This window comes from Manacus vitellinus, unplaced genomic scaffold, assembly GCF_001715985.3.
Source record: "Manacus vitellinus isolate BGI_N305 unplaced genomic scaffold, ASM171598v3 scaffold_1_pilon, whole genome shotgun sequence".
NCBI lineage: Eukaryota > Metazoa > Chordata > Aves > Passeriformes > Pipridae > Manacus > Manacus vitellinus.
The window spans coordinates 41,921,408-42,205,830 of NW_021939396.1; the positions used below are offsets into that span (position 1 = coordinate 41,921,408).

A 284,423-nucleotide genomic window follows, 5' to 3' on the forward strand; every position below is an offset into this window, starting at 1 on the left:
AAGAAGTCTGTGGCATCTAGTTTAGCTTTCAGCAGTTCCGTTTCATGAATGAGAATTTTTGATGACTTGAATCTATCAATTGCTCAGTCAAAAGATGATGCAAAGGAATATAATTTGTTATTGATACCAAACTTATTTAGCTACTGCCTTACAGACATCAAACACAAGTTTTTTGGTACATTCTCATTTGTTAGCACTGTAAAAAAGACATACAAACGTACTTACTTTGAGCATCCAAACACTTTCCCTGGTTGCCGGCTTGAATTATTCCTTGCAGCAATTTGGTACTGGAAAGAAAACATGAAAACCTTTAGTTCCACAATCACATAGGAAAAAAAAAAAACAACAAAAAAAGACTCACTGGATGGTCTTTGTCTGCATTAGTTGAGCAGTGATGCAACAGTCGTATGCTAAAAGTGAAACGAGGAGAAATCCTTCATTACAATGCCGTAATTCAGCTGTGTTCACAATGGCTCAGTGTCTAACATCTGCACAACAATCAGATGTTCCCCTGATATAGTAGCAGATCTATGAGCTCCCTTATGCAGTGCTACATTCAGAGTTTATTCATAATTACCAGGCACACTGCTCTTTCTTCATCCAACCAGGCTTCTCCTTAGCACAGGCAATCAGTTATGACTGTTGTGTCATGCAACTGGAGCCTTGCTGCACTTGCCTGAACAGCTTTTCAGAGGAAAAAAAATCTGCCATTGAAAGACACAATAACTGATTTACAGGAAAGCCCATGTTTTTGCCAATACAACACAAAGCAGCTGGCAATCCTTTGAAGTGTCTCGCTTAGCAATGAAATCATGGTGCTGCCCACTTTTAGCAGCCACGTTAAGGCCCATTCCCTTCTGTGTTCCTAGATGGAATTGTCTACAAATGCTAAATTTGTCCTCGCATCCATCTCTCTCTCTCTCTCTACATTACAGACTGCAGAAACATAAGATGGAGCAACCATATATGGGTTTCAATTTGTGCCCTGAATTACATACTGTGGTTACGTGGCTAAATTTCTCAATTCAGCTCGTCAGTCAGCAGGAACTATCATTCCTAGCAGGTAAATAATGGTTTACAGTCAGACCTGGGCTCTGGTCATTGCTTGTTTTGCATTCCTAGTCAACTAGTTGAGACAGCCCAGCAGGGAGGAGTATTCCAAAGGAATCTATCTCTACATAACAGCACAAAACTACACCAAACAGGACCCTAGGGGTATTCGGACTGCATGAGGACTGAGAGATGTAAGAAGCTCCCACAGGTAAATTTATATTCATCAAACCCTCTGTTTTAGGAGGAGGAATACATAAAGTAATTCTCACTATAATTAATTATCATCTGGAAAAGGTAAACAGATCTTTAAAGATGGCTTGTATAAAGGACTGGATCCCAGCTCCAGAAGCTATGACTCATTCTGGCAGAGAACTTAGGATGGCTGCTAGCAGACTGGAAGGCTGAAGCTACCTTAAAGCCAAACCAGAATGAAAATTAGCTATTAAACATGTTATTGTTTCATTTCTTTGAATCTATCCAAGCCTCTTAAGCTGTGCTTTTCAATGTACTCTTTTTCCTCCATTTGTTTAATGTGGAAAGTGATTCCAGCACAGCTGACAAACCTCAGGCATCCTGTTGGCAAAGGAACAGCAAATCCATCATGGTATGTTGGCTTTTGCTCAAGTAGACCCCCCCTGAATTTAATCTGAGATCTAACAACACTATTGCAATAGCTTGTAAGGATGGGACACTTAAGACAATGGTTAGAAGAAGTCATGTCCCACCAGAAGGTGTTGACCAGAATTTCTACAAGGCAACCGCAGTAGAGAGACACAGTGAGACACCTTTGAAATATGACACTTAATTTACTTACGGAATGTTTTCCACACTGTACTTTTTGAAGAATGTGATATTTATGGCATATTGAAGACAGAGATAACTACTTAATTGTCTTCAGTATGTATCCCTTGCAAGGGATTTGAGTAATATCACCACGCTGAACTTCATTAATACAGTCATAAATAAAACAAAAGAAACCCTCATAGCACAGGTTCCTAAAGCTTGGAAACTGATTATGATGCTGACTGTACAGGTCACACCAAAGAGGTACATCTCAGCCTTTCTGCCTGCCAACCTGAGCTGCAGGGAGCAGTGTGATTGCTGTGGCCAGATGAGATAATTGGCACCTGCTGCTGTGTGCAGCAGCACGACCAGGTCTCCACCTGCTCCCTAAGCCATGCCAACACCTCAACCTGTACGTCCGGCTTGAGATGCCAGAGCAGCACCCAGGCGAGGGAGTGGTAGGAAACACTGGATCATTAAGGTGGAATTTAATTTAGGTGGACAAAGGAATGCAGTAGAGGTCTTAGTGGGTGTGAGGAAGGTAACGATGGAGAGCTGGAGTCCTCTTCAAAAGGATGGGGGGATAAAGGTGTGCAGTGAAGACAAGATAAAAAGGATGCACCATGTTCTCCTACTAAATGCCAAGCCACGCACTGCTCTCAGCTTCAGACAGTGGCATCATATCGCTGCTCTATAAAGCCAATAAGCACAATTCAGTTCCTCAAAACTCCCCAACACACACAGGCTGCACTGATTTTAAAACAGGAGAGAGTCTGTAAAAATGGAAAAGACCTTAGAATACAGAAAAAAGATTAAAAACAATTTAAAGAGATAAAGAGATGCATTGTTTTCAGGACAGAAACTTATGATTTGTTCAACATTTGTGTAAAGTTTGCACTTTGCAAATGTTTGCAGCTATGCGTAAAACTACACATAGCTGCAAGTTCCCTGTATTATACTATCCATTTCCCTGATGGTCAGATTACACTGGGGGAAACAGGCTAATGTTTATTACAAAATGCTTTGAGTTAAGCTGTTATTAACAGAATTGAGTAGATTTTATTGACAGCCAATGACCATTTGTCTAGTGCATTCAGTTCTCCCCCTTCCACATCCCTACTCCCACATCCCCTTGTGTCATCCCGCTGCAGTGACAGTTGGGAGGCCAAGCCCATGCAGGGGGGTCAGACTGGTGGGCCACTGGCTTCCAGGTGGGCATTCCAGAGTCACTCAGGGAGTCCCTTCCCTTACTTTAGCAGATGCACGTACAGCCCTGTAGACTACATTTGCCACTTTCTCAGATACAGCTGGGTTACATACGCTGCTGTTGATGCTCGTGTGCTGGTGGAGGCCTTGGGCAGGTTTGGCAGACTCCTGCTGTTCAGACTTTATGGGTTCAGTGGACTCAGCTGCTCTCCAGGGTTTTACCTGGTCTCAGGGGGCTTTCACCTGCTCTCTCTCACAATATACTTTTCCTCCCTGTGCATAATAGCTATTGCTACATCCACAAGCTTTACCCACTGAACTTATAGAAAAAACAGATGCAGAAGGGGCTTCTATGATAATATCCCTTGAAATGCTGCAAAACAATTTAATTTTGAATGAATATTAACTAAAAAAAAAACCCACAAAACAAAAAAAAATCCCAAACAAAACAAGAATTGAGCAAGAGGGATATGAGAAAGCAGATAGAAAGGAAAGCAACTAAGAGAAAAAAGAAAGTACAGCAGGGACAATCTGCAGTAAACAAGGTACAACAACATCTAGAAGCACATCATACAGCTGTAATACGAAAAGTACCCATAGTTGTTCCTTTGAAGGACCAAGGAGGAAAAGTCAGGGCAGAATTTAATTAAAGTGATTTAAATCAAATGCCTTCCAGTACACTTGATGATGTATTTTCAAAACTTTGTCTCCAGAAACTGTGTTTCCCCTGTGGGCACAGAGCCCTGTCTTCTGCTACTGTGTCTCAGTGCACTGGATGCTTTCTTCCATACTGCACAGATCTATTTTCTTCCCCTTGCCAAGGACTGGAAATGTGATGTTGCATGAAAACAACTTGTAATATAGGCTGACAGTTACCAATTGCCTCAAATATCCTCAGCAGTTATAGAAAAAAAACTTCAAAACCAACTTATTTTTAGCAAGTGAAAGAATTCAAGCAACCCCATGTGGCTGCTTTCCAGGCATTTACTGAGTGGAGAATAGCTTGACAAATTACAGAAATGGACAAACTCAGAGTGTAAATCAGAAAACAGTGTATATCACTATTTACATATGCTTTCCTGTGGAAAAGAGGAATCGAAACATTAATTTTAAAGCTTCTCGTGTCAAAGGAAAGAATGACTGTTTTTATGAGCTCTGCATGAATCACAAAAACCAAAACAAAAACCCCCATACACTTCACAGTTTGGCAGATTTCTCAACTTGCTGCTAACTAACAGCCCAACCCTATGCTGTCTCAATCTTCCTGGGTAAGTCCTCTGCATCTACTCAGAACTGGACTCTGCAGCACTACAGGGAAGACACAAAGGCAAAGACCCAAAGCAAAGAAGTCAAGTAACACAGCTTAGTACTATTTCCAGTTCCAAAACTACAAGAATGCTTCACAAGGCAGGCAGTCTCAGAGGTTGCAAGATGCTGCTACCGAGCGCACAACAGAGCTTCCCACCTCTTTTGCTCTTCCCATTTCAAACACAGCTTTGTCCCAGCAGTTCTGCTTCTCTCCAGTGCTCTGATTTCAAGTCATCTACTGGCATGAAAAAGGTCCCAGAGATTACTTTTAAAACTCTGTTCCCTCCCTCTCATTTACAAAGCAAACAATCTTTTTTTGATCATTTACATACAAAGTAAATCCAAGCATGTCCTACTTAACGACTTTGTAGGAAAGAACATGAAGTCTTTCTCCGTAAGACTTCTACTCTGCTCAGGGTGGAAGCCTCCAGACTTTTCTCCCTATAGAACAGTAAAACAGCTTGTGTCATTTCTGCTGTCCTCTCCTATCCCTCCTCAAATTCTTAACTGGAATTTCCAAGATCCAAGATCCAAGTGCCTTCAAGACAATACTGGGTTCAAAGCTCCAGCCAACTGCAGTGTGACATCTACATTTTTGCAGCAGCCTACCTGCCCTCCTCCTGTTAACAAATACCTTCACTGCTTTCCTGCCCAGTAACTCTGAGATGCAGTAATTATCTTCCAACTTGAAAAGGGTGTAACAGAGCTCAGTTTGTGTGATTTACGTAGCTAGTGTGATAGATTTGGCAAACCTTTTTTTTTTGGCATGACAAGCAATGTCAAACCAGTATATCAGGCAGTAGGTGGCAGACCTAATAGCATGAACAGATGAGACTGTGTATTTATCATTCTTTGTATTTAGCAGGAGACTGCCACATCACACTTATCTCCATTTCAACCAGAAAAAGTTTCCCTCTTCGCTCCTTTTTGAGAAAACAATCTTCCTTCAACTTTCTTTAAAGTTTAGTTCAGAGCCATTGATGTCTGCACTTCAATTTCTATCACACAACTAAAAGTCTGTCCTACTTGTGCTATCAGTTCCTATGTCTGTTGGCTTCTAAATCCAACATAATTTTCTTCAGCTGTTGTTTGCACATTGGACTGAAGTTTGCTATTGATGCACTTCTGTATGTACTCATGTATTATATATTTTTTTTCTGGTTGGCATTATATCTTATAGAGAGTACTTGATTTAAAAATAACTAGAGTTGATCAGGTTTCTGCTTAGTTTCATGCACTAGAATCACTTAACACATTTCTTTTTAATACTTCCTTATAAACAAAGTTATGCTGTGATGATGCATATGTTTTATAGTCAGGTAAAAAAAGCCAGCACTGACTAAGGTTTCCCACTATGAAGAATTTGGCAATAATATCGCCTTAAGGCATTCCAGCCTTAACTGTTCGCTCCTTATTTATGTCTCTGGGCTGCCCCTCAGTTTTGCTAGAACTCTGAATCCAATCCACTCTAAAGCAGATGTGGAAAGGGATCTAATTTCAAAGTTACCTGTTCCACAGTACACAGCATGGCCCCATCAACAGTTGGGCTGGCACAACTGGGAGGACAGGATCTCACTGGCTGATGTTGCTGGCCAGAAACAGGTATAGGGAACAACTCCACTGAGTGGGATGCAGCAGAAAGCTTTAAAAGCAGACACAAACTCCTCCGATATGTTCTAGAGACCAGTGGGTACACAGAGCTAAGGCAGAACATACACCAGCTTTCCCCTGTTCAATATGAAAGGAGTAAGAGGCTCATGGAGGACAGCTAGCAGCAACTGCTTTGGTCCAGGTCAACCCACCACCAGTTTTCAGTACCTTTATCATTTCCTGTACCCAGTTTTAGGCTTGATTTTGTAGCTGAATCTTTACAGACTAATCAGCAACTTAGAATTAAAAAGAAGGTACAAAGGAAAAGCATTAAAGTATAGATTCAAAAAACAAAAAACCAAAACCCATCTCTGTATTCTGACCTGAGATATTTTCTGAAGTTCTTTTAAAACAGCAAAGCCTGAAGTTCAACATGGGGAGTCCTGATGGCATAATAATATGTTGAATTACCCAAGCTGACAGTCTTTGAAAACAAGCCTGCTGAACAAGCACAGTAGGAAGTGCCCAAAGATGACTTCCATAGGAGTGTTACACAGGCAGTTGCAGCGTCTGTGGAACTCTCAGAATTGCTTCAGGGATATAAAATATATAAGCTTCAGGACCAGGAAAACATTTAGAAGAGCAAGTTGGTTTAAAAGACATATGTTTTAACTCAAAAAGTAACTTACATTTAAATGGCACTCTTCACCGTAACTCTTACAGATATCCCTGAGAAAAATGCAGGTAGCTCAGCTAGAGTGCCTGAGATTAGATGGGCTGAATCTTCCTCTATTGTAGGATTAGTTTTTCAGATCTCTTGTTACAGTGACTGCAGAAAATCAAGCACATCAGAGAACGTTCAGCAAGAATCATTTAGGTGGCTACGTAGAGGGGGATAAATGCTCCTACCAACCCTCTGTTTTAACCTAGTGCTCTACTATGAGCACTATGCCTGCAAATTGTCTAAGCTCACAGACTGGTGGTCTTCTAAGTTACAGAATTCAGTAGCTTTCTTTAAAAAGTGAAAAATAATCTCTAAAAGAGTGCAACTTCACCGCCTATGCCTATTTCAGACCAGGAAAGAGGCAAGGACAGCTCTGGAAAGCAAGCATGCAAATTCTTGCCCCTGGGAGGGAATGACCTTACTGGTTGCCAGCTAGCTGGAGACAAACTTCAGAGAAAAAAAAAAACACCTGGGGGTTTTGGTGGACTACAAGTTGAAATAGGCTGAGCAGTATGCCCTTGCAGAAAAGGAGGACAGCCTGGGTTTGCAGATTCAGGGCACTAATTACTCTCCTGTACTCAGGGCTTGTGAAAGTGAAGTACCTGTGTACTGGGGAGCCACAAACCAGTGACAGACATCCTGGAGCCCAGTCTACTATACAAAGATAGTTAAGGAGATGGGGCATATGATGCAGGAGAGGCTGAGTTGGGTTTGTGCAGCATGAAAAAGAAAAGGCTTAGGGTGTGTGGGGATGTATGAGTGCAGCCCACAGCACTTAAGGGGAGGGTGTAGAGAAGACGGAGCCAGGATCTTCTCAAAGGCACACATAGACATAGCAAGAGACAACAGGCAAGTTTCAACAGGGGAAATCCTCATTACATGTTAGGAAAAGTGTTTTCATTATGAGAGTGGTTGAACATTGGGTCCAATGTGGCTGGAAAATCTGAATGTTTGAGATATTCAGAACTGAACAAGTTCCTGAGCAACTTGATCTGTTTGGGATGGCTTTGAACAGGAGGGGACAAGAGTATCTCTTTCAACCAATATTATCCAATGATTCCATGTAGAAGTGTCATCACTGCAGGCTGCTTGTTGCCTGCTTACCGTACCCAGGAAGAGAGCCCTACTTAGGGTATAGACTGCCATCTCAGCCCTTTTAACAGTTCTGGCACGTCTTTCTCTGCCTTAAATTCCTGAACAGGAAAAAAGGACTAACTGAAAGATGTAAAGATCTGTGGCAGTAGTAAAAACAGCTCAAGTCTTGTAACTTGATTTTTATTTCAATCCATAGGAACCTAAATATATAATATAATAATTGATATCTAATATATAAATCTAGATCCAAAAGTTTTGCTTTTGAAAGCACTGGTGAAGCAGATGAGTTCTTGGACATCTGTCTTGTAAGAGGCGAATGGATTACCTGCAGTCAATTATGTATGTACAAACCTATGAGGGCTGTAAGGCTATAGTTTGTGGAAATGACCTGATTAGATAGGGTGCTCACATGACAGCTGAAGGGACACTGAAGGGTGTAGCATCACCTCATTTGTCCTGCACAGATCACCACGTGCTCTGAGTCATAAACCAAAAGCCAAAGAAGTTTGAGTGGTTTCCTCTCTCATTTTCATCTAATCAATCCCAACCATCGAGTTTTTCCACCTATTTCCAAGGTGGAATGTAAGAGTCACTTTTCCACAGATCCACAATGTGACAAGCATTGCTGGGGTGCAATCTCTGCTGTTAATCTTCTTCACTGTTTAATCAGTGGAGAAAGGTGATCGAGGTGATCCCAGTGACATATTCACAGTCCAGAGACCAATAAACTCTGGAGGAGCATGTTTTAAGCCTTCTCAAGCCGTTGAGTGGTAGATCCCCTTTAGTATCTCATGTTCTGAGTCAGTCCTTCAACCTCCACACCTGCAAGTTGGAGGAACAGCCCACCAATACTTCACACTCTTCCACACATATTTTGGCTGAAAGCAGCCAGCGATTCATGTGTTTGGCACAGGTAACAGGATCTGGGTATATTGACAGGACTGGATCTCTTGGGAAAACAGGCAGAAAAATACTACTTGGTATTTATTCATGTTTCAAAATAGTGAATGCTTATTTGCTCACCCTACCCGGGTGGCAGTACCTCTTGACCACTAACAAAAGCAGAACTTCACTGACATATATTCTCAGTAAGGATCAGAGACCTCCAGTTGTAAAAGGCCTGTCAGAAACTGTGGGCAAGCTTGCCTCCTGCCTGCAAAATGGGAAAGTTAAAATGCACTGAAGCTTGAGGACAATTGCACTGTGGTAATGACCCCACACAAGTAATTAGAGCTAAAACTGCAAAACCTGTATATTTGACAAAGGGAGCAAAGAGCCAACTGAGCTTTTTTTTTGGATCTTGAGCGTATATGGAGCTGAAAACTAGAAATGGCTCTCTGCTATAAAGGCAAACTAAAAAGAAGTCACCAAGGGGTTCTTCAGAGCAGAACTGTATTTGAAAGCTGCATAAATACCTTTTACTCCTTCAGTTACAATAACATTGCCACCTGATCCCAGCTTATGAACTTCAAGTTGAAGGAAAAATATTCCAGTCTGTGAGATAAGAGTGACAGCTTGTTATCTCATTTAGGTACTCCAGGATACTACACAATAAAGCAAGTCATATGGGAGGGGGCTCAAAAGGTGGGCTGCCAAACTTCAACCCCTCAAATTAGTGTTGCTTTGTTTTGAAGAGATAGTCTGCATTTGAATCCTAACAAATCAGAAGCTTTTGGGCTGCATTTTTGAGCTGCAGTATTTCCTCCAAGAAGCTGCAGTGCAAAGCTCACATGAATTATTCTTTATGTTGTTCTGCAGACAAAAGCCACAGAACACAAGAGCCACTAACTTGAATGCATGTGCATCGCTTACTGATTTAAAAAAAAACTAATTGGGAAGTTTACAGGTGATTCTACAGTATCAGATTGAATTTAAACTTCTAAAACATTCTGGAAGGTTTTTCCTTTAGCATACTGCCTGCAAGCTCTGATTTGGAGGAGCACTAAACTAATTTCAGTAGTATACACAATTTAAGTGTAGATACTTCTGTCACTGTCTTTCCTGGACACTTACATTTTCTGTTTGCTGTCCAAACCAATCAAGAAAAGCCACCACTTAACTGAAGAAACAGCTACTTTGGATTGATTTGCCTTTACATGCACACTATCTGCCTTACAGACTTACATAAGAGCCAGTTTTTCACATTTAGAAGATAAAGCCTTTTAGCTTAGATCGGCAAGTAAAACTCTGGCAGTTTTGGTGTTTGGGTTTTTTTTCTTTCATTTCTTTCTTTCATAAACCCATCAGTAGAGCAGAACTCATGCAGCATAATGTCTTACTGTATCTTCTCAGGCACATGCAACCGGCCCTAGAGAACCCAGCCCCTGTTAATGTTGCAGATAGGCTCTCTTTAAGTCTTCAAACTTCTTCAGACTTCTGTGGCATCTTCTGTAGCAGCAGCCTACTCGTAGCTGTTTCTTTGAAATGTCCAGAGGGCTCCTGAGATGGCAACTATCAGATATTTTCAGGCACGACTACTTAAATAAACAGTTCTAGACATGAAATACATGTACAAAAGGTGAACATGCATTTTGGGGCTCTAAATAAAACTTCTGAAAACACAATCCTTATTTCCCAGGCATGCACTCATTTAACAAATCCCCTCTCTTTTCAGCAAGATTAGTCAGCTATTGGAAGTCCCCATAACATGATGTTACTGAACTGAACATGCCCAAGGTGAATCAAGGTAGTAACCTGTGGAACAAATGAGCAGCCACATAGCATACACAGCTGAAGCATCCAGCATCAGCCAAAAGCAGGTCTGTCTCTCCCAAGCCAGTGAGCAGTTTATGTATGCTCGTGGTATAAGTCCAATTTTTCTCCCTTTTTGGTAGTCAGCTTGCTTGTTAACTCACGTAGCAAAAATCCAAGATTCAACCTACGCTTTCCCATAAGATTGATTTCCCTGCAGGGCCTATCTCAGAGTCTGCTGCACTCTGCTGCAACTCTCTTACGCCCTTCCATTCCTGGTCAAAACATGCCACACCTTCTACATGAGTCAACAGAGCAGGGAAGCATCTCCCGCAGCAAGCGGGGAGGCAGCTGAGAGAAGAGCCTGGCTGTGACAACATAGTCCTTCCCTTCAGCATGGGGCAGGATGCTCAGAGAAATGCAGACTCGGTTAAAAATATTATCAGGAGAGTGCAACAAGCTGCACTTGAGCTTGAATTCATGGGATCAGGCAAGGTCACTTCTGGTGAAATAATCCCAGGGATAAATTCCAAATCACTCAGATATTTAGTTAGCATACGCAAGACAGCTGGAAATCTTTGCAACATTCTCAAATTACACTGTTTGGCACCTTATCAAACTAAATGCCTTTTGCCTGTCGAGCGCACAAGCACATCGTTTTACTTCAGTGTTATTCTGTTTTCCCTCAGTGAGATGTGTTGGGTTTGAGAAACTGCTGTATCCTACACAAGACATCAGGGCTCAGCTCTCCTACTCCTTTTTGATGACAAATTGATGTTGAAGTTTAACTTCCAAAATAGGAAAATTATCAAGAGAATATATTTTGACATACAAGATGTGTAAAGAAAAATACAACAGAAACTGTCCCAACTTTAACCAGGTGACACGATGGTATTTTGGGAAGTGCACTATTTTTAATCCCAGGAATACTTTCCTTAGTCAGTAGAGATGCTTACAGCCTTTCTTGTTTCAAGTGCTGTGTTCTTTCCTATGCTATTCCATGCAGGAAAACAGGGTGTGCAAGCCAATATAACAGTTCTCTGACACTAAGAACTCAATAAATCCAGGAACACAAGTTACTGCTTCTTTTACAGTCATTTTTTTTTAGTCTGGAATAAAGCCACACATTTTGTCAGTTCATATCCCAGAAGAGGTGGGCCTGTCTCTGCTTGATATCAACGGAAAGGCATCCAATAGCATGGCAAGAGAATCCAACTCAAAGAGTTTTTATGTTTACACACACAGAGAGAGCTATTTATTTGACAGCACTCCGGTAAACTGGGAGTGAATCCCCTCTGCGGTCAATGGGAGATGCCTGAGCAAAGTACTGGGCTGGTGCCAGGGACTTGCACCAAAAGGCAAACCCAGCAAGAAGGGAAAATAAACTATCCTGGGAACAGTGCAGACTTTCTTCAATTTCAGAAGCAAAAAAAATTAGAGAACTAGAAAAAATAGGAGGGAAGGACCCTACTGCACAGAAAGGACCCTACTGCACAGAATACATTGGGCATGGAAGGTGTATATATATTATTAAAGAGCTTTAATTTCACCTACCAGATTTCTCTCAGGTTGGTTCTTCTAATATGTATTTTTATGTTCTAATAAAATCAGTTTTGTGGGCTGGAAGCCTCTAACACCTCACTTATGCTCATACAATGTAAAAGAGTGGGTGGTTTCCCCATAAAGCTCAGGCCCCACTGCAGCCCTCCACAAGCACGCAGCCTGATACCCAGCTTCTATCAGTTACTTTTGAGTAGGCTCTCCAGCACCTTCCAGTACCACCTCGTATACTTAGTGCTATGAGAAAAGCAGAACTGCCTTTAGGTTTTGCTTTAGACATCATTCTGAACAAACCTTTACCTGCAATTTCAAGTGTTATAAGCAAGTTATCAAATGTAAACAGGTCCTCATGAAAAAAACTATATATAAACACCACACTGTACAGGAGGACACATACAGGAAATAATTCAGAGGCCCTATACTCTGTACCACCAATCTTAGGGGATTTAAATATATACAGTTCGGCTACTGCATAACATACACATTTTATTTAGGATTTCTTAAGTATTACTGAAACCTGGAATAAGATCTTCATGGTCAAAGATCAGAAGGCAGCACTTGGCATTTCTTGCAGTAGCACACAGTAACAAAGCAGCTTCAACCCCTCTGTGCCACATTGTGTTAATGGACAGAACTGTACCAGTAGCTATGCGTCCCTTTCAAAGGGAGACAAGAGATATCACTGCCATTGGTCAGACAAAGGTTTCTTGTTCATCTCTTCCATAGCTACATAATAAGTTCCCTGTCATTTGACAAGCCCATCACAGGATTTCTCTGTCTGGTTTTCCACCATGATCACATGTTGCCTGTAGTCCCTGCATCCCAATGAAAGATTATTGCTGCAGCAGAGATGATACCTCATCCTGAAGGCATACATGGGATTCTAATCATATCCTGATGTGGCCATCAAGCATCTTAGAAACACAGCTCAAAAACATTGTTTCAGGCCAAATGACATCTAACTGACAGTTCTATTTCTTTCTCAGTTTCCTATTTACATCTCAGTTATCTAAGAAGTGTTTTCACTGCTTACCACATCCTTCGCAACTCCCCTTACAGCTTGCACAAAGGAGCTGATTTTCAGGCTTCTTCCTTGTGATGGAAATTGTTGCCTATATGCATGACTGTCAGGTGGACAAAAACTGAAAAACTGCAAGTCTACAAGACTCACTGTTTAAACTCAGCAATTTGGTTTGACTGGAACTAAAGTAGGCAAAAAAAGCCAGCTGACTGTCCTCTGGCCGCACTGTCCTACTAAAAAATATATTATTTAAGGAAACCCAGCCATGTTAAAGAAACTGCAGTGATTTTAGGACATGCAAGACATTTATGATTTCAGCATTCCACAACCTAGATAAATGGCAGCTACATAGAGTAATCCTTAGTGGTGTGCTGGTTCATAAAGTGGTAAGGCACTCAGCTAAGCAGGGTCAGCTTGGGTCTTCTCAGTAGCACCAGGTAGAATGGGCTGCAGCTGACCCAGGAATGTAGAGAAAAATGCATTTTTGTCCTCATCCAGGAGTCAGAAAACTCACTTTCTTGGTGGTAGTGGAAGAGGTGACAGGAAAAAAGGAGAGACACTGAAGACTGTGCAGGTCAAGCAAGGTTTAAAGGCTGGGCTAACACTCAGAAGCTGCTGTTGTGATGGGGCCTCTCCCCTTCCACTCTTCCTGCCCCATCCTCCTGGGAGCCTACATCTCCCTTTGGATCCTCTCAAGCCACTCACTTCTCCACAACCACCCCTGCACCCATCCCAACCAAACCTGCAAGCTTCCCCAAATTCCTCCTCCAGCTCGGCTCTGAAAACACTGGTGTCACCATGCATGAATTCAGGAGGGAGAATCCAGAGCCAGGCTTTATTTTCCCATCCACCCAAATATGCTGAATTTTTGCGCTTGAATCTTCCGATAGCAGAAGTATTGAAATGGGAAGGGACTAACAGAACACCATCTCAGGGTAATCCCACTGTCAGTGTCAGCCTTCATACACCGCCCCAAAGAAGGAAGTCACTAAGAGACTGCCATTGGCCAACTGCCTATTCATTACTCAGCTTGCCACCAAGAAGTCATCTTTATGGACTTTCTACATTTACTACATGCATGCCTCCCCAAAAAAATCAAATCAGAAGAGGAAGATGGCACCCAAAGGCTTGTAGTGTGGCCACTCAAAAGTAGCCTTTTGAAGATTTATCTAAATTTGTCAAATATAATAAGTAATCAGCCACAGGACAGTTGGTGTCCCTTGACTTATTCTTTTTTAATAGCATGTGAGCATCAGAATTATGCTAGATAAGTATTCAATTAAATATGGCTTTCAAGTCACTTTAATCCCTGCTTAGAGGAGTGACCAAATTTACGAACACATGTTAAGCTATGAAATTATGTCAAAAAGTAACTCTACATTACACCCTTGTAAAAGCTTCAACTTTCTCCCTGATTTAGAAAACCGTCAAAAAATATCCAAGAGCAGAGACATATAAACCTCTCTGCCAGTATTGACGGTATTTTCCTCTTCCTTCATCTCTCCAATTTGCTGTACTAATGCAACAAAAGATAACAGCAAATTAACAGTGTGGTACTTAAAATAAATGCAATGCACTTAAAAATACCTATGAACAATCTAACTGCAGCATGTCAAGCTCCCGGAAGAATGGCAGTGGATAAAGCCAAGGGCCCTCCCTTGCGGGAGACTGCTATGCTGTCAAACAAGACTCTTCTCACCACAATCCAGCACAGCCACAATTTGTTACATATCAGTAAAAACACATGGTAAAAAGCAGAAATGACCACACTGCTCAAGTTAAGCATCCTACAAGTTTAATATTGACAGCAAAGCTCCAAAGAAAAACAACAGCATTATCAAGGTGGAAAATGCATCTATTCAAATGTAAGACCCATTTATTTTCTCATGTTACTAATCACATGAAGTCAAAATGCTCTGACTGCCTCTCCAACTTACATCATAGCATTTTGCCCAAAAGGCCATCGGTCGGCTTTTTGCCAACTACATTAATTCATAGTTCTGCTTACAGCTTGAAAAAGAGAATCCATCAACACTACCAGTTTTGTGGAAACCATTACTTTGGTTATTTTTGTAGCCCACGGTACTTATTCTGGAATATTCTGAGATCAACTAATAGATTAGTGACCCTCAAATACTTTCCATGTTTCAGATGCAAAGAGTAACAAAAAATATTAGTGACTTCTACTCCCTCTATATTGAAGGTTCATAAGAGAAAGCTTATTACTCTTTGTTTTCCTAGAGGCCTGAAATGAGTTCCTAAAAAGTACTTTTAAGGTTCATCCCCCTCTCTTCAATTCCTTACAGTTCTGCTTTACCATCACACCAGCAAATAAACCCTGAGTTAGGTAACCAGTGTAACAAGATAGGTATTTTTTATGCTGACCAGAGTTCTTGCCACATCCATGCTACACACCTTGCATTGCTGTGATCACTTTTTGATACAATGCATTTGACTTCAGTTGATGGTTATGAAAGATTTCACCCAGTCATCTTGTAAACTGATATAGACCTGTCCTCAGAATTAGTGTACCAATATAAACACCTGTGTTCAATAGGAAACAAACTTTTATACCACCTGATCTCACTGAGGGATACCCACAGTAACTCACAGAACATCTGCTGAACAGAATAACTCATAAGCAATCCTGTCCATGTATATATAAGGAAACTGTGATGCAGTACAAACCAAAAATTATAGCAGGATTCTTGGGTGTATCAAAAAGTCATGACTAAGTCACAGTAATTGTGCAATAAAGCATAGCATATCTTTTATTTGTATGCTTGAGAAATTAATATTGGTATGACTGACAAACAGCAACACAATTACAACAGCCACATTAATCTCAGTGTTGTGGGCAAGTGGTGCAAATTAGCCCTCAAAGTCATCAGTCTTGACAGCATAACCACCCTATGACAAAAAACAACCTCTCCAAACTCTACTAAGTTTAGGGATGTTTTTTTAAGATTGTTTTTTTCTCCATTTGAGTTAGTAATACAGGAATACAAAGCTATAGAGAACAAAAATCTAATTGCTCATGGCAGAGAAAACACAGACCTTTGAAATGACACTAATAAAGCAGACTCTGTGACTTACCTTGCCTTGCTGATTCAAAGATTCATTTAGAGGAGTATGCCCACTACGGGAGCCTTTATGAAGAACTGACATAGTAGGAATCTTGGGTTTTTTAGGATAAGTAAAACTTCCCACTCTCATAGGCTGGTAGAAACGAGCTTCTCCTATATAACTTCCCTTTATAAACCTCACCATGGGTGTGGCTAAATAACTAGCTCCACCCTTCACCCTCTTTAGAAACCCAATAAAAAAACCCCAAAACTTCTCTGAAGAAAGATAATTTTGTCAAGATGTCATGTGCTATGTTTTTTGATGGGTTTTGTTTTGTTTGTTTTTTTTAAGTAGATAACTGGTTGATGGTTTTACAAACTAGTGGGAGAAATGTAGGTAGATAAAGTTTTCTCCACTGTTTGCCGTTCCTCCAACATGGTCTGCAAACATTTGGTGGGTGAACTTGTTTGCTTTTTAACAGCACTGTTGTAACAACCTGAGGGAAGTCTATCAGCTCTTAGTGTTTATTGGTATTAAAGATGCATTATATTGAAAAGCAACACATCTTGAACTTGCAGCAATATCCACTTGTATTACTTCATGACAAGCCTCCACCACCAGTGAAGGCTCTTGCTTTCATCACTTACCTAATGAGATGATGCAAGATCAAAGCTCTTTGCTTGACTCATTAAATCACACACTTGCCCTCAGTGTGGAGAGAACACCACCAATATAAACTAGAATATGTTCTTTTGTCCTCTAAATACTCTGTATCTTAAAAAAACCCTCAACTTTCTTTTCTCTCAAGGCCTAATCCAAGAGGATGGGGAGATAGATTAGGATGTTGCCGCTAAGGCAATACTGCCTGCAGAGTTATATATTGCCTTGGTGCGTAATACAAACACATCAAGAGCGACTCCACTCTTGTTTCTTAAGTTTTTGTACTATCTCAACTGATATTTTTTGTATTTAAGGGTACAAGTGAACATAGGGCTTCAGTTTGGGATTTTTTTCCCAACGAATAGTTGAGGTTATCCTGGCACTCCTGCAGGAGCCTGGGTGTGAAATCAGAGTTCTTGAGGTGTTTGGCAGGAGCTCAACTATGCTTCTATCATCTGAGTTTGCTTTCAAGGGAGCGATTAGGAAATTATGTTCTTGTTAACAAGATCTGTGCGAGTAATGACTATTATGCCCAACATTTCCTGTACTTAAGCTAAAGTCATTGTTCCATCTTGATATGAAGAGCCGAGGTATTTTCTTGAGAACTAGTAACTTGGGCCAATCTTCACTTTAAAAAGTACTACAAGAAGAAGGTTCATCCCTTTGCATGGTGCCAGGCCATTTTTGTCTGAAAATGCTAACTGATCCTTAAAATATATATATCCATCCATGTGGAAATTTACTATAATATTAGGCACTCTCGGAATGTCAGACGGAGGAAAAAAGCCACCTTCATTGCAACAAGAAATGTTGCATAATAAACTACAGCACTCACATTTCATTGCTTTTGCACCTCTGCAGGCAAGATAAAGCATCTTTGACTTTAAAATCCATATTTAAAAGACAGATACCCCTGATCCTTGCTGTAGCTGAAGGCCTGTAATCTCATGCTCTGCTGTACATGAAAACAAAAATTCTGCAGCATTCTCCAAAGGCAATAAAACCATTTCACCTTTTAGAGAGAGTCCGATGATTCTGGAGAAAGGATAACATCTTGGTGAGTTCACAAATTAAACATGGCATGTAAGAGAAAAGAGGTGCTCACTGTGGGCTGGCTTCCTCTCTATCCACTTCAGCAATGACTGACTTAACAGGTCAGCTCTGACATTCTTGGTTGAGTTCTCACTTCTTTTTAATTCCCCATTCCAAATAGAATGGGGAAATCCACAGGTGTGGATGAAAGGAGGAGGAATATCACAGGAGATGAGCAAGACCAGAAATCTGGATACGAGTAGTGTTGTTCTCAGTGCAGTTCACGCTGTACAGATGCACCTCCTGGGCCAAGGCTTGAAACCACTCTCTGTTCAGAAACACAGGACTGAGAAGATACTAGAGATGGTGCTCTAACTTTTAAAGGACCTGCTGTTTTACATATATCTAGTGGTACATATATCTCAATACTGAACCACGAAACGGTGAAATGGAGTATAGGAAATGGTGAAATGGAGTATAGTTTCATCTATAGCAGCTAGCAAATAAAATCAATAGTTAAAATACTCAGTGCCTGGGATTCAGTCCTAATAAACCCTGTGGATGGAAAAATAAAAGTCCTCTTTTCTGAATATCACCAACAGCTCTTACAAAGATGATGGCACGCTTGCACTGCCTGCCAGAGCTACTTTATTACTATCCTAATGGCAAACACAGCATTATGCAGCTGTAATTGTAGGTGTAATCACATTTTTTTGCCATTATAACTGGAAGAAATTGCTAAAACTTAGTTAGCCAGATCATGTTTTAACACCCAAAAGCAGGAGAGGTGAGTACACACCTGCAAGCAAGGGGGACTACTAGGTTAGTCCTTACTGAGGAGGCATTTCAGCAGTAACTCTCCCTGATGATGTCATCTTGCTGTTGCCAGCTGCTTCCATGCAAAAGCAAGCCCTAAAACCACATTTGCTTTCCTGAGCAAGGACAGTTGCAAGAGCTCCTCTAAATCTGCCTGTACTTAGCAAGGCATCAATGTTTAAAGTGCAGAATTAATCCACCTGCTGACACTTCAGGTTCAGGGGAAAACTTAGACTTAGTTCTGTTTTGTTCCATAGTTCCCTCCCTCTTCACAGCTACCTGAATAAAAAGTTCATGGTTTGATAAAGTGGTGTGTTCAACCCCTGAATGCAGAGACTGCTTCTTGCTCCTCTTGGCACAGCATCTTTTGGCTCATTGCCATGGCTGGGCTAAAGATAACCTGCAGTACCCCTTTCCTGGTGCCTTGCCTTTCCTACTGAACCCAGGGCCAGGCTGGAAAACAAGGGTTAGATGTCAAACAGCAACCAAGACTCTGACTGGTGAAGGGGGGGGCACCGTTCAAGGTGCACAACAGACCCAGTGGGGAGTCTCTGTAGTGCAATGGTTCAGCTGTTAATGAACAGCAGGTGGTTTGAGCTCTCCCAAGGACTGGTCCCCTTTCCCTGCCGAGGTCAGGGGTCTTGGAACTAGGTGACCTTTAAAGGTCCTTTCCAACCCAAACCTTTCTATGATCTCTTCTATGATCCTACAAAAGAGGGAGATATTTTTGGGCAAAGGCTAGAGGAAGGAAAACAGCAAACTGACAGAATTACTGCCAGTTTCGTGAAGTAAAGATGCAGCTAAGGGGAAGAGACACAGATAAACAATGTGAAAAATCTCATAAGATCTCTCGTAAGATGAGAAAGAAAGAGGCACTCCACAGGACCAGCCTAAGAGCAGCTGAATGGATGCAGACTTCTTTCTGGGCACAAAACCAACAACCCCAAAGTGGCTGGAAGCCCAGATTTTTTTGTTTTCTTAACAGAGTTTTTGGTCATCATCTGGAATTGTGTTCCAAGAGACAACCTACCAGCAAATGCAGTTTTCCTCTGATATTCCCCAGACTGGTTTCAGCTGCACCTTGCAATCCCCACTTCCCCTACAGAAATGTATATTCCTAGAAAATTTCCTGGGGCTTGCTAATGAGGCATAAAGATATTGCCAATTTGTAGCCTCTTGTATTTCTAAATAACCTGCTTTTTTTGAAAATATTTCTCATTATTATGATTGACACCAAAATCCATGAGGGAGCTAAAGGGTTAAATGAAGTTGAAAGGATTAGCACTGACTGTAAAAAGTTACTGCAATTAATAATGTCTGAGAACTTGTGCAAGAAAAAGATGCAAAAGTTAGCGGAAAAAAACTAAATTAACAGCTTTAAGGGTTAGTCTGCTTATGTTGTGCACTTTATTTATGTCAAGGTTTTTAAATACCCAGTTGTTTGTTAATTAAATTATTTAGCTTTATAGTAGACCTGCAGACTAACCTGTTGAAGTGGAACAGAACTGCATGAGTGGGGTGTCCTACCTTGACCACTAACCATTCCAGGGAAACCCCAAAGTACTCAATCCTGTATAGAGCATCAAATGCCAAGGGAAGTATTTGCTCTGTGGGTGCAGTCTGGTAGCTGGAGTGTAAGCAATGATAAGACAGGAGCTCTCTGCTGCCTCTGTGATTAACTTAATTACAAACAGAAGTTCTCTGTTCTCCTTTTGTGTGTACAGGTCTATTAATACTAATAACATGCTCCTGCTATCTGCCAGTGAGCTATTTTCAATTTTACAAAGCACAGCAGACAATACTTGCAGGTGTTTGGAAATGTGTGTATTTGGCCACGGAATCCACAAGACCTAAGCACTGCCAAACAATACTTGCATTTGCAGGTACTCCTGCAAGACAGTGTCTTCTGAACAAATACAAGACATGAAGAACTCAAGACTCTGATGAAAATCAAGAGATGTATTCATCTGTTGCTTCTGTTTTGCCTCCTAATCTCGATCTGTCTTGGAAATATTCTTGGATTCAGAATTGTAAGCTTGTCAAGGATTGCCGCATTCACAGCGGAGATGAGTCATGAGATCCAAGGTTAGTTTTGAGTGCCACATTGCAAGGAAGTTTCAATAATAAGTGTTTCTACTTGGCCTGAATATGGTAAAGCCAAACAAAACGATGTTTTCCTTTGATAAAACTTGACATGCTTTGCTTGCAGTGGGATTCAAACTCTCTGAAGAGATTGTCACTGCTTTATATTCAACCCAGTATTAATCGAGGCATAAAATGGTTACCAGACCAAAGACTATTTTAATAAAATTCCTCTGGAAGGAGTAGCCTGACAAGATATTCAGCCATTTCACATTGCATGTTGCACAAACTAACCATGCGGTGAGATGAGAGACAGATTTTCCCTGCTGACTTTCACAATTCTATAAAGATTTACTAGATTAAAACAACTTGAGTGTCTGAAGCTTATAGCAGATAAGACCTGTACGTTATATCCTTCTTACCTGTCAAATCTAAGCAAGGTTTGTATTTTTTGGGAACTTGTTAATTTTTATGTAGTTTGGCATTGGTAGTTAGACCAACCTGAAAGTTTTTCAGTTACGTGTATGCTAAATTATCCAGTGTTAGGACCCTACTAATTTTCTCATTTAAGGAAAAGAGTAAACTTGAGTAAATGGCATATTTGATATCTGAAATTGCCTTGCTGAAGAAATACTATTGGCTTCTTCCTAGAAGGTGAAAAAGTAACATGGTGAGCCATTCTCAGAAGAGACTAGGTTAAAGATTAAGCTCCTGTAAAGGACTAAAACCATTCCTAAACTTTAAATAGGAAAAATTTGAAGTCTGAGGTCTTTTAAGGCTCAGTGGAATGAAGCTGGTTGACTGTAAAACTCTTCGGCACAAGGCACAAGAGTTTCTGAAACTGAGGAGGCATTCAACCAGGATCACTGAGGCTCTCTCCACAAACCTTGTCATGTTTTCATCTTCTCTACCACACCTCCTCCTCCTCTTCACTGCCATCAGACATCTTTACCAGACCAGTGTGAAGAACTGTCCCTCTCTAGGGCAGCAATTATCGATCATAGTTGAGCATAGTTGCCCCTCCTGAAGCCCTTCTCTTGCTATAGGGACTCCATTAGCAGGGTTGCTTTTCATCAGTCCTTTTAAAACACTTTTTGGACATGGCCATAGTATAAATAGCACAGGGCAGCCCTGCTGCTGGCTGCTGACACTGGGCACTGCTCCCAGAACAGGTCTGTGCCTTAATCCTGCCTGTCTTGCGACTGCATGCTGGGACTACACTTCAGCTCATCGAGGACAAATGCAATGTGAAACTGTTCTGAGATCCAATGAGATAATAATATGATAAAGGCTTTCCCTAACAGCTTTCCTACAACATTCTTGTTTTTGGGATCCTTTCCCTGCAGTTCGTGTTTTGCATTCTCCTCTCCCCTCTCCTGATCCTTGCTGCCAGCACCCTTTCCCCTCACCTGACTTTCCCAAAGGCAGAAGACGAGTCACTGCTTCTTTCTTACAGTCCATGAAGTGTCTTTTCAAACCCCTTGAAAACACCACCTTACCTGCAGGCAGATTAAACCTCACAGTTTCTCTGGCTGCCCTTAGAGCACCCATTGCTCTGCCAGAGTTCAGTCTTCAAGTTCACTGCTCCTGGAAGCAGGCATTGCGGAGGCTGTCAGCAGGGAGGACCCGCAGCCGTTCTGTGGCAAAAGCCATACAGGTAGTTCCCCAAATCCCCTCACTTTTTTCCATCAGTGACAAATCAAGACCCACTGAAGCTGCAAGGATTTCACATTTGCAGTTGTAGCTATCCTCAGAGAAGGTAAGCCAAAACACTGAGTTTTATATACATACACATGTACCTACACCGGCATTAAAATAAATAATATACATAAAGGTGCTGAAAGGCTCAGGAGTTCAAACCTCACCCACCACCACTACGTGTGCCATCATGCCACAGTTGGTCTTTGGGCCCCCAGTGACTCAGAGCAATGCAGTCAACACGCTCCCACCAGGGCTCTCTGCACCAGCTGCAGTTCTCCCTCCCTCCCTCCCTCCCAACACCAGCCCAGCCCAACTCGGTCTGACACAACCACTTGCAGTTTTTAACATGATATAGTATCAGTCTCCAGAGCTGCCTGAGGGAAAAATGCATTCCACTCACCTAATTGCATTAGTCTATTGTTTCTCCCTCCTTTGGAATTAAGCTATTTAAAAAAAAATAAAAATGGACTGTATTAAGGTTTCAGTGCCGCAAGGCTTAAGAGAAGAAGGGCTAGGATAAAAGGTAATATAAGGTAAATTTGGATGACGTGTTTCAGCCAAAGTTTTAGTAATTTTGAAGGCCCACAAATTTGGGTTTTTTTTATTAAATGCCCCAGTTTGGGTGGGACAGAGTTCATTTTCTTCTTAGTAGCTGGTACAGTGCTCTGTTTTTTGGATTTATGAGAATGATGTTGATAACACACTGATGTTTTGGCTGTTCCTAAGCAGTGCTTACCCTAAGCCAAGGACTTTGCAGTGTCTTTTGCTCTGCAAGTGAGGAGCTACACAAGAAGCTGTGAGGGAACACAGCCAGGACAGCATATTTAATATTATTACTAGTATGTTATTATTATTATATTTTTGTTCAATCCTTAAATTGTTTTTATCTCAACATGAGGTTTACTTTTTCTTTCTGATCTACTGGAGGGGGGAGGGGGGCAGGAGCGGGCAGCTGCGTGGTACTTAGTTCCTTTCTGGGGTTAAACCACAACAATAAATTCTTGTGATTAACCATTTGGGAGGGAGGGGTGGTGGGGTGAAGGGGATATAATTTTTTTTAAAACTCCTCCAAATATTTCCCTGCCATTTGGAGGAACGGTCAAAAATAATACAGAAAAATACCAAATAGCGAGAAGAGACAATGATAAATAGTTGAGAACACTTGGACTTGTACGAGCTGAAAGAAATCCAGTTTGAGAGTTCTATTGTCAGAGAGGGGCCTTAGATTTAGAATACCAGACTAAACTGATACAAACAAAGTCATAAGGCTGAAAACTATTCCAGCCTCAGACTACCAGTCAGCATCGTCATTGCATAGATTATTACCAATGCACTTTATGTCCTACCAAGTAAGCGGTTCCTCCTGCCCTTGTGGACAGGAAGCTTCTCCTGACTGAGTAGCAATAGTGATGGCACAAGAGGAAGAGGCCCTGTTGCTTCTCAGAGGAAAAGGCATACTACAAAAAGACTTCACCTTGAAGAATCACAGAATCACAGAATGGGTCAAGTTGAAATGAACCACAGTGGGTTCAACCTCCCTGCTCAAGCAGTGTCATCCTAGAGCACATGGTTCTTGAATATCTCCAGTGAGTGAGACTCCACAACCTCTCTGGGCAATCTGTTCCAGTGCTCAGTCACTCACAGAGTAAAGTAGTTCTTCCTCATGGTCAGGTGAAACCTCGTGTGCATCAGTTTCTGCCCATTGCCTCTTGTCCTATTGCTTGGCATCACCGAGAAGAGCCTAGCTCCATCCTCTTGACAATCCTCTTCCCTTCAGATAATTATAGACATTGATAATGTCCATCTCTTCTCAGGCTTAATAGGCCCAACTCTCTCAGCCCTTCCTCATAAAAGAGATGTTCCAGTCCCTTATCATCTTCGTAGCCCTCCACTGGACCTGCTCCAAGAGCTCCAGGTACCTGAACAGGAACCTGGTATGTGGCCAAATGCCAAAAGATTTAAATAAGCAGAAGACACCCCAAATGACCACACCTGACCACCAGGCGCTCTGATACAGCCTGATAGGACAATTGGCCAAGTTATACCATCCTGCCATGGCACACCCCAAAAAGTGAGGTCATAGAAAAATATCCATATTTTCCTGTTTTGAAACATCTCCAAAAGGCATAGGTATCTCACAGACACCAGGCCTGCAAGACATTAACTGCCCCTGACCCCTTTCCTCTCTTAATAAGGTGAATCTTTTCTCCTTAGAAAGCTGAGTTCTGTAGGCTGAGTTTGAGGCAGACTGAAGGAAATCACGCTTGCCCTCAAGAGAAGTCAAATTCATCAACTGCTAATCATTTCTGAAGCCCTTGGTTGCATTTAAATAGATTATATAGCATCTCAGTCTGCTTCCTCTGCTAGGGACAGTACAAAACTTCACTTTTGCAGCAGCAGTACCATAAATCTTGAGTGTTTTTGGCAAGATGGAGAGTTTCCTGTAACTCAAACACTTCACCCACAGGGTATGGCAGTAGGTGAGTCCTCTGTCCTCCACTTTGGGGATGATATTCAATGCAAGGGCTTCACTAACAAGAAGCCATTCAATCTCTGCAGTGGTTGCAGACAACCCCTGTGTGAGACAAAGACAGTTTGTGCTTTTTGTATCTTCTCACTCATTTGGTAAAGGCCCACCCACACATCCAGTTGTGTGAGAAAAGACATAAACAAGGATTAAAGCAGGAGTCCCTGTATCTCAGAGAAAAAACACAGAGCGAGCATGTGTACACCAAGGATTTGGAGAGCCTTCAGCCGTGACCTGGCCATCCTTACATGACAGTATGTACAGTTGCTTAAACAGCTAGTGAATAATAAATACCTCAACATGCCCTTGAGATGGTACTTCTAAATACTTAGCTCTTCATTGGAGCAATTGGAACCCTGAATAGATTTACCCTACAATATCGTTCTTCTAGAAGTTTTTACATGGTTCATTTGACTTTTAAAAGAGATTCTCTTTTGAAGAGCAAGTGCAACTTACTGAAATAACCTTTAAGCTGCAAGGGGCTTTGTTTGAAATACTATTCTGCTATTCCACTTGTCAAATGTCATCTCAGTCTCAGTGTTTATCTTCTGTTAAAACATAGCAAAATTGCTACAGTATTTCTTGTAAAAAGTTTTCACCTTCTTTACTGCTTTATATTTCTCACTATGTTAAGTTATGAGCTTATATTATTATCCTCAATTCATTTGCAATACAGTTTGGGACCACAGATGAAAAGCAACTATCCCTTGGGGAACAAGTACAAAAAGGACTATAACTCACCACAGAAAGCACCAGAGGGTTGTCTTTTTGAATTATTAGAAGAAGCTGTTTCAAATTAAAAACTGATGGTAATTTTTTTCACACAACCTCACATGTGCCACGACTGCATGGGAAGCTTGTAGCTTCAGGTAGTGTTTCTATCTGCCCACAGTGCTGCATCCCTCCTCGCACGAGCCATCACCCTTGGTCAGTGAATGCAGCATGCTGAATCATCAGGCTTTTAAGCGTGTTCCCTGGAATGGGATTTATTTATCGCGAAGCTTCCCTACCATGCAGCACACCGAAGGAAAGTTCCTTTCAAGCCCCTGTTACCAGAAGCTGTTTTGGATGCTTGCAGCTCAGCAGGGATGTGCAAACTGGTTATATATTGAAGGATTTTAAATTCATAAACACAACACACTGCAGAGCCAGCCAACAACTCTTCTGCGTCCCAACTATTCACAGCAATAAAACAAACACACAAACACGCTTCTCAGTCCTCCAACCCACTAAATACTAATTACTCTCTAGTGATGCAACTCAGTGCAATACTTCTGGGATTTTTCTGGCTTCACTGCTACAGGATAGCGGAGTCAGGAGATTGTTCTAGTACTGTCACAGCGCTGAAATTTCACTTCCTTTTCTTTTCTTTTTTTTTTTTTCTTTTAAGGGGGGACTAGTAACCTCTTCGCTCCTTTCCCAAAGTAGTTTCGGCCCCACAGGCAATGGCTGAATCCGACAGCGCCAGCCATCACCCACCCCCGACCCGAGCTGCCCACGGGTGAAGGGATCGCCTCCGTCCCGTCCCCCGCGGGGCGATGCCTTCGCCCGCGGCGCACAAAGCCGCCCACGCCCCGCAAAGGCCACCCACGCGTGGCACGGCTCCCCCCGGCCTGCCAGCGTGGCACAACCCCCGCTACTGGCCTCACCTGCTTCCGCCCCCGCTGACAGCAGCCGCCTCTTTCCTTTCTCCCCCGCCCCGCTGACAGCCCGCTTTGTCCGCCCGCCCCGCTCCCCTCCGCCCCGCGCGGGAGGCGCCACGGGAATGGGCTGGAGCCCCGGGACAGTGTCCTTCCTGCCCCGTGGACCATCCTGTCCAGGGGGTTCCACGCACTGGGAGCGAGTACACCAACCCGCGCCTGAAGCATTTATTATTATATGATTATTATTATTATTATTATTATTATTATATTATTTATTATATTATATATTAATATTAATTATTATTATTATTACCAGTATTATTTTGTTGTTGTTGTTGTTTGTATTTATTGACTATTTCTAGATTTTATTTTCCCATTTTTCTTTTTCTATTTCTTTTTCTTTTCCTCTTTCTTTCCTTCTCCTGTGCCTCTTGTCTCCCTCTCCTCTCTTCTCTGCTCTCCTCCTTTTCTTCCTTCGGTGCCAGGTTAAGCTCTGGCTCCCGGCGGTTCCCAGGTGAGCGCAGCCGGCCCCGGCCTAGGCGATGCCCCCGCGGCTTCCCCCGAGCCGCCGGGCGCCCGAGGGCTGTCAGGCGGCTCTGCGGCTGGCGAAAGCAGCTCCTGCATCGCCCCTCTTGGCCGGCTTCCCCGCTGAATTCCCACGGCTCGACTCAGCAGCCCGGTTGGACCCGCCTGAGGGGCAGAGCGCAAGAGCCGGCTCTACAGGAGATACAGATTTCCACAGGCTCTCCGAAATCACCCCCTGCAGCAAATCCATCCCACCTGCTCTCGAAAACTGAGCTAGCCAGGGAAGCTATCAGGCCCTATCCTTAGTTCTTCGCTCCACAGATGGACTGTTAGTCAAGTCCTGCCCACATGGAGTCTAGTGGTTTATGCTGCTAAACTCTGTGTCATGTAACCGTAAATGCTGAGGGCAGGTGATCTCTGTGTAGGATGGGTTTTCCTATTTTTATAATGGCAACTATCAACTAAGGCTTTGAAAAAAAAGAGAAATGGTGCAGAGCCTTCCCTTCTTGTAATGGCACCTGATATTTCCTCCAGGAGTTATGTTAGGGCACATCATTTAAATGAAGACAAAATTTAAAATGTGGGGGAAAGCCCCAAATCTGTGAAATAAATTACTTAAATTTACTGTAACCTTGTTATTTTTGAAGATGGAAAAGCATTAGATATCAGGAAGACATTCTTTACTGTGAGGATGGTGAGGCACTGGAACAGGTTGCCCCATCCCTGGAAGTGTTCAAGGCCACGTTGGATGGGGCTTTGGGCCTGATCTAGTGGAAGGTGTCTCTGCCCATGGCAGGAGGGTTGAACTAGATGGTCTTTAAGGTTCCTTCCAACCCAAGCCATTCTGTGATTATGCATGTTAGAGGAAACAGTGCTGTTCTCTTCTGAGCAGTTCTGAGGGAAGGAGAAGGACTGAGACTCAGCTTCTCAGTGTTTATGGGACCTCTCCTGCTGCGTATTTTAAGGGACCCCATGTCCCTAGGGATGCACAGACCCCGTACAGACATGGTACAGCAGCTTTGCTGTCCCAATTAAGTGACAGAAAGGGTGGCTTGGAAATGGTGATGGGGGGATACTCAGGGAATCTCCAACCCTTTCCATTGCTAGGAAAAGAGACCACCTAATGCTTTGGGAGCAGGTTAGGGCTGAAGCTGAGGTGCAGAGGAGTTCGCCACCACTGAGTGGGCTGGACCATCTGCTCTGAAGGGTGCAAAGTAGGTTCCATGGCCGTTGGATCTTTGATGGCAGAAGAGCAGTGACAGTGCCATGACACTGGCACTGCTCTGTACCACTGATGAGATGATGCTAAAACTGTGAAACTGGGCCTGGAGGTCAGCACTGCTCCTTTCCAGAGGTGACAGGCACATCTTGTGGGGCAGGGAGGGAATCCCAAATACAGTGCAGAGCAGGAAACACCTCGAAAACTTACCACTCAAAACCAAAGGAATTTTCTGGCTTTTTTGGTTCTGTCGGAAACACCTGAATTTTGTCCTAATCCCATTGCTTTGTGTCATAGTGACAAGAAACCTATTTTTGTGCCCACAGAACAATTAGAGGACTTTAATGCATCTGCAAGCTGCATTTTAACTGAGTTTGAAGATCAAAAGATATGCTATCTTTGTATGGTCTTCTCTGGGACTGCGCACAGCAGTGTTTGAGGTCCTGGTGCATGATTTTATCATCAAGCGTGTGCCTAAGTGTTTCAGGAATTGTAATCTTCATTGTGCAGAAAGGAGGCTGCAGAGCAGAGAAACAGAGTCAAGCCAAAAAACATCAGCTCATCTTTGAGCACATCCAGTCTAGATGCCCGCAAGGAGACCTGCTGACTTAGGAGGCCTGTGCTCTGGAAGTTTAGCTGCGGGTCACTGCTGACTGGTCCCTCTCTCTTGCTTGAGGCTCCCAGCGTCATAGGTGAGAGGTGTATTTGGTCTCAGCTATAGCCAGGTGCTTCCGCATCCATCATCACTGGACCAGGTGGGCAGCATAGCTCACCCTGCCCCCTGCACACCTGTTATTTCCTAAGCCAAAACAGCCTGATCAAATGAATATCATCTCCCAGAGCCTTCAGGTATGGAATGCTCAGAAACAAGGACTTTAAAAACTAAACAGGCTCATGATGAGGTCCATGTAAGGTCTGTCCTGGGGATTTATCAGTCATCTACAGGAACATGGAAGCTGTCCTCTCTGTAGACATCCTGACATGTGTTTCCTCCCTCAGACACTTCCCATGTTCTATGCCAATGCCAGCATGTGCATAAGGACCATTGCTGCAAAAACAGCCATATTTTGCTGTAGTCCCTCTGCAGTCAGTTTTGTTTCTGGATCAGACTAGTGATACATTTGTGGTCAGTTTGGTTTTGTGCCATGTTCCGCCAAAGGTGGTGGAGGTATCACCTGGCATTGGGTGGGCCGGCAAACTGTTTTTTACCTACCAAAATGGTTTTAAAAATGAATATTTGTCTCATCTCTAAAACTGGATGGTTGCTCTTAAGAAAACTTGCTCTGCAGCTTATGTATGGATTCCTGTTTAGCAAGTGAAAAAGCAGAAGATGACTCTTAGCTGATAAAGGAAAGGTAAAGCAACACACATGGGTCCTTCAAACACAATAAGAAAAGCACATGCAGATGCAACTGTGACCTGGTCAGGGTCAAGTCTGCCCAGGTACAGAAGAAGCTGCTGAATAATCTGCTCTGCAGAGCCTCAGGGAAGCGCATCCATCTTCAGCCACGCTCTCCTTGCAGGGAGAAATGATGACTTTCAGCTTTTTAAGAGCTCTTTACACTTGATCTCTAATCACTGATGGAAGAGATGCAGCTAGGTTATAGGACATAATCTCAGTATAATTTATTACCAAAGGCTTTTTCCTTAATTCCTTTGACCCTGCAACCTCCTTGATGTCAATCCAGTGCAGGGTCATGGCTGAGGAGGGAATATGGCTCTTTCACTTTCATTCTTCATAGCTGTAATTAATTATCTGCATCATCTTCATCAGTGAGCGCAGTTAAGGGAGGAACAAAAGGGACATCAGCCTCTTTAATGCAGAACTGATTTAGATGCTCTTCTGTCAGCAGTCGGATCTTACCCATTACACAAACCCACAGTAAAAGCCAAGTGTGTGTTTGCATCTTCTAGCAAAGACATACACTAAAACGTCCATGTAAATACGTCTACCTGAATATAAAACCCAGTTTTATTACTTCATTATCACTTCATTATTTCTCAACAATGACATCTTTCTTTGTGCTAGCCCAAAATGTGCGATGTATTTCCCACTAAAACAAACGGAAAGAGTTGAAATTAACATGCCATGTTATAATACATATAAGCAGCCTTTGTTTACAGAACATATAACCCCCAAATTTGTCTCAGGGTAAGTAACAGCACTTCCTAAAGGTCACAGTTAGACAGGTTAAATTGTTCTTTTGTAGAATCTGTTGGAAGAAAAGATGCAACATTTCCACTTTAGCTGAAAAAAACCTTTTCAGTCCTTTTTTTTTTTTTTTTCTCCCTCTTCTTCCCTGACCAACTGTCCTCCCAAACCACAAAATACTGCATTTGGTCAAACCTTACTGTTCGGTATCCAGAAAGATCTGAGGAAATCCTCAGAAAACCATCATCTCGTACTATTGCTCATTTCTCTACTTGCTTCTTTGGTGTGTTTATTAATTTTTTTACCTTCTAACCCAAGTGCCCCCAGTATGCCAGGAAGCACTACGCAGTGAACGGTGACTATAGGCGGTGACTATGCCCAGGACACACAGAAGTTAATCTGAAACTGATTAATAAAATAAATTGCCAAGTTTGTCCTAACATACAGTCCACCGTCATGCTATAAGTGTACACCCTTGCACACCACTGTGTCCCACAGGGCACAGCACATTAAAGGCTATGGGCTCTCATATACACAGTGTCTCTGCTACCTCTCTCTTACAGTAGCCACAGTGAGCAGAGCAGAGCATAGGGAGGCAAGGGGAAGGAACAAGGCTGAGAAAGCTGTACTTTGTCTTGTGTCGGGAAGGTAATCTGATAGATACGTTGTACGGTATTTTTACAAAAGGTCTTCTCCCTACCAAAGCCTTAAGAAAACAACCCCCAAGTACATTAGTGGGCTATTAAATTGTTTGGTTGGGTACACTCAGCCTATGTTACATGAGGTGTGTGAAATAGAAGTGATATATCAGCTGTCACTCTTTATATTTTATAGAATAGTATATAAATCACTGGGGGTGTAAGTCTGAAAAATCTTACTCAAGGTCATCACCTTCAGTGTTCTGTTGCTGAAAGGCAGGCTCTGATAGAGCCATTCCCAGCTCATACAGGATATGATCATTTGCTTCTGTTGCTGTCCTAATGCATTATTTCTAGTAGGGCCAAGGCAAGACTTTTGGCACAGTCCTCTCCTCACTCATCTTGCTTGCCTCAGGGAAGGACAGCTTTAAGTGGTAATTGCCTCAGCCCAGTCCCAGCATTAAAGATTAGGTTCTTAGCTGTATCTACATATTTGCCCACTCTACTAGCATCCCTAGAGAGCAATCCCTCCTCTCTAACCTCTCTGTGGCCCTGATATCCCCTATCACTAGAATGAATGAATGACTTTTAAGAGTGCATTTAATTTAAGGGGTTAGGACTCCCCCTTCATGAGGTCAGACCCAAGTATGGCCTTTTAAAATGGTTCTCTCCAGGGAGAGAGTTTCTCAAACTCTGAAATAGTCAGATAGTGATGATAAATGTGTTCATTTAAAGGAAACTGGCAACATTTGAAAAAAAATAGATGCTACACTCAAGTTCTTTATGAGCACTTATGCAATGGTATCTATTAACCGAGGTCCTTTTCAGGGAAGCTCCTAGGTACGCACCATGTATCAGGCCCACATCTAAATGCTTTTCTTGAATGTATGCCAAATAAATCCCTAATTTCCAAAGGGATACCCAAGTCTGTCTTGGCCAGTCTCTTTTGATTCCCCTTTGACCTTAAAGTTTCAGGATTTGAGAGTACTCTCTTTCATTAGATGGAATAAGTTCTCATCAGTGAGAGCCTGGCTAATCAAGTTGCTGAAATCATGATGTTAAATCTTTCTGGGTTTGTGAAGTGTGAAAGCTCTTTGCAAGGCCAGGGACTGCTTTCCTGATGCTATGAGGATTTCTGGACTGGATTGTCATTACATAAATTGGGAAAGAAGCAAACCCATCAAGATTAATCTAATACTTGTCATCAACAGCAGAGAAATTATCGAGCAGTCATAATGGACTGGCAGCAGACTGTTGTTTAGAAGGTGGTTATAGTGTAAAAATGAAGGAGACTGTAGCTCCACTGTGGATGGAGACAGTCCCCAGCTGGTGGGACCTACCAGATGATAATCAGGGGAAATACACTGAGAAAGTGAGGAACAGTGAGGCTGAAGATCTCCTTTCCTTGGAAACTTCGTCTACTCAGAGGTAGGATCATAGTGATGTCTGTGGGACAGAAGCAGATGGATAAGCTGACAACGTCTGTGTCACTTAGCAGAGGAGACAGATAGTACCTAACCAAGTGTGAAGCTGGTCCCTGTACTCCTACGGCACCGTGGGAAGTGCTGTTCCTGAATAGCCTCAGGGAAAGCGGGAAAGGTCTGGCAAATCATTTTATGACTCTACGATTCTGTGAAAACAGTTGCTAATGGCAATGTGCCATTATACAAGGTCTCCTCACCCTCTACAGGTGGCCCCCAAATGGTGTAGAATTCAGGAAACCTTCTGTTTTGAAGGACCAGACTTAACCCTGATTACAAGTGGACAAAATTCTGCTCCCCGAGGAATAATTAGGAAGCTGAGCTAAATCTCAGTGTTGAACCACACTTTCCCTTTACAGTGGTTTTCCTTTGCAACTTGGAAGGTAATTCTTCTTTGAAAACATTGTGCACATCTCACTGTAACAGATACTGGAGAGAGCTGTGTTGTTCTTTCCATGACTGTCAGGAGCGGAAGCAATGAAATGAGGGGTAAAGTGAGGAACCGTTTCTTCTGAAAAAAAATGGGTTTTTTTCTTTCTGTAAAGCTGAGGTCACTTTGGGTAATCATAGCAGCAAGATGCACTGCCATAACCAGATGCAAAGTTATGCACTGGTTTAGTGGCATGGGTTAAAATTATTTAGTTTATGACATCTCACATTGGGTTTTTTTCTAAATAAGGAAGCATGAGTAATCAGAAATCTCCTGTTTTAGTATTACCATAGAAACAAGCCATGTAAGAAGTAAATGAACTGTGTGTACAGAGCTGCATCAGGTCTTATTGAATCTGTAGGAATAAAACTAACAGTAGTGGAAGAGTCCAGGGGACTGAATATCCCAGTCAGCAGAGCGTTGAAAGCCCCTAACATTGTTCACCCTGCCACCCTGTGTTTCTTTGTTCTTGATGAAATTAATTCTGTGCAGTATCTGTGTACACACATTTGGCTTTGTCTCATAGTGGTGACTAACAGTAAGAGAACAATAATGAGCACATTTTTTCCGTGTCAGGCTGTAGATTTTCTATGAGTAGTTCAAAATGATTTTGATGTATAGAAGGTGAGTTTTTATTAAATATTACTTTTAAAAAGTATACTCAAACAAGTAACTGTTAATCCATTACAGTGGCTAATAAGGAAATTAATGACTAAACCTTTTCCCAGAGGACTTAACAATTTGCATAAGCAAATCCTACCTCCACAAGCCACTTTCTCTCCCACAAAGACAGTAAAATTTAAAGTTAAATGTCATATGAGAGCAACACTCATAAAAAAGAAATAAGGAAGAAATAACAGACTCCTGAGGAAATACCATCACTGTTGAACTTGAAAAGATTCCTGGTTGTCATTTACATAAAAATATAAATATTCATACCATCCTAATAGCATAAGAAAGAAGTAAACTAGAGATCTGTATCATGACTGCTGATCAGAGTTACAGCTTCAGAGTTTCCTTGAAAATCCAGGCATGCTGATTATGCAGAATGGAAACTCATGTAGAACTACTGACAACACACAGTACAGTTAAAGTGATTTCAGTGTTGTCAGTGACCATATTTGAAATTTCTGAAGAAAGATGGATTGGTATGAGATGATAAATGCAGTTTGGTGTATATGGGATGTAAAGGAGTTCTTTTGAAGTGCTCTCACAAATGCAGAAAAGCACAAGTCTGGAGAGTTACAAAGGGCAGACTCCCACAGTTCTGGCCCCACTGATGCTAAAAGAGCAGCTTTCCCTCTCAGTCATGATAAGAAAATATATCCTGTATCCTTGCCCTGCTCTGTTGCCTCCTTTCTCTCCCGCGCACCACGTGAACGTTGCTGTCAGTAAGTGCTGTGAGTAGCACAGCACTTCAGTAACTCTGACAACAACATATTTAAATTGACAGGGACTGTATTTTGCAATGAGCTGGATATTTGGCAGCAATTTAGTGAAGGGCGTTATCCTTGGCATTGCTTTTGCTCTGCTTAGAGGAACAGGCAGTGGCTTTGGAGAGGGTAATGCTGGTGAACCTAAGGGCCACATTAGAGGTGTGCTAGGGAAGGGATACACTGAGCAAGCTCTGGGCTAAAGGGCTTTAGCACCTGAAATTTGTTAAATGGATTTGTATTTGTAAATTCATGGCATCATCTGGTTTCTTACAAAATGAATCCATTTTGTGGCTTCTGTGCCTGCTGCGCAGTGTGAAACAAAGCCCTGTGAGGACAATGAGGTGAGTCCTCTTAAAAAAACATTTCTGATTGAAACCTCTCATATTAACACGTCTTTTACTGACTGGGGTTAGATTTCCCAACTTCTGTTGACAGCAAAAGGTGAGCAGAGCTTTTCAAGTGAGCCAAGGAGATTCACTGTGCTCCACATCTGCAGAGTTTCAACAAGAACTAAGTTCCCAGAACTAAGAATTTAATTCCCAAAGTCTTGCTTAAGCTTATTCCAAAAATAATTAGTTGCCAAACATCCCAAAATCAAAGGAGACACCTAAATAACTCCAGAATTTTGTTAGTATTTTGCACGCATAAATATAATGTCCTGTATTCTCAAACAGCCTCCAATTTATGATAATGATGGTAGTAAGGAAAGCCAGATTAGTCTTGTCTCTTAGAATTAATTATTTATCTGCAGACAAAGAAATAGGAGTCTTTCAAGGTATTGCATATTAAGCTTGAAGTTTGAAAGTGAGCATTGCTGTAATAGACACAGAATATAGATTGGAGAGCATAAATAGGCACGAATAAAAAAAAAAAAAGCAACATAAGACCATAGCAAGCTTTTTAAAATTATTGGGATGTGTTGATTTTGATTTGTAATAAAGGACATTTTCTGTACTGAAGAGGAGAGTTATCTGGGAGCAAAGCCACCAGTAGCAATAGTAGGAGGAAGAAAGAAGTACACAGATATTTTTGTTGTGAATTGTCCAGGAAGTGGCTGCTTGTAACAGTTTAGCAAACAAATAGCACTCACAATTCTTTGCACTGCAGATGCCTGATACTAATGAGACTCCGTGAAAAGATACACAATAACAATAGTTATTGTTTTTTACTGTTCTGTGTGCACTGGGGGAAGTAAATATGAAAAAGAATTACAACTAAAACCCTCTAAAATACTCCTCCCCAGCCAACATTATTATGTTTTTAAAATTAGCTGTCCACTAAAGTAAGCTTCTTTCAGCTTCATGAGTTGCAGAGTAAATTTTGAAAGAAAGATAAGATTTACCATGGCCTGAGTTGCTGCATTTGGGCTGGAGCAGGCTATCTGTCCTTTGCACACACACAGTCATGTTCCTGTTGCCCTCCAACACTCTACATGTTTCACGTAGACAACAGCCCAAGGGAGAAGTACAGGTCCATCATTGGACCTCCACGCACCTCGTGATTAGGAGGGGTCACTGACACGGTGGCAAGACCCTGAAGGCAAGAGTGGGCTGATATTTCATTGCAGGCCTGGGGTCCTCCCCTCTCCAGCTCGCAGGTCCCCATGTCCTGAGGACAGTCACTTGGCAGCCCTGCCATCTCCCCACCTTGCTGCCTCCGTGGCCCCACAGGGACATATGGGAGCAATCTGAGCTTGCAGCACATTGCGGTCTGCAGCGCCGATCTCTGGGTCTCTCTCTTTTGGTACATGCAAGTCTGTTCACCCGTCTCACAAATGCCGAGGAGAACTGGAAACTGAAGGCAAGTTGGCCCCCAGACAAGAAGGAAACATTGTTTGCAATTTGAGGGGTTTGCTCTTGTTTTCCATGGGGAGCACCTCTGGCATGGTGCTTGAGGACTGATTGCTCCTACTGGATACACGAGGCATAGCTTGTGGAGTGTGTGTCTCACATCAGCCATGAGTTACAAAACAGGCAGCAGCTCTGGGTAACACCTGCATGCATTTGACCTGTAGATTCCCAATTAAGGATTTCTGCAAGGCTCTCTACTATGCAGATTCATTGAATTCATCTCAGTGGGGTTAAATTAACCCTAACTTTGCCACCCCCTGAACACAACAAACACTCCTGTGCAGCAATAAGTCTCTAGTCTGATTTAAATCAGTCACACAATCAGTTCTACCAAAACACTCAAAGCCCTTTTCAGTAATGGGAGCTATTCCATGATGAATTTCAGGTTTTAACACGGAAGAAATTCAGCTGTATAGATAGGCTGAAAAGTTGTTCAAAACAAACAAAAAATCTGTATTTTTCCATTTTTCCTAGTTCTTATATTATCTACACCAAGATAGGACCAGAAATATTTCATGTCAAAGCTCGAAAATATTGCCAATGTTTGATGAGTTGAAAGCAAAAACTGAGCCTTATACACCAACTGGGCTATGAGTGCAGCTTGGCCTAAAACTGACATGTCAGACTGGAGCTTATAATATTTCCATCACTTTCATAAGAATTGAAATTTCTAAAACAGGTGTAATGATTTGATTAGAAGTACATCTTTTTAACGGAAGTGAAGTTTCACCTTTAATGGAAGTGAAGTTGCAGATATGATTAAAGTGCTCATACGGCACCATCTCAACTAGATTTTGTGTGTTCTCTGTTGCTAATGGTTCAGCAGTGCTGCTTTCACTGTCAATGTTGCTAACTCTTGCTAGTTGAGGGAGGTGATTCTATCCCTCTACTCCCACTCTTGTGAGATCCCCTCTGGAGTACTGTGTCCAGCTCTGGGGCCCTGAATATAAGAAGGATGTGGACCTGTTGGAGCAGGTCCAGAGGAGACCACAAAGATCAGAAGGCTGGAGCACCTCTCCTGTGAAGACAGATTGAGAGAATTGGAATCATTCAGCCTGGAGAAGAGAAGGTTCCAGGGAGACCTTAGAGCAGCCTTCCAGTACCAAAAGGGGGCCTGCAAGAGAGCTGGAGAGGAAGTTTTTACAAGGGCAGTGGTGATAGAACAAGGAGGAATGGGTTCAAACTGAAAGATGGTCAGTTTAGATGAGCTAGTCGGAAGAAATTCTTTACTGTGAGGTTGGTGAGACACTGGAACAGGTTGCCCAAAGACGTTGTGGATACCTGTTCCCTGGAAGTGTTCAAGGCCGGGTTGGATGGGGCTTTTAGCAACCTGGTCAAATGAAATGTGTGCCTGTCCACAGCAGGGGTGTTGGAACTAGATGATCTTGAAGGTCCCTTCCAACCCGAACCATTCTATGATTTTATTGTGCAAAACATTATTATGCTATTTATTTATTTATTTATTATTTATATTATGGCTTACTATGACATAATACATGCAAATTCATAGTGCATCTGGATATAATTTCTTTCCCCTGCTCTCTGTTAAAAATACATAACAATGGATGAAGAGCTACAGAAAGAGGTAACCAGCGAGACCAAAGGTGTGACTCCACTTCTGTTTGAGGAGTGACAAATAGACTCTCTACAACCAGGAGAAAGGGAAAATGAAGGGACACGGTAGAGACTTCTATTAAGTTCTGAGCAGAGCTTTAAAAATAATTGGGGAGTAATTGTTTGCTCTTTCCCAAAGTACAGAAATTTGGAGTAAAACCTACAGGTTCTAGGTGGCAGACTGAGAAGAGATACAAGAATAAATGTGATTTTTGCACAGCAGGTGTCTAGGTTGTGGATCTCAATGCCACAGGATGTTATGGATCTAAAAGACCTAAAAGGTTTAAAATTGGTTGAATACATTAATGGAAGAAAAATCCACAGGGGCTGTTGAACACCAAGATGCCATCTCTGCAGCTGCAGTCACAGAAGGCTGGTAACCATATTGAGAGAATGTCCCACATTACTGCCTATTTTTGTGTTCTTCGCAAAGTAGGTAATATTTGCTACTGCCAGAGACAGGATCCTGGACTAGCTGGACTTTGAATCTGATCCAATGTATCTGTTCTTGTGATCTTACATTAATTTTTAGCAAGAGAAAAAGGAGGAGGGGGTTATTTTAGTACTCAGGACTTTTAAACTTTGAATCGCCTATGTTCAGTTCCCAGAGCTGAGTAAAAAGAACTTAAATCGATATCAAAACAAATACAATGATTTTTGAGTGACTTGGGATTCATGAATAATAGGGCTATATTGCGTAGTAAACCACAGCTTCAATATGCCAAAAGAGTTTAAAATAAAGCGTAGATAAGAAACATTTTCACAGCTGTTTTCTGATGATCTTGAAGTACAATGGATAGCACCATTGTTTTGGTGCAGTCTCTGATTTTCAGATAAAACTCTGGAAGCATTGTAAAACAGAATTATTTTCTCCACACATATTTTTCTTCAAAAATACTAAGAGCCAACTGAAGATCTTGGCAGTTCTTTATAAATTTTTCAGGACCTACTTCTGCTAAGTGTCGCATTTGTGGTGTTATATTATCAAGTGTAACTTCACAGGACTCAGATTAAAAAAGTCTAATTACAAGATTAAGAATGTGGTTTGTTCTACTGAAATTCTGAATCCGAGAGAATCACTGAGTGAATTTCTTTAATCTGAGCCACAGTATGGTATCATATTTAGTTTTATTTTCCCCCTCCCCTTTCATTTGAAGTTCTGATTAATAAGTCATATTCACAGGGGTCAGAAAAGGGAGAGAGATAAAAAAAAAAAGAGATTATTGCTCAACATTATCAGACTGTATAGGAAGCAGATTTAACCATCTCTTTGATTATCTCCCCTGGCCAGGATGAGATATGGTCTACGGTTCATGGCTCATTCCTCATAACCAGTGAGGCAGAAATGCAATGTAATGAAAATTGATCTATAGAACATATTCAATTAGCGAAATATGAACAAAGAAATTACTTCTGAAGAAAGTGAAAATAAAGAGCATATAACAGCACAAGCAGACAGATAGACACACAGGTAGGCATAATTTTTTCCTCCAGAAAAGCAGGTGGGATAAGTACTGGATGCATTCACCAAGAAAAGAGTTCATTGGTTCACCTACCTCTAAATCTCACTGTAGAGATTCAACTATAGAAAGAGAAAAGCAAAAATGAAAATTCCCAATTTATCATTGTACTCTTTCACTAAATATCAGAAGACAACATTTTGGAAAAATGAAGACTGGCTTCACTGCTGAAGAAGACCTTGTAGCAAAATATGTCTTCAGTTCTTTGTTTTTCCTTCAACTTCTCTCTGTGTAAGCCAAGGCACATCACTGATGCACTTTTTCTTCCGTGTTTTTTATTTGTAAAATGTGGCTAGCAGTAGGCTAGAATTCTGTGAGAATTAATTTAATACAGGGAGAACTTTGGCTTCCAACAGCATAAAAACATGTTGTGGAGACAAATGCATTCCCTCTTATCTGAAACGTGTATCTCTTACGTGGTCACTTGTACGTTCTCAGCAAACTAATGGCAAATGATCTTCCCATCTGTGCAGGCTCACTTGAATCATAGGGAAGAAAAATAACTTCTGTTGTTTAGATGAGCAATGAGGGAACATGGAGCAAATCAGGGTAAGCAAACATGCCAGACTAAAGCCATATAGTGAAATGTGATCGTCTAAAACATTTATGGACTACTTTAAGAAGGGAAATCATAAACAATTGAGGCTATTTGTAGAGAAATCACAGAGAGAAAAGGGGTCAAATGTTTAGAATAAATTTTTCATTGCAAGTAGCACAAGGCATTTCTATACATCATTTTGTAAGGAAAATATTTGTTCCCCTTGGGGCTGCTAAACCATCTCCACGGATTTTCATTTTCCATACTACCCCGTATTTCAGCACCTACATATGCTTACGGTTTTTTGCTGTGATTTGGTATCTATGACTATTTTTCTGACAGACTTCTAATTGAAAGCAGCATGACAAACCGCAGGAAGCCCTGTCTCCATAGACCCGCTATCGCTGCTGCAGGAACTCATCCTGCCTGCACAGCCTGTTTTTGTGCTGTCCCGGCGCCACCGCCGTGCCCTGCGCAGGACTCGTAAATCAGAAGCGACGCCGACAAGGAGCAGCCGAGGTATCTCTGCCACCATCGCAGCCGGGTCAGCAGCACGGCCGCTCTCCCGCACCGCTGCGCCCGGGGGCATCGGCATCGCGGCTGCTCCTCTTGGCGCTGCTCGCGGCTCCAACAGCCTTGGCGCTGGAGCTGCTGAGCCTGAGAGGCACTGGCCGGAGGGCAAGGGGCAACGGGGAAAGCAGAGCGATGCCACCTTCACCCTTGTTATCAGATACTCCAGGATGGGAAGCCTCCAGACAATGAGTAGGCAGGTACAGCTCCTGAAGGGAGCTGCTCCCGCTTCGCGTCAGGGTGAATTTAGTCCAAAGATCTCAGCCTTGGGCTGATCCCTTTGTTTTCATGTTCCTGTACAACGAAAATCAGCTAGAAGCCATAGGACTAAAAGGCAGACTTAACATTTTCTTTTTTGTGTTGTGTTCCCCCCCCCCCCCTCAAAGAACAGGAGAGCCTGTCAACAAGGCACAGCAAGGTGGCTTGTCTGTAGCTGTGCCTATGGTGCTGGGATGGTCCCATGTGCTACCTTGCAGCCACTCTGCAGATACAAGACCAGACAGTCCACCATTTACGGTTTTGGGCAGTGAGGTATAAGTTCCTGTTGATATGCAATTTAGTGGGAGAGACTAAATAGCTAAAAACACTGCGATGGAAGAAATTCACTGAAACATACGTGTAAAATAGTACACATTTTCAGTTCCAAGATGCTGTAGGAGCATCCAAAGGCATGTTTTTTGAACCAAAGCATTTTAAACCACAGCAACTTGTGTTAATGCAACACCTGACTGTATATAGCTAATGAAATCTGGTTGACACTTCTGCCAGCTCCCTTCCTTTGAGGTGACAGATGCTTGTTGTGTTCTGTTTCACATACCCATAGGTCTTGAGCATTTCTGGAAGCCAGTGGAAGACTGTCCCCTGCCTTCAGTCATCCATGAACCAGGCCCAGAGAGACCCTGGGGCTGATATCGCCTCATGGCATTTGGCCTTTGCAAACACATGGATATCTGGCAGGTTGTAATTGCTTTTTGCTGAAACAGCAATGACTGAAGGTATGCCAGTGTATTAATATACTGTATTATTTACAGACCTGCGTGCTGGGCCAAGGTAAACGCTCAGCATCCAAGTCACCTCAGTCTGAACTTTTCTCTCTTGCTTTGAAACTTCGCTTCATGTTCTCATGATATCTACTACCACTGCTGTGTTTATTCAGTTTGCCGTGTGTCTCAGATTAAACTACAGTTCTGAGTTTTCACAGTCAACACAGACTAACTGATGAATGGGAGATTCCATGCCCAGCATTACTCATTCACAGAAGAATGACTAGAAGAGTGCTCCAAGACCAAAGGAAGCGATGCCAGGCCTATTTCTCATTTTCTTATATTCAAAGCACTTCTACTGGTTCTTTTACACTTGCAGAACTATTGTTGTCTGGGAATTTTGCATGAACTAAAAATAAAAGCAGCAGTTTCTGAAGAAAGATGCCCTAGGTTAGATCCTAGCACATGACCATATTTGAAGTGCTGTGACCTGCTCTGCTTTGCTACCAATGGGGTGTGGGCAACTGGGCAGTCTGGCTTTCTTGTCAAAATCTCCCAAATTTACATTTGAATTGTGATTTAACCCAAATTTTTATTCAGCCTTGGTTTAACCTGTATACCTTGCATGTATACGTGTGGGGATCTTTTATATTACCCACCATTTTTGATCTGACCGTCTTCTCTGCTTATCCCTGCTATATCTGTGTAGTTGTATTTATATTACTGAATGAAGAATAACTTCTAAAAGTGTGCAAACAGAGGTCGCAGTAATGATGTGCAAAGGTCATGTAGGTTTTGAGTTTGTTTTTAAAACCTAGTTTAAGCACTGTGGCATAAAGTGTAGAACAGTTGACAAAAGAACAAGGAACAAGATTAAAAGAGGAAAGGAGGAAAAGAAGGATGGCAGAGGCCCTTTAGATACTATATTGCATTAATTATACTTGAATTAGATTGTAAAAGGAGAAAACAAAGTGAAATGCCACATCCCAGCAATAAGCAGTTGATGCACATGGAGATTTGGTGATATACACAGAGCCACTCAGAAAACCTGCAACAAACAGGAATAACCCTTGTCTGTGAATACCTTGACTATCCAAGTGCTTTTAACTTTTGCTTGATACATCTTTTCAATCCTCTGGGGATATGACTGTGAGTCAGGACTGGCCCTGCCAGGGCTGTAGAGTCCATCAGTATGGCTGAGATTCTGAAAACTATTAAGAGGTGTAAACACTTTTGAGGATCTTGGCTAAGTTAGTAGTGGAAGGGAAAGTAATCAAAGAGCACAAGCTATGCTAATATTTGTGGTAAGCATTTGAGTCTCCATGTGCTTTCAGACATTTGACAGGGCAGCCCCTGTGTCCAGGGCCATCCCTCCTGAGCAGTTAGGACCCCAGGTACTACAGTGATCAGCAGCAGAACCAGTAGTGCAGCTTGAGACAAGCTGGAAAAAGTCTCATCTTATGCAACCCATTAGCAAAACTCACTCAGCAGTGCTAAGTTTTCCCCAGGATGTTTCTCAAGGGTTTTTTTGAATGCTTTGCTTTCACAGATACACCTTTCTTCTACCTGTAGTCTGGAACACAATTAGGGTAGAAAAGTAAATTTTTAGCTTCAAAGACTTTCCTTTCCTTGGCTATTTTTGTCACCAGTGGCTGCCTGTCACCAAGTAGAAGGAATACTCCTTTGTACTGTATGACCTGGATAGATTTTTCCCTACTGTTTATATTCTAATGTAGCACTTGAAAATAAAAAAAAATTTCAAAACCAGAACACTTTTTTTTAATATAGACAAAGAAAATGACTTTAACAAGATATTTCAGAAGAAGATATATATTTGTCTGTCAGCTTCATGTGCCAAAAATCCCATCTTTTTTACCAAAAACTTTCACCTCCTACAAGCTCAGAATGTTACCAGTCCTAGAAAAGTGCAGTGAAACCATCCTCCCCTCCACAAACAACTTTGTTCTGGGCATCATATGCAACAGTTAGGATTGCATATTAAAGACTGGTACACTAATCAGAACAAGAATTAATTTAAGCTGAAATGGATAAAAAGGAGAAGCTGAGGTTCAGTGACATAATATCTGCTCTGAAAATCAGAGCCATGATTTTCCTTGAATGGAATATCTAGAGTTAGTGGAAGTTTTGCTCCCCTGCTTCTTTACCTGTGAACCAGTGTCAGTGTTGCTGGTTCACCTATGTAGAGCACAGCATGAGACAAGTACCAAGCATTAGCTCAGATATAACAATTCCTAAAGACTAATCTATACATCCATTTGAAGACATTCTAGCCTCCCCAGACTATCCTCTGGTGTGAGAAGTGCTTTTATTAGATAACTAAACTAGTAATAAAAACAACAAGAAGAAGAACAACAAAAAACACCCAAAAAAGGGAAACCCTTTCTTAGTTTATGAATTACTAGTGTTTTATTTTATCACATGAGAGAAAAGTTGTCAGCACTCAGGGAATATGGCCTCAAAAATAAAGCAAAGAAGAAACTTCTTGGTCTTGCCAAACCCACCTCTCACAAAAGGCAGGCAAGGGAGGCAAGAGGGAGCTCTTTTGAAAAATAAAATTTTTTAAAAAAATGACAATTTCCAAACTTTATTGTCATAGATCTGCCTATTTTTCAACAGGAATAGACGTAGAAAGTTAATGGTTACCCAGGAATAAGTAAAAAGCTCTGCTCTGTTTCCCTCTCTGCTCCTTATTGGAAGTCCCATTTACCCACAGTTCAGACTAATGTTGGGGGTTTTCTTTGCTAATTTTCCTCCCTAGGGTGGGTAACGATTTCTCAGAGCTAATACATCCTGACAGATGCAGTCATACCAGTGCTTGCACTCTGCATCTTTGTTGGCCATTGGGGCAATGGTTTGGAAAGCTGATCTCTTAATCATTTTATCTGATGGATGTCGCTTACTCTGAATTGACAGTTGTTTGAGGTACTGATATCGACCTCTTCTGTTCTCACTGATGCAGGACACAGACTTTCTGTGGTGCTCAGTCAGCCAGAGACCAGGGTGTATGTGGCAGAGTAGCTGTTTGTTTGTCTTATGGATATAAATCTGCATTTGAATTTTGTTGGTGTGTTGGGAATCAGCGGACACCAAAGCTCTGCATGGCAGAAGTCCCATGTAGGATTATACATCACACTTGCTGTAGGACTTTGAACTTTATGAACCACAGATCATAGGCAAGGGTTTGCCGTTCAATACTCTCAGCACACATGGAGCTGTGACAGATCATAGCAGCTACCAAGCAGTTAAAAGGCCAACATTTTCCCAGAATCCAAGTGTTCCCTTTAAGTGAAATTATTCCTTATAGTTAAAAACGATGTTAGTCTTTACATTTATGTACTAATGATATTAACAACAACTTAGAGCATGTGGTAGGTGCAAGTCATCAGCTAGAAAAAGTATCTGTGGGCTCCTGCCCTATTCCATACCATGCTTAGTTTGCAAACTGACTGTTCAAAGTTGAGTACATTTGCTGAGCAAAAGACAGAAAGTAGAAGAAGGGGAATGACCAGAATGTGAAAGGCATAATCAGAAAACAGCAGATATTGAAATGCTGGCTGTACTCTACAGGCACTGTACCTTTCATTTTTCTCTCCCTTCCAACTCGGTTTTAATACTATAGTCTTGTCTGGAAGCAAGTTTGCACGAGGTGGGATACCTGTGGCCTTAAACTTAGTTTGTCTGGTGTGTCTAATGCGCTGTGTCAGCGAGCTGTACCAGTTGATCACTCCTCTGAGTGGTGCCTGGCCAGGGGCTGGGTGTCTGGGCCATCCTTTCAAAAGTGCCTTCACCCAGAGCCTCTGTAAGCTCCCCAGTGGTGCTCCCTCCTTCTGGGAGGTCCTTCCTGCTGCTGGGGGCACAGGGGAGCTCCCTTGCTCTCTCGGACACTGACGTGGGGAAGGGCCAAGGGCTAGGTGATAGCTTTGAAGGCAGAAATGTCCTGGGAGGGGACTTGCAAGAGGGATGTGGTTACTGCCTTCATTACCCCACTGCAGCACAAGCAGTCATTGAAAAAAGATCTGCTGAGAAGGAGGATCCAAAAAGACCTGTGGATATGGCAGGATTTTTATGCTATATTAGCCTGAATGGCTCCAAGATGTGCAATTTTACCTAGCATTAGTGGAATTTTGTAAAAGAATTGAAGCATTATTTAGTGCAGATAGAAAAGGATAAGAGTTTAGATCTGAGCCATAATCTCAAGGTTAATGATGTAGCAGGATCTGACAGGCTAAACCCAGACTGTTTGCTGCACTGTACATTCCGTTTTTAGAGGTGTGAAAAGAGCGGAAACAGCATCTGAGAAGATGATCCAGAAATACATCATTTAGATTACTGAAGCAAATTAATACCAGGAGGTATTTTTCCCTTCCAAACAGGCCTCAAGAGATTGATCTAATTAATTACTTTTGGTTGTACAAAACTGACCCATCTGCCTCCAACTCACCCCAACAGAGAGACGACTGAGTGCGAAAGGCGAAATAAATGGAGCTCCATCAAGAGAGCAAAGTTGGAGTACACACTGAGCCTGAGATTTGGGCTGAGGGTATCTCCTAGGACCTGTAATGATGGGGTGCAGGTGGTAACTAGGCTCCCTCATGAGTACTTGGGGAAATGAAGCCTTAAAATAGTTGTAACAGCAGCTGATACAGGAGCAAGGTGGGGCACGGTGCTCTCACACAATAAAAATCACCGTTCTAAGCATACAAGTGGCTAAATCATTTCTGCTGTAATTCTACAAGAAATACTGAATTTGGTATTTCGAATAGTTAAAATTGTAGGCTGGCTGAGAAAATAACTAACCCTTAAAACAGTCAAAAGTGCATTGCTGCCCTTTGCTTCAATGGCTTTGCCTGTTGCTCCTTATTCTGGGGAAACAGGAACTGAGACAGTGACAATTAGTAGGCATCACCCTATGCTAAAAATGCACTGGGACCCTGTCTCAAGAGACTGTAGAGAGGATAGAAACATCAGGTTTTGGGGCTGTTTGGCTAAATTCAGTTTGATGAGAGACCTAAAGGCCTTTCTACTCACCTTATCCACCAAGAGCCCCAGGTCTGTGTGGGCAAAGGGAGAGGTCTTGCAGCAGGGCTGGTGCATGCCTGGTATAGGTACCCTAATGCAGCATGGATGAATGAAAAATCTCATAAGCTGTGTGACAAAGAGTAAGGGTGAATTTACCTAATTTTTTATATTATGAAAGACTACCATGACGACATCAGGAAGGGGCCATGCAAAGTGAGGCACTAATCTGACTTCATGCTGTGGTGCTGATGCTTATGAATTTTGGTATCCCTGAATACTCCATGCATTGACATCTATTACCAAAAAATTTTAATACTTTTCATCATTGGTACAAAGCATGATCTAAGTACTACTGAAATCAATTTTTTGTAGTAGAGATGTCACCTTCATCTGATTCTTTGGCTAAGCCCCAGTGAGAACAGTATGATCTATGGTTCCTGGAACTTGTAATCAACTAATGAACAAGAAATTTCCTTAACACTACCTTCCCAGCCCATTAATCAAGTTTGTTATTAATAAGCTTCTTTATTGCCTTCTGGAGGTGTGGGGGTCAACAAGACATTTTACAGCTATTTCTAAGAAGCATCATGCTTCTTAGCATAATGCTAAGAAGCGTTGCACAAGGCAAGGGATGAGGAATGTCTGTGACAAAGCATTAAATGAAGAGTACAATGGGATTTAGCTGTTGGAACTTTAGCACTCTGGCTTCTGACTGTACAGGCAGAGCCAGGAGGCACATTTATAATTCGGGCATGTTCTCAGCAGAAAAGACCACAGATATTGCTGACTGAACCAGTTTCTGGAAGCTGTGAATTTGGGTTCAAGGGAGATTTATTTGGGTTTCTTCATGAGCTAAGCAAGGAGAAATGTAACCAGGGCAGATGTATAAAAGCAATTTTGCTGAATAAGTAAAGAGGATGGCATAGCTGGCCAGGGAGTTGCACTGTGATCTTTGGCTGAGCTTTGCAAAGTGTGAGAGCAGCACATTACCTCCTGTGCAGAGGAGCTGTGGCAGAAATGAAACCATTTACTTATGCATAACTTACAGTTTTACTTGCTTACTCACCAATTGGCATGTTATTTCAAAACAGTGGATAAAGTAACCTTGAAAGTCCTGATGAATGCACAAACAAAATAAGCAGGTTTAGCAAGTGTCCTGCAGCAGCTTCACTGGGGCTAGTACAGCTATTAACAAATGGGAATAATGCCATCAGCATTTTACCTTGTGCCTGTTAACATCCTCCAGCACTGCCCAGACTCCTGAAATCCCCCTCTCCAGCAGCAATGTATTCATAGAACAAGACTGATCAGTTAGGCATTTGCCTGACTTGGACAGTCTCACAAGAAAACCTTTAGGACATTGCTCAAGGTCCTGGTGCACAGCTGCCACACCCTGCCTTCCAAGCAATTGAAAACCAGAAAAAAGATGGATGGAAGTGTGGAGGGAGGGGACACCTGCTGTGCCTTCTCACACGTGTTCTTCAGAGGAACAGACAGAACTGCTAGAATTAATGTATTCTGACTGTTATTCTGCAATTTGTGTTTCAGCTTAAATTCTGTTCTGTGGTAATTATAAATAGAAACCAACAGAAAAGAACATTTTTGACAGCAACTTGATTTTGTTAATTAATTTTCTCTTTAAAGCTGAAATAAATCTTCTGGAATGCAGAAGGCCTGTGAGTGTCTCCCTGTCATCTCCGCAGTCATGTGTGCACGTGCACGTGTCCCCTTCTCTGCCTATATCTGATGTCTGAGAAGTTTTGGACTGACTGCATGTGTTCAAGTGCAGTTTATTAAAAACTGTAATATATAATGTAATTGTAAATATCTCACTTTGGAAAGAGTTAATGTACTTCCTTAAACATCATGTATGTGTTCCTTTTCCCTTTTAGCTATGCCAATGTATCTCTGAAAAAGACATTTTCTCTTACAACTGGTTTTCTTCTGAATCAATTTTAAATATATAAAATAAAAATCATCATCATCATCCATGATTTTTTTCATACTAAAACTGTGTACAAAATTGGACAGTTAGTATATACATAATTCAAATAGATGTTAGAGGTGACCATTCCTGACAAATATTTTAAAGAGATGTTGTGGCTCTTTTTAATCCTTCCTTCTGGTGCATTTTAAAAGCTCAAATACAGTTATTTGAAAAAGCAAAAACTGTCTCAAATTTTTTTCCCCTGTGACCTCCCCTGGTGAAGCCAGATCTGTTCTTCCATGCTTTTGCAGGTGCTGATCAGCTGGGAACCTTAGCTGTCACAAGTAATAATAAGAGCTGTGGTCTAAAAACTTAAACAAAGGCACCATAAAATGTTAATTTACCACTGCATTAAAGCAGGTATTTGAGAAAATAAACAAATGAACAGAATGTGGACAAGCCCCAAGAATTTACAGGCTGCCTGGAAGCTCCTCTCCTTCATTGCTTAGTCTAGAGATTCCTCTGAAGTTGTAATTTGTCCAACTTTCCAGAGACCTGAATTTTTAAGGCTAGACAAGAGGTAAATGTCTCATACAGAAAACAAAGGTGATCTTGAGGAAGAAAATCTTCAAAGCCATGGAAGCCCAGGCCTTTCCTGAACCATAGTTCAGGAAATGGAGAAAAGCAGTTCTTCTTCTCTCTTTCAGAGGTCACAGTCCATGTCTTGTGAGTCTCGCTGAACTTCAACCTTACATTAAACTGTGGGTTGGAGAAAGTGGTAGACCCTACTGTGGGGAGGAAAGTTGTGACTCAGGATCAGGTTTCCTAGAGCCAGGGTGGAGAGTATCCTCCTTGAGAGTTCATGGGGGTGTGCTCAAGGCAGATATTTAGCCTCAAGCCAAAGACAGCAGTTGGACACAAGCACATCAAACCTCATGGCTGCTGGAAGGACCAGAGTTTCTGTCCCTGGGGCATGAGGAGGTGGCTCCAACTCAAACATGGCAAGCCAGTGAGATGAGCCAGGACAAAATGCAGGTCATGTGGATTGACCAGGGCCTGAAGGAGGACATCATGGAGCTGGGATAGGCCTGTGTTCAGAGGCATTGGAAAAGAAAAAAGCATTTTAGCTTAGGAGAATGAAGGAGAAGAGGATATGCAACAACAGCATCAAAAAATATGGTTTTGGGTCATAAATTGAAAATATAAGCCAACAGTGGTGTTTTAGGTATGACTTTATGCTTAACAACGATGTGCTAAATATCCCTGATGTCTTAATTAACTTGTTACCCATAAAAACTCAGTGAAAAACTTCAGAATCATTCCAAAGTGATTTTTATTTTTTTCTGGTCTCATTCACCACTACCCATTAGTTCCCTTGTTTCCACCAAAGACCCGGAGGGACACAGAACAAATCAGAGGACTGAGATTTCACACACCAAGCTGTACAGTAGCTGGGGCTGCAGAGTGGAAGAAGAGGATTGTTGGAAATCATGCTGCATGCCAGTGGCTTGGCTCACATTGCACCAGGATTATTGTCTCCACACGCAGTGAAAAGGGTTGCTTAAAATCTGAACCATGATGTCATGCCAAAAATCTGTGCTGTTGTTTTTTTGTTTGTCATGAAATATGTAACACAACTCTTCCATTCCTAAAATTATTTTCTATGGGAAAGTTCTTATCTGTAATAAATAAACCCCAACCTCTTGAGTTTACTTCACTGAATATTTATTTTTCTTAAATTCTTCTAGTTTTACAACTTTGCTACTTAATTTCTGTTTTACTACAACAAAAAGCAAGGATACAGCTGTTAGTGGAAGTAGAGTAGACTTGTTTAGAAGACACATGATGATTACTGTAAAAAATAGATACGCATTACTGTCTTCCTGCGTTTTCTATAGTTATTTGAATGGGTTTTGCGTTCGCTCTCTGTGACTTCCATGTCTGCAGATTTGTATTTTTTAAAAATCAAGTATTCTATTTCCTGTTTCACATCTGTTGGATGTTCTTTTTAGATTCTCTAGAAATGTAAGGAGAAGATGAAAATGTCTCTATATTCTAGGACCCAACAGATTATTATATTGGCCTTGATTCCATGCTTCCAAAAACAATAGCTTTATGTTTTATATCATTGGGTAATGGATCGGGACAATATTCTTCTATGAGGACTGGACTTGTATTAATTTCTTTTTCCAAGCCTTACTATGTCACATGTAAACAAGTATAAATAATGTCAGTAGAGTGCAACTAAAATAGAAACTTAAACCCCTAATGATAGATAAAACAAGTGGTGGAAAGAAGACTTATATCTTCAATAAGTCCTTTCCCTGGTTTCCAAGACACTTATCTATGTTTCTGTAGTTGGAAGGTATATTGAGTCTAGTAACCATGAAAGACATACAAATGAAGTGTCAACTGCAACAGAGATTATTTCTTGCATGATTATATTACATCACTCCTATATAGCAGCAGATCTTCATGGATTGTAGGTTTTATGAGATTTCAAACCCATGTCAGGCAGCAAATAGAGGAGGAAAGGCACTGGATGGAGCAAGTATGGACTGGGACTGGCCAGGGTGGGTATCTTTAATTTTCACAGTGTACGTTAATTTATGAACACTACCATCTTTCTGCTGAAAACAAGCACTTCCAGAACAAAAATTTTGCAGCTTCACAGGGGAAAGAAATCACATTACTTATGCTAATGTAACCAGAAACTGAATGTGGTTGTAATAAAGTTGAATCCCTTCAAAAAAAGAAAAGGATTCTGTTCTGTGTCATCATTCTTGATAACAATTTTCAGGCTAGATTTACATAACGATCTTTCTTTCCAGACTGCTGGTCCAACAAATCAAGCTGCGACACTTCTGGTTAAGCTTTGTTCTGCAAGCATTCTGGAACAGTAATTTAGTCGTCAGTTTTGGGGCTGCAGGAGCATAATTAGGTTTATACAGCTAAAGACACGTCCACATGTCTCTGTGGGAAATTAGATGAAGGGAAGTCCTGTGTTGGGCTAAACTTGCCAGAAGTCAGCCCAGAAATGCAAGCTTGCATAGCTCTGTATACAGTATAATGAAAATAGCTTTTCCTGTAGTTACAGCTATGATATTACTAAATAGTAATGAAATGTACTCATAGACCATGAAGAATAAACATTTTCATTACTACTGTACCCTTCAAGAGAAGTTCTTTCTGGATCTGGGGAGCTGCACTAATGCTGCTTCAATCTGGTGAGGCTGATGGGCAAGCGCTTCTTGCTGACCCTCCAAAGAGCTACTGTGTATTGGCATCTCAGAGGTAAACTTGCCTGAGGCCAACTAGTTATGTCTACTGATACTTCATGTTAGCAGGTGAACATCCTTGTCTTTTTGTAATTCCTTCATGTGTTTTTCCTGGAGCATCCCAACTACCTGAAAGGAGGTTGTAGCCAGGTGGACGTCGGTCTCTTCTCCCAGGCAACCAGCAGTAGGACAAGAGGGCACAGTCTTAAACTGTGCCAGGGGAGGTTTAGGTTGGATATTCGGAAGAAATTTTTTACAGAGAGAGTAAATTTTTTTACATAGACGTTGGACTGGGCTGCCCAGAGAGGTGGTGGATTCACCACCTCTGAAGGTTTTTAAGATGATACTGGATGTGGCACTTAGTGCCATGGTCTAGTAACCACGCTGATGTTGGATCAAGGGATGAACTTGATGATCTTGGTCTTTTCCAATCCAGTTGATTCTGGAGGAATGAACTGGAGGAGGACAGACACCTGCCCATGTTTGTTGTGGTGGGACCCTGGCTTGCACTGCAGCATCTACCTGCTCTGAAGTTACAAAATCAAGGCCAGAGGATTTGGTCGCCACTGTGCAGTAAAATCAGAACCCTCACACCAATGGGATCTCACAAAAGCAGAACTGGTGCCTTAGTTGTGAGGCAAAGAAGGCAGCTCGTGGGATGTGGATGGATACCACCTCTGGTAGGGTATGGTAAACATTGCCTTGGGGGTCTGGCATGAGGGCACATGCAGTGCAGCTCTCCCCTTCACCTGATGGAGGACTGTTCATCCTCTTGTACAGTGAAAATGAGAGCAGCCTGACCCATGCAAACTGGAGAGGGTAGCCTCTTACTACATTTGACTCACCCTGTGCAGTCTAGAGTGTCACTTTTTCCTTAACGTAACAAACTGATCGGTGTAGGGGGGGGGGTGTGTGTCCGTGCCAGGGATTATACAGGGCTAGGCATACAAAGCTGGCTGAAGAGAGCAAGGGAAACACTTCCGCAGGCTATCTGTGTTTCTGGGTCATCATTAGACCATGAATGTCTAAATGAGCACAACAAAGTAAATATAACAAACCAAATTCGAGTCTTCTTCTCTTCTGCATCCTTAAAAGAGCTTGTTTATCTCCCTAGCTCATAACTCCTAGAAACAAGTCCCTGAATGTTAAATGTAGCTACCTAGGCAACAGGGCATGACGCAGACACTCAACACAACTCAAGTCTTGTCTTTCCCAGTTTTTTTTAATGTGCTGGCCACACAGCTGGAGTGTGAAACCTCACCCCAGAATTAGGCTTGGCTCATGGTTTCTGGACAAGGCCACCAGTTTTTCTGTCTCATCTGTTAGGTGACTAAAGACATGAACATTATTTCCATCTTGGAAAAGGTTTCAGCTGCCAGGGAAAACACCCCATGGTTATTCATCACCTTTTATTAAAGGGCTAAGCAGATGCAGTCCTGCTATCAGATTGAGAAAGCTATTAGAGCAAATTTCTGTTGGTGTACCTCAGCTGTACCTAATGGCCCAGCCATGGCAGGACTGTGCCCACTGTGTCCTCGTGGCAGGAAAACCACCTGCTACTCGGCAGCATTAGCTGAGCTGATGGGATGTTTCATTCCCAGCAGTGCAAAATGTAATAATGAATTGCTTCCCAAGGAAAGCAGTAGCTGGCCACTGAATAGCGACTGAACCAGTGATCTGGTTTTCATTTGGTTTTAGTCCTCCGGGTTTTCTCCTGTTAGGTTAAGTGAAGCATCCTCAGATAAACATAAAACAGTTTAATTTTTCTGCTTCTGGGCACCATCAGCCTTGGCAATCCTAACTTGCAGTCAAACCCAGTTAATTTTTCTGTTGATTATCACTTTGCCAGACAAACAATCAATACAGAACTGTGCAGACTTTGTATAACCTCTATATCAACCCAGTTTTTAATTGGTGAACAGGTGTCTGTCTGCATACATTTCTCATAATTGCAACATTATAAAAGTGTTCTGCATTCCTCCTTCTTACATTTATACATGAACTCAGTTAATTTGTGAGAGCTTAGATCGAAAACGTGGCAGAAAATGTGTTTCTGGTGAAGTGTCCTCCAGTAACCGTATGACTCAGAGCGAGTGATAAGAGGATTCCCTGGAAGCAACGCTCCCTCAAGTACCAATTACCATCTGCACTAGCTTGAGTGTCAGCCTTTCAGCTGAAACAAGAAGGGCTCAAGCCCCTCAGTCTGCTGGGGGCTGTGGGGGTCTCTGGGCAAATGAGCTGAGAGCTAGGATGCAGTTATAGGTAGCAAATGAAAAACTGGCTCTGGAGAGCACACAGTGGCACTTAAAAGCACTAAAACGCAACTTTTCTACTTTGTGGATAGGGCAACTGTGCTGCTTGTCAGAGCTGGGGTCTCTTGGGGGGGGGGTTTTCTAAGTTTAGTTGTACCTACATAATAAGTATGGTGATGAAAGGTGTTTCTTACAGAGCCTGTAAGCTCTTGGTTTTTCACATGAAGGCAGATGTTGAACAAGTGCAGAGTCCTGCTAAGCACCTGATTCCTGCTGATAGCAGTGGTGTAGGAGCATAACTTTATTGGGGATTTAAAGTGACTGCCAGAAGCTTTAAAAAACAACAAAGCAAAATAAGCAAAAAAAAAAAAAAAAAAAAAAAAAGAAGTGTAATTGGACTTGGCACCAGTGAGGGGTGCAGGAGGGGAGGTAACTCTATGTGGCAGAGGGGTACAAATATGTTCAGTGAAACCAGGGAAGGATTTTGGATTCCAAAAACACCTTTTGACTTGAGCAAGGGATCCCACCCAGGAGAAACTCCAGTCTGGGCCCCATGGCAGCTTCTGTGGGAAGAGGGACAGGAGGGCAGAGGTGAGAAATGTCCTTCCCAGATGAGCAGCAGCCTCTGCTCCATGAGGCGGTGCTGAACAGCTTTCAGGGAGGTTTCAGGCAAATCTCATTTTGCTCTGGTGTGAGACTGAAATGCCCAGAAAAACACAAAGAAAAATGCTGGTGCAGGTGAGGAGCACCTGACATCTTGAAATTGTACTGAGGTGCATGTGGCAGAGGGAGAAAGAGCAGGGGTGGGTGCTCAGTGCTTCAGGCTGGGGTTAGGGGAGGCTTTCAGGGATCTGGGCTCTGCGAAGATCAAAAGCAGGTGCACACAGACACATCCCCATACTGGAAACCAGTTTGACCCATGCTTTTTTTGGACAGGAATGTACCAAAAAGGGGCCAAAACTGAACTGAGCAGTAACAAGAAAACCAGTCAAAACATGCAGTTGAAGGGTGCCTCTTTTGACTGAACCTGCTGGCTGCAGGCAATGCTGGCCTCTAACAGCAAAGCTGGGCTATAGCAAGCAGGGGAGAAGTGTTAACTGGGCAGCTTTCATGCTTTTACGGCTGACAATTAGCATAACAAGCAGCAGGCCTAACACATCTGCCATCTGGCCACTGCTGAGTGTTCTGCAAAAAATGTAAGTCATGAGGAAATTAATTTGCTAGTGGTAAATTTTGTTGTATTAAATAGCAAACTACATTCTTCAGCATCACATACGAATGACAAAATGCACCAGGGCCTCCTTCATTTCCTTCCAAGACACAGAAAAGCAACTACTCTTTAACATCACCTATCTCTTTAGTCTTTAATATCTCCAAGCTGCATTAACCACCTTATGTTAGTTAGCATGATGTGGCTGCATGATTCCCCTACTGACCTGTGCACAGCCCCCAGCCTTGTCTTAAGAGGTTGCTTCCCCAAAACAGCTTCTTTTTTAAAAAGCTCCAGAACTGTGGGCCCTCAGAAAGGCTTATCCCAATCTGAGACCTGTTCCCAGGGAAATGGGAAGGCAGGGAGAGGTGCAGCCTAATTCTGCTGCTTTGCCCTTTACAGCCAAAGGTGTGTTGGTGCAGTGCTGACAGTGTGGGATAGCCGTCGTAATCCACAGGCAACTCAACTGGTCACAATCACTCAGGAGAAAGCAAAGAGGAATCCTTAATATGCAGATTATCTGGGGTATTACACGGGATGATCCTGAAGCATATGAAATTCTTCAATGCATTTTTCTTTGTGCAACAATAGAGGAGACTTCTCTTCCTACTCCACATAACCTATTTCTGCGATAAACTCAGCTTCATATTCCTGCATTACTCTCTTATGAAGTTTCACCCAGAACTAAGGGCTGCTTGCACGGGAATATGCAGCTGCTGAATAACAGGCCTCCCAGGCAAATTTTGGAAGAGTGATCATAGAATTGTGTGCAGCTGAATGAAATTCCCAGGTGCTTTTAGAAAGTTCCAGATGCTTTTAGTCCCCTAGTTCAGTGCTGATGCAGCCAATGTACCATCTTAGACCACTTATTTATTTATTTATTTAAAATTTTACTGGTTTTATTTTGGCATTTTTATTTTATTTCCTCTTGCAAATGAAACAATTTGTTTCTTCCCATATAAGTCTATTTTCCTTGTGGGGAGCAGAAAGCAACTAGAGTAACCAAGAGGGAAAGAGGAAAACAGCCTTTGTAAATTAATTTTCACTGGCTCCTTTGTTCCCCAAGGGCCACAGACTTGATTGTGGGTTAGGAAGAAATACAGCAATTTGGGATTATGCATGGATAAAACAGAGCTATCCTCATGAGCTGACGATATGTCATCATACATTACAATCCTGCGGATATGAATTTGGACTGGGATTGTGGAGGCAAAGTTCAGCAGATCTGGCAAATAATTTACAGTGTAAAATGATCCTCTTTATTGAAGAACGTCACTGTGTAGACAGGGGAATTAGGGCAAATAAACCCTGGTGATTTATAGGTTACCACAGCAGTCAACGCTGAAGGAGGCAGCAGACTTGGCTTTATCAGCTTCCCAAGACACTGGGATATCTGGTAAGTATATTGAGAATATTTTTGGTGTGCTGCTACTGCTTTCCTCCTAACAGATCTCACCCTGGTGTAACTAATTGGCCAGCTAACAATGTTGTGTGCACAGCTGTCGACACTTTGGCTGCACTGAGCTGCCAGTGGGATGCTCTGCCATGGCAGTGGCAGAGCTGGGAAGGGCTCCCACCACGGGCCAGCAGCACAGCCGGGCACTGCCTCCATACACTGCTGCATCCTGATGAAGTACCTCCAAGCACTGCATCAGGACACAAACTTGTTGCTTTAAGCAGGAGCTCTTGCCATGCTCTTTTAGGTTAGCAATCAGTTGTAATTACCAACAACTGATATAGAAAGATATCTTCAAAGTGTAATTGGAAAAACAAAGACTTTATGTCCTTCTGCAATAAAACAAGTAACTGTGTATGGTAAAGCCATGTGTCGGTTCCAAGGTCTTGCTCCTTCTAAGGCCAGACAAACACAGACGGTAAGAAAAAATCACACCACTGCAGGTAGTTTAGGTTCCTGAGGACCAGGGTCCCCCCTCATAAGTCTGTACCAGGCACCTTGTCAGGCCCTGGTGTCTCTGCTTATGGTCATTTTCATTGCTGTTAAGTGGATACAGGGGCAGGTATTTTACAGACAGGGGAACTGCATTTTCAGGATGTGAAACTGCTAAAGATACAGAAAATTAAGAAAGGAAGAAAGAAGAAACTGCTTGGGCTACTGAAAGCGGGTACTGCTCTGTACCATGTTCAAAGCACTTCCAAAGGAGGTGGATGGAGTTCTCTTGTGAAGAGGAGACAGTGTGGATGAAGAAAAGACTTTTTGCTGCACCATGGAGATGGAGTTTCCTTCCCTGCTAAAAGAAAACGCTGCTTGGGCTACATGGAACAGGACATCCAAACCCATAAAAAGCCACAAACACGATGCTCCATAAATTCCTTTTAAAAATCTTTTTAATGAAGAAATAATTCCATTCCAAAATATAGACACACAATTAAATAGTTTAATCACTTCAAAATATAACATGTCCCCAGTAGGTTCCAACACACACACACAAAACAATACTTAACAGCAATACAAAAACCCCATACAATAGCAGTTCTGTTACAATACCAATGAATATCGTGACATCTTTAGTGTCTCTATATCTGTCTCAAGTGGTGTCAAGTACAGTAGTTTTTAAAAATGTCTTACAGTTAGTAGCCTCAAGATGTAACTCCTCATACTTTTTTTAATTTTTTTGGTTCAAAGGTAAAAATGCCCTTTTGTCTTCAGGACACAGTGGAGTGCTTGTTGTTCACAGCTCCGTCTGCTGAATTGAACCAACGTGATTACAGCAACCCGAGGTTGCAATATTTACAAGGTCTATCTACAGTAATTGCCAAGAACCAATAAGGATGGGAGAAGATGACAACTGAAAGTAAAGGTGGACACACTTATGATAAATTATGATGCAACAATTTGGCTCATGCATATAAGAAAATACATATTATATCACAACAAAGGCCACACACCTTTTTATGCAGTTTAGTTAACATTACTACTTACAGACAACCCATTCTCCACCTTCGCTTTGGACATTCAAGGACCCTATACATCTTCACATCCCTGTCTCCTGATTCCAAACCACTGGTTTTCCCCCAGTGACAGTAAAACCACCTGGAGTTTTGACTGCTGTGGTGGGCCATTGGTAGTTAAGAAAAGGGCCATGCCAGGGACCTCTTCTGTAACTGTTTTAATGACCGCAAACCACAACCAAAATAATATTCAACAAACAGACAAAGACCAGCTGGGTGAAAATGCAGCCAGCTTAACAGTTGGAAAATGCTTAAAATAGACATTTGGAGAGCTAAGTAAGAGGTGCTTCATCTCAGAGCTCCAGGGCATAAGGGACCCAGAACTCCAGCTCTAAGGGATCACCTTGTTGACACCAGCCTAAAAGAAAAGTACTTGATTAGTGAACTTCAGTCATTACTCCTAGTTCAGAAGCTCTTGCAATGGATTTAGTTTACTGCATCTATTTTAAGCATGGTGATAATGAGCACGCAGACATTAAGATGATAAGATGATGAGAGGGATCTCTTACTCTGGGTACAGTTAAACATGACATGGGTAGAATTAATCAGCCATTGCATGTAGCTGTCTTCTTCCTGTTCAGAAAATGCTTACTTGGAATCCTGAGCTGACAGCAATGTCTACAGGTTCACTGGAGTAGCTTCAAACATGGAGTGCTAGGCACTAGTGGAGGCTAACCCATTCCTGAGAGGAGGTTGGAGGAGGAGGCAGTGGAGGATATGGTGCCTGCCTTGCTAGGGTGGCACATACCCCAGGAGCAAAGACCAGTGATTGCAAAAATGAAAAGCTTACATGAAGATATCTAGAACCCTTAGTATGCATTTGGATGTCTGAGACCAAGCACAGATATGCAAGGAGATGTGGACAAGAGATCTGCATACGCAATAAAACAATATAGAAGTGAAAAATGGCAGCAGCTCTTTCATACAGATACTCATTCCCTAACACATAGTGCCCAGGGAAACAGCCATGAGCCTGGAGAGTACATGCAAACAAGTGGATTTACTGGGTTGAGCTACAATCTCACGTAAATATGGCAGTGCACATCCATGTCACCATGAAAGCAAGGACAGACAAGCCTTGTTCACCTGCTTTAGATGGGTATCTCATCACTTGCTGTAGGCAAACTATGCTGGTGTGAAATATCTGTATGAAACACCACTGTTTTTAGGGCCGTTAGACAGTGTCACTTCAGATCAGCCAGGTACTGGAAGCCTAATGTTGTATTAGGACAGTAAAATTACCTTGGCACAGAGGTGGTCCCGAGCTCATACACTGTGCAGCTCAGGAGGGCTGGGCAGCCAGCATGGAACATCTCCTGGTGTCCCTGACTGCTGCTGCTCCAGCTCTTGAGGGCCTGGCTCTGGTTTCTCTGCAGGGCAGTGCTATGTGCCATATGAGTGTCACCTTTATTTCCAAGCAGTGTGCTCTGGGGAGCACGTTACAGCTGATGTGTGTCAATCCCTGCTCAGGACATCTGTAGGTTTGTAGTCACAGCAGAGCAAACACTTCTTAGCCAGCAGTCTCACTGTCTAACCCACAATGGCCAGGTCAGTCTCCTTTCTCCTGAAATGCCTTGATACTGGAAAAATACTAAACCAGACCAATCTCCAACCCTGTAACTATATGCCTGTCCTTTTGAAAAAATCCACCGCTCTTCTTGTGCTTTTCACTGATCGCTATTTCTCCATCCAGCTCTGAAGGAGTCTCACTACACATTTCCAAGAGAGCATGCAGAACATCTGGTGGCTGGCTAAGGCAGTACACATTCGGAAATCAAAAGAGAACAGTTGCAAGCGCACTTTAAGCCTGTACATTTAAAGCTGAAGGCCTCGAAAATAACATAATGAGGGGGGGTGGGGAGGAGAGGAGGGGCAGAAAGATGGAAATAGCCAGTTTGTTGAACACATGCCTACTAAAGCTAAAACATCAATGAAACAATACCATGGAGGATTATACGTAACATCAGTCAGTTCAGGGATCTTATGGCACCTGTGGTTTATAAACAGCTTTAGCAACGAGTATTTCAAAACATAGTTCACAGTTTTAAGAAGATCTGTGCTGATTTAAAAACTAGATTCTATATCATTTGAATGTCACCTTTTGTATATGATATCTATTTGGAAAAAAAATATTTACACTAACTTCTATGGCTGATTTGTTAGATTATTTTGAAAGAAACATTCCTAAGTTACACATTAGCCCTAAATTAGAGAAGTTTATTATTATTATTAATTATATTATTATAATTATTATTTTAGTACATTTTGTATAAGCCTTAATTTAAAGACTTGCAAACAAATTGCAAAGATAGTCTGGTACTTTGTTTTTTGGGCTACTAGATATATACACTCAGGAGTATTATTATTCAGTGTTAAATGCATAATTGTCGCTTTTTATTTCATCTGTGGAAAAAAATGTACAGTGTATAGTAAACCAATCTACTAAAATCTCAAAGTATTCAGAAATCAAATTTCTATCTATAAACAGTATTGTCATTGTAAACTGAACAGGTTCAATATCATGTGCAAAGGGTTCACGTGAGTTATTAATACCACTGTCCTGTGTAACAGCAGTACGTACATCAGTCTGTTTGCTTCACCAGTAATGAGCCATGTTACAGAAGATGTAGCTAATATAAGTTAGCTTTAAACAAAAGTCTTGTTGTCAAAAACACACATCTACAAACTACAACTCTTAGAACAAAAGTACTGTGCTACAGTCCTCAGAACTTAGTTATGTGATTTTTTTGTCAAGAGACGCTGCACCTCTTGGTTCCATTCTTCTGTGAAGTTTGCAGCTGAGTTTTCTTCATCGTCTGTCCGAAAGCAGCTCTCCTCATCATCAGTTCTTACATAGCTTTCATTGTCTGTCTGACTGCAGCTTCCCTGTTGAGAAATGTTTAGGGAAGGTTTTTAAAGAGTGCTGGTTTAAGATGCTGCACCCACACAGGCAGAGCAAGTAGAGCCTTTGAGTGCTGCTTTATTGAGAGAGAAAAGCAGGAGCTGGACAGTTCCTGTGGTTACCACTTAAGGAGTTAAGACAGGGAAAAAGCCATCCTACCTAGGTGAGCCATAGGTAATTGAGCTGTAAACAAGAACTTACAGGGTATGTGAAGTTGGAAACTCTCCTTGCCCTGGGCAAGAAGACTGTTCCCTGCTCTGCTGAGGGATCCCGGGGTAACTCAGTTTACACTGACACAGATTTGCAGTGTTCCCATTTTCCCTTCCATTTTCCCCTTCCACGTCACTCTATAAATAGCTGTTGGTAGCAAACCCATGGATTATTCCCCTTGAGCACAGTGTTCAGCCACTCGATTAACAGTCCCTCACCATGATGAGCATCCCCACACATATTACTTGCCCTGGATATGTTTCACTTTGTCTAAAAGAACCTGTAGTTACTGAAGAGGATGATTTACAATAGCTCATAAACAGCCTAGTCCTCTGGTGCACCAGTTTCTCCTGGTGCTCCTTTGTATCCTGAAGCGTCAGTGAGTATCTTAAATTCCTATAGAGGAGTCATCAACATGTTAGCTGGTAATGGAAAATTCATGATAGATTACTGCTGCTCTTTCTCAGAACTATGTCAGGATCTACAGTCAGGTAATACTGCAAACTTCCGTTTTTGGCATGTTTATTGTAAGGACACTGTTTACATACTTGACTCTTCCAAAGTTAAGGAGCTCAGCCCTTTTTCTCTTGAACTACCTCAGAGAGAAAACCCATCTGCATTGCATGAGATACGATAATAACAGCGTAATACCACACCCTACTGACATGAATTCTTTTCTACTCATTTCAGGCATAAGGCTGGTCTACAAGATGGGAGATGAAATGCAGATTACTTCAGCAAAAATAGTTAAATCTGATGAATAAGAAAGGTCAGGTAGAAGCTTGCTGCTTCTCCCTCCTGACACCATTTGATTGTATTAATTATTCAACCACAAACAATTCCATCCCATTCCCTAATACTTATGCATTCCAAATGTTATGATGATCTTAATTTAGTGTCTCCTTGTGTCAGGCAGTTACAAAAGACAGGCATTAACATTTCGTTGACAACAGGAAAGGAAACCTGCACTGCAAGTATAATGAGAGTTTCATAAAAAATGTCTGAGGTACATTTTAAATGATATGTTTTAAAAATCAGACATGCATCTGTACCGCTTAAGTCTGCAAACTTACTCGGAAATCTTAGTAAAGGAATATTTCACTCTTCACAAATCAGCCAAAAAATGAAAATGAAAGGCGTGGAAGAGGTCAGTTCTCAGCTGCCCAAGACTGATTTTTTTTTTTTTTTTTGGGCCAGCCCTAGAACTCATGTTTCATGGCGGCCCGGCCGGCCCTGGGCGCTGGGCCCGGCAAGGAGCGAGAGAATGGGAGCTTCGCCTGTGCGGACAGTGCCATTGTGGGAGATGAGAGGGGAGCCCCGGAACACACAGAAGAGAAAGACAACTCTAAACCCGGGCAGACAGAGCTCGTCAGCCCTGTAAGGCCATCCATCTAAGCGAAGGTCACTCTAAACAAACCTACGTCCTGAGGACCTCGCTGCCACCGTCCAAGCTCACTCGGTCCCGGCAGATGAACCTCAGGATTAAAGGGTGGGCTCAGTTCAGGGCACACTGTGTCTCACCTAAAAAATCCACTGCGCAGGCTGGAAGGCCTTACCCGCATTTGCAAAGCCCTGTATCACCAGCGCGCTTGTAACAAATGTGGGTAGAGACCTTTCCCAAATCTTCGTTCACGAAGACTGGCCATTTCAGGGTTCAATTTCAGGGTTATGTAAATCATTGAATAATTTAGGTTGGAAAAGACCTCTAAGATCATTGAGTCCAACTGTTAACCCAGGTCTCCCATGTTCACCACTAAACCATGTCCCCAAGTGCTACATCCACCTGTCTTTTAAATACCCCCAGGGACAGTGACTCAGCAACTACTTCTCTAAGCAGCCTATTCCAGTGCTGGGCAACTCTGTCAGTGACAAAATTTTTCCTAATATCCTAAAATATAGGAACATCTCATATTTCTTGACAGTATCATTATAAACCACAAGAGTAAAATAAGAGGGGTCTGTGAAGCATGGGAAGCATTAAGATGACATTGACAGTAATGCTAAGTATTTGGGTTTGCTTCAAATTTTCTGGATAAATTACTTCTCTTTGGTGGAGTGTGGGAAGGGTTATTCTAAATTCTCTCAAGGCTTTTCTCTATTCCACAGCCAGCACTGGGATAGAGAGATTTTCATACAAGAAATAATGAGTACTAATGAACCTCAGAGCTTTAAATTCATTGCAACATTTTAGAAGTGCCAAAATTAATTCCAAGTCAAGACTCATATGATTTGTCATGATATAAAATTGTTTCTTGACCTTTTCTGTAACAGAATCCACAGGTTCTTTTCTGTTACTTATCATTCAGTGATTTTTAAAAAACACCCCTATCACTTGTGTAATTTTAGAACTGAATTCACTAAAGTTGCTTCTTCCCTGTTAACTTGGTCACAGTTCTTTTACAGCTTTTTTTTTAAACCTACATGCTAAGAAGAGGAGGACTTAAGGGGAAAAATAAAGATGAAAACCAAAACATAACTGAGCGAATGTAGCAGACATTTTTGAAAATTACTGTGCTGCCAGCCTCCTGTTATTTTGAAATGGAATGGTCCTGATAATGCTGGTTTTTATGTATTTGTTCAGGAAAAAACCAAAAAGAGATGCTGAATCATTTGATTGTGCTAGTAGAGTATGACTTATACGTATATGAGCAGTTCATCTACAGCCTGTATCTTTCTTCTTCACTGCTGCATCACTGGTTTAGGAGGAAGAGGCTGAAGAAACTGGGCTTGGGGCAGAAGTGTCAAGGGAGGATCAGTTAGCAGCTATTTGAAGGGTATTTACAGGGATAACACAGCAAAAATCTTCTTGGCAGTGCTGAAGTACAGAAGAAAGACAAAGGCATTTTGGGAGGTTCAGCTTGGACATGAGGACAAAATAAAAGGTACAAGAAGGATGACACTGCCCAGGGAGGTGGTGAAATTTTTATCTGTGTAAGTTTTAATCTTTGTTAGAGAAAGCCATGGCTGACATGGTCTTGTGTTGCAGATAGACCTGCATCAGGTGGGAGACTGGACCAAATGGCTTCTTGAGGGTCCAGTCAACCAACACACCAACCATCACTCCTCTGTGATCTCCTGAACTCCCGGTATGAAATCCGTGCAAGGAATGAACTGTAGTGTGTGAGCTGCTCTGAGTAGCAGCATTTAGGGCCCTAGAGCTGAAGAGAGGCCAGGGCACAGCTGGGAAATGAGACCTCAGGCTGTGGACACAGCAAATATAGCACCCACACGTCCATCAGCTGAGGGCTAGTAACCTGACTTGGACTCTGGGCTATGGATCCTGTGTCCCATCTTTCCTAAACAGTAAATGGTGGAGTCCCCATTGCAAAGGGCTGAAAATGTCAACAGCCAGTGAACTGCATGCTAGCTTTAAAATCTTTCCTTCTCAGAAAAAAACATGGATGCAGGCCAATTGTATCTTCACAGCACTTAAACAATTAATCTGTGCCCTTTGGCTTAGCCAACACCAAGCCCTTCTCACAGTGGCACACTGGGCAGACTGGACTGACCACACCATCTCTCTACCAGCAGAGATACTCCTAATCTCTGCTGGTAAACATGAAAACAGAGTTTGGGGAAAAAAAAAAGCAAGAGATGAGAAAAATATGGAAGTGTTACTCAGTAAGATTTCTGTCTTGGAAAAACAGTCAAGTTGAATATGTAGTATTTTTTTAAGAATGTATTAATATAAAAAAAATTGAGAGGATTTGCGGGTTTTGTGTTTCAAAAAAATTCCACCTGTTTCAATACAAACTATTGAGGCACTTTTGCAGTGGAAAATGTCACCCACAGCCACTCAAAGCCCCAGATCCCACAACAGTTTATAAGGTTTTGAGTGAGTGAGAGGGTTTGGAGTGGGAATGGATCTGAGTCTTTAACTGAAATTATTACATGTTTTGATTGAGAGAGGGAGAATCACTGTTAAAAAACTGAGAACAAAATCTCTAATAAAGACTCCCCCCTGTACTCCCTCTCAGTGGATGCTTTAGGTCTGATTTGTATTAGCTTTTCACACCTTCTTTTCTGTTATAATAATGCATATAAATGAATTAGGCACGACCAACTCAAATGTGTGCCAGCATTAAGAAAGAATAGCTTTAGAAAATCTAGGAAATTGTAGGTCTCGTGGGAATATGTTCACTGCACAAGTCAACAGCAATTAATTGAAAATGACTTTTCAACCAGTTTCTGAAATGGAGGTTTTCTGCTCCCATTGGCTATCCTTGGCAAAAAACCAACTGCTATCAAGGGGACAGAGGTAAAATAACATCAAAGTTGCAGGTTCACCCGATGTTAAGATCTGCCTAGTGCCTGCTGAAAACAAGCTCAAATTCACTCTGTTACTTTACTAAAAATAAAACAAGTACATTTAACATAAAAAGTAAACTGAAAACACGATTAATTATGTTTTATATATTACTGGAATCACCTACTGTCTTCGGAATTTGGGAATTTGTTATACTAGATGTTATTCCAAAATCAATTCCAGAAAACTGTACATGGCACTTTTAAAAATGCAAATAGATTGCATTAAGCCCTAATCAAATGACACCAACCCCAGATTAATGAAATGAGGAAATGGACAAAACTCTGTGGCTGGCCATCAGCAGCAATATCACTCATATGCAGTTATGATAAACTGATCTCATTTCCCTCATCTTTTTTTTTTTTTTTTTTTTAAATAAGCACAAATGTAATACTGTTGTGAGATAGGAAAGTCTGTTGGCTTTCTACCTCATATGGCCATCTAGGGTCATATGGACTGTATTTGTATCATTAGTGACTGAATAACAGCTTAGAAATAAAACTCTTTGTGCAGTTTCTAAGCTCGAAGCAAGAATCCAACGTAAAAAGCAAAAGCACTTTATGTATCATGACTGATATGAACTATTTTGAAATTACTTTTCCAACGCCATGAAATGTAAGTACTGAGTAAAACACACAAGATATGACAGACTTCCATATTCACAAGAGAGTGAATCTTGAGAAGACTAAGACACACAGCATGTAGATGTATTTATCATAATGTACCATAATACAATTTGTTCTTGTGGATGTAGGTGAAATGCCAAATCCACCAGATTTGAATGTTCATTTCTGTATGGTTGGGCTTTTACAGCTGGTGGGAATATTACAGTCTTTGCTACTGGTTGAAGGGCTTCCCTGGGAGCCAAAAAGAATTTCACTATGAAACTCTTTCTTCTTTTTGACAGGATTTCAAAATGCTTCTCGCCCAGGAGATGAGATAGTAGTCTCAGATCTCTGCTAATTTGAGACAGGATACATATTTTCAAGAAAGGCAGGCTGTACAGCAATATGCATTTCCTCACATCACTACGTTAACATTGCTTCCTAACAAAAAACGAAACCTTAAATGGAATTGCCTCAGTTTTATAATTCTAATGAAAAGGATTTTTTTCAACTTATTTGCAAGTTTGCAAACTGTAATTAAATTAGGTTCTATATAACATTTCCACTATATACAGTTATATGCATACATTGCTGTTGAAAGATCTATTTTCCTTTTCCTGTGACCTCATCTATAACTGACAACTGCAACAAAACAGAATAAAAAAACTTATTTTCCTGGCTGTCAATGTTTAGGAAACTCTACACAGCTCATATTTTTAACAGGACTACTGAGAAAATGAATGTAACCTGAGGGGCAAAGTAGGACAATTTTTATGAGCAGTTATTTGGTGTTTATAGTACTCTGGGTATTGCAGTTTATTTGCTTTTCACATCCATTTATTCTGCTTTAGCTGCAAGAGACATTGCTTTGGAAATACCTACTAGCAGCTACTTTCACAAGGTATACATTTTAACAGCCAAATTTTACTGTCAGCAGAAGCTGTGAACCCGTTGAATCAGGGTCAAGTTTTGCCATCAAAATTGTCTTATAAATAAGGAGGTCTAGCATAAAACATGGCATACAAAATGCAACGATATCAGTTCCTGCTAGAGTTGGCACAGGCTAGTTCACTGGTTTTGATTATCGGAGCAGGGGATCATCTGAACAGGACCCTGCTCCCAAGTTGTAGTGTCCATTTGATCACTGACCTCTGTTTGCCATTAGTTCTGGCTTTGAGGAAGAGGCTCAGTTTACAGACCAGACTCAGATCCCTATTCTGACTTCTCCTGCCTTTCTGGCCCCATTACCCCATGGTTCAGTGTCTCAGTAGGATGGACAGCATTGTCTCACTGCCATCATCACAGCAGGGCATTCTCCTAAGAAGTCAGAAATGTAGAGCCCACAGCTTCAGATGAGGCAAAAAGGAAATGTGTGGCCTCCCATTTCCTGGGCAAGTGTTCAGAATAACAGGCTACTTCATAAAAATAGACGTTGTCTGTCTTCCTGAAGAAAAACACAATTGCTGAACTTGGCATTAATCTCGGTGCTGCAACTGTGAGGTTGGCATGTGTAAGGAACATGACCTGAATACAGGACAGCAGGGAATTTATAGATCTTCTTACCATGTCTGAATTGCCAGACCCTAGCTAGTAGCTGAGTGCCTTGCACTTTGGATTGGGGCATTTTAACCTTCCACAACACATCTGAAGATACCTCTGTGGTTAAGCAGCTGGTGGATTGTTTTTTGTAATATTTGCCTGACTTCTGTTTCACACATGGGAGTAGATGTTCTGATCTCACCAGAAATTATTTATTTCAGTTATCCTAGCATTGATTAAAGCATTAAAAAGAATTAAACTCAGGTCTCCTGAAATGTAATCTGATTCCTTATCTTCTGGATAAGGTGTCTCTGTACTGGCTAATATATTTTTTGTCATCCCTAGGGATGAAAAGCCCACATTCTCACTCTGATGGTCAACAAAACAAAAAGATAGCTTAATGGGAATCCTCAGGACTAGGAGCATATTTCAGTAAATTAGAACTGCTTTAGAGAGATTCCTAGGCATCCCAACACAGGTTAAAAGAAGAAAGAAACGGCATCCTCATACACATTCAGATGTCTCAAGGTGCATTGCAACTGAAATACACATTATGAGGATTAATTCCAAACAGTCTTCTAAATTATAATAATACTTACTTGAGAGGAGAGAGAAGGATATTGCACTCAACTTTGCAAACTGACCTGTAGATAACAAAGGATAGAAAACAAGAAGATGACAAATTAAGCCCGTGAGCAGCCAGGCAGTGTATTATTCTGAAGAAAGCCATGCAAAAGCCTAGAAATAAAGGGAGCAATTAGGGACCCAGAAAATAAAACCAATGAAAACTGTCTTACACAACACACCCAGCAAAAGACTGTAACAAGAACACAACTGGAAGCAGATGTGGAAGGATAAGCACTGTTAGCATTTATACTTGTGCATTAATATGTGGGGATTTTTTTCTGATATGGATACTTGTTATTTACAACATGCTTCAAAAAAAAAAAAAGAAAGAAAGAAGCCTCCTTGAGGTTCCCTGTCCCTCATTTCCCCATGTATCTTGGCTTTTTTTGCTCATACTTTAATATTAATTTAGAGTTTAGCATGAAAATCTTGCTTGGAAACAAGGTGACACAAAATAACAAGAGTGGGTTTGGACCAAGTATTTTCCATGCTACACGACATCTACATGTTTCTCTAAATGTGCAGCTTTTACACAAAGTGAGACATTTAATAACATAAAAAAGGTTACCAGATTGTTACTGAAGTTACCATTCTGTAACCTTAGTATGAGTTCCTCCCCGCAGTTTTCAGCTGACAATTGCACTAGGATAGCTACAGCTTCCAGCTTTTTTTCGCAATCCAGATGAATGCAGTGTACATGTGAGTACAGACAGTAAAATAGCTTGTAATAAATTCCAATGGTTTGATGCAAATGAGAATAGTTGACCTGGCTACTATTCACTGGTTCAACAGGATACCCTAAACAGAAATTTCCCAATTTTCCTTTGTTTTTGCAAGTAGAAAGTTGTGTCTTTATACTCAGTGGTATTAGTAGATAAAGGAATAGAATAGCAAAATGCCACAAATAAACAGCAAATTGCAGAAAACAAGCCACTGCCAAAGCACATGTCTTAGGATCAATACATGACACTCAAACTAACTCCTAATCATCTTAGTAGTCCCTACTAACTTAATACCTTTTCTTGCTTCCTTTAAACCCGCTCTGTAATTGAAATGGCATCAGTCATACTGGGAAGGACTTCTCATGCTTTGGGTCTGTGGTTATCAACTAAAAATAGATTCTACTTACAAGTCACTACTGTCAAATCATTGCCTGATAGGAGCTGACAATCTCACAGACAGTAAAGTACATCACGAAATTTCTTTTGGAAAAATGCTGTTAAACAGAACTTGTCTAGAATGAGGACATTCTGTTCCTTCAGTGAATATATTTTAAAAAAAAAAGCCTTCTTTTTTTATTGCTCCCCTGGTGGCAACAAATACTGTAAACCAATGGGGAATAAACTTCACCTGGGTGTAGTCTTAGCTGACCTAAATTCAGAAGGAGTTTTATTCTGACACTGATAAGGAGATTTCCTCTCCTTCTTCTGGGAATGTTGGTGGAGGACAGCAGAAAAGCTCTGTTTTGACTGAAGCAAGAGTAACACCCAGTGGCATTGACCAACGTATAACTTCTACTGCCCTTATTTGCGGTGCACATGCATACTGAATTTTATGCATGCACAAAATCCCCTTGTAACTTGTGATACTCATGGAACACTGTTGCCATATATTGCACTTCTGTACTGTAATCAAAATACAGTCAAACTGGTCTATTATTCTTTTTGAAGAAAATGGATTTTTTACCAGAAAGAATAACATTTATTATTTGATGCCTGACAGCTCTGACCATTGAGGTACCCCTTCTTTATAAGTGACAATTACTTTTCTTTTTATCAGCAGTACCTCCTCATCCTGTTCAGAAGTTTAAAGGCTGTGATTTTTGCCATTTCCTATCTCGGATAAAAAATTCTGACAATCCCCCCATGTCACCCGCTGTTGCCTTCGTAAATAGTCCAAAACAATTCTTCTCCTTTCGTCATGTCCTTAAAGACCTTTGCAATGAAATGACTTTTGGTAAGCCATCATGGGCACGTAGCCAGTCTACATAAACAAGAACAACAAAAAGATGCTCACATCAACCTCAAGACTACCTGCAATTTTCATAAGACTTGATGAACTTCTACAAGACTAACATATCCTAGCAGCTTTACAGAAAAGAAGACCAAAAAAGCAGCCAATCTTCATTCCATCACAAGCCTGTCAGTCCCAGATCATTGTCTCCAAAGTGACTGGCACTGGACACTGTATGAAAAGTACCAGAAAAAAAGGCTAGATTTTGTTATCTCCCAGAAATCAGCAGTTTAAAGAATTCCTGCCCATGAAGTGATTTTGAATCTCATTTGCATATCTCTGATCTCTCACAACCTGCCTAATCTGGTCTTTTTAGCCCATTTAATCTTTCGGTCTATGTTCTGTAGGGGTGAGGTTCAAACTCAAACTGATCACCATGTGGGAAAAGAGTTATTTCTGCTTGGTTCAGCTCTACTCCCAAATAACTGAACTAGGTTTGCCCTCCTACTGACACTACTACCAACTTTATAAAAAGTAATGTATTTTATATTCAGATGATCCGAGCCAGAATAACTTAAAGTCTGGCAATAATCCATTACACCCAGCCGAAGTGGAGATCATGATGCAGACATGGATATCTACAGAATTCCAGCTCCCCCTGGCATATCTGCTTTACTCAGACTCTTCAACAAATGCCCTTTGAGAACTTCCTCAGGGAGGTGCTTAATAAGAAATCCCCAGGCTGTCGAATACTTGGTCCCCTGGGATAAAATTCGTTTCAGACCCTTTTCTGTAGTTTCAAATTCTGACAATGACATTAACACACAGACTGCACTTTAGCTTCAGTTCACACTGGAGAAACATTATGAATGGTTTTTGCTACTGAAGAAAAAAATATCTGAAAATAGCAACACAGCTTGACACCAATAGCCAGCATCTATGGTAGGGGGCAATTAGGTCTAAGTGACTTGGTAGGCACAGGCAGAGAACAAGTTCAGAGGCAATTCTGTCCCACCTGGTACCTTTGCTAAGCTTATGAACGACCATTGTGTGCCTCAGGCAGTGTGGTCTTCCTGGATACGCACAAAGGATAGATGCATGTGTCTGTTGAAAAGTGGCAGCAGTTTTTGGGATGTAGCTGCTCTATTAACTGAGAAGAAATCACACCCCAGAGCCCAGGACTGGTTAGATGGCACTGGGTGTCTATGGCGCACTGTCATCTCTCACTTATGGAGAAATATGGGCAGCTGGTGTCCTTCTCTCACCTGGTATGCCTCATCCTGCAGCTTCTGCTTCAGGTACTCCTCCATTTTCAGTTCATTCTCCAGCTGGCGGACAGAGTCATTCTCATAATTTTCATCATCTGCTCTGACATAGGGGTCTCCATCTTCTGTAACCCTAAAGACATTAATAAATAGCCTCCTGAGATGAATGACATTCAGAGTCAATAAAACTTCCCTTATTGTAAGCTATGAAGAGTGTGGGATACTTTTAGTCCAACAACATGCTCCACTAGCTAGTATTTTCCTGGCAGTGGAAAACATGTCTGATATTTCCCCTCTCCAGTGGTTTGGCACTGATGAAGTACACCAAAGGGCATATTCAGCTGAAGGCATTTCCCTAAGGAAATGAGTAACAAAAGTTCTGAATAACTTGATACAAAGAGGTTGAACTAAAAATAACTAGAAAGATCCGTACTGTCTCTGAAAGGAAGATTCAGGTTCTAAAAATAAATCTGTTCGTTGATCAATTGAGTTGGTCAATGAAAAGCATTCTGTCTTTTCCATTTAAAAACTTTTTTTTCTCAGTGAGCTCTAATAGGCCCCTCAGTCTGCATAAGCAGAGAATAGGACTGCAGAGCATATTAGGGAGAACATCTGCCCAACAGCCTCTATGCTGCCTGAGTGTACCAGGCTGGATGCGAGACAGCTCACTCCTGAGGGAATCCTAAATTCTGGCCTTTACAGAGCTCCCTACTATCTAATCGTGAAGCAGTCCTCACTTGGATTTATGCTTTTTCTTTTTTGTAATCAAATAGTTGAGGGAAAATACTGCGTGCTGCACATTGTTTTCAAAAGAAAAAGAATGTGATTAAGAAGGTTGAGCAGGTACCCACATGTCACTACGGAGAGAGCCAGTGGCAGCAGCGCTGTGGATATACCCTGGCTTCCGGGCATGGATCTGGGCGAGGAAAGCCTTTTCAGATGTCGGGGATGGAACCAGGTCATCAAAATGAGTCCGTCCAAATTCAGAATCCACATTGCTTTCTGTCTCACTCCCCACTTCTGTGAAGCAAAAATTTCCATTTAACTTTCACAAAAGTAAGTATTCTTGCCTGTTTCTCTAAGCATTTTTCTGCCTTTCCAACTGAGAATGCTATGTCCACAGTGAATAACAGCATATTATTCTACATATATTGGCAAAGCTTATAGTTTTGTTCTTGTGGTGGGACCAAATATTGAAGCTTTTGCTTATCTCAGTTATAAGGTAAGATATTTTAATGAGACTACTACAGACTACATTTTACAATAGGTCCTATATGTTCTATATTGAATGATATTTCTAAAGAGTGAAATCCCACTCCACATGGAATAACAAACAAACTTTAAGTTTTCATTGTATCCAGCTGCACCTCTACATCCATGGCTTCGGGAAACTGCTGTGTTCCTGAAGCTGTTATATAAGGATTTTTTTTCTAAAAGCATGACAAGCTTTAAAGATACAATACATTGCCTTTTTGTTGCTTTGTATCTTCCCACCTTCCATTTTTTTTCAGAAATACGTGAAATGTCAATGTAGTGACTATCCATCCTGGCCAACCTCACTCACCAGAATTTAGTTCTTTTACCAAAGAAGACATGGTGTTGGTGATTGAATCCGCTGCCACCAGCAGATCATTTCTTAAGTTTCGTCTTGCACCTGAAGCAAGAGACGGACAAAGCACAGTGTTATGATTATTCACATGACATATGTTTTCCTCTTGAAGGCAGTTTTAACCCCGTTGAAAGCTGTCATTGTGATAATTCAGGGTATCAAAGTCCTTACGAAGGACACGTGCAGTGGAGTTCTCTGCAGAATGGCCTCATTTACTTATGCTGTATGCAAAAGCAGAAGCCTACCCTCACGCTTCATTTAATCACAATGCCAGATATCTGGAGATTATTCATTGCCATCAAGCTTGCATTTGTGTGGTGACACCAGCAGACCAGGCCTGGAAGATTAAATCCAGCGTGAACTCATTTACAGTGCCTGTGGGGGAGGAGGGTAGAAATGAAGCGTTTTCTGTAAGTTCCCACAGCTCTGTTTAATGACACCATTATTGCCAGGTATTTGCCAGATAATTATGGCAAATGTTGAAGAAACACACTTGACCTCACCCAGACTATGCAGATTTCTCTTCTCCACTCCCTCTCAGCCTCTCCTGTAACTCAAGGACTTTCTTGTATATTCTATAATTTACTGCCTGTCTTTCCACCCCCACTTTTTTTTTTTTTTAATAAAGGAAGTGCTATTGCCTCTCTAAACAGCCCCAGGCTGCTTTTAAACTCTTTCTAATAATGCATCTAGAAGTGCTTCCCTGCTGAACCTGGCAATATTCCCTTAACCATCAATCATGAAAGATTCCTGTGAGCTGCATGAAATACTCCTTCCTAAGGAGGGGTCTGTGGGTAATGCATGCTTAACTCCCCCAAATCCCAAACATAGATACTATTGTAGCTGAATAATCAATATATCCCACAGAACCTCTAGTCTTCCAAATAGAATTATTTACAGGAATTGGCAGGATTTGGCTGCTGTAAATTTTTAAAAACTGCCTGAATGCAAAACAATACATTTTAAAAAGTTCCTCAAATCCCAAGGAGTTTCTTTTAATATATCCACTAGCAAATGATTACTGGAATGTAAATTAGAGTAGTTAATTTCTCTCTGATAAACACACAGACAGTCACTCCCTCTCTAAAATCTTCTCACTTTTGTAACTCTGAACTATTGCAAACACTATGGAAGAGAAACAGAAACAACGAAGAGAACATGTCCTTTAACCATGGCTTGTCTGCATTATGTATATATAGGCAGATCTTTGTTGGTGCAGCAGAGAATGGAGCCATAGAATCTCAGCCCAACCCCCCTCACAAAGTCGTATGTTAAGATGTGACAGAATGCCTGGCTTCAAGTTCTTGGGGTTTGACCTTCCCATCTAGAGAATATAGTAAATAATGACATAAAGCTACATATTTATCAAATGCAGCAGTTTTAACATGTGATCACATAACTTTTTATATTGCTCTTTATCTTGACCAGAACACATTTATACACTTAAAATGCATTTGCCTGAGGCAGCCTTAGTATTGTTTATGGATATTTTATTGCGGCCACTACATTATTTCTATTACTCTTAACCCTGGAAGAAACTGTCCCATAACAGCATAGGGGTTGGCAGTTTATATTTTTGCCTGCCTTGTTTTTTTTCACAGTAGAAAAAAAATAAAAATATATCTTCTCTGTTTCTTTTAGAAAATGAGATCAGCAGTGACCTGTTATATTGGTACTAGGAATTATGCCTCTGTTCAATACATGAATTGACTAGCACTTTAGGAGAAAATTCTTGATTGCATTACTGATTCAATCTAAGATACACACAAAGACACAATTCCCATGGAAATCAAGGGGAAGGGTGCATGAGAGGGATTATCTGGGCTCTAGGGAACAAACATGCTTCAACTGTAGCAGAGGAACTTCAGAGCTTACATTTAAACTTACATTTAATTTGTACTAGGGCAAGAGGTAAAAAAATTTTCAAATCAGAATTGCAATTATGTAAATATTTTAGGAGAGAGCAGACTCACTTTCTTCAGTATTCAACATAATCATTTAATTTGTGGCCTTAGAAATTCAAAACAGTTTAAAAATTATTGTTACTTGACAGAAGAGTGGGAAGGGGATGGTAGTTTTCTGGAAATGCAAAGAAAGTGTTCACCTAGACTTCCAGACTCTACTCCTGTCCAGTCTAGCTAGACCCTTCTCAGAGGCTGAAAGCAAAAAGACAAGTGACAAGAGTCACAAGTTGCATCAAGGGATGTTCCAATCAGATACAAGGACAAGAAATTCACACAGTAAACATGATCAAACACTGGAACAGAGACTGTGGAAAATGTGTGCCTGGAGCCATCTAGAACTCTACTGGTAAAGATCCTGAATGGTCTGATAGCACTTTGAAGTCCTTTTTCTTGGAGCAGACGGACACACTGACTTACAAAAGCCCTTTCCTCCTGAACTAATTCTATGACTGTATCATCTATTTCTTGCAAAGTCTTTACTTAAAACCAAACACACTGACAGCGCCCTGCTGAGATCAATAGCAATTCTTCTAGTTAACAAAGCACTAATAATCACTTTGACCATCTTGATCATAATTCCCTCTTACCATAAAATCCATTAACTGGCATCATTGTCCAGTTTTTGCTTACCTGATCACTTTGACAGCAAGGTCTGATGGCTGACAAAGTTGATTTTCAATGGCAAAACCCAGTTGTTGCAAATATGTTTTGTTTCGTTTTGTTTCATTGCACGCAACTCTCAAGCTCAAGTTCATTTAGACAGTAACCACAAGAAATAATGATTCTTCAGTCTCCAGGTACCTCAGACAAGCTATGAGACTTACTTTGTGCAAAGGCTTCCTGCACGTCTCCTCCCACTCCGGTCAGAGAGTCCTGAGGTGCGTGGGTTGGGGTGGAGCAGGCAGAGGCAGACCTGATGGGCATTGGAATAGGCCGACTGATCGTGTGGCTGGGTGAGGAACGTGGGGAGCCTGCCCCTTGGGTCTGCAAAACAATCACAAGGGGTTAAACAGGTCTTTGCAAGAGTCTGCCTGCTGTCCTTGTCACCCATCCCTCAGCTTTAAGGCATCATGCTGTTTGTAGATCAGTTGGGTAATGTTAATTGTGCTAGAAGAAATATACCACAGTCAGTTGTTAGTGGACAGCAGTGCTTCTGTGTAGAAAAACAGTAAGCAGGAAAATATGAGTCAAGATCTGACTTCCTTTAAGCACGGGAAAATGTCAGGCAGCTAAATTAAAAAAAAATCCAAGTTAATAAACACCACACTATGGAACTCTCTGCCCTCTTCCCTCTCTCACTCCCCCAGTTCACATGAATGCCTGATAAAACATAACCCGTTCTGGCTGTGAGAAGGGAAAAGATGCTGGCACCAGCATGGCTTTCAGCCTGGGCAAGGGACTGAAACAGCCCCTTTCATCAGATCAGAGCTGATCACAGCCCTGCCCTCTGCCTCCCTGCAGGACAAGTTCATGGTACGTGTGACCTCTCAGTCACATGAAGTCTGACACTCGCAATAAACAATACAACTTTCTGCTTTTTATTTGGAACTAGAGAACTATTTGAGCTGCTACTAAACATACACTATTAAATTATTTTCTCTACAGGATATACTCAGGCACTCCTGAAAAACTGGGGGGATAGGGCAATATAAATTCCTTCTATGGGTTCAGCTGCTGGAAGTGAAAATGTTTTAACACCAGTCACATAAATGTCATGCTGTTAGCACCTCACAGTTAGGATCACTTAGCTGAAATTCAAGAAGACTTTACAGAATACTAATTTTTACTAATGCAGCTGGGTGAGTGAGTGATACCAAGAGACATGGTATTCCTCTCATCCACTGATTTGAACCCCTGGGAATGTTTATCCACAAAAGGAAAAACAAATGCTGGAGCCCACACCAAACTGCACATGGTTTTTGACTGAAAACCTGTGTTTAGTAGATGCTAAAGATGGAGGTGGCTTGAGTGCTGTTAAAGGGGAATTGTAACACAAGCTCTTGGTTGTTTACAATCAAAAGTGACCTGAGGGTTGGTGTTTTCCGCCATTTATTTTGAGAATTCAGGAGGATTTCTTAATTCTCCCCATGACATTTATTTTGACTTCTGTTTTAGTTGTCACTGCAGCCCTGATATGGTTTGGCAAATATGTTCCAAAAAGACAAAGTGCAGCCCATTTCAGGATGAGCGCAGCACTGCCCTTGAGATTTTTATAAATTCCTGCCCTGAACCATAAATAATGTATCAGAATACTAGGCTATTTGTTCTTTTCTCCTATCACCCCTTTCTAAGAGACATTATCCCCAGAAAGACATCAAGGGCAAATTAGGTTTATGAGGAATAAGCACATTACTAATGGAAGAATGGAGGATTTAATACTTATAATTTCTTTAATGATTGGGTTTAGAACATTTAAATGATGGATGAAAGGCAAGTCAAATATATAAAGGCCAGATGCTCTCCTGTTTCTGGAATCATCTGTACCAGCTCCAGCAAAAATGCAGATCTCTAGCCCTCCAGAGGCAGGGCACAGAGCAACCTGGATATGCTCCAAGGTCCTTGGAGGTCACACCCCCTGCACATCAGGCAGGGCACTTGGGATCTACAGCTTTCTCCTTTCATGCCCCAATGGAGCATATTTCATCCTCAGTGAAATCTGTGAAAGAATTTTTGGTTCCCAGCTCCCCGAAAGAGGAATGCCTTTTTTCACTTGCCTTTTTTCCTTAGCTCTCTTTTGCCTTTGATCTCAGTTCTGGGGAACACCAACAACAGTGGGAACTTTCAGAGAAGATGAGGTAAAAAACTTGGACAAAATTTGCTTCAAGTCACATTCAGGAATGAACTTCAGGATAGGCATTTTATTTACTAAAAATAACAGATGCCTGTCAGTACTTCTGGGCTGGAATTTTCCCACAAGAGAAACGCAAAAGCTGCTGCATAACCAGTGCTTGCCCTGTGTCTGCTTTGTAGCTATGACTGAGATTTTGTGTTTATGACAAACAGTGTTCTCTTATCTGTAGCTTTTGGTGCTGGAACAAAGTGTTTGGGAAGCACACAGAGATTAAGCAATCGGAGTCCCTTGTCCAGGAAAAAAACCTCCTCACTTTTTATACTATTTGGGCAGTATCAGACAGAACTGATGAACAGCAAGTTGAAACAGGAGGATATTAGGGAATGCCCAATTTCAGAGAGGTTAACATTAAATATATTTTACTCAGCTAGATCCACCTCAGCCCGAGTTTGTGCGAATGATGTACAACTAGGATTGGATTCCTGCTTAGTGGTTATTGGGAGAAATGTGGTTCTCAAGGGCTAGAGCTAACGATCTGAAATCTGCTATGACAGTCAGTAGAAACTTCTTGGTAAGCTCAAAAGAGAAATTGAGCACTGAATTGATCCCAAAACTTGGCAGCTCCACCAGCTGAGAACTAAGGCATGCTGAAAGGGGAGCTACCACAGCCACCATGGATATTTGGATGGCTTCAACTTTTGTGTTGTACTCGGTTGCAGCTATCAATATATCCTCATACCTTTTAGGAAAACTTTCATGTATTTTATTTTAATCACCATCCCTAGTCAAACTGCTATGGCTTTTAAGTTAATTATTGCCAGACAGGAAAGATTTTCCCACTACCAAGTGTCATGCATGCTTAGGATAAAATCCTTGAAACGAAAACTGGCTTTACAGGAGCTTTAGCCCATTGCTCCCTCTGCCGGGACTGAACTGCGATAACATATGGGGAAAGCCCATCTCACAGCCTCATCAAATGACAAGGATGTGAAGAACTCATTATCCTTTCTCAAGGAAAGGCAGTAGAGAAATAGATAGTTTATAACCATTAGATTAATTGCCAGGCTGCTCATTCCGATTGAATTCCTCCAGAAATTAATTTAATCCTGTTTCTCTCAACAGATCATGAAATGACATAGCATAATGAGGACCATTAAATGGAAATGGTGAGAATAATTCTTTAGCATCATCACCTGGTATTCAGTGAGGCTATTACTCTCAGAAGAAAAAAAAAAATCTCATAAAAATATCTCGTAACAGCCTGAAAATGTGCTTTCACTTATACTGTCCAGTGAACATTTTATATGATCGGGAAACTCCTGCCACATTGAAAACTTCTCTTTCGCGAATGGAATCTCTCTTAATACTGCAGAATCAAAAAAGACAACCTTTACATGAAGGTGATGTTTGGTCAGCTTTATTTTTTTTGTGTGTAGATTGATGCTCTAAAAAAATTAGCCAGTGTTAGTTTTATGAAGGTGAGCATTACCCATAAACAAACTCCACACTCTCTACCATAGACAGAACATGTCAGACTTGTGACTGTACTTTTGCTGATGAAAGCCAGATGAAGTGTATTTTGTTAAAATGAAACATTTTTATTGAACTCATAAATCAAACTGCCATCTGAAAAGTGCCTTTTCTTAAAAGCCTAATATATTTCCAAGATCCATTACAAAACTAATAAGCTTCAAAACAAATCTTTTAAAATTTACTATTAGTAATATAGATGCTTGCTCTTTTTGATTTAGGCTGCAGAAATCACTTAATCTCCTGAAGACTCATGGGAATGTTAGCATTAGTGCCAACTTTTAAAGATGTGCACACTATGCCCTGACTTTTTCTGAGTAAAATGGGATTTTAAACTATTTGCCTGGGTCTGATTTAAGCTCAGTTATGTTTTTCTTGAAGTTCCAAATTTCTAATTACATTTTCAAAATGTTATGTGTAGTATAAATGTTCTTTAATCCATATTCTAGGTTTACCATGTCAGGTAAAAACCTTACGTGTTTTTACTTAGAGGAGTGAGAAAAAGATCAAGATTCCTTGTAGTCATGACTCACTTTCTAGAGGGCTAAGATATTCAGCTGTGAAAATTGCTCCAAGATATTTGAAAATAATATGGGAAAGAATTGCAAAATATTAATTTTGGTCAAAAGAACACACGCACTTCTCAAGCAGAGAAAGTAAAATAAATCACAGGAACACAATCACATTTAGGAGTTAGTGAGGCCTGCAATAAGGAGGTAACTTACTACCTGTTTCAATTCTTCTTCCTAAAGAAAAAGAGGTTCAGTACATGAGATTAGCCAGGATTTAAGTAAAGAACAGAAAACAAATCCAAATTTGGAGTACAGAGTTAAAGGTACAAAGATAGTTGAAGGTATGTGACCAGGTTAAGGTCCCACCTACGCATACTTTGAAACACCATAACAGTGCAAAGCATGCAGAAAGCTGCTATCATTTCCTACCCCAAATTGTCTTTGTCCAGGCAGTGTATTGACATCAGGCAGCCCTCACTGCTAGCTGTAGCACTGCAGCATTTCATAGGTAGAGTAAAAATTTCCTGCCTAATCCAGCTCCCAAAAATATGCTGACTACTGGGTGGGCTCTGCTGCTCAGGTGCCACCAATTCCTGCACTGTGGCTGCAGAAACCTGTGTCTGAGGAGGTGCAAGTGACATAAGGGGTCAAAGGCATCCTTTAATGCAAAATATATGTTGTCGAATGGACTTCAGTGAAATTCCTTCTGCTTTTATCGGAGACATATATGACCCAAGTTGCACTGAATTTTCATGCACTCATTTGATCTGGCATGGCCAACAACAAAACAGACTCCTACACTATTCAGAGCTCTTTCTTCCCATGTGAATTTCTGGCATCATCTGTCCTGAGGCACATCAGGTAAAATAGGGCTGGACTCTACAAATAAAGACACATTTTCCATCTTATCCTAGTCTTTAAAAATGCACATGCCTTTTGATATCTTCATTTCTAACTGAGATCCTTTGCTGAGGCATGTTTTATCTGTTTAACAAGGGCGTGTTTCTGTATTCGTGAAAATGAACAAGGGTTGGAGGAGCAGCATCTCCAAGGCGAGAGAGTTAGATTGGGTTGTCAAATGGCACATCTGACAGAACCAGCAACTGAATGGGCAAAGTTAAAGGAACAAACAAAGCAATTCTATAGAGCCAGTTGGAGTAGGTAATAGTGTACAGTGCTGAAGTGTTTTTCTCATAGCTAATAGTTAACTTATATATTGTTTTTTTCTTTTCTTATTCTTACTCCACTTAGCAGTAAGTGACAATGATGATGCAGTGTTGCTACAAGAACATTTTCTGAGCATCATTTGAAACCCCTGACTTGAAAGAGCAAGGCAAAAAATAAAAAGGGAGAGAAACAAAGCCAAATTTTGTGGGTAGAAACAGTCAAGTTCTGCAGAATTCTGGAGTTGCATCTCCTCTCTCTCCTCTCTTGCTTCAGTCTGTCTGTTCTCCTTGGTAGTATCAGGTGGAGCTCCTTACCTTTAACAGTTTCATGAGGCCTTCTAACTGAACCATAAGCTCCCTCCGGCTTTCCTGGAGAGCAGACATCCTCTGTTCCAGCTCATCCTTCCGCTGTCTGAGAAACAAGCAGATCTGATCAGAGCTCACCCTCACAGTATCAGCAGCTTTTAAATGCATCATTTTACCAGCCCTGCTATGAGGTACATGCCTATAGACTGCAGGAAAGCAAACACACTGGATGAATTCAGCATAGTGCTTAGAAACAGGGCTACATAAAGGCTAGTGAGTTCCTTCATGCTGAGAATCCTCGTGGGACTGAATACAGTGATTAGAGAAAAGGCAGACACTTCTTCAAAGAACAAATGAGGTTCAAACAAATTTGTGTTATATTCCCCTGAGGAAATGCTGACAATTTTTGTCTTTGGAACTCTCTAGTCAATAACCTGTCTAGCTGTCAGGAGAAATTAAAGCCATGCCCTAAAGGACAGGAAATTACAGCAGGGGCACTGAACACAGTGAGATATGAAAGAGGTTAAGATTGAGTTCAGAAATTCAGAGAGAAAACTGCTTTTGTTTCTACTTTTTTTTCTGAAAGCAAGAGTAAGACTATCACATAGTGGAGATATAACTGCTTGAAATCAGCTCTTTGGACTTGGAGTCCAGTGGTGGTCCTGTGACAGCATGAATACTAAGCTTCTCCAAGTGTGACAGCCACTCTGTGCCTCCATAAATGTGAACAGCTTTGACTCTGCATAGCTCCACTGCACAGGATGGGGGATCAGCACTTGCACATGTTCAATCACTAAATTGTGTGAGAGGTCCCCACCTAAAAACAAAATAAAATTGTTCCCTCCTGGAAGCTATGATGTAATTAACAACATTACCGTTAAAAAATATACATATTAGGGATATTTTATACACTATTGTATTGCAAATAACACAAAACCAGTATGTCATTAGCCTTCTGCTACCTACAAAAACATGGCAATTTAATCCTAAATGGAAAAGTACTGTAGCCAACAAAAGTACATTTCCTATATTTAGAGAAATACAAAACCCTTCTCTTTAAGTGAGCACCTGCTGATATAAGTAAGCAACACTGATTTCTACAGGACTGCTCATGTGTGCTCTTGTCTCTCACCCATATAATAGAATCAGATAGTAACACTGCCAGGTTGCATTTACTCTTCTGAAGGATTCATCTGTTTTCTGCTACAAAATGCCTGTGCTGGTTTTTCTTTTCTAGGCATGTAATGGCTGGAAACTCTATGAATTGTACAAAGGCAATGGAGTTTAAGAAACTGCTAATAAAAATAAGGTCCATGTAATTCAAAGTGGCAGGTCCCAGCACAGATCTCTGCTGAGTTTTAGGTTCATTCCACAGGGAGAGAGAACCTAGGATCTAAGCAGTGTGCGCTGTACAGACCATTCCTCTGAAGTTTTTCTCCTGCTGTACTCCAGAGCAAGTTCTTAGAAGTAATGGGTTTTCCAAGTACTGGTAATAGGAAGGAATGCTGTGTTCAGAACCTCATTTCAGTGACTCTGCAACTCTATAACAGCTAGTGAAAGATGCTGGGACAGGTTCCCACAACATAATTTACGGATTTCAGCAATTCTTAAGAAAATATGAACTAAATAGCCCTACTGCCCTAAGTATATCAAGCCTGAAAAATCTGTGGGGTAACAGACATAAATCTGTTACATACTGTTCTGAGTCCTGCTGTTTTACACGTAAGAACAGCCTTGTGCCATCTGAGGTGTCTAAGAATTAGAGGTGGTGTCAAAATTTCCCAGTAAATAAGTCAGACTTTTGCCTTTCCAATGGTGAACATTTAGAAGGCACGCAAAACACTTCAGATCCACAGATTAAAAGTAATTTTCTGATTCTGACACTTCTATTAAATGAGAGAAGATATAATTGAGGAACTCACCGCCACTGCCCTAGGGACATGCCGTGTCAGGAAATTAAAATATGTGTATCAAAACTGAAAAGAGGGAAAAATTAAGTAGCCTGCTAACACTGCACAATCAATTATTTTTTTTTAAATATAATGAATTTTATTTGTCAACTACATAAAAAGTTAATCTCTTAAACCTGCTGAAAATAGGCTTCAGGTTTGATGTATAAGAGCTATATTATTTGTATGTTTTATACAGTGTACGCATTTTCCTCACAGTTAGTTTTATATGTCCCACAGAATGTCACTTGCCTGTAGACATCTAGAAGTAATTACATACTAAAATCACTCATAGAAATGAAGAAGCTATTTTGTCTTCAGATTGGAAGGCAAATGTAATTATTTGTGAATCAGAAAAATATTTTAGTGTGGAAAACTCCACAATAAAACTATGAAGTATTTGTAAAGAAAAAAAAATTTAGCACAATTTCTTACAGTAATTTCCTTTGAAATGAATCATATCACTAAAGTATTAGTTGTGTGAGGAGTGGCTAAGTGGCCAACAATGTTCTTTAGTCTTCTCATGAGAGAACTGCTATGGGGGCAGAGCAATCTAGCATTGTTTCACTGGAAAGTGCTTACACTCTATTCTCTATTCACATGAAGCATTTTGAATAGTTCTTATTGGATTCTCTGTCTGGCTCTCACAACATGAACTTCAGAACTTTCAGAGAGCCTATGATCTGGGCCAATGACAAGTGTATTTCTTCAATTCATGGCAATTAGTAAATCCATGTAGAGTATCATAATTAACATGCAGACACATTGATATCAATGTTTTTAGCTTGGCGGGATAACTGGAGGATTGATCCCCTAAATCTTCAGCTGCTGCAGATGACATTACTCCCCACCTCCCGTGTGATAAGGAGGATCATTCTGTAGCCTGGTTTTGCAGAATGAAGAGAACCAACCTCTCCTTAGTGTTCAACACTTGGGGGGGGAATTTTCAAAAATTAACACCTAATTCTGACAGTATTTTCATGTAGCTTTATTTTCTTTAGCATAAACAAAAGCCTTCTTAAAGATGTTTGTTCTGACAGAACATTTTTCCCTATATGATTAATGGCAATTGGCCAGGGCTTCGGGGACCTATTGCAACTGTTCTAAGGTCCTAACTCTACAAACACTAATGCACATGCTTAATTTAATGTAGATGTGTAATATGTGAGATTCCTCATGCATGCAGTTTAAAGCATAAGCTTTTTGGCTGCACCAAAAACGGAGAAAGAATACACATAGGCTTAAAAAGCCCCCAAAACCATAAGCAAGGTTCATCTCTTATTGAGAATGACTGTTTGGCCTGTGTCATGGCCGGAGTTTCTGTGGACTTACCTCAGCAGTCGGAGCTCTGCAAGGAGAGTGGGATTTTGTTGTGCCTTCTCTGGTGTGGGCTGAGATGCTTGCTCATGTTCAAGTCGCAGCCTCTGGATCTCCTGTAGGATTTCTCTTGGGGAGGAGAATAAGCAGAAGACTACAAGTCAGTAATTTTCCACCAAACCAGCTCACTGACCATCGCAAGAGGAGAAATAGTATGGCTGTATGTAGCTTTTCATCAATGTAGATGTAGATAAAATGACTGGGCTGCAACCAACCAAAGAAGCTCTCAGCAATGGGAAAGAGTTCTGGATGTTTTTTAAACAAACTCTTGAGATTTTGCCATAGAGGGAAATATTTCTTCAAGACCCCCAAAAATCAGAGGTAGACACGAAACAGCTCTAAGCTTAACTGAATTGCTCCCTTCTAATTCTTCACCATGAACATTTCAAGCACTTCAGGAACTTAACAAAAATTAAAATAACCTTTCTGGCCCTTCTTGAGTATGAGAGAAAACATTTGGCACTTAAAAAATACTTTTAGTGTAAGTAGAGATGTGAGAGCAGTCAACAATTCACAGAGAAGCACTTTAATAGGTCTCGTTACAACTTGCTCATCAGCTCTAGAGTGCTGTCAAAAGGCTAATACAAAGCTTTACAGCAGAAGGTAGAAATCTTTGTGAATTTTGTCTCTTCTTCACAATGTGCTGGACAGCAGACGGTCAAGAGCCAGCCTTGAACTATGAAAGACAAATTGAGAGTGGATCTGGTGGTGCTCATTACACGGTGACAGAAGGCAGTGAAGAGTTTGGAATGGGAAACCATCTGGTCTGGGCTGGCCTCTATTTTACAGTCCAGCACTAAAAGCAGAGCTCTGCTGCCATACGTTTCATGGCATCGGGCAGTCTGATACCCAGGGCCCAATTCTCTGCTGTTAACAAATAGGCATCACTCCTTTTTGGGGCCGGCTGGCCTATTTCTCCTGGACACTGTCTCTCAGTCTCCATTGCATCTGTACCTCCTGTCTCATTTGATCAGCAGTCTAACTTGCTGCTAACCTTTCTGTAAACCTTTCACAGGCAGACAGTGTTCTGGAGAGCTTTAATCATCTTTTTCCCAAATAAAAGCAGGGGAGCATAACATTACAAGCGTGACTGATCCTTTTATCGTTTCATGTTATAGGGCTACAGAGGATCCGACTGAAAAGTTAATCCGGTTTTGAAACAGGATAGGCTTTTTTTTAAAACTCTTTACAAACAGCAGCTGCAAACAGCAAAGTATCAATGATTATATCATGCCATTGAACAGTATGCTTATGAAAACACGGGGTAGCTATGGATTTCAAAGCCTTCGTCATATTGTGTGGATCTTTTTGTGCTCTGTGCTTTTTGTAGCGGGGGATGTATGTGCATGTATAAGCACATTGTACGGGTGTAGGTGGTAAAAAATGCTAAGAAACAAACAAACATATGGTACTGAACAAAACCAGGTACTTTGTGGATGCTTACCGGTTTTTATTTTCAAGCTCTGCAATCAGCTGCCTTTGTTGCTTGTTTGCATCAATGGTGAAGGAGATATCTGATGCCCCTCTCTGCTGACTCTGCTGCTGTTGTAAAACAGAGAAGGCTGCATTGAAAGAGGAATAGCCAGCATGCACTCATGAGTTCAACACAGATCTGTTCTGTGAAATCTGCTTACAGAAAATGCAGTACCAGGCTTGCCTACACTAAAAAAAGAGCATCTGTGTTTTGCTCATGTTGGTATGTCTCCATTGCTAGTAAAAGCAGAGTAAGTGCTAGAGTAAATAAGACTCAAGTGTTTACGATCCTGTCATTCATTGCTTTTTCAAGGAGCTTCCTCTGAACCAGTCATAAAAGGCAATGGCACTGCTGCAGGCAGTTGCTGTAATATGGCTTCTGATTTTGATGCTACAGACAAGAGGAATGCACTGAAGCAAAAACCAGGGTCTGTCTCCAAAAAGAAGGGGATGTGTTTCCAGTGCAGTGATGTTTCACCCTTGAAACTGCGGCTTTACATTCAGTTTGAAAGCTGTAGTCAGTTTTCAGTCGGGCTGTGTGGCCCATTTGGCCAAGCTTTCCTAAACGCTCTGATGATACTTCAGAAAACCTCTTTCCCCAGTCCTTCAGGTACAGCAAAACCTTTTTCCCCCCAATAAAATGAGGTGAGAATTAAACAATTTCTTACCAGACTAGGCAGTGCTCACTCAAGATTCATTGGACTATGCTCTCTTTTTGCATGTTCAGCAACAATAACCAGTTACCATTTCTCACTCCTGTATTTCAGTATTGTATCAATTACAACACAGAACAAGACATTTAAGTTTCACAGCTACCAAAGATATCCTTTTATTTCTGACTCCAACCTGAAAGAATCTCAGACAGTTAAAAATACTCTGCTGAGTTACTGCTGTGATATGAGTTTTCCTCACTGTAGAAAGCCCTGTGAAGTGTAACCCTGGAGCCCTATTTTATGTGATGCCAGGCATTTCTTTCTCCAGGAGGTGGACCCTCAAAAAGGATGAAGATACATCTCAATAGCCTAACAAATCTGACAAAGGTTAGGATTGTTTGTGGGGAAAGGACAGTATGCTTTGCCTGGAACCACATACTATTTTTGCTGCTATGGATTCACTTTCCTATTAACACTTCAGCCACAGGGAAGCAGAACAGTGCATAAAGGCGAAATGATACATGCTGGTGGATGCCATGGCTGGTACAGGAGGAATCAGGATCTTTCCTGAATGCCCACTGCTATTAATAGATTTTTGTTCCTTAAAAATCAGAATGTCCATCAGTAAAGCTTTAGAAATTTCCACTGTGCTCCTATTGTAGTGCCACTCTTGTTCTTGGAAAAAAATTCTGTATACAGAAACCTTTCCTTTTCCTTCTGTCTCTTTTGTTTAAAGAGCACAGATGAATGGCAATGAGAAATTCAGTATTTTCCTTCAAACCAGTTCTATTTATATTGTTTCCTAAGTTTTCCCCCATATTGAGGATACATGTACACAACTGATTTCAACCAGTTTTTACCCAGAGACATTATTAATGAGAAATCTTGTTCCCTGTCCTTCAGAAACAGCACCATCACCTACAGATTGCCTTAAACTTGAAACACCTCTGAAAAGGACTGATTTGGGCTTGGCTGGCAGAGTAGGAGCACCCTTCTCTTCCCACGTAGCTGCAGATAGTCTGAAATCTTCCATGACAGATAGCTGCACGGGGCAGCATATTCGTCTTCTCTTGGTGTGAGTGTTAATCAGTGTCTTTACACGAACTCTGGTGCCCAATTTCACCCTTTCAGTTGACCCTGCAGTGTAAATCTCTGTGCGAAAATGTTTCTGGGCACTCTGTACCAGCTGCTTTTCACTTAACCATTATTTATGGTCCCTTGTTCTACCAAATGGGTTGAAATGGAAAAAAAGTAACTAGGCTGACCTTATATGTACCATTTAAGATTTTATATACTTTGATTAGGTTCCTGCTTCATTGTCTCTTGTTCCTAAATGCAGTTAGTGAGGTTTTAGCCTGTCATCACCTTCTATCTTGGGATACATAGAGCAGAATAATCATTGCTCTGAAATGAAAATGGGAGCCAGGGCTAATGCAGGGGGTCATTACAGTCATCCTGCTGAAGAACATTCTTTAAAATCCTTAGTACTTAGGGCCCTAGTGGCTGTGATATTTGAACTAGAGAGTAAAATGGATTCGCCACCCATTTTTCCACTGCAGTAAATCATTAACCTTTAACCAAACTGGTCCAGACAGTATTTTCTAGTCTTTCCTCAGTTCAAGATGTCAGATTCCTTTTGATGTAATTATTTAAATACCATTGCATTAGTATATAGATTATATGCATTAGTATGAGGATTCTTGGGTTTAAATGGACTGCATAAAAGTGTTATTACTAAAGCATAACAGCCTCTGATGAAAAGGATAGGGAAAAATAATCCATTAATCATTAGACTGTCAGATGCAATTTTCCTGATCTTGCTAAGCCCTTAGAACATGACAGAAGGAAAGTACCTTCCTTTAATTATAACACTTACTGATGAAGAAGTTTCTGCTGCCAGCCTTGCTGCATACCTGGCGATCAGCTTATGTTCTTCATCCAGGCGACTTGCGCTGTCAAGCACGCTGCTCAGGCGTGGGGGGAAAGGAGGGAAGAGATGTTTATACATGGTAAAAATGACCATTGCTCTCTTGCACCATCATCTCACAGCCCCTCGTTACAGAACTTGGAAGCAAAATGTCACCAAATTAAACAACGGCAGACATTAATTGAGCAAAGGGGAGAAGGGGGAGGGTAACCTGCCTGGGAGGATCAGTTTTAGGGGCCACACGGCACCTTCCCTTAGGGGGTAACAGCAACAGTCTGCAAACCCCAGCCAAGGTTGTGCAAGATGCAACTTGCAGACTGTTCCGCCCAAAAATGGGTGGGAGGTGGTTAGGACCACCAGTCAGCATTTATTTTATATGTCAGGTTTATCATATCTCCTGGAAGAGAGATTACTTTTTGGACAGTGGATTAGTGGGAACCTCAGTGTTTGTCGAGAAAAATTTTAGAAATTTTGTCGGATTTGCAACAGAAAACAGTATTTAGGACAGTTTTGCAGGGCACTTATCAAGGCCTCATGGACTACTGTTTGGAACCACTGATCCAGGAATTTATAATCAGACTTTTTCTCTTATTGGTTTCTTGATATTTGGGAGTAAGACTTCAGAGAATTGCATGACTGAACAAAAAGTGTAAAAACTAAACAGCAAATATCTGAATTCCTTTAAAATATTGCAACTTATTACTTATATATCACCACTGATCCCAGACTCACTCCAACTTGGAGACAACTCCTGATGGCAGGATTCAGGAGTCTACTAGCACCAACTATGGTGGACTTCAGTCACATATGCAGAATCTCCAATGGAGACTGGAGATTGCCAATCAAATCTCCTGTTCAGAAAGTGTAAGAAACTAAAGAGCAAATATACTGAATTCCTTTAAAATACTGCACCTTATTATTTTTTTCTCCCCCTAAAAATATAAAATGCAAATATTTCTTTTAGGTAAATACCTTTCCAGCTGTCCTTATTTTAAATGGAGGCTATTATTTAGTCAGATGAGCAGGAAAAAGGTAATATAGTGAGAACCTTCACTATTTCTAAACATTTATAAGTTTGCAGGGAACCATCAAAACTACTGAACTGATAAAACCAGAAATCTGAAGAGGACTGAGTTGACCCTGGATAATCCTGGGCTTTAGAATCCTATACTTCAGTAATTCTAGCATATACAAGAGAAAAGAAATGAAGCCCTAAGAAGAGGAGAGAAGAACACTTTGCTGTGCAGAGTACAAGACAGTCTGCAGACTGTCCCAGACAGAGGTAAGTCTGGCCTCTTCTTATCCCTTTGCAACTGTATGATGTTTTTTTGGCTGAAGAGAGACAGGCACACACCTCCCTGCCCATGGGCTCTTCAGGGTATGCAATTGGTTGCTGGCAAAATGAGCTTCATATTTCAGAAAAGTGCACAAAACAAGAATTGCTCTGGGCATAGGATTTTATTCTGATTTTTGCCAGAAATTGTATCTTGAACTTGAAAAGCCTTCCAGAGGAAACTTGTGCAAAAAGTTCTGCTTTTGAAGAACTGACATCTTTAAAAGGAAAAGGAAATACTTCTCCAAAATTTCTCAGTGAGTTCATGTCCCTGTGTACCTCAGAGAACTACAATGGGCATCTTTTGGTTAGCTCGATTAAATCCACTGGGACTTAAATGTTATGTTTGAAAAATGGGTAGTGGTTGATACTCACTGATCATTAAACTAAAGTTGGGTGTCATGTGGATTAGTTATGGCTTATTGATGTAAAAGAAAAGAGACAAATATCATCTTTTTCTCATTCTGACAATAACCTGTGAGATCACAAACATGAAGTTTAGAAAAACAGTAAAGCTCTGAAAAGTGAGACACAACGAGGTTCTGTGTAAGCAAAGCTTGTGCTGCAGACTGCATGCAAGACTTCTGGAGGTAGATGGACACTGACTTTTTGGTTTTCATTTTTTTTTCTTACATATATAGCTTAATTTTATACTTACTCAGATTCTTGTGGGCTAACCTATTTACATTCTGAAAGATAAAGGTATTTTTCTAAATTTATATAGTTCTGCTTCTCACATACTCATGCTTACTGTACTGATATGTCATGCAGAGAAAGAAAGGGCCAAGCAAGTCTTGCAGACACATAAAATTATGTAAACCAGGTAATACAGGTTACTTTAATGACAGTTCATTAAATTTTTAATTTTACCATAATTACTAAAACACTGCATCCTAACAGATGGTTGTAAAAACAGCAAGCGTTCAGCATCAATTCTCCTTTTTACAGCTATGTGCAGCCACATTATCCATCCTGGAAAAATGGAATATGGTTCCACTTGTTGGCATAACACAATCTGCACTGTAGTTCTGAGAAGTGAGCTAAACCCCAAGACAGTGGCTTTACTGAATGAACCAAGCCACTGCAGCTTTTTGATTCTTACTTGTATTTAACGTACTTGATATGTATTTATGCATAGGTGGATGACATAAAAATAGATGTAGCAGTGCATCAAATTTGGTCTATGAATGCCACAAATCACTAGCTCCAAAGCTCTGTAAATTAAATTTCAATGCCAGAGATAAATTTAGTTCCAGAATAAACCTATTCTTTGTGACCATCAAGCACAGAGGTATGCACAGCAGCATTAGCCTCAAATGTCTCAGAGTTCTAATTTGCCATAATTCACTTCTAGCTTACTTCAGCAACTTCACGGACAATCATACAGAGAAGCAGTATGACAATCATACACACAAGCTTTAAATATCATGAATATGTGTGCAGAATTTGGGATCCTCAAGAGAATGATTCAGGCAGCCCTTTGAAAGAAACTAAACATTTTGCATACAAATATTGTACTGCTTCTTCTTTTCTAAAACTGTTAAACAACACTTGAACACTGCTTCTCCATTAGTGACCATTTCTTTAAAGACCTTATAATTATTAGTAATAATTGGTCTGGCATCTATCACCACACAGATGTAGAATGAATATCCAATATTATCACCTGTATATAGGACTTCTGCGGTCTAAGGGAGTTCCATAAAAACAGGATGTCAAAGGAGGAAAAATAGGATAGCCTGTGAGCAAAGGAGTGACACTGGAAGATCTTTGCTATTTCTCAGGCTTCAGATGTGTCAAACCAGCCTGTTCTGCAGTAGGCACCCTGCAATAGCTGATATGGATGTTCCCTGCTGGTCTTAAAACTATGCCACCACTGGTTAGGAAAGTTTCTTGTGAAATTTTTGCAATAGAGATATCAATGTGGTCTTCATGATGTGCTCTTATTCTACAAACCTTCGCTTAAATAAATTAACAGAAAATACAGACAAATTAAAGGGTAGGTTTCTAAGCCCCAGGGCTGTAAAAACAATAAAAACACACCAAATGTATTCTGAAGAGTGTTTAACCATGACACTTTAAAATTTGGCCTGGTTTTAAGGCACTTTAAACTGAGACACATCATCTGAGCTCTCTGCTATTGTTAATTTGCTATTTACTTTAGAATCACCAAGACTTTACCACCAAAATATTAATAACATTCAGCTATGGGGGTATAATCATAAAAACTAACTCAATTCAAGGAAGCCAAATGTCTATAGATTTCCTCTGCAGCAGTTGGTCTCTGAATGTTTTTCCTCTTTCAAGAGAAGATTAGATGGACCTTCCTAGCTACAGTTAGTTGTTGTGCATGCTCCCTTAATAAACATTTTAAAAAATTCCATGGAGTAGCATGCCACTTTTATAGTACAGAAACAGGACCCACCACAGAACTACACAGTATAACATAAAAAACCCAGAAAATAGCTTTCTGTGCAACCAAAATAACCTCCTACTTTTAATATATTTGATCTTATTTTCTTCTGCACCTGAAAAGAAAAAGACTGAAATATGTGGAATTAATATTCAAAACTAGGCAAAGTCTCTAACTTTCAAAAGTGAAAACTATCTGCAGTTAAAAGTTCTTTTTTAGAATCAGACACTAAAGATGAACTAAAGTAAATATCGAATATTGGTTTTACATATTAAACCAGACTTTACAATTAAACTATTTAAAACATCTGGCTAAGGCATACGTTTTCTACCCATACAGTTACTATAAATAATGAATTGATTATTTTTCTTGTTTCTTAATTTGCTCTGGAGTACTGGCTTCTAAAAAACCCTTAAGTAGCTTATTAGCCTGTGGTGGATGGAAAGGAAAACTTGTACTTTTAATTACAGTATCAAATAACTGCAGATGAAAAACAAAAATAAGTTAAAATTAATTAAATTAATTTTAACACCCCACAAAAATTAAAATATAAATACCAGCTGCACTTAAAATGGAAAAAAAGTTATACTGGGCTGTGTTGCACTGATCATTAGCTACTACAAATCAGCTTGACTCAGTACTTAAAAAATCCAAAGCTCATTTTGTTTTAAAGTGTTACTATATAGTTCTTAGGGTAATTTTATGTATTATGCTCACAAAGTATTTCTGTAGGTTTTTCTTGCAGACAAAGGTCCAGCTACAATCATCCCTCTTTTCATCTTTGGCTGTTAGAAGCACTTGAAAACATATAATGGCACGTCTGGGTATGTACAAGTGGTATTTTGCAGACAGATTCAACAGCAGAGCTGGCCAGCTGCAGCCTCCCCTACATCATAAGCTACCTGATTATGTTTAAGTACAGGCTTTACTCAGGTTACCAAATCTTCTTAAGATGCAGGGTGAAATAAGTTGAACTCAGCACCATCCTAACACAATTGGGTGGGTTTTGAGCAAACTGCATCTAGCTACTTCGGGGCATGGACAGGAGGAGTTCAGCTTTGCCTTGAGACTATGAGAGATGCAGCAGCTGAGCCTCCTGCAGAGGCTTCACCTACCTGTCCTGGAAACTGGCTTCACACAGGAACTTCAGAATGGCAAGACTTTGTTCTTGTCTTTACCAAAATGTAACCATTCCATTTCTCTACCAGAAGTCTCTACCAACAAAGCAGAAAATGGCAATGCAGCCTGGTCTGACACATGACTAAGACTGCTGTCCCTCTCAGTTATGTTTCTGTCAAAATCTAATTACACAAATAACTGAGATTGTTTCTCATCAGGATGATATGACTGCAGTGATTTAATGTCAGTAATCAGATGTTATGTACTATGCTTTACATCAGGTTTTTAAATTATTAAGTCCATTATCAGTCGCTCTCCATTCATTCCTCAAAACCAACACGTTAGATGTTATGGCAGATGATTTGTATGTACAAATTTGGGTACAAATTTACTACTATGACTTGTTGAGGTTGGCTCAAAACCATGAGGGAACAGGTCAGAATATATAGAATAAAATTTAGAGGATGAAAATGGTAAATATAAGGCTAGGCACCCACAAAGAGATCTGGTGAGGAACTGGTGGACGTCACTGAAGCTAAATAAATCACAGACATGGCATCCAAAATGCTATGCCTGACAAACCAGCCTACCACAAAGAACTACCCTAAACCATGTCCATTCTTTGCTCACCTCTTGAACAACCATATCAAATAAGTCACTTGTAGTAGACAGGGCCAGATTTTCTTCTCCCCATCAAACTAGACCGAGTGGTAGTGTACTCCTGTCCTCGATCACAGATGGGCAAGGACTGCTCTACACACATGCCCCCAACAGCTTGCTTTCACAGTCACAGCGTAAATACTCCTCCAGAAGCCTGCTTTCTGGAAGTGCTTCTTCAGGAATGAAATTCCCCTTCAAAATGCTTTTGTTTTGAGTAAATGGTTTTCATTTTCCTCACTAAAAACTAGTGCTTTTTTCTCCCCACTGGCACATTCCAGTGGGCTACAGAGTAGAGAAGCGGATCCAGAACAACGGAGAGAGACTCTTTGTTCCACTGGGCACGACAAATTACTCCCATTTTCAACAGGAGCTACACAAAGAAGTGAATTTCGTAAGACTGCAGAGAACCATTGCATTCACTCTCCCAAACGAAGTTGCTTGTTGCTTTCTACAAACTAGAGTAAATGAAGACTTTCATCTAACCTGGGAAATATTCTGACATAGCAGTACTGTAAACTGAACTGAGCAAAATAAACCTCCTGAGCATAGTTTTGCCAGAAACACTGTACAGTTTTCTGCTCAGCACTGCATTTTCTAGGGTCATTTACCACACTGCCCACCGCCTTGCTGCTACAGGGCTGCAAAGTCTAGAGTTCTGCTGCACTTGGAGAAGGGAGCCAGCGTTTCCCCTTCCTGGTGTGGCCCGCTGCAATGCCACTATCTCAAGTGCCAGGATAGCTGGTGTGTTTAGTAGAGGATGCTCCATAATCACTCCAGCAGAAACAATGAAGTATGTTCAAGACACCCTTCAGTCTGAATGCGATAAGGGAAAAGTTATATACAAGACTCAAATAATGCAGACATCAGGCAGATTTAAAGACAATGCCTGACATATCTAAAAATAAAAATGAACTTCTTTCACTAGGTCAACAAGCAAATTATTATCATCATCTTCTTTATTTATGTACTATTACCATTTTTTACTTTCAAGGAAGGTGAAGCTACAAATTATGTATCACCTCAAAAATGAATACCTTGAAAACATGGACTTATTAATCATCGCTGTGTAAAGATTTCTGTACCCCCACTGAGCCCTGCACTGCCTAGAGCACAAGTTCCCAAATCAATCTGCACTGCCATTCTCAACTAAGCAATTATTTGCAATACTTAGCAAGAGCTTGCTAACATCACTAGAGAGAATAGCAGCGACTGCCAGAATCCACCAACTTTGGGAGGACCTACTCTGTGTTCATACACATTCCCTTTAGGCAAGTGCTCATGAAGAGCTGCTTCGGCTCGTAGCCAGGTGGGAACAGAGAGAGCATTTGGCCGACCAACATCCCTTTCCTGGGTCCCCCAAAGGTGCCAAACCTGCACTAACCGTGCGGGGTTGCTCTGTAGCATGTTGACATACAACCCGATGAGCACATGTTCATCAGCCAGCCTGTCTGCAACATCGAGGCTGTACTGTAACCTGGAACAGGGCCGCGGGAGAGAGGGTACGATCCGGACAGACGGAGAGATAAACAGAGAAAGCAGGAGCAAGTGAGATTGTGAAATGGGAACCTAGGAACGAACACCTAAGTGTTTTTAGAGAAGAAGAAACCCCCAGAAAACAACACACCACATGCAGAAATGAATTATTTTGTTATTATTGTAATTTATGTATTTAGTATTTAGTGACATAGGATGGTAGCATTTGATTACAGAGCCAGCCTCAAAAATCGGTGAGATGCCAGATTGGGCCAGGGATTGGAGCTGTACAGTACTATTTATTGCAAACTACAGCAAATTGTGAGGTCAGCATTATTTATTTTAATATACTATGTATTACATATAAACATTATATCGATATGTAACACACATGATTGACATACTGAATTCACAAGCTAGATTTGCTTGGAAGTGTCTCATCAAGACCTCACACATCCAGGTGTACATAAATATATTTAAACATGCTCTACTTAGCTCACTGGATTAATTGGTTATCACAATTTTTTCAGGAAAGATGTTTATAGAATACATTAAAAATGGGAGGGATAGGGGAAAAGGTTTTGGTTTAGCTTTGTTAGTGCAAGCTACAAACATACTCTCTCTTTAACTTACCCTTTGCCTTTCAAGAAAGCTGGAGCAGCCCTAGCCAGCAGTTTGCTCTGCTCTACTTCAGTATTCTTGGAAGGAGAGCTAGTTAATAAGACAGGAAAACTAAGAAGAGGGTCAACAGTGATGTCTGAAATTCATTACAGAACAGAGTTTGGAGAAACTCATTCAAGTGCCCTGGACTGAATAAAAAAAATCAATAGAAGCTTTAAAGAATTTTAGAAAACTTTAGGGAATGCAAAATCACCAATTACAAAATTTTCCCTCCTGCTCTCCAAAAGCTATAAAGCTCTCATTACCAAAAAGACAAACAAAATGTCCTTCTCTCACAAATGGAGAGATGAAGACTTGTGTAGTTTCCAGATGGATTTCGAGAAAAACACCATCTCAAATACCACTTTCAAGTTGGGAAAGCTTCACCATAACAGTTGAATTGCTTTTCTCCACATTTACCATAAGATAGTTTCAATAATATATGGAAATGTATTTATCTAGATGCAGTGATGGGACATAGCAGTTTATTTATATAGTTTATCAAAACACATATTTTTTCCTAATTATAATATTTAATGAATTGCAGTAACTGCATCTTTCCCAATGCTTAAATATCCACATTAATAAGATAAAACTGGTTAAAAATGGGAGAGATTGAAATGTTAATTTGTCTTTCATGCTGCAGCATTTTTTGTTTGAAAAGCAACAAAGTAAAATAAAATTATATTTTACTTTCTTCTTTTTAAAAATTATTCACCTTTATTTTTTGGTTTGGCACCTCATGGGTGCATGAGCATGCTCGTGCACCTGCGCATCCAGGGGTGTGGGTCTGTGTGTTTACAGACCACAGATGATGTTGCACAAATGCGATGCATGATAAATCTGAGCAGATGTGTCTCTAATGTTCTGAAGATCAAAACCTTTAATATTAGGACAAAGAATTAATTCAGTGAGACGAGATGTATGCCATTCCCTTCCTTTTAGGAAGGCAAGGTTGGCAGTGGGGGTTTGAAAAGGATGGGACCAAAGTGTGTCCTAAGAACTCGAGCCTATTGATTTATAATAAATCTGGAAGATACCCGAATGAAGCGCTGTACTGCACAGCAAGGAAAAATGCCTGCTTCACATTTCTCTGCCCATCAGCATGCTACTTATGTGTGTTGTGCTTCCACTGAGGCAATATTCATGCAGATAAACATGCTCCATGCTATCTAGAGGCATATGTTTTCCACATGTTTTCTTCCCAGTTAGAGAAGGAAAATGCATTCAAGAGGTGTGCCATTTCAGCCAAAAATGCACCTTTTGGTTGTTAAAATAAAGATAAATATGTTGCCACAATGGGAGACCAAAGACTCTAGAGCAGATTTTGTGTCTTGCTCTCTAACAGTGTGTGATGCCCCCTCTAAGTTCTCTCTCCTATGCTCCAGAAACAGAAGTTAGGGTGGAGAGACAGGCAAGCAAACATTACTCATTGAGCAAGTGATACTGTGTCCATCAATGTCCTTTTCTTTCTTAGCTGATTAAGTAAACTTGTATCTTCCAACCTCTTCTCACGAGTTATGTTTTCTATGCTTTCCTGATGTTTGGGTGTCTCTTCTGTCATGCTGTTTAGCATATCTGTCCCGTGCTTTTGCCCTACACTGGGTGCAAACCTCCAGGCAGATGTCTCCTCCTCCAGGGAATGAGTTTTAATGGCTTTTCACATGATGTTCCAGGGTCAAATGCAATCTAACAATCGTATTGCTGACTTCAATTAGTTTGTGGTTCACTGCAACTGCTAAGTCCTCTGTTAAAATACTTCTGTCCATCCAATTATGCTCCATCTTTTATTTGATTATTTGCTTCCTTGCTACAGTACTTGTCATTTATAATTACTGAATTTCCTCTAATTGATTTTGGATCATTTGGAAATCAATTACTACCATTGCAACTGAGCTCATTTTTTTCATTTAGAAACTGCTCTCCAAGCGCTTCTTCCCAGAACTATTTCAACCTTTGTACCATCTACAAATTGCATACACTCACTCTAATACTCCCATTAGGTCACTACATGAAATAGTTCATAATGTCTGATTTAGGATAGCCTTCAAGAATCCCAGCGGGTATGTCCTCCTAGAATGACAGCAAACTTCTGAAAATATGATTACTGATTTTCAGTGTTGGTCTTATACTAATTTCCCCATGTCCATATTTTCTTTGGGTACTTCAATGTCATCTGGAACTATGTCAAAAGTTCTCTTAAGGTCAACCTGTATCATTGCTGCTGCTTCTTTTTTACCCACTGAACCAGTTATTCTGTCAATGAAATTAGTTAGGTTTGACATAAATTTGTTCTTGACAGATCCATGGTGGTTGTTTCTCATTGGTTTATTATCCTCTGGGTGTTTACCAATTCTTTCATAATTTCAGCATCTTTGGCTACCAGGGTTAGGCTGTCTCTTGTACGATCCCTTAAACTTTTTCCCTGTTTCCACCTTCAACCCTCCTTCACAGGGAAGAGCTGACATTTGTCCCTCTTGTTTTTCCACATCTTCCTACATCCTCCACATATTCTCAAAATACAATTAATACTTCAGAGATTGTTTTGGCCACAGCGAGTTTCCAATTGGAACATATATTTTAAAGATATATTCCTGCTAAAATGGAACATTTTGTAAGATGCCAAAAAATGTTTCTCCATCAAAATTAAGAGACAAAACTTCGAACAACGAGAATATGTCTGTAAAGATGTAGAGCTAGTAATACTGGTGTAAATGTTAAAGCCTCATTAGTCTACTAAACAATGAAACATAAACCTTTCCTTTAGCCAGGTAAAATATTGCCTATGAAATAAGGATCCTCATCTTTTTCTAAAAACAACATGCAAAGGCAACATGCAGTTCATGTCTACCACACTCCTCAGAGATAGAAACATGGAGAACAGCAGCAATCAGTATGTTTTGCTCCATAGACAGTTCTTGTCCAGAAATTTAGCCTTAATCTCTTGCTATTTCCATTTCCTTTAGTTTTTACATGGAGTTCCAAAATTCACTAGCCATTCTGATTCAGCATTAAATAAGACTCAATTTCTCCTTGGCTGGGGGTATCAGAGTGCATTCTTTCTATCTACCACAGAATTGCCAAGTCATTTCAAGTTCAGCAGAATGTGCTGCATCACACCATTTATTTCAGTTTATTACTCCTTTAGAAGAACTAAATGTATTGTCTGTGAAGGGGGACCTGAGAAAAATGCAAGAAAAATCATTCTGTTTCATCTTATCCCACCTAAGATCAATAATTCAATGGCTTAAAGAAAACATTTATTAAGAAAGAGCAGGAGATTGTACCCATTACTATGGCAGCTATACACTTTAGGGTGGCACTGACAGACTGCAGCTGGGGAACAAAAGTATTCAAATAAGGAAGAAAGCATTAATTCAGAATATAGGGTTATTCCTCTTGACTGGACAAAAGTTTCTATAATGCTCAGTTTGCTTGTTTTTGACATAATATATCCAATTCCTTGGGTTTGCAAGGGCATTACCTACTCTGCAGCAACATTCCCTTGTTCTGCTGCCCTCTAGGCAATCGGAAATCAGAAAAATAAATGACAGAAAACCTCCTGATTATTAGCTACAGTAAAACAAGTACAGGCCTTGTGGTTTTAATCATGTTAGCTGTCATCACAGCAAATGACCATGATTTGGTATTTGGGAGAAGATTACAGACTTTTTTTGTTTCTTCTTTTCTAACATAAGTGCTCTAAAGTTGTTCTTGAGCTGTACAGAGCATACTGTTGATACCAACTTCCACACTGTATATATTTAGAAGAAAGTGCTTGTAATTGTTAAGCCAACCTCCTCATTAAAGCTCTCTTACAGACTTGGTGGCTCAAAGCAAATAAGCACAGAAATTTTAAGTGGACTTTGATTCTAAAGTGTCTTGAAGGAACTAAGAAGCATTTTATGGAAAGCCTGAATCCCACTTCCTTTGAACTTTGGAATAATTTTTACCCCACGAATCCAGAAATTAAGATGATATTGTACTGAACTTATGGGATGCTGTCCATTTTCAGCAGCAGAATGAACTGGTGTGCTGAATCTAGCATTTGCTACTACAGGGAGAAACTGGTGGGAATGGCTATGTTCTTATATGAACATGATATAAATAAAATAAATGAAATATATACCATGGGAATGGTATGAATGACATTCACTGCCAATTCTCCTTTGAATAAACATTCTAATTACATAAAAACTTTATTTAAAGCTATCTGAAACCTCTGGACTAGATTGCAATGCAAATTAAAGTAACCATAAGTTATCTGCAGTGAAAACACAGCCAGCAGAGCTTTTAACATTGATTACATCCAGCTAGAAATTTTACCCTGAGTTTGTATAATTTTTATTATAATATGAATGATGGAGTATTTAATATAAAATAAGCACAACTGCAAACAGAGCTGTCAAAGTCTGTTTTTCTGATGTACAAGAGGATGAGCTTCCACTAACGAGGCCTGATTTTCCCAGGGCAATAATAACAGTAAAACCTAAAAGAATGAATGAAGATACTGTTATTAATCTAACACAGATTGAAGACCTTGGCATTTAGCAGAAAAGTACCTTGGTCTCTATAATTCTTACTGAATTATAGCTAATGCTCATGGATTAATAAAAAAAAAAAGAAAAAAAAAAGAAAGTATATTGCACTCCACAGTAAAAAACATAGGGAAACTGTTCTTATCCAACTGCATATTTCTTTTATGTGGAATGAAATAGGATCTTCCTTTAAGTCACTGAGATGCCAGGGAATACTGGAAAAAGGGTGCAGCAACCAGAGGCATGGGTCCAAATCCAATGCTCACTACATAAATGGGAAGTTTTCATTAGCTTCAGCAAGACTTAGATCTGCCTTTCCTGTAGTCATTTTGAAAAGCAAAGCAAAGCTATCCGGGGAGGGTTGTTGGCAAGCAGCAGTAACTGCAGAATAGTAACCACCAGCAGTGAAAGCTGTGGAAGAGGAGGCTGGCTGTGAGACCTGGAGTCATTTTCAGGCTTTTGTGCAAGCCTCTTTCGTTCCTTGGTCAAGAATACAACAGGCAAGTCATACACTGATGATGAAAGCATAAAGGTGTAGTTTTTTCAGTTTTCAAAAGCAACGTTTCCAGCTTCCACTAGACACATTAATATTAATCCTACGTGAAAGGGCAAAATGAAAGACTTGTGCTGCGCAGAAGCAAGAGAAGTTGGCAAAGCCCACAGCCAGCAGGAAGTCTATTCAAAAGACTAATTAGAGCCACAGAAACCCTCTAGCCCATCCTTAAAGAATATCTTGAGTAGTTTAGCAGAATCACTAATGATTTAGTGCATGAGCTACAGAACTACTGCGATTAGTAGGTTAGTGCTCTCATACTGACCGTGAATTGTTGTGAAGCTGATTTACATACAGCTTTATAAGAGAATGCTCATCAGCCACAGGACTGGCTGCATTTATACCCCCAAGTAACCTGAATGATTCAAACAATGAAACCTTGTTAATAACTCAATAAGTATACAGAGAGAGCAGGGTGTTCAGAGTGGGTTTGTAACAATAAATGCCATTTATTTAGAAAGAATATTGACTATTTGTAGGGTGCTTTTTCTTTCCAATAAAAACAAGCAAATTAAATTTATAAGAGGTGAAAATAAAAATGCTGAGCATAAGCTGTCAAACACCTAAAATCCTGCTAGGTCAATGAAACAAAAGTTACAAAACTTTTAATATACAAGCAATGTAATTATTTTACATATCAGGGTACAGCTAACTCTAAAAGAGTTAGAATGACTGTTGCACCATGGAAACTCTTAACTGTATAAGGATATCACACTATCCACCTATATGGGAAGTCTGGGTACCTATGATTGAGGGGGTTGGTTATTATCTCCTGCCTTCAGGGGATTCTCATCAAGAAGTTTTTCCTAGCAGAAAAGGAATTCTAATAGCTCAGGAAGCATGTACATCTAATCCTGATAGTAAAAGACAGTCATTTACTGAAGACAAAAGTAAAATAATCAGATATTTTTTACATGTAGAGAAAAACAAGCAGCACAGTAGAAAGTGCTATGATTATTACTGCAGGTAACTGCAGGTTGAACAAGCACAGGGACTTCTTGGGGATAAACAGAAGCAATGACTACACTCTTAAAGAGCACTGCTCTTAATGACCTCTCCTGGAAAGGCCACAAATACATTATCCTGCCTTGCACATAAACCCCCATATATGATAACAACAGAAATTACTTTGCATTTGCAGTCTCACTGTACAGGCAGTAGATCCTGGCCTTGGAGGCTGCTTTGGGACTGGCTTTCAAAAAGGATCTCAGTCACACCCAGCAGCTACTTGCATTAAGTTAACGTTGAGAGTTAACAGGTCCTGGCAAAAAAATTTGTAAATTGAAGTAGTAGTAAACCATCTTTACTTTGACTTTGCAGTGTACACTGCAGGTTTGGTTTTGGTCTTGATGTTACAATATGCAGCTATGCATACCCAGGGATTGTGCTTAGTCATTTGGGAATGCTGAAGCACTGACACATGCAGCAGGAATCGAGCAATAAAATGCCAATAATAAGAAGACATATTGCTCATCTTCCCCAATGCAGCAGGAAGTTATTTTTCTGCCACCTTGTGCATTGGTAGGCTTACATACGGGTCAGACAGCTAGCAAACGCTACATACATATTTTGGTTGTATGAGCCAAAATACTGAGTCAAAATGTACACAGACAGCTGCAATCACCTACTCTTTGGGATTAATGTTTCTGGTGATTCTTCCCTGATTTGTTTACTGAAGGGTCGGTGTCCATATTCCAAGACTACTCCTTCTCTCTTGTAGCCTCTAATGAATATCAGAGTGGTTTAACAGGAGTAAGGATGTCTTGCTATAACTTGTAAGTACGAACACATTTTCTCCTTGTTCATACCCTATCTTGCAGTATAATGCAGGCATTCCCAGTAGGCAATGGCATGTCCCAGTTCCTATTCCCATAGTGTTGCTACAAAATGGTTTCTTACCAATAGCCTGTTTTCAGTCCTTGTGACATGTCTAGGTTGCATGTGAGCACATTTTAGTGCATCATAATGGTTCAAATGAGGGTGATCTGTGGTGAGGAGCTTGGGAAGCCTTAACTCCAGCTCTCCATCCAAATGTCTGGGTATCAGTCCAAAATAACCAGGGCATTTCTCTGCTCATGTCTCTTAATTTTACTTTGTGAGTCGTTTTTTGGTTTTGTTTTTCCTGTGAGGGAGTTGAAAATCAAAACCTCCACTACTATAATATAGTTGTTTAACATAAATAAGGATAAGAACTCACCTTCTGTTTGCAAAGGGACTTCCCGAGGGAACAGAATGGGAGAAGAGTGTGTCGTTCATGCTGGTTACAGGTCGGGGAGGCCTAGGAGGCAAAATATCCAGTTGCATTAATTTTGCACCAAAAACCCCTCCATCAGCAACAGTATTAATGGAGAATAGAATGAGCTTCTTGTTTAAAGTAACATTACTACTGGCATCTTCTGCTTTATGTAGCAATAGTTCCAAATTATAGATGCTATGTTTTTAAGCAGAAGTTAATAAAAACACACTGATACTTAGGCCTGGAGGGAAATAATACTTTTATGCTTTTGTGTGTTCTGAGGTGAGTTTTGACCAACTTGCTTGACTTTTTTTCCCCTGCCTTGGCAGAATAACCACTACGCCACTGTTCCTTCCCAAAGACATGGTGCAGTCACTGCTTTCCACCAGCCAGGATGAGCACTGGTGGTCAGTTTACTGTGGCAGCGTGGAGGTCTGCAGGGGGTAAGTGCCAGTAAATGACACATCTTTTCATGAGGCTATCCCTGGTGCTAAGCTCCATGCTACCACATCCACCTAGTGGCCACAGTATACCCACAGCCCTCAGCGTCCCATAAAATACATGTAGAACTAAACTGATCCAACAGCAAAGCTTTTTAGCTGGTATGCCAAATCCCCAAGCCAAAATGTAGAATAAGTATCTAGTTTAGGAGGACCCATTAATAATGATGGTTTTATCATTACATTCTTTATTTCCCGATTTTATAAAATGAAATGAGAAGGAATATTTCCTCTGCTTTCTTTTATTGTCTACTCTTAAAAAATAATCTGTGGATAATTTTTCCTTCTCTATCCATTATGGAGAAAGTTCCCCTTCCAAATAGACTTCTTATGCAACACTGGGCAAAAGATCTAGATGCTCTGGAGCAACTACAAAATATGTTATTAAAATCACAGGGTTTTCAATCAGATATGAGCAGAACCTGAAGCCACATGTAATTCACACTTCAAATTGCCTAGATTTCAAGTTGGCTAATATCCCCTTTAAGCTCTATGAAAGATCTATCTTGCTTTCTGAATTCTGCAGATATGCAAATCAAAATATAGTAGCTATCTGCAAAATATTCACTGAGTTCCAATTGTGCAAGACAACCAATCATCCAAAGCATTTGTAAGAAAGCCAGTACTGCACAGAAGTGAATTATTACTATATATCTTGTTTTGTAACTTGTTAGAAAACAAGCATAAATATGGCGTTTGATGAATCTAAATGAATTTTGCAGCATAATAATGCCACATTGATTTTAAAACATTTAAAACTGTGACTAGAAAGAGTTAGGATTTGCCATGTTATTTATTTATATGAAAGTATAGTTTTAGCCTAACACTGCATCTGCAGAACCACATGAAAACCTCCAGCTCTGGTCAGTCACAATTTCAGAAGCAGCCCTTTGTCCTGCAGGTACTTATGGAGAAGTGTTTAATATTATTTTTTATGGATTCCATCAGAGCTAGGAACAGCTCGGTTGAGGCCATGATCAGAGACAATCCCCTGGAAAGCTGATTATAGGATGAATCTTGAAATATAGAGCTTTGGAAATATACTTTGGGAGATTATTAAGAACTTAATTTTATTTAATGGGAAAACAACTGGTATTTTGTTGCCTGGGAATTGTAAACTGGTAATTGATGAAGGTGAAATAGTTCACACCAACTGCATGCGACTACTACATTTTCCCTCTTCCCAATTCAGTTACTGAACAGTGAACACATTCAAAAACTAATTGGGCATAAGCTGGTGTTTCTGAAAGATGGGTCCAACTCTGCAGAGTGGCTGTGGAGTCCTAAATAGCACAGGAGAAGGGAGAAGAGGCTGATTCTCAACACTGCCCCAGAAAGGGAGGCAGGAGGAGTGTTCCCTTGGCAGAGCTTGGACTCTGCTTTGCCTTGCACCCAGTGCACCTCTGCTGACTGAGTAGGAGTGGGCAGGGGGCACCCATAGACTTCAGCAGATCACCACAAACACAATTCAGGTTAATGCCTTCTCTAAGCTTTAACTCAAGAAAGGGGTGGGTCAGAAAGTTTCTAACCTCCAAAAGAGCCCTTCCCTTTCAATGTCTCTGTTCAAGGATAACTATATATTTGACCCTGGACTCTAATAAAAGTTAAGGACTGGTAATATTGAGATTATTGCATTTTTTTCCAAGCTTTTTCTCCAATAAGTGTACTAAAGAAGAAAAATACTCACCAAGTATCTCTTTTGCAGCCAGAATAAAATGGAAAAGAGATCATTAATTAAATTGCCAGTTTAATACATTTGTGGTCTAAGTAGTACATTGGACATACTCCATTCTTATGACCCTGATTCTGCAAAAGCATGAGAGCCTCTATACATAAAAGGTCATTAATCTGTTTACATATGCAGAGTTTCTTTTATGTACAAATGTCTAGAAACTCCAAGGCTTTGCTAAGATTTTGTGATTAGCCTTAGTTTGTAAATTCTTATATGAAGAAAAATATATTAAACTAATCTGGGTTTTCCCAAGGCAAGTTTTTTAAAGGCTGATGCCCACTGTCACATTCCTCAGGTTAGGCTTGAATATTAAATGGATGTTCAAACACATGCAGTTGTGTGATGTGGTAAGACAAGAATAGGAGACTTCATGGTAAAGGAAAACTCAGCTACTGGACTATAAATTATTATTTCTAAACTTGTAGAAGTGAGTGATTAAGCTTTCTAATAAAACTGAGCTGATGATAATTAACTTTCCTCAAGGAGATGGAAAACACTTAATGCTATTGAAACATGCTATGTAATAAAAGTATGCTATGGCACAACACATATCCACAGTAATAAAGCAAATTAAATAAGAGGAATTTTCCAAAGTGCCCCAGGCTCTAGGCTGGTCTAACCTGTTCACACTGATGTCAAAAATAATGCTCTCACAGACTTAAGAATTCAGGCCAGTGCAGAAAAATACCTTCATGATCCACTGGCCATGCCAGTTAGTCTGTCATCTCTGCAGTCTGGAGTTTCTTTTTTTGTTGCTAATCTCATGGACAGAAAGAAAAAATGACCCCTCCATCAGTGGGGGGATTTCTACCATCAGGGTTATGACACCTTGTTAACTACAATTACTTCTCTAGACGAGGCCTTAGATGTGTTTCTTGCTTAATTGAAAATTCTGTGGGGCACCAGCAAAAGAAACCAAACCATGCAGTCTTTCTGTGTGGTGCCACTCTAAAGTGGAAGAATGATCAAAAGAAAAGTCTGTATGGGAGCACTTGTCCCCATTTAAGCTAGAAGCTAAGAAAAGGATACTGTTTTGTTGCCAAAATTCTTCCATTTAATGCACATATAAAACCTTTTTTTGCCTGGATTCCTGCCCAGAGCTGTTTCTCTCAACTTCCATTATGTTTAAAAATAAAAATCACATCAGCGAGAAGATATTCTCAATGAGGTTCTGTAGCATATCTCTCCCCTCAGTTAATTTGTGTGAATTATGCCGTAGACCAAGCTACCTCCACAACTTACAGGTTTTTCACTCATGCATCATTATAGCCAATATATATTGCCAAGTTATATTACCATCAATCTATGAATAAAGAGAAACTCTGTCATAAAACAAAATAGATGGTGGTTTGTTCTCACATCCAATCACTCTAAATTATGTCCGTATAGTTAGGAATAAGGTAAGGTGTTAATTTCACAGCAGAGATTTGGATCGGTTCCTACTCAATTATGGTACCTTCCCCTTGCCTTGCCTAAATGCATTTAATCAATTCACAGTAGCCCAGTTTTTGCCACCCGTTATCTCACATAACCCCAGGCCTTCCAGGGCTTCCAGCCAACAGGGAACAGAGGCTTCTCTTTCAGTTTCAAGCTCCCTGCCTCTTCCCATTTCCCTTAAGGACAGCCAAAATCTGCCCTGTGAAATTATCACTGACTTGCCAGTGGAGCCAGGCTTTTACACCACGCACAGCAGTGCAGTAGCTCAGCAGATCCAACTCTGGATCATTTCTTCCAAAGAACAACATCCTTTCATTACTCCTCCATAAAGAGGTGCAAGGATTTTAACTGACATTAGAGCATAAGAGGGATTTGGCACTATGTATATGTCAGAGGCAGCACCTTGTCTCTTAAACCAGAACACTCTCTTACACCTTGAAAAAGTTCTGCTATAACCACATGAGGAGGTCCATCATCATGATTTATCCTTAAAATGTCAGGCAGGTTAGGTAAACTTTCCAGGTGTTGCACAGCCCACAATGGCTGGTGTGCACTTGCCCTTAAAGATGCCACATACAAATATTCAGTCCAGACAAAAGTAAATATGCATAATAATTACAGACTGGAATAGTTCCATCTGCCAGTAACATATATATCAGTATGCAAATACAATTATAATAGCTGCTGCCTGAAATGCTTCAGTCAGGACCCCAGGAAGATGGTTAAGAAAGATATTTTCTTGAGAAATATACCAGAATAAGAGAAATCCTTTAAAGACAGTATTTTTAGAACAAGTTTTCCAAGTTAATTTCTTTGTACCTTTCTTCCAACCAATGTCTTGATTTTCCTGAATTCTATGGAAAACTTAATAGTGTTTTCTTCTCTCCTTTTTTTTTTTAATGACCCAGTAAGTAAAGGCAAATCAAACTTATAAATAAGAAAATCTGAGCAACTGCCACTGTAGATGGCAGGCATGCTTAGGAAAAAAAAAAAAAATCCAAAGTAATAATTTCCCCAGCCAGCACAAATGCATTGTCTCTCTGCTTTGATTTTCTTGACTCCTGCAGAAATAAAGTAGTGATTTATTTTTATTTTTGGTATATACCAAAAAATAATTTTGCTTTCTCAAAATATAAAAATGTAAAAATAACAGACTCTTTTCAAGTGACTTGACAAGTTTAAGACTCACTTTTTATGCAGACTCATGCAACTCCTCAGACCTGAATGAAGCCACAGCTCCACCAAAGTCAGTGAGAACTCTGACACAGGTTTCAACAAAACTGGTCCAATTTCACTTTTCTCTGGTGTCTCATGTCAAGACATACCTGTGATGCACCGAAGTTGAGAACTAATGTTCAGCATCAATACATCCCAAAGTGCTGAAACGGAGATCTCTTGAGGAGAATGGGGACGTACCAACACTATGTCCCAGTACTTGATTGTATGTATATATCCCATTGACTTTTCAAGTGAAGTCACACCAGAAAAACATTTTCATCCTAAATACCCCTATCAGCAAATTTGTACTTGTGATGTATTGAGCTGGGTAAGCCACAGCTGCCTCCTGTTTTGCTCAGAGCTATAGTATCTACACTTGGTGTAAGCAACTCCTACAACAAAGCTTACTTTGTCTACAGCACACAGATACTTACACAATATGAGCCAGGTTTAGAGGTTTTTCAGGCTGGTCAGGGAACATTGGGTGCAAAGGTTCACGGCTGGAAGCACAGCTTAAAGACTTGCTAAGTGCATTAGTTAGCTTCTTAGCAGGTGATTTCTGGGAGGAACAAGGAAGGTAGAGGTAATCTGGACAAGTAAGGTGCATACTGTTTCTGCTATAGGAAGCACAAAACAACAGGAAGCTCCAACAGCTTACATACCTATGGACTAACATTCCCATTGCCCCCCTCCCACCCTGACAGTCTGGTAAGGCAAAGACTGCTCCGTTTGGAGGAAAGATTACTCTTGTCTCCACTGCCTTTAGAGTAGGCTCAGGGGGTATATCTATAGGGACAGTTGCCATGGCTCTTCTGCAATGCTGCACTCAGGCAATATTGCATGAAGGGCAGCACAGTTAATGTCACCTGGACTGGAGCTGGCTTGTACCTCACCAACTTGGGAGTGCAAGAAGAACAAATCTGAGTATGCCCATCCATATAGATACACTGTATGGGACACCATTTCTTTCCTAGCTGTGGGCCAGGCACAAGGCTGCTATATTCTCTCTGCTCACTAGTATTTCTCTCCGCACCTCCAGTACCCTGTACTGTTTAGCTGCTATTATAAGCTCCTCTTTCACCTCCCATGGCCACAGAAGACTGGGAAATTTGAGACATGGGCATGGCAGGAATTGTCCCACTGTGGCAACAGCATGCCAAAAAAGGCTGACATACTGTCACAGTCACCAAAACATGGGGAAGCTCTGTGCAAGCATGATTTTCACCTTGAAATTCCATCAGCAAGTCTAAAAAACCCCCAACCAACTATTTTCTGCTTTATAATTTTGTTTGGCGGCTCTCTGAGGAGCAAACTCAACTTCCCTTCTAAGGAACGGCTTGGAGATCTATGGTGTCTTTTAGGCTGTGTGACATTCTCAGGGAATCCAACCCAGCCCTCTGTGATTCAGCTTCTCTGCCAGTAAAAGAGGGGTAGTGATCCTTACACTGTCTGCTTCCCCCAAAACACAGCTCTACATGCCGAAATTTAAAAACTTTTTTGGAACTTGACAGGAATAGCATTGTATTTTTGCATACGCATCCTGCATCGATTTATGACTGTAATCAGCTTAATAATGAAATATTTCTATTACAGAAATCCAACATAAATATGTACAGTTCAGGCTCTTCCATTATAAATGCAATTTCACTCTGAATTGAGTACAGTTGAGTTCCACTGCACTCATAAACACTCTTAATCTGCATGTGGAGCTCGATGTGAATGCATTATGGAGAATGCTAACCAGGTTTGAACAAATGCTAATGCATGCTACAGAAAGGCAATTTCAAACTTGAAGCAAAACATTTGTTTCTGACAAGGAAATATTTGAAACCACCAGGCATGCAGTCACATTTTTGTCTTCTGCTGAGCAGAAATGCTAAGTCTTCCAATTACTTCCTACCTATAACTACAGCTCCCTGGCTACAGCAAAAAATGATTTTATAGCACAGATTGCTGTTAGGAATAGAGTCAGAGCTACATAGTGGGCACTCTCCTATTCAGAGACTAAACTCCAGCCATTTGTGTCTATGCAACAAGCAGCAACTAGGACCCACAAAAAACAATTACAGACCCAGGTCTGCTGGGATACAGTGCAGGGCTGTATGACTGGCATACAGAGCAAACCACATCAAATTTAACCCTTGAAATGTTCCATCAACAGAAAACCAGACATTTTAGAAGTGTTAAGCTTCAGAATTCCGTTAAAAAATACATACTAAGTAGTGTAAAAACATGAGCTCTTGCTATGTGCATTATTTTATTTTATTTTTTAAACAATATTCTTCTCTTATGTTTGAGATTAGTTAGGATTTTTCTGCTGGTCTCTGGATTTGAACCCTGAAGGATTGTGACGCTCTGTGACCAAGGGCTTCTGTTGGAGCTTTGCTCCAGTCCATGGAGAGCTTACTCCCCAGGTCTGATGCCCTTCAGAGAAAGTTAATGTAGCTGTTGATACTTCTCTTTCAGCTTAGAAAAAACATTGAGTTATTCCGATTAATGACAAAAAGTTTGAAGTGTGTTTGTCTCTAATAGTAAACACCACTGTGGATCTAAGCCTGGGACCACACTCAAATCTACAGTGCCAGGACCATCCCAAATGCTACGCATATGCTGCAGCCACTCAACTGAAAATATTGATGAATGAGCATCAAGTATTCATCATTTCATTTACACGTAGCCAAACAGAGCAAGCCAATGACGATTTTACCGTGAGTCCTGTGGGAATGGGAGAAGCTGCCATGAGCCTGGTGCCCTGCTGCCAGCCCCTCCTGCGCTGCCCTCACCGCGGCACACACCGTCACAGATGCCCCAGATCCTCACACAGAAATGATCATTACCACCTCCACGCTCTCCTGATGGCTCCCAAGACCGGAGCCTCCCAGACAGCGTCACTAATCCAAACTGGCAGCCCGGCTCCCTGGCTCCAGACAGCTGCCCAGAGCTGCGGCCAGGGGCTTCTCCGATGGCTGGAGGGCAAAGCAGTCTGCAGTGAGGCACGAGCCTTCCCTTACCCATGACGTGTACTCTTTCATTTGGTGCTGGTTGCTGTGGGAACCGCTGGCATGGCCCCTCCAGAAGCAGTCCTGACAGAGCTGGTAATTGTGACACTGCTGGCAGCGGTAGCGAAACCCCATCATGCTCTCACTGTGGCAGTAGGAACACTCGACGGGGTGGAAGACTGCGCAGGAGAAAGAAATGCCGAGCAATAAACCGAAACAAAGAAACACTCAGCAAAAGTTTATGGACAAAGCCCTAAACTGAAGGTGTTCCCTTCTTTGTTTAAACAAATCTGCAGTGCCGGATGCTGTCGACAGCTCTGACCTGTGAAAATATTTCAACCTGTGCTGAGCCATTTCCTACACTGGACAACAAACCCTGTTTCACTTTCGAGCTGATGTCTGCACCTCCTGCTTGGAGCAGCAAAAAATGTGTTCACCATCTAAAAGAATGATTGAGTCCAAAGGAGGACCACAAATATGACTGGAGCACCTCTCCTGTGAAGACAGGCTGAGAGAGTTGGGGTTATTCAGCCTCAAAAAGAGAAAGCTCAGGGGAGACCTTAGAGCAACTTCAGTAATTAAAGGGCTAAGGAAAGGTGGAGAGGGATTTTTGACAAGGGCATGTAGTGATAGGACAAGGGGAAATGGCTTCAAACTGAAAGAGGGTAAGTTTAGATTAGATATTAGGAAGAAATTCTTCTCTGTGAGGGTGGTAAGGCATTGGAACAGGTTTCCCAGAGAAGTTGTGGATGATCCGTTCCTGAAAGTGCTTGAGGCCAGCTTGGATGGGGCTTTGAGCAACCTGGTCTAGTGGAAGGTGCTCCTGTGCATGGCAGGGTGGTTGGCACTTGATGATCTTCAAGATTCCACCCAACCCAAACCATTCTATGAGTCTATGTTAGAGGAAATTCATATGTGAGAAAACCCTCCAGCTGCATTACTGAGGATAGCTGAATGTTTTGTTGTGTTGTAAGGAGCTGAAGTGATGCACATCGGAAGAAAAGTCAAACTCAGCTGACTGATTACTGAAAGCACAAAACTGTCCGTAGGCATGTCATTGTCTCTTAATTACTGCCGTCTCATCTGTACAATTGGTGTCATTTAGGTACCTATTTATGGTGTTGAACACTTGGCTTTGGATGCCCAGATTTGGAGAGCTGGCCATTGAAGGGGATCTGTGTGGTCCTGCTCTCTGTTCAGAAGCAGATATGACAAGGATGCAAGTCACTGAGCACACTAAGGCACCAACTAAGATATTTTGAAACACCTTCCTGGCAATAGTGTTATTTCTGTTCCTCTCTCCTCACTACAGCATGTACCCAATTTACCACAGGGTACTGAACATCTCCTTGTTCCCAGGCACCTTCTGCTTTTCTGTTTTAAGGTTCAGTCTGAGAGCATTTGTATGTGCTGAGGATGTCAGGGTTTTATTTTCTTGCCAGAATTTTGCAGCAGGAGGGGTTAGTGCTCTAGGCTAGGAAAAACCGTGAAGCTGGTGAGGGACAGAGATGGATGACAAGAGCTTGAGGCAGGTGGGGTAAATGGGTTGCTCTGTAGCCAAAAATGACTGGGAACATCACCTTACCCACCTCGGTGCCTTTCAGTGTAAGAGGGATTTATTCAGTACAAGAACACATGCAACTTCCTCCTTTTCCTTTTATCAACAAAAAATAGATGCACACCTTCCCTTCCACCAGCCCCATTTTCTTGTTGGAAGTATGGTATAAATATTTCTATTGCCTAACAGGATGACTATGTATGATCCTTTTTTCCTTCTGTCCCACACTTCTTTTTCCAGTGTCCCAAAGCTTCAGTTATGCTTGAGGTAAACCTTCAAGGGAGTAACAACACAGAAATATTTAACAAGCCCCTTACACAACAACCTCCGAGGCAAAATGTTGAGTGGTAAAATTGTTTGAAAAATCTATTAATCTTGTTAAACTAATATTTCAATTTTTTGGTATAAATTTCCTCCATTTTAAAACTTTCTCCTTTTTTCTAGATTTAAAGTGTTGGAATAATGACTACCAGAATCACTGTGTCTTGATGACCGTGAGCAAGAAATGCCACATTACATGCTGATAAATAAGACAGTAAAAAGGCATTTCCTGTCTCATGGTTTTTTTTTCTATTTAATATTGGCAATTCTGATCCTTCTGGACAGCAGAAGCCATCTGCATTGGAGCTGGGGAACTCCTCCAGAACTATACGAGGAACTGTACAGAGTTTGTGGGCTGCAATTTGGTGGCGCACACAGTGAGATGAGATGCACAAGCCCCTAGCTCTGCCTCTGCATTTTCAGTGTGGCAGCACCTTCTATAGCAATGGTATATGAAAGGTTTGGCTGGGGGACTACACCTGTGAGTCTGTGAACTTTTCCCCAGGTGCTCAAGAAGTTGGAAGGCTGAGGAAGATGATACTGTCCAGGGACATGCAACAGGCACTAGGCATTAATCAAATGAGTTCATCTTCATGGTCCCTTTCTATCCTAAAACCTGTGATCTACTCATTTTGGGAAAAGACAACCCTTGAGGAGAAAGAGGCATCTCACAGTTAAATCCTCATCTTCCACACACGCAAAGGATAAAGATGAATCTAGAACTTCCTCTTCAAAGTATATGGTCTGGCAACGTAGGCGTAGGAGGAGATCCTTCATAAGGACCTTTTGGTTGGTATTTTGCACTGCACTGGACATCTCCTGCCAAGAATACTGCAGGAATGGAAACTGCCAAGCTGTTCCTTCTCTGCTGCCATATGTCATAGCTAATGAAAGTTGTGGTCTTGACAGTTTACCAAATAGAAGTGTGTGAATGGATCAAGTCCTATTGCTCTCTGCTGGTCCAGAGCACAGGAGGAGAGGACATGATCAGGTTAATTTTCTGAGCATAGCAAAATTCAAGCCTCATTCCTGGCTGAATGACCAACAGACTTCTTCAAATATTTTACCAGTCACTGTAAAAATTGCACATGGAGTCAATGAACCCAAGCACAGTAGCTTCTACAAAACCATCTACAGAATGAGGAAATTATCACACAAAAGTTTACTCTTGTAACTCTGTTTTGGCAGCGTCTCTTACTTACCATTTTCAACATTTGCCAGTCGATGCAGAAGTGGTAACCACACTAGACACTGTGGCGGGGGATCAGACATGAGAGTATCCAAGAAAGTGTTTAATGTGACTTTTTTCTGCTCAAACAAGCACACAAACATGCACAAAAATCAGTAATTACACATCTCAAAATAATTTTATCTTGTTACAGAAACACTTGGGAACAAGTTTCAAATACTGTTTGCCTGAAGCCACAATTCACTAAAAAGAACAAGTGATACTAGTAAAGCTTTTCCAGACTATTTTTAGTTGGTACAATGATACAACTGATGCCTAACAGTCCTCACAAGGCTGGGTTGGAGACACCTAGCTCCCACTCATTTCCAGACTCTCTTCTAGAGTCACTGCCTGAAAATGCTTTGTGATTAAGGGTGGCATTCAACCCTTCATGTTCTCATGTGTTTTGAGTATCACATAATAAGTACAAGTGCATGTAGGGTATCACTACGTATGACCAATTTTCAAATGAGAAGCCACTGCAGAGAAGGGCTGATAGTACTCCAAAACAGAAAATTAAAGGAAATACTGACAAGGGAGTAGAAATTTGAAACAAATATAGGGTAAGAACAGAGCATCATAGGCAAGTTGTTACTGTAATTTAAGAAACCATGCTTATCTGAGGAGTGATGGCAATGAGTTATGGGTTATGATTGTTATGATTGTGGGATGTCATGTTTGCCAGCACTCAGGGACTGCAACTGTTCCTAAACTCTCGACACCTTTCAGCACTCAAAGGTCTATGCCCCTTTAAATTTCAAAGAGATTTAAACTCTAAAATATCCCTGGTGATTTTAAAAATGCAATCTAGGGCCTTAAGTTTCTTAGGTGTCTGGAAAAAGTTATCACAAATCTTAGTTCATTTGTTTTTTCAATCAGCAACTGAGTCTTCCTTAAATAAAATTTAAGATGCAAAAATATAGAGCCCTGTTGAGAATATATGCAGATATCTTTTATAGCCATACATATTTAAGTAGTATCTCCATATCCAAAGGGATTGCTAAATCTTCATCTCTGATTGCATAAGCTACTGCTTTAACTTGCTAAAGAACTGCGGTTACCCCATGAGAAAGCAAAGCAGCAGTTATGCAGTGACATGTATCATCTCCGTGTGCTGTGGAATTCTTTTAAGAGTTGAGGTTTCAAGATGGAGTGTCTGTGCTCCATTTATACACAATTACCACTAGATGTAAATAAAATCATTATTTCTCTTATACACCGAGTGATCAGTGGAAAACATCTCACCATGTAACCGTCTCAGGGCTGAAATACTGCAAGATATTGGGAAAGATATATATATTTGTCCCTAGGAGAAAATACTTCAGGCTAGTGTGAAAATGGTCTTGATTCTATAATGAATAGAAATAGCCAGAATATGAGCTCTAAATCTCACTGGAATACCATCTTTTCCCACAATACCTGCAGTATGAAAGTCCAGTCAAACACTACTATCTGCTTGTTGTATGAATTATCTTCCCAGCCATGGTGAGCAGATAACCACTTCCCAAACAGGCATCTTATGCTATAGGCATCAGCTCACAGGAAAGGATCTTCCTTTTGGAGATCTGCTGTGGATGCCCGGCATGGCTTCTCTGACCAATGCTGCCAGCAAATGTCTGTGTTATTGGCAGCAGAACTGAGAACACGGGAGGAAAAAAAGGGACGTCCAGTGCCCCATACTGCAGAGCTGAGTAGCCCTCTGCTCTTGAAGGGATACACCCATTGGGTCTAAACAAGCAAAGAGATGGGGAGACTATCTTCCATAATGCAGTAGGCTTTTGAGTGCAGCTATAACTTAAAACCTGATTTGCACCAAATAAAGCAACCCAGCTTCAATGACAGCTTTATGGCCAAACTGCTCTGGCGATCGCTGATTTTATGGATTAGAGAGAGCAGTGTCCCTTAAAAAGACAGCATCAGAGCAATTTCCATACATTTTCCTCCTGCAGTTTTGTTTCAGATGCTGGGGAAGTTGAAACTGAAAGCTGTTTTCTAAATATATGCTACATACAGATGGAGTCTAGGTTTGTGGAATAACACTTAGACAAGTGCTAAAAAAATGAAGTTAGTGTCTATCTTTTCAGTTTGGGATAAGAGAAGAGAATTTTTTAAAAAGTGGTTTTTACATTAGTAACAACACTGTTTAATGCACACATTATATATAACATCGCATCAGTCCTACCTATGGGAGAAAGTGGTGGTGATAAAATTCCTTTTTGAGCCACAGATTTGTTTTCTGAAACATTAAGTCACTTGCTTTGGCATTTCTGTTCCATAAATTTTCTGATGAGGAAACAGTTGTTTCTACTTTGAATAGCCATTCAATCTAGCAGTGGTTTACAGGCAGAGGAAAATACATGGTTTGATCAAGTAAACCAGTACAATAGGGAAAAATAAAACATTTCTGCAACAGGAAAAATCCTTTCAGATGTAAACTGAAACAGATTTGACACCATGAGCCAAAAGATCATTCCCAGAATCTTTTCTCACCCTGAAACTGAAGAATCTATATGTATCAGGGGGTTGAAAGGCTTCTGGTTAGAAAAAGTGATCCAGAGTGAGAACAACAAGAGAGAGTGCCAAACTTATTCCAAGGTATCAGCTTTTGATGATGCTAAGTGAAATATGAGAGTGAAAGAATGACTTACGGTGTGACTATGACTGTAAATACCATTTATCATAGTGTCACAGAGATATGGGGTTTTTTTGACTCTCATTTCAAAACTCTGGTTCATTCCTAGTGAGGATGTAATGAGAATTACATGAAGTCAATTTAAGTGAAATATTAGACTAGATTTAAAAGAGTACTTGGCTGCTTCCAGATACAAAACAGCAGCTTAGTAAATCTGCTGTGTACTGACATCAGTTAGAGACTTAACTCGTTAGCTGCAAATGGAGCTTGTGAACAAAACCATCTAATGCCTACTTGAAAACTTTGTTTTTTAAGGTACCCTAATGCATCTGCTCCACTCAGCTGGTTGCTCTCAAAGTATCATTTCTGATGGCTACTGAGACAGAAAACGATGTTTGAATCATGTTTTTTCAAGAAAAGAAATTCCTTTTTTCATCTGTAATAGTAGCATGTCCAACATGCAAGGCTTGAATGCCCTGTTGCCATGCAAGAGCACTCTTTCATTACTTTAACACAAAACTACAAAAAGTCACTTCACTATGTAAACTCTTCAACGTAAGATGAAGTGCTGTATTGTCTCCCTCTGTGAAACAAGCCTAGTTTCACACATGCAATTTAAATGATTTGGGAGATGATTCAATAAATGAATTTCAACAATGCCTTTCGGTTGACTGGAGGGCCTACTGATTAGTGATGAAACTGAGGGAATACAGAAAATGAGACTCTTTTGCATGAAAATGACACTATTCCTGCTCCATTGAACTTACTTGTTCAATAGTATTCAATTAGTGAATGGAAGGAAAATACAACTTTATTTACAATGTTTTCCCAGTTTCAGCATCTTCCCTTACTTTATATTTATGGAATTATACAGTGCGATGTGTGGCAAAAGACAGAGGAATTCCCTCTTTCTCCACTGGAGAAATGGACAACCAGCCTTGATTATGGGATCTTTTGAAGTGCTGTGTATTACCTGAAGCCATTGTACTGTACTTAGTGTGCCTATGGAGTCTAGTGAGCTGCGAAAAAATCTTGTATTTTCTTCAGGATAAATTCATTGCTTCCCTGAGCTATGTCCCTGGTGTTATTGGTAAGAGACTAAGGATTTCCTAATACATACTGACTCCCATTTTCAAAAAAGTTTTAAGGCGATTTTCTTCTCACTCCTAAACTTCTTGTGTGTGTATCACTGGGAAAACCTGCAGTCTGATTTTTTTGGTGGGGCTTGAGCTTTTTATGGGGAAGTTAAAGTCCTGTGTATGCTTATACTAACAACAACAAAGCAGAGTGTAGGACTGCATATCACCTAAATGTAAATATCTAACAGGTGCTTAAATTAGGAAATTAGTCTCCTTAGCCTCCCTAATTTAGGAACATGTAAGTCAAAATCCTGCTCCGAATCACTTTCTGACCAAGCCTCTCCGTCCCCTCTGGTTATATGTGGAAACTACAGAGACCAGCTTCCTATTGAAGGCACCAAATCTACATGCCAAAAATCAGCCAAGTGGACCTTCCCTCCATCCAGCCATGTGTTTCCTGGGTGAATAGGCACATATATGTAAGAAAGGAAGAAAGTGTTGGCTTGCTCGAAGGAGTGATTGAGATCCTGTGTCTGGGACGCTCACTCTTCATTTACCTGTTGTGAGAAACAGGATTTTGCTGACTGCTCAGTATAACCAAACGAAGGCCCTTCAAAAACAGCCGTGGGCAGCTTGAGAACCTCCCGCAGAAACATGTCGTATCTGCCATAAACCATCACTCCACTGGAGTCGGAAATCATTGAGAAAATGTCTGAGGGGGGAAGAAACAAGAAAAGGACACAGCAGTTTCAGTGAGAGCTACAGATTTGCTCTGAATTCAGTATCATCTGATTTGAACCAGAACCCCTAAACATGTTTTGTTTATGGAAACCTCCACTATTACTGCATCTTTAATTCCAACCTCTTTCAACAGAAAACAAAGAGAATTATTTGCATACTAAAAAGTAGCTGATTTTAATACTAAAATATTCCTGACTTTTTTTTTCTTTTTGTGTGGTCATTTTTTAAGCAAAGTCTGATGCACAGCATGAGGCAGTAATTTGATCAGATAAGAAGGCTCTGATTTGACAAGATACACAACATCAGCTTTTTGCCTACTGCCAGCTTACCACGTCAAATCAAAATCTTGACAACGAGTTCATTAAATCAGTTATTGTTTTGGACACACAAAGCATTGAAGGTCTTGCAAATTCATTACTTTTCACTCTTCTCCTTTTTTTTATGTATAAAAATATCACCCTTTTATCATTGCAGAGATGAATGTTTCTAAGGCTTGACTTTTCTGCTTGTTTAAAATTATCTTGTGCTTTGCAGGAGATCACTGACTAAGGAACATTTATTGTTTTTCAGGCTGTCATGTCAGTTGCTTCATTTCCAGGAACCTGGACAGGAAATTCTGACAACAGGACTCTGGGACTGCTGACCCAAAAACTCATCATTGTACTCCAGCCTTCCAGTGGAAGGACCCTGCTCCTATTCCTAAAGCAGATTAAGGAACAAACAGTGCTCAATTTATAGCACTGCTCAATTTATAATTTATAACTTTAGTGCAGTCTGTATTTGAGTTTCTACATAGAAATAATATATTAAAAAATGGCACCAAATCTGGAAGACTAAATCAACACCTGGGATTTCTACTTGTCTACTCTAATAAACATCAATTTGCAAACTCTGTTTTCTTGGGCTGAGGGAGAAGGCCCAGGGGAAACTGAAGGTTTCTTTGGTCCAAAAGTCTGGACCTGAGCTACAGACATTACATCACTAAACAGAAAGTCTTCCACTGCACCTACAAGTAAACTATGCCTTTGCTATTGGAAAACTGGGAATAAATCATGTGGAATGAGAATCTATTCACCAAAATAGATGGCATAAGAATGTGCCCTGTGGGAAGAAATATAAATAGTCCATAAATATATCATACTTCTACGTGTGAAATGAGATTGTTACTAAAAAATAATCAGAAGAAATTGCTGAATGATGCTTCATGATGTCAAGGCTCTCAACCTGTACTCTGAATTCAATAATCCCAAAGGAAAAAAAATAGAATCCACCACTCAAGCTCAATATATGCAATTTGGCTTTAAAAATATGAAGTTCAATGAGAGGTTCAACCAAACGTTTAGTGAGATTTATCTGGAGAAATTTATAGTGCAAATCCCAAACCCAGCCACGAAACTCTAATTTATCCTAATCCCCTCTTTTCTACTTGTACTGTTATTTATCAAAAAATAACAGATTTTTAACAGGTAAAAAATGTCACCCAAAAGACTTACATCTTAATTTGTCCATGATTTTTCCTCCACAAAGAGTTGCCAAGGCCATTTTGACAGCAAAAACGGAAATTTTACCATGTCCTTCCCTGTTCAAAAGTAGAAAGTAGCCATAATTTACACGTCCATTTTATAATATGAGCCTCTGTCCATTTAAAATGCATATCACTGACATCACTTATTGTAATACACAATATACATGGATCGACATACAATGAAATAAGGAAAGTTTGTTTTGTGAGAACACACATCAGTACACTGTTCTGTAAAGATCTCAGAGCACATTTATTATATAAATGAAGCTTAGTATTACATTGTTTGCTATCCTCATTCTTTCTCTACATATCCATATACATGTAAGATAGACATGAATTGTATGCTCAGATCTGTATGATAAAGCATGCTACATGCTTCACCGCTACGTTCATTAAGTCACTCAGACTTCAGAAAATGAGTCGGTTCCCTAAGCTTGACTAGCTAATAATCTTTAAAGTTCAGTGAATTGGACTTAGTTCTACATCAGTGTAACACATAATTCTAAATATTAATTCCGATTATCCTTTACACTCATTTAAAATTCTGCTTTTTGTCAGAAAATCAACTGGAAATACAGGTAAAAAGTAATAAATTCACCACTTCAGTATTAAAGAAAGAAATCTTTACTGTGTTCTTTAATGCTCTTTTGTGCACATTTTCTTTTTCACTACATTGAGTTCCCTTTGACTGGCTTCATAAGATTAGAATCCCAGCAGAGTAATTTCCAGACTTCTGTACTTCCATCCTTTGTTGACTGGATTCTGATTCGTGTAAACCAGGACTTAGCACTGCTATGGCTGAAAATGCAGTCATTTTGTATTTTTTGTGTGCATGCTACCCTTTAGACCTTTTGGAATTTTTCTGCACTGTTTCATCATGAGGTTTCCACCTGCCTTTAAAGAGTTGTTATACTTAAAAAAAGAAATGCTAAGTGGAAGCAATGGCATTATTAAGAAGCAATGGAAGATTCAGAGTAAAAAATAAAGCCCATGTGGAAGTGCTTCAGATTTAGATAATTTTTCCCAGGAGGTTTAGTTACATTTACTAATAGGATTATAATCTTGAATGGCAGACACATATCAACTTGGCTTCAGCTTTCCAGCCCAGAGCCATCGGCTTTTCCCATACTCACACGATTATAGAACAGAGGAGCAGAAAAGGAAAAGATTTCATTTATCTCTTCAATCTCTCCATTTGAGTTGATTAGTTTTGACACTGTATTTTGTATCGGTCATTTGTATTCATAAAAGCATCACTAGAGCCAGCATAAATTCAATTTGCCCTCCAAATATGTCTCTGTGTGTGTGTGTGTGTGTGTGTGTGCATATGTATACACACATGCATATATAAATACATATGACGGATGAACAGACAGGATAATGGGGCCTAAGACTTGCCAATGTCATTTGGATCCAGAAGGGCCCTAAGCTACGTCTAAGCACTACAGATGCCCTTGACTGGCAGCACTGGGGCCTCACAGTATTTGCCATGTAAAAGCAAATGCTGAAGAAGTGGCTCACGGCAGCATGAAGTGCTCTACAGAAGTCAGTGCTCCCTGCTGAAAGAAGCTTTAGGCTGGCTAATGCAAAGAGATATGAATTTTACTAATGGAAACAGGAGAGGACAAAAAATATTTTGATTTTATATATCACCTCTCTTACTGAGGTTACTCTTCAGAATCCTACAGAAAAGCATTAGAAGCATAAATCATGTCAAAAGCAAACCTTGAAGCTGATGTGCACTTAGCAACAATACAGGATGGAGTACTTAAGAAAGGAAATGATGGCGAGGGCTTAAGGTTATCTCCTTCTGCTTGGGGAAAAAAGGGTAGAAAATAATACATGCTGTTAGACACCAGAACAGAGCAGGTTTCTTCTTCTAATGCACAGCTGAAGAGGGAGACAGCCTGTCCCCAGAGAAACCCCACAGACTGCCTGACAAAATCCACAGACTATACAAGGTTAAGTCCAGTTTCAGGGCCTGAATTTGCCTTTTGGGTCACCAAGAAGAGTGGTACCAAATGGATGACACTGTCATTTGTCAGGATTTCTAGCAATATTTGTACTGAGACAGCCATATGTTGCAGAAAGCTATAAAGAAATAACATCACATCTTTAGAAGTAGCAAATGAGTCCCATGAAATGGACATGGAGAATATACAATTTTTCTCATTAACTAGGCATGAAGTCATGCTCCCCCAATACTGTAAGGTATCTTATCCAAAAGTAATATAATTTCTTTGGTTACTGGTAGGCCTCTTACTACCCACTCTAATCAGGGCAGTCAATTCTGAAATGTCAGAGGCTGCAATTATAAATTCTCCTTTTCACAAACGTGTTTCAGAGAAAAAAAATTATTGAAATCAAGCAAATTTTTTTCATGTAAGAGAGTAAAATGCATAATGACCAAATATCTGAAATGCATTTTTTTTCCTGGACTTCCTTTGTAAAAGCTAGTTGGCCTCTGTGGCTTTCAATGAGTAGCAAAGGTGGAGAAGAGAGGGAATTAAACAATTCACTGCTCTGAATAGATGGATGAGCAAGAAGTTATATTTCCAAAACAGATACCAAACATCTTTATATATTGAAATCAGTACTATTCAAATGTGCATTTGCTTAAACATGGGCATGACTATTTCCTCTTTTCCATGTAGAAGTCAAGCTCCTCCAGCCAGACTGAGTCTGTTTCACAGCCCAGAGCCCACAACTCCATTCACAGGACAAGTATGTCAAGGAACAGAAAAAATTCAGCTATTTTCCTATCAGTAATAACATTGCAGCAGGAATAGTTGGAGATGATCTAGTACAGACTACTTCACAGTCTATTTAAAGATAGTCTTTCAGGGAATGACTCGACTGAATAAGCCTAGCTGCCTAGGCTTTGACACCAACCTGGGACAAATTTTTCAAAGAGGTTTGAACTTGTCAACTTTTTATAGTACCTGGCATGCCAGGGAAGGAAATGTGTTATTATTTCATAAATCCACTTAATCACCTTAGGCCTTGAAGCAAAAGCTACTGCCCAATTTTAACATGCAATTAAAAACATAGATCAGGCAAGCTTCTCTCCAGATTTTTTCAAGTCTGACCACCTCATTCTGCTCATCAGTTTTGGTCTGTCAGGGTCATTTACCACATGATGCTGACTCTCACACATTCATGATAAATTAATTGCAGAAGTATCTCTTTGAATTTTGAATTTATTGACTTGCAGTTTTATAAGGTTGCACCTTAATTTACTTTTAGTAGCATGAAGGAACATCACACTCAGTGTCATGTGAAATTTTATACTCCATAATTTTCCCCCACTTTTCCTCCCTTCAGGGTTGAGCAGCAGAGAAATATAATTATCTGTAGGCTTAATGAATCCCCAACACCATGAAAAGATCTTAAAAAAAATGGGATGTAAGCTCAGCACAAGCAGTGGCCAAGTTGGCACACATGCCATTGCACTGCACTGTTGTTCCTTTTAGGTTTTTCTAGCCAAGTTTTAGCTCCTGAGAAGACATCTGTATTGCAGGCCTTGGGAAAGAGTCCTTGCCAGAGGGCAGAGAAACCTGCTAGGTTTTCAGTGGGCTAGAAACAAATGAAGAAGCTTGGAGAATTTTCAGCTAGCACAATACACACAGAGCAACATATATATTAACTAGAACTAAAAAAAGAGACAGTTGTAGGCTTATTTAAAATGTGAAATAACTTGTCTCTTTTGGTTCTTTCATATATCGCAGACACAGCACAGTAGGAGCCGCCATTGCCCTGTGTGGCCACAAACACCAAACCTATCCATGATCACTTAGAACAGCCTTCTCATTTACTCTGAAGACCTATTTGGTCTTGGTCTACTGTTTTGCTCTTAGAAAGTTGTTCTGGGTATTTTAGGGTTTGGGAGTTTTTTTCCATTGTTGTCTGTATTCATAGCATCAAATGTGATCATATAAACATTCCTTAATCAATATGAAAAATAATTCCTCAGTAGTCACCTAGAAATTCAAGTAGCATCTCTGCAGGTTAATTGTTTCCTTAAAACACAAGGCTAAGAAACCAATGAGTGAACCCAGATCAAAGAAAACAGGTTTGTTTTAAGAATGGCTCTTGTTATTTCAGTATGATTCATGGACCTAATAAACCATCTTCTTTCATCAGAGAAGACTGCAGATGATTTAAATTAACTTTCCAGTTTCTATAAATGAGGGGAGAGTGAGAACACTTCATCCTGCCCACAGCTCCACCTCTGTTCTTTCTATATCATAGAAACATTAGAAACATCTAGTCCCAACCCTCTTGACGTGGACAGGAATACCTTACAGTAGACCAGGCTGCTCAAAGCCACATCCAGCCTGGCCTTGAACACTTCCAGGGATGGGGCATCCACAACCTCTCTGGACAGTATCTCGCCACCCTCATAGCATAGAATTTCTTCCTGATATCTTAGCCTCTTAGGTCTAGACCTACCCTCTTCAAGTTTGAACACATTCCCTCATGTCCTATCACTACACGCCCTTCTAAAAAATCTCTCTCCATCTTTCTTGTAGACTCTCTTCAGGTAGTGGAAGGCTGCAAATAGGTCACCTTGAATGTTTTTCTTCTCCAGGCTGAACAAACCCAACTCTCTCAGCTTGTCTTCATAGGAGAGGTGCTCCATCCCTCTGATCAACTTGATGGCCCTCCTCTGAACGTGTTCCAACAGGTCTATGTCTGTCCTTCCTGTGCTGGGGACCCCAGAGCTGGAAGCAGTACACAAGGTGTGTCTCAGGAGAGAGGAGTAGAGGGCCAGAATCACCTCCCTTGACCTGCTGGCCACATTGCTTTTGATGCAGCCCAGGGTATCTGGGCTGTGAGCGCACATTACCAGCTTGTGTCCAGCCTCTCATCCACCAGCACCCCCAAGTCCTTCTCCTCTGGACTGCTCTTGATCTGTTCATCCCCCAGCCTGTATTGATATAGGGGGTTGCCCCGAACCAGGTGCAGCACCTTGCACTTGCTCTTGTTAAACCTCTTGAGATTCCCATGGGTCCACTTCTCCAGCCTGCTGAGTCTCTCTGGATGGCATGCAAAGCATTGCTTCTCCCTGAGCATGAGACCACAAGAAAAGACCCTGCTCCTCCTTCCAACAACTTGTAGCCTTCAGCAGAAAATGATCTTTCTGCTTCACTGGAGGGGAGGGACAGGAGCAACATGGGAAGCAGAGACATCAGCTCTGGTTAGATTCCGGCAGCTCTCACACCATCCCTGTAGGATGTAGAGCCACCTCCCTCACTCCGTTTCCAAGTAAGCAGGAAATCTGGACTACCAGTGGTTGCTGTAAAGTAAGATACGCAGGTATCCCCAGAAATGCCAAAGCAGTGGAAAGAATTCAAAAAGTTTATTTAGAAGGCCAGAACACGAGAAACGAAATACCTAACAGTATGGTAACACACTGGGCCCCAGGGAGAAAAAGGCAAGTTCCCATCCTCTCAGGGCCTCTTTATCCTCTCTGTTTCTCCCCTGCCTTCCCAAGGCCTCTGTACATGTCTTTTAGGGCTATTTCTCTCCAGCATAGGAGAAAGAGAGATAACACAGCTCTCTTTGCAAACCCCTCTGGACTGCAGAAGCGGAAGAAAAATCTATCCCTCTTGAGAAGGCACTTTGCAGGTTTCCTAAGGGAAAACAAGAATTTCTAGCTTTCCCGTTACAAATTCTTCCAAAAGCAAACTACCCCTGCAATTGCTAAACTAACATCCAACCCAAAACTTCAATAATATGAACCATACTAAAGGGTACGGCACATTTTGAGGATCAGATGTTTAACTGGTATGTCTGTACTTGTGACAGTATAGACAGATGTTCAAACTCCCATTACAGCCCAGGGAGACCTAGCTGACACATATGTCCATGAAGCCTGAACTTAGATATTTCAGACTGCACTTGAGTCTTATCCCAGATGTTTGGTGTATTTAAAATGGGGTGATAGGCAGCTAGTCCCTATCTCTGACCCCAGAGTTGGAAGCCTCTTCCCAGGGGTTCCTTGGGTGTCTATGCCCTTCTGGGAAATGTATCCCATGCACTTCACTCAGAAACAGTAAGACAGACTGAGATGCTGTTTGACAAATGGAGTGAGGGTCACAGACTCCTCACTCCTGTGAGGGCCTGATTGGAGCCCATAAACAGGTCATGAACCATAGCACACGGGATGTTTTCAGGGAAAGCAAAAACCTTACCCCTTTAAGAACATTCTCTGATTCCCTACAGAGGATTAAATTCCTCTCCTCCATTTTGTTGCAAGCAGCCATATTGTCTAGCTGAGATCTTTACTCCTTTACAGCGAGCTACAAAACAAGCACATTATCACAGGCCTTGCTTCCACAGTCCTGGGTCTTACCCTGTGTTCATCAGCCAGGAAGCAGTCTGTTTGTGGCATGCAGCAATGAATACATCTGGCTATTTTCAGCATCCCTTAGTATTCTTGTCACAGCCACAATGGTAGGAATTAAAATGTCTGTTCCTTCTTTTATTGCCCTTGAGGGGAAAAAAATATTCCTGAAGGCTATGGTTTCACAATGTATTGCCTTCTTTTCTTCCCCTCAGAGGGGGCAGAGGAGAGGTTGAGTGCAGCCTTCTCATGTGGAACATCTACTTTTTCTCCCTGTTGCCATGGCGACTGAGTCACCAGCTGGTCTGGCACCGAAAGGTGCTCAGTGACACCCAGTACCAGGGCATCAAGTGAGAGGACTGGAAAGAGGAAGAGGGGTAGCATCCTCATTTTAATGTGTCATGGCCAGTGTTTTCTGCTGGTGAATTTTCAAAATATAAGCCATAAAGCAACAAATCTGCATCTGTCAGACTTAACCACTGTTCCCCAATAATTCAGTTTTGAGGACTGCAAATATTGCAGTAGAGGTTGCCAACTATGTATTCAGAAACTGTAATAGGTATATGCAGCATACTAGTTAAGGTAAGTGGCTCACTCTATCTCAAACCTCCTCTTTTTTTAACATGACTCCCATGCAGCAATAAACAACATGAATTTCATCACCTCCAGGTCTTTAGTCCTATTTCTGTCCTGGTCTCAAAATCATGCTGCACTGGCATGAGCCAGGAAAAAAAAAATTGCTTACAGCTGTAAGAATTTGCAGGGAAATGAGCTCTTTCAAAATAATGAGCTATTAACCCATGGCACTGCTGCAGAGGCATTGCAGTGGTGTCAGCCACTGGTGTGTCAATAAATAACAAGGCAAATTAGAAGTGCCTGTAAATTTGTTTCTGTAGATAATTCTTCTTTGATATAAATTGGAACAAGTCTGAGTAGCTGGATGAAAACACAGTTGTGCTGAATTTGGCTTGACAGAAAGGAAAGCAGAGGTCCTTTATTTAGGTTGTCTCCCTAGTAAGCACTATTCACATGCTTGTTATTTGGGTCAGAATTGAGCTTGTTCAATTGTTTTCCAAAGATATTTCCAGAGTAAGTAAAATCCTTTCACCAGCTGGGGGAGGAGGGAAGGAAGGCAGACTTACGGATCAAAGGCCGCTAGCAAGAAGTTGAGCAGTAAGCTGATGGATTGCTCTACATTGATCTGGTGAGTAGTTGGCATCCGTTTGTTGAGCTGGTAGAAGATAGTTGAAATCACAGCCTCCAGGCGGGCCACGTTCAGTTCGATGTTGGGGTCCAGGTTGTTCAGTGCATTTTCCCGCAAGGCTTCTATCACATTCCAGATGTCCACCAGGTGCACTAGGGGACAGGACAGAAAGACTCAGCCGGGACATGTGCTCTCGAAAGCAATAGAGAAAAAAAGTCACCTCCTCCCACAGGGTGGGAATAACACAACCATGCACAACATGCTTCATGAATACTTAAACAAACTAATTTATTTTCCAGCGCTGAAATTTGGTGAAGGAATGAGCAAACAGAATCTGTTAATAAGCAAACAATATATTGATATTACTAGTTGTAATGAGTACAACCTCAGCTCAGGAAATCATTCCCCATTGTATAAAGTATTCAAGTAAAAGTCTATATTATACACAAATTGCTGGAAGGTAAACATATGCTAATTGTCTTTTTGAACCATGCCTTTATGAATCCCCATTCAGAAATTACTCTTAGATATTAATTTGCATAGCAGATGGGCTTTTCAGAAGATCCTACGAATACAAAGTGCTTATCACATAGCGATATTTTGAAAATTCTTTTCAGCAATTTGTATGGAAAGCAAAATATTTTACAGAAACAGAATTCCAATTGAGTCAGGGTAGACTAGCTACATTTAAACAAATAACATGTAATGAAGTGACCCCAAAATCATATCTTGTGTCTTCCTAATATACTTGCCAGTTGATTTGTTAAATCTCTCTCTTTAAAGTACCAATCTAAGCTGAATTTGATGGGAGCTGTTTTTACCTACAAGGACAGCTTAAAGGACAATTTCTGCTCACCCTTTGTGTTTTACCCAAACAGAAATTTTGTTTGCATAGCACTGTTATTGTGGCAGCATAATTGGCTTGCCTCAGATTGGCATTTCCAGCAGTGGTGAACTTTGCCAAAAATAAAAAAACCCTACATTCATTCAAAAATTGGATTTACTTCAAACCTGAACTCAAAGATTCATCCCTTTTTTTAATCTTAAGTATTACCTACTGTCCTACTAAAGTGTCAGTAAGAAACAAATCATGAGGTTTAGGTTGCAAATTCTCTTTTTTTTTTTTTTCACCAGAGAAACTACTGCATAGTTCTCATTACTCAGCATGGTGATATGTCTTATGATGTATCAAAAATCCTCTGTATGTGGAAGGAGATTAATTTCTTTTCTGGATAGAGAAATGTAATTCTAATACTCATTACATTTTCACTTGATTGGTTTGCAGGTGCTGTCTCAGACTGCAATATGACACGATGGTCTGATGGCAGGGAAATGTAAGCTGATAGTACATAGATAATGAAATCAGACACAGTCATTTTACTTAATCTGGAATTATGCCTTATGATTGGGTTTCCCTTCTTTTGCCTTGGGAAAAAATAACCTCTTAACCCTGCCAGTGCACGTGTAAACCCCAGGAGGAAGACACACCATACAGATGAGTGGTACAGCAGCAGCAACTAGGGACTAGACAAGGCACTTTGCCACTTCTTCTTGCTCTTCCCTAGCAAATAACCAGGAAAACCTGAAAGGTGCAGTTCCATTGTGACACCAAAACATTTATTTTATCTTTGTTAAAAGGAAACTTTTATAGGCAACCTTGTAGGCTGACAGGTTGCCTTCAGTGTGTCATCCTGAGTTAAGCTAGGCGGGTGGAGTATACAAACTCTCTGAACTCTTCCTTTTTGTTTTCCAGCTGCTGAAGAGCAACTTCCCCATAGAAAATCTGGCATAGGACTCAGATTCTTTTAATGCAGTCATTCCTATTCCCATTTAACCAGTTTCCACTGTCAAGTTGCCGCAGATGCCATTTGGACAAATGGGAGGTGATTGATCTCCAGGAAGAGAGCCTGCACATAAGAACTGACCCTTTCTGGGCAGCTTCTCACATGGTTCAGTGGCCAGACAAGGCAGAGAACAGAGGAAGTCACCAGAAAGCAGGCCATTATCTGGTCCAGGTGAGAAGGGTTAACGAGCATCCCACACTGTAAGGTAGTCAAGGAAAACCCAAGAAATACAGAGCAACATGCCAGAAGATGCAGCAACAGGCTGGACCATGTGCATGTATTTTGTGGCCTTATCAAGAGGCAGGCAGAAAGCAGAAGATGAAGCGTGATGTTTCCCTTGAGGTCTAGCTGTCACTGGCCATGAGGGCTGTTCCTGGTAATTCAGACCTAGAAGATGAAGGAGAAGTTGCTTCCACCAGCAGTTTCACCAGGGTATGGGTGTAAACTGTCAAACCCAGGGAGGGCGTGGAGACATCTCCAGACTCTTCTCTGGAAACATTCCAAACCCACCTGGATGTGTTTGTGTGTCACCTGCTCTAGGTGACCCTGCCTTGGCAGGGGGTTGTACTGGATGATATCCAGAGGTCCATTACAACCCTAATGATTCTGTGATTCTGTGAAACCTGAACTATTGCTACATTAACACGATAACACTGCGAGAAATTGCTAGGCATAACAAATAGCAAAGAGAAGAGTAATGCCGTATGCAGATGGCTCATCTTGACTTGAGACTACACTATCAAGAGAGTAACCTGAGAAACAGTGCAAACAGGGGTACTAGCACTGCTGACCAAGGCAGAAATTACTAGGGGAACCTTATCATAAATACTGAATAAGGATGTAAAATCAGCAACATTAGAGCTGGTGGGAAAAGTATAAACAGGGACAGGCTGTTTATCTGTGAGTGCAAGAGCAGGTTAGCAGAAAAAAGCATGGGAATGGAAAAGGGGAATTTAAAGGGTAACAAATCATGTCATCAGAGCTGTTGGGATACCTTTCAGGAAGTCTCTGTACCTGATGTGTGGAGGAACTGTTTTGATCATACATGTTTACTTCTGTAGTCACTGGAAACTGCAATGGTTTCCCTAGCATCCCTAAAATGATGTTCAGGGAGGATGAACCAGACATCCAGACTTCCTAACAGTGAGAATTTCATGCATTAATATAACTAATTGCTATAGGCTAGTACTGGAAAACTCTTGAGTAAGAGAATATGGAGTGAAAGAACTGGCAACAATGAATGAGGCTGAAATGGGGGTTGGTGTCTTATTCCTCACATGATCTAGTATTGATACTATGTAGCTGTAAGATTTTAATGTGGGGTTTTTTGTTGACTTTTTTTTCCTACTGATATTATATTTTTCATCATGCAGTCATATCCAGAGTTAGTTTTGATGATAGTCCTGGGAAGGAAAATGTCCAGAGGCTAGCAGACGTGGGACTAATAACATCAGTATACACTAAACATCTGAGAGAAAATTACTGCTTTTAGTGTTAGCTCTAACCTGAAAGCCTCACAAGCCCTCCTGATGTTCATTGGTATGCCAGAAAGGTAGGGCACAAGACTAAGAAAATGACTTATTGGAAATTACACAGCTGTAACAGTCCCCTACCCGCCATAAAATATTAGTTTCAAGAAACTGCTGTGTATTTGTACTATAAATAATTTTACTTGGTTCCACTTGAAGCTGAATAAACAACAATCCTACTGCACTATTTTATTTTGCATTTTATTAGTTAATTTTAAATCTCTCTACAGAGGCTGGAAACCAATACTTCCTGGAGGAAGAAATGAAGGATGGACACGAGCCAGGCATTTAACAGGAACTACTAATTCTGAAAGTATCTGATGAAACGTCTAGCTCAAAATCACAAGGAGAGTTTGTTAGACTGCTGTACAGAGGACTGAAGTCTTTGACCTTTAGTTAAGTCAGTTGTTACAAATAAGAATTCACACACCTAGATTAAATGTAAAAAATTAGGTGTCTGCTGTCTGCTGGTGATCAAGGCTCCCTCTCATCTAAATGAAAGAGAAAAGCACCTTAAAGCATTTGTTGGGAGACAGGTGGGATGAACAGAGCTTTGAAGCTGCCCATATTTCTTCACCGACAAAGTCTACAGCAACAAGTTTACATAAGACATGTAACCTCGGAGCTGGTAAAGTTAACACACCTTCCTCTTTAAACATTAAGAAAAGATGTCTTTTCTAGTCTGACTACTACATGACACAGAATAATTCAGGTTTTATATAAAATATAAATAATAAATACTTCAATCTGTATGAACAGCTACAAGATTCTGTCATAGTCACTACCTTTTACACTGCACGGCTTGACCTTGTGCAGATTACATCCAGGTGCAGTTCCCTATTACCTTGAATTCTATTTTTTTAAGTTTACTCACACAGTAAGCAAACTCTTACATATTATATCATGCTGCCAGATCACGCAACTAACATTGGCAAAAGACAGAGTAAAACACAGGACCCTGCAAGCTCCACTCATTTCTACTAATAGAAATTTATGCCTACAGCTAATGTCATATCTGTATTCTTTTCAATGTAATAACAGAATGTTAACCCTGCAAACTTTGCAAAAGCTTGCATTCCTCATCTTCTCTTCTACCCATTTTCCATAATACCTGCTATGCTCATTTATTTATTTATCCATCCCTGAGAATGTTTTAATCTTACTGAAGAAGACATATCTTCTTACTTTGCACAACACGTAGTGTAACAAAACCCAAATCTGATTTTTACATACTACTATGATCCTAAGATGATGAAGAGTTTGCAGCATAACAAATCAGCACACAGAAGTAGGAGAGCTTTCTATCTCCTAAAATCTGCCTTAAATTCCCTCAACATAGTAAAACTCCACAAGTTTGTTTTTAACTTCTCATTGCTGTTACTGCTTTTGTTGCCTTGCCCACATTTCCCTCTGAAAAGCGAATTATGCCTCAGCATGAGAAAGATGTCCTTTCTGAAGGGGATCTGTAAAACTAGAGAAATCTGTCAGCTGTTCCTTCAGTGCCAGCAGATAGGCAGTAGGAGTAAAAGCTGCTTGTATCTGGTACCTGTGTGGTATAAGGCAATCAAAAATCATGCAGCCCAGCCAATCTTCACGGAGCCTTCAGAAAGGCCTTGCACTCTGTAAACAGCACAGCTATGCAGGTGTAGATCTCACTCGATTGCCTGATGTTGGAAAAAAATGTAGACAATTTCCACAAGCAATTGCTAAACTACGTTTCCTTTTAGATTTTCTGTTAAGTGATTTCTAAAGTCACAGTTAAGCTAAAGATCAGTGTTATTAGATCTTCTATGGTGAACATTGTCTGCTAACTTCAATGACATTAAGTAGTATATAAACACTGTCACAGAAGGTTTTATATTTGAGCAGGTTCAGCAACAGACTGAAATTAGTGAATGTAAATAAAGTTCAGTGTCTGGACAGAAGTGTGTGTCGTGCACACACAGATGGCTGCCATTCACTCCACAGCAATTGTTACCAAAAAACCATACACTTTGAAGAAAACCTGACTGAAATGAAGACAATTAAGATTAATGCATGAAAATACACTGCAAATAACAAATGTTATTTCCTTCAGTGAACTTCTTCAGATGTTAAAACAACATTTGGAGAGTGCCTGTTGCCAGCACATTGAGACTGAACTGATCAGTCTCTCCCTGCAGGGAGATGAAAGGGTGGATGAAGATGTGTGGCTCAGTTTGAAAGGAGTTTTATATTTTCTTCAAACTAAAAAGTTTTCAGATACTCTTCAAGTTTTACATCCTGCCTTTCTGCCTTTATTTGCGTTCAGAACATCTTTTCCTATTACTTTCTACTATTTTGATGACGAAAACAAGCAATTAGTTATAGTGCAGAATTCTATCACCTGCAACTCTGTCAACGGGTTAATTTGTGGAATAGGTGTACCCTGGACACATTTGGAGAAAGCAGAATTTAACACAGTCTTACATTGCTTACTATAAACACATCAATTTTATTGATCTTGATCCTCCCTCTTTTCTTCAGGCACTTTTTAGTCTCTTCATTAGTAGGAAACCAATGTATTTTTAATTTATTGCAACTAGGAACTTTGATTTATTTGCAGTAAGTAATTTTCTTTTTGGTAGATAATATCTTAATAGACAAAATGAGAGAGAAGAGATGGACCACACTGTTTTTTTTCAACTCATAGCACAGAAATGAAAAGTTATTTATGCAGGGAATGAATTTTTCTCTCCATCATGCAGTCTATTTAAAATTATGGAAAGGCTATGAGATGCAGATAATCTTGGATATATCACTAATCTCAAAGGAGGAAGATTACTTTAAACATCAGTTGTCAAGAAACAATGTTGCCCTAAGTAAGCATAAAAAGAAAACTGTACTGGAAGTTTATCTTCTAAGTAGTAAAAAAAAAACAAACCAAACCAAAAAACCAACCAACCAAAGAAACCAAAAAACCCCAGTCTGTGTACTTAAGCTTTCTTACCATTAAATGGATCTACTTGTACAAAAATCCTCATCTGTTCCACTTCATTCTTTGTATTCCACCTGAACCATGAACTCTACAACATTATCTCTCCATTTATTACCAAATGAACATGGAAGAGGAGATTACATTTAACCAAACACCAGAAGCTATCTAAATTAGGGCTTTAATAATCAATTCAAATTTACTCAATATACAGAAGGTCTAACTAAATCTAGATTAAACATGCCCAAGCGATAGTTAGGACAGAATTCCTCCTTGATAGATTTTCCTTTTTTGGTGGATACAGGAACAACTTTTAAAGAAGCACTAATTTAAATTATTTCCAAAATTTTGGTATGCATTTCATGAAGATTTTAGCCCAGCAAAGCTCTTACAGACATGCTTGAATTTAAGCATACTAGTACTGTCATTTGAAATCAATGGCACTTGACTGTATGTCAGGTATTTCAGGTGGATTTCATTAAAAGGGAAAGATTTATGCTTGCTTGCCTAACAATCCTAAAAATATTATAAAATACGTTATACAATTCTTCTTTTTTTTTTATTAGAATCTATGAACCCATCACAAATCAGGGTATTGGAGCCATTTGTCATCATCATTGCTGAGAAGCCCTGGGAAGTCACTCATGCTTTCTGTTTTGCTCTCTCTGTGCTGCTGCCAGGCAGGTAATGGAGGACTGCCCGAGGCATGTTTTCCCTTGGCTACACCTCTTTGTGGCAAAGCTGCGCCTCAAATCAGCCAGCTATAGCATGATCACTGAAAGCTTTATCTGCACATCCCACAGCTATGCAGGTCAATGTGCCAGTTATGATGGCTTGCAATCTTTTGCTCTCTCTGGTGCCAAATTACATGAAATGTACCAGGGTGGTGCTTCTGCTCAGGGCTAAAATGAGGTACTCTTTGGCTGGGTACATCTGGTACAGCTGTCACTCTACAGAGTCTGGCACAGGCAGGCTACTCATGGCCCAGATATCTGAACCTTTGCTCAGTCTCTACCTGGAAATGTCCTGGATGTTCCTATTCCTGCTCCCATGTCTCTCAGGCTTCCCATCTATCTCTGTTGCCCACTGCTGCTGCCAGGCACTGTTCATACAGCCCAGTGACTTCTAGCACAGCTGGACACCTGCTAGGCAGCCGATCCAACATGTTGGTGTGTGCTGGGCCACTTCCAAACACTCTGCAGGCCATCAACAGCTCTTGGGCTGGTCACCACTTTTTCCAAAAGCAAGATTGGTGGACTTCGGGCTTGTTAGCATATATTTGAATGTATGAATGTAAAAGTGTATTTTATTGCATCTTCTTGCTATTTCACTTGATTTCTAGGTTTTGTAGATGCAGTGATTGCATTTTGTAGATTCAAGTTTAAAGAAAAAATCAACAAAATATTCAGAACATTTACTGCCATGTTATTCTGATCCCAAAATGCTTTATTTTTTAAAGATGTGCATACAATGGTATGGAAGGCTGTAAGAGGATGGTATATTGATAACCAAAAGCAACCATATACAACATTTAGCTCTTCGCTAAGAAATCAAAGTCTTTTCAAAGACTGCACATCTGAAATGGAATTTGGCAAGGCTTACTGGTAAGTCTCATCTTCAGGATAAAGGCCCCTGCAACAAGTGGGACAGTCTGGAGCAAGGAGGACAGCCTTGGTGAAGGAGGAACCAGTTAAGGGATGTTTAAAAAGGCTGGCATGATCAAGTCCATAGGGCCTGATGGGTAATGCACCCACAAGTGCTGAGGGGGCTGGTTGATGTCAATGTAAGACTACTCGATTGTCTTTGAAAGGTTGTGGCAACTGGGGAAGGTTCCTGAGGGCTATGAGAAAGCAGCTGTCACCTCATTTCCAAGAAAAGAAAGAGGTATCCAGTGAAATAAAACGTCACCTCAGTCCCTGAAAAGGGGATGGAGTGAATCCTCCTGGAAGCCATTTCTGAGCATACTAAGGTCAAGAAGATGATCAGAAGCTGTCAACATGGATTTATGACAGAGAAATCGTGTGAACAAGCTCTTTGCCTTCCCCAATGATGTGACTAGCTCAAGGGACAAGAAAAAGTAATGGATGTTCTTTATTCTGACTTTAGTAAGGCTTACAACAGTGCGTCCCATAACAGCCTCTCTGGCAAACTGCTAAGTGTGGACTGCGTAAGGGGACAGTGAAGTGGACTGAAAACTGTCTGCAAACATTAGCTGAAAATCTTGTGATCAGTGGCACCAAATCCTGTAGGGAGGCCAGTCACTAGGTGGTATACCCCCAGGCATGATACTGAGTACAAACTGTTTAATATCTTCATTAATGATCTGAATGATGGGACAGTGTACCCTCAGCAAGGCTGCAGGCGATAAAAAACTGGGAAGAGTGACTGATACACCAGAGGGCTGGGCTATCATTCAGAGGGATCTCAACAGGCTAGAGTAACAGGCAAAAAGGAATCTCATGAAGTACAGCAAATGGAAATATAAAGTACCGAACGTGGAAAGGAATAACCCCTTGTACCAATACAGGCTGGGTGCTGGCTGGGAATATGCCTTTACAGCAAAGGCAGCCAACATTCTCCTGAGCTGCACTGGGCAGTGTGCTGCCAGCAGGAAGAGAGAGGTACCCTTCCCCTCTACTCAGCCTTGGTGACAGCGAAGACAATGAAGGGACCGGAACAACTGTCATATGGGGGGAGGCTGAGAGAGCCGGGACTCTTCAGCCTACAGGACAGAAGGCTCAGGAGGACTTTGCAAGTATATATAGACACCTGGCCACCAAGATGATTAGAGGGATGGAGCACCTTTCCTATGAGGAAAGGCTAAAAGAATTGGGATTGTTCTGCCTGGAGAAGACAAGGTTTTGTGGTGAGCTAGCTGTGGTATTCCAGTACCTGAAGAAAGCATGCAAGAGAGCTGGAGAGGGACTTTTTACAAAGGTATGTAGCGATAGGACAAGAGGGAATGGCTTCAAGAGTAGGTTTAGATTAGATATGAGGAAGAAATTCTTTACTGTGAGGGTGGTGAGGCACTGGAACAGGTTGCCCAGAGAAGCTGTGGACCCCCCATTCCTGGAAGTGGGCAAGGTCAGGTTGGATGGGGATTTGAGAAACCTGGTCTAGTGGAAGGTATCCCTGCCTATAGCAGTGAGGTTGGAACTAGATGATCTTTAAGGTCCCTTCCAACACAAGACATTCTATTATTCTATGATCCAGTGCAAGGAAGTAAAGAACATGGAGGCACACTCTTCTCAGGGAAAGAATAGTGGAAGGACAGAAGGAAATGAGCACAAATTAAAATACAGGAAAGCATTTAAACATAAGAAAAATATTTTCCCCATGAGGATTGTCAAACACTGTGACATGTTACCCACAAAGGCTGTGGAGTCTCTATTCTTGAAGATAATCAAATCCAAACTGGACACAACCCTGAGCAATCTGCTGTAGCTGATTCTGCTCTCCCCAGAAGTCCCTGTCAATCTGAGTGAGTCTGTGATGTCCTTGTCCAATCATGAAGCTACACTGCAAAAACATATAATAACTCTTCCTGGAGAGGAATCAATGTCGCCCCATAATGTTGACTTTTCTCTAAAATTATTGCTCAAGTAAGCTGTGCTCCAAGGCCCTTTTCTAACCCATGTAATAAACAAATAAACAAGACCAAAAAAAAGAACCTGCCCTGAGGTCTTTTGAATACTTGAGAAACAGTCCTCCACATCCTCAAGAGGTTTTGTGTGAGGTTTACAGAAAGAAGTATCACAAAGAAGTGCCTTCACAGCACTCTGTGTACTCAGATATTCCCTCAAGCTTTCCTGTGAAGGCCAAGGGATCTGAGAGGGAAGTCATAGTTTCATTTAGTCATCTGTCAGCTGCATGCATTCCTTCTCCTCATCTTTTTGCTTGTGCTGTGAGAGTGCACAGGTGTGTGGTGTGCCCTGGCTCAGCAGGAAGCTTGAGTAAGGCTATCTACTTCTACCTGCCCATCCCAGGGCTGAGGAGTGCCTGGATAAGGAACTAAACATTCACAGCCGCCAACAGGAACACCTATCTTCTGAACTAGTGTGGGTGCCAAACCCGGCTGTTGGGTGTTTGGAAATCTGCAGGACACGATACGTACAACTGAGGCACTGAAAATTTTGGGGAAAAGTTTTCAAAGTTCTTCTGTCTGCATATCTGGGCTTGCATCCTATTATCCTTTACCTACATTTGCCCAGAAGGCAAAAAGAGTTATTCTAAAACCTTCTGATATTCTGATCACTACAGCACTTTAGCCAAGTACTACTAATGAGGAATAATCATTAGGCTAACAATACACTGAAATCTGGTTTTTTACTTTTAATACAGTACCAAGGTGTAAGAGTGTTTAAAGATCTCCAGTAAAAATTTTCTCTTTGACATTAATTTAATTTAGAATAACAGTTCTTTCTCCTCTTCTCCTGCCCATCTTGTCTCACCTATATTTAACCTAAGCCTGAAGGGCTCTCTGTGGGTGGCAGAAGAAGCCATCAGTCTCCCCAAGGAGCAGCACTAATGACAGTCAATTCTGAAAAAGGGAGCAGTGGCCTGGGAAACTGTTGTCATTTACTTGCCACCCAGATGCTGGCAAAGTGTCTCCTTTTTTTAAACATGCTTTGAAATAATTTATTTGAAATGATGAATGAAGTAGGGCATAAATAAAATGAAATAATTAAAAAAATCTAACTCTAAGCTTCTTACTATTTTGATGACAACCAGGAAAGAATTAAAACACTGCATTGTTGCTAAGAAGTCACATGGCTTAAATCCATTGATTACACATAACGTTCTTATTTTAAGAGTTAAACGTACTTATGCATTAAAGACCAATGTGCAAATAGCAGACCTGTTGCTACATGTATTCAAGAGCCAGAAACTTTATATCTGCCCCTTCCACAAAAGACAAGGGTATTCCTAGCTTAGGTGTCTCTATTATTCTTACTATCCCACTATAAAACTATTTTAATAAGAAAGGCTTTATTTGAGGCATTGTGGGATCAGGTCTTAATCTGACTTAATAATTCCTTCAAAAGGGTTTTGCAAGTGTCAGCTTTCCATTAGCCAAAGAGGACACGAGGTAACAAGACTTGGTTAATAAATATGTATGATACACAACAGCTTTCTCATTTCTCTTAAAATTAGGTCAGTGTGCCTTACATTTGAGTTCTTCTGTCAATTCTTAAAATTACAGCAATTCAATTTTTTAATGAAATATAACTCTCGGTACTATATTACAGCAAACCAAACACTAGGAAAAAGCTTCTGTATTCCCAAAAGGTGGTAAAAAATATCTGTGAGGCTGGGTGATACTGTATCTGGAGTTGATATTCCAAGTTTTCTCTTCTAGAGATCTGGTTAATCTGAAACTGAATAGAAAAACTGAATTATGGAGACTTCCAAAAAATGCTACCAGAGAGAAAATAAAAAGCCACATTTCAGCCCTCCTACTTAGGAGATTAAACTAGAAGTTCAAAAATGACTGAATATATGAGAAGGAAAACATAATTTTAGATGCTGGCACAACTCAGATGTTGTGTAAGTACCCAAGACAGATCAGCTTTCAGAGAACAGGCGGGACATGGTGCAAAAGCCTTCTGGCAGCCGCAGTCCCAACCACAGGATGGCACTACTGGGTATATTTTAGTAAATGCAGCCGCATTTGCTCCAACATTTTAACTCTACTGGCACAGTGTCAAGTGAGCAAACACGAATCAAAGCTGTGCATTTCCACTGCTGTCTCCAGAAAACGGCCTTGTCTCTGTACTGAGTTGAACTAAGCCTATGGGTGCGGAGATGTGACTGTGTGGATGTCCTAAACAGGTCACGTGTGACAGGCAAACAATGCTAATCCCATGAGATGGAAAGGGCAGAATGTCTTCATGTTGAATGGCCTTATTACAGTGATAAAATCTCCTCCAGAAGTATATTTCTTCAAATGCCAAGTCTGACTAAGACTACATCCTTTTTTCTCTCTGATACAACTGCTGCCAGCTCTCTCTATCCCCCCTAAAACATTTCCCATGTCACAAGAGGCCTTCAGCTTGCTTTGACACCATTAGCAGCCAAAAGCAAGTGCAGCGTGATTGCAAATGTTAACAAATTGGGTTATTTACATTTTTCATTAATTTTGAAGCAGTGCTAGTTAACAGCTTAAGGATACAGGGTACTATCCCCAGTCCCATATTAACTGCTGTTTTCTTTAAAAAATACCTTGTGATGACAAGAGAATATGTGATTTAACAGTTCTTTACAACAATTTCTTACCTGATGGCTATAGAAAACAAGTTGAGATTACATTATCAACCTTTAAGTCATATCACAAAGGTCAATGAAAAAGAATGAGCACCTATTATACATTTAGAACTGTGTGGAAACAAAAATCCTCCTTGGTACATCTCTTGTTTTTCAAAGTTTGATCCATGGTTATTTCATCTTCTGTATTATTACTTTTAAAATCATTTAGGGTTGGCAAGACTGTAAACAGCAACACAAGATACGGAATACTAATGAAAGATGAATCATGCACTTTCTTGAACATAAAAGATGCAATATTTTACATATATGCAAATTCTTAACCTGATCCTTATTCTAATCATTTAAAAATGTTCTTATGTAACATGGACTGAATTTGACCCATAACATTTTCATCTATTAAAAATAATTAGAGAAATACTTAAGCTGAACGTAATGCTTTGGCAAACTGACTGATTTGCAACCCCAAGCAGAAGAAACATACTAAAGACAGTCAGCACATGCTTCTCTCTTCTGAAGAGTTTGCTTCAATTCAGAGGGTTTCTGGGCCAAAATCCCAATATCAACTTCAGCTGTTCAGTGAGAGCATTGCTATGAAGCAGGACAGTCATGTGACATGCAGGACTTTGGTGAAAAAGCATCTCATGACTGAAGTCATAAGGACAGTTCAGACTCTGATCTTATTTAACCTTTTGCTGAGATTGGTAATGGAGTTGCTAATTACTGCCATAGATTTGAGCTTTCATATTTGAAAGCAACATGATTATTTGCCCCAAATCTTTAGGGATATGAGCTGTAATCAGCTTTGAGATAAGCAGAGACAGAACCTAGTATCTGGAATATCCATATTTTCCGTATCAATTTCATTTGAGTAGACAGCATCTCATTCAGAGAAAGCGTAAAGAATATTTGACTAAACTCTGGCTTTGTGTTCACACAATCTTTCCACATTTACTCTCCTGACATTACTCATATTCAAAGCAATGTCTTCTGGAAGAGTGGGTTGGTTTTCCACTTTCCTGCTGATTTGCTCAGTAATCAGAAGGCAATTGCAGTGTCTCCCCTTACAATATCATGCACTAAAACTTCACATCTCTCGAGGAAATAAGGAATAGGCCAAGGAAAGGAGAAAAGCTCCAGTTGATACAAACATAGCTTGACAATCAGCAACAATGAGAAAGGAAACAATATTGCAAAATGTGAAATGACAGATAAATGAGATTTAGGTGAAGTTTCACACATCTATCCTTTCTCCTGTGTGTGACAGAAGCTCTTTAATGATGTTGTCAGTGCCCCTAGATGGAGTAAGAGTCTTGATGTACACAGCCACTTATCTGTCATCCTTTATTTTACACATACAATCCTTAAACATATCCTGCAAATCTAAGACAAACTAAGATTTCAAGGCAAAATATAGATGAATGAAATGTGGAAAATTAAACCTGGGGAAGATCAGGACCTTTATAATAGATGCAGTACGATACTAGTGTTGACTTCATTTATCAGAAACTGAGTTCAGCCTCCTCAAAAAAACCACACACTGAGAGACTGATTCATTCTTTCCTTTGTGCCATAATGATGTCAATGAGTTCAACAGAGTTACTTTCAATTTTCTTTCAGTAAGGAAAGCAGACATCCATCTGTCTATCCACATGGACCAAAGAAAAGAGAACTTCTTGTGGAACTAGCCCACACTTGGCTCAGTAAAGGGCCAAAGACAGCTCCCAAATACCCTGCTAGAAATCCTCTGTAGCCAACAACAATATCACAGATACAATTTAATCTGAATTCAGATTTGGAATGCCTTGATTCAGAACAAGGAAAACAGCCTCTGAAAAGCCATTGTATATCACAAACATCAATGCCATGACGCTGAATGTTCATTGTGTATGCAGTGACCCAGAGCTGTATTAATAATAATACCCACTGAAGACATTATATTGTGCAGTCTCTTCACATTTATAAAAGCAGGAAATTATATTTATGGCCAAAATCTTCTATTTTCATGATTTGTCCTAGCACACCAGATATTTGCTGCACCAAATCTTCCACTAAGACTTACAGAAAATAAAACTAGGTGCAGTAAAAATATGATGTAACAGCTAAGCTAAAGCCTCCCTTTAAATATTCTGGGTGTTGTGAATTTGATCTATATTGTTAGAGTTACACAAACTGGACTTTTGATGTAAATGAAAACAAATGAGCATGGAAAAAAACACTCTTTGGGAAGTACAGAAGGAGAGAATTATAATAAAAATTATGTCAAGTCCTGCATTCTGACCTCACTTCTAGGGATTATTTGCCGTCTTCACCCCGAAGAAGCCCATAATTGCCGAGAACATTCACCACAGACAGTGTCCCTGCTGGCTCCACAGTGGGCTTATTTGTAAAAGTTACTGGAGGAGGGAATGAAGATGAGCCAACTGACAGAGTAAAAACCAGGACAGGGCAAAAAAAAGATCAGCAAAATTCCCAACTCAGAAGATGCAATGGAGAAAGAGTTCAAAGCACCAGGAGGAATTTCTTCACTAAAAGGGTTGGTAAGCACCGGAATGGTCTGAACAGGGGAGCAACCATCCCTGGAGGTGTTCAAGAAATGACTGGACATGGCACTTTCTGCCATGGTCTAGTTGACAAGGTAGTGTTTGTTCAAAGATTGGACTCGATGATCTTAGAGGTCTTTTCCAACCTCAATGATTCTGTGATTCTGTGAATGCAATGCAACAATACACAGATAGGGCAAAATAGCCCAGCTTATCTTCTCAGGGAAACAATTTTTGGCGGCAAGGACATAAAAACTGTCCCTTAGTCTCAACAGAAAACATGTATGGACTGAGCTCACATATGACTCCTGAAGACTTATTGCTTTGAGTCCAGAATAGAGATGCAGAGCTTCAAGACAAAACCCCTTAGGAACAAAGGACCATCATCACCAAACTCACTGATATCTGCTCCAAAGATGACTTGTTACTTTTCTCCCCCTTTTCACATAAATATGATAGGAAAAAAAAAACAATGAGAGAATGACCAACATGGGATTAAGTTACTCTGCTTAGTGCACTCTGACATGTTATGGAGGTGCTCCCATGATATCAGGGCAGGCCCTGCAAAATACCCAAAGAGGACACATCAGAACAGCCCAAGAAAAGGGGACAAAGGCTCAAGTGTAACAGAAGGATGGCCTGAAGAAAAGTTCTTGGAGCCAAGAGGATAAAAGGAAAGAGAGACAAGAGAATGAGGGTTGCAGAGAAATCAGAGATAAAGCAAATGCCATAGATAATGACATGAAGCTAATGAAAGGACAGGGAAATTACGAGGGAGACTAAAAAACGCAGCTACAGACTGAGGGGAAAACAAGAGGGTGAAAGAAGAAAAAGCTCTCACTTGAAGAACAACAAAATACAGTGATCCTGTGATTGCTAAGGTATTGGTTTGTTTCTGTCAAACAGTATGTCTTCATATATTTTGCAATTTTTAGACTGTCTAAAAGATTACTAAGTTAACAGAAATTTATTTTCTTTTGTTTGAAGCATCTGTTAGGATAAACAAACTTTATGGTTTGGGGTAACTAAGCCAAAGGTTGCCAGACAAAGTTGACTGAGGCCTGTTACCAGTAGCAGATGTTCAGAAACATAAGTGGGGAATGGAACAGACTGTCCAACCTTAAACTTGCATCAGGAAAGCCATCAGAAATAGCACAGTGAATGGGAGTCTTCACAGAGTTCAGGAAGTCAGTAAGAAGACATTTTCAGCTATGATTCAATTACAAAGGCTGTCTGCATCGGGGCAGGGCTGAGCCACCCATGTAGCAGAGGGTACAATGTAGCAGAGGGCAAATACTTGGGATGTGACCTAGTCCAGGTGCCTGTCAACTTCTGACTCAAAGGAAACCAATTCAGTAATTTTCATCTGTAAAGGACAAAATAATATTAGCTGACAATCTTCTGCAACTCCTCTTTTTAACAGGAGCCACTTGGAATCATGGGTATATTTGAAAAATCAATTTTTAAGCAAATGAAAATGTAAGAGTTTAAAGTAGATATCCTTGTTTGGTTCACTCTTTTTGACATTAAAATTAATTGCAAATATCTACTAGTAGTTCTTGTCTCAACCATGTATGAGACAGACTTGCAGTGGTTGTCTTTACAAGCAAATACTCAGGGACATCTGAGATACCACAACCCTTTTACAGTACAACAGTACAGTTCATGCTAACATTGAAGAAAAGGCTGAACAGCAGTCCCTCAATGAACACGCCAAATATACAGTTTATATGTCAGCTCTCTAACAGCTATTATGATTGTCAAGCATATTAATAAACTTTTACAGTTAAAAGAAAAAGAAAATCTGAGCCCATTTTCAGAATATTGTGCTGTGAGCGAACACTTACAGACTAAGGATTTGTCTGCGGGGAATATGCTAAATCAAGCCCTTTTGAACTTTTGATTAAATAATTGATGCATAATGCAGAATGTATAATATATGCATCCTTTCCCCATAGTTGCCTGGAAACCCATATGGAACAGTACTAGCAGTTCCAGGAGCATTTAGTCTCTAAGTCTCTGGTAAAGACAAAGGAACAAAAAAGTTTTTAAAATCATTAACTCCTCTCTCTTTCCATTCTTCAAGTACTGCAGGATACCAGAATTAGTAACTTACACAATGGTATCATGACTCCTGTAATATAGAGTGCTTTTTCTTTTTTTAAAGCTATATCTCAGAGCCATGTGAATAATGTCATTCACTCTAAGGGAATCTCTAAGATTCGGCTTCTGTTAAAATAGAAAACAAAGAACACAACTAATATTTCCAGCCTCTACCTTTATGTAATAATAATAATAAGCAGCTCATAGAATATCCAAGATCGTCAACAGAGAAGAATAAAAATAAGAACACAAAATGCTGATTTTTTTCCCAAATTACAGGATTTTAAGGAAATTTCATACAAGACTGATTGCTGAGGGTTTAGAAGAATATGAGAATGCCATGATCGCAAATTCAAAGGGCAGATTGTTTCAAATTGTGGTCAAGCAGACCTTTTGCACTTCTCAAGTAGGCAACACTGCTTGTCATTCAGTTTGATTGCTCTGTGATCCAGTCTGAACCTCTCCCGTACTTTATTGCTTCCAGGATAGAATGAAAAACATGATAAAACCCAACAATGAAAACAGAGCACTAACCATGGAAACCTACAGTGATGAAGGATTAAGTTATTTAATCTAAACAATTCTGTCATTATGACAATTTGGTGGCTCTGTTTCTGATGGTCCTCCTGAGAGAGGAAAAAAAGAGAAGGGTAAGCACAAAATTGCATATACAGTCCTTGAGAAGTAAAAGGCAGGATGGTGACAATGAATGCCTCCCTCCATGGCAGGAATCTTCATGGATACTGATACCTTTACACATTTCTTGTGCACTGTTTCATGTTTGAGAAAATAAATACTCAGTGAGTCAAAGGAAGAATATCTTTATACTACACTGGCAAGAGGTCTCATTTAAGTAAAGAGAAGTAGTTATATGTTCCTAAATCAATCAACATGTAAAGATGAAAGATTTGGTGGTTAAACATCAACAGGACAGACTGGAACACTTGTGAATATCCTCTAGCTTTGTGTTTAGGGAACTCTTTCAGATATGTAAGATCAGTGTAGATTTTGTCATACAGGAGAAAGTTGAACCTGGATTTCCTGTTGACTTCCTCAGTCCCTGGATAACACAAAGGTCACAGCACCATTTCCAGTGTGGAATCAAGACTTTCTTATCCTTTCCTTTTACAACAAGTAGCAGATATTGTTACTTTTCATTTTCTGGTGAATGGCATGTTGAATGGGATGGAATAAAATGATATTTTAGGTGTCAGTTCAGTATAGAAAAAATAAAATCAAACCCCAAACCCTAGTAATTTTATTTAGGTTTAATCAAATAAGTTTTCAAAAAGTGCTTGCCATCATGATGGGGGCCAGTAGCTCATACAGTCTGAACTCATCATTTCATACACAAATTGTCAGTTTCTAGGACAAAAGCATTTTCAGAAGCATCCTGTAGTATTACAGGAGGTGTAATAGTACAGACAGAAAAGAGCTTTAAGAAAAGCATAATGTATTTACAATAACTGTCATTCATTTTCAGTAGAAAATTATTATATTTCAGAAGGGGAGAAATTAATTCTAACTTAAAACAAATGTAAAAAGGCAGATCAGATCAGGGAGGAACTCAAAAGCACGTATAGAAATTAAGTTGACATGCCTACATGCCTCAGCTGTGACTACTTAAGCCCAGTGGAGGCAGGATGAAGAGCAGAGGGAGGTGGAGGACACCGCCTTGGACATACACAAGGTCTCCATCATAGTCATGGCAGTTGCGCTCTCTATGTAGCTGTACTACAACTTGGATAGGCTGAAAGAATTTTAAAAAATTTAAAAATCACTCACACTAAGCAATATTGAAAGGAGAAACAATGACACCAAAACTCCAAGGTGTTGAGATTAAACTGCCAGGGAAACAAGCTCCCTTTTTTTTTGCATTAATTAAGGCACATATTACTATCACTAGCACAGCTTTTGATTCACACTTTCAACTGCCAATGATTTATTCTGATTTAAGGAAAACAACAAAATTTGCTTTTGCAGCCAGAATCACAGAATAATCTCACAACACATTCGGGATAGTTCATCAAGGACAGCAGTAGTTTTCCAGCCATACAGTTCTATATTAGTGAGTGATGTTTAACGTTATAGTGGTTTTGATTATGATACAATGTTATGTCCTACTCCTGCTGTCACCATAGCCCAGAGGGAATTTGCATATGAACATGGTATTTCATCTCAGCTTGTTAATAAATTCACCGAAACCCAAATATTAAAATAAATCAACTGCACAATGATCACTGGGGAAAACTACAAATTGTGCTTTTTGGTGGTTCCTGAATACTGGTGAATGTCAAGAGATGTCCAACTGCTGTCATTGGTCCTTTGTGCCTTGTTTTAGGAAAGTCTATGGTGCTTCTCTGTCTGGATATCATGGACAAATAGCTGCAAATCAACCTTGTCAAGATGGCATTTTCCTGGTGGAAAGGGGAGCTGAGTGGCAGTATGTATGGTGAGAATCTACACTGGGTGCTCCAAAACCTGTTCTGATGCACTGGAGGTAAAGTGAAGGACAATACCCTAATGTTTGACTTGGTCAGAGCTATATTGGTTCATAGGTTTTCAAGTTCTGTGACTGTTTCAGACCTCACAGTGCTCACCTGTAGCTCACCCTCCTTGATTCTTGAAGTGTGTGCTATTTAGGACTGCCTTTAAAGCACATTTAGAAGATTTAGATGATTAAGTCAGTTATTCCCATTTTGTACAATTTGTACTGTACAGACCAGAATAAACATGTAGCATGTTTGATATCTGTATCTGCTTCCTATCTGCTTTTATTACCCCAAATAATGAAATTTAACCTCAAATTATTAGGGTGCTACTGTTTCCAAGATTGTATCCAACACCATCATCCAGTAAAGCAGCCAGTCAGCTCACAGACTCCCAGCTTTACAATCTGGGATCTCAAGATGACATAACCACCAGCAGTGTTTTCTCCAGGGTCCACCTGTCCACCACTCTTGCCATTCATTTGGAATTATTCATGCCCAAATCTCAACATCTTCTCAAGACTTCTTTAGTACTTCTTTGGGTTTTTTTCCTTTTTTTTTACACAAGAGGTATCTATATCTCATGTTATTATATTATAACTAAGAGAAGACTATTACTATTGCAACAGGTCTCTTGCTACAGGAGTTCTGCAAAGTAATAAACAAGTAGGCTGCAATTATCTCTTTCTATACCCACCACATCCTCAAAGGTACCTACATCACCTGCAGAGTTCCTCTTTTCATTATTTCCAATTTTAGAAATTGTCAGCAGAAATAAGAAGCATAAAATTAGTTTATATTCATGGTGCATTAACAAAGTTTCCCAGTGTCTAAGATTTCTGCATTCAGAATTTTGTGAGTCTCCTGCTTTGAGGATTTTTGTCACATATTGCATTCCACATTTGGGCACTTAGCAGATTCAGAGGTGTGCTAACAATAATTTGTAAATGTTACTGTTATTTATTCGTAGAGTTAATTTAGGCAAAGAGGAATGCTTAAATTTGCAGGAATTATTCTTTGAAAGATAACATCAGAGCTTTTTCAAATTTATTTATTTTCTGAGTTCTTAAGAATTTCTTGCTTTTCTGAAGAATGAGGTTGACTGGATTAAATTATATCCTGTTTGACAAATAATTGCAATGAGTGATAATGATTTTTCACACTTTGATGATTGCATTTAAACTGTTTGCTTTAAAATGCTCAGAGAGATTTTTATAAAAGAAATACTTTTCACAGAGTACTTTCCCTAAAGTTTTATATAATTATCAGAAAGGCATGTATTTGCAATTTTGAAGACTGTTGGCTAAATATCTACAAAGCAGTCTTCCTCTTATGAAAATGAAATAATTCCAGAGCAATTAATTTGATAAACGGTGTTAGTACTCAAAGTGCAACATTTGTAGTGGTATTTTGGTAAATGGTGGCAAACTAGCACATTCTCTATAATCTTTATGCAGATAGTTTAACTAGCTTCAGGAGAAACACTCTTAGAATATGAAAGCACTTTTACCTATTGCACGCTGCCTATTTCACCAGTAAAATCCAGCCTGCTGCTGAAGGTTTCAGCAAAAAGAACTTTTGTACTGAGAGAATAATTCACAAAGGGAGGCCAGGAGTTGAACCTGTGTCTGTGTCTGCACTAAAGACGGCAGAAACAAACAGTGCACTGTGTGTGATAAGTGCAGCTGCCTCTTAAGTGAAATCCCATGACTGTCTATGCTAATGGGCACCTTTGGGTAAAAAAGATGGTGCTAATAAAACCTCTGCTCTGCTTTCCTTGGAACAAACACTTCTGGCCCTCAAAGCAGCTCTCTGCTTCCATCCTCGTACACCTTCAGCCTTTAGACAAGAGCAGCTTTCTGCAGTTTGTCAAGTTAGCTCTTTAAAAGAACCCCTCAAATACACTCTTTCCAAGCAATTTTTCCCTAGTAAGTCCAGGCCAGTGTGCCAGGGCAGGGCAGGAGAGCACAGCTCAAAGAAGAGTGAAGCAGAACTGTCTTTGAGCTTTTTCTTATTATATTCTACCCTAAATGAAGCAGCTCAGATGCAGCAGAAAGGTTATTTTTTCCATGTCCCCCCTCTTTTTGTTTTCCTCATGAACTTGCTATTGGGTGGTGCATAATGACGATTTCTGTAAGGGAAAAACCCCCACAACAGTAGCTGACATGAGTCAGAGGTCTAATATTAACCATTTCAAGGGCAGTGCTCAGTTCAATGGCTCTATGTTTAAAAGCTCTTTCTTGGACAGCCGTTGCTTGAATACTTGTCAGGTGAATGAATTCCCATGGATAAGAGAAAGCCATCCAGGAGAGCAGCAGTCTACCCAAAACGATCAGGAGAAAACTTTACTTGATGGTGAAAACACGCAATTCAGCCCTTCCAGAGTAACAGGCACTATTTCTTAAATTGCACAGAATCTAATTATTAGGATTATAAGTTTGTCCTTTTTTTTTTTCTTCAGAAGAGATTGATACAGTATAAGTCTGGAAACAAGACCAGCAAATAACTTTTCCTAGGCTATCAATGGCGACCAGAAGGCAAGCCCTGTCCACAAGTGACTTGGCACAAGCTGGCGAACCGAAGAGCATCTGTACTGGCTCTTTATGAAGAGAACCAACAGTTCCACAAAAGCAGATCACAGCTGATAAATAAGAGGCACAAAGTTAAGATTAACAACCAGTATTTTTAGCCAGCCAGCCACTCCCAACGAGACCATTATTAGCCCCTAGGTTTTTTCATTTGCTTTGCATACAGTTGCATACAGACTTTGCTATCACTGTCAACTTAATTAGATACTTTTTGTCACCTCAGACTATTGTATTCTGTTACCATGAAAATGAAGTGAAAATGTCATCCTCCTAAACATAAAATTAAAAAAATAAACAACTGAATGCAACATAATAGTGTCTTTCAACACATTTGCTCCCTAATGGGAGAAGCCAGCTACTGGGCAGGTACTAAAGCCCCCCTGGGTTTTGCATCTAGCAGCTTGCTTATAATGTGATACTAATCCTTCAATTAATACTTCAGCTAAACACCTATGAAAAATATGAGAAGTGTGCTGCAGAAGTGATCGACCAATCACCTCTGTGGCTAATAACACAGTAAATACTCGCCAAAATCTTTTCCATCACAACTTGGCCTTTCCAGTATCTTTGGACAGCATAAGCTAAACATTTCTGTAATGCAGACACATGTAACCCCAAAACCAGGAATTCTCTCCAGGGGGGTTAATCTCTATCAGCAGTGAGCATTTCTTAACATACTTACCACTGAGTTGTAGCACAAGCATAGCCAGGTTGCCATTCTAGTCCAGCTATGAAGACTAAAACCCACTTGTTTTCTCTGTGTTAGTCCTCTCTCTACTGCTACTACCGACAAGAGTTCCCCTGGTTAGGATTTTTTCTTTTTTAACTTGGTGTGGAAAGGTCTGGTAAAATACATAAATCCAAATCTGCCCTTCTAAGTATTTGCATACTATTTTGGATGGAGAAGAAAGGATACACTCCATTACAGATTTTATATGTATTTCCTCTTTAAAGTTTACAATACATGACTGTGCTAATAGAAACTGCAGCTGTAAAGGAAGAAAGACTGAATCTCAGAAGAAAAGTTAAAAAAGTCACTAATCAAGTGGGAAATTTCTCAACAATAAAACCTAGAAGGAGGAGGGCAAACACACAGATTACAAGCAGGTTCACCCTCTCAGAAAAGCAGCGTCTAGCTGGCCTTGTGGAAAAAAAAGAGTCTGACTGACACAACACTTACTTTGCTGCACCCCAAATACACGAGGACTGGAACGACCACTTCTTCTCATGGAGCTGCTATAAAAGCATTTAATTTGCAGGATCTTGCAAGAATATTCAGTTTTACAAGAAAATTGGAGAATGTAGTTAACATACTTATTAATTAAAGCTATGTCCTGCATCCTGACCCACCATTCTATGACTGAATCACTGGCATGTTTAAGGCCAAGCTCCTTATATAAAGAGGTTACTATTTAAAATCTGCCCAGGCACTCTGATTAGATCCTTTGCAACGCCAGATCAAACAGTCCCTATTTGTCAGTGATGTGAAGGACAGACTAGGGAGTGCAGGGGAAAGCTTACAACAACGGTAGGTCAAAGAAGTGCTGACATACTTACAGTTGCATTTCTTCTGAACAAATCTAAGCTTGCATGCTGTTCGGTAGGTGGACAAACGAATGCGATCCAGATCCTGAGCCCCTAGTGGAAGAGAATAACGGTGACATTTGTATGGAATATGACCTGTGCGTATCTTTGCTAGCAGGGAAGCCAGAGAACAAAGAGGACACATGAGCTGACTCTCTTTAACAATTTTCAAGGCTCTCTCCTTCACAGAGAGAGTAGAGAGGAGTGAGGAATGAGAAGGGGAATGTCAAGAGCTACAGTGTTAAAAGACATTTATAAAGGAAGGCAAGGAATAGTCAGCCCACTGTGTCTGTCACTTTGAAGAACAATCTGGCCAAGCTGCAGGCTAAAAGACACACTGGCCAGGCTCCAACAGGCAAAACCTCAGTCTAATTTTAATATTTAACAGAAAAGCTCAAAACAAGTATCTTTAGCTGACATACCAGATCAGAACAAGGTATTGCCAGCAAACCAAATCAGAAAAAATACCATGCCATAACATAAAGGCTTATGGCAATCTGCAGAAGGGGGCAAAAATAATGCAAAAGGTGCAAGGACTTTCTCCATTTTCCAGAGGTTTATTGTCTGCAAGGGAGAACTCAAGCTCTCTGCTTCAGACATAGTTTGGCCTTGCCTGCTGCAACTTTAAGATCTGGTAAAATTTCCAAAAGCATCTGTCCTGGAGATGGGTACAAACTAGTTGGTAGCTACCTCACAGACAACCACCACACAGAGGTACCAGGATGGGGGCAGAACCTGGCACAGCGTCCATCAAACATATCCAAACAAGGTACAGTCAGGATGTAAAAGAAGTGGAGTGAAATATGCTCCGGCTTTTACACAAGCTTCCTAAATGCTCTCTTTAAGATTCTTCTTGACATGATTCGACTCAGCTGTACTGTTGTACATGTGGCCATGTTGGCATCTGTAGCAGGATGCTCTGCCTAAGTGGGGGTAAAACAGCTTGAACTTTCTCCTATTTGCAAAAGTTATCAGTGATGGACGGAGAAGGAGGATCACGTTGCTTTTGGTTGTTGAAGAATGCTGAGACCAGTCTGACTCCACAATCCCAAAATTAAACATTCTGAGGATGTGAAAAACAGGGTCTCCTGACAGAAACTGACACTGGTGAGGATGTTGCAAAAAATGTTCCCAATAAAGGAAGCAACAAGTCATAGAACTGATAACTTATTTTGAGTTCCTGAGCTAAAGGTTGCTGAGCCAGCACAGGTAGCCTAGAAACATTTGATTGACTGTCAATCACTTTGTACTACAAAAGCTCAGTCTTACTTTTTAATGGCAGGGACTTCTAACATATTCCTTCTGGAGGTGTGTGTGTGTAGATTCCTCCCTTGAGGAGGGATGCCTCAAGGTTACTCCTCAAGGCCAAGTGAAAGGGATTTGCCCACGGTTGTTGGTATGGGTGAGTAACAATCTCTACTTACTAACTATTAAGCTAGCTTTGAAATTATTTATTTAACAGTACCCTACATTAATAGTTATAACTATCTACATTGTATGGTAAATAATTTTGATTAAAGTATTTTAGCCTAATTATTATCATTGTAATCAATTTAAATAAGTATTTATTTTATTCACATAAATTTATTTGTTTTGCCACCCTTAATCCTGCAGGACAAAGTCATATAAAGGTTCAATTACACCTATATAATCCTTTAGACATAAATCACTGCCTAAATCTTGGACTAGGATTGGATCCAGCTGTACCCAGATGCCTCCCTGAGAAGGAGATTAGAAAGTGAGGGGGTCCTTTCTGCACCTTGTGACTCAGGGGAAGGGCTTCCCTGATAAGCCTTGTCCAAAGCTTCCATTCTGCCTTTTTCACCCACACCTTCTTAAACAACCTGTCATCCTTTGGACTCAAATTTTTCAAATGTGCTCTGACCTACAAGATGAAAATGAGAATGATACTCTCCCTCTACCCAGATTCTACTCTTTTCCTGACCAGATTCTCCCACACCATCTTCCCAGGGCTCCCAGCTGCTCCCTTTTGCCAGTTAGCTGTCTTAACAACAACTGCTCCTGGGAGAAATTACCCTTAACTACTTACCATCAGGTCAGGGAACTATTTTTGTGCTTTATTGTTAAAATTATACGGGGTTTTCTCTTCTCCATTAATATCTCACTGACAGCTTTTGGAAAATTTCTTTACTGGTAAAGGGGAAGATAGTGCTTACAACACTAAGACTTTCCTTTTTAATAGGACAGATGAGTAAAATGCATATAACTTTTTCCCTCTTAACTTTAGTGAAAGTTACTAGAAAGTTTCCAAAGCTCCTTTATAAAAGGCTCCTTCAGCCTTTTAAAAAGATTTAAAGAGTCAAAGCAAAGTGACACTCTGGCTCATTGAGTTTTTGAGTTGCAATATTAATCCTAAATAAATTAATTTGTAGACAATAATGTAGCTTTTTTTTTTTAATATTTGCACACATGGTGGATGGTATCATTTTGATACTATTTGTGGATTAGTGTTGCTGATAAATCCCTGGAACTGGCAATTTAATTTTATCATGATTTACATTTTGCCACAGTCAGAGATCTATTTGTTAAATAACTTCTGTAGAAAAGTGACATCACTTACATGGAGAGTCCGGAAAAACAAGTGGAAAGATACGTGGGACTGAGCATGGCAAACAAGACACTGAATTTGTCACTTCCCTACAGTATTGTCAGTGGCCTTTCCTTCGCACTGCCTGCAGGCAGTGCTTCACTCTGTATTCTTCGAATATGATCATGTCATGTAACACTATTTGCAGTTTGCAAAAATAACAAAGGGAAACACTGCAAGCTTTGGGTGTTGTTTTCTTGCTGAATAATATGTGACGGCAGCACAACAGTGATGTACATCCTGAACTCTTCATCAGTCTGGATATACCGGAGCATGTCAGGTAAGACTAAGGTAAGACTAAGACTTAGCGATTCGACGTCCCAATAGGGCATTTTGAGTTGTAAGACACAATTCAAGCTTTAACCACCGGACTCTACAGAAGAAGATGATGATTATGATACTAATTCACAAAGGTTTGTAATTCAGAACTAGAAATGTGCCTCTTTTGAATGAAAGTAAACAAAAAAGTTGAACTGAATCTCTCAAAATACAGGGAAAATCGCAGTGGCCCAAATTTAAAGTCAGAAAGCCAGAGTCAAATCCTTCTGTTCCTTGTTCAGGACAAATTTCTCACTTAAAAAGGCAGGAAAAGTTGGATTTTTATTTTTTCTTTTTAAATTTTTTTCCCCCTGTCTTGTGTAGTCTGGAACATGACCCACTTTCTAAAAGCATAGCGGGGTTTTAATCACAGGCTTGCAGATGCAACTGCAAGAACCTAAAACACTGGAAAAGATCTTTATATTATGAATTTTCTTCCTCTGATATTGGCAGCTTGTGAGTTTTAACTTTTTACCATATGCTTATGTCTGTCACAACGTTAAGAAACTTCACATGGCCCGCAGTACGTAGGACGTTTGGAGCACATGATTTTTGTTAAACTTGTTAAAGTGTGGGCTTGCACACAGATGAGGGCACCTGAATGCAACCTCAGGGTGAACTTCTCTGTCAGTGAAGCACAACCTTTACATATAGAAAAATTCAAGGGACTCTCAAAATGCAAAGTTCAGAGTTTCACGAATATGGACATTTATTTCTTCGCCTAAAATACATTTAGTTTTTCACAAAGACTTAATATTTTCCCCTCTTTTAACCTAGTTGGAATAGTGGAGGAGCGGAGGTAGGCAAACAGAAAAGGGAAGCACACGTGAGATAACCCAGACTCAAGTAAATATGTCAAAATACTAAAACGTGTAAGAAAAAATAGTAGACTATAACTACTCATGTATAGTACGGGAAAACAGTCCTTCCTCTGCCTCCCACCGCTGATTTTTGCAACACCTCCTTAACTCCTCCAAAACAACCCAACATTAAAACAGCCTTCAAAACTGTGGGAACAAACCATAAATCCTTACAGCAGTGTCTTAAGCATTTTAGGAATATTTCAAAGTAATTGAAGTTAATGGTAGTTGTGCCATTGACTTTAGCTGATAAAAGCTCAGGTCCCCTCTATAATTCTAATTACAATTATCGTTTGTTCCCATAATGGACAAATCCATTTTTTATTCTGGCCAAAGAACATCCCTTTCCTCCACTGGTCCAAGAAGTTGTACACAAGAGACAAGTGAATCATAGAATATTCTGAGTTGGAAGGGATACACGAGAATCATTGAGTCCAACACCTGGCCCTGCAAAAATCAAAAAAATCACACCATACGCTTGAGAGTATTGTCCAAATGCTTCTTGAACTCTGTCAGGCTTGGTGCTGTGACCACTTTCCTAGGGAGCTTGTTCCAATGCCCAACCATGCTCTGGGTAAAGAAACTTTTGCTAATATCCAAGCTAGACCTCCCCTGACACAGCTTAATTCCATTCCCTCAGGTCCTGTCACTAATCACCAGAGAGATCAGTGAGAAATACTCATTTGAGTTACAACAGTAAGCCCTGTAGGATACTAAAATAATTAAAGGGCACAACACAGCTAGTGGACACAGTGGAATGGGACAAGACAGTTCTCTCAGTAGGCCATCTGAATGAGAAGTCTTTCATTTGGAGAGCTCAGGAGCTCAGACATAGGGCTCACTCCTGGAGAACAGTCCCGAGCACATCCAATTCACTAGCACAGACCTGGCCTTTCTGTATGCACAATAACTCAAGTCCCAGCAATGCTCATCTGCAGTCTCCCATCAAAGATGAGGGAGATGTCATGTCACTGTTTCTACATTGCAGGGGATAAACAATAGGAAGCTTAGTAATTACAGACAAAACTCCATTAGATCTAGTAACAGGGTGACAGTCTCAAACTTCATGTGTAATAGAATTTCCTTGAGAAATGGTGCATTGGTTATAAGAGAAATAAGAGATGGCTGTCAGGAGAAATGCAGGAGTATTGTTGGTACATCTCTCACACATTCTAAAGGGAGCACGGAGCTTCACTAGAAACTATAAATAATATGCTGAAGTGGGGTATGAAATCCATGAGTTCCTGTACTGTGTCTGGCTGGGATGCAGTTAACTTTCTTTATAGCAGTCTGCATGGTGCTGTGTTTTAGATTTGTGGCTAAAAAAGAGTTCATAACACATTGCTGTTTTAGCTACTGCTGAATACTGCTTGCACAGCACCCACACCTTTTTTTTCTCCTATTTTGTCCCCTCCCAGAGTTGTCTGGGGATGGGCAAGAAGTTGGAGGGGACATAGCAAGGACAGATGGCCTCATCTGGTCAAAAGTACAGTCCATACCATATAACGTCATGCTCAACCATAAAACTGGGGTAGGGAAAGATGGGGTGGGGAGTTTTGTCTTCCAAGGCAGACACTGCTCGATGACTAGCTGGGGATCAGTGTGCTTCTGGGAGGTGGTGAATGACCACCTTTGCATCACTTGTTCTTGAGGTTTTTTGTAAATTTTTCCTTCCCTGTCATTCAACTATCTTTATCCCAAGCCACGAGTTTGATTGCTTTTGCTCTCCCTATATTCTTTCCCATCCCACTAGGGGCTGGCTGGGGATTGAGCAACTGTTCATGTGGGTCCTAAGCAGCTGGCAAGGATCAACCCACTACAGATACCCCAAATAAAAGATGTAGTCTTTTGGAGACCTTTATTCCTCTTCATTGCCACCTGTGTATTGCAGCATCTTCGTCTCAAGAAGCTACTGACTAAAATAATACCATCAAAAAATCTGATGTAGAAAATCCCTTTTTCCTGTTTGGCCAAATTAACCCATTTTCATGCAGTTTTGGTCTCACAATATTAAATCATTTGTGCAATGAAGATTTGAGGTGGAAAGCTTGCATAAATTTTACTGACACTGCATAGTAACTGGCTTGGTCTATCACAGCAAAACATTTCTAGGAAGCACTTACGCATTTCTGCAAACAGCTGCCTTCTTTCTGCCATGGTATTTCCTCTTTTCCCACAATCTTCAATCATTCTGGAAGACAAAATCATATGAAAATGTTAAGTATTATTCCCAGACTGAACATACGTACATAAGCCTCCAAAATCGATCCTGAAGAACCTTTGAGGTTGACTGGTGCTCCATGTGTACCCAATGCCTTTTGCCAGCCTCCCTGTGGCGTGGTTTGTGAAGAACCTGGTCCCCAAATTGTCCTCCATTCCCTAGACTCTGCTTTCCAGCATTTGTTCTCCCCCCGCCCCTCTCTCCCAAAGGCAGTGTTCAGTTTTTCTGCTTGATGTAACTAACTGGCTTACATAATACAAGCTCTGAAATTCATTTTATGTTTTCTTAAATAAGGAATCTTCAGTTTAAATTATGTAAGAGAGAAAAAAAATCATAAAATATTTTGATATTATTTTATAGTCTAGAAAACGACTTTCTAGCCAATTCTGAGTGGAGGAGACAAAAAATCCCAAACAACAGCAACTAAATCTCTACTCCACAACAAAATACCCTCTATTTAATCAAGCAAACATGCTCCAAATATTCATTCAAATTCAAGACCCATATCGCCAATTGAATGACTTTCAGCAAAAGGCTCAGAAGTAAGAATATATTTTCCTTCAGTTTTCAGATATAAAAATGTTCTGAATATTTTGAAGAGCACTACTGCTGGATGGAGCACAGAGAAACGAGACAGCTTTCTTCACAGCCAGCATTCAAACCATAAAAGACTAAAGCCTTCAGAGTAAAGATAAACATCTATAGCAGCACTAGCGTCAGCATCACCACTTCCTATGGATAATCACTCTGGCGAACCAATATCCCTTCCTCCCTGCCAAGTCTGGTTAGGGTTTCTGACCCACATGTTAATCTACATCCTCATATCAACCAAACTGTGTAAAACAACATCAAACTACCTGGATTATAAAGGATATGCTCTGTAGAAGCCTGCAATCAAAAATATTACACCACATCCCATAGCAAACCCCCATATGCATTCAACAGTAAGGATAAAAGTACTGGATGCTTAAGTGTACCATCACCAAAGAACAAAAGATAGAAAACCAGCTTCCTTTTATTTCTCAAAGAAAGAAAGGAAATCACATAAGATGTGTTTTGCTGTGTGCAGTTTTTTTTCCCCTTTCAGAATGCACTGATCAAATGAAGTGGTGGGACATTATAATTACTTTTTCCAAATAGCCTATTCAATTCTCAGAGTACTGATAAAGACTCTGCTAAAGTGCTATCTTTGGTGGACATTTTGTGATGTGAGCAGCAGTCCCACTAGGAAGGGGACAAAGGGTATGGCTGCAGCCTCTTTGCAGGGATTCAAGTTCACCCTTATGCTCTCATTTGGCCAGGAGTGATATGGATGTGTGTAGCATGGCATTAACTCTGAACTAACATATCCTGCCTTTCTGCAGAGACAACAGCTCCCAGTACAGTGCTTTACAGAAGTGGTCACACAGTCTCTGATCTGGAGGTAGCTGGTGTCTTGCTAGCTTGGAGGTGTCAGGGAAGACTCACACCTACCTGCTAAACAAAATAAACATCAAGATATGCCAGACCCAACCAGTATCCTAATTAGACAGCAAGAAGCAATATATTTTTTACATGAATCAGCCTTAAATCTCCGCCCATAAAAAATTAAAAATAATGTAATTTCACTAATACTAGGTGTCAAATTTGCCATGGAAAACGACCAGATATCGTAGGAAAGGTGAGTTAATAAAGCTCTTTGAAAAGATTGTATCTTTTACCAGGCAGGGTAGTTGAGTGAATACTCAACTAAAATACAATTTTAGATTAACACTGATTATTTGTAGAGTTGGTCATAGGCCATCATAATTTTCTCTGACATGTCCTACATTCAGAATTATTCTACAATGTGCAGCTTGTTTTCAGACTGCATACTACTCATATTATTTGACTGAGATTGGGTTAATTTCATTTTGATACAAGGATTACATCCTCTTCTTTCAGTTTCTTGATACAACTTACACTTAAATCTTACAGATTTTTCTCCATTTAATAATTTGCTGTTTTCATTTCACCATTGTTCTCCATCATTCATAAAACAATCACTGTCTCACAGCGACTGCCACGAACTTAATTGAAAACTTTATCAAAAGCAACTTTATTCTCACTTCCCTCATACTGCCATTTGGAGAAAAATATTCCTTAGCTATTGGTTTTAGATATCTACAGAGCATCCACTGGAATGTGGCTTACTCACCATGCAGAAGAATTTTCCCAGTCAAAATTAAATAAAAAAGGTACTTTCCAAATCATGCAAATTGTACAGCAAGTTCTCCACTTCCTTCAGAGAGTCCATTCCTAAAGTGTCCTTTCAGTGGGGTGAAAAAATCTTTAACTGGTTTTCTCTTTTTTTGCACTTCATCTTCCCTTTACTTTCACTGTTTTTATCTCCCTTTATAAAAATGTTCCCTGGACCTGATCATCATTTTTCAGAATGTCCCCTTATCTTCTGAAATTGAATCACCCTTTTCACTGCTGGGGCTTATGAGGATTACCAGGCCTGACAAATAACTTTATAAACACACAACTCAGGCTTCCTTGGAGAGAGAAGAAACTTTGTATTTATATTTTTAAGACTCTTCTGGCATTAGATATTTTTGCAGATTTTCAAGTAGCCTTCATCCCATTCATGACAATACTAAAATCTTCTGCGACAAGGTAAATGCCATTAAGCTAACCAGAACATTAGGGGTGGCAGTATTTTCAGATAGATACCTTCTATTCCTCCTTCACACCTTTTCCTGATAGAAGAAAAATAATAGATGATGCTCATCAGCATTGTTACTTTCGAGTCGCCATTGACAAGAATTCACTCCACCGTGTCTTCCAAGTTTTTCACATGCATTTTTAACTCTAGAATGTGCTACAGCCCAGGCTCAGCTAATGCTGTTGGTCATGGCGCTGGGCATCTCCCTTTCCAGCCTTGTTGCCTGTGATCCAGCTCACAGGTACATAGTTCTGCTCTGTAACTCAGATTACAGAGACTCAGGCTTTGAGCCTGGGATGAGTTCAGCTCAGTCCCTGGGGCTGGCCCTGAGCATAATTGACTACAATCATGTTCCAATATTTTTTAGTTTGCTCAGAGCACATCAAGTCACAGAAAAAAAGTACAACTTGTTCTACAGGGGAAAGGAGCAAATCAGAAAGCAAACTTTAAAAAACAGAATAAATTGCCAGAGACATAATTTTGAAAAATAATAATTAATGTATACTTTTCTCATAGTAGGGAATAGATTATATTTGTCTTCTATGGATCCCTTCCACTATCTTTTTCCCTTCATTTTTCTCCCCAGGAAATAGCTCCTCCATTGCAGGTAAGGAGAACACCTACTGTGCATCTAATTAAAATTCTTGTCACGAGCTAATTAGTAAGGTACCAATTAGTATGGTATTAAGGCTTCAATATATTACAGACATTCCAGAGCAGAAATCGTTCCAAGCGTAAGGTTTCCAGCATCTGAAAAAGATACTGTGTTTCATTTTTACCCATGTTTCAAGCTGCAAACTTATGACATTAGTAGTGCTAGAGAGAAAAGAATAAATAAAGGAAGCATGTAGTTTAATTGGAACTATTTTGACTGCAATTTCATCTTCATGCTTATCATGTATCAGAAGCATAGTTGGTCTATTTTTTAATATACATTTTTGGTTTATAAAATCTGGGAGGGAATATCATATAATATACATAAGGTGAGAACTAGAAGCCTCATTTTTCTTTCCTTTGCTGTTGTGCTGCTTGAATTATGAGTACTGTTAATAATCTCTCTCGCACATAAATATTTTTCTTGTTTTAGTATTTATAGGGTAAATAATCTATTTTATTTAAACCCTGTTTTATGTCATTCTTCTCACAAATGGTATATTTTCAGTATATTGTCATTTCTTGAGCTATCTCTGTGCAAAATAAAAGGAATGCTGGCTACAATTAAATCACTAGCTCCAAAATAACAATCTGTCCAGGTTTCAGCTGGGATACAGTTAATTTTCTTTTTAGTAGTTGGTACAGTGCTGTGTTTTGGATTTAGTATAAGAATCATATTCTAACACACTGGTGATTTAGTTGATGCTAAGTAGCCAAGGACTTTTCAGTTTCCCATGCTCTGCCAGTGAGCAGGTGCACAAATGGCTGGAAGGCAGTTTCAGCTGGGATACAGTTAATTTTCTTTTTAGTAGTTGGTACAGTGCTGTGTTTTGGATTTAGTATAAGAATCATATTCTAACACACTGGTGATTTAGTTGATGCTAAGTAGCCAAGGACTTTTCAGTTTCCCATGCTCTGCCAGTGAGCAGGTGCACAAATGGCTGGAAGGCAGCATGGTCAGGACAGCTGACCCAAACTGGCCGAAGGGATGTCTCATACTATAGAGTATCATGCCCAGTATATAAACTGAAGGGAATTGGCCAGAAGGTGCCGATTGCTTCTTGGGGATAGAATGGGCATTGGTCAGCAGGTGGTGAGCAATTGTATTGGGCATCACTTATTTATCTCCTACTGTATTCCTCTCTCTCTCTCTCTCTCATTATTATTATTATTATTATTACTATTATATTTTGCTTTGTTTCAATTGTTAATCTGTTCTTATCTCAATCCACGAGTTTCACTTTATTTTTTCTGATTTTCCCTGCCACCAGGGGTGAAAAAAGCAAGCAGTTGTGTAGGACTTAGTAACCAGCCGGAATTAAACTTAGTTACCATCTGGGATGACACCACCAAAAGAAGCAATTGCCTGTATACCTGCAGAAGGTGTTCCCCTCCGGAAAGTTCCATACACTTCCCAGGAGACTGTCAAAAATTCCTGACCTAACATGCGCACACACAGTCTGATGAGTCTGAGAAAAGCCACTCCATTAACACTTCCACAAATCCCTATCCCGTTTGCCTGTGACAGAGGAGGTGCCCCAGGGAGGCAGCATGCATGCCGGTGAGGAAAACTGCCCACTGAAATGGATTAATTCTGGCATGAAAAATTTATCCGGTCCCATGTGATGGTTGTGACGTAGCTGCGCATTCGACAAAAGAGGCTCCGAATCCTGGCCAGTGACACTTCTGACAGTCTTTCAGGCTGGATAAAAGTTGTTTATTTCATTGAAGCACTCCCAGAGGAAAAAGAGGAACACTTGTCTCTGCCCCAGTCTTGTCCAGTTGAGCTCACTGGGGCTCTGAAGCTCTAGCAGCATTTTAGACACAGGTTTTGCACGACAAGACTGGTAAACCCAACAGTAAGTATCTGAAGATATCACCATTCGTTAGAAAGTATCAACCAGGATCAAGCATTCTTTATCTGAGCAATCCGCAGTTCCCTAGTGAGGAAATCTTGATCTCCTGATATAGACAGCTATTTTTTTTTCTTCCATGAAATGTCAAATGTTAGATATTCACTTTGGTATTCTTGGGAATTAGAAACATTATGATGTAGAGAAATGTACTGGTTTCTCAGTGGCTATTTTTTATGCAGTTGACAAATCTGATGCTATTTTCTGTGCAGCTATGGTCAATATTTAAAGCCAACTTTGAGCAGACAACAGTACCATTTTTCAGCAGCACAGGCTTCTTGTCTGCCATTGCTTGGGACAGTTTAATCAAAATGCCCTCCATACATAACAAATTGCTATTATTTTTTAGGATTTACCAGCATCAGAAATTTAGATTTATGAAAATGAAAGAGTGTGCTAGGGTCTAGCTTACAGTGACTTTATGAGGAACTTAAAAGCTGTAGTCAGCAGCTAGGATTGGAGTGCTGTTCATGCAGGAATCGTAAAAATATGAGAGAGAAGATTTTCTATAGATTTTTTTTTTCTCTTCTCCCATTTTCTCCAGATTCAGCCCTCTTAGGTAGATACACCTCAGCTAACTAGAAGAGTGATGCCTGCTTATTTCAAAGTGAATTTGGACTGGAGAACAGAGAGTTAAAAGGGACAGTGAGTGCTAGATAAAACCATATTTTGAAGCCATCAACCTCAGCAATCCTTGTAGTTAATAATGAGAATCATGAAGGGCCATTTCAGAGCCCTCTTCCCCTTAATGGATTTATTGGTGCCTTATGAATGTCTTGTTCCACATGTTTTAATGAAGCAGATCCCTAATAGGTCTCTCTCAGCTTTACATTTCAGGACTAATCTTTGGCACTGTAATAAAATTGGTCAATGCTCTTTCCTGAGGCTAGGTATAATTGCATTGCACTTACAGTGCGTGCTTGTGTTTTATCTAGATAAGCTTTTTACAATGGAGAAGGAAAACAAAAGCTGTTGCTAAGTTCATCTCCAACATTTCCAGCAAGTCAGTCTCTTCTAATTTTTGTCATATTTCACAAATTTAGTATTAGGGAAAAAATATCTCTCTTGATTTACTCCTTTAGTGAAATTTGTCCTTTGTTTTTAAGAAGGAATTTTCCAACGTATTTTTCATCAGGTCCCCTTTTGGGAGCTTCATATCCTTAATGGGAAACTGTCAAAAATGCCTAATAAGGCACTCACTGCAACTCATTTTCATAATGCACAGTTCTTCAAGGAAGTTAGAATGCTATGCAAATCTTATCTGTGAGGTCTAAAAAACAAGTGTGAAGAGATTCATTACTAAAAAACCGCAAAAACCCAAATGCTAATTTGGGGACAGAAAACATGAGAGTCAAAAGAGACTAATTTCATATTTAATACTATATAGAATCAGCATTCTACCAGAGGATGCTAGGACAAAGGAACTATCAGTCCTTTTCCATGTGCACTAGGCATTATCAAGTTTAGGAATTCCAAATGTTACTAACTAGGCCAAAATATATACCAAAATCCTTATTTTTCTGCTTTTCATGGGTACTTGTACAGTATAATTTTCCACTTTTCTCTGCAACATGAAGAACTTCTCTTAGAGAATTGTACTATTCCAGACATAAAAGACATTTAAGAAAACGAGTACTCAAGACTTAAAATATATATGTGAAACTTTAAAAAGCTGTCTTACAGGCATTTTTTAGATAAATTTTTCTGGTTATGCTCTTTTTGAGTCAACCTTTCTGACACTACAAGAAAGTACTCTACTAGATGAAACATGGAAAGAAAACTAATTTTTCATCCTTTGAGAGTATAAAATTATCCAATCAAATAATTTTGGTCACCCCCAAAAAACTTTTTTCCAGTTAACTGGTACAGATTTAAATATAGCTTTTCAAAGTTTAAATCAAATGCTATAATAAAATTATATTTTGTCTAAGTTTTATTAAATATTTTAAAACAAATACGGCAGATACTGACTTCCTTTACACTCATGCACGACATTTCAGAGCCTTAATGCAGTTGAGGGGTAGTTAGACATAACCTCCACTAATAGTAATTTCTTTTTTGTTACACTCAAAACACATTCCAGAAAAAGAAGAAACCCCCAAAACTCACATACAGAAATTGATGATATACAACACAAAATCTACTTGTCTGATGTCTTAATACTTTAATGGAGTTTTGCCATGCCCTCATTTTGGAGCTGGACTTCACCCACATGGCAGTTTTTCCTCCAAAATAAGTTCAGTGAAAATTATTTTTCTAAAACCCAAGATCAATAAAGAACTGATGACCTTTGAACACTCAAATTTGCAATTCTACTTCTTTTAGTAGTTTAGGCAAGGCATAATTCATATGGAAAACTGTAATGAAACGCAAGGGATAAAAAGTTATAAGGACTTTCTCACACAAAGCATTTAATTGATACTTTGGTAGTCTGGTCCTCTCTCTGGTCTTTTTATTTGCCATTGTAGAGGCACAAAGGAGGTTGCAGGATTTCAAATATAATTAAAATCCTACTTAGTCAAAGGGATCTTTCAGTTCTCCTTGTGCTGCTGTAATTAAACCCAAATTTATTTGAGTAAGCTGTCAGTGATACAATTGTGTTAGGAATCATTTCCTGGCTTCTGCCAATTTTAATAATACAAGTTGTCAGTTTTTGTAAATATGGATTTGATGATTATTTGCTGTAACCTAGGACAGAAGGTACTTTCATCTCCTTAGAATTATAAAAACAACTAAATAAATCAAATGGCAGCTGTGGGAGAAGAGACATTCACAGGCAATTGAAATTATTGAGATCCTTTGTATGTATTGTGAAAATCTCACTAAAACTGAGTACTGTGAGTAAGCAAACAAATTAGTTAATAGAGAGGTGGTTGGCTTTTGTCATTTTTCCTGATGAAAAGTTTTGGCACCCAAACAATTAATGGAAGAGCCATTGATTCAGAGAAGTTGAAAAAAACCTTATCAGACATAAAGAGTTTTCCATTATTCAACTGACAATCAAGAAAAATTTAAGCTTTTTCATCCTTATGTCTGAAATAGACCCCTTTGGGTTTTTTTCACTTTTCAATTTTCTGAAATATTAAAACAGATTTATAGGGAAAAAAAAAAGTATTAACTATAGTTAAACACAGCTTAAAAAAAGAATCTTTAAAAACTATTCCATGGAAATTCAAGTCTCTCCAGATCTAATTGGTGGAAAGGTGGAAAATGAATTACTAATGAAAGATGAGACACTGATGAAATTGTTTACGTGTACTCTTTCATAGTGGTAGCTGTTAATTTGTCTGGAAGTTCAGTGAGAGCAGGCACTAGGACAGAAGAATGGCACTAGGATGGGAATTAACACATTTAGGAACATATTTGGGTTAAGTATACATCTTCTGAGACAAAGAAAGCTTTGATTATTGAGTCTGTATGAATCTCATGCAGAGAGAAATCAGATCCTTAATGGAAATAGGAGCAGCCTAAAAGGCCGATCTAATTAATACCTGAAGAAGGCATTTTTAGCAATTAGGTGTTGTCAGGGAATAAAGAAATGTGAGATTTTCTCTTTTTTACCTGGCCATATCCCTTCCATGAGTGGTCTGATGACTTGGGTAAGTGATACAACTTGATCACTCTGGTAATTGCATTTAGCTGAAGATTCTTTTAAAGCAGATGTCAACTTCTTCCTTTTAATTCTGTTTTCAAGCACCAGACCTCATTAAAGGACACACGTCCGTGTCTCTAATTCTGTGGTGTAAAAAGAAGTTCTACATGCATGATTTCACTAAGCAGCCTTAGCTATAATAATCTAGTCCTCAAGATATTCAGTTAAGACACTAACTCTTCCAAAGTCAGAATGATTAAAATCAGTTTCTGTACATTTTTGTTCCATAACTGCCTGCCTGCATGCCCATGAATAACCACACAAGCAGTACAGTCCTTATATGCAACAGAAACAGAACAGGTAGGCTAGCAGCACCATGTGATAATAGAAGAAACAGCAAAGAAAACAGCAATGACGTCTAAATTTGTAAGAAATTAAGTGACGAGAAATTACAGGTCAATACAATAATTCTGAGTTCTAATGGTGAATGCACAGGAAAGGCAAAGTCAAATGGGCTCCAGTTCAACAAAAGCTTTCTTTAATCTGTCCTTATCCTGCAAAGCCTTTACACACACACACTGAACTCAAAGCACATGTTTGAATTCAGTTGTGCTGACTGACTACTTAGCTGAAGAGGAACGGACTGCTAAACCAGGCTCAAAGGTTTTCTATTTAGTCCTTAATAAATGTCTAAAAAAAAAAAGGACAGCTTACAAACAGTGTATATAAAGGGGAATGTACTTGGAAATAGCACTTCAAGGAGGAGTCAGAATATCTCCCAATACAAGATAAGCTTTAGTCATGTAACAGAGAACATACCTCCTCTGCACGTGATGTGGAAGTTTACAGAGTATTGAGGCAATTTCGAAAGCAAAAGGAATAAAGAATTAAAGAGAAGAGTGTTAAGAAACAGAATAATCTTTCTCCTTTTCATCCTTCTCTTCATTATCTGGATGTATATCGAGATGCTATTCAGGACACTCTTATGAAAGTAAATCACTTAGGGAACTACACTTCATGCCAGTTTATACTTTACTGGTTATTCCTAAAGTATCCAACCACAGAAGGCTAGCATAAGCTTTTCTTTTACAAAACTGTCTTTGATGCAAATGTATTCTGTCTTTGCCTCCCAGCAAATTTACACCTCCTGTTGCTGGAGTACTCTCATACAGTATTACCATACCCTTTCACATTAGTCTAGCTACTTTATTTCAGTGGTTAATAAGGTGCAGCTATTTATTAAGGAGTAACAATTTTTGCAAAACTATCCATTTAATAAACAGTAAGTTAGTCATTCCCTCACTACAACATCATTATGTGAGACTCAAGGCTGTGGAGGGCTGTAATAACTTCAAACAATTAATGGAAAAGACCACCTGTATTTCAACAGGTAAAGGATGACAGGAAATGAAAGTAAATTCAAACAAACAAACAAGGACAGCTTGATATGCACTATCGGCTAGTTTATTTTCTCAAATAAAAATCCTAATATTCTAAATTACTTTTAACCTAATTAAAATCTGGCATTATTTTATTAGGCAATGTCATTATTACAATAACATGCAGAAGAAAATGAAATACAATACAATTATGTAGCAAATCGTCTCATATACTAAGCCAGAACAGAAAGCTAATGCTTGAAATATTGAATGCAAAGATAATGGCTGGTGATGCTTGTAAATGGACACAACAGAAACAGGCTGCTACATCCTATTCAGGGATCTGTTTCTCTCCTCTCAGATACACACATTAAATCTAACACTGGTTGGACCCTGCTAAACTTGAGTTACTGTTGTATATGCTTGAAGAGGAACATTTTAATAAAACAGTATTCATTATATTGCAAAAGAACGTTTAGGTTATAAAAATCCCTCCAACGCAGAATAAACATCTCAGCTGCTAGAAATATGCTTGTAAGCAGACTTTCGTCTGGAGAAATTTCAGTGTCCTGAATTTAATCTTCCCCTGGCAAGAAGGGAATGTGAAGAAAGCCAAGGGAAGCACGGGAAAGCCCAGAAGCAGCACAGCTAAGCAGGCTGGCACCTATTGCTGCAAAGATTCCTGATGTGCTTTAAAATCCCCAAATGGTTGTTAAAAGATTTTTCTTCATGTAAAATGAAGTACATCTCTTCTTAGAAACACTCAGCTAAAGGTAGTCAAGAGAGAAGACATGCTCCTACACAAGCATTGCTCTAGGATGCACAGAATGCATCAACTTTTGTGGAAAAATGACTTTTGTATCACTAACAACAGGAAACGAGGTGACAAAACAGTCAAGACAGTCACATAGCACTTTATATTTGTACACGCTTCTGTCATGATCCACCAAAGACTAAACATCCTCAAACTAATACCTCTTTCTTTCGAAAAGATCCCATTTTCCTTCTAACACAACAGAACAGTTCTAGGAGAACCAACTCGAAAACCACTCCAGGGAGCAACTCTGATCTGCAACTCCCAGCTGCGAAGGTGTCAGTCAGTTCCAAGATTCACCACACTTACAGAGTTATTTCACAAAGACCAGTCACTAAAAATCAACAGCCATCAACTATGAGAAAGCCTCACAGCTGGCAGAAGAAGAGGAAGGGATGGTCAGTGTGAAAGTGAAGAGACACCCTAGAAGAAAGCATGGGACATTAAGGCCTCCAGCAGCTTGCAAGACACAATACATTCTAGGAGAGAGAATATCAATGCAAACTGTTACAAGTTAATTTTTATGTGAAATTTGTTGGTTCTGAGCAGCTAAAACCCTGAGCAGATACTTCCAGTAGGAAGCACTGACCACATCACAACCACGTACCACAGCAGCCCAGCAGCTGCACCTTAGACAGAATGGCTGGGGTATTTGTGGTCACTTAGGCCACAAACCCCAGAGTATTACAAGAATCCTTGCAGAGACCAGTAGCCTCTCCAAGCTTGGATTTTGACATGAGAAACATACTTGAGTTCGCTGTCACAGGTGACAATTTACCTGGGCAATTACGACCATCAGGTAGCTACAGACCAACTTCCCCCTCAGAGGTAGTTTTGCTGATCCAGCAGCCAGCTTGCCAGTATGATGCTCCTGCCGCACACCGAACCACTGCCTTCAGAGTCTGCTTTTCAGACCAGGTAACTTCAGAGAACAACAGAAACTGGAACTAAGTTATAACCGCCACACCACTGCCTGGACAAAACCATGTCCAGCTGTACACTTGATAAATGGAGACAATCCTTAAACTGATCCAGAGGCATCTAAATTGAAGTCATCTGAGTCGGTAATAAGCAGATTTGAGCTAAGTTGCTTAATGATATTTGCAAACAAGAGTAAGTACATTTGCACCTCAGGTGTCATTTGCTTAATTCTGAGACCATGTCTAATATTCTTCTGAGTATTCTGGCAAGAAAGCTGCAGTGTATTTTTGGTCTGCCTTATCAAATGCATCACATCAGAGTACGAAGCAAGAAACCTTCTCCTTTTTGTTTGGCTCTGGTTCAACTACACTCAACTACTACATTCTGGTTTAGGCACCACGTTGTCTGGAAGCCACTGACTGTGTGGAAGGAGAGAGGCGGAGAGATGGGAAAATACTCAGAGGGTTAAGACTGGAGGGTCTGATTTCTGGGAAGAGAATAACATCAGACCTATAGAGTTCTGTTAAATGCTGATGAGCTGGCAATAAAACAGATATCTGCTGTTCATGTTGAGGAGAGAATGATAAGGTGTGATACACGGCATTTAATCAGGAATAGCAGGAGTGATATTTAAACACAGAATATATTTGATCTCAACAGGGTAACTCTGAAGTGAAAGATGCATGAGGCTTTAGATAGTCTCTCAAGAGATATGGTGAATGCCGTACAGTCTGTGGCTTTTAAAACTATCCCAATAAATCTTTGGAACGTACATTGCAGGCCCAGTGCTATTTTCAATGAAATGAAACGGAAACTCCAGACGTATTTTGGGGTATAAAATGGCATACAGTAGAGTTTTATCAGCAGAGGCTCATCTTCCATTCCTAACTTGTATATTTGTTTTTTTCCCCTTAAATATTTCATAATTTAGTTTCTTAAACATACAGTGTTCAAAATAGACTATTTCAGCAGCCACATCCTATGCCCCCATTATTCTTTCTTCCTTCATTATTACCTTTTTTTTTCTCTTCTCTCCCAAACAACCCATTTGCACCTAGTGACTTCTGACTTCTCAGACTTCCCCTGTGTTAGATCACGGAGTTGCGATGTCCAACAGCAGACTGCTCAGTGACAGCTTAACCACTTTGCTTCTTGCCTTAGCCTCCAGTGTAAACAGAGAGAAAAGGAAGGGAGCAAACTGTGCAGCAGGACTTTGGGCACTAGGCTCAGATCTCTCCCTTGTGTTAAACAGATGCCAAAGGCTGAAACACGAAAGAGAAGAATTGCCAAACTTCCTTTTACCTGTGAGGAAGATGTCTATAGCACAGCACCCCATACACCAGTGAAGTGCATTAAAGGCACAAGGTGACTAGCAGCAGTCCTTGTGTTCTCCATCAGAAAAGGGAGCCAATAAAGCCTTTTGGCACAAGGGCCTCCTGAGGTGTTCTTCACCTTCTACTAGAAGTAGTGCTGGTGGGCAACATTTTTGGACTGGGCTAAATTAACTGGTACTTAATTGATGCAGGAAGGCTGACAACAGGCACTGAGAATACTTCTCAAGAATTATCTGAACAACCACTTTTCAGCTCAAAAATTTCCATTTCCAAACCCCAGAGAGACAAAAGATCATTCTGTCTTCTCAATCCATTGCTTATTGACATAGGTTATCAGTTATCTCAACTAATTTCAGCTATTCTAATACCTGCATTTCACTACAGATGCCCAGAGGCAAAAGGTACTTAGGAATTAGAGGTGTGAATTCATTTCCAGAGGCACTGAAACAGATTTAACAAAATCCATTGGGTAAATATTTAGCTGCAGGCTTGGTTTTAAGCAAGCCTATGGAAGTGTGGTTTTACAACACAGATGAGTGGAAAAGGAGACTTGAAAGGGTCAGAGATGCTTCTTCCTCTCCAGTTGCTTAACATTTTATTTTACTTTTTTTAATTTTATGTAGTGTTTTGTTACCCGATCCTATTTGTAGAGTAGCTAGAGAGCACAGACAGCTTTGCCTGAAAAGACTTACATGATGTGGAGCATTGAAATATTTGACAAAGGCCTTTTGGTAGCATTTCTTGCATACACTTCATTATTCTGCAGTTGAGGAGAAGCACTGAAAGGATTTCCACTGGCAGTGTTCAGCACCAGGAGATTTGTTTGTATCAAGTGCCAGTCATTCCTCAGCAACAGGCTATTTAAGGTTGTACTCTCTAACGTACAACATCACAGAGATTTGGGTAAGGCACGAGAACAGTACAGGGTAACACTTCTGGAGGTAGCATTTGCAGTCAGTCTCACCAGCAGGGCTTCCCAGAGCAAAGGCCACAAAGGGTCCATGAGAAGCCAGGGTGGAGCAGATCCTACTTCACATAGCAGCAACCCTGGAAGTCTTTCAAACACGCAGTTTATCTGATAGAGTCACTCAGCCTGCAAAGGTTTTAACACAGTAGTCATGGAGCTATAAATAACCTGCAGCATTAATAAGGTCAAAATAATGAGGGTGAAAAAAACCTGTAACAGGATCCCTTCAAACTTTATTTTCATCTAAGAACTCTCATTAGGAAGAAAACCAATATGCACCTTTGATAATCATGTTAGCTATGTAAAAAAGATACTCAGTGTTGAGGCCTAAATAGATAAACTTAGATATTAGATCATTCTGAATGATCTTCTGAAATTGTACTGACTGAAATAGTGTCACTCTCTTGAGGGGGAGATTAAAAACCATTAAAAAGCTTGAGAGTTTTGTAAGATTATGTATGTATAAAACTGTAAGAATACATACACATAAAAATTATAAACTAATGCACTTAAAAAAGAAAGAGTTGGAAAATCAACATTTTTAAGCCCCTGGAAATTGCTGAATCTGTCAGTAACAGTTTATGATACCAGCTGAATTCATGATACCAGCTGATACACTGCCAAAAACTCACACACTGGAACAGTTGTAGGTGAGCTACTCTGAAGAGAAAGAATATTGAGTACCAAATCCAGTGCTTCATATGTGAATACTTTCTGTTCACCTCCAAAATTTACACAGAAAAAGTAGGTACAAACATTTCAAAAAAAATCAGCATCTTATCAGACTTGAATAATGTATTTGCTAGGATCAAAATGACAATCACATAATCTTTGTCCTGACTGCTCAGTCCTTGACACGGCAAAGGATTAGAAAAACAACAAATACAGTACTCTGTCAAATATCTAAGTAAAAGATGTTCCCATTCTCCTCATGCACACCAAACAAACAGAGATCACATCTGCACACATTTTACTGCAACAGGATAAAAATGTTGTTTTTTTAATATTTATTTCCCTAGCATTGCAAACACTGACTGCAAAACAGGTAACACCTGAATGCGTAGGGGGTAGAAAATCTTTTAAAATTAAACTTTTTAAGCTTCCCACAGGTAACAGTTACTCAAAATAACATTTTCTTCTATATCCCTGCATCAAAAAGATTTCTACACACATTTTCTGTCCTTCCGGGCAAAATACAGCATCTAGACCATCTTTGTCCTAGTATAAAGGTGTTTTACTTGTTCTTGAAGTCATGGATCTATCGGCAACAAACACAACTTCAGTATATCATGCATCAATTTATGCTGATATTTATGGGGAAAAAAAATACAGGTTTAAAAAGAAAAGAATCTTAGTGTGTACCTTTCAGCCTTTTTACAGGGTGACTTTAAAAAAGAAAAATATCTTTTTTTCTCCCCGTAAATGGTTCTCTTGTATTCCCGGTGGGTAACTGTGTGGGAAAGTAAATGTTTGTTCTTTAAAAGAAAGGGTTTAGATTTCTTCAGAGGCTGGGCCCGAGTTTTTCCTGAACGATGAGGAGCAGACAGTGAGCTTTACATTTGAGGATTCCTGGCCAGAGTTACCCTGACTCCTGGAGCAAGACTGTGAGAAATTTCTCTTTTCTGGAACAAACACGGTACATTTTATTTTGAAAACATGGCATCCTGGTACAACCCCTGCTTCTCCCTTGAGGGTGTCCACTTTAAAATGCAACAGAACTTGCTCCATTCCTTCCAGGCCCCCAGGTAATCTCCCTCAGCATCAGGACCTGGGACAAGACAGATGTGACACTGCTCCTCCGATTTTTGCCACACACAGAAAGGGCAAAATTAACATCTCTCCACAGAAACAAACACTTCTAAAAGTCAAAAGCTGTTTACTCTGAGTATTGCTATCACTTAGCTTGCTGTAGACTTACTCCCTTGAGTTGATATCCAGCACAAGTTGCTATAACAATATACTTTCACAAATGCAGCCTGCAGAACGTCTTATGGAAAATGTCTTGCGCTGAACTCAAAAGCTTCAGTAAACATGTCTAAAATCTCTCCTTTTAACAGTGGGCATTGAAGCCTGTTGAAATCTACCTGGAGTTTCTTGCTCCAGCCCTGTCAAGTGAAATACCCTCTTGTTTGTGAACAAAAGGCACTGGCTGGCGTACCCAGCCATGCTTGGCCTGCACCGACTGATGCTTCTTTGCGCTTGCAGAGCATCTTTCCTAGAGGTTGTGGACTTTTAAGCGGCTCTTGTCCAGCACAATACATTTAGAGCAAAAAAAGGGAATACAAAGGGTGCATATGTCCTCATGGGAAAAATAATCTTCTCTATAAATACAGAGTTTAATCTCAGTTCCACTGAAATCAATTGAAAGGTTTTCAATGACTTCAATGACAACAAAGTCAATTTTGCCAGGATTTAATTTTAGCCATAACAGCTTGTGTTTTCAAAAGTAACCTGTGATTTAGGATACCTTTATTTCTGAATATATTGTAAGATATCCATTAGATGTCCACTTTCACAAAAGAAGAGTTCTCATTCTGTCCTGAAAAATCAAGCTGGGCAACGAAAATAAATATCATTCTTTGAAAACAGAGTCAACTCTGTATGTTTGTCTGTTTTGTAATATTGCAGTGTTAAAATTAGAATGCTGCAAGGTTAAATTGTAATGTGAACAGATTCACAATCAAGGGGGAGCCGAGACAACAGAACAGCAACATCACAAACAACAACAGATAAGAGATGAATGACAGCAATGTGGGGATCAACAGTCTCTTCTGCTCTTTAATCACTATAAAACTCTCAATGAAGAAGGTGGCATTTGTTACAAACTACATGATCTTGTTCATCCTTAAGTGGCAGATGTGAAACAGTCATTGATGGGAGATTGTATGCACCATTTTATAAGCTCATTTTTTCCACATCTTTACTCACTTTAGATTTAAAATTTTGGATTTAAAATTATATTCTGTTTTTACAAAGATAGGAAATTAGCCTAATGACCTTGATGTAATAATTTCAGTTACTGACTCCAATGAAAGTAATATATACCTTAGCTGTCCAGAATTTTTATATGAAAAGTGTAACTAGCAAACAGTGAATACAGAAAAAAGAGAATCAAAAGACAAAGAGGTTGCATGGGACACTCCCAGAAGAGAGAATTTTAAAATATGTCTATTTTTATGCAATAAATCAAAGGAGAGAGGGGGGAAGTTATTTTATAATGCGTGTATAACCACTTAAAACTCCTCTTGCTGGCCTGCAGGTGTTTTCAAATACCAATTTTTCATTCGATACAAAGGGAATTTAAGGGGACAGAGCTCTAATTACCAGTACACATGGTCCTGCCCTTTGCAGAGAGATGCACTTACAGCCCTGGTATTACTTCCCTAAAAGATCAGTTTCAGAAACTGGAATGGGGCTTCAGATTTTTAGTATCCCCTTCCAACAGCTACAACTCCACAATATAAATGCCCTGGTTTGACTCAAGATCAGAAACACTATTATGAAGACATATTCTCTCATATGGAAGCACTCAATTTAAAACACACCACGTATTTTATTTCTGTTAGAAATTACAATTTACCACATAAAACTTTGAATTTATGGACAACGGTAGGCCATTTCAGGTAAATAGAAAATTTAATACTTTTAAAAAAACCCTGGTGATCAATCATTGCAATGGTGTCCTTATGCTATTTACAACTTTGGATTATCCTGGGTTTTGGTCAGAATTCAAAATACAGTTATGTGAGCTTTGTAAAAGGGAGTAAAAGCACTTTCTTCTCCTTGTCTCAGTATTTTCATATCTGTAGCTGTTCTCTACCCTGCCAAGTCACACTCCAAAGAAAATTTTCTGCACTAAGACTAATTGCACTGGTGGACTGCTGAATAAACTTCTTATTTCCTAGGTTTTAGAAAGACAAATGGGAACAGAATGGCCTTGCTACATTCTGAATTGGCTTTCTGGAAGGATTCCTTTGAACTTCACCCAAAACTTAAGGGCCTGGGATGTTCTGCTATTCAAAATATATTTCTGAACTGCAAGATCTATTTCTGCACCTGCCTGATACATTCGCTGCTTTACAAAAAAAGACTCCTACAATTTCAGTAGTTTTAAATCACATCTCTCTCCATGTAGCTCAGTTAAATGTGCTGAGATGAGACCCTTGTTTAACTGAGAGAGAACAGAGAGTAGCCCGGAAAAAAAGCCCTGCAAAGAAGATGCTTCACTGTTAGCCATACACAGTCCTCATGTATTCAGTTACAATCTCTCCTGTAAAGAAGATTCCCCTCCTCAAGCTTTTGACTACATTAATCACAAACCCAGGTATTTAAAGAAAATAGAGGCGAATAATCTTTTATTCCCCTGAGAGCTGGAACTGTTATACTTACCCAGGCCTGGAACCACCCAGACTCAATGCAAGTCTAACGTGGTGATGCTCCAGCTGCTTCAGATGCCTCACTGCTTTTCCCAGCTTGGTATGCTCAATGGTTTGAAGGCACAAGGTTTCCTTTTGCAGCCAGCTCTGTTTGCTTTAAAACCATCAGAAGGTCCCTTGTGCCAGAATAGTTACACTTAGGTTCTTTAAAATCAAAACCTGACCCAAACCGAATTATTTCATTCCGCTTTTAGTCTTTTAGGTTATTTATGTGATTTACAGATTTTTATATTACGAACTTGGAGGAGAAAAACCCCTACTAATGCATAGCTTAAAACATTCTCCTTCTTTATCTTCTAATCATAGTGCTCACAATCCCCCATCATCACCTTCTGTCATTCACCCACAGATTTTCCTTTCCAAAGATCACTGTTCAAGGTGCAGAAACTGCACTTGGTTCCCTGTTTCAATTACTTCAGCAGTTAGGGAAGTGATTTTCAAGTCTCCAGTACAAAAGCATGTAAGGGCACTTCAGAAATACATATTATACATTTTTAGGGTATACCTCACCTCCAGCATCATTTGGTAGAGGTATGCCTTCCCATCTCAGGAAGGCTGCCCTACAGGCAAGACCCAGACCTGTTGCCATAGCCCCCCTGCACCTGCAAAGGTCACCTTTCAGATCAGAATGGAAGGCTAATGATGCCAACAGCTTCAAACTCATTTGGTGCCCTGTGGGGCACCTGGAGAAGCTGTGACCCCCAGGCAGCCCAGCAGTACACACAAGGCGACCATGTGAACTAGAGGCAAGTGGATCAAGGTATGCTTTGCCCACAGCCTCTTCTGAGAACAGCTTCTCTTTAGGAGGGACAAGGTTTCCTTAAGGAAAAGGTCTACCATAGGAAAAGCTCCTCAGTTTCAGTGCTTTTCACCTAAGAGACACCAAGTAAGTGCTGGGCTCTGGCAATGCCTCATTTCAATCATATATGTAGGACAACAAATAGGTTTTTTTATCAGGTACAAGGCAACAATATGAAAGAATGTGAGTGAAGACCAATTTATATCTCTGAATAACATCAGCAATTGGTCCTATGCAAAGCATAAATGTAATTGCAGCCACAATTCTGGTAACAATCAACATTCACTGTGAGAGAATCAACAAGTAACTGGTGCTTCATGAACATAGGAAAAATTAGCCACCAAAGATGAGACAAACATAAGACAAATGGAAACAATTAAAGGCAATGAAAAGCAGCACAGGTAATTAAGGGATGAGAAAAAGAGGTTCCTTGCATAAATGTTAAAACATAGATCAGAAAAAAGAGCATCTGGCCAATAGAAAATGTGAGTCTGCTGCACAGAATAGCACAACAGAGGCAAAAAAGTGCACAACATGGGGACGGGGAATAGGACAGATGGGAAAGAAGGGAGTGGCAATGCAGACAAAGGAAGGCAGTAAGAATACAAGAGGAAAAGGTAAACACCAGGAATGTATAGCCTGGAAGCTAAAGGATACCTATCAGTGCCCTTCACATTAAGGTGTTGGAAATATTTTCAAAGCCCACTGAAGACACTGAATTGTACCTTTGCAAAGAGAGGTCGACCTTTTCCGAGGTCGACAGTTACATTTCTAACATGGAACAAACACACTAAGCTTATGGAATAAAACCTGAACAACAGGTATTTTTGGTCAGCCTACTGATGGCAACACGTCAGTTTGAAGCAGTGCACCAGAGAAGCATTTGGGCATCTCGCACCTGCTGGGTGGCTGCTGATGTGGGAACTAGGTGTGCACTGCATGAGAGAAACAACAAACGGCTGACAAAAAATGATCCAAATCAAACAGTAACTCCTTTGCTTAGAGGCCAAAGGACTAGGCTTTGTTTCTCAAGCCACAGGAATTAGCACATTTAAGCTGCTCAGAACTGATTGCAGTTAGTTACAGGATAGGATAATATTCTTTGAAAATTGCTACGGACACACTTCCAGCGAAACAGTAGGCATATCCTGACCTTTGTATCCACCTTCTTGCCCAAGACTACCAACTGTCTCCTCTCCTGCTGCTAAGATGTATAAACTAACAAAATCATGTATGGAGATAAAAGTGCCTTTCCCACTTGTCACAAACTGGTGGGTTTAGTATGATACTGTCCCGGCATATCCATGTGTATAACTGAGGTAGATGCTATAAGGGGAAAATCACCTAGTAAAATCTGAAGAGAAGTTTGAATGCCATAAAGCCAATGAGGTCTAACTGGATACTTACGAAAGATTAATAATTACCATAGTTTCAAGACCTCAGTGTTTAAATGTATTCCTAAAGCCTGATGATGGAAATCCTCTCAGAAAACTAATAAAGGGGAAGAAGTAGAATTTAAAATAGTCCATCTGTTAGATATTGGGGGGAAAAATCCATTTCTGTTGCTATTTAGGGCCATGACATTTGAGTAGGAAATTGCACTATACCACTTATTAAGCTTAGATGTTTCCAAACATAAACTTCTTTTTAAATAAACCAATTAAAGCACATTTTTCCATTTTAAACATATTCCAAATAACTTGTGTTACTCCTTATTTTGGAACATACTGCAGCACTTGCCCTGTCTGAAAACGCATTTGTGTTCATACAGCTGCTGTCTGATTAGTTTACTTTTGGTGTTACTACCGCTGTTGAATTTGCCCCCTAGACTGGGAATACAGTTTGACCGTGCTGTTAAACTAGGCACCCTAGGAAAGCTAACTAACTGAAATCCGGTTTCTTCCAGGAAAGCTGGAATGAATCACAGTTTCCTTTTCCTGCCACCAGCAGACCCTGACCCCTCTCCAATTAGGGAAAGGAAAAAGCAGACAGATTTCTCTAACAGCTCTTCCTCATGAGGATCCTGCTCATCAATTTCCAAAAGTCCACAAAGAAGACAAGAGAATCATATATTCGGCTATCTTATGTCAGGCAGAAGACCTTACCAGCATTTCCTGCCTCAAGCATTTGTAAAATACAAGCTCTTTCTCTTGACACCTTTGAAGAATTCAGTGTGCTCATAACTCCTAAAGAATCATAAGAGAAACTGGTGATTGATAGGAAATCATTAAAAAATTGGCCTTTAGCTATAGAATATTCCTTGTTTTGGAAATATGGTTTTACAGACTCTGGGGTTTAAGGGTTATCAGTGGGTATTTACCTTTCAAACACAAACACATTTACTTTTGTGTCTGTGAAAACAGATGCACAACTTTCTTTGTCTTGGTTCTGTAAATATTCAATTAAGCTAATAAACATTTAAACTGAAACAAATTAACTGTTCCAGTGCAACATTTCCATTTCAATTAACCTTGTAATTTAAATGTTCATCTGCCTACTTTCAATGTAATTTAAAGCTAGTAAAAATTCAAGAAATCTTCAATATAAGTGAAATATAGCCTGACTGGAATGATAATAAATCCTTAGGTGAGATGCCAGCAGTGATTTTTCTAACAAATTGACAATAAATAAGGGTGATGCATTTATGAAGCCTAGGGGTTACGAAAAGGGGAAAAAAAACCCCAACCCTTTTTTTTGCTTTGTTCTGCTAACTTCAGCAGAATTAACAGTCAAGATGTTCCTAGTTTTCCAGTATTAGCATTCCTCAGTGCACCCTCAGCTTCACTGCAGTTGTCAAAGGGTGCTTGAAAGTCTAATCTGCCTCTTTTCATTCTAAGAAGCACTCCACACAAAAATACCCCTAACTAAAGACAGCTAGCAGGCTTTTAGTCCTCACCTCGTGACATAAATGTGTGAAAAGTAACATTTTTAATTACAGTTAGTAGGTGGGCGGGTGGCACAGTGCCTCTCAGCCCTGCAAATCCAGCTGCTTTTAGTCCAGTGCTTGGCTGCAGCTCTCAGTGAGGTTGGGATGGTCAGCCTCAGAGGCAGCCAGAACTACTTCAGCATCTCAGAAAAACTGCACAATTTGACACCATTCACAGACTACCTGGACAGCAGAAGGAAGAGGAGACTTGCAGTTGGTGCTTGTTTTACTCTCCTTGACCTGATGCAAAAGCACTTCTTAGGTCACTTATCTTTAATAAAAGAGTTCATGACATTTCATCTTTTCTTCAGTCATTTTTCTTTCTGGAAATCATGAAAACCAAAGTATTTCAATAATTTGTGTCTAGTGACATACACAAGTTACTTCAAGTGTGTCTATGTGTGCATCTGTGTGTATGTGTACACACAAAAGCAAATATATGAGGGTTAGGCTACATGGGACAGATAGGCAGGCAGGGAGGTGTACTGTCATAAATTAATTAATTAGCATAGCCTTAAGTTGATGGAGGAGGTGGAAGAATCAGAGAAGAGCTTTTCCTTAGTTCAGCATATGGATAGGAGCTTTAGTCTTTGATGTTCAGATCCAGACACTATCTCAGTACACGTTTATTTGGAGACAAATCTGTCAAAAGAAGCTGTGCTCCCTTTCCACTCAAAGACCTAACATCTCTAAGAGCCACCTGAACTTTTGGTTAAAGAAGCTTATTTTCTTCTTCTTTCACAGGAAGTTAACTCCTCACTGAAAGTAATCATCTGCACATATTTCCAAATCCATCTCTATGTTTTAGGGTCTCTGCACTATATGCCCACCTTGCCCACTTCAAAGAGCTTTTCTTTTGGCTGTATCTCTACTGGTCCATCGGGAAAAGAGAATCTCTTCTCAGGGTGTCACAGTACTTGGCATTTTTTCCTTAAGAGACTGTACTGCTGGAAACAGGAGGCTGAACAGACTCTTTTTCTCTGCAAAAGAACAAAGAAGTTCTCCATGGTTCATGGCTGCAGAAAAGAACATGCAACAAGCCAGAAAGCAGGGGAGCTCTAGCATCTCATGACTGCTCTGTAGCACAGACTCATGATCTGTGAGCACTTGCGACTTGAAAATATTGAAGGCAAGTTCCTCAGAGGAAGAATAATAGGAAGCATGACCACAGGCCCATGCGGCCAAGTGACAGCTTTACATCTCTCCTTGAGGCATTAATAAACAAGCGTCCTTTCCTTGCTCAGTGACCACAGCAGTCCTGGACCAGAGCCTCATGTTCCACAAGTTGTTGCACGTGTTTGACCTGTTTCAGCAGACTCTTAAACCTGACATGAGTACCGAAGCTCACCCTATGGACATCCGAGGTAAATATCCTGATGCCACAAGCTCTTGTGCTCCATGAAGAACTGAATCGACTTCTCCTGGGATGATTTCATTGCAAGCTTTCTTCCTAAGAGAAGGGTTTTCCTTAATTTTCCACACTGAATGCTTTAAGTGGCTGGACATTTTGGAAATAACTGTTCCCAAGAGCACAGTTCCTGCATGTGAAGAAGACACTCTGGACTGCTGCCAATGCCCACTCTCGATCTGAGATTTGGCCCTGGAGATGTTAGCCTTCCCCTTTGGAAATGCTTTTGCCCATTTTGATCGAGCCAGATGAATATTTGGATGTGGAGCCCAAGCTCCTAGAGTTAGCATCTGCTACTGTAATCATCCTTGTACATATTTATCCCTAGAAAAATATCTCAGCCATCTGATGGCTGAGTGAAGGACTGGCCTGCTCCTACTGCTGCACATATTCCTACATCAATTAGTCAGTGCAAGTTGTTCCATATTGGAATTTTGCCTGCATTACTATTTGCATACAAGGCACATACACATCATATCACATAGCCTTACAATTTTCTGTCTGTTTTGACTCCTACTAATCAAGAATCCAAATTTCATTCTTCTCAGAGGTTGGCACACAGTCATGTCAGTTCAAAGGATTAAATTTTTCTTTCCAGTGGAGTCAGTTTGGTATTTCTGCTCCACAAATCCTGTTTCTGTTTTCCACAAATCCAAATCTAGCAAAAAGATTATCATATCAATAAATTGTGTGATTTTAATCTGTAGGAGTGGGCAGATGAGATCTCTCTTGCAAATTTGTTGTCATTATTAATGAGCTACAGTTTTAATGCTGAATAAAATCTGAATTGCAAAATCGTGCAGTGAAATTATTCTGATGGCATGGTAATGCATTTTAGCAGTCTTCCATGACTTTCTCAGATGGTTCATGTACAAGAGGCATCCATATGTTTGTTTTACTGCACCTTTCAGAGGTTTTAGTTAGCAGCCAGTATTATTACATCATGCAGTCTATAGACATATAAGACACCATCCCTTGTTTTGAATGTTTTATAAAGGATTCAATGGGATTAATGAGACAATAGAAAGAAAGTGGAACAAAAATCCACGGGGGAAAGTTCATATATACTCATAGATCTTACAAATGAATAAAATGTGAATACACTATTCTTCATTGAAAATACACTATTCTTCACCAAATCATGACCAGGATTATCATCTTTATTAACATTTGCAGAGTTTAATATGATCCTAGAAAAAACATGCAATGGAATGCTATTTGGTGAAGGAAACTACCTTTTATTGACAGTGGTCATATTCCTTCTGTTCATCAGGCTTCACCAAGTACATGATTTTCCATAGCCATATTTCCATAACCTCTTACCTTTTTGCTAGTCTAGCAAAGATGATTAGCTGGACGCTCTTTTTGATATTATTTTGCTGGTTTTGTTTAATAATGAAGCCCTTAACTAAGACTCACTTACTTTTCTCCCTTCCTTGTGATAAACTATCACAGATGTGATTTCAAAGACAAATAGAGAAGGAAGTACTTAGAGGGTGCTCTGTTTTCTTTTTTCTAGGTTCCTTAATTTTTTTATTCCCTGGACAAATTCACCCCTAATGCATCTCTGTGACAGCCAGTTAGGGAATGTGTTAGTGACACTATGCTATGAATCACTTGCATCCCCAGTGCCTTATGCTTTGGGCCACAAACAATGTGCTGTATTAGTGAAAAAAGCTCTTGAGTGTTTGACTTAGGTTCCTCATTCACCCAATTGAACAAGGTCCCTAAATCTAGATAGATTAAGCTTCTTTGATTGCTTAAATAATTTGATCTGGACTTCCTTGCTCTGCTTGAAGTGGTGGAATCAGAGCTAAATCACTGTCCTACTTTGCTTGAGTTTTCCCTTGTACAGCTAATCTTCCCCTTCAAAGATTTCCACCCTTTCCCAATCCTCATTTTCAAGAATCCCTACTCAGCTTCTTGCAAACCTGTCTCATTCTGGGATCATTAATGGGCTTCACATTTATGTTTCTTTATTTCACAAACTCTCTCCTGTAAGCTGATGGGCAGAGTGGCTGCTTCTTTCTTCAACTCCGCTGAAGTCACCTCATTACAGCCAGGGGAGCCTCATTTAAATCTGAGCTCTGACCACACAGTCCCTACAGTGCCCCACTGCTCTGTAAGCAAAATTATCTATGGAGCAGAAGTCTGAGGCTCTTGACCACCTCCTTTACTATCAGGAGAGAAAAGCAACTATTTGGTGAAATAAACAGAGGCCAGTGGTAAGGAAGAAATATGTTCTAAGCTGCAGATAACAGAAAGCATTCAAAATGTTGGAAACACCTCATGGGAAGCAGGAAAAAAACCTGAACCATTTAACTTGAATTTCAGACAGGCTCTCCACCTTCTCCACTACCATTTTGGTCCCTCAGTTTTTCCCTTTCTAAAGTATTGTTGTCTTCCTTCACCTAATGGATGCTACTTGAATGCCTGTTACATTTAACCTAGTGATGTGTAAAAGCAAAAAAAAAAAGGTGTATAATAGTTTTTTTGAGTTTGATATGAGTCTGAATAAACATATAAGTTCGATGCTGACATTAATTACTTATATTTACCTGTATATGGATAAATGGCTAACAGGGTAAAAACACAATACCCTGTGGCACTGTTTCCACTTTCATGTCTTTACAGGCACACTGAAGTTTGGTTAACTGCATTAACAACACTTCTAGACTTAAGGAGGCAGCATAAAATCTGAAGGAGTAAATGACATGAAAATTCATTTCCAAGAAGACTCAGGCACCCTGATGCAGCAGACTGGGAGGGAGACAGGAAGAAATGTTAATAAATGCCAGAGAGCAGATCGTTAAAAGGTATTGGTAATAAAAATCACTAAGTAGATAATGCCCTGGATTCGGACTGACAACAGAGATGTTCTGAACCACTGTGCAGATAGTAATAAAACCATAACTTGTTCAACATCTTGGAGTGAAGCTGAAACAATCACAAAAACTACATACACATTTTGCATTGATTTGAGGGCAATTACCTCCTAATCTGTAAGATTCGTCTCTCTACAGTAAGAGTCTCTCTAACAGTTTGAACCATTGTCAGTGTATTCACATTATCACATTAGTAAAGTAACTTTAAAAAAAAAAAAAACACTTGGAAAAAATTAAAAGAAAACTCTCTGGGAAGCTGTGCTGCCCCACCGAGGAGGGTAAGGTCTCAGGTTAATTGATGCAGCTGTACCTTACCTGGTTCTGCAGTTTAACACCGCCACACGCCCCTACCTTCCGCTGTGCACAACATGTGCTGGGAACTGAAGCATTTGACCTTCCCCAGCTCTCCAGCAGAAACTCCAGTGCAACCTCTACCTTCAGCAAGGAGCTGTGTTCCTTTTCCCCCTCGTGCTCTGCACAGAGCAATCTAATACACCTCATCATGTGGTGTGTTGCTATAGCAGCAATGAATCCAGCTGCTGCAACACAAAAGACTGACAAAAAGTTGGGTTTTTTTCCCGTCCACCCACCCGGTAAAAGTCAGGGTTGTTTTCTTGTGCAGCAAATCTAACCCAGATAGACTCATACCACCTGTCAGAGCTAAGTTATGGCAAAGTCTAAAAAGAAATACACAATTAAACTATAGGGTTTGCTTTGGGGGACAACTTTATTTATTTTTAAGAAAAAAGTGAGTCAACCCCTTAAACAGGTGATCATTATCAGCTGCCATTCACTAGTTTCAAAACTTAGGTTCCTATCTGCATAGGAATTGCAATCAAATAATCACGTTCAGCAGTCAGAAATGCAATGGTACAGCTGCAGAGCCAGTACAGGTGACAAACACCAGATTTACACCTTCAAAAACAAACCAGTCATGCACTGTCACCCTTGTGGTCTGGAAAAAAAACTTTTACAAAGTTGTTTGATTGTGGAACAGAATTGCATTTATCTGGAAAATGCTAAATAATTATTATTAATGCTGCCCTACTGGATTAAGCATGAGGACTAAGCATAGAAAAACCTTTTGAGTTAAATATTGATGCTTTACAGCTTCAAATGAATTCTTGCACTGCTGAGACATCTTAGTAATACTGAAGTTTGCCTTGGGAAGTGTACTAGAATATATGAATTACCACTTCTAAAGTCCCAGTCTTGTAACTGCATCTTTGATAACAAATTCTTCCCACAAAGCAGGGCCATATTCTTCCTCCAGCAGTTTCAGCACAGAAAAGGACAGAACAGGCAATGTGTAGCCCAGCCTTTCACCTGTAGGAAGCTTCTTCAAGAGCAGGGACTAAACCGGCAGCAACCTGATACTGCCACGCAAACTGTGCCAGGCTTTTCTGAAGTGGTCCTAGTGAGGTTTTTCCCAAGAACCTGCCTTCTCCAATGTGACAGGCATTTGAGTTGGAGTAACTGCTTCTCATTTCAAAGTCTGTTCAAGGTGTGAAAGATACTATTGCTCCAGGAGTGTCTTAAGCAAGAATGTAGTCCGGCAACTACATAATCAAAAGGTCAACTTTTCTATTTGGTTCTCCATTTGTCTGAATGTAATGGAAGATGCAGAAAAAGCAGTTACTACTATCACAGGCCTCAACCCACCATGTTAGAGAGTCCAAAATAAAAATCAAACTAAACCCCTAATTGCTATTTCATTCTCTCTTACTGCCTTATAAGAAGAGTCAAACTCTACTCAAGTTAATTCATAATATTTTTACCCTATTTTCATACAGGATCTGCCAAAGCTGTTTGTGGAATCTGCATCTTACTGCATTGGTCAGCAAAAGCTGGCTTTGGAGTTCACAGATCTCCAGTTTTGTAGATGTTCAAAGCTGCAGCTGTTCTAAGAGACCTCTGAAGATGGAAACCAAAAAAGCAATCTCCTGGAAGAGTCATCTTACTTTGCCTTGAAATAGATACTTATTTATTAACTTTTAAAATTCTGTCTGGCATCCTGGATACAGGGACAAAACAGGGTGCAAGAGGATTCCCCTCAGAACAATTTCTACAGTTAGTCAATGCCTATTCTGTCAATTGTTAATACACAGTGAATTTTCTTCCCCAAATACTGACTATCAGGAAAACAGATAGGCCACAAAGCACATCCTTAAGTTGTATAATGTGATTGAGTTTCAGTTGCTACACTGTCATTTGCAAACTCTGTGATAAGTACTTTAAACACAAACAATTGCAAAAAAACCCAAAAGCTGGAAGGCAAGCAAACTTTCTGTGCAAGTCTATTAATATTACTGTCTTGTTTACTATCAGTGACTTCACTCTAATTGTGCACAGAGTACACAAGTAAAAAAGAAAACCTATTGAGGGAGTCTAATGAACTATTAAATGATGTCACCTGTCATAAGAGAAACGAACACAGGCTATTGAAGAGCAATATCCCTCAGTCTGAACCAATAAATGATCCAGGTTAGGCAGCTGAAGCTGCAGGCTGGAGCCCCAGCAGAAGTCTCTCCCACTCTCTGACCAGAGGGCTTTCCCACTCAACAGAACTTGCTGTCATAATGACACCTGCTTACTGTTTATAGAAGGGCTGACAACACACAGATCAACAGAGCCATAATTTCAATAATTCATGTCTGCTCTGATGTCCCAAGGCCAAAAGCAGCCTCCTGTGTCACTCATGATTTCACGCTTTCACAGTCTTTATCTCTCCTGCTGTGTTCCCCCCAAACCCAGTTCTCCTTTCACTCCTATGGATTTGTAGCGAACTTCGGGAGACGAGCAGGAAAATCCAGACAGTTTTAGAAATTGTGCCTGTCAGTAATGGGGGACGGCTTTGAACTCTTCAAGTTTTTTTAATACAGGTAGGTGCCTGGTATGTGCTGCTAAGGAAGGTGGAAACCAGCTTCCAGGTGGCAGTTACTTTTGTACAGAAAGGGTCGGGCATAGCTTGAAGCACCATTGCGTGCTTACTGTTCTGGAACACAGTCAGTTAATACACTACCTGGGAAATGAAAAAGGAGAATGAGCCAATGTCAAATGTACTCAAAGTAAGGTTACTCTGCCTTTCTTTAAACACCTGTTGGCCAGGGGCTGCCTGACACAGATGGCACCAAGCACATTTGCACTTGTAAGACAATGGCCATTTTCCCATCAAAATATTTTCTCATCAGAAATGCTACCGAGACTTCGAAAGGGTTCTCTTCCTACTTCTGTAGGATAACTGATCCTCTCACACAATACTCAAGCTACGCAGAAAAATGTTATTTTGCTATGAGTACTGACTCCCTCTGGAAGAATTCAGCCTGCAGCAGCTGCTGAGACTTGACTCTCTCTTTAAAGCGCAGTGTGAGCACTGGGATGGAGTAGTGGCACTGCTCCGGTACTTCCAAAGCCAAGCAGGAGCTGGCACAGGAAATCACATCTTGCCACCCCCACTTGTCTGACAGACAGCATGACTTCTTTCACTTTGCCTTCACAGCACCCCTGCCATGGTGCTGGTCAGCTGCTTGGAGCAACAGTGGAAAAGGCCTCCCTAGTGCTGCCCAAATGGCTGAAGGTTGGGCTGCAGACCCCAGGAGATTGCAAGATATTCAAAGCAAACACCTGTGCTTGAGTCTGTTTGCTGTCACATTTTCGAGCCACAGATGATCAGAGTTTTAGGCTTTCCTTTATATAGAGGCAGGCACTCACTCTTTTTGCCTCATTTAATTGCTTTCACAGGGAGCCAGGACTATTAAGTCCCATCAATCCAAGCCACATCCCGGCTGAGCCAGCCTGTCTTAGCAGTTTCTGGGCACAGGGCAGGGTCACCCAGCTGGCTCCTGAGGGGGGTCAACGAGATTCTGTGCCAGCTTTGGCTCCCAGCCTTCCATGCTGGACCCAGGCAAGTCTTCACATAGCCTCTTGGACTTCACCACCAGGTGCTCCTCAGAGATCCGGGTTCTGCAAGCCCCAAGAGCATGGATCCAGCATGGCTTTGTAGAGCCTGCGAGCCCCATGCAAGCCCCTGCGCAGGAGGGCAGAGACAGCCAGAGGGCATGGCTGTGGCTGCACCAGTGCTAACAAGCCCGTCTGGGCTCAACCTGACTCGGATGCCCTTCTCAAATTAATAACGCTTCAGGCCAGAGCGGTGGAAATACAACACAGAATTATCTCCACAGCTGAGCCGCTTCACGACACCGCAAATATTTTGTTCCAGCATTGCCAGGGAGGCGGCGTGCAGAGACAGGAGAGAGCCGCCACGGTTTGGCACGGGGCAGACCTTGCACTAAGGCAGGCAGGCAGTCTGTGTTACAAAACCGTGCCCTTATCTCGTATAGCCAAGAAACAGTTGTAACAACTGAAGTCATTACAGCTCCTCTTTCTCCTTATTCCCTCCTCCCTGAGGATCCAAGTATCTGGTAACTGGCAGTGCATGCCACTGGAAGCCAAAAAACCACTCAAGCCCTATGGTGCAAGAATCCACAGCGTCCTGAAAAATTATTTTGACTATTTTATGAGTGGGACTTCTTGCTCAGTGTGTGTCTCTGGTTGTGGTTAAACTCTGAATGCAAAATAAAGCACTTTAACAAAAATAGGTCAGAATGAACAAAAACTCTTTTAAGACCAAGCTCAGCCTCGCTTGTCACCTCCCAGCAATGGACCCACAGGGTGTCTGGGAAGACAGGTGTGCCACCCAGGTATGCTCTTATACCAAGCTAGATGAGGAACCACAACTTGGCAGAGAGCAAGTACAGTTACCCTGCTTGTACGTATCTCCTTGGATGCCTGCAAGAAGTCTGCTGGCTTCTCAGCTGGCTCCTACAGGCTTGCTGAGCAACTGGGAATATCCAGATGTACAGGGAAGGGAAGAGAAAGAGGAAGAAAGTAAGTAAGCAAGGAGGATGTATCTAATTTCCTATTTATTTTTTATCATTCCTACCTCTCTCGCAAGGTGAACACACTGGCTGTAAATAGCCTAGAAACTGAAAGGTTTGACCCGTCTTCCCCATGCTGCTACAAGCATTCTTTCCAACACAGTACTGGTCTGTGCAATCCCCTTGTTAACTACTAGTGAGCCACTAAGAATTGTTGATCACTATTCTGAATTGTTTCTTTATTTCTTCTTCCTAAGGAGAACTCACCGGCCACCACAAAGCATTGTCAAATATTTTCCATCCATGTCAAGACTTTGTCAGGTCTGGCTTTGCATTTTCTTTCTCTCTCTCTCTCTCTCTCATGCTTGACGTGTTCCTTGCCTTGTCCTGCTGCCCTTCCAGATGATGGTTACTATGGCACTGAGTACAAGGCCAGTGATGCCATATGAAGCAGCACCGTAACACTGGGGAGAACAAATGTTTGAAGACTGGACTACAACTCTACAGCAGAGTGACAGCTCAAGCACTTCTAAAGCAACGGTGCAAACATGCAAACACAAGGGGCCAGGGAGCAGTTGGATGAAATGGCTTTTTCCTAATGGTTCTCAGAAGGACATATTTAAAAAAAATCCTCAGATAAATTAGCAATTAGGTTCCCTATCGCTATGGTCACTTCTACACTCTTGCAGAGACAATTTTATTTGAAACACATTTCTTCATTCATATTTTAACAGATTCTACAAAGGCAAAAGTTCAAACTACCTCAAAAACCATCTATGTTAAATCAGCCCAACTCAGTCTCTTGCCACCTACCCAAAAGCAATGGGGCTGCTGCCAGTTCTGCCCAGCACCCTCCTGCTCTCTCATTCCCCTCCACTGCCCACTCATCAGTTCCTCAGTCCCACCCCACAAGCAACTTAGGCATGAAGTGTGTGCATGTGCTGGGGGTACACATGTTGTAAAGGGCATGCAGTCATGATCTCATTTTTCACATCGGACAGGCAATTTTAAAAGAGTGTAAGGCTTCTTTCAGCAGCTCAATGATAAACCACCTTTTAGACATAAAGAGACATAAGCAACGGACTAGGTGAAGACAGCAGTCTGTCTGAGTTTGCATATACTCTATTTTAAGCATCTAACATGAATGACCTGAATTGCCTGTGTAGAGACACCTGCCTCTCTACAATGAGGTTACTGGGAATTGCTGCTCCTGACGCTGTCCTCTGAATTGCATCCAAGTTGGATGCTTAAAACAGATGGTATCAGTACATCTCCTAAGGTTCTGCTCTAAGTAGACAAACCTAACCTCTTTTAAAATGAACAAAATCATGTACAGGATTGCAGACCTAAAATCCAGGCAATCCAGGGGCTGGAGGGACCCTCTGCACAATCCCCTTATGCCGGAGTGGTTCAAAGAGATGCTGAGAGAACAGCAATGAGGCCTTCCGCCAAAAGCTCTAGGTCATTTTTTCCATTTATTTGCTTTTACCTCAGCTAAACAGCATAAACTAAAGAAGGTCAACCCAGTACAGAAAAACAAACCTCATGGGCAAAGTGGAGGCCAGCCAAGTAGGAGGGCAGAAGTCAAGAAGTGGCATCCTTCCCTCTGAGACAGTGTCGGTGCCAGGGGTGCATGGTGTGTGACAGTGGATGTTCTCAGAACCAGGGCTGTTAGACAAGAAGCTGAACAGTATTTCTAATCCCCTATCATTATGGATCATGCAGTTTTTCCCCATAATATTCTGCCCTGCAGTACTGGCCAGATTATGCAAACAGATAACTCTGTTTGCTACAGTTTCCTCAGTAGTTTCAGTCAGACACAGCATTCTTCCTTGCTTTCTGACCCTAGATCCAGGTTCCTCTGATAGGAATGGGTATTAAGATTCCTGCAAATACAAAGCTTTGTACTATCTTCCAGAATGTTTAATTCCTGTGATTATTAGGGATATATTTACATACTGTCGATTATTAGGGATATATTTACCTACTGCGGTTATAAAATTTGCATGGTTTTGTTATCATTTGAGAAGGTTTTTTGGCTACATTTGTCACAAAATATAAGAGATCTAAGGATTTCCTTTCCTCAGCTTAGCATAAACTATACGTGGTGATGTTTGTCTCTATAGATATGTGGTAGGAATCCTGTTAGCATTTATGTATGCTTCCCCAGATACTTATTCCATGCTTTAATTAACCCTAGGATTTGAGTCTTTCATGAGAAAATTATCAAGTAGGGCCACTGTAGTGTGATTTAACCACTCAGCCAGAGGGAGAGAAGGATATTTTATTTTCAAAATTATAAAGGATATGCCAACAACCTTTCAACTACGGTAGTTCACTGGTAGTTATAGCATCATGATAAAACCAAAGTCACTGAAGATAGCACCATGACATTAGTAGTTGAAAAGCTAAAATTGATATGCATGTCTGGTCTGTTTTGTTGCACAAAGTTTAACAATATCAAGGGATATATATATATCCATATATATATATCTGACAGAGTGCTTTTATAACCAGAACCTGGCATTTTATACTCACAGCTTGGCACATACTACAAGGGAAACTGATGTGCAGAGCTCATCCGCTTTTTGAGATAATCATTAAGCTGCCACAAATTTTAGAACAACTAAGCATCTCTATTTGAGAGCAATTCTGTAGTCTGGCAGATAGAGTGGGACTGGGGCAAAGAGGCCACCAGCAAGGTGAGACCACAGGACCACCCCATATCTGTCCCTAATTCTCTTCCCACCAATTACGAGGTGGAGCAGCTCCATCACCTCTCCCAGGCCCTGGTGACAGAAGAAGCAGCAGTGGGACTACCCTCTCTCGAGGCTGTCAGGACAAAGAAGGGAGGGGTACCCATCTCTGTGGGGCTCCTGCTGCTAACCTGGGGCTGCAAGCCCCAGCTGCCAGCTGATGGTGTGCTTAGGTGGGGTTTAGGCTACCTAGAACACCACTGAACAGATAATGCACACTTCACCATGGGGAGCTTTTGTCCTCCATCATAAATGCCAGAAACCATATTTAAAAGAAAAAAAAATATCCATACATCTTTTGCCCAGGTGCTACTGGGATCTGACTGCCTATCTGAGGCTGAACCTGGCTGCGGGTCAGGGCTGCAGGTTTCCAGAAGACAGGGAAAGAACCAGATAGGCGGTTCAGCTGATAGGTGAAGTAAACATTGTCCAGACACCATGGCAACAAGAATAAATTCCTACCTATCTGCTTTTATACATGTCCTCCCAAGCTTGCTGCCGTGTTACCCTGCTGCCAGGCAGCATGTGTATTCTGCTATGGGGCTGTAACAGCATGCTTCCCTAAATGCTATGAAAGTTATTTTGCCCTCCAGCAACAGAAATCTGCACAGGATTTTGTCTGACAAGGCTTCTCACTATAAAGAACCTCAGTATTTACATGAACAGTCCTTAAAAGATACAATGAACTTTTTTTTTAAATCACTTCTTCAACTTTCAAATATGCTATTATTATGCAATATATAACATGACTTCAAATAAAACAGTTCTATAAATAAATATATTCTTTTGTTTGATCTGTGGTTTGAACAACACTTTGTACTTCTGTCTGTGCAGCTTTTTAATATAAAAGTAGAGGAGAGTGAAAGTAGTAACAGAACAAAAGTAACACAGACAAGAGATTAAGGGAAGTGCATTAAGTTAAACTATTTTTAACTCTTACTTTAATATTTGATTACGCTTCATGGCCCATCTACATTTTTGAAGTGAGGAAAAAAGTACGATATTGCTGCAATTTTACATACTGCTTTATTATTTTACCCCAACTGCTTTTAGTTATAGTGCTTTGCCAATAGCCATCTTTTGTCCTTCTTAGCAACTTGCCTAAATAAGTTTGGAAGATCAGCAGGAATCGGTAACGTGCCTGAGATACTTCCATCTCCTCACTGCTCTTGCTGAGCAAACTGTTTCCCTGTATGTTTCCCCCCCAGTGCATAGAGAAGAGCTCCAGCATTGTGGAGAGGATACAAACCCCAGTCATGAACTTACACAGATTGAACCTTGCCTTACCTGGTCTGCCATGTTGCTGTTTGTGCTGGCTCAAGGCAGTCTCCACCTGCATGAACCAAGCACAGGTAAGGCATGTGTACAAGCCCAACTCTTCTGCCACTTTATCCATTTTATTTTGCAGAGTACATCTCCATCACCTGGTTGACTTCAAGCAGGCAAATCAGATGTAAACTCCCTCTTTAAAGGCCGTGCATCACATCTAACAAAGCCAAAATCTCTGAACAAATTCACTGCTGGAGGTCACTGTGCTTCCATGCAGGGAGAAGCCAAAGCTGGTGGTGTGAACACAAGTGAGGCTCACAGGATGTGACAAAAGTTAACTGGTTCCTGTGCCACTGCTCTGCTGTGTGGAAGAAACTCTGCTTTTGAATTTAATGAGTCCAGCTAAGCACATTCCTAAGCCTAGAGAGGACTAGAAACCAATAAATCTTGCATTGACAGAGATGCAACTATTCTAAATAAAAATAACTTTTGATTTGCATTTATGGGCCTATTTGCATTTTTTTTAATTCATGCACTGGGATGTAGTGGTTTCCCTCTCCCTAAATCTCTTTGATAGCATGTTAATGTGTCTTCTTTTTAATTTAGCAAAATCAAAAATGGACAGATTCGGGAAATATATTACCACTCAGAAAGAAGTGACGTGAGCTAAATAGGGCATCATCAGCAACAATTACAATAATGTGTAAGTATAACTGCGTTTTTCTGTTATTAGCATGAAAGGTAAATACGAGGAACAGCAGAGTGATGCATGTAAAAGCCTTTCTAAAGAAATCTTTAAGGAAAATGTGATTATAAACAGTGGGTAAACCACAATGCTGTTTTTTACATTACTTTAACCAAAGTAAGCCTGACTTTTCTGTTGGGAGTACGCTCAGGTACATAGTTATATAGTGAACAAAAGGAAAGATGGAAGAAGACAGAATGACTCAGGTGATCTGAAACTGTAAACTGTTGTAAACTGACAATCATGTTTCAGTCAACTTTGCCATTGTGCAGTACATGAAACACTGTCCAGTGTCCAGCTGAGGGCACTGCGATGGGATGTCTCACTGCCTTCATCTGGCCATACAATTAATTACTACACATGCCAATGTCCAAAGAGCTCCAAGTTCAAGTTAGGACCTCGTTTATAACATCCACACCTATCTTCACTTAGTGAAAATGTTGTGCAGGAAATGGAAGTGCATCCTGGCTAAAATTAGGCAGGTTGGATGCCTGTCATCAACTTAGATGGTTGAATAGGGTTCCAGCTTTGTTCAACCAGTGTGTTGCAATCTTCAGACATGAAGCCTGAAACAGACTTCAGAATTACTGTAACAACCCTATTCTGAAATCTAAAATGAGCAAGTGGTTTCACATGTGTCTCTTCAATCCATAGGCTGCGGGCTCACCTGGAAGACCCTTTCCTGTGTCCATCCTCTTTTTTGATGTGCATGGCTCTGAAGGGGAGGGGAGTCTCCAGAAAGCTGAGAGCAGCAGCACCCAGTGTTTGGCAATTTATGAAATGTCACATAATATAGCAATATTCAGGCCTATACTTTTCCCTGAAAAGAAAAAATTAATTTCTTGCTTAAGTTATGGAGATAGGGTTCAAAACATAACTGGTTAACCCCCCTTGCCCTTTCCTCTGATCCCTTGACCAAGTTAAAATTCAGCATTCAAATGTGAGAGACACTGAAAGTCCCTGACTGTGGAAGGGAGATTGAGGATGTGCTAACCTAAGCCCTTCCACAGCCAGCCCTTTCTGAAGACAGAGCAGCTTCTAGTCTCCAGACTAGTGCCATGGAAGCCAGCACCTTGACTCCTGTTTTCCCAGTACAGAGATGTACAAGGCATAGTGGCATTTCTGCATTGCATCCTCCCCATGCTCATGCAAGAACCCCTAATCTTGCTTTTCTTACAGATGTAAATCAACAAAACACGTTGTATGATAGAAAGGGTTTCTCTCTGCTACTATTTACCTGCAATGGAAGCTCTAAAATGCCCCTAAAAGACCCTCTAAATCCTGTATTTATCCTGAGCTTTGTGGGATCTGTTTCTCCTTAGGCAGCTTTTAACAACTTAAAAGCAGTGTCTGCCCTCATCCCACTGTGGAACTGCAGCTTGTTCTTCCTTCAGCAATTTTGAACAAAAAACTTGGATGTTTATATAAGGGGGAGAGGACTTTCATGATACACAAGAATCTTGTTGCATTTTGACCTGCAAGCAGAAAGGATGGAGCTAACTGCTGCTCATTTTCAGGGATGATTCTCCACATCAAGCACTGCAATAGAAAACCCTCTATGACCTGAAAAGTTAAGTACACTCTGGCCCAGGAAATGGAGGTGACTACCCTTCTGGGAATCAAGCACATAAAAATGACTGATGAATTACACTGTGGACCTCCAAATGAAACACTTGTGTAAATATAGATAATCTCGACATTATCCTTATCTATCTTTACAGATATTATTAACTATCTACAGATAAATGCTGGGGGAAGATAGCTAGGAATTTGTATGTGAAGCAATCACGTTGAATACAGCTGCAGCTGATTAAACCAGTTTTAATTTAACTAGAACCAAGCCAGTCAGCACTTGGGGGCAAGAATGCAAATGAAGTGTTTGTATGTCCCATAAATCTGAGCGCTGGGTCTCCTGGGCAGCCTGGGTGTCCTGGATATCTGGCCAGGGCAGCCAGGGCAGCAGCCACTACAGAAAGTGCAGCCCTGCTGAAATGTCTGCAAATCATAGAGCAACCACAACCACAACTAACGTGAGCGTGACAGGTCATTCAGCTATGGTAAAAAGATGCACAGTGAAACGTATCTAGACTCCAGTATTTTAAAATTAAAGCTTTCTGAGGGGGGCAAGCAATGTCCAAAATGCAAACCACACAGAGCAATATATTTCATTATACTGTAGGAGAAGGGACAACTACAAAGGGCACCAGGTTGCTCTGACTCCACAGCTTAAGAAATGTGAATCTACATCCATCCTGACTGTCCTCCGGTAGCATTAGTCCATGAGCCCTATTTGCTTTGTCTATGACGGGTCCTCACTATGACAAACTTTTCAGAGAAACTGTAATCTAAAATCAGTTTTTAAAGGATTTGTCTGTGAGCAGGGTCCACATTTTCCTTGAAAATAGGATAGTCAATGAATTAGTTAAGAATCAAAGCTACTGATGTTTAGGGGAAACTGTGGATTTCTCTACTTTTACATTCTGCTCCCAAACTTGTCCCACCTGACACCAAAGCTGTTGTTTCTCTTCAGTTCAGTAGCAATGAGGTTGCTCTCCATATGGAAATTATTTTAATAGTAAAACACACCAGACACTTTGCATAAATACTTCAAAATGAAATGTGGCTTTGAAATTAAAGCCAATTATAATTTATATTTTTATAACACTGAAAACATTTTATTTTAAAAATTGTTCCGGCAAGGGACAAGAGGCAAGCTGTAAAGCCTTAAAGAATAGAGTAAAAGCAACATCATTCATAACTGGGTATATGACTTCTGGTTTACAGCAGGAAATTGGCTTTACAAAAAAAATTGCAAAAGGACACTTACATTAGAAGTCACTTGCAATACATATGTAAAACTGTAGTTGAGTGTGGAGGGAACTTTCCGGTTTGGTGCCATTCTTTATCTGTGCGGGCCTAACAGAGGGATCCTGGGCTCAAATTCTCTTGAGCTGGAGGAATGAGTGGAAAGATGTACCTGGGACTTGCCAGCATCCTGATTCTCACCACAGAGATGCAAAGTAAGGACTAGCTTCTGAGAATATGCTAGGCACCTAGGGTACCCTACCTTGTCTGCAGAGAGTAAATGCCTCAAAGACAGTGCATCAGAAACCTCATGTAGCTCTGATTTTCCAAATGTGAAGCTTGCCTAGGAGTTCTTCAGTTTGGTCCATTTTTATGGCTTAGCACAGTTGGCAGGAAGGAGAATGAATCAACTAAGAGAAGAGCAATCAGGACTGCTCTCTCCTTTGTGTAGTCAGCCCACTCCCGGCACTATTTGGAGCTCACTACTGCAACCTCTGTTTCCCTTGAGGGCATTTCAAAATCTTTGTTCAGTTCCTGATTTATTCTCCTGTGAGGTCAGTTTAGACCTCCATTCTCCCCAGCAGTGATTAACTTCACTTAACTTTTGCTACAGCTAAAGCCAGTACTGGTACCTTAAATAAATGGTGTGGTGGGGGTTCTTTCCTTTTTTTTTTTTTTTTTTAACGACACTGCTGAAAACAGTGACACCGCTTTCTATTAGAAAACAATCAAATGAAAGATAATTGAAATCAGCTTATCTGCTTAGACACTGCAGCAAGCATTGCTCACAAAGTTCGGAACTTGCGCATAAAATATGAGAACACTTCTTACAATAATATGTGAAAAGCCAAGTTGTCTGGAACTTTTTCCAATATAGAACCATGGGTTGGAAAGGACCTTAAAGATCATCCAGTTCCAATCCCCCTCCCATGGGCAGGGACACATTTCATTACACGAGATTGTTTAAATCCCCATGTAACCTGGCCTTCAACACTTCCAGGGATGGGGCATTCACAGCTTCTCTGGGCAACCTGTTCCAGTGCCTCAACACCCCCATAGTAAATTTTTTCTTCCTTTTATCCAACCTAATGTCAAGTTAAAGCCATTGCCCCTTGTCTTTTCACTGCCAGCTCTTGTAAAAAGTCTCTCTCCAGCTAGTTTGTAGGCTTCCCTCAGATATGGAAAGGTTGCAACAAGGACTCCCTGGAGCCTTCTCTTCTCAAGGCTGAAGAGTACGAACTATCTTGGCCTGTGTTTATAAAAGATGTGCTCCAGCCCTCTAATCATCTTCATGACTCTCCTCTGGATTTGCTCCCACAGGTCTATGTTCTTCCTGTGTTGGGAATCCTGGAACTGAATGCAATATTCCAGGTGGCGTCTCAAAAGAGCGGAGTAGAGAGGTAGAATCATCTCACTCGACCTGCTGGCCATGCTGCTTTTGAGGCAGCCCAGGATATAACTGGCTTTCTGGGCTGCAATGCACATGACCAGATCATGTCCAGTCTCTCATCTACCAGCAGCTCCAAGTCCTTCTCCTCTGTGCTGCTCTCAAACCGTTCTCCACCCAGCCTGCATTTGTGCTTGGGATTGCCCTGACCCAGGTGCAGAACCCTTGCACTTGGACTTGTTGAACTTCATTAGGTTTACACAGGTTCAACTCTAAAGCCTGGTAAGGTTCGTCTGGATGGCATCCCTTCCCTCCAGTGAGTCGACTGCACCACACAGCTTGGTGTCATCAGCAAACCTGCTAATGGTGCGCTCAATCCCACAGCCCATGATGTTAAACAGCACCAGTCCCAACAGTGACCCCTGAATGTCACAAGTCACTGCTCTCCACTTGGACATTCTTTTCCACTGAGTGGTCCATCCATCAAATACATCCTTTTTTCCTGTTTTAAAAAAGGAGGGTTATGCTTCCCCTTTTCCAGTCAGTGACTTCTTAAATATGACCTCTTAAATATGATGGATGGTGGCTTAGCCATGTCATCTGCCAGTTCCCTCAGGACTCACGGATGAATGTCATCAGGTCATGTGGAATTCTGCATCTTCAGGTTCCTTTGATGGTCTCAAACCTGATCTTCTCCTACAGTGGGAGGTTCTTCATTCTCCCAGTCCCTGCTTTTACCTTCTACAGACTTGGGCAGTGTGGCTGGAGCTCTGGTAAAAATTGAGCCAAAAAGTATCGGAGTACCTCAGCCTTCTCCATGTCCCAGATAACCAGGTCTTGTTTCCTTCTGGAGAGGGCCTGCATTTTATCTAGTCTTCCTTTTATCACAGACATAACTATAAAAGCTTTTCTTGTTGTCCTTGATGTTCCTGGTAAATTCTATCAGGTCTTTCCCAACCTGATCCCTGGCTGCTCAGACAATTTATCTGCATTCCTTCCAGGCTACCTGTCCTCTGTAGGCTTCCTTTTTGCATTTGAATTTGTCTAGAAACTCCTTGTTCATCCACTAAGGCCTCCTGCCATTTTTGCCCAACTTCCTCTTTTTTGGGATGCATTGTTCCTGAGCTTGGAGATGATCCTTGAATATCAACCAGCTTTCTTGGGCTTCTCTTACCTCCAGGGCTTCATCCCATGGAATTCTACCAAGCAGAACCCTGAAAATCTGCTCTCCTGAAGTCCAGGGTAGTGAGCTTGCTGTGCATCCTCCTTGCTACCCTAAGGATCTTGAACTCCACCATTTCATGGTCACTGCAGCCAGGACTGCCCTTGCACTTCACTTTCCCCACCAGACCCTCTTTGTTGGTGAGAACAAGGTCCACCACACCACATGTCCTTGTTGGCTCCTCTGTCATTTGGAGAAGCAATTTAACATCAATACATTCCAGGAACCTCCTGGATGACTTATGCCCTCCTGTGTTGTCCCTCCAACAGATATCCTGGTGGTTGAAATGTCTCATGAGGACCAGGACTTGTGAACATGAGGCTGCTCCTCATATGAGGTCTCATATCTCTTTCTGGTTGAGCAGCCTGTAGCAGACCCCCACTATAAAGTCACCTGTCCCTGCCCTCCCTTTAATCCTGACCCATACGCTCTCAGTCAGCCGCTCATCCACTCCCAGAGCTCCACACACTCCAGCTGGTCATTGACACAAAGGGTGACAGTGCCTCCTTCTCTCCCCTGCTTGTCCTTCCTAAAGAGACTGTATCCTTCCATAACACTCCAGTCATCCCACCATGTCTCCATCATGCCAATAAAATCCTAGCCCTGCAGGTGTGCGCACATCTCATTTTTTATTCCCCATGATACATGTGTTTGCATAGAGGCATTTCAGTTGGGCCTCGATGCAGATGACTTACTGGCTGGAGTGGCTGAAATTCCTTTGTACTGCTCTTCAAGTGCTCTCCTGCTGACCTGTGATCCCTCTCCGGGCTGTGGGCATCTACTGCTGGCCCTGGCTTCAAATTGGTAGGAACAGGATGGACTGAGGTTCCTCTTCCCCAGCAGTATGTAAGAAGAAAATGCTGATTTATCGAATGCAACACCCACCATCTGTATATCGTGGGTTTGATAACAGTTTTGTTGTAGGGGTTTCTCAGGTCTGAGATCGAATTTTTTTCAAAGGTAGAAAGATGCTTATGTGCACCCAGCAGTTAGGACTCCAGACCAGTCCCTCTGAGGCCTGGGTCAGTGTTTTTTACACCAGAGAGGAGAGCAAGCAAGCCAGACCACACAGTGGTAGTTGGGAGTAAAAGGAGCTCCTGGGAAGGATGGTGGCATGGGACACCAGAAGACACTGGGGAGGAGGAAGGAAGAAGAGGGCTGAGGAACAGATAAAGACATGATGAAAGATGGGATCAGAGTAGGACAGAGGGGACATAGCAGAGGGACATAGATGGTGAAATCAGAGAGGGGAAGGTGTAAGCAGCTATAAAGGAAACTTTCTTGCAAGGCACATGTGCCTCACCTATGAATCATAACTGTTACTAACCATCATTAATTCATGCTCTCATGAACCTAATAATAGTTTCTGGAGCTGCTTGGGAAATCCAGCCTGAAGTCAGTTCAGGTTTTAATGGAGATTTTCTCAGAATTTTAACTTCATTGTTCCTCGTGTCTTATAACAACATTGGCAGTGTCAGGTCCAAGCAGCCTGAGTACTTTACATTTCTCACTCCATGCAAACACACAGAAGGACAACTGAATTATCTCACATAATACACACATACACTACATCTCCTTGTAGTGTAGCTGCACAGTGTAAAATACCTTTTCTTCTTATCCAAAGACATCATTCCCTCCACCAGGACCAACATAAAGATTAGCTGTGAAGAGCATGAGGGAGACATTGATCAGTCGATTTTCACTCATCAGTCACGTGATACTCCAGATGTCCTGAACACTCAGGCCTTAATATTTCATCAGTTATATACCTGTTAACCTTTATTTAAACTGCCACATAAATAAGGAGATAAGAAAACAGCAATTGCAACATGCCTGAGATTTCACTGCTTTGTGAAAACATAAATGACTGCACACAAAGGCTGAGCTGGAGACGGAGGACTCCTTCTTTCTCTCCCTAACTCACTTGGACAGTATAAAAGCTTTCAAACATTTCTTCCCTGAACATGAAAAGGAAAAAGCAGCTGTTAACACAGGCTGTTATTCAGGAGGCTGTTAATAGAAATCAGGCAGAAATGTGCAGCACTCCCTGCCTCTCACACATCAGAGTCAGGGCACAGTCTAATAATTGAGCAATAAATCAAGTGAGCCAAAAGTCTAAACATCCCACCACTTCCCTAAAGCAACTGCACCAGTTTTCATCCTTCTGCCTAATAGTGCTTAACCCTCTCCCAAGTGACATGAAAGGCATCATCTTCTGAGGAAGGCAAGGATTTCCCAAGGAATTCACCCAGGTATGTGCTATGACCACTAGTTACAGATACAAGGGGGGGGAGGTGCATGAGAAACCTCTTTCTTGTTTATTTTGACAGCTTGAAAAATTTATTTACTAGAACAATAAATACAGCTCTGACATTGTTGCATAGCCCTTCTAAACAGTACAGGATTTTGTAGTAATTTCCAGCATCTTATCACAATTTCCAATCCAATCACCTCAAGAATGAAATGGTAAGACACGAATCGAAAGCCCATTTCACCAAGCAGAGACTTTCAGATTAAATTTCTAAACTGAGCAGCTGCAAACTCCCTGGGGAAAATCTCTGCTTACTGTCAATAGTTTTATTTGTTTCTTTGTGGATGCTGTATTTTTTACTAGCTACTGAACACCTAAGTACTTTAAATGTAGAGCAAAATAGTATTCACCACTGTTTTTACAGACCAGGCTTCCCCTTGCCTCAAGCCCCAGAATTCAAAATACTGTTCAGAGACATGTTATTTCTATTAAGGCCTTAAAATTACACTAATCTCTGGTCACAGAGTGAAAGCAAAATTAAGATTCTTCTCCAAAACTCAAAGGGCATTTGGCTGCAGGACCTACTGCGCCAATGCACACCCAGAGACAAGTGGACTAGGCTCCTTATTCACAGTAGTATAAACATGGTGATTTTACCAGTTTTGCTACTGAATGTTTCTGGACCAGCACAACTGAGCCAACTGGCTGCTCACTTCCAAAGTGAGCATTTTCCAAAGATGAAGTAAGTCAGAATAAAAATATCTACGCTTAACAGACTGGACAATTAACTTTTTAAAGAAAACCCCCTGTAAATGTGGGATGGAGAGTGAGAAACAAACCACTGATACACTGTAAAATTGTGTACCATCAGGATGGCAATGCTGAGACATGCTGAATTATGCATAATGCTGAAGATTAGGATTCTTACACCAGAGAAAAAAAATTCTTTAAATGAAGGTCACAAATTTCTGTGCTGGTTGTAATACCCAGGACAAAATGAAGGGAAAGCCTTTCACTTGTATTTTTGTCCCTGAAGCCCATTTGATCCTCCTGCTGTGTGTACACACAGTGCTCAAAGATCTCCCTCCACTCCTGAGCTGATGCTGGGATGCCATGACCACTGAAGCAGCTTGTGACTGACAGGTCACTCAGCAGCACAAGCCTGACCTGCAGCCGAGACTGTCACACAAGCACACACTGGTGTCAAATCTGTCTCAGCATACAACACACTGCTTATGTTGGCTTGACAGCATGATCAGGAGGTTATCCTGTCAGTGCTTTTTGAGCAGCTCTGAGCAGCTCTTTGCCACCTTCTCCCCTGGTGCTAGGTGTTAGGTACCCTGAAACTGGCTCTGGGAGCAAAAGCCTGATGTGCTGTACTGTCAAACAGCAGCCAGGGATAAGGTGGTCAACACCTGCACAAGGATGCCATCGATGTTGCTTGCCTTCCTTGGCACACTACAGATGTGGCTTTTTGCTTTTTACTCTTGATCTCATACATGTTCCTAGGTGACAGAGATTGTCTGAGTCTTTTCTCTTAATTGTTTCCTGATCACTAAAAATGGCAGAGGACAAGTCTCCATGTTGCAGCGTATCGTGTTTGTGTGGACAGTTTTTGGTAGAGGGTGGGCTATAGGGGAGGTTTCTGTGAGAATCTGCTAGAAGCTCTTCCCCTGTGTCTAACGGAGTCAATGCCAGCTGGCTCCAAGATGGACCCGCTCCCAGCCAAGGCTGAGCCCATCAGCAATGGTGGTAGCACCCACAACAATTTCGGAGGGAGAAAGGAACGAGAATATGTGAGAGAAACAGCTCTGCAGACACCAAAGTCAGTGAGGAAGGAGGGGGAGTAGGTTCTCCAGGCATTGGAGCTCCCTCCTATGTCCATGTTTGCATGACAGCCACCTGCTCTGGTACCATCCGGTTGTAGTCTAGGAAATGTTATGAATACAGATATATCCATAGTGAATTTTAAGGTCCAACTTTGCTCAGTCAGGCCTAGGTAGTCCTGGATGTAGCATATCAAACTCCATCAGTTCCTTTGTATTTTGCTGTGGAGAAAAGATGGAGAGGAAAAGCACCACTTAGAACAGAGACTGGCAAGCCTGGCTCAGGGCATGAAGGCTGGAGACATTCACACCATCCTGTGACCACGCTCTAATGTTAAATGTGGAGACCTCACCTCTGGCTCAGGAACTTATCAAGTCACATTCATCTCTGTGCTGCGAATATATTTTGAATGACCATCAGTGCATCTTCCCTACCTCTGGTAGCCTGACGGAGACACGTACAACACCTTAGGGCTGTTTGCAAGTTCTTACATCCACAATGTGCACAGTTGTATGCCACTGCTACTCCAACAGCAGACCTGGTGCAGAAGCTTCCCAGGAGCCAAATGGATAAAGGAGCTAGCACAGCTGTGAGGATGGTGCCACGAGGAGGAGGGCTGAGGATTGTGTGCAGGAGAAGGGATCTCCCATTGACGGTGCAGTAACATGGGCCCGCAGCCCTCAAAAGCTGTGCTGTCAGTGCAAGGCAGCTTTTCTCCCTGCTTATCAGCTGGAGAATATGGCACCGTTTTGGGACGCTCCCTTGACTGTTAGCAACTGCCACACACCCCGAGCTGACGTTTCAGGCTGTGCTGCCTGACAAATTTCCCCATGGATAGAAAAACAAATGCTTTCTTTCCCCCCCCCCCGCCAAGTGACTTCTTGTCTTCTGTGTTTTAAAGGAAAAATAGGAATTCTTGTCCCTCTGCTGAATAAGATACCTGGTACTCAGCAGCAACTTGTTTGTTCTGGGGAAGCAGAAAGGGCTTGGGTTAAGCTTACTACATTTTACCACAGCTCAAAATACAAAGGATGTCTCTTCAAAAGCTGTGTACAACCTCTCTCACAGAGTGGATCCAATGCTTTCAGATACTACTGTGTGTTTTCCAGGGATGCTGCACCTATTGTGGCTGCTAGGAGGTCCATCAGCTAAGGTATGAAATCAGGATTATTTTTAGAAAAATACAGGCTGGTGGAGGAGGCAGCATGCGATTAGAGATGCAAAAGCCTTTCTTGGCAATGCATCTTGACTCCACAGGGCTTAAAGGATATGGCTGTAACAAGATGTTTTTATGCACAAAAAAAGGAAAAAATCTGGCTCAGCCTACAGCCCTATTTTCCATGGTATTTTCCTCTTCTCCTTCTATGGTCCAGTTTGATACTCTGCTAAGAGAGCAGCTAATGCATGGCTCCCTTGGCTTCAGAAGCAAACACTCAAGCAATATTCATTTTTAAAAGCAATTTGCATTTTTTAGGCACTAGCTGGTGAAAATCCTACCAGGTCTGCCTTGGATAGCCTGAAATTACCTTTCTCATAAGGAACAATTTCTCATTTGTCCTTTGATAGAAAAATCTCCCTTCCCTGTTATTAAGGGCTGCATGCTGGGTGGGTCTCTGCTGTGTGATCCCACTCACACAAACAGGAAAAAAATAGCATAAGCTAATAAATCCATTAGCTAAAATCATGCACTGCCAGTAAAAGCTCACAGTTCCCTGGAAAGTAATTCTGAAAACCGTTCTTGCCATCCATGCAGAAAAAGCGAAGCCTGTAAGAAGCAGGCTTCTCCTGGACAGAGGATTGACATTTAGCTTGAAAATAATGCACCAAAACCTAGTCTCAGCTTTTAATATAAAGTTGAATGAATTATAAACTGTGTGGTTTGCAAGCTAATTTCAGGCACTAAAAGACTGAATTTTCTCACTGTCAGAAAAAAAAGCATGTTTCCATTGCACGGACAACTGGGCTTTTAGGAGTATCTCAGGAGGTTAATTTGCACCAAATTTCTGTTACAATCTTGGTTGGGGCAAACATTTTAGACATGGCCCACACAACAAGCCCCTAAGCCTTCCCAAATCTGAACATGTATGGTGGCCACACTTAAAAAGGTTTAGTCACTGCCTGTCCACCATAGCATGGAGACCATTCAGACTTCCATTCCTAGCTATGCCATTGGTTAAGGCAACAAAACCTCTTGTTTTCAGGCACAAATGCTCCTTTCAAAGCTAAACTTACACATCCCATCTACATGACATACAACAGGCCCAGCAACTTCCACTACTCGTTCTTTGCAATTTGAGATGCTGTATCATTCTGATGTCCTGAAGAATAACCTTCTACTTTAAAAAGGGACAAGAAGTTTGAAGATAGGTCCCATGGTAAATTATTTCCACATTGAAAATCCTGCTCTCAGTCTTTTTCTGTTTGATTGTTTGGCTCAATGATTCAAGTGCTAGGAACACAGTGAGAAATGTGAAAAGAAAACAAAGCCCTAACAGAAACTTGAGGCTTAAAATCAAGCACTGAATTAAAAACTAAAAAATAAACAAGCTGGAAAACAATGCAAAGTCAAATATAATTTGCTTGCTGTTTCTCCCAAATACATTTTTCTGCACTTTTGTTGGCCATATGTGTATATATATATAAAAATATAAAACCAGAGTAATACATTGATGCATGCTAGCCAAACCCTATTTAATCTCAAAGCTCCTCTAAGTGTCAGAAGAAGCTGAAGTCAGAGTGCTTTACAATGGAGGCTTTTTAAGTAAATAAGTTAGAAAGCTGACACACAATACAACTTTTATCCTCCATTATGGAAAGTCAAGAGTAACTTCTACATGCAGAAGTGGAACTTCAGCTGTATAAAATATTATAAAATATTCACCTGACTTCAACAAATCCTAAGGATTGCACTTTAAGAAGGTTCCAGGGGAAACATAAATTACAGTGTTCTTTCTGACAACACCTGAAAATAGATCTCTGAGGGGGAGTGAAAACTGGGGTGTCTCATGAAGATGTTGCCTTCGAACTTTTGTTAGCTACATCTTTCATTCTGGTCTTAACCTACAGAGTACTGGGTTTAATCTACCTGCATTTTCCAATCCCATATCTAAAATTAAAACTGCTGTTACCTAACCATATGTATGGGTTTTGTGCACAGCATGGCAGTTTTAAAAGAAGGCCTGTCATGCATCCACTATACAGCCTCTGACACTACAAAATCTTTCCATGAAATGCCATTTAGGACACCAGTGCTTGCTATATTCATTTAGTTTAGTAAGCATAGCAAGAAGAAAAAAATTAGTAACAGCATTTCACTTCCACTGGTCTCCACAATCAAAGCAGTAGCAAGTGTGAGGTGAGTACTGCATCTGATTTGTTCTGCTTCCTTTGCAGGCTGTACCCTGGTAAACACACTGGACATATGGAGAGAACGTGAAGTTTGGTACACATACATGGACAGTGGGAACACAAATTGCTCAGATAATTCCCCACTACTGGGAGATTGCCTGAACTTGTCAGGTAACCCAGTAGAGTAGCCTAAACCTAGGGCCAAGAAGATTGTTACTTCCAGGTGCTGACCTGCTAAGCCAAGCCTCTACCATTTCTCCATATCAAATGGCTAGATGGAAAGTCTCAATCAGTATTATAGATGGTAATTGTTTCCTGCCTGCATGAAGAAAGACACACAACAATATACAGTATGAATTAAATCCAGAAGTTTCATTGCTTTTGGCCCTTGTGTATTCTTCATCATATTCATAGAGCTCTGCTCACTTGTCCTTGGTTTGAGAAACAAAAGTTTACAATGGAACAGTGCAAGGTAAATCGTCACTCTGCCATTAACTCCTGGTTTTGTGAAGGTTAGTTTTGATTCCAATTGTTCCCATATATGGAAAGCCTCTCACTTTATCTGAAGAGTTCTATCCTCCTTGTCTGCTTCTTTGCTTTGCCCTTTGGCAGGCGAGACACCTTAAAATAATCTGATGGAGGGAAACACAATTGCTTTTACAAACACAACACCTCATTATATATTTGTTTTGAAAACAGTTTCCAGAGCCTAGAGTATGTCAGCAAAAGCCAAAGAAAGAGTGTTGATGTTGTTACAAGGTCAGCTCTTCAGAGACAGTAGGCAGCAGTGCTGGCACTCTGACAAATTATCACCATGGCAAAGATGGCAGCTCAGAGGCAGTGATTCAGCTGCTTTGACAATACCAAGGCTCCAGCAAAATGTGAAGATAAGTTACTCATACTCCCTCACACACACACTTGCACGCACTCTACCCTGGGAGTTTCTTAATGTCTTTTTTTTTTTTTTTTTTATTTTTATGAAGTCACAGGGTTTAAAGGAAAATAGAAGCAAAGTGCTTAAGGCTGACAGACCACAGTAAAAGTTCTTCTCCTTATACGCATATGTTGCATACATATATACACACACCTCCACAGACACCTCCTATTGACAGTATATTATAAAAAAGCTTTTCCTTAAGCAGTTGAAACAGTGAAACCTGATTCTCAAAAGACTTCCTTCCTCAGTAGATAATTTCCAGCTTTCCCTTCCATCAGCATAAGGACTCTTGCACCTTCCTTGGTGGGGAGATGGGCTGCAACAGCCTTCCCAGGCAAGGGCCAGCAGGCACAGAGACTTGTCAGGGGCGACACACATGCGGATGGCTCGGCTCCCATGGCCAACAACGTGTAACTGCTCAGTCCTGCTCCTCTTCTGCTCTCCGGGAACATATTTTGGCCCCTCTCTTGTGCTCAGCTGCCAACATTTTTATGACAGCAATAGGAGTTGTGTAATTCTGGAAATCTCTTTTATACATACCTTGTCCTCTTGCTTGTACACAACGAACACGTGTATCTGTAATGTTAACAACGCCACATCCCTGTACTCCACATGTCATCAGAAAACTCTTACTGATGGAGGGAGAAGCTTAGAGGCTGTGCATAAAACTGCAAGTCCTCTTAAAACTACAATTATTGGCAAGTTTTTGGGAGCTGTTCTGTAAAAATGTATGAATTCCACTTGAGTTTTTTTATTGGGATATTTTGTTTTAAAGTCACTGCTTTTGTTTAATTTTGTGTATCTGGGAGGACAATTCAACATCTGAAAGAATGAAAAAGCAGCTTGAGATAAACTACCTCCAGTAAAGCCTGCAGACTTGTTAGGAGACAATGCCAGCACTATCTGCTCTGAAAGGCCTTTTTCCAAGCTGGAACAAGCTAATAACTTCACTTTGCTATACAAGGTGCTTTGTTCTTAGTTTTGATATTGAAAAAAAGCTTTTGAATCTGTGTGCCCTGCAGCCTTGTCCTCGCTCCATGTTAGGGCAAGAACGGGGTGTGCATCAGCTGCCTCCTCTGTCTCTGTCTTGGCCTGTACCCAGCAGCTTGTAGCTGTTCCAGAGGAAAGGAAAAGAAACCCAGTGCAGGGAGATCCCACGCACCCTCACCAGGCCCCAGCTGGGACCAGGTGGGGAAGATACAAGAATCCATTTACAATCCAAGTTGTGCTCCTACAGGGAAAATATTTCAGCATTTCTGTGTGAGCACATTTTTCCCCAGGAAAGGTACAGAGATGGCTGTTCAACTGTATGGGAGTGCACGTACTTGTGCAAGGACCAGGACAGCCCTGCAGCTGGCAGGGTGATGGGCAAGTTCAAAACAGCCAAGCACACAAGGCACAGAGGAGGCTTTGCTGCTTCCTCACACAGAGGAGTTAACCCAAGAAAGGATTCTGTCTTTGAAGTAGAATCACAACCCAACTGATCCACTCCTAGGAGAATGTGGGTCCCCCCCGATCTTTACCCACTGTGGCCCTTAGACTGTCTAGTGGGTACACAGTGTGAAGCAGGAGGATGCTTATGAAACAGTAGCATTAATAGGGCTTTCCTAGTAGTCACTAATTCCAGGAAGACTCCTCATTTTCCTAAGAAGAGCTCTTAAGAGGAGAACATTAAAAAATACTCAAAAGTCTTTTGAAATATAAGGATTTCTTTCTGGAAGTACTCGGGTCTTGGAATGCTTCAGAGTTCTCAGGAACAAATCACTGTCTAATGATGATAAGCATCTTTGTGATCTTATCCAACTGACACGAAAAGCTGAAATTTTGCATGAAGTCCTGTTGCACCAACAGCTTTGTGCAGCTCACTGCACGTCTGCATCGTTCCCAATCGAAGGTCATGCAGCCATGCACTCGCTGCCTTATTGCTTCTTTATCCTTTGATGGTTTTGGTGCTTGTGAACAGAACAGGCTGCAGACAAGTACATCATAGTTGAGTGCTGTGCCAGTCTGTCTACCTTCTCCCTTTCCTCCTTGGGATGCCTTTCCACCAAGACCTGGACCTCTCTTGATCAGCCAGCTTGAGTTCCAGGAAGGTCTTGGTTTGCTCAGGCAAATGCAGCACAGGAGGACAGGCAAAAAGCCAAGTCCGCTTCATAACTTGGCTCTTTTTCCAAAGGAGAGGTTATAACTTTTTTTTTCCCTTTCAAGAAGATACTTTTCAAGGGAATATTAGTGGCAAATGGAAAGACAGAGTTGTGTTCCTGTGCCTGTGATCAAGTATGATTACAGAGAGAAAAGACAGATGTATTTTCAGCGAGTGCAAGGACCACTGTTCAGAGCCACAGGAAAGGTGGAAGCATTTGCCCACTACAGGACTACATAAAAGGCAGGAGAGAAAAGTAAGCCAGGCAGTGTTTTCAAAATGAGAGCGTACATATGGATGCAGGAGTCTAATTTTAATCACCCACGTATGAAATGTTTGGCCCAGCTCCCAATCTCCTCTGAGGGGGAGCAGTTGTTTAGGATTCCCTTTCCTGGCAGGTGTGCAGGCTGTTCCCTCTCCTCTGCAGCAGGGTCCAAATGAACACTCCCAATTCTTTTCCAGGGGAAAAGAGATGCAAAAAGGAGAAGCCTGAAGTGCAGCAGTGTGCTGGTTCCCCTCCGGCAGTGAAAACAGACATCAATCAAGGCTCTCGGCTCGCTGGTGGGTGGATTTCCCTCCCACCGCCATCGCTTCTCCTCAAGCAGGTGGCCAGGTCTGGAGGAAGCCTTATTTCCCGTCACCCACACGCACGCCGCTCAGCACAGGGATGCCAGTAATGTTCTTTTATGAGGGTGGGAAGCAATCACTAACTCCTTAAGCTGGGGAAGAGCCTCTGAGAGACGTGACTTCTTCCTTGCTAGGGTTGCCATATGCTGCCTTTTACTTCAGAAAACTGTAAATGCACAAAAAATGGACGCTCCTTTTTTTTTTTCAACCTGATACCTATTTATCCCAGCCATGCTGTTCAACACGTGCTGTTTACAAGCAACAACATTAGGCCTCTGTTATTATTCTTACTAGTCTTAGGCCTTAAAATAAAAACAGTCCATGCCTTAATGAGAGGAAAAAATACTTCAAATAACCAGAAATTACACTGCCCAGATGCAGAGCTTCTCCTTTTGTTACCGTTAGGCATCAGTTTGAAGATCAGCAGAAATGTGCTTGCTAAAAATTGATAATCACTGACTTCCCGTTTTATTTTTAATACATGCTTTGCAGATAGTCTTACCCATTCGAGGAAATGATAGCTCTCATTTCATTGCTGCTGACACTGTTCTGCTGCCTCACAGGAAAGAAAAGCAAGGAAAGTAAGAGTACTCTCACTAGGAGGTTAAGATGCATGTTTGTTGACCCAAGAGTACTGGGCAAGAGATGCGAGTATTGACAAGCAACATCTTACAAATCCATTCACTACCTGGCTACTGGAAAACAAAGTATCATAAATATCTCATTGATTTTCAGGAACCTAAAGCATAAGCCACAGTATTGACATTCAGAGACCTGGGAGAAGGGAAGAGGGAAATGCTAGCAAGGTTTTTTTCAGCACTAACTGTAAGTGAGTAGCTCATCCCATCTCTGCTTAGAGTTTTAAGGCCCAGTCACAGAAATACGATTAAAATCTTTGATTAAAATATTCCTTTAGAAAAATTAGAACTGCATATAATTTAATGGGAGCCAAAATCAAAGCAAATGGCAACAAAAGCAACTCTGCAATAGAAATCTGAAAAAGCTCATGAGTTCCTGAAAGCAAAATGCTTTCATATGCTGTGAATCAGAAATCACTGCCAGCAGTAGAAAGTATTTTAACACTCTAGTGACTCTGGAGTTTGGACTCAGTTCTACTTAAAATTTTATAAGGGAAAAACAATTGCGGTAATTCCCCTTTGTAAAAATAAATTTTCACAGGCAGGCAAGTCTTGGGTTAACCAGCTCCAGGACTTCAGATCCTGCCTCAGTGAGAACATCTTCAGAGATGAGATATAAAGGAACGCTAAATAACTCTTCCCTTGCAAGCTAAAAATAAAACACGTGAATTCCTGCTTCCTTTCAAGATGCTAAAACAAGCCTTCAAACAGTTACATGAAACAGCGTTTCACTGTTTTGTGCTACAACTCATCCTTCCCTCCAATTTATTTTCTGTCAGTCCTTGGCAATTTGTACAGAAAGTTCAAAAAATGACTGGTGTAGGTATCGGTCCCCTATGGAAAACACAATCCCTCTCAACTTGAGAATTAACTCTTGCTATGGTTGTTATACTACTGGACACAGAAAGGACATCTGGCTTCCCATCTCAAGCATACGCTTTTGCCAGTGCCCCAGCATCTAACCCAGGCAAGGTTTCCTTCCCTCCACTCTGTTCTCCCCACACATCTGGGACAGGAGTTGCTGTCTGAGGGGTCTGACACATCCCTCATCCAAAAAGGCAAGAGGCAGGTCCCCCCAGTATATTTTACAGTGTCCAGAGGTGGATACTGCCCTGTGCAACTACCCCCTTAGCCTACACCAGGTATGTCTTTCCCCACCACTAAAATCTTATTTGTATGCAAAATGGTGGTCTAAAGCCTTTTCCAGTCTCTGTGGCAATGTAACTGAGTGTGGATCCTTTGTGCTGAAATACTGCAGGGGAGTTTCCTGATTGCTTGCATCGATTCATGGAGCATCTGCCTGCCTAACTGCAGAGCCTGGGGCAGTGAGGAGAGCTGGAGACAGCTGTGGGTCTGCCCTGGCTTATTGCTGCCAAGTGAGCAGGATCCAGCCAGGATCAAAGCTTTTTGAAATCTCATCTAGGAGATCTCCTCCGTTCACAGCAGGAGGGGAGGATGGGGTCAAGGAAAGGTAAGTGCTGTGGCATATCAACTCCAGAGTGTGATGGAGGAAGAGCCAGCCCTGCCAGCTCTACAGCCCTGCCCACCAGGATAGATCCAGCTCCCAGGGAGCCAACCTACCAAGCAGTAAATTTATTAGGAGGTGGAGGTGCATGTGCATGCTCCAACGAGATAAACCTTGGTACCTTCCTGATTCATAGGCAAGGTAGTAAGAAGTTTTCCGGGGCTGAACATCAGTCAGAAATTATTTTCCGTAATCACCTATTTTTTTGTCCTTTAAAAGTATGCTGTCAAGAGGAAAGGCTGAATTACAAAAACACCTTATCTGTGTTTTTCAAAAATGTCATGTTACTTAACGTATATTGAATATGCAACTAACCTGCTCCATTTAACCCCTAAGACCTCTTAATCGCATACAAGGCTGTGCTAGAGCCCCAAATCCTAGCCTACTAAAAAAACCCAAACCTTTAGGCTGATGTTAAAAATAAGAAGTAATTTATTTTCATTTATAATTGGTTAGTGAATGAGGGTACCTAATAAGTACCTTCTAATTTCAGGAAACTGAGGAAACGTGACATTTAGAGAGGGTATTTGAGCACTTCTTTACTAGCAGAGTTAATTACCTGGACAGAGCAAAGCACATACCTATGTGTTTACAAGACTATTAGTGAGAACAAGAGAAAAATGAAATACTAAGCTACAACACTATGGGTACTTCTGGTGTTACAGAAGAATTCAGTAATGGCTGGATAAAATGAAGAACTACACTGTCATTTTTAAGGACTAAACAGATAAACACACTTAAACATTTTTTTTAATAGTTTTTTCCTGCTAGTTTTCAGGAGTGTCTTGCAGACTCCACAGTAAACTAGGTCCCTCTCCAAAGTATTCATCTGCTAGGAATGTGGTATGTTCAGTGGTGACTAGTCTGGGGCTAAAGGTACACCAGGGAAGGAATAAAATGATGGAGAAATAGTCTAAGATTAAGTTAGATCTAGCTAAGACCCATGAAGTTTCAAAAAACACACTCCAAATGCAGGGGATTCCCATAAATAATTTGGTCTTCAAGAGTTAATTAACTCCTTTCTCAAAGAAGAAGATTAAGCTTCATATAAAACCCCCTAGACTCCCTCATCTTCTAAGCAGTAACTTGGATAATTCTGATGGGGGTAGCAGCAGAAACACCACAATTTCAATCTCAGTCATAACAATGTACACACCAGTCTGAACTCTTACTTTCTGGTGGTGGGGGTAGGTGGGTGTACCCCCCCCCTTGCATTTGGCCTTACTATCAATTAAGTAAATGGTGAAATGATTCCAATGCCACTATATATGAAATGCTGAGGACACCAACAGGGCTTGGTGGCCACTAATTCCATGTTAAGGGACAACACTGGAAAGCAACTACAACAGTTAATCACATGATTAACAGCAGTCAGAGATCAGCCATATGAAATTATGGAAGAGTTTCTTACTATCTGGGAAGGTCTGGAAATTCCCTGGAGGTAATTCAGCCCTCCAAAATAAAAAGCAGCTTGTGTAATTCTTCAATGACTCTCAGGTTCAATACACTGCAGCACAAGAGGGGAGACCTGGTGAGTTAATTACTACCTCTGGTTGTCAGAGACAAAACTTAGCAAGAGAATCCTTCCTATTGAAGGACATTGGGTGAAATGGAGAAAGCAGACTCTTCCCTCTAGATCTTCCATTTAACACAAACAAACAAGAGCCAGAAATAACATGCCAGAGGGAATGCCTTTTTTCTTCTTTTTTGGTCGATATTTTTATAGAAATTGAAACATGCTGCTTCATATCCTAGGACCCACAGGACTTTTTCTACAGATAATATTACTTGTTAAAGCCATCGAAGTGGGCTGTTGTGTAATGTCCAGATCTCCCACTACCAATTGACCCATATGGCCACACACCATGGTCAGAGAATACAGATCTAAGGCTTCCGAGGGAGAAAATTCCACCATGTATATCTGGAGTTGCACCAAAGAGAGATTTTGAGTTTTAATCAACTTTCCTGACAACTATAAACAAAGGAAAAATGAAGTAGGTGCTCAGGTGGCTGCTCTCACAGGAACAGGATTAGCCTCACAGAGACAACAACTCAACTCTGTCACAGACTTGCAGAGTGACTGGGGTTGGAAGGGACCTCTGGAGATCATCTGTTCCAGCCCCCTGGCTCAGACAGGGCCCCTCAGAGCCACTAGCCCAGGACTATGGATGTCCTACCCAGGAACTGCTCAGCTCTTTCTAGCATGATAGTACTACATGTACAAAATCATTTTCAGGGTAAATTTTAAAGGCGGGGAATTTGCAATAGCAACATTAAAAATAGCCAAAATGACCTTGAAAGTTTAGTTTTTAAGTAAAACTAACATGTGTTTCATGGTGCCACAGTTCTGCTATATGTCACTGCACAGATGCAACAAAAAAGCTGAAACACTAATTTTCTGATTCAAAAAAAATCGTGTTAATGAAGTTAAATAACAGCTGAACCACAGAGAACCCAGGAAATGGGGCAGCCTATTTAGAGCATTAACGACACTTTGTTTACTGCTTAGGACGAATTCATCATGCAAACAGTCCAAAGTGAGATCCTGGCAGGCTCTGAATGTGCTCAGAGAGGCTGAGGCCAAAGACATTCTACATCCATATTAGGCTGTGGATCAAGTCCTGAGCTGGATTCAACAGTTCTGCTTTGCCTGAGACTTCGAAAACCCAATGATGGCAATTTACATGCAGAACTGCCAGTATTGGAACATACAAAAATTCACTTAATCACCCTGTGATCAAATGTTAGCCAGAGAAGCATGAAACTACAACAACTGAACTGGAAACCAGCTCCCATATTACAAGACTGAAGGAGGATGAGCAGGACTCTTGTACCCAGGGGAAGTGAAAACATTTGCAAATTTAACCAGAAACTTTAGCCCAAAGCATGAATCTAATATATATCTCAAATCAAATTTCTGATTTATACTAAGGAAACTACAGAACTAGTCTGCTTACTCAGCACAGAATTTATTTCTAAGAAAAGACATAAATCTACCTCCCTAAAAATGTCACTATGTTTATTATTATTATTATTATTAAACTGCTGAGTGCTCAGCAGTTTCAGCTGGCCTATGCAGCAGTGATTTTTTTTTTCCTTATGCCTTTGGATATTGTGGATAACATAGAATCATAGAATGGTTTGTGTTGGAGGGGACCCCCCAGCAATGGGCAGGGATACTTTTCAATAAGTCAAGTTGCTCACAGCCCCGTCCAGTCTGGCCTTTAACACTTTCAGCAATGGGACATCCACAACTTCTCTGTTCCATCACAGTAAAGAATTTCTTCCTGGTATCTGATATAAATCTACTCTCAGTTTAAAGCCATTGCCCCTTGTCCTATCACTACATGTTCTTGTACAAAGTCCCTCTCCAGCTTTCTTGCAGGGCCCCTTTAGGTACTGGAAGGATGCTCCTATGTGTCCCCAGAGCCTTCTCTTCTCCAGGCTGAACAACCCCAACTCTTGTAGTCTGTCTTCACAGCTGAGGTGCTTCAGTTCTCTCATCAGTGAAACAGATGCAACAGACAGGCAGTTCTACTACATTTAAGCCTTCCCACAATGCCCATTATTATGGTATTTGGATACCAGCTACTTTAACAATTTGGGCAACCAGCACACAGATCTTCATGTAACAGCTGGAAATGGACACAAACTTTGAGCACTTAATTTTAACAGTCTGCGTGGAAGGAATTGTCTGCTTAGTATTGTGCATATGAACAAATACTTCCTTTATAGCCGTGACTCAAGAAAATTTTCCTCTGAAAAGGAATCGGAGCTGTGCAGTGCAGTCCTTTGGTTCACCTCCTGACTGATTCTTCTCACACCTACACAAGCACATCCTGACACAATTTGGAGCTATTTGAACAGACGCTGACAAGCCCTGGAAGCTTAGTGTACTCCTGAAATCAAATTTTCCCATCCAGACTGTTTAGCTATTTGCACACGTATCTGGCAACTCAGGAACAACAGAGCTACATGTTGTTACTTAGACCACAGTAACATCATTCCTGTTACGTGCATTGAGGTTCCAGTAAAAGGTACCAATACAAATACTTTGTAAACAGAGAAAACAGAATGCCACATATAGAGGAATTTGGAAAAAAAAGTAACGTCAGAAATTAGGCCATCAATGATTTACTGCAGCACACTGAATACAGTGCTGGGCCCAGGAGACAAACGTTTTTGTATCCAATGGCAAGATTTCCACACAAATATTTTCATGGCTTTTGAAAGCAAATGCGTAATATCTCTTGAAAAACCCTGTTGACAGCAAGATCCTGCCCAGCAGAAGACAAGCAGTCAAGCTGGGTTCTGGCGTTTCCCAGGGCAGATTTGTTCCAGCTTAACTCAGGAGCTGTTAGGGAGGCAGCTTGCCCAGAGTTACTGAATAACCTATTACAGCATTTAACGGGGTTCATAACCCATGTCTTGCAACACGACGGTGAGCGATGGCAACCAAACCACCACTTCTTCTTTATGTGGTCCCATCTCCCTGATCAGACTATGTCCATATTAGCAAGTGAAACTTGGGCAAGGACATGCTCCTGGGAACTGTTGCCTACACTGCTACAGCATTACAGTGGTCTCTGGTACAGTTTTGTTCCCACACAGCCCTCCTTCCTCCAAAGGGCTCCAGGCCACAGCCTGGGAGTTTGCAGGCTGTTTGCTTGTGGCCACACACTCGCTGAAGACTGAGTTCAGCGGTATGGACACATGCTGTGCCATCCAAGTTTGTGCTGGTGCCAGAGGCATCTCTCTGGCGTGTTTACTAGAATAGCGTCTTAGTCAGTGAGTTATTTAGTATGTTGAAGTCTCCACCTCTTCAGCTAGATATATGAATCTGGATGCCAGACCTCCTGCCAAAATGATGTAAAAATGACACATTGCTTAAAAAACCTTGTTTCAAAATCAGCCTTTTCCTTCTAAAATATTAATAATAATGGTAATCAGACCAGCTGATTTATCTGAAAGAACTGTAGCTTTCCTTAGAGCCCTCCATAGCCATAAGTGAGAATCCTGAGAGAATGCTCAGACCTAAAACTACTTTGATAAAGATCATATCCTTTATACTCACCATTTCTGTCCTATTTTTTTTATGAGCTGCACACTAAGGTGCTCTCAGAAGCCAGAATCTGACCCAATTAGGGCAAACGCTGGCCTTCTTCTCTAGCACTGACCATATGCTTAGAGCAAGAAATAAAGACAAAAACCACCCCTTTCCAAGAAATTGCCATGCTTTGGGATATACACAAACAAAACTCTTTGGCAAGCCCAGGTAATGCACAAATAGAACTCATAAAAACTCTTTATGCTTCTTAAAGGGTACGTCAGTTTTAATAACTTCTCTAAGAATCATCATTTTACTTTCAAGTATCCTTAATTCCAAACACAGGTTATTAAATGAAAAGAGGTGGTACTAAGGTAGGACACACCCTAGAAGACTATGAAAATGATGATGCTCTAAAAAAATAGTAAAAAATAACTTATCTTCCTAAGTGTAGAAGGACTGATGGCACAACATCCTTTTAGCTAGAAAGAAAAACCTCAAACAACACAGTACTTTTCAAAGTAGTTTGGGGATATGCTGTGCTGCCTATTAACTGATGACATAAGCAATGACATTTTTTGTGAATGAGCCATATCTTATTTCTTTGTGCATTGCCTATATTGTTTTTTTCTGTTCTGCTGCGTAAGGTGCAAATTCCTAGGATGAGGAGCACGTGACATCATGTATTCTGAGAACTACATATTTTATCTGAGAGTGGGAGTCTTAGTTCCCTTATCATGCAGCCAGAGGCAAAGTTTCATCTCCAAAGTTATATTTAATGTCAGTAGACTGAGTCTACTTGAGCTGACACCCTAAATCCACTTCCCAGCTGACCATCTGAATGGTCTTGCTGTTTAAAGGTCACTTGATTTATATGATTGGAAAGTAACTGTCACAGATTCTTACTTGCAATTACACAGCCAAGGTTTTAAATCTTTTTGGAATCTAGGCCTTTTTTTCCTTTCTTTTAAGCCTTTGTTTCTGAACCCATTTGTACACAGAAACCTGAATTCTGTTTGCAAACAAAATCATTGAATCATAGAATGGTTTGGGTTGCAAGGGACCTTAAAGATCATCTAGTTCCAAATCCCTCATGCCATGGGCACCTTCCACTAGAACAGGTTGCTCAGAGCCCCATCCAATCTGGCCTTGAACACTTCCAGAGATGGGGCATCCACAAGCTCTCTGGGCAACTTTTTCCAGTGCTTCATCACCCTCAAAGTAAAGAATTTATTCCATATATCTAATCTAAATTTCCCGTCTTTCAATTTGAACCCATTACTCCTGGTCTTATCACTACAGTTCCTAATGAAGAGTCTCTTTCCAGGTTCCCTGTAGGCCCCCTTCAGATATTAGGAGGTTGCTATGAGTTCTCCACACAACCTGCTCTTCTCCAGGCTGAACAGCCCCAACATTCTCAGCCTGTCTTCAGAGGGGAGGTACTCTAGTCCCCTTCTCAACTTCGTGGCCCTCCTCTGGACTTGCTCCAACAAAATGCTGAGGTAGGGCTCTGGTCAGAGCACCTGGGAAGTGGCAGGACATCAGCAGCAAAATCCCGCTTGTGCTCTGCCCTCCATTCCCCTCTCCGGCCTCCAGCAAACACCCATCTGCTACTTCTCATCACAGACACAAAGATTCATATCTCTGCTGCTCTCTTTGTAAAGAAGTCGCCTATACACTGCATTATATTTCAGACATCAAAGTGATCACTCCTTGTGTAGGCTTATGCCAACAGCTACATCAGTTTTGGGGTAAGCGCTGGCAACCTCAGAACCATACAGGCAGAGAAGATGACTCTGGCACTCAGCCTGGACTGCACAGCAGTTATTTCTCTACACACGAAACTACTTGCAACAGCAATATAAACTCACAGTAGCTCGTATCTGCACATCAGTTTGTTCAGTTCAGCATCTTCCTTTTTTGCACCATAAGGTTAACAGTTTTCCTGCATTATCTGAAACCTGGGAAATATGTTTGTCCATGGAATTTACCAGTTACTCTCCTGTCTTAATTGAAATATTTTTGTGTGAGCAGCTGGTAATCCATTTATTCAGGTAGGATTTCCATTGAAATAATAACTGAGTTCAGTATAGCTTTCTGAACCCCTTAATACATCACTATACCAATGCCTGTGGGTTACTACACAAATTAAAGTATGTGAAATTGACTGTTTCCCTGAGGAAGTCAGGAAGGCAACCTTTGTCTGGAGTAAGTGCTGGAATGTGGGATGTTTTCTTTTTACTTGTTTCCAAACATATTCCCAGGTAGTGGGAAAATCTGTCTCACATTAATAAAAGATCACGTCTTTTATAAACCACTTAATTATGGTGCTCATTCCTATTTTTAGTTGTCCAGTTGATGAATTACTTTATAAGTTTGGAAACTGTAGAATGCAGTCACTGAGATATACTCATACCCTCTCCATGTTCTTTATGCCTTGGTCAGAGTGTTTCTTGTTGAGCAGTCAAGAAACATGAGGTCCAGTAAAGTGAAAAGCAGGAGAAGGAAGCACAGAAATCTTGTGAAGGAGATCAGAAAAAAATCCCAAAGCCTTTTTATTACAGATAACTGGGGGGAGGACCTGTTGATTTAAGATGCCACCACTCCCATTTGCCAGAATTTTGTTCATATTTTCAAAAAGTACAAATTGGGTTTGTAAAAACACAATTTCTTGCAAGGTTGGCCTATTACTTATCCTTAAACCGTTACTACCAGAGAGGAAACTGGAGCATAACCAGTGTGTCTGAAACAAGAAAGGACTATATAAAGTAGATCTTTTGAGGCAAAAGTGATCTCACAGTGTTATAAATTGCAAAGTTATTTTCCACAATAAAGAACTTATTTAGGTAGATATAAGAGGATTGGGAGATCAACAGAGAAATGTATCCAAAAGTATTATGCAGCTCAGTAAAAAATATTAACTCTTTGCTCCCCTCATCATGTGACATTCACAGTGATCTCAAGTAAATCTACTCACGTGGATAAAACACAGTAAGCATGGGGCATTTACTAAGTAGGAAATAACATTCATCTGACCACACGGAATGAAAGAGAAATTGAACCAAAAGGCTCTTTCTAAAGAAAAGAAAGATTGCTAAAAGAGAACAGCAACAACAAAAAAAAATGTAGAGGCGTAACCCTAACATCAAAAACACTGATGACAGTAGGATTATTTTCTACTCAATACTGGCCAATGTGCCATGATGAAGGTTTCAAAAGGTTCACGTATTTATTTTCCTTCTGCTTGTTTTTTCCCCTCTGAGATCTGTTTAGCTAAGGGCTGGATGTATGACAGAAACCTAGAAGTTTTGAAAAGCATTGCTTTATAAACCAAAATGGAAATGAACTTTGAATGTAAGCTACTTTCTTTCCCTTGAGACAGTGCTGCCTCTCCTGCTCCCTGCCTGTCCTGCTGGAATACTGCCAGAAGCGTAGATGCTATGTATACCTCATGTGAGTCAGATGTGAAAGCCCAGAGTACTTTGGGATCCTCCATCAAGGTTGTTTGGAATGCTAAGCAGCATTAACTGCTAGAAAGAAATTGCACCCTTATTCAACAAAACAAGGACAATGCCACACTATTCGCAGAATTAATGCAGAGGAAATTGGTAACAATAGTGCTATGTGTTTGTTTGCTTTAGCAGCCTCAGTGTTTAAGAGACAGGAGGTGCCAAAGTTCAGGCTGATCATGAAATTGCAGCGTATCCCTTGGTATATGTAAGACTTATGGGGACAGTATTTGACTCCTTGGTACACACTTGTGTACCCAAAGCCACACAAAGACAAATACAGCAGAAACCTTGGAAGGTGCTTAAGGACTAAGGAACAACTTAGGTGCCTTGAGGAGACAAAGAGGCTCTCCAGCACCTGTAGAAGGACTGGTTCCATCAAAGATCTTCATCTGCAGCCAGTTCTTAACATGGATAAGCTGCTCTGGATTTACTTTCCCGAGTGCTGCTGTATAGGCCAAAGACAGGCAGATTTCCACAGGGAAAAATAAGAGTAGTAGTGCTCACACAAAGGTCATGTGCTCTGTTGAAGTTTATTTACATCCTTGTTTCAATGTACAAGGATACTAAAGCACACCAAAGAAAATAACTCAAGATTTTCTTTAAACATGAGAAAAAACAACTTATTTTTATCCCTGTCTTGCTCTCAGTCTTACTGAATCACTTAAGCTGCAATATTCCAAAACTACTCGGGCTGAGGAAAACAGCTGGCTTGAAAAATTTCAGTTCAAATATTAAAAGTTTCACAAATCCTCTGAAAACCAGGGTACTATAACGGGAACCACTGGGCAACTTTCCTAATTGGCGGTGCTACCAATCTATTACACAGTCAGGAATTTACATGTTTTGTTTATCGCACTCTACGTTATCAACTGCCCTCCAGTAAGCTGAAAATAGGCAGTTAAATAAAAACAGGATGGAAGCAGAAGAGGCAGAGCTGCCAGCTGAACCCAGACAAGCCCAGAAAAACTGTTCTGTGGCCAGTCCGGGCAGTGAGAGACACCAAAGGACAGGTTTTGTGTCTGCCATGGCCTTATAAAGCTATACCAGACACAAGCACACGCACATCACTCTGACAGAGAAGGTTTTCACAAATGAATAGTCTGTACCTCTCCCAAGGTCATGTGCCTGAAACCCACAGCCAGTCAGACGGACTGTTAAATGCGAGTGGAGCCATACAGACTGTCAAGATAAAATTATCATAGTCATATTTCAGCAGATTGAAAAGAAACCTGAGATGCATGTTCAGATTAGCTGCAAGAAATAGGATACCTGGACAAGCAACAGGCAATCCTATCAGCATGCTGTAAAGAAAACTGGAGCAGGTTTCACACAAACCAACCTCTGGAGGAAGAGTCAAAACAGTTCCTTCTTCTGAGGCAGTACGTGACTGTTTCTAGAGCCATGTGATGACAGTGTGGTCAGAATTGTACCTCAGATCAATCTGTGGGACTACAAAGAGCACTCAGTGCTGAAGTCTCCTTTCCTAATTCACAGGACAAATTTAAAATGTTTCTGTAGTTGCATAAAAGATCCCACCTAGGAGTCAATTTCTGAATGTTTGCAGTTCTCAGAACAACTCCAATGAAGTGAAAACCAGTGAAGGTTAACGAGCTTTTTATTTTCTGCTAACTCCAAAATAAAACCCAACAAACAAGTAGCTTGCAATGTGTTCTTAGACACTTCAATGTGATTGTGTGTGTGAGATACTAAAGGCAAAGTTTTACAATTTTTAAGTTTCCATTGTGTAATAAATAGTGGGTATTACAAAAATTTTAGTATCTTTAGAGAAAGACTAGATTTAGGATTGCAATGATGGATTTAATTTCCTGAGGTTATAAAGTTAAGCTATAAAGTTCTTGTGTCAGGTCAAGAGAACTCCTGACACACCAGAAACTTTCACTTCATGATGAATTAAATCAGATAAAACTGTTGCTTGAAAGATTATAATACCAATGTCCTACTCAATAACCATACGTGTACAGGTTGTTGCTTTTACATTTGTAAGTGGGTTTTGCACCTCTTACGTTTAGTAATATGTGATCCTATCTTTGGAGTGCCTGTTACACTAATATGAAGTGACACTTCCTTAGTAAGGGTTTAAATTTTAGTTGACCTTCCATTCTGCCTGGACAGGTGAATGAATCGGATTGTCAATTCTGTAATAACTAGTTGAATTTTACTTTTAATAAGATTTCCAGTGTAGATTATTTTTCGAGCAGTTCTACCCATCAGTTTTCTATAGGGTCAGAAGAACTGTTGTTCTGCATCATGAATTGCATACGGCAGCATAAAGCAAGGATAAATCACAAGTACAAGATTTGATAAATAGGAGACAAAAGATAAGGAGTTCACCTTCAATAAACAGTTGAATTGTGACTACTAAGGTCTGGCGTTGAAAGCAAAATAGGAGATACTTGGTAAAGAGAGTTACACTTCAGTAGCGTGACTGCCACATAGGCTTTCCATGGCCTTCATTCAAAGCTACAGCTGCTTAGCATCTCTGAAAATCAGACACAAAGGATAATATTGCATTTAAAGCCACGGAAAGTTTATGCATGCAATGCACTGTCTTCCGCCACCAATAATCCTGGAGCATAAACAAGGTTATTTCATGAATGAAAAATGAATGCATTTATGAATGAATGGATGTGCTTTCCAAACAGTCATTAGGGCAGAGGGGAGTAGGGTGTCAGAAGAGAGGTTTCTTTTCCTAACACTCAGACAATCTGATCTCTTTCAGGGTTTGACCCCATGAGGAAATGTAAAGCACAAAGACATCTTGGAATACCTTCATTTTGGTCTCTGTCGAAGACCATATTCTCTCCTCCTCCACAACCACACACATCCAGTTTACTCAAGATTACTGCTGGCCAGGTGAAAACAAGAGGGAATGCCATTCCTGTCATCACTCCTCAACCAGAGAGTCTGAGAAGGGCACATACATGAAGTACCTTGGTCTACAGACAGGTCATGAAAAAGGGAGAAACAGAAGAATCACTACAGATTGATCTGAAAGCATACAGCATGAGCCACCTGGGGTATTCACCATAATGGGATTGAGAATGGCATCAGAGCCAAGAGGGATTTGGTTTAAATTGTAAAGGTCGCATGGTATTATTGTGCTGGTGTGATAGATTTAGCCAAGTTTCATTAGCAAACTCAGATTTAAATATGCTTGTCATTTTAAATACCAGTACAGGAATCACAGCTGCTATATTTTCCATGACACGTGGAAGGGACTTAGGTGGGAACAAACTTATTCATTACATAGACTTTTCTTCTTAGAAAAACAGCAATTTCTTTAGCTCAAACTTTAGCACTTTAAAAAGATAGTTTACAAGTGTTACCTGTTCTCTCTTGCTGCTTTTGCCACTTCCTACAATATTTGGAAGGTCCTGCTCTCTGTTTAAAAGGTAAGTTATCAGATGTGGCTAATAATTCCCCAGCACATCTCTCTGACTGTTGCCTACGTCATCAAGGGAAATTAAATGACCCAGACTGTACCTTCATTGCAATAATGCAGTGCAAAGTTGCTTCAGAACAATTGCAGTTCTGCAGCTGGTCCGTTCCCTTGCCCTGCTTCCCCTCCAAAGCAAAGGAGCTGAGGGAAAGATGCCCAGGGAAGGTGAACAGTGGTGACAGAATTTGTAATGATAATAACATTTCTGTTCCAAAAGCAAGAGTCAGACCAAGACCCTGTACCGGAAAGGTCTCCTGCTTCATCACCTTCTCCAAAATGTGCACCATCCAGGGAATATCTTCATGGGCTATAGCTGACAGACCCCAACTTCCTCCCTGAGCTGTCCAGGTACAAGGCAGCTCCTAAGTTGGTTTCAGCTTCAGCAGTTGCTAAAATGCTGTGCATCATCACTGGGCACAGTGTGGTGATAAGTGAGCTCTGCAACTCGTGACTGGCGTTGGAGAACATCCCACCAGCCTGGGGAAGAGACAGAGGGGAGCTCATGTTGCCATGTGCAGACATGTCCTACATCTGAACGGGGAGTGGGGACACTACACCTTCATGCAGGAAATTCAAAACATGATTCCTTGAAGCTTTCCTCATTCCTATCTTTCTTCTTCTGACATTGGTGACATTTACAAACATGTATGTCTGAAGCCAACCCAGGGATAAAGCCTTGTGAAGAAATGATAGCTCAGCTAGATTTATCAGACTTTTGTTCATTAGAGAAATCTGCTTACAATGATAACAGATCCTGATCGTAAAAGTGTCTCAGGAGGCAAAGCCTTTTCTCATGAGAAGTTCGGTAGAAATGAAGAGGGACCAAGCGCATTGTTGAGTTACCTTAAAGACAAAAGTTTGTACAATGTATCTGTACACATATATCTACTTATGTGTATATACAAATGTATACATATATACTCACACTTTAAAGGTACTTGAGCTTTTCCTTTTCAAATCTGTGACAAGAGTGTGAGGATGAAAACTTAAGAAAGTTTCAAAAGCTCACAAACATATTCAGTGAAAAAGCTTTTCACATCATTCTTGTACTCAATGTACAGTATTAAAAACCCCCAACATTTTAATGGCTGACTACTACTTATAAATGATTAATGTATTGTATTGCACGTAAAGTGCTCTCCTGTTTCTAGGAATACCTTGTTGGGTAATATTCTCATTTGTGATTCATATACATGTTCTTTTATAATCACAGTGAAATAACAGTTTCTGGGGAAGTGGTTTTTAAAAGTTTGTTGGGTGCTATAGGAGATCAAAATATAATAAAACTTACATAGAAGCAAAAATCATGCATGAACAACATCATTAGCTTTAACAATGGACTGAACAAATGCACGTAACTATAAACAGGATGGACTGAATTTTTCATCCTGGCAATTAATCGCGGAAGGCTACATTCAAATGAACAGGCTGAGCAGATAAGCTTGCACGTATCACCATAACCATTTGCTTCCAAAACATACATATACGTGCCTGGGTTCCCACTGGCAGGGAAATTCTCACTGCAAGATATCAACATAGATCTTTACACACAGTGTTTGGGATACTATATGCAAAGAAAAGCACACATAAAGCAGTGTCAGCAAATAGTAATCACAGTCTTTATTTCAGTGAGCAGAGAGGTGGCCAGAGCAGCTGGGATGACCTCAAGTTCACATCCCAGCATTACCAAGAAGCAGAAAACAACTGCCAAATATGCCAGATATGACACTTCAAGATTTAGTCACCTGTTGTTTTGTTTTAGTGAGGGAAGACATTGAGATAGTGGCTAGGAATGACATTTTGCTTGGCTTTTTGAAATAAAAGGAAATACTTTCTGTAAGAATGGAGTAAGCAGAGCACTGAACAACTCTAACAGTGGATCACCCCCAAGCTGAAACAAAATTCTCACAGTGACCACAGAACTTCTACTACTGCCCATGCAGTCCTGGTGGGGACTCTTGAATCTCACCTATCAGTGCCAAAAACTAGAAAATAAATGGATTTCCAGCGTAGCCCTCTGCATTTAGAACCAAATTGTTTAGTTGTGGGGCTTTGGCATTTTTGTTAATAAAAGTAAATTGAAAGTGCAGTGATCAGCCAGTGAACAGCAGTCTTTGTGGAATTACTTAGTCATCCAAACTGAACACGGAACACATAGGTTAACTTACTGCTTCCCAAATATCAAATAAAAATAAAATATGAAGAGAACAGCCTAAGTCTGATTTAAACAATGGAGGAAAAGAGCACAGAACAAAATGTTACAGAAGTAAAGGATTTTTTTTCCAGAAAATTATATGGCTAGAATAAAATTATAGAATTGTTCAGAATAAAAGGAATGCAGCAAATAATATATTTTACCTATATAAAGATTGGTTTTGAGCAATTGTATTGAAATGCAGTGTTTTGAATGCAATATCCAAATATCACAATACTCCCTTAATACAGAGCTATATGGATCTTATTTGGCCAAAATAAACTACAGAATAGAGAAATCTTAGAGGCTTAAATTGCTCTGGGATTTCTGTATAGCCTCTTTGCAGAAATACTAACCCAAAATGTAATGTAAGAAAGGTAGCAATATTTCGAAAACATCAGTACAAGGGAGTGACAGGTATTAAAGACACCCCCTACCTTCCACAATTACATGAACTGTATCAGTTTGAAGAAATAAAACTCTTTCCCTCCTTGCTATTGTATTTATTTTCATTCCCCTCAACAGCAATATAGTCTTCTATGGAATGTAAGGGCATTTTAAAACCTGAAATGTGAAGGTCATTAACTGAATTAACACAAAGGATGAAAAATAATTTTTTAAATGCAGTACCAATATTTATATAGCAGTTTAAAAGGCCATAATCATTACAAAGTCTATGTAATTGTTTGTGTATATGATGGGCTTCGGGGGGGATGAAAAATGTGCCTTGATGTGCCTTGTAATCCCTGGATGAACTTCAAGACCCCTGCCTGCAGGACCAGCTCCCGCACTAGGAAATGCTGTTCTGTCACTGAGAGATCCACAGGCGAGACGGTCCAGCCATGTCTCTGGTCCGGCCATGTCTCTGGTCCGGCCATGTCTCTGGTCCGGCCATGTCTCCACTGTAGATGCCAGGAGCCCTGCCAGGTCTCTGTGTGTGTGCCAAGCTGCCACACAATGGCCAAGGGCAGAACCAGGTGGGACCATCCCCATGCCCTGCCCTTGGCCTGCACTGGGGGAAATCCAGAAACACCAGCAAAAAGAGAAGTGGTGCATTCAACAGGCTCCTTGGTCTGGACAGTGGAGGGACCAGGACTGCCAGCAGGACTGCAAAAACTACCTGCTGTGCTGCTTTCACCTAGGTTGGGAGATGCGAGCCCTGTTCTCACCGCTGCTGTGGGATTGCAAGTTAAGGGTGGCATGTTCCTGTGTTTCTCTCTGCCCTCTGGGATATCGGCTCTCACCCACCCTGAGTGCAGTCAGCAGGGTCACTCTCTTGCTGTGTCTGCATGCTACGTGACTCCAGTGCTGCCTGTGCTTTCATGCTCTACTGTTACACAGTAAAAACAGGGAAGGTTTTCTGCTGAGGCAACAGTCAGTACAAAGCACTACCACAAAGACCGCAAGCAAAAGCCACCCACAACAAAAGAGAATTCGGGATGCACAAAACAAGTCTACACTGTTTATTAGCATTGTGTGAATAACTTGCCAGGCCTTCTCTACCTCCACCCTCTGTGCTTTAGTACCAAAAGGTATTAAGAAGCACTCCAAACGCCTGAGTCTGACTCTAAGAGGCTAAAAATCTTAACAGAAATTGCATATGGAATTCCCTTTCTTTCATAAGCTTCAGAAACATATGCTTTGAAATCCCCAGGGCTCTTCCATCAAACAATGTAGAGGTGAATAAATGTAGCAAAGACCAAAGGTATTACAGGGAAGATTCTTCTCTGCCTTTCATTGCATTTTACAGCTGCTCACATTTGTACTCTTAAGTTCAAAGCTTGAACACAAACTGTCACTGTCTGACAAAAACTTTGTGCTCTGTATAAAAAAGCACCCAACCACATTTTCAACAGCATTTTTTCATCTCCAAGAAGAATATTTTAAAACATAAATCATACTTCTCAAAGCCACTGCCAGTACCCAAGCGCTCCCCATGAAGACAGTTAACTGCACCCTACCCGTAGAAATGATGCTCCTCCAACCGCTTGCTCTGTTCCCTGCTTCTTCTGCCTCAGAGTGTTCAGATCAGATCCTGCCCCGGAGAAAAAGCAGAGTCAAAGGCTTGCGATACTCAGAGCTGAGTCCTGGAGTCAGGCTGCAGGAGGATCAAGGAGTACTGGGCTGAAGCAGCATGGAAGGGAGACATATCAAAGTATACTATCGCTCAACCATCACGCACAGGTAATGTCAGAGCATCTCCATTTGAAACTGTTGGTCACCATCTGGTGATAAAATAAGGAGATGCCAAGTTAGTTAAAGTAAGCTTGTGCATACTGGCATATTTTACTTACACTACATAATGAAACCCGTTGTCACCTTCATTCATACTGTTGTGTCTTTCCCACTTGAACAGTTTTATACAATTTGTGGGGGTTTTTTCTCTCCTTTGCTTCAATTACAAGCTGATTTCATCTTTCCATCACACATGCACATGCACATAAGACTGGATGCACTTGAGACTGAATGTGGCACTTAGTGTCATGGTCTAGTAACCGCAGTGGTAGTGGATCAGATGATCTCAGAGGTCTTTTCCAACCCAGCTGATTCTATGATTTTATAATTCTATGGTACCCTTCCAATTCAAGATGCTTCTAATATGAAAGGAAGATAAGTGCAAGAGACCTACAAAGTCATGCCACTCCTAAAAACAGGAACAGAAGTCAGCCATTGGGATGAATTTGCTAAACAAGGCAGAATTAAAGGGTTAAAAAAAGCCCCACAACTCTGGTTCTTTCTCTACTTCACAACTCTTTGGTGTGCATTGGTGAATCCTGGACAGCAGCAAAATTAGGCCTAGTTGACCTTTAAAAGAATGAATAATTTCCTAACATGTTGAGATGTTTTAAATATACGTAACAGCTTTAAACACCCAAAGTGCTCTGCTTCTAATTATTATGTGAAATATTTGAGGAAAATGTAGATGATATCTCTAATCTGTTAATTACCAGCTGGCTCCTAGCGTGCATTATTAAGCTACTATGGCAGTGACTAATGCCTCTGACAATACTAAATTACCAACAACACCTTGTGGAGGAATGTGACCTGAGCAGCCTAGAAAGGACTAGCCGCAGGTGTTTATTTTCAGATAAAGACAGTTTATTAACTCAGGCATAAGACAAAAACCCTTAAATACCACATGCACATGTCTGGAGGAGGAGAAGGGCTGCACCCCAAGCCCCATGCGCTGCCTACCCCATGGGCACCACTGTGCCTCGTGGCTGGAGTAACCCAGACACCTGCATCACACTCTCTTTGCTCATGGGACAGATGGGGAGGAGGAAGAGCACCCAGGATTCCTCTCTGGAGGTATTTTAGATGCAGTGGGCTTTGCACCCTGCTCAGTGACTTTGGTAGGGATGCTGGTTGTGCAGAGCTGGTGCTGTACCTCACACTGATGTTCAGGACTCCACTGCTTCCAGCCCGGCAGTCCCAAAGTCTGTGTGCCCACAGTCACACATCACAGAGGCTCGATGTCAATGTGAGTTTGCGTATCCCAAAAGGGATGGGCCCTATGCCATCCCTTCGTACAGTTCAGTAATTCCCTGATGTGAAGCTCACGAGGGAACTCCTGCTGAAGCGAAAGCAGGCTGCAGGGCTGCTCAGCTGCAAGGCATGTCAGGCAGGAGGTCTGAGAGTCTCAGGGATGGCAGGGACTTCCAGCTAGGGAAGATGAAGGAAACTTAATTGCCCACAGAAGGTCCCTCTGCACAGCTGCAGACCAAGCACAGCCGTTTTCCCGTCACCTTTGAATATAAAGCTTTTTTTCCCCTTCTTTTTTTCACTCAATGCACGTTCTGCCAAATCGATTAAATTAATAACATTATTGCTTGGACAGGAACTTACATGTCTTAGTCCTAAGTGTGTGAAATAACATTACTCTCCTTTCCAATCCTCCTGGAGTGGTTAGGAAAACCAGTCTTCTCTTGCGCAGTTGCATTAAAAAAATTGCTGAACAAACCTATTCTGCTGTAATGGGAAGGGACACATTTTCTTCCCTACTGTAAGTAGGTCAATGAAAACATGATGTTGTGAGAATGAAACTATTTTCCTCCGCCTTCTTCCCCCTAATGGCAGTTTCAAATCATTCCGATTTAATTATGTCTGTAGTGTTAGCTATAATAACATTGTAAGGTTATTAACAACTGATGTATTGGTGGTCCTAAAGTCTGGGATTTGTGCTTCCTTTGTGGGCTTATTTTAGCCTCAGGTATACACATGCAATTCCTATATATAGGAGCACATCACTGCACAGTTAAAAAAAGCCTGCAAAGAAATCTGGATGTGAAATGCAACAACACATTATGAGGCACAAAAATTTAACTCTCAGCTCTGAGATTCACCCTGAGCTTCTGCATCAATGTGATCTCTTTGTAAGGATGAAATTCTATCATCTACTCTAAATTTGTAAACAGCAAACTTGTTCTGAATTAATACTGGCATAAGCAAAGCCAGAGTATTTTCAGTGGAACTATTACAATTCATAGCAACTGGAGACTTCTCTGCATGTGTATCAGGAGGGATTAACCAGTAGCTGGAGAAACATTCAACTTGCAGCTATAACTATCAGAATACTAAATGCAAATTTAAAGGCCACTGGAAATAAAAAAATACACCGGAGGAGAACACCCCTCTCCCCAGTGAGAAAAAGGAAAAAAATTACATTACTAAAGAGAATATAGAATGCCTGAAGTATTATCAGAAGAAATGTTAAAAACCAAAATGGGTGTTGCTTTTCTACTGACTGCCTCTATTTTAGAACAGATGGTGTAAATTAGTTTTGTTGACATTATCTGAAAAAAGGAAAAAGTAATTAATTCACCTCGCATAATGCCTGTTGTAAGCTCTCACTCACCCACACAAGCACTCCAAAGGCCCCCCTCTGCAACCAAATGTTTGCCATAGCAAAGGTTACGTGCTCTTACAACCCACTCCTTGTATCCTTATCGTGAAAACAACAGGCCTGACTAGGACAGTAAAGCTAAGCAAATACAAGCGGGCACCACTGTATCCTCAGTGTGAAATTTTTACCCTATAAAACCCCATGACTTCAAAGGAAACTTGGATTTCAACCAAAGAATCCAATTACATGTTTCAAATTTAGGATGGACTGTCAAGTGCCAGCTGACAAAGTGATGTCCCCAAGTATTTCAGGACAACAATATTTGAGCTGAAATGCAAAGCCAGCTGTTTATGCCTTAACCACTTACCTAAGGAACATTTCAAAATGAGGAAATTATATGATGATTAAGTGCCTCCTGCACCTCAGCAAAACGCATTTCACTCTGCAGAGAGATCTTTGAAACCAGAATGCAGAAAGCATGTCTATCATTAAAGCAATTCCATATGCAGTATTATCACCCATATCACCAAATCATAGGCATGGTAGAAAAGATACGTAATCCACCTCCCACTGTGAGATAAAGTCGGATACACTTCAGTCATGTTTATTAAAGCCATTCCTAACACTCCCAGTGATGGAGACTCCACATGAACCATTGGCAGTGTATTTCAGGGATAACACTTTCCTTCAGTTTACCTCCTCTTTCTTGCTTCACTTTAGATGCATTTCTCTTTGTCTGTGGCACAGAAAAGAGATTAGTGGCCCACTCTTTGCAACAGCCTATTCTATCTGTGCTTGAAAAACTGCCCGTATCCTACTCACTCCTCAGCAGACTCTTCTTTTTTAGGCCCCCTGGGGCATGTCCTACAGATCTCTGGTCATTTTTACTGCCTTATTCTCCACATCGAAAGTGGTCATCAGTTTCTTTAAGTGCAGTGCTCTAAACTGAACACAGGACCCCAGCTGAGCACTCATCAGTGTGGCCATTGCTACCTGCAGGCTGTAGTTCCATATGCATCCCAATATCACACTTTCCTTTTTTTCCTTTCTATAATGCAACAGCTCAACATTGCCAACTCATGTTCAGCTGGAGATCCACAGTAACCCTTGTCCTTTCCTGAAGAGGTGTTGTCCCACTGGCTGTTCCCCAGCCGGTGTCAAGAGCTACGAGCACACAGAATCCTCTGGAGCTACACACACCACCACTGCAGCCTCTGTGTGTCTGGGGAGCCAACTGTGCCTTTGAGATGCCTCCTCATAAAAGACATCGACTTGTGGATAGTTTTTAATTAGCACACAGTGCAAAATACTGCAAATCCATCAGGCACCTGGACAGTATTTGCATAAACTTCCCTCTTTTTATTTGCTCTATCCACCAGTAACAGAGTGGAAAAACAAGGACTATTTCTTCCAAGGCTGAAATACCCAATTTTGTGTCCTTGTTCTATATTGAGCCTGTCAGTGTAGATAGTCATGCCTAGTACAAGCCCAAGCAGTCATCTACAATGGTGTACAACAGAAAAAGGATAGGACTAATGACCTGTGAAATAGGTATGGACAGACCTGGCTGGGGCTGCTTTCTGGCAAAGCTTGGTTTCTCTTGGACGTAACATAATGGCTGACTTATTTAGTACTTTACACACACAGTTACAAAAGCGGAGGCACTGTACACAAGGAGTTTATTTCCACTTTCAGAAAAAGAGAGTGGCCTGAAACATTATCAGTCCATCTCCTTATTTTATGATTTTTTCATAGAGAATATACTGTTTCAATGAAAGTGGATATTAAAAAGTGTAACAGCAAAGATTAAGTCCATTCAGTCCAAGTTACCACTGAGGTATGAGTAACTGCATGTGACTCTCAGTGAACACCTATTCCCCCTTCCATGAAAATATACTGTCCTGAGAAGAGTTTATCTAAGCCTGGAAACTACTTTTCTTTCTTCAAAAAGTCTTTAAACTCTTTACACTTTTAATTCTATTTAGGAATCCATTACCAGACTTAATGTAGATGAAGAACTTGTATTTGCTTGGATTCTTTCAACCATCCACTATCTCATTTAGTTATTTAGTTGTATGATTAATGAAATTGTACTTACTATCACCTACAGTCACATAATTGCTTTTTGCCATCATCATTTTAGCAAGTTTCCTCTGCTTACCCCCACTTACTACTATAAAACCTTTTTTCAGTTGCTCTGCTAAATTTTATGACTCACCTGAAACTTGATATATCAGGTATTAGAGTCAAGCTGAATATATTATTTATACATTTTCAGCAATTTTCAAAGCTAAAGTTATTGAAAATAAATAGTTTTATCTCTGCTAAAAGAAATATTTTACCATTCTTTTGCTGAGCAGCATTCATTCCTCCATGCTTTCACATAAGAACTTCCGACCTGGTAAGCAGGTACAACTGTTATCTTATAGTCATATTTCATCCCCCCAAAGATGGTTCTCAGGGACCATCAGAGCTTACAAATGCAAGGGATTGCTCTACCAGCTGAACGTCTACACCTTTGCTGACGACTTTCGTTTTGAACTGACATGGGTCTAAGGAAGACACACTCAGGGGGCTCCCTGCAAGCCACGCAAAACCTCTTGTATTTGAAAATGTGTCTCCTCCAGAAATTTCCTCCCTGAGACTCTGTAGGCAAGCAGAGAAGATGAAGCCAAGGATTTCTGCTGCATTACCACTTCTGGATATGCTGCCAGCCTGCCCTGATCGCTATGATTATGTGTTCAATGGGTCTACCAACTGCAGACCTACAGTTGGGAAGACAACCTAGAGGTTCGGATGAAGAGGCCTGGAAGGTGGCAGAGAGAAATGGGAAGCCAAGATGCAGAACAGGTTGTAAGGGAAGTAATGTGATATATGGCATTATCAGAAGTGGGTTTTTTAAGAGGTAAAACATGGCTTGTTTACAGAATAGCCTGGCAGAGAACATAGCTTGACTTTCAGCTCCATTAAGCTCTTCTTGCATTCCTGTACCAACCAGCATAATACAATTTGTACCTGCATGAAACTGATGTGATTTATTTTCCCTATTGAGACATTCAAATTGATCAAACTTTTAAGAACAAATATAAAACCATAAAACCCCTTGCTTTTTTTTTTTTTTGATCTGTTTGGAAATTCGTTTGATCTGTTTGGAAAGACGTTTTGTTGATGTATATACACAGAAAAGTGAAATATTTGTTATTGTAATAGCAATTAAAAATATACATCAAATAGCAAGTGCTTTCATACTTGGATCTATGACGTGCCTTTTTTCCTGGGTTCTAGTCTGCAAAGGACTGGCTAGCTTGCCCAGACTAAATTTAGTTTCTCAAGTAGGTGAGAAAGCTTTCAGTCATACAAGATAGTTAGGAGTCCATATTAAAAAAGTGACAAGATTTCAGAATAACCAACTCAGAAGTTAAAAAATGTTTAAATCAATGTGTTGCCTTTGTAATTTAACACATTTTTTAGATGTAAAGTTAGTCATTCTCAAGTCAATTTATAGGAAAAAAGAATGATCTAAAACTAGGAAATGGACAGTATTTCCATCTCACACAAATGATACAGTAGGTCTCTTAATCCAATATAAATGAGGTGTGCATTTAAAAAAAATGGGGGGACAGAAACACATGATAGCTAAGCTGGAAAGGATCAAAGTGTTCCCTGATCTTCCAAGGACAATGTCACATTAGGAATGAACACACACTGACAAGGTAGTAATTACTAGAAAGCATATACTTCCATTAAATGAGATATTTTTAAAATGCAGTAGAGGAAAGCCTAAGATTACTAATTCCATCTGCAGTTGTTACTTGATAATGGGTACTCAAGGACAACTTCACTCCAAGCATGTTCCTCTGTGCTTTGCCTGTGCTTACTTCCACTGTGTTTAAAAGAACCAGTCACAAGTTGACATTAAATTGCTTTTAAAGTCTGCTTGCTCACAGACTTTTCTGTCTCTGCTTCATTTTTTCCTTCCTTTTTTAGGTTCCACTGACTGCAAATGTTCTTACAAATTTACAAAGAGGTATTTAATACCAGACTAGTGTTATCCTTACAATAGATATAAAAGAAAATAAGAATGCAGCACTTAGGTACTACTTTTTGTTCCTTGATCCTGAAGCATTTCACAGACCTGGGCAAGTATCACTGTCACCAATCTCAGAAAAGGATATGCCAAGCCCCTTACATGGCTTGTCAAAGATCACAGGCACAGAAGCCGACTTGTTCCCTCCACGGCCCCAGGGAAGGTTATGTTCAGCAAACAGCTACCTCCATGCCAACAAATAAATTAATAAATTAATAGATAAAGATTAATTATTTCCACTGCTTTCCTATCTCTTTATTACTCAGAGTATAATCCCTAATTCAAGTTTTATAGCAAGAGACCATGTAATTGGTTCAGACACAGGAAACAGACGGTAAAACTCAGTTTCCTGTAATACCCCCTGCCAGGGAGGATGGTTTTTTAAGACTGTTAGGTATTAGCCATTCTCTCAACTACCACAGCTGCAATTAGATGCATTTTTAAGCATCCTATTAGTGGGAAGGATTGCTCTGTTTCCAGGTAAAGTCACTGCATACCGTAATAATTAGCCAGGAAGTACTTTATTCCCTGATACACCAGGAGCCAGAATGAATAATAAGGGCAGGAGAATGAATAATAAGTGCAGGAGGTCTGAAAACACTTGGACTAGCAAATTCCCCGGGTTTCTGCTCATGGACTCAGAGGTGATAACATGGCTGCACAGGACATCATAATTGCATTAGTTTTGGGTTTGGATGTTTTTGAGTTTTTTTTTACAGAATTACAAAATTACAGAATTGATGCTTTCTACAGTGAGCTGCACTGTGTAAAGCATTGACTGTCATACTCTGCCAAAACAAATTAGCTGCTGTCACTGGCAGCAGATTCATTAAGACCCAAAGGAAATTGTATCACTGTAAGCTGCTTCTATGTACTTTTGAGCTCAGAAAAAATACCATTACATCGTCAGGGAACCCTGGGGAAACAGTCCTTAAACTCCTTACCAACTGGTTCCTGATGACACCCCTATTTTCTTGTTTATGGCAAAATGATAACTGCAAAAAGCCTGAGGATGAGGCTAGAAGAAAAGTTTTACAAAGGAAAAAAAAAGATCATGACAGAAAGAAAGAAAATGGGAACCATGTACAGTAATTGTAAAGTCTAGCAAGGAGGGATTTTTAACACCCATAAAGTGTATCCCTGGTACTGGTTTTAGCAGTTTGCAAAGAAAGAAGTGTAGGATTTATTAAAGGAAAAAATGCTGCAAACCCACGTTCACCTCAGAGAGCATAGTTTTTTTGAACTCTCATGACAAAGTCACAATTTAATGGTAACAAAAAGGGAGGGACCATGACCTGCCTCCTGCACAAGCAGACACGCTACTGGCTGTGTCAAAGCAGCGCTTGTCCTGAAGAAACACCTTCAGCTCCTTGGAGTAGGAAAGCATGACATATGCTAGTGATGAACACTGTAATAGCATCAGAGCAGCACCTTAACCACTCACACAATACCCAAAACCAAGAGGCACCAGCTTCTGCTATAGTCTTGTGCTCCCCTCTTCAATATTCTGTCCCTTGCTTATCTCCTGAAGATCAGCACCTTGATGATCTCTCCTCTCTCTGCAGCAGCAAGAGGCAGGGTCCAGGGGCAGGCTCCCTCTCATCTTCCCATCTCCTCTGTCTCAGCAGCACTTCTCCATTTTCCCCTCTGTAGGGTTAGTGGGAATCCTGGGAAATGTGAGGGAGAAAGGGAAGGCTGCAGCAGGTAAAGAAGTCCAGAAGATCACAGAGAAGAGGGTGTCACCATCCCTAGCAACACCTTGTTACAAAAGCCTTTAAGGATGTGTTGTCTCCTCTCCTTTCACCTTCCCTGCTTCCCAACAAATCCTAGTCACCTTAGGAGCACGGGGCTAGGTTGGGAGAAGAGGACAGGGAGAGAAGGAGGGAGAGGAGAGGGGTCCTAGTCCCCATGTCATGCTCTGATAAAGCTACCACACCCTTAACAAAAGCCTCAGCAGTATCATGCTGCCACGTAGTACCATTAATCACTGAACACATGCAGTACCATGCTCTCTCTAACCATGAAAAATTCACCCTAACAGCTGGCCAACGATTTTCTCTTTCAGCAAATATGTCAACATTATAATAATTTAGAAATTGTATCAAATACAGCAATGTTTTCTATGGAAAAATATCAGCCTATTGAAGATTTTCCATTTATTGCCAGGATGACTGGAAGATGTTGTGGATTAGATAGGCCAGAATATACTTTTTAAAGCCAATCCAATACCACATAGCAGTTACCCTGGGAACTCCCTGTTCCTGGGTCAGATGCTTATTCCCTTCCAGCAGTGATGTTTCTGAGGCAGCGTCACTTCCCAGAATACAAAGCATGCTTCCTTGTGACAAAGCTCTCCAGTGCCTCTTGGACATTTAATTATGGGGAGAAGGGTCTCAGATAATGAAATGGGAACATCATGCTCCTGAACTATAGCTTCTGAAAAGCAATACGCTGTGGTAGGGAAATGCAATTTAATTTTGAACTGACTCAGGAATTTCCCATGGAACATTAATTCTATTTTCTGCTCACCTCTGAATGTCAGTCTATTTTTCTCTTTCAGTTTAGGAAGATTATAAAAGGTGCACTGAGCCCCTACTTCCAAATACGTGGATTCTTCTACCCTCCATGGGGAGTCCATAGCCCTGGGGAGGGTACATCTGAAAACAGAAGCCCATTGTGTCAAGCCTTATCAGAGTCCACGCCTAGTGGGAAGAACTGCTATCTAGATACCCAACACAGAGAGTAATAAAGGTATTTCCACCCCATTCTGATTTGCAGGGGCTCCTAAAGCTCACACAACTTGCCTAAAGCTGCACAGGACCCTGTGCAAGAGCCAGAAGCTAACTGCATTTTTACCAAGCCCCACTGCAAGTTTTACTCATCTTGACAGCTTTTGTTTCAAAGGTCTTCCACTTCAATACTAAAACAAATATTACAGTAATTCCTTAGTGTAAGCAACTGTTGGCCTGGAATTTAGCATGGGACTGAAGTGCTGAGCTAGTCTGAGCTAGTTAAAAGAACATCCAACTACTACATATTATAAGAGAACTGACTTGAATGTCATTTCTCACACCTGCATCTGGTTTTTTCCAGATTTACCTTAAAGGTTATCTACTTCCTTCTTCTCCATCTCCTACACTTAACCAAGCAGAAAACACTTCACAGCAAATTTGCTCAACCAAATATAACCAAATGCTTTGCAAAATTTGGTCAAGTTGATCAATAAGGACAAACTTGATCAAATTCAAGAAAGATACCAAAACATATCAGTCAGACACATCATCTTTCCTTGAAACAGAGGACCTGTTTTTATTTTAATTCACCCAGTTCCACATATTTTGCAAGACAAAGACTGCCATTATGTGAGTCTTTTCAGCACTGATATCTCTAACCAAAAATGTTAGGCACTCCAGTTATCCAAAGACAGCACCTATTTCCTATGGTTATTATGGACAGTACTAACACGTTAGGAATGCTGAGTATGTTTGGGTGAACCGCCACCAAGTCCAAAGTTAGGAGCTCCTCTACTATGATGTAAAACACATATACCCAGAATAAATGGCAAAACCGAAGTCAGTATTTAGGCAACACTCACTCAAAGCACAGATTCAGATGAAACTCTCAGACTACAAGTTCTTGCTATATAACAAACATTACATTTAACTTCCCACGGAGTTTCTGTATTTTAAAATTCTTTTGGGTATAGGAACTTCACCAGAAATTTTTGAGAAACTGCCTGAAAAAAACACTGATCAATGAAGCAATGTATTTGCTAGATACTGAAATTACCTCTGATAAGTTCTAGAAAAAATATGATAGCCTTAATCTTTTCTTACTCACAAATTCACTATAAGTGATGACAATCAGGCAAATGCACACATTTTTAAATAACTGCTAGATGAACTTTGTTCAGAGAAAATGAGAGCCAAAATGTTAAAAAAAAAAGAAAACCCAACCAAAAAGACCCTTAAACTCCAAGTAAAAGCACTATTTGGGAACAGACAAACAAGAAGGTTAAATTTAATTAACTCTGTGTTGTGTTCAAATTTACCCATGAGGAAATAGTTCCTAAGTGAAACCATGGCCCAGCAAGTAAGCAAACATTGATTACATCCTCTCTAACATGGAAAACAACTCGCTTTTCAACTTTGTAACCATAAGCAGCATTTCAAACAGTATGTCCCACTAATGAAAAGCAAAGCTTTGTAACAAAACTCATCTGATAGGAAAACGGCACTCCAAACTGTAATAGCAAAATTCTTAAAGCCCAAGACTCCCTATGAATGCCAAGAAAAGGAATCTTGTGAGTTAATTTCACTGAGGAATAAAGTTCCAATGATCCATATGGAGAAATGGTGGACAAAATCGCCCGGGAAAAGCATTACTTAGGTATCCACCTCATCCTAGAGGAACTGTCAGAGTGCTCTGAAAGCAGCAGGAAAACCCAGAGGAACCACACCAGCAAATGCATGCCAAGCCAAGCTTCTTACTTACCCTACTGTATGCACCATGATCTCTTTTGCCACCTTAGTAATTCCAAAGTATCCAGAACGATATTATTTTTAAGAGAATATTAGAGTTGTTAGAGGAGAAAGAGGCAAGCTGACAAGCAGAGCTTTGTGAGAAGCCAGGCGGAGAGGGATGAATTTAAACCCTGGCTCAAGATGCTGTGTATTCTGCGTCTATCTTTAACTTCTAAGTGATTTGGTTTCACATTCCTCTAAAGTCCTGCTGGCAGATGCCTTCGTGGAGCTTTACCAATCGCAGGCATCCAGCCCCCTCCCCTCCTCTATCCCTCCACCTCCCTCCCTCTTCTTCTCCCTCCCTCCCGAGCCTACCACTCCACCCCCATCTCCCCATCCCCACCTCTCCTCACACACACACACACACACACACACACACACACATATACGGGGTTGGCTGGCAGGATTTCACGGACTTCCAGCCTCAGCTGCCGCTGCTGGGAGCCAGCAGCCTGGCAATTAGCTCGACATGGTGCCTTCGGAAATCCAGAGCGGCTCGGCCTGCCTCTGCTCGGTGCAGAGGCACCTGAAATTACTGCTTGTGCCCACTCAGGCAAAGTCCCTGAGCCAGAGCATCACCAACCGACTTGTGGTCCAAAGTGGCACACCTGCGAAGCATCTTCCGCAGGGCACCCCAGGCACAACCTGGAGGGGTGTATGGGTTGGGGCAAGGCAGCAATTCACCCTCTGTTGGACAACGCTTCTGCAGAGACTCGTATCTGGATGCCTGCAGCACTTCTGCCTGCGCAGGGGGCTTTACTAAGCATGTACAAACAAAAAAAACCCCACAAACAACCTCCCCCCAAACAAACAAAAAAAAATACCACCCAAAATTTTACCAGATCTTGAACAAAAAGCTTCTAAAGTTCCACTCTTAGTCTGTGGCTCCTTACAGTAACAATGCATTGCAATGTTGTCCTGACTCCAAAGTAACTAGACTACAGATTAGTGGCATCATTTGAGGTGACTGAAGTGGAGAAAAAGGTCCTTCCATGTAAGCCAGAAAGACAGTATCCCTACCAGAGACTGACAGAGTCCCTAGTGTCGACACAAACCCCCGACTCTTAAGATCAGCCTTTTGAAGCAGCAGTTTTTAATGCACAAATGCATATTCAGTTGAACACTGCTTGCCATCAAGTCTGCCTTATCTCAGACATGGGTGGGAAAAGAACAAGCCACAACACTTTATGTAAAACGTATGAATTATTGAACACTTTCAGTTGCAACAGGAAAATACCAATTGACAGTCACACCAATTCAAACAGAATAACATGGTAAATGTCTCTGGTTTCTTAAAGTCTTCAGCCTTTGTCTGAGCTGCCGCCAAGAGGGGTTTGTACCCAGGGATGCAGCCAAGCAAGCAGTGAGCACAGGTTTGGGCAGAGGAGGCAAGGTCAAGCTGTGCCCAGAATCATTTAGCTAAAAACACATTTTGAAATGCCTTGCCAATGTTCTACCTGATGAGGCATTACAGTTTTCAGAGTGCCAGTGTTGAGAGGCTGGACTGATTTAGTAGTAAAAGTGATCATGCAATTACTTCAAGCTAACGAAGGGAATGGCTCAAACTTGGAAAGGCCTAAAGGATGGTAAAAAAATCAGTTGAAGGGCTGTATCAGAGCGCACATTTAGTAACCCTGCACATCTTCTGCCTGCTTCATAACATATATATAAATACTTACATTTGAAACATATATATAACATATGAAGTTTGATGAAAAACAGTAACTTCAGTCAGTCCCACAGACAAGAAGGCAAGTGTCCTCTTAAACCTGGAGAGAGCACAGGTTTGTGGGCGTGGAAAAGCTGCTAGCAACACACAAACATAAAATAACAAACTGTCTGACAACTCCTGAAAAGTCGAAAGATTTATTTTGAATCACTAACCTTTGTTACTATTAGCAAAGCCAGACCTCAGTATGTTCAATGCCTGCCTTTCAGTGCTCGTTAAAAACTCCAGCAAGAGTAAAACACGCCGTGGACTTCCTGCCAGATAGGGAAGAAGTCACTTCACTGCTTTGCCTCAGGACTGCTGATACAACAGTTCAGGATGTGTGTCTATTATTCAAGCTGAGGAGCTGCAGTGAACGGCAGAAAAGCTGCCTTGCCTGGCACCGCTTTCAGATAGAGCCACCTCTAACACTGCCGGCTTACAAATCTTTCAGAGCAGAGAAAATCAGAGTCAGTCTCCCATTCAAACGGTGCAACTTCATATAATGCAGTATGTACCTCAAGTAATTTTTTTTCCCAATTGTTTGTAAAGGTGTCAGACTTGAAGGGCAGTAATCACTAGAAGCAGAGACCAACTGTTAACACTAGGACTTAAAAAGCACAGTGCTTTAGATGCTTAGAGAGACAAAAGAACAAAGAAAACTCTTTGTGCCTTTGTGGCTGAGGGCTCCTTTCTAATTAGGGCAACAAGGAAGGAAGAAAGAAGCTCCCCACGGCAGAAGATGCGATGGACAAATGTGGTGATTCAGAAGTGAAGTCATGAACAGGAAGGATTAAGGATGAGCTGTTTATAGGACTCCAGCCTACCTTCCTACCTCTAGAGAGTGCTTAAGTGTTAGGAAAAACAATGGCAGGGAAATCCACAGTAGCACATTCAGGCTTTTATCTAAATTTGGGTATTTCCCTTAGTAGATATAGGGGGAAAAAGATTGGGTTTTGAATCCTCTGAAAGAACACTTAAACTGTTTGCTTCCCGTGTCTCTTAAAAGGTTATTTAAAAACCTAGGACTATGGGGGTAGAGGGAGCTTTGGAAAACGATGCTGGAAGTTACGGGGAAACCTTGAATGTCAACATGGACAGCATGATCCTAATCCCATGAATGAGATAGTCAGAGGTCATATGTCCAAAAACTGTACCACATTAGCCAAAGGAGAAGACAGGTGTCCGGTTTCCTCAGATGAAGAGCTGTGCAATAATACCAGTGTCTAATGTGCAACATAAAGTGTACAGCTGGGAGAGACTTACCACTGCTCTTTCTCTCTCAGCAGTCTATTGCTTATAACCATCATCAAATGCAACAGATTAGGGCATTAGATTTGACATATATGAAAACACATTAACAGAAAGTTCTTGTGGAGGAGTGGGAGTTAGCTGGCATGGGAACAGAGGAGGGAGCAGCAGGGAGGGGAGAGTAATTTGGTACCAGTGTCAAGTGTAAATAGGTAACATGTTTGGAGCCATGTGACTTCCTACCCATTCCCAATTTAGCCCAGTGCCTAAGAGGCATGATGTGTCCCTTCATGTTTAGCTATTTTTAATGTGCACAGAATTTGCTCTTTGTCCCCTCTTGTCTATCAGTGTCTTGGATTCATTAGTCTTGGCAGTCTTAAGATTTGGGTTTACTGGGACAAGCAACATCTACCCTACGGGTTCAATCCTTCTAAGTCTGACTCAAGAGTATTTCTTGCTCTTTGGAATGATCTTGTTAACCTCCGCAGATGATTTCAGCACAGGTTTGCTCGAGAGTAAGAGCTTCGGAGTAGGGACTGTAATTGCATTGACAGGAACGCAGTTCCTGCCCATCACAATGGATCCAGCACTGTTTATTCAGTACTACTCAGTCTGCACACCCCTCACTGCCCCAGCCTGCCTCCAGCCATTCCTACTCAGTTATGTGGCTACACCAAGAGCCCTCTCCACCATGGTCCAACAGGCAGGGTTTGGCCAAGTGTTGACCCATGTGTTGCTTCTCTCCTGCTTATGACTTTTTTTATTGGAAGAGATAAGGAACAGCTATTGAAGTGGGTTAGGGCAGGGGGCTCTTAGTGGCCGCCCCCCCAGCACCCACTCCCTTGCTGCCCCACCATCACACAGCCTCCAACACAGCAGGGTACATTTGCCCTGGAAGGGAACTCAGGGGAGTGACACGGGCTCGCACACGGCAAAACACTGCCCTGGTCTGCCAGTGAGGAGTCTGACTTCTCTAAGCACAACACTCTTACCATTTCTGTGAGGCTCCCTGGATAATGGGAGGAAGCTCAGCCACTGAAAACGTTCAGGTAGGTTAGTTCTATTTACAAAACATATGCAAATTGTTTGGATTCTAGCTAAGCATTAATGAAGTAAATGGGGAATGCACTCTGTACATACTCTGTGAGCAGTTTTGCAGCAACAAAGGATTTTCTGTGCTGGTTTTTCTGTTCTGGTTTTTCTATGTTTCTGTGATTGAAGCTATACGGAAAGAAGGGAGATCATCCATGGTCATAAATCTAAGCATCAGGAACAAACCATATTTTCAGTCAACTCATTTTATTGAATAAAGAAAAAAATCTATTATTTATTTTTGAATGCTTCTTTACTTTTTCTTATGTCTTGTATTTGTAGTTTGGTAAGAGTTTTTTTGACAAACCAGTTTTTTTGACAAACTGGTTTAAACCAGTATTTATCATCATATATAAGCACATCACATCTACAAGAGCAAAGATATAAAGACTTTGGCTTTATTTTTGTACACAAGAATGAAGTACAAACATTAATTATGAAGAATTTAGTAACTTATGAAAAACTGTGCACTTGCAACACTTGTTCCCTGCAAAATCAAACCATTATTTATCAGATGCATTTTCAAGCTTACTTGAAAAATGCCTAAGAACAGAACTAAAACAATTCTGCTTCCATTTATCTTTAATTCAAACACTAAATACAGGAAAAAGACTACTCTTTTTGGTAGGTGTCCAATTGATCAGCAAAATGAAGATTTCCTAGATACAATAAAATTAAAAGAACTTTTTAAAAAATAAGGTTTTGTAGGTAAATTACTTTTACCACACTGAAAAGTATTTTTCCAAAAAGAAAAAAAAAAGACAGTTAAACCTCATCCCACACTGTGCTGAGGCCTGGAAAAGTTTTTCCGGGCCTGATGATGCTCACTGATAAATAAAAAGCCTGTTTTCATCCCTTCTATCATCCATTATTGGTCCTCTACCTGAAAACACTGCACTTTAACGGTTTGAAGTGACAGCTATAGCTCATTAAAATTGCTTGGTGAGCAGTGTACCTAATGAAGACTGTCTTCCTAAGGATTTATGACCCTTTATTTATTGCTCTCAGTGACAGTAATCCCTGTTTCCTCTAAACTCTCATGACCACTCCTGCCCCTCAGTATAGGAGTGTTGCCCATCTACATTTTCAGCTTTGTGCAGTCAACCTGTGTTGCCATCTTCACAATTATCCTTTTAATTTCCCCAGGCCTCCATAGTTCTTCTAGATACTTCCCTAATCAGTATTCCTGCTCCCTTCCACACCCCCTTTTGTACTTTCTCCTTACCCGGGGAAAAAGCAGGAAGCAGGTTATGCAGCTGGTTCAGAGCTGTGTGGGCTCAGACTGACCAGCCAGAACACACAGAAGCTGCTTCAAGAGGGGAATGTTGCATGCCCCGTCTTTATTGGGTTGATGTCTTGGATTCCAGTTCATGAGAGTCAAGGAGAATCAGTATAGCTGAGATTTCTTCCTCTGTGTTTAATTTAGCAGGTGTCTAATGAGTTCGAAACTACTGGCTGTGGCCAGAAGTGTGAGACAAACAAACATAGTGTGACTGCATTCCCTCAGAGAGCCAAACTCCAAAGAAAAATAAAATAAAGAAACAACCCACATGCCAGCTACAATAATTCATGGTAGTCTTTGCTCCAGCAGGAGATGCTCTTAGTCTTCTTAATCCTCAGAACCCTCTACTGTTTAAAGGCCTCATGTCTGCTCTAACCACTATATAAAAGGTAGTGAATACTGCTAATTAAGAGAGCTCATTGCAGCCTGAAGAGGAGAACTGAAAAGTTTTTGAAAGTAAAGATCACAGCACCAAAACTTGTCTTTTCACAACTTCCATCTGAAAATAATGTCCTTATTCCTGAAATTATGAATTGAATATTTTTGTTATGGAAATGGCTCTGTCTCACTCCAGCACCTTGGGTTTCATTGCAGCACTATATTCTGAACTGAAAATGTTTTCCAGTAAGTTATTTCATAAAAACGCCACAAACATTATGTCCTTAGACTTGCATGGACAGACAACAACAAGCTTTTCGTAGAAATTCAGCCAATGCCTGAAGTGTCCATGCAAGCAGACATGACTGTGGCTGGAGTGACATATGCACTTTTTTTCAGAACTGGAAGAGGATAATTCATAAAACAGATTCTCTGTTCAGTTGAGCCAAAGGTAGGAACAATCCCCTTTCATTCATCCCGCACAAAACGGAAAAATCCTCCTGCTTTAAAATAAAACTCTCTTTATTTCACCCTCCAGATGAAAAACTTGGGAAAAAAATGAAATTGCTTTTTATTAATTTATTTATTTATTTATTTATTTTTGTGTGTTAATAAAGAAAAAAATACACAGCAAGAGCACAGAAGGAGACCTGGAAGTCTTAAGAAACCGCTAATGAGAGCTGGAACATTAATATATAGGCCAACAACACGAATCCCATCAGATCAGTTATGTAAAAGCCAGCAGCGCCTGACTTGCTCTCTGAAATGCATCAGTGCCCTGCAGGGTTGGGGGAGGTGTCCCTGCCACAGAACCCTCTCCTTCCCTTTCTGTCCTGGCCCCAAGGTGGCATGGACCCCTCAGGCTTGGGGGGTCCTGGTGCTGCAGGGGGTACACGGGCAGAAGGGGAGGTCTGTCAGCCTGAGCGTCTGAGCTGGGGCGAGAGCACGCAGGGTAAGACAGCCTGGGAGAAGCTTGTCCTACTGCTCCCTCTGCTGTACCCATCCTGTGGAGAAATCCCAAATGTCAGAGCGAAAAGCTGGGGTAAGGGATGGCAGCAATCTGCAGGCAGCACAGACAAGAGACAGGCTTGGAAAAGAGATAAAGTCACTGATGCTGAGGCAGAAACCACCACCGCACTCAGGAGATGGCATGACACGGACCTTTGTGCATCCAACATAGCAAATCTCTGGCTCTGTACCTGCCAGGGTTTCACTATCGCTTCCGGAATGGTGCAGGGAAGTAACACCTCTCCTTGGCACGATCATCTCACTTTCCAACACATATTTAGATCATGATCTCATCTTATGAGATTGATGGGTGTCCAGATGAGCTGCAGAGAAAGGCCCAGGAAGCTCCCCTGACAAGATGACTGGCAGCAGCTGAGCCCTGCATTAGGGAACGCCACCAGCAAACACGCTCCCAGAAAAGGGGGGAAAACACCCCACCCCAAGTCATGTCAGTGCCACGCCACATATAAACAACAGGAAGCACAGGGAAAAAAAAAGGAAGCAGAAAGGAAAGGGGGAAAGTGGCTTATGGTAATGAAGTCAATTAATCATGTGGTAATTAACAATGCGATTGTGTTGGGAAATGTTTTTTCTAACCAAAAACCACCTGAACATAACTCCAGTCAATAATCCCACCCTGTACACTTATTTCTGAGGGCTTAGAAACTGGCAGCACTGGATAGCACCTATAAAAGACATTAGTAGCTGCCATGAAAGCATTTATTTGAACATAGGGAAAACTTGTACCCCAAGGAAAATACATATTTTCAAATGCTCGAACATTACAATGTGCTTTATGCAATCTTCAGAGCACTATTGCAGCTACTTCACACTTTCCTTTTAGCACTAATTTATGGAAATCCAAACTACAGTAGAAACCATTTCAAAGGCAGAAATGTCCCTCAAGCACTTCTTCCCTGAGAAGGTGCACACTCATGAGAATCGGAAGGAATGATGAGAAGAATCAGCACCTTCAGGAAAAGTGGACACTTTCCATAATAAAAAAGGTGATGACAGTCTGAAAGGTTGGAATGCAAGGTTAGGTCTTTGAAAGATCAGCCACACACTCAACCTGATCTTTCTTGAGAATTTCAGGAACTCTACACAACTTCTACCACTAACAATACAGAAACTCTTCCCAATACCAATATGAGACTAAAAAAATGAATCGGTGAATTCCAGAAAGTCAGTGTTAACAGATGACCCGCATTCGCTTTTTTTTCTCTCCATACCATGTAGTATTTCCTTTTACATTATAGAACATCTACCAGCTAATGAAAATACTGGAAACCGGACTTTATGATATAACATAGTGATAAAGGGAATTACATTTAAATGTCAATAGGATCTGTGGAACAGAGCAAATTTGGAAGAAATCCATTCAGCGATTTTAAAGTTGTGAATAATTAGCATGGCATTTTCAAATACACTTGGTCATGACCTAATTCTGCTCTAAATTCTTCAATTTTAGTTTCTGCAAAGCTATACAAGCCATGCAACACTATAGTAGTATTAAGAATGCTACAGCAGTACTGAGCCTTGATGAAAAATTCCACCCCTAAGTGAGTGGCTCCAGCAAAGGAATGGGATGTGGCAATCTGGGGCAGAATGCAGCCCATTCTTTTCAAAGGCAGTACTTGAGATCTACATAAATGCAAACAAATGCAGTTTGATCTAAGGGCTGACACAAAGTACCTAATTCACACTTGCCCAGTTTAGGAGGAAGAAGCTGGAATGGAGCTGAAAATATTAACTAAATAACTTCCACAGGAAAACTGAGATACTGAAAAACATTTTATCTGTAGTAATCCAGTAATAATTGCAGATTATTTTGACATTGTCCTGTGAAGTTCCACGACAAACAGCCACAAATATACAATGTGTGTGGCACAGAGAGCGAGCACAGGTCTGGACATAATCTACCCTCTGTCAGATGCTACAAAGCTGCTCCTTATTTTAGCACCTCCTCCTATCTCTCTGAATTCATCATGTTTATCTCCAAATAAAAGAAATTAGAGGGGTTTTTCTTTGTTCAGAGAAGCATATGCTTTATCCAAGAACCTAAGACATTACAGTGTAAATTATTTGTGCTTCTCACTACAAAAAGTCTTGCTCCAGGACTTTGTGACAACACTACCTGAGGGAAATCAAATTAACAGAAGCTGAGACAGAACTATTAAAGGCATGTTTTCCCCTATGTACAGTAGTCTGTTAACGTATCCACAGGCACTGAGAAAGTGAGGATAAAGCAAGGACATTTCTCTGAACCATCACTATCTTTCACATTACTGTCTATTCTTGTGAAGGAGCTGTGGATGCAGTGATATTGATAGGCACTGGGATTCCTCAAGCCTCAACTCAAGCATGTAGATTTTACAGCCATGCACACTGTGAAGACAGTAGCTTCCAAAATAAATCAAGCAAGCTTTTTGCTTAAGACTACAGAGGTAACTGCAAGGTTGTTTCTGGTTTTAAGTGTAATGATGCAAGGAAGCAGCACACCAAAAGCCTGGCTCCCCTGCCCTCTCTCCCCCTGCCCTCATGCCTTTGGGAGGCACCATCCAGCCTCCAAAGAAGGAGATGGGTTTGGGATGGTACCCAGCCTCCTTCTGGCACAACCTGCCAGGGTAAGATGCTCGCAGGGGAGCTGTACTCATGCCCCATCAGCTCAATGAAGGAGGTGATACCTCTCCTGTTTCCAGAGGAGATCAAAGACACATCATCAAGCTGCACAGGGTAACAGGGACCACTCTGGTAACTGGGAATACTGCTCAGAAATGCTGGCAGTCACGGGGCTCTTACGGCATGGAGACCACCACACCGTGCCCATGCTGCTCAGGCATTACCCGAGGGGTGAATGCAGCAGAGGCAGTGTAGGCTTGTACCATGGCAGCAGTAGTAGGAGACCTGACCAGGCCTCACCTCTGCCACAGGTTTGTTTTGTGAATTTGGGATTTTAACCATTGAATTCCTCCCTCTCACTTATTATCTACTTTGTCTGTGTAGCCTTTGGTGGTTGTCATGTTTCTAGGTGCCTAGAGCAACTAAAACCTTGAGGACCTTAGACCTCCTAGCACTACTGCGACGAAAAATTGGAAATTGTTCAGGGGACATTTTTATTTCATTTAGAGAATGGGAAAATTAACTGAGTCAAGATAAAAATGCACCTTCCTTCAAAAGCCTCTTTAATCAGCCCCAGAATCTGAATCAACGCTGAGCGCAAAGATTTAAATTTTGCTTAATGAAAATTGAATAGACCAAAAAACAACAAAAGAAGTCTCTTTACAAAAGGTATGGATTCGACCCAGCCGGTGAATAATTAAAGCTCCTCTCTGTTCCCTTCCACTTTCTATTTTAAGGCTTTTCATTATATGGGATCAAAGTCAGCTCAAGTTGGAGAGAGTTAGACAAATCCATCACAGAGACAGAGTGAATGTATGATCTCATCCCCTGTGACAGCAGCCCGACGGTACCACCTGTTTGAACTCAGCTCATACCACTTCTGATGACACTGCCAATGTCAAGCGTATCACTTGCAATTCAAGGGGGTGTGTGGAAACTTTCTCCACCTAAGCAAGCAAACAAACAAAAAGAACTGTAAATCTGGCATTAGGAATGCTACAGGCAGCCAGGGCTGCAAAGAGAGCAGCCCTGGGGTTCAGACCCCAGGAACATAAACCACTCTGAACCTAAAATCAGTTGTATGAAGAAAGACTGATATCTGTTTGGAGAGGAGGCAAATGGGGAGAGAGGAATGTAGGATAGCTGTATAAAAATTATAAATAGTAAAAATAAGGGAAATTACAGAATCACAGAATATGAACATTCTTATTTATTTTCTCATAATAAAAGAAAAAGAACACATTGCAACCAGAAGACAAAATAATTAAGAGATATGAAAAACAAGTTAAACAGGGAGTTTAAAACTGACAGGAAAATTTAAAAGAGATTAAGGAAAATTCTGTTCTACCCTTTCAAACCTTAAGTGTAAGTTTACCCTGTGGAGCTGTCTGCAGCATAATATAATTGGGACCAAAAAGGACTATAAAAAATATTCATTAGATTGTTAATGAATTCCTGCATGTTCCCATTAGAAACTCATTTGTTTTAAAAAGAAAGAATACAATCCTTAATGAACCTTACTTTTTTTAAGCAATAGAAGACAAACATTTATACTTCCTGACACAAGCAATGATTAAGTGTCACAGGATTAAGATTCCCTTAAGGGGAATCCCCAAGGATTAAGAAAATCCCCCTCTTGTCACATTATTCCTTAACCGTCAACTGGCCAGTTCCTGAGCACTGTCAGGAACAATGCACTGGATCAGATCCAACGCATCAATGTTTGGTTAACACTAAAGTTCAGTCAAGAAATTTCTGTCTAAAACTGTTGTTTAAGAAAAAAGATGACAGCCTTGTGAGTGTACCATAGTCTTCGTGTTCTAAACCATTTTTTGCTCTGACTGCCAGTAACTAGCAGCACTTGAAGATGAAGGCAGCAAGCATACATCAACTCCCCTTGTTTTGATTTATAAAACCACTTTGGCCTAGATCTGGGTCAAGATACACTATTTCACTTCTTTGAGCTGCTTGACATGTTCAGTGTAAACTTGACTTTGGGTCTGCCACTGCACCAAGAACATTTGCAGTTCTAGGAGTTGCAGGGTCTTCTGGCTGATGAAACTTGCCACTACACTGATACAGGAGTCAAACTGTAAAGTTATGACAGATATAAAAACTCCTCACTGTTGTGAAATTTACACAATTCATTTCTCAGAGTCTACTATGATGAAAACAAAGTTTGTTTAGCACCTCACTATCTGAAAGAGCCATTTCAAAGCATGCTCTAGATTAAGACTGCATGGCAGGACATTTTCCCAGTGAGAAAATGCACTCTGGGGATGAGTAGAGGCCCCAAGCCACAATGTTCTCTTGGGTGACCTCATTAGCATCTGATGTGTAGGAACATCTTCTTTAAAAGTGTGATTCTCCTATTTATTTTGAAATGGTTCTTTAATCAAATTCATAAAATTACTTTCATTTGGTACCAGACAGATAAATAAACTCATGTTATTCAGGCCCAACAGCTCTTCAAATGAAGGGACTTGGGAAAAAAAAATGCCCACAATAAAAAATTAGATTGGAACGGTTTTGATGCTTTATGTGGGAGTTAGCTGTATGCAGAACTGAACTGTATTTTCTTGGTTTAGCTGAACTAAGCTGTACTGACAAGAGCATGCTGAATTAGATCCGGTTGTAACCCGAGGTGAACCTGCAGGATAAACCTTACGTCACTATATTGCTGCAGCTCTTTCTTTTTTCCACAAGCAAATGTGGCTCACTTCCCTCAGTCTCTAAAATGCCATATCGGGTGTGCTGGCAATGGGGTAGAAGTCTAAATAGAGCATGTTTGGATTTATTCATTTCAGGCCTCTGGGAATGGAACTGAGCTACTAGGAGAGACTTTGAAATAAGACTACAGAGGCATGAGGGAGGCAAATGTGAACTGAACAGGGGGTATTAAAATGTACCCTGTGTTGAGAAACATTTACCCACATTTCTGAGTTGTACTTTTGGACATTAGCCTATCCAGGGCAAAACCTCTCAAAGCCACGTAGGGACATCTTGTCTTGCATTGTGAGGTAATTGAACCTCACCGGTGATGATGCCAAGCCCTTCGTAGCTACAGTGTGTTAAAAATACTTCATTTCTACAGCACCATCCACACAACTTTGTAGGGTAAGATATAACTCTCTTCCAAGAGCCTGACAATGCCTTAGCATGAAGGACAATGAGGAAATATGGTAATTGGCACGACAACCCCCTCTGCCAAATTTCCACGACCACATCATTGCTTCAGAGACATAACTGAGCAGGTAATATTGCTTCTTACACTCCACCTTACAGCCAGACTGACAAAACATGCTCCGTGTTCTGCCTTCAGACATGTTCCTAAGCAGGAAACTACTCTCTCTTTGCCAGAGTCAGCTTGAAGTCTTGGTGGTTTAAGGTAAATGGGCACATAATCCTCTATTATCCCAGCACCTGATGACTCCTTTCTTTGTTAGAATTATCCGTGACTTTCTGTGGCATGGCAGATCACATAGGAGCCCTCCTGGGATTAATCTGTACACTTACAGGAAAAGCAACTCTATTTGCAGTTGCACTGCCTGGGTAATACATACACCACTGGTCATTGCATGAGCTCTTTGCTTGCAGAGCCCTGGAAGGAGTCCTCTGCCTGCTCAGTTGGAATGGTAGGATACTATAAAATTGAAGACAAATCGCTCAGTGTACACCACTTGCTGACTACAAAATCTGGATCATAATCCATGGGCTGATACACCTTCTGCTTTCAGAATCATAAAACAAGTCGGGTGGTGAACAGGGGTGGTGCAGCAAGGACAGGGCCCAGCCTGCAGCTACTAAGCACATTTACAAATAATGACCACCCCACAGAACGAGAAATTCTCTTGCTCCAAATTGCTAAGGATCATACACCAGGCATTTTATTTATTTGAAAAACATTTTTCTTTTTCCTCTACACTGGCAGTGGACTAAGGGAGTCTATTTTGAGGATCTTCCACATTGTCAGGAATTACCTTGCTACCATAGATTTCTCCTTTCTAAGAGCTATGGAGCTAAATGTTATTTTCGAACCATGTATAATAATTGTTTTTAAGAAATTCAGGTACATAACCTTCATAATGATTTTTCTCCAGCTCATGCAATGGAGATATTCTGGAGAAACCATGATTTTGCTTAATAAAAATATAAATCTCTATATAAACTTATCACTTCAGGCCTTGAATAATTAGAAATCCTCCTCCTACATAATTTGTCATGATTTCCTCTGTATGAGTTCAGTGTAAGAAGCACCCAGCTAAATTATGCAGGACTATAAACTTATATAACTGTTTGTAAGATAGAAGTACATAAAAAATAAAGCAGCTTTAATGGTTAGGAATATAGAGATGTCCAAAACAGAGCTGAGGAAAAAATTATTTATCATTTGTTCTTTAGGTGGACAGGTTTACTAGTATTTAATTAGTATAAATGGAAGTAAGTCTGAGAATACACTGTCATTCCTTTAGATATATGGAAGCCAAGAGCTGGTAGAACTAATTATGCAGCAGCTATATGAACAAATGTAAATCTAATATGTACAAACGTGTATTTACATTAAAAGATCACCTACCTCTTGCCTTAGTTTCCCCTCCTGAACAACAGTGGATGCACCCATGTGGCTCATCGATAGCACTTGCACACAATCTGGAGTATCAGGCATCCATAGCAAACACATGGAATTTCTTTCATTTCCTGCCTACCAGGAGGTTCATCAATAGTTCACCCTTTGTGCCTTTTGGTAGTTTGCATTCTCCTTTTCTTGGAGCAGAGTCTCACACTACCCATGCTGCCTTCTACTGTCAATGCAAAAATCTGAGGGGAAATAAAATCCTTCAATCCTCTACTTGGTTTATTAAATCTCTCTCACACTGTTCATCATTCCCTGTGGCCCTCAAGCTCTTTAGCTCTCTGCTTGTGGGACTCTTTAATCCTTTAGCTTTCTATCTGGAAGGCTATGGGCACAATTTGCCCAATCCCTGGTCTCTTTTTCTAGTCCCTGATAAGAATCTTTGCTCTCACTTGTGGTGTCTCCTACCTCTGCAGAAACAGCAAAAAGCTGTCACGTATACACCCTTGTAGTCAGGTGTTCTTTGACTTACAATGAAAATCACGGGACAGCACAAATGAACCCAGGCTTCATGATGCAAAACTCTGTTGTTAAAAATTATACTTGGATACAACCAGAAATCGGGATGAAAGTGAGTTCATTAGCAAATGTCAGCTTTTCAGCATATTCCAAGCATGTACATTTGGAAATTCTTGCTGCTGTTCCTCATGAAGATTACAGTTTGCAGCTCCCTCCACTGTTCTCCCATTAGGTGTGTGAATGAAGCACAGAAACAATTTGTTTTAGTGCCTCCACTCTCAAAAACAATTAAATTAAAAATAGCAGTAAGGCATCACATTTAAGAGGGCAGTAAAATAGAACTATAATGGCCACAGGCTTGCTCCTTCCCTCCTATAGCAAATCCTGTGATTGGAGGTAGGCTGCAGCTCTGCTTGAGAACCTTCTACCACATCTTGCCCTGAGAAAAGGTTTATTGAGAGGGAAGTTGTTGTGGGATAAGTGCCAAAACCCTGTGTGTACTCTCAGTCCTCAGGCCATTTGGTTGGAGGAGTTGATAATCTGCTTTTTTGTTCCATCTTGCTGGAGCCCTTTTTTTACTGTGATGGTCTTCTAGTGACATTTGCCGCCCAAGCATCACAGGGCTCCATTTTATTGAGAAGGCTCCTCAGTTTACAGGAGTTGTACTGTACACCTAATACAGGTTGCTATTTTTTAATTTTTACTCTCCCAGGGACAGAGAGTGGTACCAATGTCCACAGTTTGCCCACTCCTTTCCTACCCCACAAGACGTCGCAAGTCTGCACCTCAGGACACTAAGAGACTAATAAGATAGCAAGACATGGCTTGTACTGCTGACATCCATTTGATACAACCAAATTTTTTCAAAACCAATGGGCATGAATCAGGTGCATGCAAAACTGACAACATTTATCTGAGTTTTAAAAACGCAAGGGTCTACAGATGTCTGCTGTATGCAAGCGATGCTCACCTAACAAGACTCTTCAGCTGGTACCTAAGATACACGATGCTGTGCTCACTTGGATTTCCACAGTGCACAAGATTACTTATCTGCGTATCTTAAACTGCTGTGAAATCTAAGGTACAAGTATCTAGGGATAAAAATACGGGATAGAGACAACCTGGATGGGAATTTGGTAGTTTTAGCTTATTTACTTTGAGCATCCTATCCTTCAGAATATATTTGGTCTCTGATGTTTATGGGGTTTCTCTACAGAACACTCATATAACAATGGCAGTAAATCCTACAAGAAATGTATGTGTGCCGTTTCCATTAACAATACTGGATTTATAGGTGAAGTGAGATTCACCCCTGGTTCACAACTCCAGCACAAAGGCCTCTTGTTTCACAGAAGACAACAAAAGTGTGAAGGAGTATCAAGGACAGAAGAGCTACCAAGAGGTACTTCTCTGCAGCCTTTCACACAGCACTCAGAGGAGATGTCTGCTATCTGCAAAGAGGCTGTCACATAGGAAGATTCAGGAGCAGGTTAGAGTCTGGATCACGGGACCCAGCAGTCTACAGGTCCTGAGCACGCAGCATTTGCAACAGCAGCTGACTCCTACCATGAAAACAGTGGTGGGAGAGCCAACTTGAAGTGTTAAATCTCTTCTAGTCCTTGGTCAGTGTCTTCCCATGCACACATTTGCCATACAGGAGTGGTGACCCTCTGAAAATTTCATGCTAAGCATGGAAAAAATGGTTAATGTACTTCCTATGCACAGATACCTAGAGCTTTTCCATCTAATACATACACAAATTAAACTTCAGTAACCATGAATTGTGCTTCTGCAGAAAAACCCCATGAAACAATACAAGTTTTCCTAATGCTTCTGCCACATGCAGAGTAAGCACTGTTGTGAAAGCTGTGTGCTCAAGATGTGTTAATTGCCAGGTCCCAGGAGCATTCCCTTTAGCCCATTCCACATCTTCCTATATGACAGCCTTTACTACACTGTGATGAGAGTCACTGACCCATATTTTGAAAGTATATTATGGCAGTTCAAGTTTATAATATAATCATTAAGTATAAATATATTTCTTAATAAAATTCTGCTGTGGCTTACTACAATTCTACACCAGTAATATTTACTCACCCTTAAATTATCTGAAAATACTTTTCATATGGCTAAACCAGGTCCTTTTCACTAGAACACGACTATTTTTCACTCAAAAGATAATGAAGATGGCAACTAGAGATTTATCTGAATCCTATATCCTAAAATCTTCTCAGATGCCACTTATTAAAAAAGTATTTTGAAGAAACCATAGAACACTGCAAATTCAACCATTTAGTGCTCTGTTTTACATCTCTGTTGGGCAAACAGCATCAGGGCACAACAGCCATTAACCTCTTTTGCTGAGGGTCACTGCATCTATGACATGACAGAAGTACCACATACACTTAGTTGTATAGGCTGTTTGCACATAAAATAACCAAACGATCAAATTAAAATAGCTTCCCAAACTCTCTATCAGTAGTCTATACACTGCCACACAACTCACAAGAATTTGCATGTTAACTTCCTAGTAAGAATTTAGAACAGTTTTCAAATTCACAAAAGTTTAGGAAAAGCAGGTGAGTAGCAATGAAATTGTTTTTTCGACCTGAAAACATGAGACAATTAGTATGTGACAGAACAAATTTCTCCCTTTGTAAAAAAGGCTTATTTTTTCTGTACACACCCAGGTTGGCAACTGCTTTTATTATTCTACTGAGCTGTTCTACAATGTCTTAAGAAGAAATTTTCCGGGGGCAAAGTGAGAGAGCAAATTACTTTGTAAGCAATTTTTTCTTGAACCATTTTGTATTTTAGATTGTAGATAAACATGTTTTCACAATTGCTGTTCTCAACTTGACCTTTTCCCTCACACCTCCAGTGATGTCATTGTCCTATATCGTAATTTCTTACTGCTGTGAGGTCACAAATTTTTATTACCTGACTTCACCAAAGGATCCATCTGAGGATCAAGACATGACATCAGAACACAACAGCTATATTTCCTCGTTAGAAGACTCTGTACAGTCTTGCAGACATTTCTGCTGCCTTTGTTGACTTCTTGCTGTTTTCTCTGAGCTATTAAATTATTCATCTGTCAACATGAATGTAGAGTTCATCATATAAATATGCAAAGTCACCATTTTCAGAGCAGACATCCAAAGACAAATTCATATAAAGGCTTTTTATAGATCATTAACCCTGCATAGCAAAAGACACAATATACCACAAGCGTGGTGGTAGTATATAGTAGGACCTAAGCTGAATGTAAACTCTGAGTAAAGCAGTATTCCAGCCCACTCTCTGCTACATTACTTTTTACAGTAAGGCTTAAATTTTGATTTGCAAAGCCAATTCCTGCTTCATGCTTCAGATGATACAACCCCAAAAGTGACTTTCATCTCAACAAACCCATCTATTATACTGCCTTAGAACACTTACATTCTCTGTATTAATATTTGCTTTCCATGCTGAGCAGCTACTTCATACCTGCTATTTGCAACCAGGACCTATCTCTTGGCAAGAACTCTATAGATCTGAGACAACATTAAGGCAGAACTAAATACTCATAAAACACCCAATGACTATTTTACCTTTTCAGCATTAATCCTGTTAAGACTGCTAAATGTATGGAATTTCCATATGTTGTGCTTACCTAGACTTCAATGAAAATAAAGGGGAAAAAAGGCTAATTTGTCAGGGCTTAATTTACTACATGAATTTTATGCATGGTCAGTTATATTACATAAAATAATCCTAATGCTGTTTCATGCATTTTGCACAGTCAGCTTTATAAGATAAAGTCTGAAGATTCAATTAAAATTTAAAAAGAACAATTAACTTTTAAAAAAGTTCGAGTTAACAAAAGGAACAGATTGATCATTCACTGACAATAAGATCACATTCTAGGTAAAGACAGCCTGAGCAGCTAAGCAATGAAAAGCCTATTCAAACACTCAACATTTGACTGCAGTTCTTGTAATATATTCCCAGTAACCTTGGCAATGTCAATTACAGCAAATGTTGGGGCAAACCCCAAAAGACTGATTTGGTTTTGATTTTCATTTTATTCCATTATACAGAATAAAATGGCACACTGGCTCTTGAAAAACAGCTAAGAAAGTACACTAGGATTTGTTGTCACAGAAGACAGTGTCTCCCTTCTATTATGCAGCTTTTGCAAGTAATCTGACAAAGGCAGAAGTTAGGATGCCCAGTTTATCTTAACTGCATGATCTGTATTATTCTCTTTTGTCTTGTTGCTCTCATATGTCTTCCCTAGATATTTAGACAGGAGATGTCATTTGCAGTCTTCTCACTGACTTCAAAGGACCAGTAAACTGGGCATTTAAGATGCAAATATTTCAAGAAGTGAGAGATACTGCTAAGGAAGGGGCAGAGCCATGTTTGCCATCCATAAAGTAGATGCTATGACTACAGAACGTATTCTGTAAAATTGAGTTCTATTTATGCTCTTGCCCTCATTTAGCCTCAGTTAGAAACATTTCCTTTTCAAAATCCTTGAGTTCTACTGTAAGCATTTCCTAGGGGAATGCTATCATATAAAACATTGTCACTTTCTGGAAAAGAATGACAGATACCTAATAAAACCAACAAACTCTAAAAATTTTAGAACAGGATCTCTATACCTGCTATAACAGCTTGCATCCAGGCTAAGGCATCATGGCTGAAACTTTATCCCAAGCAGAAGATGGAGTGTTGTGAACTGGAATTATATAAGAAATTCAGCAGAAAGAGGGCTGGCAGTTAGGACAAGGTCAGTACAACACAGTCCAAGTCCAGGAGAGAAAGAAAAAAGATGGATGCTGGAAGCACACAAGCGACCTTAAAGTTGTTCAGGTGATTTAAAGTTTGTGAGGAAATGCATGATGACAAATGTCAAAGAAGGAGGGATTAAGCACTCTGTTCAGCACTGTTGATTAGAGCCACTTAAGTACATGCATACTTAGAGCAAGACATTGCAAAGCTGCGTGTTTAAGTCAGATTTTATTCCTGCACGCAGAAACCAGCTACAAAAACCTGATGTGAGTTATTTCCAATTAAGAATTATTTTTCCCTTCAACTGAGAGCCACTGAAAATAGGTTTAAAAGTGTAGTCAGGTGAGCAAGTGTCTGATGAGTTTTGACAGTACTTGTGCTACGCTATCCCTTATGTGAGATAACAGTGATCATCTCAATGCAAAGTAGAAAGGTATATCTTAAACCACCATCTTGTACCATACATTTGTGATGCGTAGTGAGAGCTCTTCATCCATTTCAAGGCAGAATTAACAGGCAGCACAAGCCAACACTGTCTTTAGTTTAAAGTTTGTGCTGAAACAGCCTGGGGAAGCTCGCATGGGAATGTAAGTTCCATTGGGAAACTGTAAATTGTTCAACTGTCTGAAGTATCCTACCAATCCCCTAGATAAACTACAAAACTCAAATCAAAATCAATGTCTATACAAGGTTTTACTTCAACTCTGTTCTACTTACATTCAGGTAAGTGTAACCATCCTTTTTACAAAGTGGTCGAGAAATTAACTTTCAGCTGACATGAAGCTTTTAGCTGTTATTCATAATTACTTCTGCAGCTCTTGCAAAGATGTGTTGCTCTAAACTAAACCAATTTTAGCAGTTTTATTGCCTTACTCCTACTAAACACAAGCCTGTAGAGGTTAATTTTTACCTCTTCACATACACATATAGTAGCTGAAAATAAACAAGACACCTTTGCAGGGCGCAAGGTTTAAGTTTCAAAGTGAGAACATTGGAAAATGCACAGAAAACAGTAGTTGGAGCAATAAAATGAAGTTTATAAAGGAAAAATTAATATCAGGAAATTAGTGTATTTCTTAACAGCAGATCTGTTATGCTCTGGAACATTTTCCTGAGGGAAGCAGTGGGAGCTCCATTACTTCCATAATTTAAAATTAGACTAACAAAAAAGTAGTAAATGTACAGCACAATACAGAATAATTCTGTATAGGAAGGGCAATAAAGTAGATGACTAATAAGTCTTCCTTTCTAACAGCTATGAATCATACAAGTGCAGTGGAGGCTTGGTGCATTGGAGTTTCTATCCATGGATGGTAATGCAGACTGACAGGCTCTCACAAGGTACTTGTTGGTAATGGTTGGAGGAACCAATTCCTCATATGCAATAAACCATAAATACACATTATTAGAGTGTCTGTCTAAACTCTACAGAGAGTTTATACAGCATGCTTTACTTATAGCCCCCTCTTCCCCAAACAATAAAAGCAATACCAGTTTCATTATTGCATGCACACTCATTTTGCTGGGACAGAACTTCCTTAGCTGAGAGAATATACTGGAGCTTATTTATGAACTCAGTGTTTTACATGTAACCAGGGGTAAGAATTTCTGGTCACAGGTCACACCATGTTTTAGTTGAGTTTAATTAATTCTCTGTTCAAAGGCATATTTAAGACAAACATGTGATCTGTTGAGTACGAGTTCAATATTTTCTCACAGATCATGAGGGAAAGAATGAAACATAGACTTTTTATTTGAGTCTTCTGTTTTCCAGTATTTTCTTTAGTACTGTAGACAGACAGGTGTTATTTGAACTAATCTGTTCAGGCCAAGCTGTTTGACCCAAGCACTTTGTTGCCACTACACGACATTGAGCCATTACAAGAGTTGTGCTGTAACAGTGATGTGCTACTCAGAGAACAGACCAGGGGTTAAACACTGACCACTCCAGAGACAGTTTGCAAATCAAAAGAGGAGAAAATAAGAGTTTAAACTATATACAGGATGGTATCTTGGATAAATCTGAACATGACATGCCTCCATTTTGGTGAAAAGCAAGACTGTCCAAAAAAAAAAAAAGTACTGTAAAGCACTTTTTGTCAAGGATCACAGAAAGTGAAACTTACTGTGATGTCTATTTTGCTTTTTCAATAATCACCTCCAAGCACAAATTTGCAAACAACATATCAAAGGTAGTAATTTTCCTGAAACTGTCTAGGAATTAGGGGGAGTAGGCCAATATGTTCAAATATTTTTGAGTCTTGAATTTCACCATTTTCGGAAAAAGAATGCTCATGGAAAAAAAAATAAATTCCATGTTTCTTCCAAGGTACTGTCATTGGAGCAGGTTGAGGATGGTCCATTGCACCTGGTATCTTGACAGAAAGTAGCTTAACAGGAGACGAGCAGCAACAGGGGCTGATTATTGCACTTTGGAAACAATCTGTTTCCTTTGCAGGCAGGTTACTTCACCTCTTGAGTCTCTTCCCAGAGAGCCTAAGCTCTCTTTGGGTTATTATTTTCAAATCACTTTGAGTGGCTATGCCTGGGTGTCACTGTTCCATTTCATAATCAGAAAATGATGCATTCAAGTCTGGTACTGAATTCAGCTTAGATAGTGATGCACAGACAACACTGTGGATGGAATACAGCACAAACTACAGAATTCTGGGGTTTTTTTCTCGCAGGAAAACACATACCAGCATAGAGTAATTAAATAATAGTCTTTTCCTTCCTGTGTTCTCACAGTAGCACAAGAAAACTGAAATAACACAAAAATCAGTATTATTCCAAGGATGCTTACCCAATTTTTTAATTTAAGGCTTTGGTGGAAATCCACTGCAATACAAACAGCGACCTAGATTCAATAATGCAAACACTTCCAGTCCCAGAAGACAATGACTTCTCATTTAAGGTGATAGCCAAAGTTGATCAGGTTCTTTCATCTAATTACAACAAAAGCCATGGAGTAGAGAATTTAGGTTTGATGCAACTACCTGTCTTGGGAGATAGTCAGTTGAAGGACCATTTTTAACATGTATGCACAGCACAGTCAGTGAAACTATAAACATTACTGTCTGAAAATAATTTATTTTCAATGAAAGCTGTATGAATTGTTCCTATTTTTTCCAGTTTTCAAAATATTTGCCTTCAAAACATACTTTGTGTTTTTTCTCTTTTTAACTACTGTGACTGAAGAAGGGGTAAAGTTAAAGTAAAGGAAGACAGAAGGCAAAACAAAAAGGAAAATCTGGAAAAGGACAAAACCCAAGAAAACCCAAACACAATTCTTCATGTCCTATCACCCCAAGCCCTGCTAAACTCTCAGAGTAACCTCCATCACAGAAGAAAAGTTATGGCTGACTGGCAGTAACTGTTGAAGAGAGTATTTTATTTTCATACAGCAGAGGGAACTTGGGGCCTGAGATGCTGAGCTGGTGACCAAATCAATAGGGTGGTCCTGAAGAGGAAATGAGAAGAAAGGCAGGGTGGGGTAGGATGGGTGAAAAGGAAGGTGAGGAGGTGAGATCATTAAAGGCTCTCACACCAGCTGCTGGAGACCTTAAACGCACACCTTCAGTTGAAATGTGGATTTCTGCTGTACACACAATCACACCAGGATAACTTTACCCATGCAAGATAGTGAGTACCTCTACAAGAGCTAAATACCCCTTTAACTTTTTTTGCCATAGCAGGACCTGGAGATCCTTAGTATTTCCTAGTACTGTCTGATTTCATTATCATGCTAAAGAAGACAAGAAAATGTCACATGTATCAACAATATTGCTTAAAATAAATCAGGTCTGCGGAAAGCAAAGAAGCAACACAGAATGGGTGAAAATGAGTGAAATCTCAGTCTGACTTCAGTGGTATAACCCACTGACTTCAGAGAGCCTTCAGATAAAAGCTGTCACAAAAGGGAAAAAACAGGTTCTAGTGATTAACACCACAAAGTGTATTACTTCTACATTATTAACCTTGCATATTTTGCTATTGTGAGCTGGAATGCACAGGGAAACCTTTAGTGTCAGAAGCACTGATACCTTTCTCATACTTACATTTCTGACTTTGATTATCTGATCATAGCTTTTTCCTACATGAACAGCTTCCAAGGTGTACTGATTCCAGGATCACTCAAACTCTCATTGTTTTATCGATGTGAGTAATCCCATGATGTTCAGTGCAGTTACTCTACATTAATAAGGACACACAACTATCAAGTGGTTGTAAGATCAGAGCCTTTGGGGTGTGAATAATCATTGGCTTTTCTGCCATTAACAGGTCATTGATGGACTGCAGTTTCCTTCACATCTGACAGAGACATCTTAAAGTACACATCTATCACTGTCATTTTTCTCTTACAACTTTTTAAAATACAGAATTACATTTAAAAAGCAATCAATAGCAATTCAGTTTCAAGCACTTCTAATGAAGCGCAGCAGAAACAATATGGTATTAGATTTTCATCTAAAAGGTCTCAGAAAAATACATTTCTCAGCTGCACTTTATCTGCCCAAAAGGATGATCAAGGTGTTTATCCTGGGCTCTGAGCCAGCAAGGATACACACATACACCAAACTTCATACAGCAAGAGACTCCACTGGGTCAGATAGCACAGCTCTTTGCATAAAGTTATTGCTGCCATAGATTGTTTGTCCAACTTATATCTATTCTTGAGTATATATGTCTACAACTCCAATTATTATAAGTAATTATAGCTGAAAGAACAATGATAACTATCAATTCTTAAAAGTATTTCAAAAAGGAATTAAAAAAAAAAATTGAAAATTGAAAGCCTTTGCTAGGATACCCTGTCAATATACCTGTTATATTTTGAATTCATGTTTGTGAATATGGGTAAATTGGTAATAATATGGGTCAAGTTTAGTGCAAATTTTTCCAGACTACTCTGACCATGCATGGCAGCTGTCCTTGTTCCTTGACTCCTAATCCATCCTCAGCAAAGTCTGGAAGTCACAGCAGATTTATAGTTTGTCAAATATTGAACAATGTGATCAATTAGAAATACTTCCTCCTGCTGTGGGAGCAAAAGATAAAGGCAAAATGAAATCCACTACATCAGTCGAATGAACCCATTTTCAGCTTTTCTTTCATGAATAAATTTTTCAAACACACATTATAATTCTCTGCAATGCAAACCATCCTATTCACAACACAACTCACAAGGAAGAGTTAGTAGTGATTTTTCACTCGTCTTCTAAAATACAATAATTACTTTTTGATTTTGGATGCTCAGTGAACAACCAATGACGCTTGAAAACCAATGTGATTCCCATTTTTAGATACACAAGCTGGAAGAGGAAGGAATAAAATCACACAATAATTTTCAACAAAAGTGTGAAAAACACCGATAAGCATATGCTGATGTAAACTGGCTTATAGCTCCTGCACCCCAACTGAAAATCCATTATCTTTGCTCATAAAGTAGATTTGTGCATTTGTCTTGAACTTTTTAGAATCAATTCATTCTAAGACTAAAGGATAGTACTGCATATGCAGCTGTAATCCAAACTGCTAATCCTAACTCTTAAAAATTATTTTATTAAGCCCTAGACATCAAAAAGGTCTGTGGTGTAGCAGTACTGAAATGTTTTGGATGAGCTTGTTTGGTGCCTGATCTAATTCCAGATTTAAAAAAAAGTTTTTGATACTACTTTTATTTTCAAAAGAAATGGAGGATATCAACACAAATCACCCTGAAATCACAGTACTGGTTCAAAAATTTTGTTCTTCAATTTTTATAGGGTTTTAATATAAGTTATTTCCATGGTTTTCTGTAATATCATAAAGGATAACATTGTTTTAGTTGACTATCTTTTATCATCTAGAAGCTGCATGTTAAAAAAAATTAAGTATTTTGAGGGTTGGTAGTTTTGCAACAGGGCTTCAGAACTCCATCTCCCCTGTGGAGAAGCCAGCAAGGGACTGGAGCCTGACGTTTTTGAATTCATACCCCCAGTTCACCACTAAAAGTTTCACAGAAACTATTTATTTACATGGCAGCAATGCAATGAAGGATCATTTTATCTGAACTGGTTTTCCTAGATCCCAGAAAACTTCACTCCCAAAACACATCTTATGAGGCTGGGAATTGTTACCAGCACTGCCATGGAGCCTTGATTTTAAGCTTAAAGGCTTTTGGATCTGGTCACTCAGAACAGAGTCTTCATCAGCAACTCATACACCTCTGGCCCCAGGAACATCAAGTGAGGTGCCTGGTTGCTCTCTCATTCTGAACATTCCTCTGAGGTGACAGTCTAGGACCAAGAGATAGCTAATGTCCTTCAAAGAGAACAAACTGGCCTCATTCCTTACAGCTGACAGTAAGAATGAAAAGGGAACAGCGCCAGGCATAAAAGCAGCATGTCTTCTGGCAGTGCTCGCGTTGGAACCAGTATCATCGTTCTTCTCTCAATGTACGACCAGCAACAGCACTGGGGATCACAGAAACCATAAGATGATAGGAATGACTAAGTATGAAAGGTTCGCTAAAGCTTGTAAACAAAACAATTGAGTTTTGTCAAAAAAAATCCCACTTTTCCAAGTATGCAGTAGCAGATTGAACAATTCTGAGAAGCATCTGTCAGGTCAAGTATCTAAAGAACCATGCAGAGGCAAGTCTCAGAAAGGTTCCAGGAGTACCTCCTATTCAGAGAGATAAGAAGAATCATAGAATATGCTGAGTTGGAAGGGACCCATCAGGATCATTGTGTCCAACTCCTGGTTCCATGCAGGACACCCCAAGAACCACATCACATGCCTGAGAATGTTCTCCAAATGCTTCTTGAACTCAGGCTTTGTGAAGTGCTATGACCACTTCCCTGGGAAGTATGTTCCAGTACTCAACAACCCTCTGGACAAAAAACCTTTTCCAAATATCCAACCTAAACTTCCCCTGGCTCAGCTTCATGTCTTTTCCTTCAGTCCTGTCACTGGTCACAAGAGTGAAGAGATGGGTGCCTGCCCCTCCCCTTCTCACAAGGAAGTTGTAGACTGCAGTGAGTCTCCCCTCAGTCTCCTCTTCTCCAGGCTGAACAGACCAAGTGACCTCAGCCACACCTCATATGGCTTCCCCTCAAGGCCCTTCAGCATCCTTGTGGCTCTCCTTTGTACGCTCTCTAATAGTTTAGTATCTTTCTTATACTGCAGTGCCCAAAGCTGAACACAATATTCAAGGTGAGGCTGCACCAGTGCAGAGCAGAGCATGACAATCACCTCCCTCGACCGGCTGGAGATGCTTTGCCTGATGCCCCTCAGGTTGCCATTAACCAGGACTCCCAGGTCCCTTTCCACAGGGCTGCTCTCCAGCTTCTCATTTCCTAGTAGGTCGTAGCAGTGGGAGAGTGGGAGCAATCCAACAGCAAGCTCTTACTCTAGTACTACCAAAAGACAGCACAGAACTTAAAAGACAGCAGTATTCATGTATAGGTTTCCAAATGGGAAGTGGCAGGATTCTTAAGAAAATGGTTTGGTTTTAATACAAGGGCTTGCAATGGCCTAAAAAAGGAGACAGAACAGTAGCAAACCAGAAATGCACAATACAAAGGAGAAAAAAGAATGACAGATCTCAGTTAAAAAAAAATCCATTAAATCTAGATTTAATGAAAACACTGAAAGAACTCATATTCATATGGCAAATCTTTCAAATTTATTTTACAGATCACAGTTGGGAGCAGAAGAAACACCATTCCCCAAAATGTTGTTTAGAATGAAGATAAAAACCTTCAGTTGTAGTGAACTGATGGTTAAAAGCAAAAGCCAAAATTAAATGAGCTGCCCTTCTATATACATTGCAGCCATCAAAAGCTTTCAATATATTTATCAGTCTTTTCTTCTTCAGCTGAAATTTTGCTTTTCAGCCTTCTTTAATCCTAGCTTTACACATACCCATTCTTGGATCTTAATTGCTCTCATCCTACTTTCAGCTCACAATTTTGTTGCCCTGGAAGAAGCATTGCTTGCTTAAAGAGAGGAGCCACGAAAGGATTTTAGCCTATTCTAAAACAACTCTGCGCTATTTCTACCTTTCTTTCATTAATTTGCTTTACAAAGGTTATTTAAAAAAAGTATGTCAAAGGAAATCTAGTCCATCAAAGAAAATGCTAATAGACATATAGCCAGAATATTATGATTGGAGAAATTACCACATTCTCTCTTGTTTACATGTATTCACTTAATCAGCGTGATTCTCTGCTGCAGCTTCATGACTTAAAGGTAAATTCAGTGCTACAAGGACTACTGGGGGTTGGGAGATTTCATAACCCAGGACATGAGGCCAGGGAAAGGATGTGGGTGGGTCACATCACGAATGGGGCATGGAAAAGATTTTTTTTCAGGAACTCTGAATTGGCTTCTTAGCTAAAAGGTGGGGGCCAGGTTTGAAAGCCTGTCAGAGACCATCACATCCAGAGAGTACTGATGAGATGTTCTTGGCATCTGGGGGAGGTCTGTAGCTCATTCTGCCTTTCATAAAGGTTCAGCAGCTGTGGTGTGGGTAGGGTCATTAGTAATGCTGCATTCATGACTCATCTGTGAGTTATTCCTTAAATACACACACAGACAGGAATTTGTGTTTCACTGGGCTCCAAGTTGGTCAGGACCTTCAACACAAATGTGTGTATCAGTCTGCAAGAAAATTTATCATCTGACCTTGACATGTTTCTTCCACTTTGATAAAGAGTACTGGGTTCCAGAGTTCCCTACTTGTAAGAAGACAGAATGCCTCTTGGAAGAAGAGAAGCTTTCACAACAAGAGTATTTCCCAGTTACAATCCATGCAAACAAAGACTAAGAGAATCTCGGAAGAGAGTTGGTCAGCAGAACAAAACTGAACAGCAGGAGTTTTAGCACGGAAGTACTTTATCTTGAGCTGAAAACTGAAATCTTCCATCAGCAAAATCAAATGAAGTGCTTCATTAAAAGCCAAGTTTAATTCATGCAGAAAAAATGTATCACTTTCAAAGCGGACTGAGTGTTTTTGTTTTGGGATAAGCTGTGTCTCTCTGGGCTGCTGGAGGACTTCACTGGATTTCTAATTTTGGTGGCTTGTAGACTGGACTATGGGGCTGCTTTTGGACAGCAAAATACAACTTCCCCACTTGGCACAGAAACTTCATAGGGGTGACACGCTAAGAAAGGTGTATCTTCTGGCTGGAAAACCTGATATAGCAGAAACACAGGAGAAAGGTGAAGTGCTGCAGTAGTTCAGGAAGAAAAAAAATTAAGTTCAGATTGAGGTGAAAGAAACCAACTAATCTGGAGATGCTAAAATCCTTCCTTTCAATCATGAATTTTTAAATGAAATGTTATGAAATTTCTTAATGGGACGCTTCAGCTACAGTTTTTTGTTGATCAGCTGTTTCCACAGAAAGTAAATGGTTCTTGCAAAACATTACACAGCACTGAAGATTAACTTTTTTTTTGGTCATGGCAATTTTCTGCTTTTTTAATCAAAGTCTATATAAGCTGTGCGAGAATAAAGAGAAGCACAATGAAGTCTATCATTGTATTCAATGATACGAGAGAATAAAATTTGGACTGGTCCATTCTGATGCTTCTTACACTGAAAAAGCAGTGTGTTTATTTCAGGGTCAATATCACATGCCTAAACTTCACTAGCACTGAATATAAAAGCACATCTTTTTACAACAGGGAAAAACTCCCTGGTTTATTTTCTATGAAAACCCACAAATGTAAGTCAGGGCTATATTCAAATCCATGTTGTTAAGACTCACTAGTATATCGTTGTTAATCGTCTAAAATATGAACAGTACCTCAAAAATCTAAGTTAATTTCTCATCTTTTTCACATAAGATTAGACATGGCAAATTGTGGGCTCTTTTCCCCCACCTTAACAATGTGAGTTTGGTTCTTTAAAGCTTTGTGGGTTTGTATTTGTGAGGTTTTTTCTTCTCTTTTCATAACAGCCGTTTTTTTCTTTGACTTGCTTTTGAGAACATGCTATGCAATTTTTAGAAAATAAGCACTGCAAATGAATCACCACATGATACTAGCTAAGCTCCAGCCATTGTGGATGCTCCTACTGAGGGGGAGCACAAGGGTTTACTTAGGCGCACATACCGTATGGGTGGATGACCTTTGGCAGGGGCTGTACAGGCTCAGGAGGTGCCTCTCCTACACTTCCTGCACACTGAGATCATTGAAGGAGCCCAAAGTGCAGGAGAGCATTGCTCATCAAGTTGTTCATACACTTCTGGGCAACACAAGCTTCAGCAACACCAAAGTACCCACAGGGAAAGGACACTGCCCTCTGGGAGGAGGCCCAGTAAAGTTGCCTCCCTGGCTCCTCAGGACCCTTGCAGAGGTGTGAAAAGCAAGATCATCATTAAATCAGCTAAGATTGCATGGAAGCATTGTGCAATGGATTCCTTTCAACCCCCTAATATCCTCTGATGGAAAGGGGATTGGAGAGACATTTTGCAGACACAAACCTCTCCTTGTACATTTTACAACCAAATCCCATATCTGGATTTAGCTCAGCATAAGCTAACATGATCCTAAAGTCCTGGTGTATGCAGCAAAGCAAAAAAAATCTTATTATGGCAGTAAAATCATGACTGAGGTAAATATATTCAGCGTCTCTACTTTCAGACATTTGTAACCTTCCAAAAATTACTGTCCTTTGGTCTAAGGATTTCATGTCTTGTCAGTTCAAGATTACTTAAAAAAAACAAGCAAAAATGTCTGCCCGTTATTTTTGATCATCTGTAGTGCTCAAATAGGAAAATAAAAGAGGAAGTAAGTGTACAAAACATGGAAGGTCATAATTTCTTATCATTCAGCCTTGAAAAGCCTTCCCTCTGCAACCAGGGCTAACTTGGAACTGTGTCTTGTTAAACCACCTGGAATTGCACACAGAGATTCCCATAAAAATTCAGCTTTAATATCAGCTCCCAAAGTTTTCACATCATTTTTTTCTACTTATGTTGAAAAAGTTAAAAAGGCACGCTGAGATCATTGTCTGAAGGAGCCCAAAGTGTAGGTGAGTGTCGCTCATCGAGTTGTTCACACACTAACATATTGTTCATACACATACATATTGACAGAAACAGAAGCATTTGTGTTCTGACAATGCTATTAAATATATTTAAATCTGACAAAACCAAATAATTACTTTTAGCAGTGGCCAGTGTTATCTGGGAACGCAATAGTTTAATACTAAAGGAGACAAACTCATGTGGCTGGTGAATAAAACAATGGATGAACTCCCACCTGTTTGGGACTTGAAGCCCCACTGTAAGAAATGGGCTGACTTATGGGCTGACTTAATATACTCCAGTTACAAATGGGAAATGTGTTCATGCTGTCAGGTCACTGAGAAGAACAGAACAATTCTTGGTGTTCAAAATATTCCCCCTTCCTGAAACAGGATTAATGCAGGCATGGACTCCATATCATTTGAAAGGGACTCTGACCATTGCAATACATGTTCTTAGGACTCTGACCTTCTCTTTGCTGTTGTGTTTTTGTGGCATATTCTACAAATAATTCAAAAAAAGCCCGCTGGATATTCATTCCTTACCTTTTTTTTTTTCTGCATTATCATTGTCTCCTCCCTCCCCACCTCCCCCCAGTATGCTAAGAAATCTAGTCACCCCACCTTTGCAGATATGCATGTCTGTATATATTCAGGCATTTATTTCCCTTCTCTGATGCACATGTAGTCGTGCCCTTGTGTATGCGCTGGGTACTTCACCATTAATAGCTTCACAGGGTACAGTCATAGCAGATTCCCACAAAAGTGACTTCAGTGGAGCTGTATGAATTTCTGGAGCTAAGGATCTACTGCCTAGATTGTGTGTTACACTCTCCTTTTGTATGAGAAGGCACAGGTTTGCTGTCCTGCTTTGCATTTTGCTGAAAAGCCTTTGGAGCTAGGGTAGTTTTTTTGCTACATTTCTTGATAACTGTTCCAACTGTATTTTCTTTTTGAAAGGGAGATTTAAAAATAGAATATTAAACAATGGTAACAGTACAGTTACCATTTACAAATGCTGAAGTTTTAGAAGCACCTGCAGTGAGAGTTTCTGCTGAGAACGCTTGCCAAGTAGAAAAACACAACAGTTAAGAAGCCAGTTAATACAGATGCACAAACAACATGGAGTAGAACCTTAATTTCAAAATCCAGCTAAACACCTCAATATCTAATGGCATTGATGATTCACGAATAGTATGCAAGTGGGTGTTACCACATTCCAAGTTAGGGGAGGATTGTCTCCTTTAAAAACAAAAATAAAAGGAAAGGAAATGAAAGTAATAAATGCTGAAAAATAAGCTGTGAAAAAAACCAGTAAAAGCCTTCTCAAGGTCTGAGCTTCCAGCCACACCGCTCACATAACAAACACTAACAAATGTTTGATAACTCAAGGACTGTGTATGAGTGTGTGCCGGAGCTTCAATTTAAATGCATTAACAACAAATAATAACTTTTCATAAATTATGTTCCAGTTGCTGATGTGTTCTTTCCAAATATAAGTATAAATTTGAGGTAAAGCATAAAACCCTAATATAAATATAAAACCCTTTAATGAATTTTTAGCCCCCCTGGTAAGAAGAGATTCATTGGACTTTGCCAACCAGACAGCAAGAAGCCCACGAAGTTTCACTGCTGTGAGGCTGTGAAAGACAAGGAAGTGATAAAAGAAAGACTTCTCCCTTTGGTTTGGGGCTTTGCAAATAAAACAATATCTTGTTCTTAATTACTGTGTTTGAAGACCACTAAAAAAATGTAGATTGCTCAGTATCTTACAGTCCTTAAATGCAAACAGATGCATGAGGAGCTAATTACAACATGCAAGCTTTGCTGTCATTTAGTGGAAAGAAGTTGATGCAAAGAAAAACAAGAAAGAAAAAGTATCACTAAGAAAAACACCCCACCCTTTTCCTCCCTCGCAAAGCCCCACGAGAGTCACCCAACTAGATGCTGATAATATTGGATAATTGGATCTGATTAAACAAGTTTCTTTGTAGTTTAGCAAAGATAAGCATGTCGCATCAACAAATTAGGATGTCAATCGTAATACCAATGGGACAAAGTTTGCTTTTTCTCTCTACTAGGCAGAAGCCATAGAGCCTCCCCCTGAAAAAACAGCAGCTAATTCAAGTGCCCTGGTCGGTTTCAGAATAGCTAACCCAGGGGTGCTAAAGTCAGGTCCTACATCTCCACTCTCCTCCTCTGCATTCTGAGCCAGGCAGCCGCAGGACCCCCTGCGCCAGTTGATACTTTCCTCTTTCAGAGATCTCTGCTTGAGAAAATGGGAAGCATTTTGGGTACAAAATATGGGAGGAAAGCGACAGCTGTCTGCTGATGTCCAAGGAATGATAACATCCACATCCTGCCTTCAGTGGTACACCTGCATTTCCCCACCTGGCCAGAGGAGCAGCCACCTGGGCGGTGCCGACTACCTGCCTGCACACCGCAGCTCCACGGTTTCATCTGCAGTACCGTAGTGCAGGAAATTAAAGCTTCTGGTCAGCCCTGGATAACTGTGACCATTTGTAGATTTGGCAGCAGTTTTCAGCTCTCTTTCCATTGTGTAATTTCAAGGTCTTGCAAAACACATGTCGGTATATGTAAGGGAAATCTGGGTTTCAAGGACAAATCTTCTCAACATCTGAGTAGTAAGATGAGATTGAGTCATAGGCATAAATTCTGCTCTGACAGACAACTTTGGTTTTAAATATTTTTTTCTTGGTTTTAAACAGCAAATGGCAGAGATATGGGACTACAAAGGTTTCTGCTAGTTTTGTTTCTTCTTTTTTTATTTGTTTCTTTTTCTTCCAAACTCCCATATTTTCCTAAGCCATGTCCTTACCTGATTGTTCACATTAAGGTGAGAGATGTATTAAAAATATATAAGCAGTAGAATCATCAGAGTATATGCAAAATGGTAGACTGTACAAATATTCACTGCTAAAATTTCAACTGTTAAATGTGTTTTGGTAGGCAAAGAAACTGCAGCTCTCTTAAACATGAGGAAATCCAAAGGATTACATCAAACCATGTTACAGACACTGACAGATACAGGCTTTCAAGCAAAACAGCTGTCATTAAAGCTCCTGTGACTGCTTAGAATACACTGTTGCAGTCTCCTAAAAAAACCCAAAATATGAGAAATAAAGAATACCTTTAGCTTCAGAACACAGACGCAGCTCCATCTTTCCTCCTTTTTCTACAGATAAACAAAAGTAATATGAACCCTTTCTATACCTGTGGTCATCAGCAAAGGCCAAAAAGCCACAATATGGCCTTCAACAAGCATGCTCATTTCATAGCAGTGACCGCAACCTCACGCCTTTCTTAGGACTGCACTTAGTGCTACGTGTCCATTTTATTTGACATTAAGGTCTTCCAGATACAACATCACTTCCTACCTTCCAAAGGTTCCCACTACTTGAAATGAGGACTGTGAGCACTGGGTAAAAAGCCCAAAGCAGCATACAGTACCAGCACAGCTGCTAAAATGTTGTTGTGTCATTCCTTTCCTTGGACACTCATACAAGCTATCCCTGCACATCTACGGCAACAGCAACCTGCCAAAGTCAGGTTTTGTGTCGTTTGGTGTGACAAATAGCGCAACTATTTACTGAGATAATTTGCACATTCACTTGCCATCCACAATCAACGTGCAGCAGTAGCTGAGATAACACAGAGCAGTTTAAATCCAAGCGCCACTGGCAGAATGGGAAAGAAGATGCTTGGGCTTGTAGAGGACAAGAGCATGCAAGAGCAGCTCTGTGCTGCAGAGGGAAGGAGGCAGGCCAGTGTGAGGCACGGCTCAGCTGACTGTTCCAGGGGATATTTCTCTGTGGAGCTGGCAAGACAGGAAAACAACTGGTTGCAGGACATGTACAGAGATGATTGAAGGTCACAGAGAACTACCTAGAAGGAAGTGTGACCTCTAAGCCAGCCTTTTTTACTGCATTTTTGATGGCCTGAAGGGGATCAACTTTGATCCAATGTTCTTGTCATTATATGGTACAGGAAGGAGGACATAGCTAATGAGTTTTTAAAGTCTCAGCACTCAAAAGCATCATTCAGGTCTGGCGTAATCTATCCCTGTGTTAGAATTACAGAGTTTCAAACTTCCATAGTTCCCAGTTTTATTTATGGCATAGTACTTGCGCAGAAATGCAGACAAACACATATTGATGCTCACAGGAAATGCAACACAGGATCTCATTGCGCATGTCATAAACCTTTCCTGTTCGTATCCTGCCCAGAGAATAAGAGTCATTTATTGGGAAGCACATGCCTTTTCTTTCTGCCCCCCTCCCCATGTCAGTGTCCTCAATGCCTTTCTTCTAGTCCTTCCATCTGGCTACATGGTGAACTCCAGAAGCATTTGCATTGATGGCGCGGGACTTAGCACTAGATCTGTCATATATGGTTAAGCTGCTGCTGGGCTAAGCTCCCTTTTTTATCCCGAGTGGTATTTTCTCTTTGAACTTTAGGAATTTATACAGTGTTTTATCCTTTCAAGTATCTCTACAAATTCTTCATAGGATCTACAGCACAGGCAGGGCCTTTTTATGACAGAAAGACACAGTGGGTTTCCATGCTTTGCAGTCACTGTAATATAGCCCACTGCTTCAGTAAGCCCACTAACATTACATTCATTATTTGGAACAGAGCTTACAGTAAAGAAGTCGTTTGTTCTGATAGTCAAGCGCACCATCAAAAGTCTGATTGCCTACAACAAATCAAGAGAGTTTTATAAGCCCTACAATGTGCTTTCATGTGTTGAAAGAAAAAAAAAGCCACAAATTGTGAGGGAATAATTATCTTTGTGCTAGCTTGTTTTAAAAGTAAAACAGGTAACATTTATGTGTAAATGCAAACAGCAGTAACAATATGGGGCTCCTAGGGTATCAGAAATGTAGCGTTCCCTGAGGAAATACAGAAGAGCACTACAATGGGACAAATGAAATATACCCTTCACCAAAACATGGAGGTATTCTACCTATTTTTCTGCTTAAAAAGGATGACTGGCTAATCCTTAGTTCAGAGAAATGTACTAAGTAGCTGCATTTTAAGTTACTAATCTTGTATAATAACTATTGTTTACCTTTTCTGTGAAAAAAAAGTTCCATGCAGTTGCCCATAATAATTTCGGTCTTAATATGACTCGATAAACAGGGGTTATGAATGAAAAATTAACAAAGTACCTTTTAGGGTAGGCCGATGCAGTGTTCACAAACACTGACTGCTTTTAAATCTTCTGTATCTGTCTGGAAAAACAGGGACTACAAAAGCAGTCCCTCTAATATTACAGTATTTGACAGTATGTATCACCTTTCTCTGCAGAAGGTTATACAGAACACAGAGTGATGCACTTCCAATGTGCCTGTCTGTCGGCTTGAAACATACAGCAACTTACCTTCCTCTCTTCAGTGCCAGCACTTAACTGAGGACAAGTATATTCCCTTTTCAGCAGATTCAGTAATAAAAAGGAAATCTGTCCGTTGGCAGAAACAGATACAGCTTGACCCTGCTCCTGCAAACATTGGTCTTCAATCTATAAAGATATTCCCAAGACAGTTCCTCATGTAAGTAGTTCTGTAAGGTCAAAAGACACCCTTTTGCCAAAGAAGCCTTTGCAAAATGAGTTGTGCTCTGTCACGTTAAGAGAAAAGAAACTTAGCTGGAGCATGTGCTAATTTTAATTAACAAAGTACAGTCCTTCTCATCTGATGATTCAGGTGGTTTTTTCCTTTTTCCTCTCCCTCTTTCCTTCTACTGGTTTCAGGCTTTTTTCTTTCTTTCTACCCTTCCCTTTTGCATTGTTTTTTTCTCCTTTCACATACTATTTTTCTCCATACCACTTTCCCTTTTTAACAATCTTCCTCCTCCATCCTGTTTTTCTTTCCCTTTGCCCTCTCCCAATCCTTTGGAGGACTACACCTGTGTTTTTCTAACAGTCCCGCCAGAAGCAGCTGAATGCAGGTGATAAGAAAACTGATAAAACCCCTTGAGACTTAAAGGCTATATTCCTCCTAGCCTGCACAAAGGGAAATGGTAGATGTGGGCTAAGGAGACAGGAATTAATGAGTCAAAACTTGCAGAATTCCCACACAGGCGATTTACATTTCTCTAGTTCCCCTTAACTAGTGCACACCACCATTAAACTGCTTGTTTTGGTTAATATTTCAGAAGGGAAAAAATGAGCCAAGTCACATGGTAAACACATCTGAAAGACTGAAATAAGAATAAAAAGTTAATAAAAGTGTGTACACGTCAGTCATTATACTCAGACCAGAACACATCCTTCCATTCAATATTTAGAACGCACCATTTCCATTACAGAAGCAAGAACTTGCCTCTGAAACCTACAGGAGAGCTATTCGCCTTTTGAAATCCAGGCCCTAAGAAATTACATCATTATTCCCCCTCTTCAAAATAGTGCTTTCATCATACTCATTTTGGATGCCTCATCAGGTAGGTCAGTCCCCACCAAAAGCCTGGTCCCATTCTTTATGCCAAAACACACTCCCTAGGTCTGCTGGTACATTTAACTTGTTGGCTTGCAGAATTTCCCCGTGGACTGTGTGCACTTAGAAATCAGCAACCACACAACTTGATTTGAGAGTTACACAGACAGCTGCCATGTCTTCAAGTTAAGCATAAAGGGATTATTACATTAGATCAGATAAATATAATTTATTTCCAGGATTTGAGAAAAGATTTTTCTTATCCCAATAATTCCAGCCAGTCTAACTTGAGGATCCTAGAAAGATATAGCTGAATCTCTACTTTTATACTGAGTGTATCCAGAGCCCATTACAGATTTTGCCAAAAATCACAGGTCTTTGGTTTGCCTTATCAGCTCAAAGAAAACTGTGTCCACAGACCTTTCAGAATTTGAAGAGAAGCCCATGGCAATTTTCAGCTGAGTATGTGATGCTATTCACCCTGCAATCCACAAGTGCTCTCTCCTAAGAAGGAGAGTTGGACCTTCAAGCAAGACACCTTTGTGCCCTAAGACAGCAAGGCCAGGTGATTCTCCAGCATCACATTGGAAAAATTAGGGAAACGGGTTTCTGCAACCAAATCCATCTGCAGACATGTTCTTGCCACCTAGCTTTCCTATGTCCTTTTTGTAGAGATGCAACTAATGTTTAGGTCTTAAAAAGACTTATAAGTGTTTAACTATCAATTATTATATGGCCTGTTAGCTGATCGCCATCAATGGAAGGAGCTTAGCTGGGGAGTCTAGCTAGCTACACACAAAGATTTTGGAAGCTATGACCTATAAAGAAAATTTATTACATTTTGTACTGACAACTGATTTCCATGCAATTCTTGCTCATTGCAGTATTTCATACTTTACAATGCAATTCAAAACAAAAAGCCTGGCATGCACGAATTTCCACTGATCTCAAGCTGTATTAGTAGCTGTGTTGGTAGAATCTGAGCTGGTAGCAAGCTTCAAGTGGTTTGTAAGGGGATTCACTGCAGCAAAGTGTCATTTTCCACATTCCCAGTTGTAGTAACAAGAGTGCCTGGATTCAAAAGACTAAATAGCCTCCTTTGTTTATTATATAATCTGCAAAACTGCAGGCAAAGAGCAACAAGGAAAGTACAGATCCTTCCTCTGAGCTCTCTGACATGCCTGCTCCTCAAAAGAAGTCTCTCTTCGGGTCATCACTTTGGTACTCAGCCTTTTGCTTTGGCAACTTTTTTTGAATTGCCGAGATCCCTCTTTATTATGCCCATACATACAATTATCAACATCTACACATATGTATGTGCTATTGCTGGCTGCCCACATTCAGGCCCATCTGTTAGGCTGGCGCTCTGCCCACCGAGAAGTTGGTCGGTCCGTTCCACTAAAGCGTAACTGTCAAGTCGTGATGGGCTTTGGTGGGCAGCCAAGAGCCCTTCTTTCTCCAGGGAGGCAAAAGCCTCCCAGCGCAGCTCGAGTTTGTGTGGCACACCACACGAGCACGCTCATTGACACGCACACCAAAGCAAAGAGGATTTCAAAGAGGAAAGAAAAGAGGAGAGCTGACTGGTACTTCAGACTGTGATCCAGACCTACTTTCTGGAGGTGATTATAGTGGACAATGCTGCTGCGGCTGAGCACAGGCCAACCATCATTTAACTCTGACTTTGGCACCAATCAAGTACAACAGGGCAATTGTGAGACAACTCAATAGATGTAAACAGCCACTACACAGGGCAATTCTGCGAGGCATAAGGGCATATACAAGTGGCCTAAAAAAGGCAGCTCCTTCCACGTGTTGTAGACTTAGTGAGCAACTATAGTTGCCCAGGAACCAGGAGTCAAGATCAGAACAACATGTGTCAGATCTTCAATTCAGCCCAGATCTTTCCAGGAAGATCATCCTAGCATCTTGTGCACGCTACTCCCTCTCATGTTTCTGATTAAAACTGATCTTTTCTACTTGTACTATGTGAAGACAGAGGTGGGTCAAGATTTGCTTTGGGAGTTTAATCTTCCAATGGCAATAATTACATTCCAGAAAATGCTGCTTTATCTTCCACTTTTCCTTTCCTCCAGTCACCTGTGGACTTAGCACTAGGAGCCTAGCACTCAGTGTGGCTCTTCCTCACAGATGGAATCAGCTCACCCATCCTCCCTGGTGTCAAGCATGACGCAAACACAGTTCCGCCTTCCTGCACAAGCCAGGATGAACTGTTCAACGTGGTCTCACTGTTCAATGGGTCTATTCACCCATAAGTATGACACGCAAATTCTGGCACTAAACCAGCAGCTCCTCAGGAAGGCCCAAGGGCAAAATTATATCATGCTTTTACTTAAACCAACATGGTCAAACTATGGAGGAGTCTTACCAGTTAAACAAGCCTTCACTCACACCTGCGAGGAGCTGGTGATCAGGAGCAAGTTCTGGCTGAACTTTTCAAAAGTTGCAAACAACGTAGAAAAATTTCTTTTCCCCTCCTAATTTTAATCATGTAATAAAAATCTTACATTATGATTCTTACATCACAAACCAGTTTACAGACATTGCTGTCACATGACATTTTACTTGCTGTTACCTCTTTAGACAACTAAGCCAAGGCAGAGCTTGTCAGCACCAAGAAAAAAGAAAATCAAGTTTGAATTTCATTTTAAGCAAAATAAGCAGACATCCAGACGACTACATGAGGAAATTCCACATGTATCTTCTACTTCAGTTTGGAATGGCTCTTCTAACATCTCTTCCCACTAAGAAGATTAAAAAAGACCAAACCATTTGAGATACTGCACTCCTTCTTGACATCAATCTGGTCGAAGATTTAACTGAAAAGAGCCTTTATTTTTGTACTTTGTACATTATAGGATGAAATTCTGTTACGTTGCAATCTCTTTTGAACAATTATAGAAATCTCTGTATTTCCCTTTACAGGCTGTTCTGTTTATACAGAGAGAGCATCTCTGTACAAAAGCAGTCTCTGTACAATGAAAGGTACAGCTCAGAATTTCCCTCTGGGTGCTTGTGACACATGCACAGGCATGTGAGCTGACAGTGGTACTTCTCACATAATCAGTATAAATATAGTGGTTCCAGGAAGAGATGACGTCACACATTTTATAGTAGAACTGTATAAAACAATTATATTCCCTAGCAGCAGTTGTGGATATGCCGTACGTTAAGTACTACAGTTGTGATCTTCTTCTCTCTTCAGTGGGAGGAAGAAAATACACTAAGACTGTATTTATATCATCATAAATGAAGGAAAGATTTAGCCCCATAATTTCAGTCTTGGATGTTTTAAGTAGTAGGGCAAAACCTACTCTACCTACTCTACCTGGCTCTACCGAAGTCAACAGCATCAGTGCAACCAGTCTCAGGTTTGTTGATCTCTACACCAGGGCACAAAGACCACTGAAATTTCCAAGTTTTTACAAGTGTCTTGGCATTTTATCTCAGTTGCTGAGACTGCTAAACTGTCCCTGCACTGAATTCTCCACAAGAGACACTATAGCTATCTACACATCTAGAGAATAGAATAGGTACCTGTCACTTACATGAAGCATTTATGCTTTAATTGGAATTTGTATGATTTAGACCTAAATTGGCACAGCTTTCCTGCATGGTTTTCAATCCTTTCATTGTAAGAGTTTCACAGTTTAAGGCAATGTGAGAAGACAGAAGCATTTTTTGCAAGACCATGAACACACGTACCCTCTACTCCAAAACCAGTTGCTAACATCTGTCGTTACATACAAGAGCTTAAAAATATACAGATCAATAATGTTCTGCTACAATTTTCAAATAAAAAGCTCATGTAATTTTTTCCAAACACGGTCCCTCTAGAAGCTTTTGTAATGATGTCGGAGAGGGAGACATTGCACCACACTCTTCCAGGCCATTCCAATTGTCCCACACATAATTTCCCTGCTGCTCCTCCCCTCCATTTTCAGCAAAAGTGTTACTCTTGTGCTGTTTCTGCAAGTGGACAGAATTTTGAGCATCTGCTCCCAAATGATTACAAATCAAGGAACCTTCATGCTCCATTAGCTTGAGAAGACGGTGTTATTAATGATTGCTATTCAAGGAAGTTCACAGTAAGTGTCTAAGTGAAGGCACCTCTGATGTAAGGCTTTGTTTTGTTTCTGAAAACAGCTGAGTGAGCAGTCTTCACTCTCGCTGTTTAACATATTTCTGAAGCTAACACTTCTAAGAAATTTCAATTATTTTCATTAGCTTAGCAGTAACATCAGCTTCCTCTGGAAACAGAAACAATACTATCATTCTACAGTAATGCTCATGAAAGTCATTTAGCTTAAGCAAATACCAGGGCCTATGAAGATGCAGCACTGGTCTTAGTCCTCTACTCTTTATCCAGTTGCAGAAGTCTGAAAAAGCTGGTTCAAATCCAGAATGCAAAAAGTGAAAATTTAAGTATTAGGCCATATTACTACTGGACTTGAAACAATGTAAGAAATGAATGAGTATATCCTGGCAGACCCGATTTGCTTGACAAGGTAATACACCGTTATTTCCCACATGATCTAAACCAGCAGCCTTTCATTTCAATAGAAGCAGGACCAACTCTGCAAAGGAAAGGTGAGTTGGAGGACTCACTGAGATTTTTGCCTGTTACTTGCCTAGGTGCACAACAAATGCAATGCATCCCATGCATGAATACCACATAATACCAAATTTAAAGATAAGAGATCTGACTCATCACTACACTGCACCAGTTTTGTGCCTACAGGGCTCCATGTTCTTCCACGGTGACTCAGACCCAAGACTCCCCTCTCTCCAGGAAAAACATGACAAGTCATGCAGTACATGTCAGACTTACCCATCAACTATAATCGCCATTTGCACTGTGAAACTAATTGGAATGTAACATTCCATACTACTTACTACTTTGCTGTTATGCCCAGAGATAAGAATATATATAATTAATGTAAAGAGCAGAAGTTTAAAACACAGTCAACTGAATTAACCCTCTTACACCTGGCAACACACAAGGAGTCCTGTTTAAGAAAGCGGTCCCTTGCCAAATGTTAGTAATCTCGATATGAGCACGCTAAGATTAACACCATGGAATTAAAGGGAAGGAGATTAGTCACTGGAACAGAAAGTTTCTCTGGAACAGTTCTCATTCCAAGACCGCTGCCTTCACTTTCCTAATCCAAAGCTGCTGAAACAGAAGAAATTTTCTGGACAACTGTAGGATAGGCATTGACTGTTTCTTCCAAAAGGACACGCAGTGTTTATGACAGCTATTTTTGGCTTTCGGCTATACAAATATAAAACACCAGGAGGCCGATTTTCTTCTCACAGCTTCATGTCAGTATATATTCATTGATTTCAGTGCAATTATATCTGATTATTTGCCTGGCATGGAAGTTAGACAGATCAGTGCTGACCCTTAAAGACAATTCTGAATGGACTTAACACTGGGCAAAATGGACAGGAGGAGACAATCTATTCTACGGTCTCTGACAGCATACAACTGTAGAAATCAAGGGAATCATTAATAAAGAACTAAACCTTCAAAAGCCAAACAAACCAAAACAATTCATCCTTCACCTTGCTCTGAATCTTAACGGATTGCTATCCAGCAGCTTACCATAATGTAACCTATGCTTTTTTCCTGCCTTTTTTTTTTTTTCAGGATTGGTGGGTTACCCTGGCACGCAGAGATCAAAGCCACATGTTTGTTTTCAGGATTGGGTCCTGAGGTACTCCCTAGAGAGAGCTGAATCTTCTATAGTTTAGCCTGCACAGTTTAGCCATCCCGGGGCACTTGTGCACACAATCAGTAACACACTGGAAACTGCTCGTGGAAATGATTACACACCATTGGGGAACCACATATACTAAGCATTATATGCATAAAATATCTGCTTTCTTGGGATCACAGTCTGCACACATATGTAATTTCCTATTTACTACCACCTCTGCAAGACTACAGCACCTCATTCTGACTACAGTGATATCCCATTGAGAGGTCAAGCCAGGACCTGGTATTTTATGTGTGACTTGCTATAAGAAGGAAAGATTTATTCTTTGGCATTCTATTCTTTGAATTTTAACTTTGCCTTGTGAAAAAAAGAAAAAACAAAATTCACATAAAACCACAAAAATATCTACTCCAATGACTATGGATTTTGAATAAATATAGGACCTTGACTGGTGACTGCAACAAGACGGCAAACCCTAAAAATGTGTCAGTAGGATCATTCTCTTTTGAAGAGCAATATAAAGACATGCACTTAAAATAGACATGGAATTGGCTTTTATTTCATGCTCACTTACCCTTTGACATCCAGAAACCGGGATGATTTAAAAATCTAGCACTCACTACTCTCTAGTTGCCATCATTCTATTAGTCCAGTTGTGTGCAAATTCACAGTTGTGAAAGACCACCTGGTATCCAGGTAAAAGCTACAAAAACAGCTCCATAGCTAATGATAGTGTTAAACTGTAGAATCCATACCTTTACCCCCATTATTAAATTACTTCCACATCCCAAAAACAAGGGGAGGACCAGAGGTACAGCATTCAGAACTGAACAGTAAGTTACAAAACTTTGAGTACAACACTATATTGAACGCCTAAGAGCACCAAATTTGTGATGCTGCTTCTTACTTGGTGAACCTCTCCTTTTAACATCTCCTGGATCACCAGTATCTATCGAGGATTACCAGGCAATACTGTTTCCCACCAATGTTTAAA

The 284,423-nt window shown here is 40.6% G+C and overlaps 2 protein-coding genes across 9 annotated transcripts in view; both read right to left on the minus strand.

Moving 5' to 3' along the window:
* MAPRE2 (microtubule associated protein RP/EB family member 2) overlaps positions 1-287 on the minus strand; it is a 74,268-nt gene extending 73,981 nt beyond the window's left edge. The window contains exon 1 of the mRNA XM_025895818.1: positions 226-287. The gene's annotated coding sequence lies outside the window, so the exon portion shown is untranslated. The remainder of the gene's footprint in view (positions 1-225) is intronic.
* A 57,262-nt stretch (positions 288-57,549) lies between these two features.
* On the minus strand, positions 57,550-241,115 carry DTNA (dystrobrevin alpha). Of its 8 annotated transcripts, none has more exons than XM_018080470.2 (25): positions 240,976-241,115; positions 229,513-229,586; positions 158,170-158,237; positions 152,234-152,314; positions 128,302-128,515; positions 120,779-120,864; positions 119,102-119,256; positions 114,808-114,913; positions 111,739-111,905; positions 109,162-109,286; positions 103,802-103,882; positions 101,870-101,959; positions 96,487-96,564; positions 95,762-95,854; positions 88,805-88,892; positions 86,247-86,344; positions 84,758-84,871; positions 81,486-81,582; positions 80,221-80,238; positions 75,996-76,155; positions 73,163-73,252; positions 72,450-72,618; positions 71,599-71,731; positions 68,353-68,397; positions 57,550-61,077 (listed from the first exon to the last, which is right to left on the minus strand). In XM_018080470.2, the coding sequence occupies exons 3-24, from the start codon at positions 158,234-158,236 to the stop codon at positions 68,380-68,382; spliced, it is 2,328 nt and encodes a 775-aa protein (XP_017935959.1). In that variant the 5' UTR covers position 158,237; positions 229,513-229,586; positions 240,976-241,115; the 3' UTR covers positions 57,550-61,077; positions 68,353-68,379. The 8 variants fall into 8 exon arrangements, with proteins under 8 accessions (XP_017935959.1, XP_017935940.1, XP_017935950.1 ...); XM_018080451.1 differs by lacking the exons at positions 229,513-229,586; positions 240,976-241,115 and adding exons at positions 106,028-106,036; positions 193,902-193,920; XM_018080461.1 differs by lacking the exons at positions 80,221-80,238; positions 229,513-229,586; positions 240,976-241,115 and adding an exon at positions 106,028-106,036 and having other exon boundaries at positions 158,170-158,254.
* Positions 241,116-284,423: the final 43,308 nt, after the last annotated feature.

Bases quoted from the DNA above. Each gene is read 5' to 3' on its own strand.
- DTNA (XM_018080451.1), bottom strand. From the start codon at position 158,236: ATGATTGAAGATTGTGGGAAAAGAGGAAATACCATGGCAGAAAGAAGG. The intron at 128,516-152,233 runs GTAAGTATGTCA...CCTGTCCCCTAG, and splicing joins TGTTCAGAAGAAATGCAACT to TGCACCTGGTGGACATCTGG. The intron at 95,855-96,486 runs GTAAGTTAAAGA...GCCCTGTTCCAG, and splicing joins GCTTTCTTGAAAGGCAAAGG to GTTACAGTACAGCCTCGATG.